Here is a 288,358-nt window from a genome sequence, read left to right as displayed (position 1 = left end):
CTGGCATGATGGAAAATTTTCAGACACTCTCCAAGGTCTTACACCTAGGCAGGAAAGAACTATAAAATGAACGCCTTAAAACGGTCAGTATATTACTTTACACTCTTGTTTGCAAATGAGCATTCTACTTCTTGCCATGCATATATTTTTGCAGATGTTCATTTTAAGGCCCCTCATGCTTGATTGTAAGGGAGGACAGCTGAGTAGTTCTTACTATTGTGATTTGTAACGTTCTTCTTTACTATTGGAAGATTAACCTGGAGCACCTGGTATTTGTCCTATCACTTTTTGAAGGAATTTTGGTAAGAACTCATCATGGCTCATTTTCAGTGAATTCACTCTTTTTCTTTAAAAAGAATTTTTTTTAACATTTATTCATTTTTGCGAGACAGAGATAGAGCATGAGTGGGTGAGGGGCAGAGAGAGAGGGAGACACAGAATGTGAAACCGGCTCCAGGCTCTGAGCTGTCAGCTCAGAGCCCGATGCGGGGCTCAAACCCTCAGACCGCAAGATCATGACCTGAGCTGAAATTGGACGTTAATCAACTAAGCCACCCAGGCACCCCTCTTTTTTTTTTTTTTTATGTGTGTCAAACTGAGGGTTTTTTCCTCCTTTTTACTGCCTGAATTCACTCTTTTTATTGTTTTGGTTTATCATTTTGAGTCAATTTTTTCTAGCATATGCTATAGATATTGTGATCTCTGAGGTCATCACAGACTAGGAGGAGGGGAGCTCTTATTCTATTAAATACAAAGTATCAAGGCTATGAGATTTGAACTTAACTCACTTTGCACCGTACTGGGAACAATTCTTGAAATCCTCTGTTACGGGAAAAGAACACTTTATGCGTATTGAATAAAATAAATCAATATTAGCAAGGACCTTGACAATATCATAATGAACCTGAGAGAATGCAATCACAGAAAGAGTAGGGAATTGATGAGAGAAGACTGAGCTGGGGGGCCGGGGATGGGGCGGAAATCTGGTAATTGTTGAGATGGCATTTTTTAATAAAGCAAAGTATGAGAATGGAGTGTTCAGGGTGGAACACTGAGGGAGACATGTGAAGGGGAGGAAACATTCTTCCTCTACCTTTCAAGGTCTTCCAGATGAATTATGGATTAAATTTACATTAGATACATTAACAGGAGAAAAAAAACAAAGTTTTATTACGTGTCATCAGATGCCCAATAATGGCATGAGAGCCAAAGAAATGATGAGGCAGGCAGTTTTTACACTTTTTAGACAAAGAGACAATACATTTGTGAGGAATTAACAAGGCAAAAAAAAAAAAAACAAAAAAACCCTTAATTTTGGGAGCTTCAGTTAGTAAGGAATTCTAAACAGAAATTGGGCTGGGGTTGTAAATTAGTACAAGTAACAAAGGTGGTTTATATAGCCTTCTCTGCTCTAAATTTCCCATTTTGGGGGATAAGATTGCCTCTTTACCTCCCAAGACTGGTTGAGGATGTTTCACATGGGAGATTTGTTTTCTGCTTTCAGCAGGACAGAGGAGGGTCAGAGTGTTTTTCTTGCAGTCTGTCTTGTAAGTAACCTTTATTTAAAATAGTATCCCCCCAAAAAAAATAAGTAAAAATAAAAATAAAATAATATCCCAAAGTGGCCCATCTTGGGCTGGCCTGCCTTTGGCCTTTATACCTGTTTCATTCTCAACCGAAATGGTTCTCAGCTACCTGCCATGCCGGTATAGGGGTTCTGGTACCAATTCCAATATGGGGAGGGGTTTTTTCCCTACACCACCACACAAAGCTCTAGACACAGGCTGGGTATCCTCTGTGGTAGAGGTGGAGCTCCTCCCTAAGGAGTGTGGTGGAGGCCTCCTCAGAACAAAGGAAGGCAACATGGCCCTATTGGTTCCTATACACATATGCACAGTTTTGACCTGACTCTGTAACTTGGACTGTGTCCAATCAGATTATGTGTCACCATATATGGGAGACAAAGAAGTAGAAATTGCCTAAAAGGCTACACCCCGCTGCACTCAGGGCTCAGTTTTTTGGGTCGGAACCCACTGAGCCCGCGCTGGCACGACAAATGAAGTTGCTTCCTAGACAGAGAAAGCCTCGATGTCCCTTTTCTCTGTGCGAGAATCCTGCTATACTAACAATTAACCTCAATTCTGGCACCATCTATCTAGAGATAGCTTCTCATCCTACAGGTGAAGAGCTCAGTCCTACAAAAGCACCCTCACACACATGCTTGAGATGCCAGTTGCAAGCCCCAGGCTGACACCTATGCTTCTGACCGACTGGCTATCGGTTCAAGGTCCCACAGCTCTCTTCCTGGGTTTGGTTAATTTGCTATAGCAGCTCACAGAATTCAAAAGTCCCACTTACCCACTAGATCACTGGTTTATCATGAAAGGATATTAACGCAGAAACAGCCAGATGGAAGAGATGTATAGGGGATGGATGGGGAAAGAGCATGGAGCTTCCATGCTCTCTTGAATGTGGCTTGCTCTGTGTATTTCCACGTGGTCACCAACCCAGAAACTCCACACCCTGTCCTTCTGGGTTTTTATGGAGGTTTCATTACACAGGTATGATTGATTATATCCCTGGCCGTTGGCAATTGAGCTCAATCTCCAGATCCTCTCTCATTCCTGGAGGTCAGAGAATAGGACTACAAGTTCCAACCCCAAATCACAAGCGTGGCTCCACCAGCAACCAGCCCCCACCCTTAGGCTCTTTCCAAGAGTTGTCTCATTAACATAACAAAAGATGCATTGCTCTCAGCATTTAGGAAATTCCAAGGGTGTGGGGAGCTGTGAGCCAGGAACCGTGGAGGAAGAACAAATGTATATTTTTCTTATAAATCACAACATCCCAGCTGGGAAGTATTTTAGATATTTGGTTGAAGATATTAAGGACTAATAATTTTGATCTCCCCCTTAACTCTAAGGAACACAGTGTCTAGCCTCTGCTCTTTCAGAGTGCCCGTCGTCCTTCTTTTAATTCCTCAAATCACACCACACGAAACACGAAAATACTCAGTGCATTTCCATGTCAAACAATGAAGCCCCAGCTTCTTCACTTATGAAATTAGGATAATACTAATACTGACTCTGTACAATTGCTAGGAAGTTTAAGGGAGGCTCTACATGGAACAGATTGAGCACGATGGCATTCACAGGGCAAAGATGAAAAGCTACTGTCATTATCAGCACTGCTATGGTGACACTTAGAAAAAAAGGCCATCTTCTCACTATGCTACAGTGTGGGGCATATAAAAGGTGCTCAAAATTTGTGCAATGAATAAAAACATTTTCAAAACTCTAGAATACTCAAGGTTTAGAATTCAGAATCACGAGGGATCTCCTTTAGGTTTTTGTTTGGCTTGTTGTTTCTTACTGCTCACACCAAAAATCCAGTTCAAGAACATAACTTGACTATGAAACTGAGGAAAAGGGAAAAATTCCTGATTTTATTCTAAACAACAGAAAGAATGTGTTTCTACTTAGGGGGAAAAAAATACCTTGACCACCAGCTTCTAAACACTGACTTCCTGAAATAAAGTGGAAAAATCCAAATCTAAATAATAATCTACAGCTTCTCCAAGAACCCGAGCTCAGGTCCATATCAAGGAATCCTCCAGGAGGGAGCAGTTTGCATCCACCAATGAAACTGGCTTCCCTCTGCAAACCCCCTTTTATAGGCAGAATTCCTTTTCCATTTCCTTGGGGTTTTATTTCACTTTGTGGGCTGCTTGCAAATTTCTGGTTTGGGAGAGGAATGGGGAGAGACAGGGCAGAATGCAGGATGGGTTCCTCCAAATGTCAGGCAGAGTAGTGCCAGGACAGCTGGGCCTGAAACCCTGTACCCAAGGAGGGGCACCTCCTGGAAGGAGGTGAGCACAGTTTCATCTGGTTTCTCTTAATGCTCGCAGCAAAGGGCCTGAGTTACTGCATACTTTCTCGATGTCTTACATAAAATCAGATTATTAACTGCAGAGACAGTCCACTGTTCTGTCCTTCTGGCTAGCGTTTTGTGTCACCATAACAACATCCATAAACAGAGAAGTAAATTAACCTCTAAAGAAGTCTGCTGACTTTATACTGTCCAAATGGCTCTTATGTTCCCTACTCAAACACACACACACAGTTGTTGTTGTGATTGTTGTTATCTCTGTGCACTATTTGACCCAATAACAACAAGGCCTAGGAACACAGCTTGGTTCTTGTCACCCTTTTCTTTAAAAAAAAAAAAAAAAAAAAAAAAAAAACCTTCAGTTACTTCCCATTGCCTACAGAATGACGTCTGATTCTTTTGCCTGGTGTTCAAAGTTCTTGATCTTTTTCAATGCCACATCTCCACCATTATTTATCAACAGGCCCCTTAAGTTGTTCATGGAGTTAGAGGTCCAATTTCTTTATCAGACTTTTTCTTGCCTGACCTTGGTATTTCTTTAAAAAAAATTTTTTTTTAATGTTTTTATTTATTTTTGAGACAGAGAGAGACAGAGCATGAGCAGGGGAGGGGCAGAGAGAGAGGGAGACGCAGAATCTGAAGCAGGCTCCAGGCTCTGAGCTGTCAGCACAGAACCCAATGCAGGGCTCAAACTCACACCCTGTGAGATCATGACCTGAGCCGAAGTCGGACGCTTAACTGACTGAGCCACCCAGGCGCCCCATGACCTTGGTATTTCTGTCCATGTTCCCAGCGATCATCTGAGCACAACCAAAATAGCGTTCAAGTGCACCCCCAAAACTGAATCCCAGACTTTCCCTCCTCTCTGTTTCTACTGCCACCAGCCAGGACTAAGCTATACCCAAGTCCATCCTGGGTGTCCCAACAAGAGTCTCTGGACTGGGTGTGGTGCTTCTACTCCTGTCCCACACGCTCTGTTTATGACACGGCAATCAGAATGATCTTTTAAAAATATAAATCACATTAGTTCATTCCCTGGCTTGAAACTCTCCTGTGATTTTTCAAGCATATGGATTTGGTCCAAAGGCTTCGCGCTGCCTGCTGGGTCCTGCGTGACCTGGCCTGTGCTCATCCATCTGACTTCATTTTATACCATTCTATGCCTTGGCCCTTACTCTCTTGAATCCCTGACCTTATTTCCATTCTGTGAACATGCTAAACTCTTCCTGCTTCTGGCCTTTGCATTTTCCCTTACTCTGGAAGTTTCCTCTGATTGTTTTGGAGCTGATGCCTTCATCATTTAGGTCTCAGCTTTAATGTTTTCTTCTTAGAGAATTTCTTAACCACCCCTGTCTGCAGTTACCCCATGCTGTCTCAGCACCCTAACCCAATTGTCCTGGTTTGTTTTCTTGACTGCATTTAACAGACTCCGATGGTATCTTGCTTATCTAATTGATAACTCACTGTCCGTGTCTCTCCATTAGAGCGTGAGTTGAGGAGGGACTATTTCTGTTTGCTTGCCACAGACTCCCTAGCACCTAGTAAAGTGTCAAATAAAAGGCTGTCAATAAATATATTTTGGGGGATGCCTGGGCGGCTCAGTTAGTTAAACATCCAACTTCAGCTCAAGCTATGACCTCACAGTTCGTAAATTTGAGCCCTACATCAGGTTCTGCGCTGACAATGCCGAGTCTGCTTGGGATTCTCTCTCTGCCTGTCTTTCTGTCCCTCCCCAACTTGTGCTCTCTTTCTAATAAATGAATAAACTTAGAAAAGTAAAATAAATTTATTAATACACACACATATAGAATGAATAAACATCATTTTTCAGGAACTGTTCATATGCACCCTTTATTCATGAGGCCTTTATTACCCATTACTAGAAACTTCCTCCCCCTCCCACACATCTCCTACACAGCACTGATAATTTCTTTTCATTTATATGTGTGATTTGCATAGCTGCTATATCTATTAAACTCTAGGTTCTTAAGGATCAGCTGGTTCATTTTCATAACTTCCCAAACATATCCTTCTGTATCAGAGGTGCTTGATGAAAGAATTAAGTGTTTTGCTTCCTACGGCTGCAGTGAACCTCAGACATAGGCCTGGACCTACAGCTGGCCCTCTGGTAGATGTTGAGGCAGACATTATTTATTTCTTGGTTACTAATTTTAGCAGACACTTTCGGTGGCTTGCATCCCATTCTTCGGCCCACATCTGACGTGTGAGCTGTTAAGCACATGAGCATAGGTCTTTGCAAGCTGAAGCATTATAGCCAATGTCTCCTGGTGGGTACCACATGTAAAATTTTCTTCAAAGTCCAGCAGGCAAGCAACGCCACACACACAAGCACCCTTTGGAGCTGCCAGGGACCCTCTCCCTTCCAGCTAGAGGTAATCCTCAGACAGTAGAGACAGAAATTAGGAGTAGGTGCCTCATTTTCCTTTTTTTCAGAGGGGTCATTTTGGGAAACATTCCAGAAAGTTTTCAGATGTCCTGACAGAACTGAGCTTCTATCAATAATGGCAGTAGCCTCCATAATACACGTTTTTACTAGATTTTTATCCTCTTCTATGTCAATTGCCCCTTTTTCCTCACTCCTACTTCCTGAAATCACCTTCTAAAAAACCTTTTTTTTAACATTTATTTATTTTTGAGAGAGAGAAAGAGACAGAGTGACAGCTGGGGGAGGGGCAGAGAGACAGAGAGAGAGACAACAGAATCCAAAGCAGGCTCTGATGCCAGGCTCAAACTCATGAACCGCGAGATCATGACCTGAGCCAAAGTCGGCCACTTAACTGACTGAGCCACCCAGGTGCCCCTGAAATCACCTTCTAAATAAGCTGTTGGTGCGTTCTTGTCACAGGCGCTGCTTCAGAGGAATCCAAAATAAAACATTTTCTTTTAAGAACTTAGTTTGCTTTCAACAAATGGTGTCACTAAACCTGGATATCCACATGCAAAAAAATGAAGTTGGATCATTACCTTATACCATATACAAAAATCAATTCAAAATGGATCAAAGACCTAAACATAAGAGCTACAACCATAAAACTCTTAAAACACAGGCAAAACTCTTCATGACATTGTTTCTGGCAATGATTTCTTGGATGTGACACTAAAAGCACAAGCAATGAAAGAAAAAAAAATAAATTGGACTATATTAAAATTTAAAACTTACTTTTTTATTTTTTTAATTACAGTATAGTTAACATGCTGTGTTATATTAGTTTCAAGTGTACAATATGGTGATTTGAGGAATCTATACATTACCCAGTGCTCATCATGACCAATATAAGCTTAATCTCCTTCGCTTGTTTTCACCCACCCCCCACCCACCTCCCCTCTGGTAACAGTTTGTTCTCTATAGCTAAGAGTCTATTTTTTTTGTCTCTTTTTATCTTTGTTCATTTGTTTTCTTGAATTCCACACATGAGTGAAATCATATGTTATTTGCCTTTCTCTGACTTATTTTGCTTAACATTATACTCTCTAGTTCCATCCATGTTGTTGCAAATATCAAGATCCCATTCTTTTTTAAGGCTGAGTAATATTCCATTGAATATATATATATATATATATATATATATATATATATATCACATCACATCTTTATCCATTCATCTATTGATGGTCACTGGGTGCTCCCGTAACTATTGTAAATAATGCTGCAGTAAACACAGGGGTGCATATGTATTTTTCAGCTAGTGTTTTCATATTCTTTGGATGAATACCAGTAGCAGAATTACTGGATCATATAGCACTTGGCAGGGAGCCCACTGCTGTGCTTGAACGCATGGCCCTGAGATCAAGACCTGAGCTGAGATCAAGACTTGGATGCTTAACTGACTGAGCCACCAGGTGACCCACAACTCTATTTTTAATTTCAAAATTTAAAACTTCTGTGTGTTAAAGGACTCTATCAACAGAGTAAAAAGGCAATCTATGGAATGGGAGAAAATATTTGCAAATCATATGTCAGATAAGGTGTTAATATCCAGAATGTAAAGAATTCCTACAACTCAACAACAAAAACCAAACAGCACAATTCAAAATGGGTGAAGGAAAAAACATACAAACAAACAAACAAAAAATGAATATGGGTAAGGGACTTAAATAGACGTTTCTCCAAAGAAGATATAGAGATGACCAAGAAGACCATGAAAACATCATTAATCATTAGGGAAATGCAGATCAAAACCATAAAGCGATATTCTTTCATACCTGTTAGGATGGCTATTATGAAAAAAAAAGTAATAACTCTTAGCAGATATGTAGAGAAATTGGAACCCTTTTGCATTGCTAGTGAGAATGTAAAATGGTACAGCCTCCCTGTAAAACAGTATGGCAGTTCCTCAGAAAACTAAACATAGAATTATCATACACTCCAGCAATTCCATTTCTGGGTATCTACACCAAAGAATTAAAAGCAGGATCTCAAACAGATATTTGAATACCCATATTCATAGCAGCACTATTCACAGTAGCCAAAAGATGGAAGCAACTCAAATATCTCTTGACAGATGAATGGATAAACAAAACGTGGTCTCTACACACAAGGGAATAGTATCCAACCTTAAAAAGGAGAAAAAGTCTGATACATGCCATAACATGAATGAACCTTGAAGACAGCATGCTAAGTGAAATAAGCCAGTCACAAGAGAACAAACATTGTATGATTCCACTTACATCATGTACCTAAAATAGTCAAATTCACAGAGGAAAAGTCAGATGGTTGTTGCAGGGATGAGAGGGGGGCAGGGGAATGGGGAACTATTGTTCAATGAGTACAGAGAGTCAGTTTTGGAAGATAAAGAAAGTTCTGAGGATGAATGGTCATGACGGTTGTAAGACCAGATTAGTGAATGTGTTAATGGTACTAAACTCTGCAGTTAAAAATGGTTAAGTGGTAAAAACAAAACAAACCCTCCTTTGCTGCAAATCTATAGTAACAGAGAGTGGGTTAGCGGTTGCCTGAGACTGGAGGGCATTGGGGAAAATGGGGAGTAAATGCTAATGGGTGAAACATGTCTTTCTGGGGTTGATGAAAATGTTCTAACATTTTTTGTGGTGACAGTTGTACTACTCTGAGAAATACTAAAAACCTTAGAAGTGTATACTCTAAATTGGTAGTTTATATGGTATATGAATTATACCTCAGTAGGTGGTTATATTTAAAAAAGAAAAACAAAAGCAAGAAAGAAACTTCCTTTGCCATTTTGACAATCCTTTTACTTAGGTGACTAATCAATAATATTGACTCTGCATGCCATTCCTTCTTGTATCCCAAAATTCAAATTCTTTTCTTCTTCTGCATCAAAATTATCCTCTGCTCCATATTTCTCAACTTTCTATCTAAAAAATCCCCCTAATATGATACATATCTGTTTTTTAAAAAGGTCTAATGAGTACCTATAAATAAATACATTTGATAAACAGCTGCTGATTGAAACGTTCCAAAGATTAAATGATTGTGGAAAGTCCAGGAAACCCGGCAGACCAAGGCGGATAGATTTAGATAGGTGTCACAGCAAGGCCACTAAAAGCTGCTCATTTTTTTTTTAATTTTTTTTTCAACGTTTCTTCATTTTTGGGACAGAGAGAGACAGAGCATGAACGGGGGAGGGGCAGAGAGAGAGGGAGACACAGAATCGGAAACAGGCTCCAGGCTCTGAGCCATCAGCCCAGAGCCTAACGCGGGGCTCGAACTCCCAGACCGCGAGATCATGACCTGGCTGAAGTCGGACGCTTAACCGACTGCGCCACCCAGGCGCCCCAAAAGCTGCTCATTTTTAAAAAGCAGGGAGGGGGAGAGCCTGGGTGGCTCAGTCGGTTAAGCATCTGACTTCAGCTCAGGTCATGATCTCACGGTTCATGAGTGTGAGCCCCACATCCGTCTCTGTGCTAACAGTGCAGAGCCAGCTTGGGATTCTCTCTCTTTCTCCCTCTAACTCTACTCCTCTCCCACTCATGCTTTCTCTCTCTCTCAGAATAAAGAAACTAAAAAAAAAAAAAAAAAAGCTGCTCATAATCTCTCATCTTTTTGCTGCCAAAAGGAATAGAAACTATCAGTCACAGAGCTAAACTTTCACTTTCCAGAAAAGAAAAAGAGAAAATGGAGCAGAATTTCCCAGCAGACTGAGCCACTGGACTCAGTATCACAGCAGTGTTTCAGATTGGTTTTGGTACCTCAAAAGAAAAAAATCCAGGGATTCGTTGAAAAGCTCAAGATTAGAAAGGGCAACCTGGGTTCTAGAGGAGCTTTGTTCCATGTCAAAGAGAAACAAAGCTAGACACTGGTGGAAGGGGTGTGGACAGCTTTTAATTATGATAGCCTATTGCAGTAGGAATGTCCAGCATGACCTGAACTCAATTTTGATTTGTACAGGAGTGACTGGGTGTTTTAAAAGGAGAATGAGAGAACAGGGAGGGGGGTGAGCAGTGGCTCAGCAGAGTCAGGGAAGTGAAAAATCACAAAAACAAGGAAGGGAGAGTTGGTCCATGTGAAATCCATCTGCTTTGGTAAGCAGCACTTAGGGAAGTTAGGCTCCTCCTCTGCCACAGAGGCTGGGGGACAGGGGTACGGTCTTCAGGTGCTGACTGGAACACATTAAATTCTTTTGGCAACCTTGAGTTTTCTCAGACAGGCACTTTAAGGGGGCCGGGGTCATCCTAGGGATGCAGTCTTGAAGCTGTTGAAACTATGTTAGTGTTTTGTTCAAGTCTTTATAGACTTAGGTTGAGGTCCAGTCCCAATGAAAACTCAGAGGAGTATGACTAGGGTTTAGTGAGGGAGAGGATTATTATCATCTATCACTTACCAGGTGTGAGGTTCTGGGTGATTCACTTAGTATCTCTGACCCCGAGTTTCTAAGATCAAAATCAAATTCTTCCAAGCCCAGTACCTTTACCAATACTCCACCTCTGTCAAAGATACCTATTGTATTGAAAGGCAAGGGACTTGGGTTTGAGTCTCATTTCAGTCCTTACTAAGTATGGGACCTTGAACAAGTCAGGTTGTAGCAGAGCCTTTTGCAATGACAACACATGATCTTTACAAAGTTTGGAATGTAGAAGTCCTGCCTCATTATATTTCCTTGACTATTTCAAAGGTGGATATAATCCTAAGTGGGACTTTCACTATTTTGACTGGTAAAATGAAACAAAAAATGTTTAGTGGCATAAGAAAGCAGTCATTTATTTATTTTAAGTTTAATTCATTTTTTGAGAGAGAAGGAGAGAGGATGGGGAAGGGGCAGAGAGACGGGGAGAGAGAGAGAATCCCAAGCAGACTCCACACTGCCAGCACAGAGCCCAACACAGGGCTTGAACTCAAGAAATACGAGATCATGACCTGAGCCGAAATCAAGAGTCAGACACTTACCCGACTGAGCTACCCAGGCACCCTGGTAAAATGAAAATTTCAAAAGAACACAAATGTCCTTCAGTAGAAGACTGGTTAAGTAAACATCACATTCATACAATGGAATCCTAAGCCAAAATGTTAAAATAGATCTTTACAATAGAATAAAGACCAAGAATCATAAAGTGGAAAAAATCAAATTATAGAACAGGATTGTTATTAGACCTCATTTTCATTTCTACTAGATAAAGCACACAAATAGGTAGTATATGAACATGAACATGTACATGTTTATAAAAGCTTGGTAGAGTACACACCACACACTGATATTCCTTGACTGTGTTTCTGTTATGTGTGTGCATGTGGGTGTTGGGAGGAAGCGTTCATGTCAACAAGATGATAATCCATTAGCTGAGGATATCACTTTTCCCCTTGTAGAACAGGTAGTTTGTACGAGCCTACTGTGCTAAGCATTTTACATTCAGAAATTCATGTAATCATCCAGATAATCAGAGAGGTCAATGATATTATCATTATCATTATTATTATTATTACCATTACTATTATTACTTCTGTTTTACCAATAAAAAAGTAAGACACAGAAATGTTAAGTAACTTGCTCAGCTAATTACTTTTCAAATACAAATGAAAAATACTTACCAGCAGAGTAATCTCTAATTCCAAGATGGTTGTTGTCTCTTCATCACAAAGATACTACGCATAGATTTTCCCATTTTTTATTTAACATGGCAAAATATCTTCCACTTAGGAGTATATATGGTTAAAGAAATATTTGTCTGTGTTATATTGATATCATCAGCAATATTTGTTCTTATCAATATGTAATTAAAAATCTTCAAACTGTCCCTTTGTGGGGTGCTTGGCTGACTCCATTGGTAAAGCATGCAGTTTTTGATCTGGGCGTCATGAGTTTGAGGCCGATGTTGGGCATAGAGTTTATTTAAAAAATAAATCTTCACACTTGCTGGGGTGAGCACTGGGTGTTATACATAGGGGATGAATCACTGGAATCTACTCCTGAAATCATGATTGCACTACATGCTAGCTAACTTGGATGTAAATTAAAAAATAAATTAAAAAAAAATAAGTCTATCCCTTTATTTTCCCTACCTCTATAAATAGGCCAACTATCAAATGAGGGGCAAAATCACAGTACCCAAAGGTAAAAAACCTGTCACACCCTGTTTGTGTCTACTTACTGACCCTGCCTCTCATAATCTGAGGAAGAGTGAACATCTGTAGATAAATCCCTGTAGTTAGATCCATAAAGCAAAGAACTCACTGCCTGAGAGTAAACATGGGAATGAAAAAGATGGAAAGGTTTTCAACCAGTTAAAGACGGAAAGAGTAATTTAATTGGAACACAATTTGCTAGTTTTCCAGCATGTTCTAAATAAAAATAGTTTTGGAAGATGATGGGAAAATGTCAGTTCTGGACTAGAGCGACCTACTTTCTTGGCAAAGAGCATGGAGGTGGGGTTAAGCAATGGAGAAGAAAGTGGGAGGTGGGGAATCAAGCAAAACACCCCCCCCCCCAACACACACACACAGACTCAGTGTTTAGCTATTATATGAAATGAACAAGGAAGTCCACATTCTTGCCCAGAATTGCTTACTGGTGACTGCTGCCTCTTTGAAATTCCCATTTCCCCCATCTGTGAAGTCACATCCTTCCTATTTTATTTCCCACAGGAAACAATTGCCAAGTATGGATTCTTTGTTGAGGCTTTGAACATGAAGGATTTATAAATAAAAGACATGATCAAGGCAAAGAAATACCCTGGGACCGGTGATGCAGGTAAACTATTTCTCTCCCCTCCTTTCCTTTCTCTGATTCATATGAACCTTGGCCTCTTGCTTCTCCTCCTTTCCTGGTCCCATTGCATCTGAAGCCACTCAAAACCCATTTCATAGGCACAGTCCCTATTTTGTGTTTAATTGGACATGCTTACAAACATGTCAAAATGACAGAAACTATTTTTGTTAGATTCACTTTGGTGTAGAAGGGGTGGGAGAAGTGGCACAATTCATAACAAGAGAGGACAGAGTTCCACACTTGTCAGGGGCAGAGACTGCTCACCTGTCACCAGACCCATCAACTCTTCCTCCTGGGCTCACAGCCACAATGCATGTCTCAGATTGCCCAGCAGTCAGAGGCAGTTCATACAAATCTCCTGGCTCTTGTCCTCCATATGCTCATTCTTCCCAAGCTGATGTGAAAAAGGACAGAAATCTGAGAAGCTATGTGTTGAAGGAAGCAGAGCCATGGAAAGGAAGGAGTGGAGACACCTGCATCGCCCTGTGGAGGAGAGACGCTCACCTTTCCAGAACACCTATTATGGGTTTGATAGGGGAAAGAAATAAACTCTTGTAAGTGAGCCATTATGCATTTTGACGTTGGTTTGTTGCAGCAGTATTTTCACCTAACAGATACAAGTTTTCTTTGGCCAGAAGAGAGACTGGAATGAAGAGGCCATGGCTCAGAATTTTATCAGGTTATTAGAAAAGGCTACAGTGCAAACCTCCATGATCATCCATTTTGGTTGAGAAAGAAGTGACTCCAAGATAACGACTGAAGGCCCAAGAAATCAGATCAAAAGAACAAAAGAACTCCAGAGTTCTTTTTAAAAAATGTTTTTAAATGTTTATTTTTGAGAGAGAGAGAAAGACAGACTGTAAGCAGGGGAGGGGCAGGGAGCGAGGGAGACACAGAATCTGAAGCAGGCTCCAGGCTCTGAGCTGTCAGCACAGAGCCCAATGTGGGTCTTGAACTTGTGAACCATAAGATCATGACCTGAGCTGAAGTTGGATGCTTAACCAACTGAGCCACCCGGGTGCCCCAAGACCTAAAGAGTTCTGCATAACGAGCAAGAAGGTTTTTAAAAGTTTTCTAGGGCAATCCATGAGTGGTCAAGAGGCTCTAAAGTGCACGTTTTGGGGTTGAATTTCTACTTTGGAGAGATGAAAGGAAATATTAAAGAGACAATGAAATGGAAAAACAAAACAGTATCAGTGAGAGGACCCTCTAAGAAACTGGCTAGTGGCAAATTGTTCAGTAGTCTGGCTGGCAGGAGGATTTTAAGAACATGAAAGCCTTACATTAAATTTTATATCATTTGCTTTGTTGTGATGTGACATAACTGTCTTCGACGAATGTCATACATTTCCTTGTATTGGGATATTTTAAGGAAATCGAGGAAAATATGTTGCAGGTCACATCCAGCCTTCCAGAGAATAGGGCAGATAGATAAGAGTGGCAATAATTGCATATCAAAAGTCAGCAGTGTGAGAAAAAAATGAATAGGAGAAAAATGTAAGCCTCCTGGAATTCTTGGGGATAATGGTGGGATGCTGGATTTTCTACTACGTGTGGGTACGTAGTGATGTAAACTATTTTTACACACTGGCTCTGAGGTTGGACTGTTTATGACTTACACCAGTTGTGTGTGACTTTGGACAAGTGAGTGTATTTCTCTGGGCCTCATTTCTGAACCCTGTAAAGAGAGGATAATACCAGAACCTATCTCCTAGTGATGTTATGAGGGTTAAATTAATTAAATGATGTTAAGATAAATGAATATAGTATCTGGACTGTCATAAACCTTCAACAGATTTTATCTTATGTACTTATCATTATTATGACTATTCCATGTGGAAGATAATGTGGCAAAGTCAGGAACCTGTGAAGACTAAGCTTTTAGAACATGTAGTTTTATGAGATGATTTATGATGAGGTGACATTTATATGCAACAATGATAAGTGAATGTAAAATTAGCTGAGAGGGCAAAAACGTCTGCCTAAAGAAACATTATTAAAATGAGGTTATTTCCTGCCAACATGGCTAAAATTAAAAGGATTAATCATTCTCGAATTGAAACTGGAATTCTTATATACTGCCAGTAGGACCAAAAATGGGTGCAGCCACTTTGGAAAACTGTTTAGCATTATCCATTAATATTAAACACACACAAACCTATGGCCCAGCAGTTTCATTCCTAGATGTATGCTCAACAGAAATATAAGTATTTGCTCACGAAAAAGTCTTTAGAAGGATATTTATCCCACCATTATTCTTGATGTCTTCAAACTGGATACAAGTCCAATGTCCACCAACAGAACAGATAAACTCACACCATGGAATACCACACAGCAATAATAATAACAAGTGAAATCGTGCCACATACAAAAATATAAGCAAATCTTACCAAATTCAGGCTGAGGGAAAAAAGCCTGACACAAAGGATTAGATACCACAGGGTTTGTTTATATGCAATGAATTTATAGAATTACAGATATATAGTATCTGGTATACCAGATATTATGTGATATGGTATGATATGGTATAATATTTGGTATACCAGATATATGATATATAATGGTGCTATGTGACAGGGTAGCCAGAATCTTGGAAAGGCAGGAATAGTGATGTTCTAGCTTTTTACCTGGGAAGTGGTCGCACAGGTCTGCTTACTTTGCCATAATTCTGCAAATTGTACACTTAGGATTTGTGCCCTGTTATACTTCAGGAAGAAGTTCTTTTAAAAGAAGACCCTTGATGGTGAAGGTTGGATTCAGTGTTAGTCCTGATTGGATCCAAGATGGTACTTGTCCTCTGTTCCCAGGATCACAAACTTTCAGTCTCCATCATTGTTCAGCGATGAAACTAAAGCTGGAGATGTAAGCGCCAGAATTGCAACATGGGGCTCCCAGCTGCCTCTGACGAGAGTCACGTGATGAGAAACCTACAAAAATTGTCTCAGGAAATAACGTAAAGTTGCCTCCTAAGAAGTCTATGGGATGCTCTTCTGCTTGAGATAACAAACATAATGTGTTGTTTGCAAGAGACAATAATAATAATTTGCGGCTCGTAGTAGTCACAGGATGTAGAACTTCCTTTGTGTGCTGGACACGACCCTGATAATACATTCTGCCAGGAATGTTTTACGTTCCAGGCTCCTGCAGCAAAACGATCACGTCACTACAATCACTCTGAAACTAGACAGGGAGTTGCCACAAGGGACACGATGATCAAGAAAGGACTTACGGCTGACCTAGTCCCTAATCAACCACTATGATCTAAGACCCTGAGACCTTTACCCTGAGTTTTCACTTTTTAAAAACCCCTGCTTGTAAGCCCTCAGGGAGTTTGGGATTTTGAACTTTAGCTCCCCTTTCTCCTGGGTGCTGCCACACCAATAAACAGCCTATCTTTCTTCACTGTAAAAGTTGGATATTAGTTTTTATTGGCTTGCTGCACATTGTGTGGATGAACTCTTGTTTGGTTTGGTTACAAAACCATAGGAAAGACTCGAGACTTACCACGAAGTCACCTAAAACCGAGGAACTAAAAGAACTCAGCAAGCAAACCACATTCTGGTCAGTTACACACAAGTTAATAATTCCATTCAAAACTGCTTCCAAACTTAGAAAAATGAAGAAAGACCTTCTATTTCCACTAAACTATTTGTCTTAGCATTTCCATTGCTCTGCACAGCAGGAATTTTTTTTCTTTTTAAAAATGAAATTAGCCAATGTATTTATTTATTTATTTTAAATCTCAGCTATCCTTTATTATTATTATTATTATTATTATTATTATTATTATTATTATTTGAGACAGAGAGCTTAAGTGGAGGAGGGGCAGAGAGAGAGGGAGACAGAAGATCTGAAGCACGCTCTGCTCTGACAGCAGCGAGCCCGATGCAGGGCTCAAAGTCATGAGCCATGAGATAATGATCTGAGCTGAAGTCGGATGCTCAACTGACTGAGTCACCCAGGTGTCCCCAAAATTAGCTATTTTAGATTCAGTGTTGAAATTAAGTTTACTAGGATTCTTGCAAAAAATATAGTCATCTGTGAGTCTTTCTGTAGAAAAGATTCAAGTTCAGTCACCCAGCCATTTCTACATTTGGTGATGCCCTTTTGCCCCCCAAAATAATTCACCATAAATTTAATAATCAGAATTCCCAGCAATAGAAAACCTTATCTTTATCCCTATTTACACTTGGGGTTCCTTATTTTGTGTTTGTTTCTTTCATTTGTGTCTCACTCTTGAGACTATAGGCTTCATATTCCAAGTCAACATGTTGTCAACACTTTTAGGGAAGCTGCAATAAATAAAATCTTATGTGGGTCCTTGATACACCAAGTATATAAAAGCAAAGCTATGGTGCAAGCTTGCCTTCACGTGATCTCTGTATAGTTCTAAGGGTCCTCACAGAAGAATATGAAAAGCGTGTGACCACCTAGATAAGTATTTATGTAACTCTGTGTCCTGGGTAGAACTACTCATATATTCAGCTAGCAGGAAAGTTTCTGGATCCTTTGGCAGACGTGCAAATAAGCAACAGCAAGGAACAGTGGAACTGGACCACTGTGAAACCACCATCAGCATCCTCAGTAGTTCTTCCAACACTCTTCTTTTGTGTGGTCTCTCCCTTCACATCCTTCAGCAATTTATTCAGGACTGTGAGGCTGTCAAGTAGAATAGTAGAAAGAGATCCTATTTATTGAGCAGTTACTCTGTGCTTGTGCTGTTCTTTTTTTTTTTTTTTTTACATTTTATTTATTTTTGAAAGAGAGAGAGAGAGAGACAGAGTACAAGTGGGGGAGAGGCAGAAAGAGAGGGAGACACAGAATCCAAATCAGGCTCCAGGCTCTGAGCTGTCAGCACAGAGCCTGGTGTAAGGCTCGAACTCACAAACCGTGAGATCATGACCTGAGCTAAAGTCGGTTGCTCAACTGACTGAGCCACCCAGGCACCCCCTGTGCTTGTGCTGTTCTAAGGACTTTATGGACATTATTTTATGCAATCCTACTTACTACCATTTTGTAGCTGAAGAAAGTAGAGGGAGGGGAGAAGAGATTAAAAACTGGACACAAATCAAACATTTGCTAAATTCGGGTTTGAATACAAATCATTGGTTCACTTATTGATTCAACAAATCTGGGTTGTTTTTCTTTTGTTTGTTTTGTCTTGTTTTGTTGTTTTGAGCACCTACCTTTTTAGATCTGCCTCCTATTTATACCTAAACAACCTTAATACACCACTGACAAATAAGTGCCTTGTGTCAATCTATCTTGGCAAAATACTTCACTGTACCTCTATATTCATTCATTCTTTTTTTTTTTTTTTTGCTTATCACTAGGAAGAAGTCTTTTAGCTTACTATTAAAAAATATTACTAATATTTATGAGAGACACACTCAATGTGAGTCATAGAAAGATATGTTTACCTTGTATGCCCTGAATCCTGATTCCATTCTTGAGAAGGTCTATAAAGGAGCTAGTACCATTCTCCCAGGATAGAGCAGAAATGATAATCACCCTGACCATGGCCTTGACTATTAAACTTGATGAAGCAGAGACTGGGCACTGGATAGAACATGTAAGAGAAGTTAAACACATTGGACTCCCAGACATCCATCTGTGGTTCACTCTATGGGAGTGAAAGAGTGATTCAGAGAGAAGCAACAAGACTGTTTTCCATCCGTCTTATTATCTACATTCCATGTGTGCTTATCATCAGCTTATTGTCCAGATGTTTCTTTTCTGATCTCAGACTGTACTTACATTCCTGTTCAGGGTGCCCTTTATTCTGAAAGTCTCCAAGGCCTTTTCCCTGGAATCAGGTTTTTTTCAGATGGAAAAAAAGAAAAAGACAGTATAAAAAGAAGAGGTTCTATCATCCAACTCTGCAAGAAACTATTTAGAACCCTCTTCCAAACGATGGTTTCTTTCTTTGTTGAGTCATATATTAAGTTAATTAAGAGGTATGATGTTTCTTTTATTTTGTTTGTTGACTTGGAGAATTCAAAGACATACACAGACTTGACTCAGATTTGAGTTTGGGACATATACTATATTGCATCGTAAAATTAGCCCAGGAAGGTGTTTCATGGCTACTGAAAACTATGCCAGAATGGAGATGTGGATAGGGAGATTGGCTTCTCCAGGAAATATAGCTCTAGTCTCAAGGGAAATAGGTGACTTCTGAGAGCTGAGAACATGTAAGAGAGTTACATTAGTTCTCAGTAAACTTCTAATTCTACCCAAGGACATCAATGGTTACGTGTGACTCTGTTCCTCCTTGTGATTCATATAAAGTGTGCAGTGTAAAATGCATGCATTTTCTGCTTTTTGGGATGTGATATTTTATTTGCAAGAAGCTATTCAACAGCTATTCAACATGGTGAGGCATTTACTGAGAATCACTATCAGTGATAATGTACTTTGTAGAACATCACTACGAAAGGCAGGCAGAATGACCTCGCTGTAAAGGTGGCTATGTCTAACTAGTCTAACTATACTCTCCTGTGTAAATTCATTCATTCATCACTTAATAAATGCAACATTTATTGGATCCCTACACATGTGTCTGGCACTTTTTAAGGCACTGGGGCTGTAGTAACAAAAAAAAAATAGGCAAGATCTGTACGTCCTGAGGGAGATACACATAGAATAAGTAAATACATTTAAATTTCATGAGAAAGGCTCTTAGTACTGTGCAGTAAAATAAACACAGGAATAGGGGTAGGGAATGAGTGAAGAGGGAAAGGTATAATTTTAAATGGGAAGGTCAGAGAAGGCCTCCCTAAGGAAGTGATCATATTAGTCAGGGTTTACCAGGGAAACAGAACCGAGAAGAGATAGCTGATAGATAGATAGATGATAGATAGATAGATAGATAGATAGATAGGGATTTATTATGAGAGTTTGTTTCACGCCATTCTGGAGGTGAACAAGTCTCACAATCTGCTGCCTGCAAGCTGGAGGTCCAGGAAAGCTGGTGGTATGCTTCCGATCCAAGCTTGAAGGCCTTACAACCGGGGAACTCAGTGGTGTGGCTCCTGATCTGAGTCCAAAGGCCTGAGAGGCATGAGTGTCTATGTCCAAGGGCAAGGAAAGATAGATGTTCCAGGTCAAGCATCAAATTTACTCTTCCTCTACCTTTTATTTTATCCAGACCCTTAATGGATGGATTTGGCTCACTCACATTTATTTGGTCTAGTGATTGAAATCTTGCCTAAAAACAGGCTCACAGACACACCCAGAAATAATGTATTAGCAGCCATCTAGGCATCCCTTAGCCCAGTGAAATGGACCTGGAAAATTAACCATTACAACTATATTTGAAAAGGCTTGAATTCAAATGCAAAGAAGTTGAGGTAGGAAGCCAGGAATACAACTATGAAAAGAATGCTTTACGGTGAATGTCCAGTTCAACTGTCCTGAGATAGCAGAGAGTGCTTGATGCTTTGGAACAGCAGCAAGGAGGCCAGCTGGGATAGAACAGAGTGAGCGAGTGGGAGAGTTGTAAGAAATAAGGTCAAAAAGTCATAAGGGGAGAGGGGAAGAAAAGTAATAGGGGCCATACCATTTACTGATACTTGGAGCAGAAATAGATTCAAATAATCAGAACTCAGCAGTGGACGTATCCAAGACTACCATCAGTTAGGAACATAGAAATAGATATTATTTGATGAGTAAGTAAATAGCAAACAGTAAATAAAAAACTAGGGACACCTGGGTGGCTCAGTCAGTTAAGTGTCTGACTTTGGCTCAGGTCACGATCTCGCAGTTCATGAGTTTGAGCCCTGTGTCGGGCTCTATGCTGACAGCTCAGAGCCTAGAGCCTGCTTTGGATTCTGTCTGCCCTCTCTCTCTGCCCCTCCCCTGCTCACACTCTGTCTCTGTCTCTCTCAAAAATAATTAACATTATAAATAAACAAATAAATGAATAAATTTTAAATAAATTTTAAATAAATTAAAAAAACCTAAAAGATCTAATCTTTTCAAAAACATTCATAATCCAAGAAAACCTGATGGATGGGATATGTTTGAATCAGTTTATGGCAACATAGAGCATTATGGAGAACTCAGAAAACAAATGTAAGACTTTTGAAGAGATAATCCTAGACAACCCTAGAAGTATCTTTGCACTGTAGAAACAAAATCTTGCTTAAAGGGTGTCTCAGAGAGTATTGTATATTGTAGGTAATCAAAATGCAATTCACATTGACTTAACTAACGAAAGAGATGTATTGCCTGTCATAACTAGAAGATTCAGAGTTAGCAAAGGCTTCAGAATTGATTTCACTCCACAACTCAGCAGTGTCATCAAGGACCCATCTTTCATCGCTCTCCTCTGCCTTACACACTGACACTTTATTCGGAAGAAGGCTTGCCTCAGTACAGGATGGCTGCAGCAGCTCCAGATTTCATATCCTCATGCCATATCATCCAGAGGGTGAGAAAAGATGTTTTTTAGAAGCTCTCTCAGAAGAGTGAGCAACTTCCAAAATTACTCAACAAAGATTTTCTTCTCATTGACCTTAACTGAATCACAAGTACTTTCCCAGTCTAAACTCTCCTCTGGGTGAATTCCATGAACTGATGGCAAAGGACTGGTTTATGACGATTCACTTATTCATTCATTCAATAAATATTTGAGTGCCTATTACATGTCAGGCATTGTTCTAAGCATTTGGAATACAGCAGTAAAGAAAATAAAAATCCATATAATAGTGGGGGAGGGGAGATAGACATTTACACAATAAATAAGTGAATTATATATTAGTTTAAAAGGTGATAAATGCTGTGGAGTAAAAAGATAAAGCAGAGGAAAGGGTAATTGGGCTGTTATAAGTTGAAATAGATAGTTTCGATTTTAAACAAGATGGTTAACACAGGACTCATTAAGAAGGCAACATTTGAATAAAACCTTCAAGGAAAGGAGAGAGTTATCTATCAGATTATCTTCACAAAAAGCACCCCAAGCAGAGCAAATAGCCAGTGCAATGGTTCTAAGGCATGAGCAAGCATAGCACATTCAAAGAATAGCAGTGAAACCAAAGTGTTGCAAAAATGCAACATGAGGTCAGAGACATAATGGAACCAATTATATAAATCTTATGAGCACCTGAAAAGGCTTGACTATTATGTGGAATGAGAGGGGGAGCCACTGTTTTGTTTTGTTTTGTTTTGCTTTTTTTCCCCCTCAGAAATGTCATGATCTGACTTGTTTTTAAAAGGAACCATCCAGCTGATGAGTTGTGAATGGACTATAAGGGGACAAGAGTTGAAATAGAGGGTCCAGTTAGGAGGCTGTTGAAGTAATCCAGGTGAAAGAAGATAGATTCTCAGAATAGGGTGGTAACAAGAGCTGGTGCAAAGTAGTCAGATGCAGGACACGTTTTGTTTTGTTTTGGTTTGGTTTGGTTTTAAGCCAGCTCCTTGTCCAGGGGGGAGCCCAGTGTGGGGACCCCAGATGGAGACCTGAGCTGAGATAAAGAGTCAGATGATTAACTGACTGAACCACTCAAGCACCCCTGGGACATGTTTTGAAAGTTGAACAAACAGTATTTTTTATTGAGTTATATATAAACTATGAAAGAAAGACAAGAGTTGGGGATGATTCTAAGCCTTTTGGTCTCAGCAACTGTAAGAATGGTGTTCACAGTGATGAAAAAGTTTGGGAAAGAGTAGTATTTCAGTGGAAGATCGGAAATTCAGTTTTGACACATCAGTTTGAGATGATGAGACGGCAGTTGGAAATAGGAGTCACAGTTTGCAAGATAGTACTGAGCTAGAATATAAATTGTGAAGCCATCAGTTAATAGATATTACGAGATCATCAAAGAAATGAGAGCTACTGAGGAGAGGTCAAGTGAGATTACAACTGAGAATAGATCATGGGATTTACCATATGAAGATCACTGGGGATTAAAACAGGAGCAGTTTATTTTTTATTTTTATTTATTTTTTATTTTTTTAGTGTTTGTTTATTTTTGAGAGAGAACAAGAGCACAGGGGAGGGGCAGAGAGAGAGGGAGACAGAGGACCTGAAGTGGCTCTGCGCTGACAGAAGGGAGCCCAATGTGGGGCTTGAACTCACAAACCGTGAGATCCTGACCCCAACTGAAGTTGGAAGCTTAACTGACTGAGCCACCCAGGCCTTCTATTTTATTATTTTTAATTAATTTTTTGTTTTGAGAGAGGAAAGTGCACTTGTGCATGTGAACAGGGGAGGGGCAGAGGGAGAGAAAGAGAGAGAGAATCCTAAGCAGGTTCCACACCCAGTATGGAGGGCTTGACTTGGGGCTTGACCTCACAACCATAAGATCATGACCATGAGATCATGACCTGAGCCAGAATCAAGAGCTGGACACTTAATTGACTGAGCCACCGAGGCACCCCAAGATGGGAGCAGTTTTAATGGAGTGGTAAAGAAAGGAGAAAATGTGGCAGAAAGCCTCCATTCCTTTCTTTCTTCTTTGTAGGGAAATATTTTCCCTCATATTATGAGGGGTGTCTAACACTCCACTCTCTGAATTTTTGTTGTTTGCTTGACCAAAAAAAGCGACGTTCTGAGAAGTGACAATATGCCCAGGTCTCTTCAACACTTAGGTTTGGAATGCTCCCATCTGGAACCCAGCCACTATGCTGAGAGAAACCCAAGCCACGTGGAGAGACTATGTGTAGACATTCTAACTGATAGTCCTGATTGATAGTGACAACTGTCAGCATTGTGAGTGAGCCATTTAGTGTCCAGCCCAATCAATCCGTTAGATGACTCCAACCTCAGCCATTGTCTGAGTGCAACCATGTTGTAGGCTGAGTTCCCCAGGAAGCAGATTCTGAGACAGAGGAGGTTCACTAGAGAGTGCTTTGGGTATGCATACCTGTTGAAGGGAAGGGAAGCATAGGAAGCAGGATCCACAAAAGGAGAAATCAAACTTCTAGACAATCTCATCAGAAGTCTGAAGTCAGAAGAACTGACTCCTTTAGGGAGTTCTGAGGCTGGGACAATTCCATATATATCCCAAGTTGGGATGAAAAGTGTTGGCCTTTATATTCACATATTCATCATATATGGGCTACCTTGGGAAGAGTAAGAGAACTTAGATGAGGTGATGCTCAGAGGCATTCCCTGAATGAGATGAACAGCTGAGGGTTGTCAGCCATGCTCCCAGCAACTGACATAGTATGTCCTTCATTCCTAAAATAAGATCTCATTGACATACCGCAATGTTCACCATAAAATTCATCATGGATTCCAAGAGAGAATTGGCCAACTGAGCCCAGTCAACACACAGAATCATAAGAGGTGACAATAAATTGTTGTTTTAAACAATTTAGAGCAATTTAGCATTAGGAAGTGTGTTAAGCTTCATGGACAACTAGAAGAAAAGAGGAAATAAAGAGTACGCTTCAAAGCAGTTGTATATTAAAAGTACATGGAGAAGAGTAGGCCAGTAGAAAGCCAAGGAAGGAGTGACCGGCAAATAGGGGATATAGCAAGTCTGTTATGCCAGACTTGGCCCTGTAGATTCTCAATCCATCCCTCATTTTTCCTCCACTTGACTGTGTGGCAGTGGAATGGACCAGGACAACCTGCTTTTCCAGGATTCTAATGTTGGTTTCTAACTGGGATTAGCTATTGAAGGGCATTGATGGAAAATTGCAGTGAGGGAGAAAAGGAGAAATCAAGGGCTTTCTCTCCTTCTCTGGGGTGATGTCTCTTGTTGTGGCTGTATCTCTTTCTGGGTTGTGGCTTCTGCTAGACAAGTCCTCCATTAGCCGGAAGCCCATGGGCACCTTCTCTCCTCTTTGTTCCTCCAGCCTAGGTTGGTACTGAATTTCTGCTGTTGCCAATCTCTGGTTTCCTCAGTATCTCCTGTTTGGCTTTTCATGTTTTGTCACCTGTGTCATCAAGGCCCTGAATTAAATTCCCTTTGTTAAAATACTAAGAAGAGTTTTTGTTTTCTTGATTAGATGCTGGTTGACTAGGTCCTGGAAGCCAAGTGAGAAAGTGTGCTAACTGCTGCTGAGAGATCAAGAAGGTGAGGGCTAAGAATTGATTAATGGACTTAAACAAAAAGGACATTGGTGACATGGCAAGAGCAATTTCGTTGGAGTGGTGGGCAAATGAAAGGTCAATCACATGAAATCAGAGACCACTGCCACAGCTGTGGTAGGGTCAATTTTCCAAAGTATTGACATATGGAACAACTAGACTGGACGTGGGGAAATAACCACAGTACCCACTCTCTATTTTTTTTTAAGTTTATTTATTTTTAGAGAGAGGAAGAGAGGAGAGAGCAAGCACGTGTGTGCGAGCAGGTGAGGGGCAGAGAGAGAGGGAGAGAGAGAATCCCAAGCAGGCTCTCTGCTGTCAGCATGAAGCCCCACGTGGGGCCCAATCCCACAATTCATGAGATCACGACCTGAGCCAAAACCAAGAGTCGGACGCTCAAGCAACCGAACCCCCCAGGTGCCTGCACAGTATCCGCTCTCGCTGGGAGAGAGGCAGAAGACTGGGGTCACAAAAGGGAATTCATCTAGGTGGAAAGAGCCAGTAGTCAAAGGCAGAACCTTCCAGTGAATAAACTCAAGGACTTAGGTTCCTGGCAGAAACATGTGCCATAGCAGAAAGATAAAGTCACATAAGGAAAATACAGAAACTTTGTTTACAGCACTGGAAAAACACAGAATTCCTTTGGGGAACAGTGACTTTCTGCTTTCCAAAGTTCATTTTTGGAATGAGGTAAACCAATGAACAGTGTACCGTAGACGAGTTTATTGCAAGAAGTTAGTATCAGCTGATAAAATATGTTTATCTGCCATAAACTTCAGAATACAACATTTTTGAGTAGTGAGTCCACTTGAGGGACTCTAACACAAAGAAATAATCCTAAAAAGGAAAATGTTTAGACATGAAGATGAACACCAAACAATTATTTATTAGAATAGAAAAGTGGGAAACATATTAGTTGTTCAGGCATCTAGAAATATGTAGTTAACTATAGAGCACCCACTCAGAACACTATTATAAAAACCTGTAAAAGCTATGGTTCCATAAAGAAAAGATACAAAGAAAATACAGGCAGTTTTATGTTCGGCTTTCAAAATGAAGGATGCAGCACTTTTATGCATAATTATAACTAAGTAGATGTGTGCCAACATTTAAATAACAGTATAAGGGTGATAATGTAGAGACTCTAGGTAATCTTTCTACTTTTCTATGCTTTATTCATTGATCATGTATATTTTTTAATAGTAGGAAAAGAAAAACCTCCTTAAAAGGACAAACAATTTAGGTGACAGGACACAGATTCCCTACTAGAGAAATTCTATGTTTAGTAGGAGGCATGACTAAGCTGGTTTCTTTTATTATTAGGAGAGACAATATCTTAGCTAATCAAAGTCTTAATCTGAGTTCTAACTTGTTTCGTGGCTTGTGATTAGCACAATATTTATACTTGTGTCAAAGCTGCCTCCCTTTCTTATCCCAAGCTTTTAATTCACATGTCATATTGCATTGCTTGAACTCACAAAATTGCATCTATGCAGATGTCACAGCCAACTGCTGCAAGTTTCTGGGATCCTAATTATATAAATGAGAGCTTGTGTTGCATGCAAATGGATTGAAAATCTTCACAGAGAGAGGAATTTAAAAAAAAATAGGCTGTATTAAAAATATCTTTAACACAATCCTTAAGAGGAAAAAAAAATGGAGGATTGAGTCTGAGATGAATTTATGCTACTCAAATATATTATGAGTTCTCAGTCCCTGATTTGAAAAGATCCATCCACAATCTCCCCATCCAGAACCAACATCGTTTTGAAACCACTCTGTTATTTCAAAACCTAAATGGATAGCATAAATGTTATGCTTTCTTTATATTGTTGGAGAGTATATGCTGACAAAAGATAAGGGAGCTTTCAGACAGTAAGTTAAGCTTAGAAGAATGTCAGTGTCAACCAGTATAGTAATTTTAACAAACCCCAACAACAAAGAAATATTTGAGATTCCATTGTAAATGAGGAGAATTCAACAGTTCTTATTGCTTCTTCCTAAGGTTAACCAAGAAGCCTCAATCAGCATTATCTGCCTGGCTTTGATCATAACAACAAAACATTCCAGATATCTAATGCAGACAAGGAGTAGAGATCTTAATTTCAGTTACTCTTACATTCCTCAAATTATTTTAAGAGATGAATAAGCAGCAGATATGTTGATTTGGTAACCCAAGAGATTTTTAATCAGGTGTATAAATGTTTTCTCCAAAATTTAGCATTCTTCCTGCCCTTGGATTGGGCTCTGTGTTTTTTTTCTACTCACAAAAGTTCAAATTCATCTTTACTCATTGACAGATTAGAGAAGAGCCTAATAGATTCAAGTTTTAATGACACCTAAGTCAAAAACAAAGGACTGATTTATACAATTAACATAAACTAATAAGATCATAATTTATATAATTATTATATAAGCAATGAGTATAGCATAGTTTTAAAAGTGAGGACCTATGGGTCAGTGTTCCTGGATTCAAATCCTGCCCTTACCACTTAGTCAACAGTGACCACAGGTGAGCCCCTTACTTCTTCGAGACCCATGACGTCATTCATGAAATAAGGATAACAATAGTACCTTCCTCCAAGGAGGAGTGTGTGACCGGATGAATTAATACATGTGAGGCCTTTAGAGGGATGCCTGGTACATTGTGTGTATTTTAAAAGTGTTTGCTGTGATTACAATTGGCAACTTTTGTGTCCGGCTCCAGGAAATTCTTTGGAGATGATTATACCCACCCTCCAAGATAATATGGTAGGACTGATAATTAATCTCTAGTTCATTTAAGTGAACATCTGGTCAAGTTTTCATTCCAAACAATATCAGTCGGAATGACTTAGCCAGACCATGACTAAATAAGGCAAGCATTCTCTAATTCTACTGTACTGCTGACCAAGAATGTTTTTCCCCTCTGCTTAAGGCCAGATACAATGTTAAGGGTGGTAATTCATTTTATTTTACAGACAAGGGAGTGTTTAAGCTAAATATATGGATTCCAACTACAAATATCTGGGTAAAATATTTTTTTTGAAGTAGAAACTTACAACACCATCCATATTTTCCAGGAATTTCTCCACCAAATCTTGATTATTTTGTATGATAATTTGTCTCCCATAGGGAGAAAAGATGGAGCCAATATAACAGATTTTACAATTGGCAATCTTTACCAAAGTTGCATACTGCTCTGTAAAATGTAACACCTCTTATCCGTAAAACCTTGATGTCCTGGATTCTAAAAATAGCACATACCTCTTTACTCCGTAGGAATAAGAGAGAAAAAGAGATCTTTGAGGTTGTCTGTTAGTCAACCACCCCACTTTATTTTTTATTTTTTAAAGTTTATTTATTTATTATTTTTTTAATACCCATTATATTTTACCATGAATTTTAAAAAACGTTTATTTATTTTTGAGAGAGAGAGTGGGAGGGGCAGAATGAAAGAGAAAGACAAGAGGATACAATGTGGGGTTAAACCCACGAACTACAAGATCATGACCTGAGCCGAAGTTGGACACCTAACCAACTGAGCCACCCATGGGCCCCTAAAGTTTATTTATTTATTTTGAGACAGAGAGAAAACACGTGTGCTCACAAACAGGAGCAGAGAGAGAGAGGGAGAGAGAGAATTCCAAGCAGGCTCCGTGCTGTCAACACAGTGACCGACCTGGGGCTGGATGCCAGGAACCATGAGATAATGACCTGATCTGAAAGCAAGAGTTGAACCCTTAACCGACTGAGCCACCCAGGTGCCCCTCAACCACCTCATTTTAGACAGGAGATAATTTAAGAGAGAAGCAGAAAAGTGGCTTATTTAAGGTCACATGGCAAATTTACGATAAAACTGGGACAAGAGTTGGATCCCCTAATTCCTCAGGCAGTGCTTTCCACTGTTGCCATGAATTCCCAAATGCCACACCTGCAGTGATGGAAAAGCGGGTGTCTGCACGTTAACTTCCAGAGAGATATCAGCATAGATTTCCTTCCTCTACTGTATTTGTAAACTGAAACCGAATTTCTTTTCCATCGTGACCATCTGGACACCTTATATAGTATATTTGGTCGTTTAAAAAATAAAACAAATTGCAGGTGTCCCCCCAAAATTCCACTTAGTGTTCAACCAAACATTGTACCCGGAATAATCCTGCCTATCTATTATTGAAGACTTGGTGTGTGCCAAGTCCTGGGTTAAATGCTCTATAGGGATAACTTCATTTACTGCTCACAGAAACCTTATGATAATATTATCACCACTTTTTGATGGTTGAGAAAAATCAAGACTTAGGGAAGCTAAGTCAATTGCCCAAAGTTACACAGGTATGGGGTATTAGAGTCTAGTCATACAGTTTGGTGATCTTACTCCCAAGCCTAGGGGTAAGGCTTTTTTTATGTTGGGGCTATCACTGCCATCCATAGATCTATCACTAATTGTTCTCTTTCTTGCTTTAAAATTCGCAAGAATGTTCTCTAGGTTTGTTGCCCTGATACTGTTTTTTTCCCCCAGTTTTTATTTTATGTATTTAACAAACATACAACAGTTAGGTGCCGGCCATTGTTCTACACAATCTATACATATCACACATACATTCATTTAATCTTTACCACAACCCAATGAGTTAGGTAAAATGAACATGTTCACTTTTTATTTTGAGTATAGTTGACTCACAGTGTTACATTAGTGTCAGGTGTACAACATAATGATTCAACAAGTGTATAAATTATGCTGTGCTCACAAGTGTAGCTGCCATCTGTCACCATACAATCCTACCGCAATACCATTGACTATATTCCCTATGCTGTGCCTTTCATTCCTGTGACTTACTGATTCCGTAACTGGATATTAACACCCTCATTTTTAGGTAAGGAAACTCAGGCATCTGTGTAACTTGCCCAAAGTGATACAGCTAGTAAATGACAGACTCTACCACAACGTTCCATAATTTTAGGTTATTTATTTTTCTTCTTCTTTCTTTCTTTCTTTCTTTCTTTCTTTCTTTCTTTCTTTCTTTCTTTCTTTCTTTCTTTCTTTTTCTCTCCTTCCTTCCTTCCTTCCTTCCTTCCTTCCTTCCTTCCTTCCTTCTTTCTTTTCTTTTTAAGAGCATACTTTTGAAAGGAACTTAAAGGAGAAGTATTCTGAGAGAAGGAAGCTTGGTTAGGCTTAGATTCTTCTTCATTTCCATACTATGGTAAGCTTTGGGATATGCTGAGGATCACAATCTGAAAATCACTGCTTTAGAATGTGTTTAAATAATTTTTTCTTCCTCAGTTATTCCATATAATTGTTACCTGTTCTCAAACCAGAGGAACTGTGTAGCCACAAGCAATGACTTGCAGATGATTATGCCACCATTAAAAGGGATAATTATAAGGACTATGTAATAACATGGCCAGGTGGCTATAATGCAATATTAAGTGGAAAAACAGGAACACAAAAGTGCATCCATTGTCTGATTATAGCTATATAAAAATCTATATGCCTATACATCTTTGAATGGCTATGTTAGAGCCGTGGAATTATAGGTTATTTTTTAAGTTTCATCTCAAGCTACTCTATCATTTAATTAAAAGCAACACCAACAAAACACCAAAATAAAGAAAGATTCATGAGGAAGGACATATTCTTCACCTGAAGCAAAGACTTAGTTGTAGTGATCTATCAGGATAGTGATTCTTCTTTAGATTATGTTTTTGGAATATCTGTCTTATAATGATCTCCTGGCACTTGGTAGATTATTTTAAGGGCATTACTCTTGAAAGTTAGTCAAGAGCCTGATAAAGTGACTTATGCCCATTCTCTTGAAGCGTAAGTTAACCATTAAAAGTACTATTTATGGTGAGCATGTTATGATATAGGAGCAAGCTTATACCACATGGAAAGCAATATAATGTTGAAAAGGAAAGCAAAGTGTAATGTTGCACATATATCTTATGATCACAGTTATCTTTATACATATTCGTTATCTATTTTGGAGACAGAGAGAGAAACAGAGCATGAGCAGGGAAGGAGCAGAGAGAGAGAAGGAAAGAGAGAGAATCCCAAGGGGCCTGAACTCAGGAACTGTGAGATCATGACCTGAGCCAAAATCAAGAGTCAATAGCCTAATCAACTGAGTCATCTAGGCGCCCCTATTTTTTTTTTTAAAGTTTTTTTTTTTTTAACGTTTATTTATTTTTGAGACAGGGAAAGACAGAGCATGAACGGGGGAGGGTCAGAGAGAGAGGGAGACACAGAATCTGAAACAGGCTCCAGGCTCTGAGTTGTCAGCACAGAGCCCGATGCGGGGCTCGAACTCACAGACCGCGAGATCAGGACCTGAGCCGAAGTCGGCCGCTTAACCAACTGAGCCACCCAGGCGCCCCGCCCCTGTTTTGTTTTTAAATACAGTTCAACTTCGAAGGTATTAAAAAGTTAGAAAAAGAAAATAGTATGTCGGTTGCATTTTTCATTTGAGACCAATAGAAATGATTCTATTTAAGAATTTCCCACACCACATCAGACACTCCCAAACCTGGCTTGTTATCAGAACAACTGGGAAGCTTTTAGAAATAATAGGTGCCAGGGGAAGCAGGGTATTATGCCTCAGGACACAAGTGACGGTGTCTTCTCTGGTTTGTGGAAACAAAGATCTGTAACTAGGCCAACAAATACCATCCTACAGTGACCAGTTGTTCTGATTTTCCCCCTGCCTGTTTGGATTTTAGTATTTAAATGTCCTGCATCTCAGGAAACTCCTCAGTCCTGGCCAAACAGGGATAGTTGGTCATCCTAAATCATCTTTCCAGACACCTAGCCAGAATACACCCGAAACTCTTCTAGTCATGATGCAAACAGAGAGAAATGAGAACCAGAAAGAATGGAGTGAAACCTTTGAAGTGCGTAAGTCATTTCTTTGTGGAGCATTTAGACCGTTAAAAGGGTCATATTTGAAAAACGAAAAACCACTTAGATTTTTCATCTTCTGACTTCCTGAATGTTTCTCTTTCCCAATGAGATTTCATTTAAGAGAACACGATACAGATTCTTAGCTGTTTTGAGTTCTTTCTAAAAGGCTTCTTAGGAAAAGGCCCAAAGAACGACAGTTGTATCCAAAATGTAGGTCCAGTCCTCAGCCATCATGAGCAAACACTGCCTTTATTTTTGTTTCTTTTTATTCGACTTGCCAATGGTAAGATAATAAACTCACACGTTAACAAGAGGGCTTTCTTTCAAAGTCTGGACTGGAATTAAAGTGTTTGGGTCATTTGTTTTATCTGTTGAAGTTGGAATGGGGTAGGGTATAATTCTGGCATTATATTCCCTCGACCGTTTGTTCAGTAACAATGCAGTTAGAGGTACACAGTGGAGGGAGCAATGTTTGTTATTATTTGAGATTTATTCTACTAGGAGAAGTACACACTGAACCTTGAGAAGTTACACAAATTTAAGCAACCCTCTTATAAATGTAGTGCAGAGAGACTTTTTGCCCTCTCTGCATCAAATCATAGCATGTGGGGAAAAAACCGACCAAACAGTTGTTTTTCAATCGTTGTCCCAAATCAAGCTATATTATTTTCCCAGTAAAAATAAAACACTGTTATTTTTACCTTTCTTAACTCTCTGTTAAGGAGAAAGAAATTATATGGAAGTTCTAAAAGATATGATTTCATAACAAGTCCTTTTGACATTTATCCACAGTGCAGAATCTTGGGTAACGTTGGCTTATAAAATTTTAATAGCTTTGGCTCTGCTTTCAAGTGTCTTATTTACTTTAACAACAGGCTTCCTGACCAGCATCACAGAGCAAGTAATCTATTGCTAAATCCGCCTGTCATCCTGGCTGGGGCCAAGGAAAATCAAGGGATGGCAAAGCTTTGAAGAAGTTGAGGTAAGTAGTGTACAGGCAGCAGGCATATCGTGTCGTGGCTCCACACACTGGCTCTGGAGGCAGGCTGGTTGTGTTCAAATCCGGGCTTTCCCTCTTGCTAGCTCTGCAACCACAGACAAAGCCTCAGTCCTCATCTGTAAAATGGAGTGATAGTACTGACCCTATAGAGCCTTTCTGCGGCTTGAATGAAATAAGCAAATCATCTAGCACAGGGTCAGAAGTGAGGGGTGTGCTAGGTAAGTGTTGGTGGCTAATGTACATTTCTCTTCTTCATTCTCCGTGTTTCAAACACATAGGATACAATAGTTCCTAAAAGAAACTACAGGTTCGATTTTCACCAGAGGCCTTCACAGCGGCTATTTTGCCTGTGGGAAGCTCCCCTCGCCCTTAGCTCACTAACCCTCTGCATCCCACCGGTCCCAATCCTCCAGGGAGGCCCTCCCCAGTCACCTAAGCCATCGGCTCTTGTGGCATGGCCTATAACAAGCACCTAACAAGTGATAATTATACACTAACCTCATTGTCATTTAGAAGCTTAATGCTGTAAATCCAATACATGGGAGAAGATAGCTTTATAAAATAATGATGTTATAGCCAATGACATTATAGCCAATGTCTTTCCACCTCTTGTTGTAAGTAATCAGATTATAGCAGAATGTATCACATAGCGTTGGCTGGGTTTCAATAATTCTTATATTAATATCATGGGTTTTGCCATATCTGTACAATATCCATATTATCTGCCCAGAATTCTCTTTATATTGTTTAGGTTAATTTGTTTTGAGGAAATAGTAAATATCAACCCTTAATGAGAAACCAGTCTTTGGGAACCACTGATCTACTTCACCTCTATCCTTTTCCACGTTAGGAAACAGGCCTAGAAAAGGGAAGGAACTTATCTACCTTTTTTACCAGGTAAAAACTTACCTACCTACCGTTCTTTTACTAGGCATATATACATCAGTGATAGTAATTCAGCTCTCCCACCTAGCCTGCATCCTTTACAGTGTTCCACACCACCTTGAGTAAATTTTATCCCTGACAGGACCTGTTTCAGTTTGGTTGACGCATGTGGAAGGGAATAATAGAATAATTCATACTTATTTTGAAAAACTTATAAAACTAACTTAAGGTCCACACTGGCGGTAGCTGTTTCTAACAGAAAATAGTGCCTTGATCCAAGGGTATGATTTGTGTTTCCGAAACCATGATAGACCAGTGACTTCCTTTCCTGTCTCTTAAGATCCACTCCAGTAACTTCTCCTTAGTTTATCGACAAGTAAAAACAATAAAGTTAATTAGAACAAATTTCATCATTGCAGTAATGGTATTGTAATGGAAAAGCTGCCTCTTCTTTCTAAAAAGTTTTGTTAAGATAAATTTACATGTCCTAAGATTATAGTATGCAATACAATGTTTTTGGTATATTCCCGGGTTGTGCAACCATCACCACAATATAATTTTAAAATATTGTTCCCCCCACCCCCCGCCAAAGAAACCAGTATTCATTACCAGACAATCTCCTTTTCCCTTCTTTCCTACTCAGTAGTGTTTCCTCAGCACTAAGTAATCACTAATCTATTCAACCTACTTTCTGTCTCTATGAAATTGCCTATCCTGGACATTCCATGAAAGTGGAATCATATGAGATGTGGTCTTTTGTGACTGGCTTCTTTCACTTAGCATCATGTTTTCAAGGTTCATCATGTTGTAACATGTATCAGTACTTCATTTCTTCTTTAAAAAAATTTTTTTAATGTTTATTTATTTATTTTTTTTTGAGAGAGAGAGCATGACAGAACACAAATGGGGGGAGAGGCAGAGAGAAAGGAAGACACAGAATCCGAAGCAGGCTCCAGGCTCTGAGCTGTCAGCACAAAGCCCAACATGGGGCTCGAACCCACGAACTGTGAGATCATGACCTGAGCCGAAGTTGGACACTTAACCAACTGAGCTTCCAGGGTGCCCCAGTATTACTCAGCTTTATTTTTTTTTTTAATTTTAATTTATACTTTTTAATTTACATCCAAATTAGTTAGCATATAGTGCAACAATGATTTCAGTAGTAGATTCCTTAGTGCCCTTTACCCATTTAGCCCATCCCCCCTCCCACAACCCCTCCAGTGACCCTCAGTTTGTTCTCCATATTTATGAGTCTCTTCTGTTTTGTCCCCCCCCCCCCCCCGTTACTCAGCTTTAAAAAGGGATGAAGCACTGGGGCACCTGGGTAGCTCAGTCGCCTGGAGCTTGATTCAGACTCTGTGTCTCCCTCTCTCTCTCTGCTCTGCGCTCTCCCCCACTCATCCGCTCTCTCTCAAAAATAAATAAACATTAAAAAAATAAAGCTGAGTAACACTGCATTGTATGAATATACATTCATTAGTTGATGGACATTTGGGCTGTTTTCACTTTCTATTATAAAATGATGCCATTATGAATATTCAAGTACAGGTTTTTGTGTGGATGTATGCTTTCATTTATTTTTCCTCTTCTTTCTTTCTTTTTTTCTTTCTTTCTTTCTTTCTGAGAGGGAGAGCACGATTGGGGTTGGGGAGAGGCACGGGGGTGGGGTGGGGCAGGGGATCTGAAGCAGGCTCTGTGCTGACATCACTGAGCCCAACACAGGGTTCCAACTCACAAACCCTGAGACTGAACTCACGAACCCTGAGATCATGACCTGAGCCAGAGTTAGATGTTCAACCAACATCTGAGCCACCCAGGTACCCCATGTATGCTTTCATTTCTTTGGGGTATATATACCTAGGAGTGGGACAACTGGGTCATATGGTAATTTTATGTAAAACTACTGTTTTTCCTGCCTAAAATCCTTGGCTCCTCCTTCTAATAACAGTTCTTCCTGCCTCCATTCCATTTTGCTGTATAATTTCTTCCATGTTGGCTGCAGTCTTGGTGAAACTGTCAATCTCCTAGTCTGGAACTTCCCTGCCAAGGGGTGAGCATGTGACCCAGGTCCTACCAATCAGCTGCCTTTTCCCTGGTATTTGATTCTTTGTTAGAGAGAGAGAGTGAGGCTAAAAGAAACAGGGTCTCATCCATCACTGTCCATTCACTTCCTACCATCTACATCTCAGAGCTGCATGTACACATCAGCTTTTTAAAGTACTGACTTCTACCATATCCTTCCAGTCACTTCTTTGATTTTGTTTTTGCCTTAAGCAGGCCAAAGATAGCTTTGTTGCTTGTTTCCACCTTTAGCTTCAACTGGAATACTTTCTTTGGATCAATAAAAAAGTATGCATATTTATTACCCCAAATGAGTCTTTCTGTTGATGCTATCTATAATTTAATCAACTCAAATCCTCTCTCCATCCCAGTCCATCTTCTAAGAAGGAAAGGAAAACCACACTCCCTTATATGCCCTGATCCCAAAAGCGCTGAATTCACCCTTTGTCCCAAAGACAAAGATACAGATGCCAGAGCCACAAGAGATGGCTTTTTCCTGCTCAAGCTGTGTTCTGAGGCTTTCACAGAGCATGTCCCTGCTTCATCTATATGAAAAGGGTACAGTTAAAACAAATTAAAGATTTGCATGCCTTCATCCTGCATTAAGCCACAGACCCACAGAAGTGTTCTTCAAACCCAGAGATTAGGTTTTAAACCCTCTTCTTTCCAATGGTGAAACATAAAATGCACAGGACAATTAAAAATATGATTTTATTCAGGTTGTTGCAGTAAGGAAAATGTTCATTAATGAAAAGCATCTCAAAGAAATGCATGAGGACCTGTGGTTTTATAAAGGGAAGTAGACAGGGGAATCATGAGGTAGACAGTGGAGGTGGGTCTTAACTGAGTCATATGGAAAGAGTGGTTCTTTGTGGTTAGCTCTTTCCTGAAACAGTGAAGCTAGGGGAGTTCTTTTTTGGTAGAAGAACTTTTTTGTAGCAGAGTGCCTAGGTAAAGTTCAATGTCTTCCCTCTGTCCCTTCCTCCCTCCCTCCCTTCCTTCCTTCCTTGTTGCCTGCCTTCCTTCCTTCCTTCCTTCCTTCCTTCCTTCCTTCCTTCCTTCTTTTCTTCCTTCCTCCCTTCCTTCTTCTTTCCATACTTTTGTTCATTCTGGAAATACGTATTACGTATCTATTTTTATGCTGGCACCAGAGCTCTGGCCTTAGGAAGGGAGTCTGATGTCAAGGTCCCTATGGAAGGAAACAGAGCTTAGTAGATGCTGGACCTGCACAGGTTGAGAGAGCACTGGGTTTTGAGCCAGATGCTTAACTTCCTCTTTCCTGTCATTCCCATGTCCATGTCACCTCCCCTCTCTTGGTCTCTGTGCTTTTGATCAAAATGCCCCTCTGTCATGTAAAATGTAGAATAGCACTTCTACGTTTTCCTACTCCCTCTCAGGTCAATCTTAGTGCTTTTTCCTGCAAGGAACTTTTCTAGATTTCCAAGTGAGTACATGAAATGGCTTTAGGAAGCTTCCATGGTCCCATCTAAGCCCCATGGCATTCTTTAATAGAGATGGTTTACTTTTTCTTGTTTTATGTAAAGTGGTTTCTAAAACCAACTGCTTTCTTACCAAGAGGTAAGCTTGAGGATAGCCTCCAGTCCTCTCCTCTAACTGGACTGTCTCCCCTAAATGCCTCATATAGAAATTCTGTTAGGTTCCTATAGCTGAATGAATCTCTCCTTCTCTTACTTATATTCTTTAATAATCTGCCTTCTTAAAAGTATTTATAAATGTCTGCCCTGGGAGTTTGCAAAACTCTTTTTATTCACATGACTGTCTCCCAAAATGCCTTTTATACTGATCAGGTATAAACCTTTCTGAGTTTGAGGAGCAAGGGTGAATTGTAAGCGTTGTTTAAAAAAAAAAAAAAAAAAAAAAAAAAAAGCTAGTGCTTTAGCTGAAAACTATGCATTGCCTGTGGCACATCATTCTGGTGTTATCTTACTCTGATTACATGGGAGCTACAATTCTGTACAGTGTAAATAACTGATAACAATGCAAAATAATTCTTGTCTATAGATGTACAGATTCTTTTTTTTTTTAAGTTTATTTATTTATTTTGAGAGAGAGCATGAGTGAATGGGGGACAGGTGGAGAGAAAGGGAGAGGGAGAGAGAGAGAATCCCAAGCAGGCTCAACACTGTCAGTGCAGAGTCAGACGTGGGGCTCAATCCCATGAACTGTGAGCTCATGACCTGAGCCAAAATCAAGAGTCAGACTTTTAACCACTGAGCCAGCCAGGTGCTCCTGTACAAATTCTGTTCAGTGCATTTCTGTCTTCCATTGTGGAGAAGTTCAATTTTGCCTCCATTTAACTTTCACTTCAATATTTCTGACTTATAGGGGCGCCTGGGTGGCGCAGTCGGTTAAGCGTCCGACTTCAGCCAGGTCACGATCTCGCGGTCCGTGAGTTCGAGCCCCGCGTCAGGCTCTGGGCTGATGGCTCAGAGCCTGGAGCCTGTTTCCGATTCTGTGTCTCCCTCTCTCTCTGCCCCTCCCCCGTTCATGCTCTGTCTCTCTCTGTCCCCCCAAAAATAAATAAATAAATTAAAAACGTCGAAAAAAATTAAAAAAAAAACATTTCTGACTTATAAATGTGTCTCTTTGGTGTGTATATCATTTTAACATATCTCTAATTTCCTCATTAATGAGTTAATAACTTTGACACATGGTCATATATATATCTGCATGAGAATCATCATTTTACCTATTTTTGAAAATTATATTTTAACAAGATTGAATTGCATTAAATCACTCGGATAATCAAGATACTCTGAGGTAATGCCCAATACGCCTGAGCTCGAGGGTAGTAGAGTGTAGTAAAGAGTGTAGGATTTGCAGTTAGACTCCCTGGGTCAAGACCTAAGCTCTGTGTTTTCCCTCACCTCTGTAACCTTGGCCTGCCATACTCTCTGTGCCTCAGGTGGAGATCACACTACTGATTTGACAGGATTGTTGTAAGGATTACATGAGCTCATCAAACAATGTGTGACATATAGTTAAGAGCTCAGTAAATAAATACCAGCTATTAATATTATTATTTAATAAGGAGACATGTATGCAAGTAAATCCTAGCCCCATTACACTTTAGCAGGTTAAAGACAAAAAGCATAATTTTGCCAATCATATGTCCCAAGTATTCACAGCCTCAATTCCATTTACAGGAGGACAAGTTGAAATGAGAGAAAGAGGTAGAATAAATCTCACTGGAGATATTATTCCACAACCTTGTCCCACTTTACAAATAAAGCATTAAAATGTTAGCCCTGGACTTTTCAAACCAAGGCCACTTAATTGACAGACAACAGGCCTTTTCTGATTCTCTCTCACTTTTAGACACAGTCTCTCACATCCTCACTCTCCCAGGATTTCTTACAAATCACCCCTCTGACTCAAAATGGAAAATGGGACTGAGGCACAATTAACAGGGTTATATCTGTCTCAAGAGACCCATTTTCAACATGCCCATTTAGAATCCTTTTCCAGCCAATTCCTGTTAAAGTATTTTCTGGGACATTATTAGGTCCTTCATGACCTTACATTTTATCATGTCCCTTTTTGGCCAGATGATATAGCAGACTCCTTCATGGGTATATCTGATTGGGCATCTGGAAGATAAAGATAAGAAACAGGATGAACAGCACAGAAATGGTAGTGGTAGGGAAAGGAAGTGTCAGACTGACTTGGGAAGCCAGATTGGGAAAAGCAGTCTTATCCGTACACACAAGGCAATTCGTGATCTACCGCTCAGGAGGAAGAAATTATCTCAGGGAAACAATCGCAGTGCTTGGGGGTTTGTTTTGTTTCTGTTTGTTGTTGTTGTTTTGAGGGAAAGATTTTTTTTTTTAGTTGCTTTTGTTTTCTGTATCAGAACAAATTTTAAAAACATTTTGATGCATAGCTTTGCTTTGCATTGTCTTGTTTTCTACTCTGTGCCTGTTTCCATAGGTACTAGACAAAAGCCGTATTTATTTTTTTCCCGTAGTGTCAAGTTTCTTAATTATGCATTTATGGGCCCATCAGAGGTCCAGACAGATAAACATTTTGAAGCATATATATCTTAATAAGTTCTTCCAGGGACTTTCTTTTGTTAACTACTTAAAAGGGCTCAGGATTAATCCAAATTTAAGACTCACTGCTTCAGAGGATTTTTAAAAAATGGAATAATTTTATAATTTCTTCTGGTCCATAGGCAATAGTGACAGGCAAGCAAAGAAGGGATTTTGACTCAGTCTTTGTCCCATCTCTCCTCCAAGGCTAGCACTTGATGTGAGTGTAATTCAGAGAGAGAGAGAGAGAGAGAGAGAGAGAGAGAGATTGCAAGAAGCCAGAGTATGTGATCACTGCCATTTCCAGAATAAAAGAGACTACTTTTCAAAATTCTTGTCTATTCAGTGCCATAAAAAAAAAAAAAAAAGAAAAAGGAAAAGGAAAAAGAATCATCTTTCTTATGGAGAAGTAAGCCTTCAAGTTCAACTGGTTAAGTGATGTGGACCAAGTTCATTCAAGTGTTAGATAATGTTCTGATTATTTAGAATGTTTGGAGAGATTTGTTCTCTGATGAGGCAGAAAAGGCATCACATTAAGGCTATCAGTGACTCATCAAAAAGGTCAAGGGAGACAAAAACTATTCCCTCCCCTCCCCCAGTACAGAATAAATGGTTGAATTCATTCTCCCAGCTTTGAACCTGCTTCTGAAATACTCTGAACTGGACAGCACAGATGGGTACGGGGAGAGGAGGGAGTCCATTTATTGTCCAGGTTGATTCCTCAGTAGTCAGCACAGCCATATTGAAAAAAAATTTTTTTAATCATGTATTTAGCAAGCCTTAAAAAAGGTTGCTTTTGACCAAGGAATTTTATATTTAAGAATTGTTTACCTTTGAACAACTCAACAGAATCTCCAGGGGTGGGCCCTGGTCATCATTAGTTTTAAAAAGTCCTCCAAATGATTCTAATGTGCATCCAGAACTGTGAATTGTTGGAGTCTGAAAAGTCTCGATTGTAAACTCCATTTCACTATGAATCACTTGAGACCCAAAGCCTGTTTCCTTATCTGTAAAGTGGAGACATGCAACAAATTTTATACTAGACCTTTAATAAATATGGAAAAAGAAAAAGAGAAGGGCACACCCTTAAAATTACATGTTAATCCTTTTCCATCCTACAATAGACACTCTCCCCCACAAAGAGTTATAAAAGTGACAAATGTCTCATTACCATATTCAAATGTAATGAATCTAAAATCACTGGGCTTTTTGAGATGATTAATTCTGACCAAGCATCTTTTTCTCTTTGCTGAGTGAATAATAATAATTAATTTACAGTAAGCAGGTGATTCACATTCTACTCACACTTAGACATTTCTTGGCTAGAACCAATGGAAAGGATCAAGCCATCTTGGCTGGCTGCCTATTCATCCATGGGATTATTCTTCTTTGCAAACAGACCCAGCCACAGCAAGACGAATTCATGCCCAGCTGAGACAATTGTCCTTATCACCATGCATCTTCTGGGAATGTTCCCCAATCCCTGCCACATGTCCTATGTCTCCTTTTGTAACGAGACAAGCAACCATTTTTGAGTGCTTTCTCTGTGCCAGTCAATTTGTGCTAATTATTTTACATATATTATTGCATTTAACCCTCACAACAGCTTTGTGAATGAAGTACATTATCTCCATTTTACAGATGATGAAATAGGTGTAGAAAGGTTAAAACATTTGCCCATGGGCACAGAGCTAAGATTTAATATATGGATTTGAATTAAAGTCTGACGAGCTTTTAACCATTACACTAAATTCCCTCTTGACCCACCAAGGTTCTTGCCCTTTGTTCTGGCTCAAACAGAGCAAATAAAGTATCCATCTCAGAAAACCTAAACTTAGCATTTCTATTACTACAATAGCTAACATTTGTTGAGGGCTTACCAGGCACCAGATCCCTTACATGCCTTCTTCTTTCCTTTGAATCATTTCCTGTAGAGTTTCTACATGTATTTTTATTTTTTAAACTAATGAAATATTTTACATATTCAAAATTATGTGTATGTATTTACATACATATATCAGATCTACCCATTTTATTTCTCATGTTCTTTGCTCCTCCCCCTCTGTTCATAAAAAGCTTTCCAAGAACCAGCCAAGATCTCTCTTGCCTCTGGTCTTTTGCACATACTGTTGACCCTTGAACAACACTGTTTTGAACTGTGCATGTCCAATTACATACTGGTTTTTTTCAATAGATGCAGTACTGTAAACGTATTTTCTCTCTTCCTTATGATTTTCTTAGCATCTTGTTTTCTTTCTCTTACTTAATCATAAAAATGTTGGGGCGCCTGGGTGGCGCAGTCGGTTAAGCGTCCGACTTCAGCCAGGTCACGATCTCGCGGTCCGTGAGTTCGAGCCCCGCGTCGGGCTCTGGGCTGATGGCTCAGAGCCTGGAGCCTGTTTCCGATTCTGTGTCCCCCTCTCTCTCTGCCCCTCGCCCGTTCATGCTCTGTCTCTCTCTGTCCCAAAAATAAATAAACGTTGAAAAAAAAAATTAAAAAAAAAATCATAAAAATGTAGTATATAATACACATAACATACAAAATATGTCTTGACTATTTATGTCACTGGTAAGTCTTCCAGTCAACAGTAAGCTATTAGTAGTTAAGTTTTGAGGAAGTCAAAAGTTATACACAGATTTTTTACTGCATGGTGGTGGGGGGGAGGTCAGTGCTTTTAACCCCTGCTTTGTTCAAGGGTCACCTGTGATCTTCTGTAGCATGGTCTTTCAATACCACTCTCCTCCCTACTCATTGTTTAGAACTAACTTGGTTTCCCTTACCTCCCAAAGATGGCTGTATGTGTCCCATGACTGAGCTGATCCTTTTGGTAACACTTAGGTTATATTTTAATTTGCAATTTATTTGTTTGTTTCCCTCATGATGTTGAGGGAGACAAACAATAATGACTGATGCACCAGCTGTGTAGAACAAAGTGCCCACAAATGATAAACTCAGGAAATTCTTTTAATAAAGGAATTATATAATTCCAATTTTTGTGATCCACATTAAACCACTTAGGCTGCATCTTGTGTCATATTGCAAAGCCCCATATTGCCAGTCTTCTTGAAGTGGAACCAAAAGCTATTTGGTACCAAATAATAGATATGTACAGAACTGTTTTACATGATCAATGACTTTCTCTTTTCTTTTTTTAAAAAAATTTTTAATGTTTTTATTTATTTTTGAGACAGAGAGAGACAGAACATGAACAGGGGAGGAGCAGAGAGGGAGACACAGAATCCAAAGCAGGCTCCAGGCTCCAAGCTGTTAGCACAGAGCCCAACACGGGGCTCAAACTCACAGACTGTGAGATCATGACCTGAGCTTAAGTCAGACGCTTAACCAACTGAGCTTAACCAACCTAGGTGCCCTGACTTTCTCTTTTCTATTTCAGTTATTAGCTTTTTCTGGGCCATTCTCAGGTCTTACCTTTTTTTTAAAAGTTTATTTATTTATTTTGAGAGAGAGAGAGAGCAAGGAGGGGGCAGAGAAAGAGAGGGAGACAGACAATTCCAAGCAGGCTCGCCATTGTCTGCACAGAGCCTGACTCGGGGCTCTGTCTTATGAACAGTGAGATCATGACCTGAGCTGAAATCAAGAGTGGGATGCTTAACTGACTGAGTCACCGAGGTGCCCCTCATTTTTACCTTTTGGCAGACATGGAAACATTAGCTAAAATATCAGTTTGCTTCAGATGTAAAAACGGCAATAGGGAACAGTTGGATTAATTAAATTGCTAACCTCAGTCCAGATTTCTTCTTAACACCTGGTACACAATTTCAGCTCTTTGAAATTGATGTTAAAATTTAAAACAGAGTGTTACGGCTTAAAACACAATGAAGCCCAAACAGGACATTATACCATAGAGATTATGTTCAGGAGCTTTTTCCTGACTGTAAAACTGTGAGTGTTTGCCTCCTAAGAGAGAGTCAAGTCACACTCTTCAAGGAAAAAAAAAAAAACAGTTAAACCATTCTAGTGTATTAGGAAAACCCCCAAATGTTGTGATTTGCAGTCCATACGAGGCTGTTACCATTTAAACTGGAGAATCCCAAGAGTTGGGAGGATTTGCTCTTTGAAGAGGGACCCCTCAGTTCCCCATGGGCACTCAGGTGAGTGAAGGCCCCTTGAAAGAACCTGTGGAGTGTGGTGCTGAAAGAACAGCTCCTACAGAAGTGTTTTCACCTATACCAGCATAGGCAGGGAAGTGAGACCTGGGGACCTTCCCCAAGTTGGAAAGCGTCCACACCATGTAACAAAAAAAGAGTTTCAATAGAAGTGTTTCCAGAGACACAAGAGAGTATCATTTTGGATAACGTGCCTTGACTGAGAACCAACTGCAGCAGAAATACCCAACAGATGCATCTTAACATGCAAATTTCTTAAATATGTTCGGACTCTTAATATCTATTGTCAACTGTCCTTTATAATCACTGCATGTTATAAACATTCCTGGAAGCAATGGGAACCTATCTTGCAACACATTCACCAACCTGAATGTGGTATAGATCAAGAGTTGGCAAACTTTTCCTGTAAAGAGCCAGATAGCAAATAATTTCTTTTTTTCTTTAAATTTTTTTGATGTTTATTATTTTTGAGAGAGACAGAGACAGAGAGAAAGCAGGGGAGGGGCAGAGAGAGAAGGAGACGCAGAATCCGAAGCAGGCTCCAGGCTCTGAGCTGTCAGCACAGAGCCTGACATGGTGCTCGAACTCACAGACAGTAAGATCATGACCTGAGCTGAAGTCGGACACTTAACCGACTGAGCCACCCAGGTGCCCCAGAAAATATTTTCAGTTTTGTGGATGGTGCAGTCCCTGTTGCAATTATTCATCTCTGTCATTCCAGTGTGAAAGCAGTCATAGGCAATACATAAATAAGTATGACTGTCCTCCTAGAAAACTTTAAACATTGAAAATCAAATCATGTGATTTTCATACATCATGAAATCTTTTGATTTTTTTTCAACTATTTAAAAGTGTAAAAAACATTCTTAAGTTGTATGGCACAGGAAAATAGGCACTGGGCTGGATGCGGCTGTAATTGGCTAATCATTAGGATGGATGCTATTAAGTCAGATGTAGTAGGAATCATAGAAATTATTTTTGGACTAGCACTTAACTTTCACAGCATGTATAACAGGTAGAATTTGTTTTTCTTCCTCAATGCAATTCCATCATTCCCTTTTAACAAGATACAAGAAGAGAAGAAACTTATATTTCAACTCAATGGAAAATGCCTTGCAAGGGTATCTCCTGGAGAGGAGCCTGGAGACTTAGCCATGTGCACTTGAATTATGTTCTCAAGTCTTCAACTTTAGACCACTTCTGAGCCTTATCATGATAATGTTTGAAGCCCACCTCAAAAGGAAAGGGGCTGCTGAGGCTGCATCTGAAGGTTGCATTGCTTGTAGAATTATTTATTGTGTTGCAGGAGTCTGTCACTGTTCTGGCTCACAATATTTGACTCCTCTGGCTTAAATATTTGGAGGGCCTTGCCCAGCTAGTAACTCATCAAGATTTTGCCTAGGAGTTTCTCCCTAAGTTTTACATGAATTTCTGTATTATATACATTTCTACAACCATTATCACTTCATCCTAACAGCATTCTTGCTTGATCCTTATAGCAACATTGCAAAATAGGTAAGTCTGTTAGGTTTATTGTTTCGTTGTACAAATTGTAGAGATTCAGAGGACTGGAATGGGCTGCCTGAGAGCACTCTGTTAGTAACTGATGCTGCCTGAAATGAAATCTAGATCCCTTAATGCACTCTCCCACTGTTCCACAGGGCTCTCAAAAACAGACAAAACATTTGATTTAATTTGGTATATACATTATTGTATATTACTGGGCACTATAATATCATTTTGTGCATTTGTGCTGGTACCCTGAATATCACATCGTAAAATTCTTTTATTAAAATATAATTTTGGGGGCACCTGGGTGGCTCAGGAGGATGAGTGTCTGACTCTTGTATTTGACTCAGGTCATAGTCCCAGGATTGTAGATCCAGCCCCGAGTTGGGTTCTGCGCTGAGCATGGAGCCTGATTAAGATTTGTCTCTCTTGGGGTGCCTGGGTGGCTCGGTCGGTTAAGCGTCTGACTTCCGCTCAGGTCGTGATCTCATGGTCCGTGAGTTCAAGCCCCATGTCGGGCTCTGTGCTGACAGCTCAGAGCCTGGAGCCTGTTTCAGATTCTGTGTCTCCCTCTCTCTCTGCCCCTCCCCTGTTCATGCTCTGTCTCTCTGTCTCAAAAATAAATGAACATTAAAAAAATTTTTTTTAAATAAATAAATAAAAGATTTGTCTCTCTCTCTCTCTCTCTCTCTCTCTCTCTCTCTCCTTGTGACTTCTCCACATCTCTCATTCTCTCTCTAAATATATATATATATATATATATACACACACATATATATATAATTTTGAATCATATGATCATATAGCCATCATCAAATATTACAAATGTAGCTATTTCAACAGATAGTAAAATTTCAAGCACTGTGTGCTAAACTGAGTTGTATAGACATACAAGAAATGGTTGGGCTGGCCCACTTTTCAACAACTTTCCCTATAGAATAAGGGCATCAGTATGGAATTCTCACGTATTAAAGATTCTGGCATGACTCTTTGTGACTAGCAAAATTCTAGTATGGCTCCCAACCGTCCCACTACTCTGGTTGTATACACATTCTCCCAGTTATTCAACAATCAATCTTGGTGCTGCAATGATGTTGCAGATGTAATTAAGGCTCTTAATCAATTGATTTTAAGGCAGGGAGATAATCCTGAGTGGGTCTTACCTAATCAGATGAGACTTGAAAAGAGGTCAGGGACTGAAAATTAGAATGTCCTGCTGAGCTGGAAGAAGCAAACAGCCATGTTGTGAATTGCCTTTGAAGGGGGTCACATGACAAGGACATTAGGGTGGTTTCTAGGAGCTGGGAGTCACCCCAGACTGATAGTCAGCAAGAGAATGTCTGGCAGTCTTGTAACTGCTGAGAACTAAATTCTGTCACCAACCAATGTACTTGGAAAAGGACCGCAAGCCTGAGATGAGATCTCATCCTTGAGACCTGAATGGATGACCCAGTTAATTTGTACCCAAATTCTTGACCCATGGAAACAGTGAGATAACAAATCCGTGTTGTTTTAAACCGCTAAATTTGTGAGGTATCTGGGTGGTTTGGTCATTTGAGCATCGGACTCTTGGTTTCAGCTCACATCATGATCTCATGGTTTTGTGATTTCGAGCCCAACTTTAGGCTCCCAAGCGGAGCCTGCTTGGGATTCTGTCTCTCTCTCTGCCCCTCCCCAATTTCACTGTATCTGTCTTTCTCAAATAAATTCTAAAAAATTAAAAAAAAATAAAGCCTTTACAAAATTTTTTTAATGTTTATTCATTTTTGAGAGACAGGAAGACAGAGTATGAGCAGGGAAGGGGCAGAGAGAGGGAGACACAGAATCTGAAGCAGGCTCCAGGCTCTGAGCTGTCAGCACAGAGCCCATCGCCGGGCTTGAATTGCAAACTGTGAGATCATGACCTGAGCTGAAGTCAGACACTCAACCAACTGAGCCACCCAGGTGCCCCAAAATAAAGCCCTTTTAAAAAAATAAATAAGCTGCTAAATTTGTTACACAGCAATAGAAAACTAGTACACTCTCATACGGGGACAATGAAAACCTTTCTTTGATGCCTCTGTGTATAATTTAATCTTCCATTTCACACCCCATCCCCAGTAAAGCAGACATCTATCTGCTTATCTCATCAGTCACAGCTCTGAGCTTTCTGCACTGTTGTTGGATCTCTGATTTCGCAACAACTGCTCTCGACCCGCAGCCCCAGACAACAAGAGATCACCTCTTATCGTGAACACACTGCCGATTCATTTAGAAACTTGCCCCTTCCATGGTGAAAATTTGCCTCCGAGTTCCAACCCCTTCTCCAAATATTCCTTGCACCACACATTGAGATTTCATACTCCAGCCTTCACTGCACCTCCCAAGCCTGCTCAGCAAGGGACGGGAAATTCAGGGGCTGACGGCAGCAGGAGTGCTCACTGTCAGGAGAATTTGTATCTACAAAAGCTTTGAGGTCTTAAGTAATAGAACAGAGGCCACTGGGCATCAAGCCCAGGGACTTAGGACTGTAGGTAAGGTTAGTATTGCAAAGCAGGTATGAACCAGCGTATACCTACTTTCTTAATCAAAAAGTTTCTCGCTTTCATGCAGGGTGCCCCACATTCAAGCCCTGTTCATTCTTCCTGGCCTCATCCATGACTCCCCTACAAGCATTGTGCTTTCCAGCCAAGCAGGCCTGCTCACTGTTTCCCATTTCTAACTCTGCCAGGAATGACCTCACCCATCTTCCTCTGTCAAAACCCAACTCACCCTTTGTGACTTGTGGTTTGCTTTTCAGAAGGCCTTTCTTGATCTGTAGTTCTCTTTTTCTTCTTGTGACACTTACTACAGTCTGAGTAACATTTGATTTCCCTACTTGTTTTATCTCCTGTATGCTAAGCTCCCTCAACACCTTGAATATTCCTTGGCAAAAAATCAGTACTCACTACATATGTAATGAATTGAATTGATTAAGCAGACTGTTTCCCTTTTGTTACTCCAGCAGAGTTCTGTTCTCCTCTTGGCTAAGGGGGACTGGACTTGGCTCAGATTTTGTCTCTTCTGCATTTGAATTATTTTAGGACAACAAACAGAACTGATCTTTGGATTAAAAAAAAAGAACAAAAAAAGGCTTTTTCAAAAATTCATAGTTGTTTTTTGTCACAAGGACACATTTCAAAGTGGTTTCTTAGACATTATTCACTGTCTTCAAAGGTAAACAACACAAAGCAAGCAAACCTGATTTCTGTATCATCAAGTATACTAGAATTTTGGGAAGAGTACTTAAAGATCGACAGAAATAGTTATGTTTCTAATAAAATTGGATTTGCCTTCCCCATGAGGAATTTTCATTTATGCCTTGTACTCAGTTAAAGACTTCTCAGGATCCAGATGTAAAAGATACTGGTAAATGGTGAAATTAATCATCATTATATGATTTAAGATTATATTATTTTAATTACTGATTATTAAATTTTTAAGTAAATAATTATGAATTTGCCAGCCAATGTCAAAAATTATATCCATTACAATGAATAATCCAGCTAGCTAACAATATTACATCTTTACTGTGTTTTGCTAAAAGGGTAATTCCCAAGTTCTACATCTACCAGACTTACCATAATGTTATAGACGTTTTATGAATCCTATCTGTCTTAAGTCATTCAAATTTTTTAATGCAATTAATTTTTAGCTAAAATTAAGCCATAAAAATAATGATTATATTAAAAATAAAATACTTCATCAGATAATTAATCTACTATAATTTTCACATAGTATTTAATCTCAGGTTTTCTTTTGAAAATGCTCCTAACTTATGTATTTGATAAATGTATGGTTTTGAGAAGTTTAGATTAGCCCACCTTGATATACTGTAGTTATTCCCAGAACTGCTCAGTCCATTTTATTGCAGAAGACAGCAATATATATTTTTGAAGGTGTAAATTTTATAGCCAAAAACTCCTTTTTGATACAACTAATGATTTTGTAGTATATTATTTGGATGTATAGTCACACTGAATATTTTTTGGTAAGAAATAAACACTTAAGCAAGTTGAATTGTACTTTGAATGTTATAGTCCTAGTGACCAGCCGATGTTAAGAATTATTAACTTGTTGGACATCATATAGTCAAAACTGAGTAAATTTTAATGTGGGCTCTGCTTTAAAACATCAATCTTTAAAAGTGTTTATCCATATCTTATTATTTTTAGTATATTTTTATATAATAATAAGTTTCACGCATACATCTGACTATACCTTTGGTCTAGGATACTTTTAGGGGACAAATGTCTAAAACTTTTAGGATTGGAACAGGAGGTAATCTGACTTGGTTTCCCAAAATAAAATTTTCACTTCGATCACATGTAAGACTGATTAGTGATTGTTAGCTATATACTACATATAGTTCTATCTACCGTTGAAAAACAAAAGTTCCAGATAGCATTAATGCAAGACCTGTTTATTGTTACATATGGAGTCTTAGAAACTGGGCCAAGCACTGAAGAAAATAACAATTACTATTTGTAGAAAGCAGTTATAGGTTGGTATGCAACAATTCACTTTTTTTTTTCTCATACCACGGCTTTTTATCCGCATTTTATTGATGAGGGAACAGAAAGAGAGAATTAATGTAATTCCCCCAAATTCACTCAGCTAGTGATGGACCCATAATTGTAGTCCAGATTTTGTGACTTCAAATACTGTCACTTTCTCAAACTCATCATGTTCCATGTAAATACTGATATTTTATAGTAAGAAAAGGAAATTAGGGCTATATGCTTAAACTAATTGTCTCCTTATTTTTTCCTTCATGTTTCCAATATAAATCACTATAAAAGCTTGAAACATTGACGGGATACTATTTCCTATCCATTCATCTTAATTATGAGGGATCTGGAGGAATAAGGCATTCCAGGGAGCTGCCTAGACAAGGAGTTATTTATCAACAGAAAAATGAACTCAGACAAAAGCACTGGGGTAAGAAGGCATTACCAATGCATTTATGTCTTCTGAATTTATACAGAGCTATAACATTCTCAATGAAAGAATTATTCACCATGTTTCCTTTTTTTTTTTCTTCCATATCTCTTAGTATCTGTCATTTATACTCTGGCCTGTTACCCATTTAGTTGGAGCCAGGATGTGGCCTCGTCTTGTGGAGCCAGCAAATTTGTGTCTGGAATGAAAGAAGCTTCTCTTTTCAGATTGTCATTTCATTTGACTACCTTTCTTTGTCCATTATTTATTTAGTTTATGCTCAAGGGGATGCTAAAAGGAAAGTTATCTTTTTCAATGTTAAGAGCGAGTTTTATGTCCAGTTTCCTGGAGCCACTCAAATCATGATAATAGCAAAAATATTCCCTTCAAGAGGAAAATGGTTGGTTTTTGAGCTTGCCTCTCACAGAGCTAGTATCTGTTGATCCAGAAACCCAGTGATCTGAAGACACACACCTACTCATATAGCGTGAGTGCCCTGGTCCATGAGTTATATGATTACCTTCATCTAGCAGGACGAACTCTATTTCTGCAAGTCTTAGCTTTCTAGGAGTGCGGGGCTTCTGTATATCAACCATGTCATGGTTATTCTTTAAAAGCAAATAATTGGGGCGCCTGGGTGGCTCAGTTGGTTAAGTGTCCCACTTCAGTTCAGGTCATGGTCTCACTGTCAGTGAGTTTGAGTCCCGCATCCGGCTCTGTGCTGACTGCTCAGAGCCCGGAGCCTGCTTTGGATTCTGTGTCTGCCTCTCTCTCTGCTTCTCCCCCACTCATGCTCTGTCTCTCTCTGTTTCTCAAAAATGAATAAGCGTTTAAAAAAATCTTAAAAAAAATAAATAAAAGCAAATAATTAAACAAGGACAGTTTATCTGGCAGGACACAAGTTTTAAAAGTCTGAATCAAAGAATCAAGTTAGAACAGATAGCAGTCTCTAGAAAAATATGAGAGATTAATGCAGGTCAGTGGTTCTTTTTCAGAGGGAAGAAGAGAGAGAGTAGAATAAGTAGGGGGCACTTGAACTCTGTTATGTGTTGTTTGTTGAAAATACATGAAAAATATGATGAAAAGTTACATTTACAAATTCTAAAAGAGTACATGGGAGTTTGTTATATGACCATCTGCTTTTCTGTAGTTTTGAAATTTTCATTGAAAAGGAAGGAAGGAAGGGAGGGAAAATAGACAAAGGATTCATTACTGTTTTTTTTCCTCTTTAGATGGCAAAAGAGGGAATTATTTTTATTTTCAATAATCAGAATGAGATTGTCATAACAATAATGTAAAACTAATGTGATTCTTTCATCAATGGACAAAAACCAGGAAATGTAGCTCGAAAAGTAACAAAAGGAATACATTTTTTAAAACCTTGGAAATATATTGTGAACTGTGGTAGCTAGTGAAGAGGTTGGACAGATTATCGCTTTTTTTGTCTTTGTTTTGTTGTTGTTATTATTCTTATTCTTATGTTGTTCTACCCCGCAATTCATTTATTGTCTGGCCCTTACTTAGAGATTTTTCACTTAGGAGAGTCAGTTGTACCTGTGAACCTGCACTGAGGAAACTGGGGCATCAGAGCCTTTGAGGTGAGTATCTGTTTTATCATATTGGTCAACAACTACTTAACATTTGTCTCTTTCCCACATAAGGCAAAAGGAAATCCTGTGATTGGAATTGGCTTTTGAACATTTGAGAATAGAAACATCAAAGAGAGATGCTCAGGGTATAAAAATTGGGAAGGAAACGCCAGCAACTCCTCAGTAGGAAGGTGATTATGTCATGTCTTATTAACTAATCCTTTGGTGGAAAGGATTTGCCTCAAGGACATTTATAAACCCTCATTTCATGTCCTCCCTGTAATGATCATTTTCTCATTCACTTGTCCACCTGCTGATTCACTTTGCATGAGGTGACAACTAGATTCTGATGAAGAGTCTATTTGTCTTTTCCTTTGATTTTTCATTTTAGATCATACATCTTCAGAATACAGTAGGGAGCCAACAGCTGGGTTCAATAATTCTCCATCAGCAATTTTCAACATGCTCAATAAATGTGTTTTTATCTAAAATAACATCCTGGACACACATTGCAAAATAACATTCTTTGTTTATAAAAGTAACTCACACTAAAGATTTTGGAAAATATAGAAATGTGTGAAATAAGAAACTAGAACTTACTCATAATCCTACAACTCACCTTTTATGAATATTTTGATATATATTCTTGTTCATTTTTCTCCCTATATACATATATTTATGAGATAAAAGGAGTTTTTTCTGCATGCGCAACTGGGATTATTAAAAATGTTAATGAACTGGTTTTAACGCTGTGTATATATTTGAAAAATGACCTGTTTTGGGTTTCTTTTTTTTTTAATATTTATTTAATTTTGAGTAAGAGAGAGAGAGAGAGAAAGAGAGAGAGAAAGAGAATGGGGGAGGCACAGAGAGAGGAAAACTGAGAATCCCAAGCAGGCTCCACGCTATCAGCACAGAGCCTGATGCAGGGATCGAACTCAAGAACCAAACCATGAGATCATGACCTGAGATGAAATTGAGTCAGATGCTTAACAGAGTGAGTTACCCAATGCCCCCCTGTTTTTTGGTTCCTAATGAACACTTTAGTCACCAAATATTGAGCTGACTCTCAATAGTGGTCTGTCAGAATTCTTTAAAAAAAAATTTTTTTTAATGTTCTTATTTATTTTTGAGACAGAGAGAGACAGAGCATGAACGGGGGGAGGGGCAGAGAGAGAGAGGGAGACACAGAATCTGAAGCAGGCTCCAGGCTCTGAGATGTCAGCACAGAGCCCGACGCGGGGCTCGAACTCACAGACTGTGAGATCATGACCTAAGCTGGAGTGGGGCGCTCAACTGACTGAGCCACCCAGGTGCCCCAAGGTTTGTCAGAATTCTTAAGGTGTGATGAAGGTATTTTGAAAATAGAAGTCACTTTTTAACATGTATACTAAACATTATCATAATTTCAATTTGTTCCATAAAATCCTACAAAGCTAAAGTTACAGGACAAGTTCAAGCTCATTATTAGGAACTCTGTGATACTAATGACACATCTAAATATACCCTGAAGAAATGGGGGACTAATATTTCCTGAGCATCTATTGTGTGTCAGGCAGAGTGCTGAATATCTTGCAAAGGTTGCCTCATACATATATGTCATCTGAAGGGTGAAAAATGATGTTTCCCATCTCTGTACCCTTAAAATGGGATAGAAATAACTGAGGTTCAAATTCTTGCAATTCAAGGATGGAAAAGATGGGATGGGTTTTGATCAGAAATATTTAAGTTCACTGTTGAGTCAAGGTAAACTGTATAAATCCTCTATTCTCCCCTTATTTTAAGTATGGAGTCACCACCTTAGTATGAATATCATATCTTCTGTTGGATAGATTTTTGCTTTTAAGAATTCAGCACAATTTATTTTCCATAAAAGACACTCTATGCTGTATCAGGATTGCACGTGCACATATTGCTTACTATAGAGGAGTCTCTGCCTTCCACTGATCTATAGGTAATAGAAGATGCTTCCAGAATACATTTCCCTAAAGTTATAATTGGATATGCCATGGGCTCACATAACAAGTCATGTCAATGCAAAGTGGCAAGTCATTTACTGCAGAGTTACAGGAAGTGCAAATTTGATCTGGTGTGTGACAAGTTGAAAGCTCTATTTTGCTGCCCGTGTTATAGAAATAGCTTGCTATTTGCGCATTGTTTTAGATAAACCCTTCGCTGGAAAGAGTGACCTGAGGTGGCCATAGACATATAGCTGCCTTTATGTTTGTGACTGTCATAAGTAATGTTTCTTCTACCTTGCTAGAGGCAGACATGATAAAATCAGCAGGTGTTCATGCAACTATGATGCCTTTGTTAGGAGGACACTGGCGGGATATTTCTTTATGTGAGTGTTTGTCTTAAAGTTTACCTTTGCCCCCAAACAGCTGGGACACTTAGGATTTTTCAATTTGTTAACACCTTACTTCTGGTGTTCCCGTTATTACCTCTCTGAATCCTTAGAACAGAGCTCTGTCGTGGGGTGGTTTTTAGGAGCACAGTCTCTGGACCAGCTATCAGGGAAATGAATTCTAGCTTGAAATGCTAGTGTGATACTTTGGGCAAGAAACTTAACTTGTGTAGGCCTCATTTTCTCCCCTGGTAAAATGAGGATAGTAATCACACCACATTTACAGAGTTGTTGTGAAGGTTAAGGCAATGCATGTGAAATTCTTAACACAATGGCTTATTCAAGGAATGAAATCCTTACAGTCCCATTAGGTGGGTGAGGCAAATATGAAGCAGAAAGACATCAAGAAGTTAACTAAGACACTCGGCCTAAAGCCACATAGTTGCAGAGTTGGATGGAGTCACATCAGCCATTCCCATTTTAGTCTTCTTTTAAAGGCTGCTTTGCTCTCTTAATTAAACACATATGTGTATATGCAGCTGTTGACTTTCAGATGTGATGTTTTGTCAACAAATGTAATTATGGAGCTTATGCGTTGCAACAGACATAGTTGTGAGGCAACGTGGCTGCCGCAATGGGACTTATCTATGCCCAAGTGCCCACACACCTAAGCACAGACAGGCACGCATCTACATTCAGAATGTTCCCCTCTCAAAGGAAACTTCAGACTCTGCGCATATCTTCCTTCTAGTTATGGTTCTGTCACAACCTGGGCACTCACTCAGAGCCTCAGCCTCCTTGCTAGTAAAATAGAAATAATAGTACATGACTTGTAGTATTATTAATTAAGAGATTACTAATCAGAATTTAACGTTTATTTATTTTTGGGACAGAGAGAGACAGAGCATGAACGGGGGAGGGGCAGAGAGAGAGGGAGACACAGAATCGGAAACAGGCTCCAGGCTCTGAGCCATCAGCCCAGAGCCTGACGCGGGGCTCGAACTCACGGACTGCGAGATCGTGACCTGGCTGAAGTCGGACGCTCAACCGACTGCGCCACCCAGGCGCCCCCAGAATTTAAGATAGTGTATGGAAAGTCCTTAGCACTGAGCCTGGCACAGAATAAAGTCCTAATAAATGTTAGCTAATATCTTTATTGTTGCCCTTGCTGATGGGGCACCGTGCTGGTGCCCATGGTGTTTGTGAGGAGTCAGAGAGGGAAGACTCTCCTGACCAAACAATCTAAAAGTTGGCTATCTTAGGGGCCCCTGGGTGGCTCACTCGGTTAAGTGTCCGACTTCAGCTCAGGTCATGATCTCGTCGTTCGTGGGTTCGAGCCCGTGTTGGGCTCTGTGCTGACAGCTCAGAGCCTGCATCCTGCTTCGTATTCTGTGTCTCCCTCTCCCTCTGCCCCTCCCCCACTCATGCTCTGTCTCTCAAAAATAAACATTAAAAAAAAAATTAAAAGTTGGCTATCTTTTTCTCTATGTTATGTCTCATAACTCTTATGATTGACAATCTGAACTGATCTTTCTTATTTATCATCTCTTTGCCCCTATTAGAATTATGTTCCACAGAGGAGGGAACCCAGGACAATGCTGGACACATAACAAGTGTCCCCCTAAAAGTCTGTAAATGAGATAATGAGTGAAGAAGAGTTTGAAAGCAACGGGGAAGAGGAAGGAAGTAACCTGTGTGAGCAAAGAGGGATGGAAGAGCCTATATTACCAACCTGTCACATGAATTTCTGGGTCTGTCAGCCACCAGCATTTGTTAAGAAGGAGGCAGCTTCCCAGAGGCAGTCTGCTAAAGAAATCAGGAATAATGTGATAGAGCACATGCAGTGAATGAAGCAAGCGTCTTTCTCCTCATGGGGATGGGGGACAAGTAAAACCTGTGTCGACATACTTGTCTGTGATCAGAGTTCAGGTCAACTTCATCCCCCAACTTTTCATGACTGTCACGATCCTGCTATCGAAATCCCGTTTTCCAATATCCTAGTTACTCTCCAAAATTGCGGTTGCAAGTTTCAGTCGACCAAATTGATTGCAGATGCCTTCAAAGATAGTGTCTGTGTGCACAAAGAAGCCTGCCATATGCTGATGAGCTTTAAGTGAGTTACTATATGTGACACAATTACAGTAGTGACTGGCACACAGCAACAGCTCCATAAATGTTCCCTGTTGCTGCACTTGTTATTATTATCATTACCATTTATTCAAAAAGGATTTATGGAGCTCCTATTATGTGCCTGCAGATGTTCTGGACTCAAGATATTTCATAGTAAACTAAACAGACCAGCTCTTGGACTTCATGAAGTCTATGATGTAGTGGCAGGGTTCAGAAAATAAAGTTTAGTATGTCATGCGGAATAGTGATTGATTGTGCTCCCTAGGTGGGTGGCTGGAGACTACACTCTTGGTGAGGACAGGCCCCCATCTGCCTTGTTAAACACTGTCCCTTTAGTATCTTGCGAAGAGCACGGCAGGCCTTCAGTTCACACTGGATGAATGACTAAAGGAGTGAAATTCTGAAAGGGGGCCTAGTTTAACGTGGGCGCTGCAGATTCTTGATTTAGGCTCTGTGTGCAGATACCATATGAGCTCTGCAGGTTCGAGGACTCTGTTTACTGGCAAAGTCTGGGTTAGAGTATATGTGGGTGGACAAGGGGGAAGAGAATGAGGCTGTGAGAGCAGGCATATACATAAGCAAAATCTGTGTGGAACTGAGGTAACGCGCAAGGCAAAGTCTTTGGTTGTGTATTTTTGAGGTAAATCTTAGCTGATGTGTGAGTCCACGTGGAGGGTTCTGACTGGCGTAAACCTGAGCTTGAGTCAGCTTGTGGGGTATTAGCGGTGGGTTGGTTGTATGAGGACAGGGTATTGGAAGTATTCTGCAAGGCACAACCCAGGGACCTGTGCATGCCTTTGACCTATAATGTAATTGTCTGGGAGGCAAATTATGGGTGCTTAAAAAGCAAAATCTAGGGTGCTAAATATGAGGTGAGAATGGTTCGAGGGTAGATTCGTCTGTGAGTCAATTACAGGCTTTTGTGATCGTCAGCGAAGAGGGTACCCATTCAGAGGTTCTTTATTTGAGGGTGCAGGTTTGTGAGGCAGATTCTAGAAGCGGGGACAATTGTGAGACAATTCTAAGATGAGGAGGAGACAAATCTGGGATTATGGGTAAGCAAAGTCTAGGATTGTGAGTCTGGTACATCTGTGTGGGTGCGTGTTGTTGTAAATCAGAGCCCGGCTTTGACACGAACACACCTGAGCCCACTAGGTTTGCGTGCACGAGCGGGGCAGAGAGGTTTGTGTTTGAGAGGCACACTCGGAAGTCAGTGTGGGTGAAAGAGGGTTTCTGTGCCTGTGCGAGAGAGGCGAGTTCTTGAGTGTGAATCTGGGGGCCGCTGGGCGAGCGGGAAGCGTGCGTGCGTGTGTGTGCGCGCGCGCCAAGTTGGGATTTCTACTTTCCAAGGGGCCCCCAGGCCGCGCGACCCTGCGAGGCCACGTTAGGGTCGGGTGCGCGCCGAGGGGCGGCGGGCGGGCGACAGGTCCCGAGCCGGAGCGCGCCGCTGCCCCGGCCCCTGCGCCGCGCGCTCGCTGGCTGGCTGGGGACTGGCAGCAACCGGAGCTGCACTGCCGCCTCTGGCGCGAACGCTCAGGCGCCTCCTCCCGCCCCAGTCACTGTGGCTCGGAGCACGCTGCCGGCGGCTGCCCTTTCCGCCTCTGGGGGAGCAAAGCCGCGGGCCCGCCGTGCGCCTGAACCATGGCCTCGGGCCGGAGGGGCTGGGACAGCTCCCACGAGGACGATCTACCCGTGTACCTGGCCAGGCCGGGCACCACGGACCAGGTCCCGCGGCAGAAGTACGGCGGCATGTTCTGCAACGTGGAGGGCGCCTTCGAGAGCAAGACGCTGGATTTCGATGCCCTGAGCGTGGGGCAGCGGGGCGCGAAGACTCCCCGGAGCAGCCAGGGCAGCGGCCGCGGCTCCGGGAGCCGGCCGGGAGTGGAGGGGGACACCCCGCGCCGGGGCCAAGGCCGGGAGGAGGGCAGGGAGCCCGCGCCCGCGTCGCCCGCGTCGCCCGCGCCCGCCGGGGTGGAGATCCGGAGCGCCACCGGCAAGGAGGTTTTGCAGAACCTCGGCCCCAAGGACAAGGTAAGGGGGCCCGCGGCTCTCCTCCTCCCGCCCTCGCTCCCTTGGCAGCCCGGGGCGACGCGGCCCGGGCACAACTTTCTCCCGCTCACTCAGCTCGGGGGAAGGGGGACAGGGAGGTGAAGGGCATCCTCTGCTGAGCGTAGCGCGACCTCCCAGCCCGGACCGATATTCGCGCGGGTTCCTAACTGCAGCATCTTCGTGGGCGCGGGACCCGGGTGCGCGGGTTTCCCCCGCTTCCCCGCAGCACCCCCGGGCCGGCGGGTCTGGGTGGGTGTGTCAGCCGGGCCAGCCAGGAAGGCTTCGTGATTTCTAGCCCTTCTCTCCGTCTGAGTAACCACTGGCACAATTGTCTTGGCCCCACTCTGGCCCTCGATTAAATCTCAACCCGGGTCACCAGGGCAGAGGGCACACTGGCGCTGGGAAGATGGGGGTCATCTCCATAGTCCCCGGATGAACGTACAGGATGGGCGGTCCCCCCTCTCACTCTTGAAACATCAGCTCTGTCCCTGAAACTTTCGGGTGTGGAGCCACTAGACTAAACACCCTCATCTGCGTGCCTCTCTTCTGTCCTAGGTCGACATTTCACATCTGTGTTTGTAAAGTGTACATTTGTGTACAAAGCTTGTTGCAAGACTGGGTACCACAGGGATCCAGCTGTCTCTGGAAGACTATCACTTATTTTTGAAAACAGGCAAGAGTATTAAGGGTGCACTTTAAACTAGCACAAGCTGCAAATTCTCTGCTGCTTTTCCATGTGCCAAAGCCAATTTCTTCTGTATGTGTGTTTTTGAGAAACTCGTGACACCCTGAACTGGCTGAAGGTATGGCACTGAAATCCAGCCTGCTCTCATCTATTTGTTTATTTCATAGAAAATCAGAACCGTAGTTCAGAAAATTCAGGGTCTGGGCAGGGCTGGAGTATTCGAAGTTCAAACTGACGCTTTTGAGTTGGGGAACAATAGTAATCAGATACGTCACTCTTGTGTAGATAATGGCTGCAAAATCCATCCACATATATTATTCTCTGTGAATACTGGTATGAATAATAACCCAAAATGGAAATGTCTGCCCCAGAGCAATTACAGTTAATGCTTACCCAAGTTTTAGATGTTTTTCCATTCAAATGCAGTGAGGCAGTCAAAGGAAGGCATATCTCTGCACTGTTTGATTTTGGGAAGTTTAAAAAAATAAACAAAGCTTTAATTATTGATACCACTAGGGAAAGAAAGCACTGAAGTTAGTATTGTGTAAAGACACCTTTGGGAAACAAAGTCCGTGCCCCTTGGAATCACTCGTTTAGTTGGTGATTTTCATATCATCCTTAGAGTATGGGATTCCTGTAGGCCCTGCTCAAATACCCTTTTAGGAAAAACTTCGGATATTTTGGAAAAGCTGTGGCTGATTTCTAAACTTAAGAATGGCGTTCCAGGAAGATTATCGCCTCTCTTCAGGTCTGAGCTGATCCCTATTGAAATGTTCCCTTCCTGACTCTAAGGGGTGGGAAAAGTGATGGAAAAGGTCAGTAACAATTGCTGTGAGTCAGTGCTATTCCCTTTGCTGGAACACCCCTGATGTAAGCCAGATAATATGCCTGGTTTGCAAGATTTAAGGATGGTAACTAGAGAAAGGGAAAATGTTCCTCCTTTAAACCCAGACATTCTCTTCGTTTTCTTTCCTTTTGCAAACCCTATACTTTTGGCTCCTAATTGAAAAATAATAATACAACTTAAGCATCAGCAGGATTTCTAGTGCTACATGGTTATTTGTAAGTTCAGGCTTGCTGTCAGCTTCATTCAGGCCCTGTTATTATCTCTAATTTGGTTGAATCACACTGCTACAAGAGTCAGCAGACCTTATCTACTTCTGTTCTTGATGGCTATTTCCTTGAGGGAAGGGATTGTGTGTTTGGATTTATCACTATAGCTGAAATGCCTGGAACACTGGAGGTGTTCCAGAAATAGCTGGTATATTAAACCTCCTTAATGAATCCATATTTTTTGCTACATAGATGCAGAATGATTGTCTGGTCTCTCATTTATTTTTTATATTTTAGTTTTGAATGTTTTAGAAGTAAACTCTAGGCCCAATGTGGGGTTTGAATTCACGACCCCAGGGTCAAGAGTCCCATGCTCTACTGACTGAGCCAGCCAGCTGTCCCTTTTGGCCTCTTATTTAAATACCACCATTTTCAGTGAGCCTGTACCTTGTGAAGCAGCTTTCAGAAAACGTCACTTTAAAAAAATTAAATTAAACCCAAATCTGCCTACTTGTGGTTTCTATAAACTATTCTCAGTTCTGACCTTTTAAAATACAAGAATAGAGTTTTTTTTTAAGTTTCTGAGGTATTTTAATGACTTGAAGCATGTGGGTTTGTTTATCTGTCAGAAAAGTTGGGTATTGCCACAGTAACAAGCAATCCCCACATCTCAGTGGCTTAACGAAACAGTCACAGTTGATTTCTTGCTCCTGTTACTTGTCCACCATGGGTCACAGGGCAGCTCTGCCCATCATTTCCCCCCAGGGACCTAGACTGATGCAGGTTTCATCTCTATGCTCTCATGTTAGGAAGAACATGGGCGTGTTGCTCATAGGCTCTGGAACTCCCTTGCTGAGGTTGTGAACATGACTTAGGTTCACATGTCACTGGCCAGAGCAAATCACTAACCTGTGTCCAAAAGAATTGGGAGGGCGTAATCTTACCATGATCCTGTAAGACAGAGATTAGAAATATTTGGAGGGGTTCCTGGCTGGCTCAGTGGGTGGAGCATGTGACGCTTGATCTCAGGGCTATGAGTTCGAGCCTCATTTTGGGCATAGAGCTTACTTAAAAAAATAATAAAAAATGAAAAAACAAAACAAAACAAAGTATTTGGAGTATAGCTTTCATATCTCCCCTATACCTGGGGCCAGACTATTGGGATGAGCTCTGGCTCCACCCATCCAAGTTATGTGACTGTGAGCGTATAACTCGGCCTCTGGGCCTGTGCTTTCTCACCTGCAGAATGTGAATAACACTGAGTACTTTACACATATTGAGTACTCAGCACATATTAGTTATGATTACTCTTTGAGTTTTCACTGCCCTTTATATGTTTGAGGGCAATTGTATTCTTCCTAAAATTCTCTCTTTTAGCCTTATCATTCCTGCCTTCTTTAGCCCTCTCTTATGTAAGCCTTTCACCCTTCTGATTTACTTTTCAGGTTTTACTATATTTTATAAATATTCTTTCAAAAAATGCGGTGCACAGAACTGAACACAGTGCTCCAGATGGGATATGGTCGTGGCAAAGTATATTAGGCTAGTTAATTTCCTTGACTTACATGGACATCATATGCTTTTGTAGTAGGAGAGCCAGAATTCAAACAGATTTTTCTGAGTCCAGAGTCCATTTTTCTGAGTTCTGACTCCTTCTTTCCAGACAGGGAGGCTGCTGTTTTATTTTAATTCGGTGAGCCTGACCCTGGTGTCTGCTCCTGATATGTTACTGTCATGCAGGGCAAGGACAGAACTTTCTGCCACACCTCTAGCACTTTCCTCCATCTTGCCGCCAGCCCATTATTCAGAGCAGTTGGAGAACAGTTGCCCAGCCTATGAAAAGAGTTGCTGCAAAATCCTTATTTTTTCAAGTTGAATGCAAAGTTATTAAAAGAGATTTAAAAAAAAATGTCTTGATAAACTCACAGTATGCTTTGTCTACAGCATACCTCCTTATTAACCCCAACCTTAAGGAAATAAATTTAGTTAATAAATGCATAAATTATGAAGAGATTCTACAACAAACTGTGTGGGAGAATAAAAGTAAAAAAAGGCCTCTGAGTTATACTTTGAATGACAAGTGCCATATTTGAGGTATGATTGGGTGTTTATATTGTGGTTCTGGAGCTACCTGTAAACACCTTGTTAAATAATGTACCTAGATTTTTTTCTTCTGATAGGCATTTATGCTGCCCAAATCCTCCCTGGTTGGCTCACATAACTTTTCGTTTATAACTTTTGACAGTAAGTGCATAAAAAAGCAGTTGTAAATGAAAAGGAAGTATTTTTCACCATTTCTCAAGATGGTTTCCAGAGTTTTTCTTGCAGCGAAGAAATTACTAAGGGGAGGAGAATGATGATATATGGTCTGCCAAGAGCAAATGATACTGCAAAAACTCTGTCATCCAGTGAAAACAAAGTAATGACATTATGATTACATGGGTCTATTGATAACTCCCAGTCAGGAGCCGTGGGTCATTTCTAGTCCCCTGTTTCCCACATGGGCCACTTTCGTGCAAGTTGTTTCCTTTGTGAAGTCAGTAGGGGTTCTGGGTGTAGGAGGAGAGCATTTGAAACGGGCAAGTTGTGGCTCTTACCTTTTTTTTTTTTTTTAATCATTCGTCCTGTGCCTTTTTGCTCCTGGGTGGAAAATTTTCAAAACGATCCAGAGAAGCTGAAGTTCTCCTCCTTGCCCCATGCAAGAGAAGACAGCTGGAAATAGAATTCTAGGTTTATAAAGTCCTCTCCACATCATCAGAATCCCTGGAGTGTATGAATTTTTCAAAGCTGCTCTGACAAACCAAAGTCCGCACTTAGGCTGGGAGAAAAGGCTCTTGGGTACCTGGCCCCCAGGCCACACTCGAATCAGGAACTATATTAACTTACCCAAACTTGGAAGTGTTTGAAACCTTTCAGAACTTTGGTTTAGTTTGACAGTAGGCATTTGAGGAACATAAAAAAACGTACCTTCCAAGTAATGCTGCGATTGGCAGGGTTCCCTCAAAGTAATGGTCCCTGGAGACAGGGTATTGCTGACGGATCTTGTAAGTAATGTCTAAGACGGCCAGGGGACTGTCCATGATGTTTTTCTGTCAGTGATTTCTATAGCTGATTCTCTTTATGATTAATTTCCCCTGGGCGTTATTCCTGCAGATAATGTTCCTGTGAGACAGTGGATAGAGCTTACTAGGAGTAGGGCAGCCTGCCTGAGAATGCAGGCTATGACTGGCAGCTCAGCTCTCCATTTTTGAGAAGAGGCAGAAGTCCATTTATGTGTGTAAGCACTTTTTAAAAGTTAAACTTATAGGAAGATGGAATGTTAAAGTTTATCTGTACTCTTTTAGAAAATTTTTTTTTTTAATGTTTATTTATTTTCAAGAGAGAGAGAAAGAGAAAGAGTGTGAGCAGGGGAAGGGCAGACAGAGAGGGAGACACAGAAGCCAAACCAGGTTCCGGGCTCTGAGCTGTCCGCACAGAGCCTGACACGGGGCTGGAACCTACGAACCGTGAGATCATGACCTGAGCTGAAGTCAGACGCTTAACTGACTGAGCGACCCAGGCACCCCGAAGTTTATCTGTACTCTTAACCTGGACTTATGTGGCTTTGAAAAACCAGTTCTACTCCATCAAAAACCAATGAGATGAGGCAAACAAACAATAAACAAAGCAACAAACAGAAACTAAACCGAGAGGATAAAGCATTAGCAGTCTCAACTTGGAGACCCAATCTTTAACTAGCTTGGGCAACTCACCTCCCTTCTGTCTGAGACTTAGCTTCCTCCTTTCTAAAATGAAGGGCCTGGACCAGGTCTATAAGCTTCTTTTATTGTACACCTCTATGCAAAAATTTTTTGAGCATGGTCTCTCTCTATGTATAGGTACACATGTGCATGTGTATAAATTACATGCAGAACATACGTACAATTGACCCTTGAGAAACACAGGGGTTAGGGTGCTAACCCCCATGCAGTCAAAAATCCATGTATACCCATGGACTCCCCTGAACCTTAACCATTAATAGCTTGCTGTTGACCAGAAGCCTTACTGATAACATAAACAGTCAATTAATACAGTTTATATACAGTTTGTATATAAAATACAAACATTTTGTATATGTACTGCATGCTGTATTCTTATGAGAAAGTAAGCTAGAGAAAAGAAAATGTTATTAAGAGAATTGTAAGGAAAAGGAAATATATGTACAGTACTGTATGGTATTTATAAAAATAAATCCACATGTAAATGGACCAGTGCAGTTCAAACCTGTGTTGTTCACTGGTCAACTGTATTAATATCTTATGACTGTTATACAATACAAAACAAGTACAAAGTAAAATATTATATATACAAATATAGATCCTGATATTTTTCTCTTGCACCCTAGTGGCTTGTCTTGCCCACACAATTGGGTAAGTGCTCGTGAGTCCTTAATCTTCAGATCAAAGCCATAATAGTCAGTGGTTCTAATATTACGGTCATTAATGAATTCATTGTCAATTTGAGTTCTTCAGTGATATATGCTCTTTTATTAACCAGTTTCTAAGAGAAATAAACTGTGGAAACCTTGCAGCGAGGCTACAGACCGAGTGTTGGTAGTGCTCAGTATACTCTCTTTCTGTATGTGGGGTTGGGCCAGTGGGGTGTAGACAACAAGGTTACCATAAATAGGGTGAGGAGTCCCCAGACCTCCCTTCAGCGTCTAATTTTTTCTGTACTCCTTTATTCTAAAAACACTTATTAAGCACCAGCTATGTAGGTGCACAATCAAAACCTAAGACGAACCAAAGAGATAAACAATAGGAAAGCATTAACTGCATTTCCTTGTAGTCTCCCATTGAAAATTGCTGTTACTACAATGGTGTATTTTCTTTACATCTGTGTGTGTGTGACACATATGTTTTTCATTCCAAAATAAAAGTGGGAATATACATTATTATATATTTTTAAACTATTTTTGACCACTTTAATACATTTTAATAAACTTTATTTCTGAGAACAGTTTTAGGTTCACAGCAAAAATGAGTGGAAAGTACAGAGATTTCCCTTGTTTCTCCTGCCCCCACACTTTCATAGCTCCCTCCGTTATCCACATGTCCCACCAGAGCGGTACATTTCTTACACTTGAAGAACGCTCACTGACATATCTTTATCACCCACAGGCCATAGTTTACATTAGGGTTCACTCTTGGTGTTGTACAGTCTGTGGATTTTGACAAATGCGTAATGATATATATCCACCATTATAGTAGGAAACACAGTATTTTCATTGCCCTGGAAGTCCATTGTGCTCACCTATTCATCCCTCCCTTTCTTCTAAATGCTGGCAATTACAATCTTTCTATTGTCTCCATAGTTTTGCCTTTGTTAGAATGTCATATATTGGGAATCATACAGTCTGTAGCTTTTTCAGATTGCCTTCTTTCACTTAGCAGTATGTATTTAACAATCCTCCAAATCTTTTCATGGCTGGAAAGCTCATATCTTTTTAGCATGGAATAATATTCCATTTTCTGGATGTACAGTTTATCCATTCACCTACTGGAGGACATTTTGGTTGCTTCTCAGTTTTGGCAATTATGACTCAAGCTTCTATAAACATTTGTATGTAGCTTTTTACGTGGACATTTCATTTGAGTAAAGACCAAGGAGTGCAGTTGTTGAATGGTGTTGGATGAGTACTTTTAATTTTGTAAGAAATCTCTAAACTGTCTTCCAAAGTGGTTGTACCATTTTTTGTATTCCTACCAGCAATTAATGAGAGTTTCTGTTGCTCCACATCCTTGTCAGCATTTGGTGTTGTTACTGTTTGGATTACGGCCTACAATAGTAGTAGATGTGTAGAGATTTCTCATTATTGCTTCGATTTACAATTATCTGATGACATAATGTTGAACATCTTTTCATATGCTTATTGTCATCTGGGTATCTTTTTGGTGAGGTGTCTGTTCAGGTCTTTGGCCCATTTTCTAACTGGATTATTCATTTTCCTATTGCTGAGTTTTAAGAGTTCTTTGTATGTTTTAGATAATAATCCTTTGTCAGGTGTGTCTCTTGCAAATATTTTTCTCCCAGTCTGTGGCTTGACATTGTTTTTTTGTAGAAAAGAAGTTTTTAATTTTACTGAAGTCCAGCTTATCAATTTTTTCTTTCATCAGTTATGCCTTTGGTGTTGTATCTAAAAAGTCATTGCCATACCCAAGGTCATCTGGGGGTTTTTCTATCTTATTTTCTAGGAGTTTTATAGTTTTCATTTTACATTTAGGTCTATGATCCATTTTGAGTTAATTTTTGTGAAGGGTTTAAAGTCTCTGTCTACATTCATTTTATTGCGTGTGGATGTTCAATTGCTCCAGCACCATTTGTTGAAAAAGACTATCTTTTCCCGTTCTATTGCTTTTGCTTCTTTGTCAAAGATCAGTTGACTCTATTTATATGGACCTATTTCTAGGTTCTCTGTTTTGATCTATTAATCTGCTTGTGTATTCTTTTGCCAATACCACATTGTCTTATTTTTTATTTATTTACTTTGAACGTTATTATTATTATTTTTTAAGCAGACTCCACACCCAATGTGGGGCATGAACTCATGACGGCAAGATCAAGAGTTGCATGCTCTTCCAACTGAGCCAGACAGGCACCTCTAATACCATATTGTCCTGATTAGTGTAGCTTTGTTGTAAGTCTTGAAGTTGAGTGGTGTCAGTTCTTTTGGGTTTCTCATCATTAAGTATGAGGTTAGCTGTAGGTTTTGAATTGATGTTCTTTATCAAGTCGAGGGCATTCTCATCTATATCTAGTTGGCTGAGAACTTTTATCATGCATGGGTGCCAGATTTTGTCAAGTGGTTTTCCTGCATCTGTTGATTTTGTTCACTGTTCTTTTTTAGCCTCTTGATGTGGTAGATTACATTAATTTTCCAGTGTTGAACCAGCCTTCCATTCCTTGGATAAAATCCACTTGGTCATGGTATGTAATTCTTTGTATACATTGTTGAATTTGATTTGCTAACATTTTGTCAACAGAATTTACATCTGTGCCTAAGAGAGGTATTGGTGTCTCCTTTTCTTTTTTGTAAGGTCTATCTAGTTTTGGATTCGAGTAATGGTGTTCTCCTAGAATGAGCTAAGAAGTATTCCCTTTGCTTCTGTCTCTGGAGGAGCTTGTAGAGAATTCGCTTAATTTCTTCTTTAAATGTTTGCTAGAGTTCACCAGTGAACCCACCTGGGCCCAGTGCTGTTTAGGAATTGATTATTGTTTAAATTTCTTTAATAGATATAGACCTATTCAGATTGTCTATTTCTTCTTGTGTGAGTTTACTAGATTGTGTCTTTCAAGGAAATTATCTATTTTATCTAGATTATCAAATTTGTGGGCATAGAGTTTTTCATAATATTCTTTCTTATCTTTTTAATGTTGATGGAATCTGTAGTGATGTCCCCTCTTTCATTTCTGATAAAAGTAGTTTGGGTCTTCTCTTGTTTTTCTTAGTTATCCTAGCTAGATGCTTATCAATTTTATTGGTCAAAGACTCGGCTTTTGGCTTAGTTAATTTTCTTTATTGATTTCTTATTTTCAATTTCATTGATTTATGTTCTAATTTTTATTCTTTTCTTCTGCTTACTTTGGATCTAATTTGTCTTCTTTTTCTAGTTGTAAGATGGGCGCTTAGATTATTGATTTTCGGTCTTTTTTTTCCTTTTTAATATGTTCATTCAATGTTATAAATTTCCTTCTAAGCAATGTTTTAATTGCATCCCACAAATTTTGTTATACTATATTTTCACTTTAATTTGGGTCAAAATATTTATAAATTTCTTTTGAAAATTCTTCAGTGACCCATGTGTTATTTGAAAGGTATTTAATCAATTATTTTGGGGTTTTCCTGCTATCTTTTTGATACTCATTTATGTTTTAATTGTGTAAGAGCAGACATTATATGATTTATATTGTTTTAAATTTAAGATGTGTTTCATAGGTCAGAATGGGGTCTATCTTGGTGAATGTTCTATGTGAGCTTGAGAAGAATGTACATTATTCTTTTGTTAGATAAAGTAGTCTGTGGTATCAGTAATATCTAGCTCATTGATAGTTCTATTGAATTCAACTATGTCCTTACTGATTTTCTGTCTGCTGGATCTGTCCATTTCCTACAGAGGGGTGTTTAGAGTCTCCAAACATAATAGTGGATTCATCTGTTTCTCCTTGCAATTCTACTGGTTTTTCCTTACATACTTTGATGCTTTTTTTGTAGACACATATATGTTAAGAATTATTGTGTATTCTTGGAGAATTGACCCTTTTATAATTATACCTGATGAATAACTTTCCTACTTTGAAGTCTGCTTTGTCTGAAATTAACGTAGCTATTCCTGCTTTCTGTTGATTAGTGTTAGCAGAGTGTGTTTTTTCTCTACCCATTTACTTTTGGTTCATTTGTGTCCTTACATTTAAAGTTGGTTTCTTGTAGACAATGTATAGTGGGGTTGTGTTTTTGATCCACTGTGACAATTTCTGTCTTCTCATTCGTGCATTTAAACCATTGACATTCAAGGTGATTATTGATATAGCTAGACTCATATTTACTATATTTGCTGATGTTTTCTGCTTCTTTTCCTTTTCCTTGTTCTTATTTTGTCTTCCATTCTTTTTCTGCCCTTTGTAAAGATTTTAATTGAGCATTTTATATGATTCCATTTTCTCTCCTATCTTAGCATGTCATATACATTTAAAAAAAAATGATTATTTATTTATTTTGAGAAAGCGAGTGAGTGGAGGAGGAGCAGACAGAGAGAAAAAGAGGGAGAGAGAGAATTCCAAGCAGGCCCTGCACTGTCAGCACAGAGCCCTACATGGGGCTCGAACTCATGAACCATGAGGTCATGACCTGAGCTGAAAACAAGAGTCCAAGCTTAACTGACTGAAGCACCCAGGTGCCCCTCACACTTCTTTTTTACTTTTTCTAGTGGTTGCCCTAGAGTTCGCAGTATGCATTTACGACTCACCCAGGTATACCTCCAAATAACACTGTACCACTTCATGGGTAGTGCAAGTACCATAAAATAACAAAATATTTGCAATTCTTCCCTGCTCTGTCCCTTGTATTATTAGTTATTCACTTCACTTATACAGAAGCATATATAGACATATCTAATTGAATGCATTGTTGCTATTATTATTTTGAACAAACCATTACATGTTAGATCAATTAAGGATGAGAAAAATTACATTTTTATATTAGCATCACTTATTCCTCCTGTAGTGCTCTTTCTTTTCTTCATGGACATTCACATTGCAGACCCCTATCATTTCTTGTTTGTGAAGAATTTCTTCTAACATTTCTTGCAAGGCAGATGTTCTGCCAACACATTCCCGCAGTTTTTATTTGTCTGAGAAAGTATTTCTCCTTCCATTTTTTAAAATGATAGTGGACACATGTCATTAGTTTCTGGTATACAACAAAGTGATTCCACAAGACTACATGATATGCTACGCTTGCCACCCGTGTAGCTACCTTCTGTCACTATACAGTCCTATTACAGTACCACTCACTATATTCCCTGTGCTGTTCCTTTTATCCCAGTGACTTACTCATTTCATAACTGAAAGCCTTTATCTTCTGCTCCCCTTCACCCATTTTGCCCCTCTTTGACCCTCTTGGCCTCTGGCAACCATCAGTTTTTCCTCTGTATTTATGGGTCTGTTTCTGCTTTTTGTTTGTTTATTTGTTCATTTGTTCTGTTTTTTAGATTCCACACATAAGTAAAATCATATAGTACTTGTCTTTCTCTGACATTTCATTTAGCATTATACCCTCTAGGTCTGTCCATGTTGATGCAAATGGCAAGATCTCATTTTTTTTATGGCTGAATAATATTCCATTATATGTGTGTGTATACGTGTGTGTGTGTGTGTATGTATATATATATATATATATATATATATATATATATATATATATCACATCTTCCTTATCCATTCCTCTGTGGATGGACACTTGGGTTGCTTCCATATCTTAGCTGTTGTATATAATACTGCAGAAAACATAGGGGTGTATGTATCTTTTCAAATTAGTGTTTTTGCTTTCTTTGCGTAAATACCCAGTAGTGGGATTACTGGATCATCTGGTATTTCTATTTTTAATTTTTTAAGGAACTTCCATGCTGTCTTCCCGTATGTTTTCCAGCCACTGTTGGTGGCTCCACCAATTTACATTCCCACCAACAGTGCATGAAGGTTCCTTTTTCTCTGCATCCTTACCAGTGCTTGTTGTTTCTTGTCTTTCTGATTGTAACCATTCTGACAGGTGTGAAGTGATATCTTAACTGTGTGTTGATTTGCATTTCCCTGAGATGAGTGATGTTGGGCATCTTTTCATGTGTTCTTTTTCACTTTGGAAGGATATTTTGCAAGGTCAAAATTGTAGGATGGTGGGTTTTTTCTCTCAACACTTTATTTTTTGAATTTCTTTAAAAAAATTTTTTTTAATGGTTAGTTTTGAGAGAGAGAGAGAGAGCGCGCGCGTGAGAGCAGGCACTGGTGGGGGAGGGGCCGAGAGAGAGGGAAACACAGAAGCTGAAGCAGGCTCCAGTACAGAGCTGTCAGTACAGAACCTAACATGGGGCTCAAACTCACGAACTGTGAGATCATGACCTGAGCCGAAGTCGGACGCTTAATGGACTGAGCCACCCAGGCACCCTTCTCTCAACACTTTAAATATGTCAATCTATTCTCTTTTGTTTGTATGGTTTCTGAGAAGAAATCAGATGTAACTTTTATCTTTGGCTCTGTTGTGATGTATTACATATTTAGCTACTAGTTTCTTAAAAAAATTTTATTTAAAAAAAATTTTTAGAGTAATTTATACACCCAGTATGGGGCTTGAACCCACAACCCTAAGATCAAAAGTCGTATGTTCTGCTGACTGAGCCAGGCTTCCTGAGTTACTCATTTCTTTTTAGTTGGACATTTATATTTTTGCTTTCAGTTTCGATTTCACTTTTACTTCTCTTCTTTTGTCATTGTAAATAAGGAGGTGAGAGATGTTCTTCTAGCCAAATCTTTGTGTGTATTCATTTCTTTATCATTCGTGAATGGAAACTTCCTGGAAACGGTTGCATGTGGTGTGGTTGTTTTCATGCTACCGGAAGAGTGAGCATGGGATGCTTGCTTGCCATGTGGGACTGCAAGGGCAGGACTCTGGGTAAATCAGGGAAGAAGAAGGAGGAGTGCAGGCTGGGCCACAATGCTCAACAGCAGAGATGAAGGGGCCACAGGAGCCAGGCAAGGGAGGGGGGGGTAAAGTAAAAGACTTTGGAAGAAGAAGATTTTAGATCTTAGCTGGACATGAAAATGTAGAAAGAAAAAACAAAGCGTCTGTTCTCTCTCTACTAAAGTAGTTGTCAGCATAATCTCTTGGAATTCCACCTTTCCTTGGCTTTAGGGCACAGAGACGAGGTTCACGGTGTGTTCTAATGAAAAGCTCCATTTATGGAGTACTTGCTCATGCAAGGAACTGCTGCTACTGGCAATCCTTACACTAACCCTACGGAATAGGTATTAATATCTACATTGTCTGGAAGAGAAACTGAATCTTGGAGAGGTGCCTTGACTTCCTTTAATTATACAACTAGAAAGGGATAAAGTCCAGATTTTGGCCTAAGGACTGTCTGATGGATTTTTGCATACTATTTTGCTGTTCTTTTATGTGGTGGCAGCTCAACATTGGTACTGAGTGGGGTCCAGCACTAGAACTGGCTTGGTTAAGAGGATCATCCCAATAAAATTTCTACCAGGGGGACTTTCTGGAGAGTGAGTGGACGGGGCTCATAGAATCAAAATAGGGAAGCTGAATTTGATCAAGTCCAAAAGGTGAACACATTTACTGAACCAGAAGACATTAGAAGCTCTGAATCCCGGGGGCACCTGGGTGGCTCCGTCAGTTAAGGGTCCTACTTCTGCTCAGGTCATAGTCTCATGGTGTATAAGTTCGAGCCCCGTGTCAGGCTATGCACTGATGGCTCAGAGCCTGGAACCTGATTTGGATTCTGTGTTTACCCCCCTCTCTCTGTCCCTCCCCGGCTTGTGCTCTTTCTCTCTCTCTCAAGAGTAAATACATAAACATTAAAAAAGAAGAAGAAGAAGAAGAAGAAGAAGAAGAAGAAGAAGAAGCAGCTGTGAATCCCTAGAAAGAGGCCAAGAGGTGGAGCAAGGGAAGAAGTGGAGAGGCTCAGAGAGTTTTCATGATATTCCCCAAGTGCTGATGATAATTTTTCTTGGATGCTGTGACTTGTTGGTAGGTTCGCCTCATTTAAAGCACTTTTACTATCTGCTAAGGGCAGATCCTATTCAAAGGATGGTGCCAGAGATAGGGCTCAAATTGAGATCTACAGGAGGCCTGGGGCTCGCTCACACACCACTTTTCTAGACAATCTGTACCAAGGACAGAACGATTTGGTTTATTTCCAAGAAGCTAGCCTGTGTCCAAAGAGAAAAGATTCAGTGCTTATGTTGAGTTGAAAGTGGGCTAAGGAGGGACTGTTTTCCTCTTACTAATATCCTCACATTCTCTCACTTGGATAGAAAGAAAGAAACCCACTGAAATGGGAAGTTGAAGTTGTGGGATAAATGGATCCTAAGCGAGAAGTGAAAAAAAAAAAATACCATTGATGAATAATAATATCTCACACAATTGGTAGGGAGACAAAACCTTTCCAGAGATACAGTTTTCTTCTACTTACCAAGCAAGAGTGAGGAAGCCAGCCAGATCTTTTAGTGAGATTGTAGAGTGGAGTATAGGGAGTTTCTCCTGGGTGTTAGGGAGTTGAAATGAAGGCAGTATCTGGCAATGCATACCGTCAACTAAGAGTTTGTAAATAAAGGATGAGATATCCCTCACGTGCCTACAACAAGAGTCTGTAAAGGCTTAGATAATAAATATTTTAGGCTTTGTGGGCTATCAGGTGTCCACCCCAACTTCCAGAGTCTGTATAACAAAGTTATCCATAGACAATATGTGTGTGAATGAATGAGTGTGGCTGTGTGCCACTAAAACTTTATTTACAGAAATCAGGCAGTGGGCTGGATTTGACCCAAGGGCATTTGTTTGTCAGTTCTTGGTCTTGAATATAAGAGGGGCATAAGGGTGTATGGGATTGTGTGTTTGCATGAGCATTGGAGTAGCAGAGGGGACCTTAGCAGCTTTTCAATATGAAAAGATTTAGAAATTTGAGGTAACTAGGCAAAACCATTTGAAAGGCTCAGAAACACTTGCGCTCCTTTCAGGATGTCTGGAGTTTGGAGGAGGAAATTAAAAAAAAACACATACCTGGCAATGAAGAGGAGAACACTGCAAGATTTTTTAGAGATGGCAAATTTACGAAGCGGAGACAAGGTTTTGTAAAGAACAAAGACGGGGAAAGGTGGGGGGGGGGCGGTCGAATAGGATAACCTGGAAATGACAGTGAGAAAGAAACAAATACAGGAAGTCCGAGTGATTAGGAAGAAGGAGGTCAGGCTGAAAATAAAGCTTTGCTGCCGTGCTAGAAAAAGCAGAGGTGTGAAGGCAGCCAACATCTTGGAGCTGCAAAGAGGAGAGCAAACGGTGGAAAATAGGTTCTCTTGGAGTCCTTAACAGAACATGACATTGTTAAGTGAATGGGGAGAATGCTTACTCACACGGAGAACATGCAAACAGATTTAAAAATGGGAAGTTTTGGGAGCTGAAATAATGCCTTTATAAATATGTGCTTAAGAGTGTTCAGAGAAAGGGTGTACTCGGGAGGGTGTGTACTGCCTTTTGGAACATGTATGCTCACCATTCAGGAAACCTGACTTGAGGTCAGGAATTCAGCTGGGGCTAGCTCCCCTCAGGGCATGCAGTGAGAGTCAGTGGCTGTCCGTTTGAGCTTTCATTCATTTATTTATTCTTTCATCCATTCATGAGTCCAACAGATACTTACTAAGACTCCATCCTTAGCCTTTTCAGGGTCACTAGCAATCAGAGATCTGTCAGGTACTCGAAGGGATTTGCGAAAGAGGTGATGGCAGCTTTAAAGTGAGTGCTCAGAGGAAGGGCATGGGTTCCCCTTCCACCAAGGGAGGGAGAAGGAAGGAAATAGATATTCACAAAAAAGATTTCTCTGCCACATGGCAGATTCATCCGATTAGACTGTAGAATCTCAGAGCGAGGAGCAATTTCAAAGATTATTTTTCCTTTCCACTTTATGAATAGGAAAACTGAGACCCCAAGATGGGAATAAGGGTAAAAAATAAAAATTTTTGAGTGCTTATTATATACCAGGCACTCTTTTTTTTTTTAACCTTGGTAAAATATGCATAACGTAAAAGTTTTCCATTTTAACTTTTTAAATTTTATTCTTTTTTTTTAATTGAAGTATAGTTGACTTTATTTTATTGGAGTATAGTTGACATTAACAATTTTTTTGACATTAACAATTTTAAAGTACAGTTTCCATTTACAGCATTGTGCAATCATTACCACTATCTTGTTCCAGAACTTTTCCATGATCTCAAATGGAAACTCTGTACCCTTTAGCAGTCCCTCCCCATTTGCCGCTCCCTCCAGCCCCTGGCAACAACAAATCCACTTTCTGTCTCTATAGATTTCGCTATTCTGGACATTCCATAAAAATGGAGTCATACAATATGTGGCCTCTTTTGGTTTGGCTTCTTTCACTGAGTGTAATGTTTTAAAGGTTCATCTTGTAGCATGTGTTGGTATTTTATTATTTGTTATGGCTGAATAATATTCCATTGTATGGCTATACCACTTTTTTTTCACGTCCTTTCTGAATAGACTTTTTTTTAATTAATAGACTTTATTTTCTTGTGCAGTTTTTAGAAAAACTGTGCATTTTTTTACAGAAAAAAATGAACAGAAAGCACAGAACCCCAACATACCCCCTTACCCTCACCCATCATTGATTTCCTCTATTATTAACATTTTGTGTTAGTATGGTATTTTGTTACAATTGATTGGCCAGTGTTGATACTTTGTTATTAAGCCCACAGTTTACATTAGGATTCAGTCTTGGTTTTGTATATTCTATGGGTGTTGACAAAAAGTATAATGACCTGTATCCACAGTGTCCTATAGAATAGTTTCACCGCCATAAGTGAGTAGGATTTAAAATTTTATTATTGAAGTGTAGCTGACATTCAGTGTTGTATTCCTTTGAGGTACAGGATATGCCACATTTTGTTTTCCCGTTCATCAGCTGATGGACATTTTGGTTGTTTCTACTTTTTGGCCGTTGTGAATAGCGCTGTGCCAGGCATTTTTTTTTTTTTAAAGGACTTAACATTTATTAATTTAGTCAGTTCACAGAAACCCTTGGAGGGAGGCTTTATAATTACACTCATTTAATAGATAAGAAATGAGAGATTAGATCATTTGCCAAGTTACACAGTTCATAGAAGGGGGCTGAGGGGAAGCTAAGACCCAAATGTCCTGTTTCCCAGCCTCCTGCCCCTTCCGCTCTCCCCACTAGCTCAGCTCTAAGGGCAGGACGCTCCACTGTCCCTGTTCTTCCTCAGTGTTCACAGTCCCATGTGCTTAGTGTATATGCTGTAAATTAGGTGACTCAAGCCCCTCTGCTGAATAATACATAGGAAACAAGAGGAAAACCGGAGATTATTTATCAGAAGTCACTCTCTTGTAATGGTGAATATATAAAACAACGGACTCACTCAGTAACAGGATATTGTAAATAATTTATGGCATAGTCACACGACAGAATACCCTAGAGCCATTAAAAATGATGCTGTACAAGAATAATGGTGTGAGAACGTGTTCCTGGCTTATTTGGTGCTTCATCCTTACCAAGCCCCTGGGCAGGAACACAGAGTAAAGTTTAGAGAGGTTAACTGATCTCTGCAAGTTCAGACGGTTTGCAGAGCCAGAATTCTGTCTAAATCTCCAAACCATAAAAATTACACGGAAGTTGAACAGAATCTTAGCAGTGGCATATTTCTGTGCAGGACAATAATACCTTGTGTTTTCTTCTATTTCTTCAGCAACATTTTCCACGTTTTCCACAATGACCTAGCCTTGCTTTGGAAATTGAGTAAAACCATTACATGTTCTCTTACAAAGAAGAGAGGCCTGTTCACATTAACCTCAAAACATGGTTGACAAAAAAAAGAAAAAAAAAATTTAAACCTGTCACGGAAGAAAATACGGGCCACAGCAAAAGTAAGGCGGGGTGCTGGCGACAGAGATCCTACGGGGAGGTAGAGTTCTGTGCCTACTTTTTTCTTTACCGGCTCAACATTTGGGAACTATTAATGGCTGCTGACCCCTCCTTTTCCCTTCATAAGCATTTCTGTTTCCCAATTCTGTACAAAGTTCTCAGGATGACTTGGGAGAGTGGTTAAGGAGCCACACCGAATGCTCGGCGGTCGCAATGTGGTCTCGTGGGACACGGCAGAGGTTTGCAGTGTGGTTATTCAAGTGACACCCCTGCCTGAAGTTTTCCCTTGCTGGCACTGCTGAGTGTGTCCGGGGAGCCCTTGCTTGGGGCTGACTTTTGTCTTCTGGGTACTCTCCAGGAGGGATTTGAGAAACAAGCCTTCCGCAGATTGTTCATACAGGAACAATATTCGCGTGTTAGTGTTTGTTACCGTTGATAGGAACGACGTTCCAAAAACCAGTCATTGTCTCCGAGGCCTTAGGTTGTTGATGTTTAATTCCAAATTTCCCCTTTTCAAGTCCTGACCCCTCATTCAGTCAGCCCTGATGCGGCTTCACAATAGCTGTAATATTGTCATAATATCCATAGAAACCGTCAGCAAAGCTGCAAACACAGGATTACACCCTCCCTGCCGGCTGAGGCAGGAAGGCCAGATGGGCTTTGAAGGGGAAAAGGCCCTCAGTGAGACATCAATCACTTGGTAGCGGGGGAGGGGAACTCGATGGAGGAGGGGTGGGGAGGAAACCACTTTAGGAGGAAAATTGCATTTGGTACAGTCTTTGCCACAGGGTGAATTTCCCAAATGAAGTGGCCAGCAGTGCAGGCTCCTTTCCAGGGCCCGTGTCTGGGCCTGGTTACTTGCTTGGACTCTGATGCTAATGAGGCGGGAGACAAAGATTTCTTCCCATATGTGTTCTCGACTTCATTGATTATTAACCGCGGACAGACATAACGTCCTGGTCAGCACTCGTGCATGTGAACATGGAGACGGTAACGTGTAACGCCATGCCATTGCGATGGGCCAGGCGGGCCCCTTCATGTGAATGTTTCTTTTACATTCACAGCATCCCAAAGGGGAGGATATTATTATTCCCAGTTTACAGATGAGGCAATTGGGCCTACTCTTACTTGCTTTCCTTCCTACCTCAGCTTCATCTTGAGTGTTTTCAGGGATTTTCCCTGAGCCCTCAAGGTCAGGTAAGGTTCTCTTGTGTGCTTTCTGAGATGCTTGTAGCTATTACTTATTCTGTATTAGAAATTCTTGTTTGTCTCTTTCCTACTAGCCTGGGAGCTTTTTTTTTCCTCCCAATTTCAAATGTTTATTTATTTTGAGAGAGATAACGAGCCAGGAACGGGAAGAGAGAGGGAGAGAATCCCAAGCAGGCTCCACGCTAACAGTGCAGAGCCGGACGTGGGGCTCGATCCCACGAACTGCAAGATCATGACCTGAGCTGAAATCAAGAGTCTGATGCTTATCCGACTGAGCCACTCAGGTGCCCCTAGCCTGGGAGCTTTTTGAGTCAATGCCCTTCATTTCTAACACAGGGTTTGACTCATACATAGTAGGTGGTCAGTACATACTTTTGAATGAATCAATGGATGAGTAGGAAAGTTTCAGTAACTTACTTAAAATCTGTGTTCTGTACAATTCTGTCCTGGCAGTTAGCACAGTCGCTGGCATATAATGGACCCTCAATAATATTTGGATGAAATAGTGAATGAAGGAACATCAATTAGCTCATCACTCAGTGCGTCAGGGAGTCATGCCAAGCTTTTCTGACTTCCGACACTGTTTTGAATTAGCTGGTAGGAGCGATCATTCTCGTGTCTGGCCAGACAATTTAAAGTGCATGGCTTCCTGATAGTGGCTTGGTCCTGTCTACTTTTAGAAGCACATCTCATTATATAACAGCTCTTACACTTATCTGAGGCCACCTCCACCCTGGTGGAAAGAACATTTGTCTGAAAGCCATGAAAGCAAGGGAGAGACATGGTTCTGTTAGTCACTATGTAAATTTGGCCAAGTCCCTTCACCTTCTGGGCCTTCGTGTCTCTATTTTTAAAACAGAATTTTATAATTGTTCATGTTTTCTCATTAACACGTGGGGTTTGTTATACTTTCCTCTCCATGTCGGTGTATGTTTGAAATTCTTAAGAAATAATGGTCTTAAAATACTGAATTCTAAAAAACAAACAAAAAAACCCTCCCCAACCCCTCAAATTTTAGTTGAGTTAAATTTGAGATTTTCTTGGAACGTGTAGGTTGACACGTGTTTTAGAAGTCCAGTGCACTATCCATTGTGCCACGGAGCCACCTGGCACAGTGTTTTAAATGGAAGTATAGGTTGACACAGTGTTACATTAGTTTCAGGTGTACAACTAGTGATTCAGCAAGTCTACATCATGCTATGCTGTGTTAGGCATATGTGTTATGTTCTTGCTACAAGTGTAGCTACCATCTGTTACCCTATAAAACTGTTACAATATCATTGACTATATTCTCCATATTGTGCCTTTATCCCTGTGACTTACTCTTTCCATACCTGGAGGCCTGTGTCTCCCACTTTCCTTCACCCATTTTGCCCCTCTCCCCCACTCTCCTCCCCTCTGGCAAACCCCAGTTCTGTGGTATACCGTCCCTTAAAAAAATAAAAACATAATCTTATGCAGAGTCCCAAGAAAACAAGCTTTATGCCTAGAGGTCTTTCCCAATCTTCCCTTCCTGTGCTCACGCACACTTTTTTTTTTTTAATTTTATTTTTTATTTTTTAAAATTTGCATCCAAATTAGTTAGCATATAGTGCAACAATGATTCAGGAGTAGATTCCTTAGTGTCCCTGACCCATTTAGCCCATCCCCCCTCCCACAACCCCTCCGGTAACCCTCAGTTTGTTCTCCATATTTATGAGTCTCTTCTATTTTGTCCCCCTCCTGTTTTTATATTATTTTTGTTTCCCTTCCCTTCCCTTCATCTGTTTTGTCTCTTAAAGTCCTCATATGAGTGAAGTCATTTGATTTTTGTCTTTCTCTGACTAACTAATTTCACTTAGCATAATACCTTCCAGTTCCATCCATGTAGTTGCAAATGGCAAGATTTCATTCTTTTTGATTGCCGAGTAATACTCCATTGTATATGTGTACACCACATCTTCTTTATCCATCCATTCATCCATCGATGGACATTTGGACTCTTTGCATACTTTGGCTATTGTTGATAATGTTGCTATAAACGTTGGGGTGCATGTGTCCCTTCGAAACAGCACATCTGTATCCCGTGGATAAATGCCTAGTAGTGCAATTGCTGGGTTGTAGGGTAGTTCTATTTTTAGTTTTTTGAGGATCACCCCCACTCTTGATAGCCTCTGAGAAAGCTCAGTGGACAACTAGCTCCCTGGTAAATACAGTTCAGAACCTACTAGAATAGACTAGATTCTAAAGCTTAGGAATTTTAGAAATATGGGCCCTAAGCCCTGCAAACTATGTAGCCAGTTCTGAGCTAAAGGTAAGCGTGACCTATATTTACAAATAGGTGTCTTGATGGAGATGACTGGGCATGGGATTTGGGGTCATGGTTTCTGATTTTTGGACCCAGAACCACAACTTCCCCAAAGGTTATTACCATGGAGCAAGTCCTTTCACTTCTCTGAGCCAGTTTCCTCGTCTATAAATTGAGGAAAGTATTCTTTCATGATTGGCTTTTATGAGACTCAGTGAGAACTACCACTTACTGTATAATTACTGGGTATTTGGTGAATTTTGTGGAAGAGGCAATCCAACAGGGGCTTTGAGTCTCCCTGCATATTTCTGTGGTTGTCCCCAAAATGCCAGGCCCTGACTACTCTTTACCTGGATCATTGCTCATGGTTATGTTTTCACTGAGCAAGCTTGAGAAATGAGGTAATGTTTCTCTCAAAGACTAGTCTTACTTCAACTTACTGTATAAAAGTAGTGAATTCCCCAAGCACAGTGTTCTCTTATAACACAATGCACTGTATGTGCAGGCAGCCATGACAGGCCCTTTTTGCCATCCTGTGAGACTTGAGGGGCATGAACAACCAAAGAAAACCAACGTGCGACTGTGGCTAGTGCTTTTGTCATGAGTAATGAAGTTGTTGGTCTCTGACCCGGGAGTGTCCTGTCTTCTGACAGCAGCCATGACATAGCAATAAGCTCACGTGTCAGGTTGTAAGTGTGATAAAATCTCAGGCTCTGCACAGTTCTCGACATGTTATATATATTATATTACATGAGTTAAATGATTACAGCAGCCATATGATGTAGGTAGTTCTAGTAACCAGATTTCATAGAAAACAAAAGTAAGTTTCAACGAGGTTCGGTAACTTGCCAAAGGTCACACAGCTGTTATGCAGTCATTTTTTAACTGAGATTAAACTAATGTCTGTCTTATTCTAAAGGTTAAACCCTTAACTATAATATATTTATTTTCTGAGTCATACGAAGTAATGGCTATGAAATCCCTTCCAAACCTAATGCATTATACACACAAATTATTATTAATAAAACTATAATTATCATGTGAGCACTAAGAACTTGGTTTATTTCAGTGTATCTGTATTGATTGTCTGTGGTGATCCTGGCCTCCCCACGACAGATAAGCTGCCTATTCCAGCTTCTGTGGAAAACCTGAGTTTAGTAATGGCCACGCTGCTCGCTGGCTGTGTGACATTGGACGAGATATGTAACATCTCTGTATCGGTCCATGTGGAGTTGTAAAAACAGACACAGTACTAAGTACATCAGATAGAGGGGATTTAACAGAGAGAATGGAGTATATACATGTTAGAAGCTGAAAGAACCCAAAGGAACATGCATGTAAATCCAGAGAGAGGGGCTAGAAGCAGCAGCCACCCAAGGCTGAGTGAACAAAGAGATAAGGCTTCCAGAATGGAGGCGTGTAGAGGGGCTGACCCGCAGGGGTGGTGCTCAGATTTCTGAGAGACTCCAGCTGGCCGCTCTTGGTGCTATTGAGCGAGTGTGCAAAACTAGAGGTAGCAGTGCCGGAAGAAGCTGAAGCCTGGAGACAGCTGCTCTCCAGGAGTGATGTTGCAGGAACAGGGAAGCAGGAAGGAAGTTCCCTTTCCCTTTCTTTAGCTTTCTCTTCTCCATGTGCTGCCTTTTATTTACAGAATTTAATAGGACACTAGCTGATGAAGGGTCCTGGGTCATGTGGTGTGCAGAGTCCCAGCCAAGTCGAGATCAGAGAGGAGGGACCGTGGAAGGATGGATTTGGGGCTGAGAAACAGTAGGCAAGTATCAGGCACGATTGCTGTCTCTTGGTCCCACGTCTGTAAAATGGGGATAATGTTGATCTCATTATATCCTTTTGGAGGATTAAATGAAATAACCACTCACTTGCTTGAAAGTGATTGCAAGTGCCCAGTAAACGTAAGCTTTTATCATTCTTATTATGCTAAGCTTGCTTTCTGTATAATCTGCCTTGGCCTGTTTTCCAGTGGGACTGGGGTGTTACGCTGGCTTCAGGGATTATCAGGCCAGCTGGAAAGCTGGCTTTGCTGAGCCCCATGTGGAGAACAGGCTTCAGAACTCAGCACTTGCCCTTGTGAGTCAAGACGGGAACCCTCTCCCCAGGGATATTTAATTAGCTGCTTGTCAGAATGGTGTTGATGAAATGCTTGTCTCAGATGGGCTCTGGGGCTGCTCTGATGTGGGATTCTCAGTTTACTTCCTTTGTCATCCTGCTTCCTCTCTTTCCCCAAATAAAGCCTGCCGTGGCCTTTCCCTTTTCTCTCTTCATTCTTCAGACAAGATAAAATGGCCTTCTCTTCTTCATTCATCCCTTCTCTTCTTCATTCATCAGACAAGATAAAATGGCCTTCAGTGAGTCAGCAAGGATGGCACTACCAACCAGCTGTTTGCTCTTCTGGAGTTTCAGGCTGTGGCACCTTCTCAGAGTATACGGCCACCTTGAGTTTCCACGCTGTAGCCTGGTAGGTAATTCAGGATTTAGACTGTGGAGTAGAAACAACCAGGTTCAAATCCTGGCTCAGCATTTTATTAGCTGTGTGACCTTAGGCAAATAACCTCCCTAAGCCTCAGTTTAGTCATCTGTAAAATGAGCATGGCTGTTACATGTGTATCATGGGGTTGTTGGGAAAATGAAAGAAGATAATTCATGTAAAGCCCTAAATCCAGCATGCCTCAGATTTCATAAACCCTCAGTACATGATACCTTTTATTACTGCCTGTCACCATTATTTTTTTTATGAACTCCTGAAGCAGGTTGAACTTAGGAATTTATTCCACAAATGTTTATTGGTCACCTATTAGGTGTCAGATACCGTGAAAATAATTGGTGAACCCAAAAGGAGCAAAATGCAAACCTGACCTGTGCAATTAGAAGAGAGTTCTTGCCTTTAAGGTGCTAACAGTTTGGGAAACGTGGGGTGGGGTGCAGGAAGGTTGGCCATGTTTGAAACCACACTTATAGTACAGTGTGATGGGTATTACAATAGGGGTGTGCACAAAGGGCCAGAGGAGTCAAGAGACAGATGGGGGACAGAACCAAGACTTGGGGGACAGGGAAAGCTTCCCGTGGCCTCAGTGCACATTTGAGTTAGCTTCTAACACATGGTGTTAGAAATGTATGCTTGTGTGTGTGGGCAGGGGAAGAGGGACTGTGGCGTGGGAGGTGGGGGTTCCAAGCAGAGGATCTGTAAAGGAGAAAGCATGGCATGCTTAAGTACCTGAAGTTCTATAGATAGGGCATAAGTTGGGTAAAAGTCAAAGGCAGAGAGGTCAGCCAGGGCCAAATTATGCAGAGTCTTACAGAGCATGTGCAGGGCCACACATCCCCGGAGCCACCGTGTACTCTCTTGGTTGCCTCCGTCTTCGCAGAGATGCCTTCTGCATCTCGGAACATAAATCCTATATATTATGGCATTTGTCTAACCAGTAATCGATTGTCTCCTTTCTTACTAAGACAGCCCTAATTTTGTTGAGGGAGCCAGTGTACCCTGCTTGAAAAACTCCCATTTTCCAGCTTCTCTTACAGAGTTCTGCATAGCTGAATGCCAGTCCTAACTGACAATGATGTGTTCAGCCTGGAGATACAATGAAAATCATGAAGTCAGAATGGATATTAAGAAGATCTGTAAACCTCCACTAACAGACCAATAAACACAAAGGGAATGTTTGAAGCTTTGACAAATGTGTCATCTTCTACAGTGCATAACCCAGGATAAATCCTTTATTAAAGAACATTTTTATAAAAGCAGTAATTAAAGAGAGAGCTCAAAATGTTAGGACACAGGAGATATGAATTCTGGTCCTAGTTCTAAACAGTCTAATTGTGATCCTAAATGAGCCATTAACTATCAAATAATATAATTCCCTGGGAAAATGGAAACAAATAAAGTCTCTCACAGTGCTCTTGTGAAATCAAATGAAATATGGTAATGACAGTAACACTAGCTAACGTTCATTGTTTCCTATATCCCAGGCACTGTTTTAAGCCTTTTACATGTATCATTTCACTTAAAGCACAAAACATTCTGATCATCTACGAGTGCTACCATTTTATAAATACATGAAGTGAGGCAGTATAAATAACTTGCCCAGGGTCAGAAAGCTTCTAGTGGGAAGAGTCAGGGTTAGAATCACTGTGGTGTGACTCCAGAGCCAGAGATCACATTCTTACAACCAAACTCATCATGTAGTAGAGATTTTGAAAAACTATATTGCACACAAAGGGAAGATTATTATCATGTCCACCTGTGACTTGATGGATTACTGAGAATTAAAATAAGTAAAATATGGTAAATACGAACCTTTATTTGGTGTTTGAGGATTCTTTTTTTTTTTTTTTAATTTTTTGTGTTGTTTTTTTTTTTTTAACTTTTGAGAGGTGGGGGGCAGAGAAAGAGGAGACACAGAATCCAAAGCAGACTCCAGGCTCCGTGCTGTCAGTACAGAGCCACACACAGGGCTCGAACCCATGAACTGTGAGATCATGACCTGAACCAAAGTTGGACGCTTAACTGACCGAGCCAACACGGTGCCCCTGGTGTTTGAGAATTCTTTAAAAATGCCAGGGGTGTCTCAAAATCTGATATAGTTTCAGAATCAAAATTCCTTTCTCTCTGACTACCTTTGACATCTTTTCTTGGTTTTCGAGTTGTATAATTTTAGTAAAGGCTTAGGTGTTTTTCTTTTTCCTTTTCTGAATTTAACATAGTTTCTGAATCTGAAGATTCATGTCTTTTTACAGTTCTGGAGCTAAACGTAGGGTGAAACAACCTCATTGATATCCAGGGCTCTCAGCCTCTTTATCCTATTTTTCCATTTCTTTTCATTCTTTGCCACAATTAAAGTTATTTCATCATATTTACATTCCAGTTCACAAATTCTCTTTTCAGTTGTACTTAATCTGCTGTGTAACTGTCCATTAAGGGTTTGCTTTCATTGGCTATTTTTTTTTCATTGCTAAAAGATCATTTCTAGAAGATTTTGATCATATCTTATTCTGTCCTTGAACTTAAGTTTTATTTGTATTTGGAATTTTATCAGTTTAAACATTCTGATTTTATTTAATCTATCTGACTGTTTTATTGTATGGAGTTTTGAGAAGTCTTAGTATATTATATTAACTAAATCTTGTTCACAGTAGATTATTTTATGTGTTTCATCATTTATAATTTTTAATTGATGTTAGGTAGTGCTTTTTTTAAATGAGTCTAATAAACCTAGGTCCAAGGTGTCTCTTTTGAGTAGTTTTGCTTTTGCCAGATGCCCCAGTGGTATGTTTGCCATGACCATTTTTATTTTTTTAGTTTTATTATCATTATTTTTTAAAGATATAATTTATTGTTAAGTTGGCTAACATACAGTGTATACAGTGTGCTCTTGGTTTTGGAGGTAGATTTCCATGACCATTTTTAGTATTAATATTTCACTTTAGGAATTCCTAGTCTGTGAGAATGGAATCCAGGGGTACCTGGGTGGCTCAGTCAGTTAAGCATCTGACTCTTGATTTTGGCTCAGGTTATGATCCTGATGGTTAGTGAGTTGGATTCCTGTATCAGGCTCTGTGCTGACAGTGTGGAGCCTGCTTGGGATTCTCTCTCTCACTCTCTCAGCCCCTCCCCACTCTCACTCTCACACACTCTCTCAAAATAAATAAACAAACTTAAAAAAAAAATAAAATGAAATCCAAACCTGGGTGAGGGTCCATCCGTAATTACAAATTCTGAGGAGACTCATCCTAGAGTTCAGAACACCCAATACCTAGAATACCCAATCAAGAGCATGGACCCTCTTCTATTAATAAAACAATGTGATGCATATCCCCCTCTTGTATTAATAAAAATATTTTCTTAGTTTATTTTTTTCACAGAAGGAACAAGATTGACATGGGAATCTCTGCCTAATTCCTCTTATTTTAGTGTGGACCAAAGGGTCTTCCTTGTTTTTTGTTCTGTCTGGAGTTTAAATGCAAACCCTTGGTTACTAAGGTAGACAGATTCCTGTAAGACAGACGAAGCATCATCTCTTGCTTACTTCTATTTTTAACTCCCTTGTTTTGGCCTTAACTATGCATATACATATTCTGTGTTGGAATAGCTAGTTTTCTAATCTACTATATTAAAAAAAATAATGTACTCTATTGCTCTGCTCATCATTATGAATGTCAGTTGTTTTATGTATGTATGTATGTATATGTATTTTTTAATGTTTACTCATTTCTGAGGGGAGAGAGAGAGAGAGAGAGGGAGAGAGAAAATGAGTGGGGGAAGGGCACAGAGAGAGGGAGACACAGAATCTGAAGCAGGCTCCAGGGTCTGAGCTGTCAGCACAGAGCCCGCCATGGGGCTCGAACCCACAAACTGTAGATCACAACTTGAGCCAAGTTGGATGCTTGACTGACTGAGCCACCCAGGCCCAGTTATTTTATAGTCATAAAAAACTGTCCTCTGATTGTACCCTGGACAACTAACAATTTATGTTAATTCAAATAAAGTGAATTTATTTCTTCTTTTGCCTAAGTAACTAAGGAACTAATGGGTATTAGAGCTTAATTTTCCATGCTAAAATTATAGACTAATTCATATCCTTTATTTAATTTTGAACTTCAAAATGTGGTTTATGAACATTTGTAACTATACCAGTTCCAGCCCTAGCTTCACCACTTGCTATATGAGCTCAGTCAAGTAACAAAATATTGTGCATCCATTTCTTCATGATATGAAAGGACCATAGCAATAGTATCAACAATAGTAGTAATGATGTCTTGGCAGGCTGTTGTGAGAAATAAGTGAATATGTGTCAAACATCTAGAGAAGTTCTTGAGCACATGACACTTACTGGTAACTTCTGTCATTATTATTGCTACTGTCTGCAGAAGCAGTATGATAATCACATACTCGTTTCTGAGGATATCTTTGTTCACTGCTGCTACTTTGTGTGTGGACTTGTAATCTAAATAAAGTAGCCTCAGATTGTTTTCACTGTAATATTCCTTGTAAAAACCGTTAAGAGTGTTTTCAGGAGTTTGAGTCATTGTCCTCGTTACGATAACATGTTAAGACAATCCTTTACGTGGGAATTTTTTCTGTAGTTTCTAATTACTTTGGTCTTTCCACCTTTCTAAAGGTATCTTTTACTTCTTTAATGTAGTAGCCTTGAAGCTCTGCTTTTATTGTTCTCTCCAGGCGCTCTTTCCATTCTCTTGAATAATTTTCCATGATGAGCAATTTGCGTTGTGATTTCGATCTTTGTATCCAGTCTTTAGCAGTGAGGATCACATTTATAAGAACAGTCAGGAAAATCATATACATGCCAGCTTTCAGGTCTGGGTAACTTCTTTGAAACTCACCTTGACTTTGCTTTTGAAATGCCACTGTTTTAACTTTTTTATTTTGAAATGATTACAGGCTCCCACAAAGTTGCAAAAGTAATACACAGAATTCTTCGAACACTTCCCTCAGCTTTTGCCAATGGTCACATCTTATATACTAGCAGCACGATATCAAAACCAGGACTCTAACAATGGTACAATGATGTTGACTAGATGCCAGGGCCTTAATCAGGTTTCACCAATTTTTACATGCATTTTATGTGCTTGTGTGTGGTTCTGTGCAATTTTATCCTACGCATATCCATATAACCACTCTTACAACCCAAATACAGGATCGGCCCATCACTACAAGACACCCGTCACTGCCAGTTTATTGTCACACCTACTCCATTCCTGTCCCCTGGCAACCACTCATCTGTTTTCCGTTGCTGTAGTTTTGTCATGTTGAGGATTATACAAATGGAATCACACAGTGCATCACTTTGTGAAGTGATTGTTATTCATTAAGCCTAAGGCCCTTAAGAGCCAGCCTAGTTTTTCGTCTGTGCAAGGTTTAACCCTTTTCATCGCTGAGTAGTATTGCACTGTGTGGATGTACCAGACTTTATTTGCCCATTCACCTCTTGAAAGACATTTGAGTTGTTTCTACTTGCTGGCTATTATGAGTAGAATGCTATGATCATTTGTGTACAAGTTTTTGTTTTTTTTTTAATAATTTTTAAGTGGGGCAGGGACAGAGAGAGAGGGAGACACAGAAGTGAAAGCAGGCTCCAGGCTCTGAGCTGTCAGTGCAAAGCCTGATGCAGGGCTCAAACTCAGGAACCGTAAGATCATGACCTGAGTCAAAGTCAGATGCTTAACCAACTGAGCACCCCTGTGTACAAGTTTTTGAAGGAACACAAGTTTTCATTTCTTTGAGATAAATGCCCAAAAGTGCAATTGCTAAGTTGAATACTTACTGCATATTTAGTCTTGCAGGAAGCTGCCAAATTAGTTTTTGGAGTAGCTGTGCCATTTAACATTCCCACCAACAGTGTATGAGAGGAGTACTATTTTTGACACAATGGTATTTTCTCCTCTGAGAAAGCTATGAAGGGGCGCCTGGGTGGCTCAGTCAGTTAAGTGTCTGACTCTTGATTTCAGCTCGGGTCATGATCTCGTGTTTCATGAGATTGAGCCCTGCTTTGGGCTCTGTGCTGACAGTGCAGAGCCTCCTTGGGATTCTCTCTCTCCCTGTCTCTCTGCCCTTTCCCTTCTTGTGCACGCGTACTCTCTGTCTCTCAAAATAAATAAATAAACTTAAAAAAATATAAGACTATGGAAATCCAGATTAAAAAAATAGTCAATTGGGCCCCTGCCTGGCTTTGTTAAGCATCTGACTTTGACTCAGGTCATGATCTCACCGTTCATTCGTGAGTTTGAGTCTCACATTGGGTGATCACGAGCCCTGCTTCTCCCTCTCTCTCTCTCTCTCTCTTCTTCTCCTTCCCTCCCTCCCACCCTCTCTCTCTCCTTCCCTCCCACACACTCTCTCTCTGCCCCTTGCTCACTTGCCGTCTCTCTCTTTCTCTCTCTCTCTCTCTCAAAAAAAAATTACTCCTTAGGTTGTGGTGATGGTTGTATAACTCTGTGAATATGCTAAAAAAACCATGCTGAACTTTAAGTGGTGAACTTTATGGTATGTAAGTTATATCAATAAGTATGTAGAAAGAAAAAGTATGTTACAAGAAGGGATCCAGTGGTATTAACGAAAATCTTACTCTTTCACCAAATTTCTATTGTTTTTTAAGAATTTACCATGTGGCATGCATTACACATAATGTTTTGTACACATCAAAATCCTGACCCATTTACTAGCTAGGATGTCATTTACCCATTCTCACCTTCCACATCCTGTTCGGTAAATGGGAAAAAGAAAATTACCTCCCTTTGTGAGGATTAAATGAAATAATGCATATAAAAGCATTTAGAGTGCTGCCTGCATAGTATCATTCCCCTTATTACTAAAATCATGAAAGGACATTTTCCTGTGAGCAGTTCATAACTGCCTGGTAATAGTGTTATGAGAAAGTGAGCCATGTGTATTAATAAGAGCTGGCAGGTTTTGTGCGCCGTTGTGTTTATAGGACAAGGGAAGCAGCTGATACTTACTGATCACCTACTATGGTCCAGACACCGTATTTCCTGTTTTGCACACTTACTCCAAACATTGTTCTGCAGCAGAAAGTAGTATTCTCCCTATTTGGTGGAAGAGTAATAAGCAAACCCAACAAAGTTAAGATTTCCCAGTTTCGTAGAGCAAGGATATGATGCAGCCAGGATAGAAACCCACGTCTGTGTCCCAAGTTCACGCTTTTCTCCTTTCACACATAAATTGATGTAAATGAGAGTTTTTTTCAAACACTGCAGTTAACTTACAGTACTTTGATTCCGGCAGCTTTTTTCTCCTTTTTATTCAGAAACTAAAATTTAGCACATCCATGGTTGTTGTCTCTAGGTGTTTTAAATGTGGGGCTCCTGGGTGGCTCAGTTGGTTAAGTGTCCGACTCTTGACTTTGGGTCAGGTCACGATCTTCATGTTCATGAGTTTGAGCCCCACATCGGGCCCTGAGCTGACAGCGCGGGGCCTCTTTGGGATCCTCTCTCTTCTCCCTCTCTCTTTGCTTCTCCCCCGCTTCTCTCTCTCTCTCAAAATAAAAATAAACTTAAAATAAAATAAAATATTTTTAATATATTTTTAAAAGATCCTTAGGGTAGTTCAGAAAGAAGCCCAAGGTTTTATCCAGCATGAATGTCCATCTGTTTAGAGCTTGAATGAGAATTGAACTACAAAGGCTACAAAGGCAGAACTCTTTCCAGGGAAGTCCATTGCCAGAAGTGCTCAGGAAGAGAAGAGATCTATTCTAGAGGTTAGAAGAAGGCAAAGCCTCCCTGTGCTGAACTCAATTAAAACAAAACAAAACAAAACAAAACAAAACAAAACAAAACACTAAATCCAAGCTCAGAAGAAAAGAAAATTGTTTGCAATAATATGTGATTGAAACCATTTCTCAAGTTTATTCACCCATGGATTAGTCTTTGTGTTCTTTTTCTTCAGAGTCCTTCCTCTTTAGAAACTGCCAAGTGTTGTAATGGAAGCAAAGATGGGACTCTAATGTCAGCCAGTTTACTGAGAAAAACAACAAAGAGAAGTTTTTTCCTTTGTAGAGAGCCTCAAAGATTATGTATCCCATTTCTCAGGTTTATGGAAGAACTTGGCTGTAGGTTTCCACTGGAAAGAAACACAGGATTTGGAATTCCACTTGGAAAACTTAGGTCTTCTTGATTTCTGGATCAACCCAGAGAGAGAATCCCTGTGAGCATTCTCACATTGATGCGAGACAGGGGATCTTTGGCTAGGAACCCACTGACTTATTCTCTGGGCTTCAAGTGCCCTGCTTCATGTGTTGGCATGTTATAACTTGTTTTATTTTAATTTATTTTATTGATTGTATTATGGGCAGGAGAAACAAGGTCTGGTTCCCATATGATTAACAAAACAAAACAAAGCAGTCTTGGATTGGGTTAGGAAGGTTCTGTGAACCATGCAAAATGACCTTGAAACTGGCTGCAAACCCCACCGAGAATGAAAAATGGCGTGCACCAAGTTCCAGGAGGATGCTGCAGAGATCAGCCACAGGCACATTTCATTATGTGTTGTTATGAATGTCTTGGAAGGAGGCTGTAAACCTTTTCTGGTAATTAGATCTGCAGATGAGGGTAAATAGGGTGGTGTCACAGACCCTGGTGAGGAAGAGACATAGTGCAGAGCAACCTAGAGAGTAGAAAGATGGACAGGAAATGAACAAATGAGATCAGCCTGGAAAAGTAGAAATGTACATCTGGAGAAATACATAATTTGAAAAGCAGAGAGGTATTTAAAGGAGGGTCATACTTGGAAAGCAACAATGGTAAATAGGGCTTTGAATGGATATCAGTCCTGGATACGTTTGTAACATGATGGAATCATAATACTAAGGCTTAGTGTTCATATAACCTTTCGTAGTGCATTTTTTTTCAAAACGGGCATTTCCATGATCTCATTTGATCATCAGCTTAAAGACATTGGAAGCGAATAATTTATTCTCTATTAAAGAGTTGAAGAAGGTAAATGAATTGGTTGAGGTCAAGCAATTTGTTAATAAAATGGTCATGACTAAAACTTGGGTCTCTTGACTCATTCGTTTTCTCTTTTCACAATGATACCTTCTCGTTATGTCTTGGAGCTCACAATAGTTAATTGTGGCTCAGCATTTACCTGTCTCTTTCTGATACCGTGCACCATCTTATTTCATTTGAGACTGAATTTAGTGTTACTGAAACTTTGATGAGGGCATGAATCCCGCCCACCCCACCCCTGTATAACTAGGATGAAGTGAGACAGCATGAGACGGATGGCAGATCTCTGGATGAAGGGTCAGAACCCCACATTAGAACCCCACATAGCCGTTAACTATGGGCTCAGGGGTGCACAAACCACGTGCCTGCTCTAGTCTCATGTGTTTCGTCTGTAGGACTGAGTTGATAGCTGTGGTCTCGCAGAGTGATCTCTTTGAAGATCTAAGAAAAAAAAAATGAAGCTAGTGCAAACAGAGATGGAGCCAGAGAGGCTGGAGAAGTAGCCGGGGGATGTGGGTACAGATACATGAAAACCCCTGGACTGAGAACACTTAATTAGCATATGGCAAGCAGACAGACTTCAGTTTTCAAGGATCACCTTTACAAAGTTTATCTCATTCTATTCTTCTGTACCCTCTTAGAGATTTCCTATCTTGAAGTTCACTGTCACTGGTTTCTTCTCCTTGGTAATGATGTATGGGTGTCTGTGCACCCTCGTCTGTCCCTTTTGTGTGGACAGCAGATAAGAATCTGCCTTACTCATCTTCCTGGGTTCTGCCAAGATCACAGTGGCTGCCTTTGCTCTGAGAAGTGCCCGTGTGTCCACATGGGTGGGCTCCTTGCAGCCATGTGTGTGTGGTGATTCCTCCAACCCTTCTCCATTGGTGAGTAGATTGTAGAGTCACGATGGACTCAAGAAGAGCCAGTGAGATGTTTTCCAACTGGGAGTTGGAACCCAGAGATACTCATTTTATTCTCTCACTGTGATTAGAATGAAGAAATACGGAGTGGCCGAATGTTTAGAGAAAACTTGTAGCTAATGTAAATAGAACTGCATGCAGGACTGTGAGGCCTCAGAAGGTAAAAGTGTCTGTGGCTGACGGATCCTGATTCCAGCCTGTCTGGATGCTTATACTTGAATCCTTTTGATCTAGTCTCTCTTTTTTAAAAAATTGTTTTACTGCCATGGTTATCTTAACTTTTTAACTAAGAGCCAACCTTAGGGATATCCCATTAACATGCGAGTGAGTCTATCCAAAACTTTCTGTCACCTCAGCCAGCCCAGTACCCTTCAGGATTCTGCTCTCAAGTAGGGTTTACATTTGGTTCAAGTTTGTTTATGCGTGTGTGTATGTATGCAAGCGTGCGGAGATGTAAATATGTATGTTAGCATGTATTCATCCAAGGCAGTCTTTCAACAAACATCTCAGGGGTGCCTTCATCTGTATGCTAGGCACTGTGCTGCCACTGGGGAGACAATGCTGAATTGTATCAGAGCCCCACCCCTTCCTCAAGGAGCCTGGGGAAGATGGCCAGTTAAACAGATAATCATAACATACTCTATAAACCCAGTGCTGGAGGTTGGCAGAGGCTCTGGGAAGCACCAGGGGGCACTGAGGTGTTGTGGAAAGCTTCCTGGAAGACAGGAAGATTGAATCATTAAAGATTGTTTGGAGGTTTCCAATTTAAGAAAGGGGACAAGTGTTTCTGGCAATAGGTCTGATATGGACAAGTGCTTGGAGGCAAGGAACAGCGTGATGTGAGAGAGGAGCTCCGTATTCCTAGGGTTACCTGAGCCTAATGTGCAAGTCAAGAGTGAAGAAAGGTGAGGCCACAGAGGTGAGCAGAGGCCAGGTGGGAGGGTGGTTTGTGCATGACATTCAGAATCTTAGACTTCAGCCACAGAGTATTGGGGAATGATTGGAAGCCCGCAGCTAAGTGAGGCGGTGACATTCAAGATGACACCTGAATGATAAGAAGGACACCAACTGGCTGAGGTTGATCCAGACTGAAGGAGCAGACAGGACAAAAGCACCCAAGATGGTTAAGGTTCACCCAGGTTTCTGGTTAAGACGACCAGGTAAGGCGAGGTATCACCGGCTGCACTACTAAGCACTGGAGAAAGTGCAGAAAATTCTGGAACCTATCTGAGACATGCTGAGTGTACCAGTTTCCCTAGAAAACAGATTGGCAAAGATTAACGTACCAACAATTTATCAAGAGGATGATATTGAGATCAATACCAGTGGAAGGGAAAGGAAGGGAAGGATGCCAAAGTGGGCCGATGAGGTTGCAGACTCACTGTTCAAAGAGAGAATGAACCTCCAGCTCTGTTCCCAGTTTGGATAAAAGGGTCAGACACTTGGTACCAGTGTGGACCACCCCTGCCCCCAGGGCAGCGTCCTCTCCGGTAAGGTGGCTCTCCTTAGCTGAAGCAGTCGTGTTCAAAAATGGTTGACAACCGTGAGCATCTGCCACGGGCACTTGCAGCATCTGGGATCATAAGCCCTTTTTCCCAAAGGGGGATGTGGGCAGTGCACCGCAGGGAGTGAAGTGGAGTGTCACGCCTGTGCATCACTCACATGGACACTTCCTGTGTGCACTTGGATGGATGAGCCTGGAACTGAGGAGCAAGGGCTGGCCAGAGGCAAGGTTTGGGAGACAGTATCTTACAGTGGCATGAATGCATGAATTTGGGGGGTCACGCACACTTTGAGAGCTTGAAGAAAAAAAATAAAGACACCCTCTCCAGAAAACTATTTGTTTGGCTATCTTTGGAGTGGGTTCACTTAATAACTTAGGTCACTTAGTAACACTCTGTACTCTGAGCAGCATCACACAATATTTTAATTAATCTGAGTTATTAATCCCATTTCTTGGAGGATTCGCAGAACATCAGGTACTCCACCTCCCATGATTTCACCACTTGTTCATACAATAGGAGTTAACAGTGTTATCCCCCTGTTGGCAGATGAGGAAACTGAGAATTTGTCCGAGGACTCCACAGTCAGTATAAGACAGAGCTAGAACTGAAATAGCCATCTGTGTGACTAGTAGAATTGAATTCCAGAATTCCATTTCTGGGCTCCATGGTAGGTTCTCTGTGCTCCCACTTTGGCACTCTCAGGGTAACAGTGAATTCTTGCCAAGTAGGGAGAACAGTTGACCCAAGGACCGTTGAAGCAGGTTGATTGGTATCACCTCTGGCAGCCATCATTGATGCGTGACGTGCATTGCTGGGAAAAGAGATTACTGCTGGCCCCTCCAGCATTCGGGGTGGTGCTGGCCAAGTCTCCTGGGGTGCTATGTTAGCTTGAGGGTGCCCCACTGGTCGTAGGAGTTTTGTTAGGGGTGAGGAGCAGCTAATCCCCCCATTCTGTCCTTAACTGTCGATGATTGGGTGCCTCAAATATTTTTCTCGTGTGGATGTCATCATGGAGAGTAGAGGGCCTATCTCGTGTTCCCAAGTTAATTGGCTAGTTATTGTCTATTTTACTTGAAAACAAATTTCGTATGAGTGTCATTAGTTCTGTCTGTACTTCCAAGAGGTTTTTTTAATCTTCTAATCCCCTTCACCCATTTTGCGAACCCCCCCCCCACCCCCCCCCCCCCCGCTTCCTCCTGCTGGCAACCATCAGTTTGTTTTCTATTTATGGGTCTGTTTTTGCCTTTTGTTTGTTTATTCTTTGTGTTTTGTTTGGTCTTTGTTTATTTTTTTTAGATTCCACATAGAGGTGAAATTATGGTATTTGTCTTTCTCTGTCTTAGGTATTTCACTTAGCATAATGCCTTCTAGGTCCATTCATGGTGTCTAAATGGCAAAAATCACATTCTTTTTTATGGGTGGATAATACTTCATTATATATGTGTGTGTGTGTGTGTGTGTGTGTGTGTGTGTGTGTGTGTGTGTATCTTCTTTATCCATTCATCTATGGATGGACACTTGGGCTGCTTCCATATCCTGGCTATTGTAAATAATGCTGCGGTGGACATAAAGTACATATATTTTTTCAAGTTAGTGGTTTTTTTTTCCTTTGGGTAAATACCAATAATGGAATTACTAGATCATATGATATTTCTCTTTTTAATTTTTGGAGAAGTATCCATACTGTTTTCCACAGGGCCTGCACCAATTTACATTCCCACCAACAGTGCACGAGCATTCCCTTTTCTCCACATTCTTGCCAACACTTATTACTTCTTGTCTTCTGGAGTCTAGCCAATGTGACAGTATAAGGTGATCTCTCATTGTGGCTTTGATTTGCATTTCCCTGATGATTAGCAACTGACACTGAGCTTGTGTCTATTGGCCATCTGTATGTCTTCTTTGGAAAAATGTCTATTCAGATCCTCTGCCCCTTTTTCAATCAGATAATTTGTTTTTTAGTGTGGAGTTGTACAAATTCATTATATATTTTGGATGTTAGCCCCTAATTGGATATATCACTTGTAAATATCTTTTCCCATTCATTAGGCTGCCTTTTTGTTTTGTCAATGATTTCCTTTGTTGTGCAAAAGCTTTTTATTTTCGTGTAGTCCCAATAATTTCCATTGTCTGAGACATATCTAGAAAAGTGTTGCTAAGGCCAGTGTCATAGAAATTACTGCCTATCTTTCTTCTAGGAATTTTATGGGTTCAGGTCTCACATTTAGGTCTTTAATCCATTTTAAGTTTATTTTTGTGTATGGTGTAAGAAAGTGATCCCGTTTCATTCTTTTGTATGTTGCTGTCCAGTTTTCCCAACACCATTTGCTAAAGAGACTGTCTTCTTCCCATTGTATATTCTTTGGCTCCTTTCTTATAGAGTAAAATTTTTTTTTCTTTACTGTTTATTTATTTTTGAGAGAGAGACAGAGTGTGAGGAGGGGAGGAGCAGAGAGACACAGAATCTGAAGGAGGCTCCAGGCTCTGAGCCATCAGCACAGTCCGACATAGGGCTTGAACTTATGGACTGTGAGATCATGACCTGAGCTGAAGTCGGATGCCTAATCGACTGAGCCACCCAGGAGCCCCCAGGCTGTTAATTCTAAAGTTATACAATTTGAAATGAATTCAGAAAATCAAACAGTATTTCTCTATTTCAGTCTCTGGTTCTGGTTGTTTATGTTCACTGTCCTCAATGAAAAAATGTGTACCTGGACCTTCAAAACTGACGAAACATTCTGCTTAGGCCCAGGTCACCAATTGATACAGAGTGTCCTGAGCTCAGAAATCCAGGGTTTCATGTGGAACCAGTGTGTAGAGGTGAGCAGTCCAGGAAGGAAGTACTCATTTGTTGACTTACCATTTATATGCAAAAGGAGCCTCTTTTCATTCGGTAGCTCCTTAGGGAATTTGCTCAGAGAAACCTGTGACTAGACCCTCAAGCATATGTTTCTGCCATTCCTGCTTCTCTGCAAAGATAAGGATCCAGAGGCTGATGAGGCCCCAGAGCCCTGGAGCATTTGCTATGACTGAATACAGGAAAGCAGAGGAAAAAAAACCCAAAAGACGTGCAGCCAGAGTCCCTTCCTGGAGAGGGATAGGAAACCTGGAAAATATAAACTGGGGTTGCCGCTTTACATTTGGGGGCTGGCTTGCTGTTTGAGCCTCCATCCGAGAGTGTGTCTCACGTCCCTCATCTGGGAGTGAGCCCTTGTGCTGTACAGGGAGAGGTCTGAATCCAGTCATGTGTGTTTCCGTTCAGCCCAAGGGTGAAACTGACTGCACTTAACCGTAGATTCTGCAGCTCCAGTCATGCTTTCACACAGGCTTTTAACACACGCACGGTCTGGTAGTTCCGGGATTCAATCTTGTGGTTTAGGGCGCAGTGGGAGTGGAGTGGGGTGGGCCAGGGAGGAGGTAGTTCCCTGGAGATAACTCACTGCTCTCTCAGTTCTGAACAGGCAACAAAGACTGCTTTGGAAAAAACAAAACAAGACAAAAACAATCCTCACCTTTGAGGCACAGAGTCCCTATTCTCTAGTGCCTAAATAACACAAGAATGTCTTAATGATCTAATGTCAGAAATTCACATGACTCTATGCCAGGCAGGTGGCATAAGAGAAGCCAACACTACGTCAAGGAAAAGGAAGCAGCAGACGCACATAATGCAAAAGTACGTGTTCTATCCAAAAGACAGCCAGTATTTGACTTTAGCTGATGGGCTCCAGTGTGTATCTGGAAACATGGAATCACCAAGTTTTCCAATTAAAACATTTTTTTTTCTTTTTTATTAAAATTTTTTTAATGTTTATTTAATTTTGAGACAGAGAGAGACACAGCATGAGTGGGGGAGGGGTAGAGAGAAAGGGAGACACAGAATCTGAGCTGTTAGCACAGAGCCTGACATGGGGCTTGAACTCACAAACTGTGAGATCATGACCTGAGCCTAAGTCAGACACTTAACCGACTGAGCCACCCAGGTGTCCCTCAGTTTTCCAGTTTTTAAAGATATCTAAATTTGAGTCTCAGACAACAATTCTTTTAAAAATATCGGCTAAAGAAAAAAATTGTCATTCCACATATATATTCATTTAATACCAGCCTCACTTTGCATATTGGGTTTCCTAGGAAGCAGATTCTGAGAAGGGTAATGTGCAGGAAGTTTATTAGAGAGTGTTCCTGGGATCAGGATCTGTGCAAGGGAAGGGAAGGGGATGGTTAGGCAGAGGGGGAAGTTGAACTGTGAACACTTTAGCTAACCTGACAGGCTTTGGAGTTGTTACCCTTTTGTGGCTAGGAGGCCAGGCCTTTTTATGCTCACATTAACCAATTACTGGATCAGGCTGCCCTTGGGGTGGGGACAGGGTTACCTGAAATAAGGGCAGTTTTCAGAAAGGGCTGATGCTGAAGGACGAGAGCATCCGGAGGACCGAGTCCTTCCATCCTAGATGGGGGGGCTGGGTGGAGTTACCTCGTGTCTGCTACAGACCTCTCCTTGCACTGCCCACATTCACTTCATTGTGTAAGTTCTGGAATCACCATCTCTAGAACCTAGGTGTGCCTCTTCTTTTGGGGGGTCAGGGCCTTTTTCACACAGCCGGTCTTAGAGCCACACTAATACTCATTATTGTTCTCTACTGATCATTCTAGATTCTCTTCATTCTTAGCTAACTTCTTCCCTGGTCCAGGTGATTTGCTTGGTGTTAGGACACGGACCCTCCTCTCCGAGGGGTAAGAGTCCCTGGTCACCATGCCCTTCTCAGGTTATGGCTGATGTACTTGTCTATTTATTGGCAAGACTGGGCACGGTAGTACCTACAAGAACCCATGTGGATCACAAGGGTGTCATACGTACTCTTCCCTGCCCCCATTGTGTAACAGCAGCCCTTCCTGCTCCTGATAATATGGGTCCTATAAGGATGCCCCTTCTTTCCTTGCCTGTTTAGTCCCCTGGCAGAGAAAGGTCTGTGTGCCCCATAGCAGCAGTATCTTTTCAGTCAGTAGGACTCTTGCTATGCCCCCTGGTGGAAAGGTTCCCCCTTTGGTGAAAATATACGAGACAACTCAGAGTTACAGGGATGTGAAGCACATATATATGTCCCACTTGGGTCCCTGGGAGTGATGGTCAAAGGGGTCACTCTTGCTTCTTCCCCTTGGTTCTTAGACTCATGTAATCTTCTTTTGGGGACATAGTACCTTATAAAGGGCACGGATTTAAAATTTACAGTGCATTCAGGAAGATGGTGCCTTACCCTTGCAAGGAATCATCTCTGAATTGGTGCTGTGGTTGTGCCTTCAGGAGATCATCCCTCCACGTTTAGGATGGCAGCTTCTAGGTGAGGCAGTATTTGATATAACTACAGCATCCTGTAGTCACATGACCTTTCATGCTCCTTATTTACTATTAAATAGGCCCCTTAGTCTGATGTGATGTTATGGAACCCATGTCGATGCATCAAACACTCCTTAGTGTTGAGCTGAGGCTCTAGCAGCAGCAGAGGCAAGTCCATACCTGGAATATGTGTTCATTTCTGTAAATGATGTGTCTTTACTGTGTGAAAAGTGTCACTGTGTCTTCCAGTGTGAAAGGTATCCAGTGTAGTCAACTTGTCTCCCTTGGGTGTGTGGATCTTTGAGGGATGGTGCCATACTGAGGAGGCAGTGTTGGTTTCTCTTGCTGGCAGGATGGACGTTGGACAGCATCGTAGTTGAATCAGCACCTATGGGTAGGTATTGGTTTCCCCATAGTCTCTATCTGTGTTACTGTGTCTACTCCAGTCATGTACCCATTGAACCAACACTGGGCGGTTGATGATGGAGCCTGACTGATGTCAACTAACTGATGTCACTTCATCTACCTTGTTCTTTAGTTCCCTTCTGTGACAGATGAGTGTTTCTAGAGCCCCCAAGTAACCCCTCTCAGGCTTTTTTGATCTCTTAGGACATATCTTGCCAACAGATGCACAAAACAAATCAAGATAAAGCACAGATGCTCACAGTTCAGAGCTGTGGCATCTTTTTTTTGTTTGTTTGTTTTATTTATTCTTGAGAGAAAGAGAGACAGAGCATGAATGAGGGAGGGGCACAGTGAGAGAAGGAGACACAGAATCCGAAGCAGACTCCAGGCTCTGAGCTGTCAGCACAGAGCCCGACGTGGGGCTTGAACTCACGAGCCGTGAGATCATGACCTGAGCCGAAGTTGTACGCTCAACCGACTGAGCCACCCAGGTGCCCTGAGAGCTGTGGCATCTTGATGCTGAGATGCTGAGTGTAGCTCCCAGGCAAGGAGATTGGCGCTGCCCAGAGTGCATATTGCCTCTCTCACAGCTCACTGCCAAACGGATGCCGAATGCTATTGTCACCTTTTTTTTCAAAGAAGCAAAACTCCTCCTCAAATTTTTTTTGGTTAGCAAAAACAGGTACTAAGATAGGTCTTTCATGGTAGCGAAGTGGTGTAACATGAGCTTTCAAAGAGCCGGGCGTACCTGTACCCCCAGTGCCATGGGATAGACAGCGTCCTGTGGCTAAAGTGGCAGGGCTGTCAGCACTGTGCCAAGGATCTGCAGAGAGCCGTTTCCTGCTCCAGGTATCACTCAGAGCTCACAGCTTTTTATATAAATGGGCTGTGAGAGCATTTCCAGCTATGGAATATGTTGCTCCTAAAACCTAAAGCCCCCCCCCCTTCCTCCCCCCCACCAGGCTTTGTGCTTTTTTCTTTGCAGTGGGAGTTGTCCAATGTAGTAATTTGTTCTTTACTCTAGAGGAAGTGCTGTGGCATGTCCTGGTCCACGGGACTCCCGAAATTGTCAGCTCCCTGAAGCTTTGTGGTCTTTATCTCCCACTCTCTAAAGTTCTGGTGTCCTTTGTGAACACTCTGCAGCTCATGTGTCTTACCAAAGCCTTCAGCGACCTTGGCGCTTCTTGTTCATCTCATCAGTTTTGCGTAATGTCATCAAAAGAGTGTACCAGTAGGATGTTCTTCAAGATGTCTGGACAACTTAGATCTTTTCAGGCTGTATTATAATGGAAGGAACGATAATTAACATGGCCCTGGGGTCAGACTCTTCACGCATATTGTCATCGGTTTGAAGGGCATGCAAACTGCTTTTCTCTTCTTTTCTGACCAGGATGGAGAAGAACTCATTGCATAGTTCGGTGGCTGTGTACCACGTACCTGAGGCCATGACAGTATGTCCTAGAGAAATATCACAATACCTTCAATTTGGGCTATTAATTGATTGAGTTATGCATTGGGCTTTGTCTGACTTTTGTAGTATCCAGACTAGTGAATTAAATGACTATATAATGGGGAATCCCAGCCCCATAGCATTTCAGTCTCTTAGGGTGTTGATGACCTCTGCCATTCTCTTAGGATGCAAAATTTTTTAAAATTTGCTATCTTGATTTAACATCCTGGGGTAGAGGTGGGGAACAGTTTTAGAGCCTTCTGCTTGGTCTTCCCAACTTGATTGCTGTTACCCCACAGGCTAAGAAACCAACGTGGGTGTGCTATTTGCCATATTTTTCCATTCCAATTAATCAATAGTGGTTTGTGAAAATGACCAGTAGGTTGATCTGTAAGCCTAATCAGCCAAAGGTAAGGCAGAACTAGACCAGGAGTCCATTTATTACCTGGCCTTAGCATGCTTTCACTGTAACAGAGGAGCTATGTTGATGCCTCGTCTCTTGGTATCATTGTCGGCTGGGAACTCATATCCACCTGCCTTCTCAGTGTTTAGGGCCATATTTCCCACCTTACAGTGGCATTAGTATTTGGCCCTAGGACCCTTGAGGAAGGACAAAGGACCAGAGGAGTCATTACCATATGTACTGGTCATGGTGTTGCAGGATCTTTCCTCATGATAACCCAGCTTCTCCTTCAGTTAACATTTTGCAAGCCTCAAAACTAGGTCAGATCTAGAAAGTAGGCGCGAGGCTAGGACTTTTTAGTGGAGTAACTGCCTTCAGCCTGATGATCATCCATCCTTGATTCATTTTGACTACTACCTATTTTAGTTTCCTACTGCAGTTGTAGTACATGTGACCTCACCTGTGTGTCTAACGTGTTGGGCCAGAGATGGAGGTGAACACAGTAATTTATCCCTCCACCCTCCCAACTTACCCCTAACCCTAGCCAGTATGGCCCTGACTGTGGCTTTGAAATGAACTGCCATCAAAGCTTATGAAGGTTGGAGGCCTTCAGAACCATCCTCTACTGAAGAAATGAATGAGAATCTCTATCTAGGGAGAAGTAGGTTTACACACCTTCCTCAGGCTGGTATCAGTATGATTTTGGAATAGGTTTGTGGGAATATTTTGTGTGTGTCTATGATATATTGTTTTCCTTTTCTGGCTTATGTGTATCAAAGGTAGAATTGTTTGTCAGGTTATTTCTGTGTATTTAGTATATAAACATCTAATTATAGCAGGTGAATCACCACCTTGATTTTCATTTTGAGATACTGGAAGTACATGACTAAGATTTCCTTTGTTTGAACTGTGGGCAAAATTAATGGACCCAAATGACTTAATGGACAGTTCTGAGATTAAATGTGTATTTTTACTGATATTAGAATAGCTTATATGTTTCACAAAGGCCTGGTGTGCGGTTTTTGCCCCTTCAGAACTCTTTCTGTATTTGTTTGGAGCTATTGTTTTCCTCCATTCTTCAAAGCAGGACCAAGGGAAATGATTCCCCATATTAATATGGCAAAGTATAAATTTGTTTTTAAAAAAGTAGAAAATATTTTCAGTGGTCAACACTGTGTAAATGGCTATTTTAGATATTTTGGAGATTAAAAGGAAGGCAGAGAATATTCTTGAGTTTCCCCTCTATTCAATGTATTTTTTATTGCATTAATTCTACTCTATTTCAAGCATTGTGAAAGAGCTGGGGACTGCAAAAATAAATAAGACATAGTCCCTGGCATAAACAAGTTTGGAAAATCAGAACAGTAAAAGTCATGGCAGAATAGTCATGTCATACCATCTAGTTAACTTTCTTTGTACTAAAAATTTTACATGAATGATCTTCTTTAATCTTCAATATGAGTTTCGGCTGGAATTTTACATAGGGAGGTCACAGAAAGCCAGGTGAGATGATGGTAGCTTGGACCAAATGGTAATAGGAAGAGCAGTGAGAAATGGACACATACCAGATATATCCCAAGGTAAAGCTAACAGTATTTTCTGATGGACTTTTCACTATCTTTCATCTCCCTGTACACTGATGCCCACCTTTCTTGCTTAACCAGCCTAGATCCCGTACTTCATCCTCAGTTCCTGTGGAGGAACCATTTTTGCTCTTTGCTATGGGCAAGACCTCCATTTGAACACTAGATGTCACCTGCGTTGCCCATCCGAGAATGATAGGGCTCTGGTCTCAATTCTCTCCTGGCATCTTGAAGTTTCTTCTCAGCCCCACCCACCTACAACCATGCTGTTATTTCTCTTACATGAGATTCCACTCTTTCTCCCTGTTACTGCCCCATTTCCCTGTGCCCATTTACAATAAAATCCACTGAGAGAGGTGTCTACATTAGATGTCTCCAGTTTCCACTTTGATGGTCTCTTGGAAACGCTCTGATCAGTTTCCACCACCACGACTTCATTAGGACTGAGCCAGTACACATACATACATAGTAGGTACTCGGTAAATATGACTTGAAGAATTTAATATATGGTCCCCAGAAAACCACTATAAGGTACCTGTTAAGATACTCATTGTAGGTGAGTATAGGTGCTCAGGTCAAGGCCTCAGAGACCTTGACAGTGTTTTTCATGCACAGATTAATTCTCACTTCTCCAGTAGCATTTAACAAAGTGAACACGTTCCCTCTTTGAAATAGTTTAGAGTCTTGACCTTCCAAACACCATGTTCTCACAGTGTACCGTCTGTCTCATTGACCACTCTCTCCACTTCTTTTTCTGGTTGCTCATTTCTCCTCAGAACACTTACTTCCTCAGACCTGTCTGCCCTCTGTCTCCCTCATTTCGTTGGTGGTCTCCCCCAGCATTGTTAAATAATACCTAGAGGCTGACACCTCCCAAATCGGTGCCTCAGGCCCAGATCTTCTGTTAGCTTTTCAATCCCAGATACTCACCTTCCTGCTCAACATTTCAGTTCGATATTTAATAGGAATGTCCAGAGACCTATTCCCAATCTTTCCCCCAATGCTATTCCTCCCACTTTTCCCCTGTCTCAGTGAGGTACACCTTCATCTTTTCAGTTGTTCAGGCCCACAAATTTAGTGTAATTCTCAATTCCTCTTTTTCTCACACCCTGGTCAAAAGTCCGTCAGCAAATACCGTTAGCTTTACCTTGGGATATATCTGGTATGTGTCCATTTCTCACTGCTTCTCCTGTTACCATTTGGTCCAAGCTACCATCATCTCACCTGGCTTTCTGTGACCTTCCTATGTAAAATTCCAGCCGAAACTCAAGACACTGGAATGACTTTCACCTTCCCACCCTAGGTTTATTTATCCTCAGTTCACTTCCTACCACTTTAAACAATACATATTGTAATTCTTAACCATTGACTTGTTCCTTTACTAAAATGTAAATTTCAAGAGGGCATGGATTTTGTCTACTTTATTCAAATATTTGTATTCCTAATGTCTAGGTGCCTATCCTATATAATCAATCAATCAATCAATCAATCAGTCAGTCAGTCAACCAGTCAATAAGAACCAAGATCCCTCTGTTTTCAAATCCACATCCTTAAACAACACACCATTCTTAGTCCCTAGTTTTCCCTCTAAACCCAGTTATCAATTGTTTTTTAATTCTTTAAGTTAACACAAGGCTCTTGATGTTCTTATACATTTTGATGGTAGCTCCTTTCAAAGGCATGGCTCTCTAATCAGTGCTCAGGCACCAAATCTATTCTACTGAGTCATTCTTTCCCCCATGTATTGCCTTAGACTCTTGTGACTGTATCGAATTAACAAAGGGATTTCCTCACCAGCTTGAATTCACCTGCTGTGAAATCTGGAATCAGGAGACTCTAAGAAGCCTTAGGAGAAGGAAAAATAGATATTCTTAAATCTAGATTCTAACCACATGCACTTTAGCTGTAGAAACATTTTTATTCCTTTTATTTACTCTTTCTTCAGACACAATTTAAAAATCACATAGTTACTCACCTAATAATTATTGAGCAATTTCTATGGGCAGAGTCCTGTTTCACACACTGAGGATAAATAAAACCAATACATTCCCTGCCCTCGAGAAGCTTACATTCTAAATGATGGGGAGAAGAATACTCAATGATAAATTAATATAGATAAATGAATATACATATGGTGAAAAGTACCATGAAGATAAAGCAGGCATGAAAGGGCACCAATAAATGCCTTATTTTAGAGTAAGGGTATAATGTAAAGTGCATGAGATCTGGGACATTATTATTATTATTATTATTATTATTATTATTCACCTCTATAATACTAGCCCCTGGAAAAGTATTACTGTGTAATAAGCTCAAGATAAACATAATGTGAATATTGTGAAAATGAATGGATGAATGAATGATGGAAGAGACCCAGGGAGGAGGTTACTGCATTAGTCCAAGGGATACATGATGGTAGCTAGGCACAGAAAGAAGCTTTGCAGATTAAGAGATCATAATATTTTCAGATGACATGAAGAATACAGCTGATTAACTAGTTTGATGTCCTTTATTCAATGGAAAACAATCCATAGATTGGGGGAGTACAGTGCCTCACAAGCAGTGAAACACACTTCCTGAAGGATTTCGGGCAAGAGTGAGTTTTACAGGGAGTTAGAAGAAGCAACTTGGAAACAGGGCATGGTTGACTAGGGATTTTCTTATAATACTAGCAGGTCCTATTTTCTAGGGTAAAGTAAGCTAGCTAGACAGGTTGGAGAATTGGGATGGATGTTTGTTAGGTTTCCTTGACTGGTGTTTCTTCCTGTAAGTGGAAGCTGACTTAGGTTTAGGTTTGTGACATGGTCCTGACCACTGGAGCAGCCTCCATTTTGTGGGTCTCAATATGTGAATTAACTTTATCATTCTGCATATAGTTAAGAGACAGAACAAATAGCATTTCCTGGAAGACTGGATATGGAGTGCAAATTGGATGGATTGAAGGAGAAGAGTCAAGGACGATGCCACGCCTTTGGTCTGAGTAACTAGAATAAAGTAGCTTTGATTGAGGTGTGGAAGTCTACCAATATGATAGGTTTGGTGGCCAAAATTAAGTTTCTTTGGGGCCATAAATTGTCTCCCTGTGTCTCCTTTTCTTTTTCTCATAGTTTCCTGAGATACCTAAAGCCAAGCACTGCTGTGTGTCCAAGGAAAACCATTCAGAGTCATTCTTCTGTGGAAAACATCCATGCTGGTTCCACTCCTCGTTCTCTTGGCCAGACACAGAGGCATCCTGTGTCGATGGCTGCCTTTCTTATTCAAAGACAGGCCCAGCCAAGGAAGGCTTTTTCCTTCAAACTCATCCTGGACACTTTCTTTTGATTTAAGAAAGAAAAAGACGATTGAGGGGACACCAGAGGGGGAAAATAGTGTTTGTTGTACATTTCTGATTGTAGCAACAGCTTGAACCGATTAGCTGGTTATTATGCATTCCTGTGCCTGGCTTGTCACTCTGGAGAAACACATCACAAGTCCATTCTCCATGGCCTCTAGCATGCAAACCTGACCTCAAAGAGTTTAACCCCAAGTCTTCTAATTTGAAACAACACACAGACACACACACACACACACACACACACACACACGATCAAGTGATCAAAAATATGGCATAAATCTTTTTAGTACAGAGTGTTCTGGATTATAATGACAGGAACACGGGAGATAAATAGGATGCAAGGAAGGGAAAGAAACTCATAATATTAAAAAAGAAAAAAAGGCAGTGGTATTTCCTTAGGATTGTAAATATCCCCTACATATTTTTGCTTTTCTGAAGAACTTGCAAGAACCCTTCCAGCAAGTTTACAGTACATCTTTGGGAAAGATACAGAGAGAGCTGTGCAGGGTTTCATAGTATGTAGTTAATTCTCTTTTTACCCTGTTCTAAATATAATCCTCCTCATTTGCATGCCAATCCCCAGAATGCTTTGTAATTTCACAACTCTTGGCTAGTGGTCTCAGCATAAGAACAAAGCAAAATGTTTTGGGCGTGACTTTGGCCTTAAACCCTGCTTGGGCTTTGCAAAAGAGTACGGTGACGTGACTTTGCCTGGCATTCATCCTTCTAGCCAGAGTATCACAGAAATAAAGTGGGAACGGCTGTGGACTTTTCCTGGGAAGACTGCATTCAGTCCAGTTATCCATGAATAACCAGAAGCTTGGGTTAATTCACTTGAGAGGAGGGTGTGTTTCAGGAGGCTTGGTCTCCCCTTCCTTTATGTGACCAGGCTGGTTCATTTTAGGTTTATGGAAAGCTCAAGCTGGAGTATTCTGTATCCTCTTCCGGTGGATGCTTTATATAGTTCCTCTATTTCAGAGAAAGCCTTCAATTTAATGAAACGCTGTCCAGAAGTGTGGTCAGTGGCCTGCCTTATAGAAATGTGAATTTCAGATCCTTAACAGACCTAGTTGTGCATAGTGACATCTGCAGAATATTTAGTAGGCCATTAGCAATGACAGCTGAGGAGTGGGGATGGTATGAGACTGGTCTTGAAAGGGTTTTACAATTCTCACATAGCAAGCCATTTTTGTTATTTAAATGGTGTTTGGAATCTTTTTTAAGGAGAGCCTAGGGACCGCCAGTTAACCCCCACCATAAAGGCCCCTCCAAAAATGTCTCCCTTGGCCATTTAATTTTAGTGAGTAGGCGAAGGACCATATATTCCCGCGTCAAAAGGCCATGTTTTTGTTTGCAATAACAATCAGCCCTGCCAAAAGTAAACCAGGGATTTTGAGCAACGCACATGGTTCACTACCCAGGGGAGGCAACAGTAGTGAGCACACATCCATGGCTGCGCACCAGTAATGTGCCAGGGCCCTCCACGTACAGGTGTTTTCTGCTCTGCTCTTCACCCACAGAGCAGCTGTAATGCTCTTTGATCCGTTCTGAGAGCCAGGCAGCGGATCCTGTAAAACATACTGTTTTGAGAATATTTTTAAAACACAGAGAACTGTTGATGGTAACTGACACGATAGCCCCTCGCAGCCCTGCGAGAGTGAGTGGTTGCTTTACATTTTCCGATAGGTATTGCCAGGGTCTCCGGAGAGCAGCGGGCCTGCCGGGCTGCACAAAGTGTGAGCAGGTCTCGGCTTTCTCGGGGTTTGCGCCGCGGGTTTACACCCGCAGCTACCGGCAGAGGCGGCCCTTCGCTGTAACAAAGACCGCGCCGCCGCCTGTAGCCCGCGCGAAGGCGGAGGAGAGCGGGCTCTGCAGGAGGGTAGTCGGGAGCCGTCCCCTATCCAAAATGAGGATCGGGATGGTGGGAAAGCAGACCCGGGGCTGGCCGAGGGCGTTGGCGCTTCCCGGGGCTCGACCCCAGAGGCCAGGGTTGGGCGGCCGGGCGAGGGGGCGGGGGCGGGAGGCGACGCTCGCGCTCTTCTCCCTCCACCCGGGACTGCAGCATCCCCGCCCCGAAAAGTCCCTCGCGCCCCCTGGTGGCTGTGAGCGGACTGGCTCCGCCGCACTCGTAAGGCACAAAAAAAGCAAGAAAAAGAAAAAGTGGGTGAGGCAGATGCAAAGAGGGAAATCAATAGGGATAAGAGAGAAGAGGGAGGAGTCGCGGAGCAGCCATTCCTGTCTCACGGGGTCCCAGCTGGCACGGCAAAAGAAAAAAAAAAAAAAAGCCCGGGCGTGAACGCGAGTGGAGGAGGGTGTGTGTGGCGGGGGGGTCGGGGGTGAAAGGGGGACCGGGGAGATTTACTATTGTCTCTGGCAGCCGCCGCGGGAGCCTGGGAGGGGGGCGGAGGCGAGAGGAGGCGGCGGCCGCGGCCAGCGCACCATTCGCTCCACCTGATCTCCGGCGCTGCGCGCTGAGGACGGCGCGGGCGAACGGGAGCAGGAGCAGGAGAAGGAGGGAGGGAGGCAGCTGCTGCAGCCACCGCCGCCACCATGTCCTACCAAGGCAAGAAGAACATCCCGCGGATCACGGTGAGTGGGGCTCCGGGCGCCGCCGCCTGCGTCTCTCGCTCGTTGCTCGCTGAGCTGCGGGCGGGGCGCCTTGGATCCCGCCGGCTTCCCCGGTCCGGTCCCCCGGGAGGGACTGGGACCCGGGGTCCCCGGGGGTGGAGAGCGGTGGTCAGCCCAGCCGGCGCGCCGGGCGCCACCCAGACGGAGCGACCCTGCCGTTTGGGGAAAACAAAACAAAGAGGAAACCCAGAGTGGCGCCGAGAACTTTGGATTATGTATCCTCTTTTCCCACCAGCCGGTAGTTTCCAAATAACGCCTGGCTTATTTGGACCCTCCCTGGACCCTCGCGCCGCCTGGGGTGTCAGTATGCGCTTCCCCGGGCAGGGTGTGCTTTTTGTTTTAGGTGCCTTTTGGCGAGGTGGGCTATGGAGAGGTGACACCTTTCCCCAGGGGTGCCTGGTAGCACGACCGCGCCCCTCTCCCAGCTCCAGCCCGCGGCTCTGCCTCCCGCGCCGCCAGGGTGGCGGGGTGTCTGGACCTTCTGTCTTCACCCTGTCCCCTTCTTGCCTGCATTCACCCTTATTCATATTTCGGTACGTCATATTCGGGTCTGAACTAACGTGGCTGTGGCGGGAAGGAACAACTTTTTTTTTTCCTCTCGATGCATTTTATATTTTTCGTGTCACCCCCCCCCCCTTATCCCAAGAATAGGCTGAGTTTTAAGGTCAGATTTTAGTTGGGGGTCGCAGACACACGCTGGGTGCATTCCGTGCCCACCTGCCATTGTGTGCAAGATCGAGCCACCCGCGGCGAGCGGGTGTCAAATGCCCTGGGCGGGGTGGAGAGGGGACGTGCCGTTAGCAGGTAGAGAAGCCCCATCTTCTCCAGAGCCAGCTCTCAGCGGCAAAAATACCGCGCCCAGTCTCGGGATTTCTTTGCGCTGCGCTGAAATGAGGCTTACCACAGGCTGGGGTGGGCATTACTGGGAAGGAAAAAAAAGGGTAGGGGGCAAAACGACAATGACAAAAAACACTGACATTTGTTAGTTTAGCATGCAGCTGTGTGGTTGTGCTTTGTCTTTAGTGAATGGTGTGTGTGTGTGTGTGTGTGTGTGTGTGTGTGTGTGTGTAAGTGGGGGAATGGGTCGCTACTCCATCTTTGCAAGGCGAACAAAGGAAGTGATCCACTTGCCCCTGGGAGACTCTGCAGCTGCCCTAGGGTAGAGCTGTACCTGCTACGATAGTTCATTTGCCAGGGATCCACCAGGTTTTGCTGCGGGCATGCGTCTGTTTGCACTTGTTCTGCTATGTTTGGAACGCCCTATGTGTGTGAGATTGCCAATGGTGGACCTTAGCTCTGTAGGCAGGAGGTCGCTGTTCTTGCCTCTAGTGCACTTTATTCTCAAGTGGTTTATTTCTGTTGAAACATTCTACCTTTTTCATGCACCTGAGCTTCACCCCACACAAGTGCACCCCACCTCCAGCTGCTGTCCAGCTGGTATTAGGGAACAAACACTGCTTAGGAGAAAGAGTGGGGATGGGTGGGGGTCCTTTTTCCAGGTAAAGGTGTGGGGTGTAAGCACATCCTCCTTTATCACTTTGTGATACTGACTTCAGGTGTTTTTGAAACATTGTGGATCTTAGCGTTGGCCTTGCATTATTGAAACATTGTGGATCTTGTACAATGCACTGGATTTTCTCAGTGCCAGTTGTCTTTGCAGAGAGCTGTGGAAGGTATCATTAAAAAAAAAAAAGACTGGGACAAAAGCTGAATTTTTATACTGTTTCCCTAACTGAGGAGGGATGAAGCCCAGCTCTCATGCTCTTACATGTGTATGAGCGCTGTATGCCACTTGCCTTACAGCCAGTGTACCTTTGCCAGTTCTCCTGTGTGGGGTAAGCAGAGAAAAGGTTATTTGTTTTCTTTCTGGTGGGAAGACTGCAAGGTTCTTCTTAGGGACTCAGCCTGTGATATGGCATTGAGGGCCACGCCCATTCTTGTAGGTATCACTTAGGCTACCTTTCAAGAATGATAGAGAAATATAGTCCCGATAACTTGCTTTCCAAGCCCCCATAACGTGCCTATGCCCTAACCCCAGGGCCCGGTTTGCAAGGGGTTCCCTTTTGTTCCTGTCTGGATGCTCTTCCCTGGGGTGCATCCTTCATTTTCAGTGCAGCTTCCATTCTTTCTTTCTGTGCATGGGGCGTGGTGCTGCATAGCCACCTCTCCCTTGAAGCTGGGGCTGGGTGTCTCCAGCATTTGTGACAGGAATGGACAGTGGTTGTGAATTTCTTCAAACCAGACTACCTCGTATTCACATTGTTGGAAAGGGTGTGGGGCCAGTGGGGGTTGGCAGAGGGAGGAGGAGAGGAGCATGGCAGGAGGGGGGTATTGGTCTTTGGGGGCAAGGAATCCATTTGTAGATTTTCCTCAGGCTTTGTGTTTGGATTTCTGTGAACAAGGGTCCTATTAGATTCAAATGTTTTTGTACGTTTGCATGTCTTTTGATGATTGTAGTTTTCTATATACTAAAAAGGTTGAGATACCCTTCCTAGATATAATCAAAAACATGAAAATATGGACACAGATATACATACACATAAAATGTCACTGAAGACCTAAATGCAACATATATCCCCTGCTGTCATTCTAGCATATTTTTTTTTAAATGGTAAGATTATGGAATTTGAATTAAGTTTTCTAGCCTCTCTGTATTCCTTTCCCTGAAGGCTGCCCCACCCAGTAGCAAAAATGTCACTAGAATCTGAGGACTGATGGGGGCAGTCTTTCTTGCTGGATACCTTTTGCCTCCCCAGACACCACCCTCTGCCACAATTTGGGGGCCCCTGTAAGGCTTTGTTTGTATTGTTTTTCCTACCACCTATTTTTGCTGCCTTCCTGAGATCAAAGCCTTCTTACTACCCTGTGTTTATTACTTTCTTGGAAAGAGGAATTTCTCTTTGCTGGTAGAATTGCCTGGGGCTTTCTCCGTGAGTGTCTCTGGCCTCACATCTCATTGTTCCTACTCAGGTTATCTATGTACATGACCTGTATGGTCTACCTCCACACTAGCCCTTGCTTCTGAATGTCAGGCTGGCAGTTTAGGGTGGTTCCGCAGATCAGAGCAGGGACCTTGTGCTGCTGTTCACCTGTCTCCACTATCTGGCATGGTGCCTAGCACATAGACGTCTCATGGTCATCAGTTAAATCAATAAGTAAATTAAAAATTATAACTAATAAGAATAGCTCACACCTCTTGAGTGTTTTTGTGCCATTTATTGTGTTATTTGCCTTATATGCATTGTCTCATTTGATCCTTGACTCAACACTGTCTGAAAGGTACTATAGTTATCCTCATTTTATAGATCAAAAACCTGTGGAAGATCAAATGCCTTTGCCCAGGATCAGTGATAGAAGAAGTGTTGGAGGCAGGACTCAAACATACACACCTGATTGGAATCAAAGTGCATGCCCCTCACCACTGCATTCATTTTGGGGTTTCTGCTTCTACCATTACTATTACTTGGTGTTACCAGGGCAAGTGGTAAAGAGGAAAGACTCACATTCTCTAATTAGTCCTGGGAGGATCCAGAAAGCATATTTTTTCCTGCTACTCTCAACAGATCCCATAACATGGTCTCTCTTACTTTTCATATTAAATAAGTATGAATAACATTTAGGGGGATGATAGCTAGCATATGAGCTCTGCAGGTAGGAAGTTAGGATAGTTACAGTCATTGTTTTCCTCTGCTGTGAGCTACCACTTATAGCAGACCCCAGGAGAGGTCGGGATCTCACAGTTAGGTTCCAGTGTTTTCTATGTCTTTTCTTGTCAGTGTCTCTACAAAAACCCATTTTGAGGAAATTGGGGCACAGAGAGGTGAAGTTAGTTATCCAGAGTTATCCAGCAAGAAGTTTTGGGCAAAGCTGGAAATAAACGCAGGTCTTGTCTGGCTTCACAGTCTCAGCAGCCCAGGTACAGCTGCCACTTCCCAGAGGCACATGCAGCAGAAATTTGGAAGGTGTGGATAAAGAGTTCCAGAATTCTCTCTAGGAGACATATCACAGAGAAGTGGCTTTTTGCAAATACTAAGTGGATTTCTGTAAATATTATCTTGCAGAGAATGCCTTTCTGCCGCATTGGAGGTAGATGTGATGTGTTTGGTGTGTGTTTGGGAATTCCCAGAATACATGTCCTTGGATGGGAACACGACCTTGAGAGTTGTTTCCAGGGTGCTGTGGTGTGATGAGAGGTGTGATGGTGAGCGTCGCTGGCGCCGTGGGAAGTCTGTATTCCAGGCGAAGGGGAGGGGTCCTACGAAGAGCAGTGGCTAAGAGCTGGGGGGCCTAGACCCAGCCAAGAACCTGGAGGACACCTAGGTCCAGTCCCACCCCTGCATCTCTGCTCCCTCTCGCTTCACTTTGAACTGGGAGCAAATATTTAGGACATGGAGAACCAGCGTATAGGAGACCAAAAGAAGAGCCGTCACCCACACTCGGCTCTACCCATGTAAAGCATCTTGGAAGGGAAACTCCAGAGTAAAAGACTGAGGGAAACTATCAAAGGCTTAGGAATGGAAAGCATCTTAGATATCCGATCATGGACATCTCAGGTTAGGGCCTGCCTGCGCTGTTCACTTGTTGCTTTGTATTTTGAGCAGCTCGTTGGTGATTCTCAGCCAGGTTTTTCCTCTTTCTGAAACACTAGCCAAGTGCCTCAGGTATGTCAAGAGCTCTGCCTGTTACTAGCTGTCATGGGGCAGCGGGTGGGGGGCATTTGGGGGAATTCTGGAGGGATAGATTTCCTCAGGGAATTCTTGTCTATATGGTAGAACTGTCAGCTTATAAATGATAATCTTCCCACTTATCTCACTGGGCTGTTGAAAGGCCCAGAGGAGGAGAGTGACCCTGAAAGTGGTCTGTGAGCCCCAGTGTCTTCAAAAGAGTAAACACTGACTTATTTATAAAATCTCAATTACTTTGCAGTGTGGAAATTAAGGAAGGGGAAGACCTGATAAAAGTCTGGGGTAGAAAGAGGCTACTTAGGAAACTATTTTTTGAATACAAGTTTTCAAAACCAAAAATTAATACAATGTCATCTAAAAACTGTTATTTTTCTCTTGCTTTAGTTATGTTACAAAATGAAGCTTCTCATTCATTTCTGACAGTCTAATAGAGGCCATTGGATTGCCTTTGGACTTTGAGACAGAGACTCTTCCCTAACCTAAATAAAGGGCATTTTTTAATTAGTTGAACTGCAGTGTTTTTCAATCCTCATCAACCTGTAGCCTAAAGTGACACAGGTTATGAATTCCCTTTCTAGAAGTTTTTTCACAACTCCCTGTTTAGTAGCTTTTTCTCTGCCTTTTCTCCACAGTTGGAAAAAAAATAGAATTGAACTTGAAAAACAACAACAACAAAAACCCTTCATGTCCTAATAACCCTACTTTCTTCACCTGTTGACATACTTCATAGAACTACTTACTTTTGCTTATCACATTTGAAAAGTTATAGAATGTTTATAACAGTAGGAATGTCTCCCTAGGATATAAAACTACTTCTCTTTGATTGCATTTGTGCTTTAATCCTAAGGGGACTGGAAATTTGAGTATGTCATTGCCTCCCATGATGAATGTTAATAGGAAGCCTGACTGGCTCTCCAGTGTTCCTCCCTCCTCAAATCAGTGTTCCGTTTTAGCTTTTCTCCCATTTTCCATAGGCCATTCAGAAACAAATGAGAAAGACTCTGGACAAACCAGAGAAATAGGCTATTTTCTATTTTCAGACTCTTCTGTTGTGAAATCCCTCTTTCAGTAAACTCAATATATGTCTATTTCAGTGTACGAAATAGACAAAAAAAAAAAAAAACTGTGGTGGAATAGGATGAGCCACTCCTTTTGGCCTCTTCCTTTGGCCCTCATCTTGCCGTGGAGTCTACTTAACAGAAACAACTTCTCTTGAGGAAGTTTCTTCTGTTAATTAGATTGTAGGGAAGTCAGTGGTTAGGAAGATGTGCCTGAGCATAGTGGAGCTTTTAATAACTACCATTTACTGAGTGTCTTAGCACAAACTACATGGATTACCTCATTTGATGCACAACAGCTCCTCTAGCTGCAATGATTCACCATCATTTTGCGCTCTGGAGAGAGACTCCAAGAGTTTAAGTACCTTCCTTGACTAACGTCACACAGTCGGAAAAGCAGGATTCTGGGATTGATCCCTCCGGGCGTGAGTTGGTTTCTTAGGCAGGAAAGCAGTCACTCAGTGTCCACAGGTGGTTTTCCCCACCCCCATCACCTCCAGCTGTCCACACCTGTTAGCTCACAAATGCTGGTCCCTGTTCACAGGGTGGAATGAGTGGGGAAGATCTGGCCAAACCTATCACATCACCACCTGAACAACAACTGAGTGAGTGCAGTGTCCTTCTAACAGTGGCTCCCGCATTGCTTTGCCAGCTGTCTGAGTTAGCTCCTGGCTTTTGCCCAGATGCATGTAGGAGTGAAGGGTGGAAAAGCAGATGCTATTTTCCTGTCCTGCATAAATGCAGATCTGGGCCCAAGGCCCCTTCTCACTCTGTCCTTTCCGCTTCCCAGACACAGAAGGAGCCAAGCTCTCTGTTCCCATTGTGCCAGAGAAATATAGGGCATGCCCAGCACTCTAAGCCAGATGGGGGAGCTCCACTCTAGAGTGGTCCAGGAACCTATTTGGGACATCTGGAATTCAAGGACACATTTCTCATAGCTTAATTAATCTCTTTTTTCCTGGGAAGCACTGGGCAATGAGATATGCAGGAAAAAGCGAGACTTGAGTTTTTAAGAGAGGGGTCTGCTGGCTAGCAGAGAACAGGGGCCCTCATGTTTTTTTGACAGGGAAGGGCAACCATGGATGGAGTGTCAGCATGTTGTGGTTCAGACCTGCCCTTGCCTCTAATTTATATGTGACTTTGGGCAAACCCTTATTATCCCTCTCAATTCTGCGTCAGTCAAATGAGGGCATTGAACTAAATGATCCACAAGGTCCCTGCCAGAGCAGATGACCCTGTGAGCCTTATTTTGTCTTCTCTTTATCCTGAGATCTTGATCAGCCCTTGTCACTGTGTTCTGAATTCAGAGAAGAATTCTAAGTCCTTCCCATGAGGGAAAAGAACATAGTGAGAAAAAAATCAGGGCTTAAACTGAATGCGACCAGCCCAAATCTGTGTGGGGTCTAAGGGTCTTTGGTTGCTTGCCTTTTACACTTAAAATCCCAGGCTTTTTCTCAGATGGTAGACTTGATTAACAGACTCTGTGCAAGAGAGAGATGGAGTAATGATGACTGATAGGTCCTTTCCTTAGCAGAACTTTGGTATTATTTCAAATGAGTGTTATTAATATGAGACCATGATTCCTTTGCTGACACATACGGTCTCTCTTTTGGGTAAGGCTACCATCAACAGGGGCACAAAGGTGACAGATTGTCCCAAATCTGGACTGGTCGAACAAATAGGCAAAACAACAGAAAACAGCTCCAAGTCTATATATGCTCCACCAAGCTCTTTCCAGTTGCTCTTGCCAGTATTTTAAGGGTAATGGCTGCCATCCAATGGAAATAACCCATCCCCAAAGGCCAAATCATGCCATGGACACCCCATGGGGTAGGGGTGGTTTTGGTTTTGTTACCACTGAATCTGTAGCACTTAGTCTTTGGCTGGCACATATTAAGCCCTCTGTAAATATTTGTTGAATGAATGGATACATTTAACACTTAGTTTGCTGGAATAATTTCAAGTCAGAAGATGATCAGAAGATGACCAGAAATGTGCATACATTTGTGCTTGTACATCCTCCTCCCTTTCACTGACAGCTCCCTTGAATATTAGCTTTTACGAGAGAAGGCTTGTCTCTCAGAAACCGGCACAAAATCAGAGCCAGGAGAAACATGACAGCCCATTAGCAGAGCAAGCCGAGTCAACTCCGGCTCAACTCTGACTTGGGCAGTCGGAGCCCAGCCCTCATTTGTTCTTCTCTCTTCTCAGGCCTCCCTTCCTCCTCTTCTTCCAAATCCTGCTTCTGGCCTCATTCTCAGCCTGTGTCAGGGCCTACCTGGGTACTTCTTGCTTGCAAACGGACCTGTTGTTTCTCTTCCAGCAAATGATTTAAAGAGACCTTTATGCCTTCCTTCAAATAGACAAAGTCGTCACTGTGACTTTTTGAACCAGGATCTAACATAGGTCTTAATTGAAGCCTTTCTGTCTTTGCATAGAAACCACAAGCCATTGGAATTATTAGCAGCAGTTAGAGAGGCCAGTCTGCATTTGTACAGAAAACTCCTCCTTTTAGAAAGCTTGGTGAAGGAGTCGCCCATAGTTCTTTTTTGCTTTCCGGTTTAGGGTTAGCCTTTTAGATGGAATGTTCCTATGCTTTTGTGTGTGTGTTTACTCAAAGATTTTTAGTCCGTCACTCCTTTGCATCTGTCCACTTTCTCGGGGCTTGTATTTGGAGCTATTCCTGTGATTAGCAATTATTCTGAAGTTCATTTTTTTGCTTTGATGGGTGAGGATAGTTAAACTTCAAGCACGTTTTATCAAGTTCATCCCTGGCTGTAAACCATACAGTTTATGGTCTCAATAATCTCTGTGTAATAATAGTCACTAAATCCTTTCAAAGGGAGCACTTACAAGAGAAGGCAAAATGAAGAATCCAAATGTATTTATGGAACCTAAAACTTCAGGTCAGAAAGCACTTGAAATACTTTATATATTAGAATATGTGATGTATAACATGATCAAGTATAATAGCATTAACTATTTTTTGATTATATAGTAAGTATTGACCATTGGCTCTGGACTTAGCAATGTAGTGCTTGTCCCTGGAACATCTAGTCTAGAACACAGAGGGGAAATTAGTTTACTCCTACTTCTAATATCAATAACAATGACAACAAGCATTTGTCTCATCCTGTGCTAAGTGGTTTTCTTTCATTATTTCATGTAATCCTCAAAACTGTGCAGTTACATAGATGGATTTCCAACTCACTCTTCCCATTTTATTGAGGAGGAAACTTAGAGAGGTCAGAAAATTTGCTTAGGATCGCACAAGCCTTCAGCGGTGGCACCAAAATTCAAACTTAGTCAGCCCACAGTCTTAACTCTGCAGGGCAGAGTTACATTCTACCTTCTTTTATCATCTCCCACCTCCAGTGTCATGAGACAGTGGTTCAAATTGGAGTGCCTTTAATTCAAGTCCAGGGTTAAGTCCTTCTCTGCACCTGTTTCCTGTGAGGTGTGAGCAGGCTGACGTTTTCTGGGAGGTGCAGAGAACAGCCATTTGGTGCCCTCCTCTGCATGAGCACTGTCTGGTTCCGGAAGCCCTCCAGTCTTCCCTTTAGGGGCAGCCTCCCTTCCCATGTCCTGAGTAGCTGCAGACTGTTATATCTCCAGGGCCAACCTGTTAGGGGGCCACCCCTCGTAGCAATGAAGGCCATTTTGCTTTGAATTAACAAAAATACCCATGAGGGTTTCTTCTTAACATGAATTTGAATCCTTCCTTCTCATTCCATAGCCTACAGGACACTCCCCAGCTTCTCCATAAATCCAAAGCAAGATTCTGCTGAGGTTTTGATTACATGTAGCTCTGTGAGATTCATAGAGTCGGAGTTTCCTTAGAGGTTATTTTAGTCTAGACTTCCCTTACAGATGAAGAAACGGAGACGCAAGTGGGACTGATTGAATTAGGGCTGCTTCTACTGTTTGGTTTATGGTAGGACTCAGAGACTTATTTATTTTTTTAAATGTTTATTTATTTTTGAGAGAGAGAGACAGAGACAGACAGACAGACAGCGTGAGCAGGGGAGGGGCAGAGAGGGAGACACAGAAGCTGAAACAGGCTCCAGGCTCTGAGCTGTAAGCACAGAGCCCCACGTGGGGCTCGAACTCACAAACTGTGGGGTCATGGCCTGAGTGGAAGTCGGACGCTTAACCAATTAAACCACCCAGGCTCCCCGCAGCACAGAGATTTTAAAATTAAGTAGGATTTTTTTTTTTCAAATACAAAAAACAGCATGAGGGTTATAGAAAATTTTACCAAAAACAAACAAAATGAGAACAATACAAATAACTAGAGTTAAATTACTCAGAGACAGCCATTATAAATTCTGAGTACACCCATCTAGAATTATTTCTTACGACTATAGATGCCATTTATTAAAATCGTACCACATAGTATTATGCTGTTTTATGTCCTGCCTTTCATTCCACGATATATTATGGCATCTTTCCATGTTTCAAATATTCTTCCATACCATAATATACAAAACCCACGTATTATCCCAGTGCTTGGGGATCTGGTTAAATTAATCCATCCCACTCTGTTTAATTTTTTTGTTTGTTTCCAGGATCTTGGTCTTAACAACAAAAGTGAAATTATGGATTTGTTTCCAGTGGCTTTTTTTTTTAGCTGAAGTTAAGTCAAAAGCTGTTAGAGGATGACAGGTTGAGTGACCTACCCAGAGTTTCTCAGCTCAAGACTGATGGACTACAGATTCACATCCCGCCATCTTTCATCGTCCTCCAATATGCTTGTCATTGCTCTGATTGCTTTAGCAATTGGGCCATTTTCCATGGAGAGTTCCGCTTTCCCTCTCTCTTCTTCTGCTCTTGAGGGAGCACATTGGTTTTCTCACTGCCACCCTTGCTTGCCTGTCTGAGTCGCTGCAGCTGTGACATTTGTAGAGGTACACAGTGTCCTGAGACCTGAGGCTACGCAGCTGGAGGGGAAGACGTGCCCAGCTCCTTCTCTCCTCTCCTTAATGGCTTAACCTAGGAGCTTGGAAGCTGGTTTTAATTTTACATTCCCTGTGTGTATGTACATTTGTTTTTAAAAGTCCTCCCCCCCTTTAATTCTTTAAAGGAGACCTTTATTTGAAATCATATACTCTTTCCCTCAAAGCCAATTTGTGTCCCCAGTCTTGATGAGATTACTTTGTTTGGGGGATATTGATAAATTCAGCTTGAGGTTTCTGGTTTATCCAAGTAAATTGGTTTAAATTATGGCCTTACAGAGACAGAGGGCGTAAACAACTTAGAAGGTTTTAAAGCAATTGGATTTAATACTCTGCTTCTAGAGACTTCATCCTGGGCTGATTCCACAAAGAAGGTATGTTTTGTTTTGTTTTGTTTTTATTTCAGTTACTTTATTGCATGCTCTATCTCAGATTGTCTTTGATGTGAGAAATTATGGGGAAAACTTAGCTTTGCTCAGTTGAGGGCAGGCAGAGAAATAAGGGATCCATTATTACAACCCCTTCATTTTAATGATTAAGAAAATATGGGCCAAAGAGGGAAAATAATTTGCCAAAGGTCACACAGCAAAACAGTTAAGGAAAAAGAAAAAAGAAGCATAGAATCTGTTTCTCTTGCTTTAGTTCAGTGCATTTCTCATACTTTTTTTTTTTTTTTTTTGAGGTGAAAAGGTTGAGGATGTGTTAAGGGCTGAAATTTGTCCCCTCAAAGTTCTAGTGTTGAGTTCCTAACCCCCAGTACCTCAGAATGTGACTGGATTTGGTGATAGGGCCTTAAAAGAAATGATTAAAGTATGAGGTCATTGGAGTGGGCCCTAATCCATTATGATTGGCTCTGTAAGAAGAGATTAGGACCTAGTCACCGAGTGAGACCATCTGCAGACATAAGATGGAGAAGGCCACCTATAAGTCAAGGAGAGAAGCATCAGAGGAAAACCAGTCCTGCCCACACCTTGATCTTGAACTTCTAGTTTCCAGATTATGAGAAAAAAAAAAAAATCCATTGTTTAAGACGCTCAGCCTGTGGGACTTTGTTATGGTAGCCCTAGCAAACTAATACTGGGGGAAGTTAAGGGCAAAGACATTTAAAAACTCAAATCTTCAAACTTGGGAAGTTCTCAATGAACAGAAAAGAGAAACCTAAATGATTAGTGTGAGAAATTATGTCCTATTAGATCCTATCCTAACTGATTTTTGGTTGTAATATTGTATATGGCATCTCATTCCTCCTTATGCCTAGATGGTAATTATTAACAGTTCCACTTTACAGATGAAGAAACTGAGATTCCGAAGGTTAGCTTATGTAAAGTTACCCAGTGAGTAAGTAACTAATAGAGCGAGCTCCCAATTCACCTCCTTGTCTAACTTTAAATCCTTACTTAGTACATGATGCTACTTCCCAATAAGGAAGTAAATCCAAGCTGTTTGGTCACCAGTATTATCTAGTTGTTTAAAGTTAGGAAGAAGAAAACACTTATTCCTGAACCTCAGTGACTTAGAATCCACTTAATGGATTGGACAGGAAAAATTTTTCCCCTGATTTTAGGATATATATAGAGATCAGGGAAATTTTACAAGATAATTAAGCCAGTTGAGTTGTACTACAAAGTCTTCCCAAGTGGCTCATACCTTTACTTGCAAAATGGGCAGTTGTACAGAGTGAAGAATTAAGGTTTGGGATGATGGACCCCAGGCCCTGAAGAAATCTGACCCTTTGAAGGGGAATCAGTTACCCACACTGGGTCACATTTGCTAAAGCAGGAATCCGGACCCATACATCTGTTGACATGAGTGGATGTGGGAACTATCTATGCCAGAGTTTTATAATGGCATAGCTTAGAAGAATTTTCAGCAGTAAGGCCTGATAAATATTCAGTCAACTAAAAAAGAAAAAAAAAATCAAATTAATTTGATCTACTGGTAAACCCAAAGAGTAATATGGGAAATGTGGGAAATCATATGGGAAATATGAGGTGCTTTATTTATTGAATGTAAATGGCTCTCTTGCCTCTCCATCCTCCCTGTTTTGTGTGGTCTAGCAGTGCTTAAATGTAGAGGTTAAAGCTCCTCGGACTTTATTGGTAAGGAAGACACTTTCAAGTTGGGAGGTGGATAGGGTTTGTTTTCGGCAGAAACTGGCCTTAAGGCTCAGCTCAGCTATATACCAGCTCAGCATCAGAGTGGAATCTGAATCTAATCACTTCTCACTATTTCTCATCACTCAGCACCATCCTAGCTCAAGCCTCCATTGTCTTATTGAAGCAACCCCTTAACTGATCTTTGTGCTTCCACTTTACCTACACATGAGGTCATTCTTTATGCATAACCAAGGTGATCCTTTAAAAACGTAAATGAGATCAAGTCACTTCCCCAGCTCCAACATCTGTTGCACTTGGAGTAAAAGAGACAGTGGCTGTCAAGGTTCCATCTGGCTTGGCCCTGTGACTTCCTCCCCAGACTCCCAGTCCTGCCAACCGGTCCTCAGTGACTTGCATCAGTCATCCTTTGCCCTCGCACTCCCTGGGACCTGACACGTTCACCTCCAGCTCAGAACTGCTGTGCTTGCTGCTCCCTGGGAGTGGGGAACAGTCTTTCCTAAGAGCAGTCCTCTCCTTGGTTTGCTCCCTCAGATCATTCAGAGTTCCGTTCAGCTGACAGCTTCTTAGACATGCCTTCTTTGAAAACATAATCAGAAGCAGTTCCAGACTCTTCCAAGCCTCCACTGTCCCCTTGCCTTCTTTCTGAATTCCACTGTCTGCTGTTGAAATTAAGTTATTAATTTAGTTAACTTACTTATTCTTTGCTTTTTCAACCACTGCAGTACAATGACAGAGAATTTATTTTTGTTCATGTGCTGTGACTAGGAGGCATTTGTAAACATTAAGTGACAGAATGAATGGATAAATAGATCAGTGAATGAAAAGCTAATGTGCTTTCCTTAGGGCCAGTGGTTTGCGGAAAACAGGTGTCAAAGAAACAGGGTTGTCAGAGGGCTATTGAGGTATCTGCTCTTTGGTAAGAGGGATCACGTCTGTGTCCTTCCCCACTGTGTCACCAAGGCTTGGCTCACTCTAACCTAGAATGAATGAGACAGTGAATGAAGGTGACAAGATTTGGGATAACGGACAAAAGTGGTAACACGTGGATGGAAACCTGCTCTCTCTGAGCCAACTTGATGGCACTTGCAAAGCTTGTTATATGTCTGCTGTTTTTTAGACACAATTGGAAACATGTCACCATGCACGTCTTGCTTGGGTATACATCAAACATTTGCAACTCTAAACTTCAGTCTTTGTACCACTTTTTGAAACATTCCTGAGCAGGGACAGGTCATAAAAGAACGGACTATTTGGGAATTATTTCAAAAGATGATTCTCCTGATGTTAGAATCCAAGAATGTTAAATAGTGATTATGAAGCAGAGAAGCAACGTCAAGACTTGGCAGGTAGGAATGAAGTCTGCAGGCTTTCAAGAATGGGGAATGTAGTCTTGTGATTGCAGCATGATATTTGCAAATAGAAAAGGCAGTCTTAAGTACATTCTAGGAGGTGCCTATTGTGTGAATAAGCTTTTTGTTATAGGATTAACTGCCTGCCAATCTCATTTTTTGAGTTCTGATCATTTTTAAATGGAGGCTCAATTGTATTTATTTCAAGGGTTCATTTCATTCAAAGTCCACCTGACTGCTTGAAGTCCTTGTTCTCAGAGCACCTGCAGTTTTCTCTGCCCAGTAGAACTTGGAGACGTTTGGGGCTCAAGAGTGAAAAAATAGCTACTTCTTTAATAATCACCTGTCAAATAAAAACAGAGCTGTGGGTTTGCAGGTTTCTAGGCAGAGAGAAAACCAACCAAGAGAATCAGTTATTACCATTGTCTGCGAATTGTGTCCAGAAAGAGCCAGAAGAAAGAGTGAACTGGTCCATCCCCTCAGCTCCCCCTACTCCTTAGGAAGTATTTGGGTTCTTATAGGAAGATAGTTAAGATACACAGACACACATGGGGTACCTGGGTGGCTCAGTCAGTTGAGTTTCCAACTCTTGATTTTGGCTCATGTAATGATCTCATGGTTCGTGAGTTCGAGCCCCTCTTCAAGCTCAAGTGCTGTCATCGTGGAGCCTGCTTGGGATTCTCTCCCTCTTTCTGTCTCTGCCTCTCTCCTGCATGTGCTTTCTCTCTCTCTCAAAAAACAAACAAACAAAAAAAACAAAACAAAAAACCAAAAAACAAACCCTAAAAAAACAAAACAAAAAACCAAAAAACTTAAAGGGGAGCTTGGGTGGCTCAGTCAGTTGAGCGTCCGACTTCAGCGCAGGTCACGATCTCATGGTTCATGGGCTCGGGCCTTGCATAGGGCTCTTTGCTGTCTGCGTAGAGCCTGCTTTGGATCCTCTGTCACCCTCTCTCTGCTCCCCCCCACTCTTTCTGTCTCAGAATAAATAAATAAACTAAAAAAAACCCTTATAAATAAAGATATAGAAACACATACATGTGCACACTAAAAAGAAATGAAAAGCCAAGCTATTTTTCAGGGATAGAGGAGAGAGTGAGCAGGCATCCAGGTGAGAAACGCTGACCTGAGATTTGTGTCCCAACCTGTAAAGAAACCTGCATTTAGCAAGCACCTACCATGCACCAGAATTTGGGCTTAATTTTCACTTGAGTCCTTTGGGGTGGATATCATTTTCCTCATTTTGCAGCAAGGACTGGGACTCCACAGCCCTTCCCCTTTCCCCAATCCATCTGGCACTGATTCATCACTTGGGTTCTTTAGCTACAAAGTGAATGATGAGGCCCCTCTTTGCTCTCCTGTACAGACCCAATCTCTGACGTCTGGGCTCCAAGGCAGAACAAAGTGGGAAACGTCTTGGAAACAGTCCCTTCCTCCCACGATCTCTCTCCAAGGACCCTTTCTGCAGCCACGTGATGTGAGCTGGAACATCACAGCTGTATGTTCTCTTAATGCATCCACCACAGGACCAGTTTTGGGAAGTTGCATAAGCCAGTGGTTGTGTGCTTATAACCGCAATGCCTGGGCAGCCCCGCCAATTTTAAAAGTATAAGGTCAGACTTGGAGAAGAATCCCTGTGGCCTCCACAAATAGATGGGGAGCAGTCGCCTATCATTTGAAGGTGCCGCTCACACATTCTGAGGCCCAAGCCCGCATTTCTCCTCTGGGAATTGCCTTGGGCCGGCTTTCAGCCTCAGTGAAAGAGTTTCTTGTTTCCGAGAAGCAATAGGGTTGGAATTCAGTAGGCTTCCCTGTCATTCTAAAGGCCCAGTCAAAGCCAGCTGCCAGTCGGAAATGATCAAAGAGGAGTCCGCTTCTAAAAGAGGAAGGGAATACCACTCATTGGATAGTAGCCCAGAGAGGCCCAGTGCCTTGCTCAGGGTCACAGAGCTAAGACCAGAATCCAGGGCTTCTGACCCCCATTCCCAGAGTCTTTCTACTATCCTTTGTTGCCTTTCAGTTGGTATCGCCATTTTGAGTAGGGCATTAGCTCCAGTCCGTCCGTTGACACCTGCCCATTCTCCTAAATCATAGGCCTCCATCTCTAACTTTGCTTCATGGCTGTGTGGTTGACCAGCACCTCAGAATTGTTATTTATACTCTTACACCTCAACTTTGTTACTCTTTTCTGTTCTCCATTTTTTAAAAATATAATTTGTTATCAAATTGGCTAACATACAGTGTATACAATGTGCTCTTGGTTTTGGGGGCAGATTCCCGTGATTCATCACTTGCATACAACACCCAGTGCTCATCCTGACAAGTGACCTCCTCAATGCCCATCACCTGTTTCCCCTCCCACCCCTCCCCCCATCAACCCTCAGTTTGTTCTCTGTATTTAAGAGTCTCTTATGATTTGTGTCCTTCCGCCTTAGTTTGTAACTATTTTTCCCCCTTCCCTTCCCCCATGGTCTTCTCTTAAGTTTCTCAAGTTCCACATAGGAGTCTAATCTGTTCTCCATTTTTATTCGTAAGTTCTTCCTGGCCACCTTGCCTTGAAACTTCGGTCAACTTAGACATGTCATTTTCCATTCCCCCTCAGTTGCTGAGTGAATTCTAGCTTTCCTCCATGGCATGCCATGCATTTTCTAGTCCATATTCTTGCTGTCACCTGGAGCATAGCAGTCACCCTGTTCTTTTACCTCTTTATAATTTTCTTTATTAAACCCCTTGTAAAACAGTTAAAATGGCATATGCTTTGCGCAACTAGTGAAATAATGTCAATAAATACTGGAGAAAAAGAAAGGAAAATGTTTTTAAGTTTTCCATACCTCTTCCCTCTGCATCCCTTCCCCCTACCATATCTAGTGTTAATAATGTGGTGTACATCCTTCCAGACCTTTCTCCTGCTCACACAAAAAACATCATAAACCCATTTACATGTAGTATTTTTTTTTTTTGCTTTTGCAAGAATAGTATCATATTTGTCACACTGATCTGTGACTTATTGTAAAGTCAAGAGACAGATTTAGCTTGTTTAAAAAATAGCTGTCTGACAAGCCATTGTGTGGCTGTATTGCAGCCTATGACATCATGTGCCGTGGTTGGATATTCAGGGACTGGGTGGGATATTTTCGGCTTGACTCTCCATTTGCCCGGTCCACGTTTCCTGCCCGGCTCCAGGCTCCGGCGCTGTCTGGCCTTCGTCTCCAACCCCTTTGGCCTTGGGCTCCTACGTGGTGTCAGTTCCTGCGGCACAACTAGGAGATTGGATGGCGGGTGAACAACCGGGTATCTTGGCCTCCTGATTCCTTCCTGCTGGGTCACTGAGGAGTGGCTGCATGCCACTTTGGAAGGTCACAGCTCCTGTCAGGCAGAGCCGTCCATAAAGCTGCCCTCTTCAGCCGGGTCATTACTGCCTCCCCTTGTCCACTTCAGGCGTGGGGATGGCGTGGCTCCCTGCTGTTGGTTGGCCCTGGGGATGCTGCACATCCATTTAATTTCCCAAACCCTGCCCACACTTTGTCAAACTCTCTAATAATCTAGTTTGGATATTCTGTCTCTTTCCTGGAACCCTGAACTGTATAGGTTGTTTCTTGTATTTTTCTCTGGCCACTTGCTGTGACTCTCTAACCAGCTCCTTTATCTCCAGTATGGTTATTCTGTCAGCTTCATTTTCTTTTCTGCTCTGAGATTGTATTTCATTTGTTTTCCCAAAGTCCTTCTTGAGCTCCGGGATCCACAGAATAAAGGTCAAACTCTTTCACTGACCGTCTCTTGCATCCCCCATTCTAGGATCCTAGGCATCAGGGACCCTGCCCAACACCACGCTGTCCCATAGAAGTACATTTCTTGCCCTGATAATACTGGCTCTCCAAGCAACTGGTTATGTGATGTCGGGCCATGAGCCAGCCTCCCCATAAGCTTTCATGTCTTCATCAAGTCAATGAGGAGAATAACAACATGTAATTCTTAGCATTTCTCTGTGGATACATTGAACTCTTTGAAGAGTTTGTAGTGCATAAGAAGGTTTCAGTAAGTGCTTGTTATGAATTATTGTCCCCTCCCCCCCAACTCTGATCAGAATTACCTTTGGCCATACCTGTGTGTCCAGACCAGTGATTTTTCCCAAGATCTACTTTGATAGGGCCTCTGTGGACCCTTCTTTGATTTCTACCGGAAAGAGGATTTTTCTCCCTTTCTCTTTCTCTCTCTCTCTCTTACTTGATAGACTTTTTAGAGTGCTTTGAGGTTTACAGAAAAATTGAGCAGAAAGCACAGAGCACTCTCATAAACTCCCTTCATTCCCCACCCGCCACCCCACCCCATTGTTTCCCTTTATTATCATTCTGACTGGTGTGGTACATTTGTTACAAATGATGAACCAGTATTGATCTGTTATTAATAAAAGTCCTTAATTGTACATTAAGGTTTACTCTTGTGCAGTTCTGTGGTTTTGACAAATGCATCCTGTCACGTATCTACAATTAAAGTACCTTACGGCATAGTTTCACTGCCCCGAAAATCTCCAGGGCTCCATCCCTTCACCTGTTCACCAGCACACACCCCCATCCCCCTCACTCACCACCTCCTCAAACCACTGGCAATCCCTGATCATTTTACCGTCGATAGTTATACCCTTTCTCTACTTCATCTTGCTATTTGTGTTCACACCTTACTTTTCCTACATGCTCCTAACATACAACTTCACAGGTGGCAGTCACACAAATGTGTGTTTCAGGAATGAATTATTAAGCCCATCGAATCGAGACCTGGGTTGAAATTTCATGCACTCCTTCCTGATGAAGTAGGCATTTGGCTTTTGCACAGGCTGTTGAGCTGAAGGGGCAAGGGATCTTGTTTGAATGAAGCTGGATCCCGGGGTTCTAGCCTGCATATGAGCAGAGCACTTTCACCCATAGCACGTGGATTTGAGTCCTAGTAAGTAACAGTGCACAACAGAAACAAAAACATAATAAAACACAAAACTGTCACATAAATCCAGACCCGAGATAGCCACGAATTAATTCTTTAAAGCGCTGGCTTTTCTTTAGTCTATATTCTACTTTACATTCTGGTCCTGAGCTACACATTTTATATACTGCTATTACTACTACTACTACTACTACTACTACCACTACTAAATAATTTATGTATAATAAATAATACCTACATTACATTTCTACGGTGATTTGGTTTTGCCTTTGTGTATCCGTAGAATAAGCACAGTCAAATGGCGGTGGTAGCACAGTGCTAGCAGCAGCTGTAGTAGCAATATTTGCGATGCCTACCACGTAGGGAGTGTTTTCTAAGTGTCGACCCTGCCTGATAGTTAATTCTCACACTAGCGCTATGAGGGTAGACGTTATTGTACTCGGTATCTGTTGAAATATATCTGTACTTTACAGATCCATCAGCAGGCCTTTGTAGAGAGCTAAAGCTAAGGAAGCTGAGACTAGTTGAGTTCCACTCATCTAGGGAAGTTGAGGCCCAGACATAGATCAAGTCACCTGCCTAAAACCAGTACTTAGTAGCAGAGATGCAAATGCAGGTCTGGCTTGCACACCCCCTTGGTCTTTCCCTCAACTCTGAATGGCTCTGCACACTGCTGGCAGGCCTGGTTGCCATCCAAGACAGTCACCTTTCCGTATTTCCCTCCCAGAGTCCAGCTAAATATGTGCCAATTTCTTCTTTTATCCAGGCCCTGGCTCTTCCTGCTTTCTGATATGGCAGGGGTATCCTCACACTAGATCTACCCGACTCTGCCTCTTTCTCTCATTCCCCATTACCTTCTGACACAGTGATTCTTTGTGATCCCTGGTAATCTCCTTCCTCTGCTGTGCTGCCCAGAATCTCAGAGATCCCTGTGACTCTGCTCGGAGCCCTGCTCTTGCTTCTGACAAGCCCATTTTGGCCCATGGTAGTCTAGGTCTCGAGGGGTGGTATCCCTGCTGCTACATTTGATCATTTTAAGTCGTTCTGTCAGAGGGCATTCTGACATTGTATCCCCCAGTAAGACATTTTGTCTCCTTTCTAATTATTCTTCTAACCTGTTTGAATAGTTCAAGGAAGATGTCTCAGTGTACTGCTGTTCTGAATTGGACACCTGCCCGATACTTGGTAACTTCATTTTAACAAAGGTAGCAGATCTGAGCTCATCCTTTAGAATCCTTTCGAAGGCAGCAGAACATAGCCAAAGTGTAGTGATGTTTTTATAGTATTCATTCCTAGGTTCGCCGTCTATTTTTGGTAGGTGATACTAGCTTAGAATTTATAGGAGTAAGGCAGCGTTTACTTTTAGAACACATTGATGTAAGGCTAATATTAAGTAAATGACAGCACAGTTTCTAGCAGGTTATGTCAAACGTCTGAAAATGGTACATGAGTATCTGAGGTTTGGGCTTCATAGGCCCAGCTGACCTTCCTCCTTGCGAGTGAAGTGGCCTTGTGGCTCCTCCTGTCCACCTCCCCTCCCCTGCTCTCGTTTCTAACCTGGTTATCCACTTGTGCTCACATGTGTCTGGAATGCTGCTGCAGATGGAAAGACTGTTATCAGGGGGCTAGGATTAAGATACCACCCACAGTTCACCTCCCTCTCCATTCTCACCCAGGGCAGGCTACATAACTTGTCTGGCCCTTTGATAATCACATCTTTAAGACGGTTAACATGGCTCTGGGGAGGGAAGAATGCACATAGCTGGCTTTGAAGTTCTTAGTTCCCAAGACTGAGTGGCCACCCTACCCTGGGTTAATACTCTCCGTGGCTACTGTTTCTTCTGTGTTCCTGCCTTTCCTTGCCTTGGGTTCTGTCCCTCCAGGGCCAAAGTGAACATAATAAAGAAAGTGAAAATGGGGCTTCCCGTTTGTTAGGAATTCTGCTTAGTGGGCTCAGTTTTGAAGGGAATGCCCCAGGTTAACCTCCGTCTAGCACACCTGGGCATGCATTTGGGTGAGGAGAGAAAGAACGTGAGACTCGTCTGTAGCGCTCTAGAGGTTTGGAGCAGCCGACACCGTGAAACTATGCTCAGTTGCAATACAGACTCAGAATCATGAAACTGTGTCACTCTTTGGTATGTCTGTTTTCTCCTGGACCTTTCTCTTTCTCTCTGTCTCAATGGCACGTTTGTCATTGAGGATCCAGGAAACAGATCCATACATTGAGCAGGGAGAGTGGGTTTGGGGGCAGGTTTAAGACCTTGCCGTAAGAGCAAGTGGTTTGTTATATCCTCATGGAGGCTTATTTTCAGAGGAAGAATGACCTGGAGGGGCCATGAGAACTTGCCCTCTGGGGGGGGGGGGGGAGAAGTTTAAAAGGAGAAGTCTTGGCTGAGCTTGGCTGCTGGCGGCAGGAGCCGAGAACAGTTGCTGAGGGTTGACTGGAGACTGGCGTCTCTGGCATTCCCTTTATGGCAAGATCTGTTATATTTTGATTAATAAAATGCTAGCTCACTTCTTCCTGAGTATTTGTGAGTGGGCAGTTTTACAGTAGCCAGTTCTACTAAAGACGGCAGCTCACATGTATTAAGCATTTAAGAGTTCAGCCCTGTACATATAGTGTCCCCATAATCCTAGCTGGCACCCTGAGAGAAAGGTATCATTGTCCCCTTTGAGGTGACTGAAGCCCAGAGAAGTGAAGTCATTTGTCCAGGCGTCTTTGTGTCTCACCCAATCCTGCAGAACCAGGATGGGAACTCTGGTCTCCTGGAGCCTATTCGGTATGCTTTCCTGAATACTATATTGTGTGAACTGGACTACCTTAGAATGCCCTTTCTCTCTTTAAATGATGCCGCTTTGGGGAAGAAAAACAAGTTTTCATCCACATAGTCTACCCATCCTCATGTATTCTTACGAGTAGGAATGTTTCTAGGGAGTTAAATCTAATTACCCAGATGGGAATTTATTTTGAATAACCACCTGCGCCTTCCTCTGGACTTTAAAAGGATCTTGAGTCCCCACTGAGGGTCAGAGTCTGTGCTTTGTGATTTGTACACAGGTAACACAGTATTTGATTTTGGAAGACAGTCTTCATTTTATATCCTCCTTTTCTGTTCTCGGGATTATAGTTTTTATTCTGAGCTGCTGGAATGTCGGCAGAGTATAGAACAGATGTGTCTTAAGTACTGTTCTCAGGCTGACTTTATTCATGGGGAAGAAGTCCACAGAGGGCTCTGGTTTCTCTGGGAGGCGTATTCTCATTACCTCAGACAGACAGAGGTAGTGATTTAAGTTCTTTTAACTTGAAGATTAGCCGAGAAAAACTAAAATGGGAACCCACATCTCCAGTAGCCTTGAGTTCAACATTCTGTTCTTTCATTCTGTTTTAGTTTGAATCCATCCATCTATCCATCCATCCATTCTTTTTTTTTTTTTAAGTTTATTTATTTTGAGAGAGAACGCACACAAGGGAGGGGCAGAGAGAGAGGGAGAGAGAGAATCTCAAGCGGACTCCATGCTGCCAGCGCAGAGCCCGTCACAGGACTAAAACTCACAAACTGTGAGATCATTACCTGAGCTGAAATCAAGAGTGGATGCTTAACCAACTGAGCCACCCAGGCTCCCCTGAGTCTAGCCATTCTCAACAACATCCCTTGTTACAGACTTTATTTTCTCCTCCCTCTCTCCTTCCTCCTTCCTCCATCCTTCTCTCCCTCTTTCTCCTCCCTCCCTTTTTCTGACAAACTCCAAATTTTTTATGGTTGATTTTTTAAATCATTATCATACATTAGTGAAGGAAAAAACATTGGTCTTTGTTAAACTTGAAGGGCTGGTGCTACCCTGGATTGTATTTGAGACTCCTTTATAATAAGCTGCTGTAATATAAAATGTAAAAAATTACACACTCAGGCTGTAATGGGCAGGTTTAGTGCACTACTTTTATAAGTAGTGGCTTAAAAGTTCTTCGATTCCTGAAGTTACCTGCCACAGAGATCTGGTCAGATGTTTTAGCACTGGAACAGTCAGATTCAGTATCAAACAGTGAGGAGAGCTCTGTCAGAATGAGCCACTTGTCATAAGGTTTCAGAATAAGTGGTTCAGTGGCCTCAGGTAGAAATCTGTCCAGTGTCCAGAGGTAGGAGACCTGGATTTGCTTCTGACAGGAACTAATCAACTCTGTCATTTGGAGAAAGTCACTTGCCTTTATGTGTATCTCCCCATTTGGAAAATGGGAACAATCCCTTTCCAATATACTTCTTAATTTAAGACTTTTAAAAATATTTTATTTTATTTATTTATTTTTTAATGTTTATTTACTTTTGAGAGAGAGAGAAAGAGAGAGCGAGCAGGGGAGGGGCAGAGAGAGAAGGAGACCGAATATGAAACAGGCTCCAGGCTCTGAGCTGTTAGCACAAAGCCCGACATGGGGCTCGAAGTCACAAACCGTGAGATCATGACCGGAGCTGAAGTCGGATGCTTAATGGGCTGAGCCACCCAGGTACCTCTAGACTTCTAAAAATACTTAAAAATGCTGTAAATAATATGAACAGAATCAATGTAGCTAATATTTAGTAGAAGTGTTTACTGTGTGTTGGCTATCTGATACGTGTATATGCACTCACAGACACATAGTCCCACCCCCCGACCCCCCCATTTATTCCTGGCAGCTGTGCTGTGAGGTGAGCTAGGTATTATTATCCACTCTGAGCTAATAAAAACTAAAGTTCTGAGGGGTTAGGTCCTAACTCAAGATCACACACCTCATTAACTGGTCTACCTGATTCTCCTAGCGGTAGGAGAAGCCAGCCAGACCCAGCCTGGCCGGCTATTATGCCTTGCACCCCACTGGCCTTCAAGAGCTCACCATACCCAGCCCTTGGCAGCTGGGCAGGGCCCAAGGCAGTCAGAGTCCTCGGTTATTTTAGGCTCTGAATAGTTTTATTTTGGGTTCCATATACCCTCCACATTATCCCAGTGTGCTCTCAAAATACCATCACTCTTTGTATGTATCATTACATGAGAAACGTTGGTGGATGTCCAGACTAGACCATTTTACCTCTTCTGGCGTCACCTCATGGATGCTTGACATCATCAGCCTCTGGGAACAGAAAATGAAGAGTCCCGCAGGACCACATTGACCAGTCCTAACATCATCGAGGGTGACTTTTAATCACAGATGTCAGATTTGTTTGTCTTGTTGGTTTTCAGGCCTAGCTTGTGTTAATCTGTAGAGCTGGGTTGTGAACTCACAGACAAGCATGCTTTGTACCCAGTGAGGTTTGGTTTTCTATGACCTGGGGATGGTCAGTAGTGATGCCGTTCTTCAACGCCAAACCCAGGACTTGCCTTTCAGATTTTCCTGCGTCTGATGACACTTTGCCTAAGCTACCCTTTGTGGCAGATCCCACATGCACGGCAAGAGTTAAATGAATGAAGTAGTTTTATTTACCACTTTAATAAAAGGTAGGGGACAAGCTGAGGATCCCCAGGGGCAGCATTTGTTTGAGCTCTGTGAATTGAGGTTTAGATATTTCTGCTCTGCATGATGAAAACAAATAATATTAGCACTAAAGCAGTCCATAGAGCAACAGCCCTGTTAGTCCTATCTCTGAAACCTACACGAGGCCTGTAATTCATCTCTGTGCTCTATTTACTTAGATTCTGGATTATTGAGCCGGAGAAGGTTTATCTAATTAGCATTTGAGGAGTCTCCAGCGATGCCATCTCAATGATGTTAATTACACTTGGATCACCTCTTACTATCCCCCTGATGTACCATGGGCCTGAGATACCACGCCCCTTTGCTAACATCTGATGCTTGTTGAAGGAAGTAATGATCATGCCTGTTGTTCCCTAGGGTGGATGTTCCCCTAGGCAGGAGGATGGTCATATTTCATAGCTGGGCTCAGTATGGGTGGTAGCTGGCCCCTTTCCAACCAGCAACTTACTTCAATTCTTTGCTAGGAAGATAAAGAACATCAGAAAAGCACTGAGCTGTTAGAGGGAAACCTTGTAGTTACCAAGACTATTTGTTTTAATGTTTATTAATTTTTGATATAGAGAGAGCTGGGGAGGGGCAGAGAGAGAGAGAGAGAGAGAGAAGAGAATCCCAAGTAGGCTCTACGCTGTCAGCACAGAGCCTGACACGGGGCTTGAACTCACAAACCGTGAGATTATGACCTCAGCCGAAGTCAGACGCTTAACTGACTGAGCCACCCAGGCGTCCCGTTTTTATGAAGCTTCTTCTGCCTTCCCAGACACACAGAACTGTGCCTGGAACACACAGAACAGTGGTTTCTGGTGCTCATCTCTGACTTGGTGTTGGGCTGGCTGATGGCTGTGTGCGAGCCACTTCTGGAGTTTATAAAGTACGGATCTGGTGGTCTGCAGCAGGCCCTGGGAATATATTTTTCTAATATGCACCCTAGTTTGGGAAGCACAGCTCTGGGACCCCCTCATATAATTTTGCAATTACTGTAAAAATGATAGTCCAGTTTTCTGGTCACATCACATCATTTTCTGACTCAGATGGCCTTTCCATCATAATGACATGATATGACCTCCTGTGTCCCACCCTTTACCCATTCATTTTACCAGTATTTAACAGCTGTCTAGGATGGGCTCCAGGAACGAAGGTGAAAAGACCAAAAGATGCATGGTTCCAAGACTATAGTGTCTTTGGTGTGGTTGGGAGACAGTTGAACAGTCAAGCAACTATTGTAGAACAACAAAGTTGTCTGAACTGAATTGCAAGGGGAGCAGGTGGAATTTGCTCGCAAGTCAGGTAATGCATCCTACAGGAGAAACCCTTTGACTGGAGGCTTGACAGAGGAGGGGGTGGTTGTCAGAAACTACATGAATACATACGGGAAGGTGGAGGGAGCTTCTTTGTAAAGTCTTAGTGCCCAGAGAGCCTGCTACATGACAAGAACTACATGTCTCTTGGTTTGCCGTGGTGTGAAACACGAGGCCATACATGATAGAAATGAGAGTGGGTATATTGGCTAACTGCCAAATCAGGAGGGGCTTGTGGGTCACGTGTGGTAGGAATTTGTATTTGACTTCATTAGCACATTTTCCCCGCATATGTGGGTATTTTTATAAGTGCCTCATTGATCCATACCTCTTTCAGATCCTCTCCCCTGACAGTCTGTCATGATGAAATTTCTTACTCTCCTGTAATACCTTGGAAGGGGCACTTTGCTATATCCCATGTGCAGCCCTAGCCTCAATTCTCATTTTCTGGCCCTATTCACACCATTTTTTTTTCCGAAGCTAGAAATCAGCGTCTTTGGGGGCTTCCTTCCCCGTACAACGTATGTCCTTTTTGAAAGCCAGTTACCTGCCTTGCCACCTTCATCTCTGCCGCTTCCCTCCTTGATCCCTAAGCTCCCTGTCTTGACACTGATCTTTTTCAGGCTTTCAAAGAAAACCTATTTCTACTGCAGGGCTTCTGCACATGCTGTTCCCTCAGCCTGCAGTTCTCCATCGTCACCCCATCTAGGTGATCTTCCCTGCAAGAGCCTCTTTCAGCCTCTGTTTAAAACAAGCCCACTCCCCTATGTTTTGTGACACTTAATACAATTTTATATTGTTTTATTTGTTTTGTTGACTTTCTTTTTCCTTTATTGCCAGATATCCCGTTTAGGTTTTATAAAAGCAACGGCATGGTGTGACTCAATAATTGCAGCCTCCTTATGTATTTAGTCATTCATATTAGATAACTGCTTGCTGGATGAGTGGATGGATGGATGGTATGTGGATGGATGGCTGCATAATGGATTGATGGATGGATGGATGGATGGATGCATGCATGGATGGATGGGTGGTTTGATGGATGGATGGATGGGTGGATGGATGGGTGGATAGATGGGTAGATAGATGGATGGATGAATAATGGATGGATGGATGGAATTGAAGTCTGTGAGTTGAAATCTTAAAAAATGCAATGTGCCATTCTTCTTTCAAGCTGTAGTCCCACGTAGCCAGGCTCCTGAGATTTCTCTTCTCCCCCTGGAGCCCACTGAAGCTGCATCCACCCCTCATGCCACAGTCTAAGTGCCATTCACTCATTTAAAATTTTTTTTTTAAGTTTATTTATTTTTGAGACAGAGTGAGACAGAGCATGAACGGGGGAGGGGCAGAGAGAGAGGGAGACACAGAATCGGAAGCAGGCTTCAGGCTCTGAGCCGTCAGCCCAGAGCCCGACGCGGGGCTCGAACTCACGGAGCGCGAGATCGTGACCTGGCTGAAGTCGGACGCTTAACCGACTGAGCCACCCAGGCACCCCGCCATTCACTCATTTAATGGCATCTGTGATTTCAAAAGCTGACACTGATTTGTCCCTCTCCTGACATGTATAAAATATATGTTTGTGTTTTTTTAATTAGCTTGGAGTGTATTTGCATTGTTTCTAATTTGATCACTTATCCAAACTTCATCTAAGTTACAGTTTTTAAAAAGACTTTAATTATAAGAAAAGCATTTTTTTCTCATAATAAAGGCAACAGAACCATTTCAGAAAATGTGAGAGTTTCATGAAGCAAATGAGCATCCTGCACAATTTCTCCACCCTGGATTAAATACTATAGAATACCATAGGTATTTTGTCTTTTTTCCCTTCACTGCTTTTCCTATACATTCCACAACCTTATGTGCGTGTGTGTATACATGTATATGTATCCTGAATTGTAACATGATATGACCCTCATATCATTATAAAGACTTTTAAAGGCTATTTCATTGTATGCATGATCCTAAGTTCTATTTTCGAGAATCATTGTTGAGTGCCAACAAGGTGCCAGGCACTGAGGTGTATGTTACGTACCACTCTAAAATTTACTGCTTAGTGAGCCGGAGAAAATAATAAAAGAGTGTCTTTCCTCAAGCAGCTCTGTTTCTATGTGGCTGTGGCAGGTTGCAGAAGCAAGAGGTGAAACTCTGGAGTTTGAATTAGAGGCAAACATGAAAGACTGGATCCCCAACAAATATACTCAGTTCAAACACTGAGTGCATTGAGCACACAGATGTCTTAAGTAAATGTGTTCCTCCTAGACCTCTAGAATAGTGAATTGGGTTGGAAGGTGTGACTTCTTAATTCCTAGCTGTGAGACTGACTTATGTTTTCCTTCTTTTCTAGAGTGACCGTCTTCTTATCAAGGGTGGCAGAATTGTCAACGATGATCAGTCCTTTTATGCTGACATTTACATGGAAGATGGATTAATAAAGTACGTATATAGAGCCTTATCTTTGTCTTTTTGTACTTCGTCTCTTTATTAGAGGCTCAGAAAGAAGCTTCCTTCTTTTTTGGTTACTAGACCTTTGATTCTTTGTGTTTCATTTCTTCTTCTCCTTAAAAAATGAGTCTTTATTTAAAAAAAATTAATGTTTGTTTATTTATTTATTTTGAGAAGAGAGAGAGAGTGAGGAAAGGAGGGGTAGAGAGAGAGGGAGAGAGAGAATCCCAAACAGGCTCCGTGCTGTCAGTGCAGAGCCTGACATAGGGCTCTATCCCACGAGCTGTGCGATCATGACCTGAGCTGAAATCAAGAGTTAGACACTTAACCGACTGAACCACTCAAGCACCCCTAAAACTGAGTCTTTATTTTAACCCTTTGTTCTGGATGCACATAATCCCTTAAAATGGGAACTGGCTTTAGTTTATTTGAATTCCATGAATGATGTGAAAAATCTGAATTCAGTCAACCAAATGATGCTGTAGGCCCCTTTGTGCAAGTGACATTGACGGGCACTCTGTGCATCTTGGAGAAGCGGAAGATGTGACATTGTCCGTAAGTTCAGTGAAAACTGTGCACAAAAATTACAGCCCCCTAAAAATATAAGGCCTTAGGTAATTGGTATCAGAGTTCAAGTGAGGATAAATGATACAGAAGTGCACCAAGAGGAGAAATCCCTTCAGAGGATGGTTTGCAGGGCCGGAGAGGCATTTAAACTGAGCCTTGACTTAGGTAGAGCTTAGGTGGCTGGAGCACAGATAGGACCTACATCTCAGATAAGATTTTCAAATAGATACTTTAGGGATGTGTACTTACCTTACAGAATGATCCTCTGTCCCCTTTCTCTCTGCCCCTCTGCCACTGGTTCTGTCTCTCTCTCAAAATAAACAAATGAACTTCAGGAAGAAAAAAGTGGGGTTTGGTCTACACACAAGCCTTTCCTCACATAAAGCAAGGTATGCCCCAGACACACAAAAGATAGTGTCTGAGACTGGTGGGTACAGGCCATCCTGTTCGCCACCCCTGGCCTTGCTCAGTTTTATTTTTACATTATTTGGCTAGTTTCAGATTCTGGTTATAGCGGATCTCTTCCTTATCTTTGAAAACTTGGCCGAGGTATAACTTTCTGTGGGTGGATATTCCTTATGAGACCCCAAATCTAGGCTCGTGTCCCTTCACTGAGCCTCAACACACCTTGTTGTGCTTTTATCAGTCACAGAAATTCTGGCACTGTTCGGCGCCCTGAAGGGGAAGGACCCCGTCTTGTTCAGCTCTGTATCTGAGCATTTCACCCAGTACTTAGCATGTAGAGGCTAAAGAGCTACCTTTTATTGAGTATGTAGTATATGCCATGCACTGTGTGAAATGGTTGACATGCCTTACTTCATTGAGTCTGCCAGCAATACCACAAAGTAAGTACTGTTACTACCTTTTTCTCAGATGAGGAGAAAGAGGAACACAGGGAGTAATTCACTTGCTAATGATTAACATATTCATCAAATACATTGAATGAATGAATGAGTGAATGAATGAATAGACAAATGCATGAATGAAGATATTCTTGTTTAGTTGCCTTACTGACAAAGACACTTTTTCATATTAGAAAGAAGACAGATGGAAATAGTAGGCAAGCTAATGAATGTGAAATAATAATTTCTTTAAAATATAAGTGATTTCATATTTTTCTCTTACTAAAAAAGTTAAAAAAATTTTTTTTCATTTTATTTATTTTAGAAAAGAAAGCATGAGCAGGGGAGGGGCACAGGGAGAGAGAGAGAGAGAGAGAGAGAGAGAGAGAATCTTAAGCAGCATGGAACCCAGTATGGAGCTTGATCCCATGACCCTGGGATCTTGACCTGAGCCAAAATCAAGAGTTGGTCACTCAATCAACTGAGCCACTTAGGTGCCACTTGCTAAAAAATTATTGTATATAGTTGGCTCTCTTTGGAGATAGCAGGTTCCCTGATGTAGAGATTTTCAGAGATGGAAATAAACATAGTACCTAATGTTGCTTCCTCATTCCAGAGCTCATGACGGGCATCACTAATTGATCACAGAACTTTTCACAGTTGAGCCTTAAATACAGGCTCAGAACCCATCTTCACACAGTGACTCAGGCATCTACTATCGGAGTTGAATATGTAAATCCTCTTTGCCATCTCTGTTAGAATAGCCTAGAAGGCTGCTTGCCAAGAATGTTCTAGAAGGGATGTAATCATCAGAGGTGTGTGTTGGGGGTGGAGCGAAGGGTGGATTAACATGTTCTTCATCCAATCCTGAAATTTTATAGATCTTCAAAAACATTCTGAAATCACAGAGCGTAAAAGCAGAAGTAATTCCCTATGGTTGTTACATAGCTGTTTGTCTATCTGAGTATTTACGGAGAGCCTGCTGTGTGCAAGGCAGTTGTCTAAGGCATGGGACACGTGCTATGTCACATGCTATGGTGGATATCATTGAGACCCACATCTTCCCCTGGGAACCCCACATTCTTTTAGGGGAACTGAGGGAGATATCTGTATTTATGAAAAAGGCATAACATTACCTGATAATATCAGTAACAAGTATTAAAGTAACAGAGTAGATGAGATTTAGGGAGAGGGCTATATGGGATTAGTATGGTTATTGACTATAATAGCTGATGCTTATTGACTTCTGTGCCTAGCAGTACGCTATGGGCTTAACACATATTAACATTTAATCTACATGACAAACCTATGGAGGAAGTGTTTTTTTTACATCTCACAAATGAAGGAATCAAGACATGGTGAGGTTAAGCAACTTGGCCAAGGTCATAAAGCTAGTAACTAACAGAGCCAGGATTGTGAACCCAGACAGTCTACATCCAGGGCACATCTACACTCTTAATTATTAGACCTGGCTGTCAGTAGGGATTTGAGCAAGGTGGGGAGATACAAGCCAAGCCTTCAAGGATTAATGTGACCTTGAGTGACTCAGTGGAGAAAAGGAGGAAGGCATTTCTGATTCAGACATAGTATTACAAGTGCTCAAAACTGGTGGAAACATGAATATATACACACATGGGCTGGACAGCTAACTCTTCATGCCTTTTGTTCTCAATTTGCCTCAGAGGGAAATCGGGGAGGGAGGAAAATGGGAAGACAATGGCCAGTATCTGGACTAGAATGGAGTTACAATCAGAGGCTACATTTTTTCCACAGTGTGTTTTGAATTGTGGTGTCTCTGGAATGGCCCGATGGGGATGTGGTGAAGTTGAACTCTTAGAGATGTCAGGAATACTTTATTTTAGTTGCAGAACTTAGATTTTGGCAGGCCAGTGGTGGACTTCTTACTATCCCGAGAGAGTGTCTGTCTTGGCTGGCTATGCACAAAAGGGGAATGTATTCATGCCACTGGTAGTGAGGTACGTGTCTCCCCAAGGTAGGATGTGGGTATTAATAACGTCAGGGCTTGTGACTCTTAAGTCTACCTAGAATTAACTGGTCATTTAAATTTTTTTTTAATGTTTATTTATTTTTGAGAGAGAGAGAGAGAGAGAGCGAGCGAGCACGAGCAGGCAAAGGGTAGAGAGAGAGGGAGACACAGAATCTGAAGCAGGCTTCAGGCTCTGAGCTGTCAGCACAGAGCCCGATGGGGGGGCTCAGACTCATGGACTGTGAGATTGTGAGCTGAGCCAAAGTCGGACGCTCAGCCGACTAAGGCACCCAGGTGCCTCTTTTTTTTTTTTTTTTTTTTTTTTTTTTTGGTGAACTGGCCATTTAAATCAACAGTGTGAAATCACATGTAAACCAAGCAACACTGGATGGTCTGTAAGATAACATTTTGCCAGGAGTAGGTGTCTTAGTTACTTACCTTGTGTAGGTACTGTGTCTCTGGAGTACTCATCAGCTTCCTTCCCACCTGAGTCCCCCATTCTTCTTCCCAGGGATTCGCTGAAGCTTCATGGGCAAAGGTGTGTCTGGTAGAGGTTGTCCTTATCACCTTCCTGGCCTTGAAGCTTCTGCCAAGATCCTGCCCACCAGCTGGGTGTCTGTGTCTTTGGCTTCCTCCTTTTGAACCTGCCCTTGGCTGTGACTGACAGATTAATTATCAGGGGGAAGGGTGGACTTGGGAGTGAAGAATGAGGTGTAAAATGACCCACTCAGATTCTTCTTGTTAGGAGCACGGGTGGACTCACTTCGAGGATAGCTAACTTCACATATGTATTCTTTAAATGATTCATGACCTCCTTCAGTCTCTCCTAATGGTTCCTTATTTGTTTTTCCAAATGTTACTCTTCATCCTTCACTAAAATAAAGAACACAGTGAAAGGGGTAACAAAAACACCTCTATTTAAAAAAAATATATTTATGGGGTGCATGGGTGACTCGGTTGGACATCTGACTTCAGCTCAGCTCATGATCTCGCTGTTTGTGGGTTCGAGCCCTGCATCAGGCTCTGTGCTGACAGCTCAGAGCCTGGAGCCTGCTTCAGATTCTGCGTCTCCCTCTCTCTCTGCCCCTCCCCCGCTCACACACTGTTTCTCACTCAAAAATAAATAAATAAACATTAAGAAAATTAAAAAAAAAATAAAATGTTTATTACACATTCTATATTGCAGACCCTGCCAAGTGCTGGGGTTGCAGTACAAGCCAAGAAGCATGTCTCCACCAAAAAGCAGATCAGCTTGTTTTGAGTCTGTAGAAGTTGTTTTCTGAGTGTATGCCTGTCTTGCTTGGTTTCTAGATTGTGAGGCTGGTGAATCACTTGCAAAGATCACTCTGATAAATATAAGTTACAGTGTCTCAAATCCTCTCAGTACTGTGTTTGTCTTCAGAGTTGCTTCTTTGAAATCGTCAGTTGCTTTACTGTCTCACCAGGCAAATTGGAGACAATCTGATTGTCCCTGGAGGAGTGAAGACCATCGAGGCCAATGGGAAGATGGTGATCCCGGGAGGCATTGATGTCCACACTCACTTCCAGATGCCATACAAAGGAATGACCACAGTGGATGACTTCTTCCAAGGGACGAAGGCTGCCTTAGCGGGGGGCACCACCATGATCAGTAAGCCGCCCAATCCTCCACACTCCTGGAGGAGTGCCTGGTCCCGACGAGTGCCTGTTTAACTAACGTGTTAACCCCTGTTGCTCTCTGGCCATAGCTCGTACACATCTCTCAATTCAGAGCATTGGCCATCTGCCTGATGGGACCCGAGGAAAGCAGATGGCAGTGAGGATGCTGGCAGGTCACTGAAATTGGACAGAGGAGATTCACGAGGCTCCTGGCCATGAAGGCAGCTGTCCTCTCGTGTCTGCCTCAGAGCAGGGTGTGGGTGTGCAGTGGGTGGGGAATCAGCACTTCTCTCTGGGCCAGACACTGGGAAGAGTCTGAGGGGCCAAAGTGCGGAGATGGGCAACATGTTATTTCAGAACTTCCTACTTGGGCTTAGGCAGGAGGGGGCAGAGAGCACAGGCAGAGCAGTGTGAACAGGGCTAAGCATCCCAGAGAGGGAAAGATAATGGAGACCTGTGGTTCTGGAGAAACCAGGGGGTTCATTGCCATTTACTGTTATCTGGTCTGCACTGGGTTTTGACCAATTCGTATCTTAAGATTAGGCAAGCTGTGGGGGTGGTTTCCTTTGTTTTTTGTTTCTGTTTTGTCTTTTTTTTTTTTTTTTTTTTGTCTGGGAACAGTTGCAATTCCAGAGAAACCTAGGATGTTGCATGCCATTGCATGACTGAACACATAGCATTCCAAGGCAGTCCTTCCTGTCCCAAAGGAATCCCAGGGAAGTGGGTCCCATCCCAGGCTCGGCCCTAAACTTGGTCAGCAAGAGCACTGCTTATTTTAACACCGTATACATCCATCCAAGAACACAGAACAGCCTGAGCTGTAGAGTTTATTCATTGTCTTTTGCCTCCTTTTGATGGGAGCACCAGCTGGGTTGAGCTTCAGCTAGTTGGGTGTGGAAGCCCAGGAAAACTGCCTCAAGGCCATAAAAGGTGCAATTCAGGGAGACCAAAGCTTTTCTCCAGCTGAAGGGAGGAAGCCAGCTGCGTTCCCTGCAGCCGCCTGCCCACAGAGGCCCTGGTGCACGCCTCAGTAATGCAGCTCCTCGCGTTTGCTTTCTGATAAGCACACGTGGGCTGCCTGTGGTAGGAGGCTGAGGACACCAGAGATGTTGGTTTGGCTTTCTGCCATCGGGCAAGGCGTTGGACCTGTTCAGTGTCCTGGGAACATGTGTTGTGCTTGGTCCTCAATGTGAGGGAGGGAGGGGAGGAAAGTCAGAGTTGTGGGTGTTGAGAGAAAACCATACAGAGAGACACAAAACTGTACGTGTTCTTTGTAGATAATTTAAAAACTGTAGATATGCAGCAGGAAAAGCAAACCTATAAAGCTCACATCACTGTCAGAGTGTGGCTGTAGTTTTCTTCCTATTTAACAAAAATAGACCCTAATAGACATACAGTGTTTTAGTGTTGTTTTAATCCACCGTTTCACTAAATAACCATGTCACGAGTGTCTTTCCATTCATTTAATTTTATTCCACTGGAGCATTTAAAATTTTTTTTTTTCAACGTTTATTTATTTTTGGGACAGAGAGAGACAGAGCATGAACGGGGGAGGGGCAGAGAGAGAGGGAGACACAGAATCGGAAACAGGCTCCAGGCTCTGAGCCATCAGCCCAGAGCCCGACGCGGGGCTCGAACTCACGGAGCGCGAGATCGTGACCTGGCTGAAGTCGGACGCTTAACCGACTGCGCCACCCAGGCGCCCCTCCACTGGAGCATTTAAAATAGGTGCCTAATCATCCATTTTAGGAAGGTGTGTTTATTATTTAGCTGAACTTCTCTATTGTTAAAGATTTTGGTGATTTCCAATTTTTCACTTTTATAAACATTTAAATAATATTTGTAGTGGCAAACATCTATAGTGCTCAGATTTTGCAGACAGCCATGTTTTATTAGGAATAATTCTTAGGCCCAGGAATAATTACTGAGTTAAGGTATGAAAAATCTCAGATTTTTGATGTATATATCAAAATTGTTCTCAGGAATGTTGTAGCAATTTGCACTTCCCCCAACTGCCCCAAGGGAGCTGTGAGTGTCACTTTTGTGTTATCCTCATCAGGTGTGAATGTCATTACTTTTAAAACTGCTGTCCAAGGTTGCACACATTGTAAGAGTAGATTTGGGCCTCAAAGAACACTTCTTTTTTAATTTTTAGAGAGAGAGAGGGCACAGTGGGCAGAGGGGGAGAGGGAGAGAGAGAGAAAGAGAGAGAGAAAGAGATAGAGAACCTTAAGCAGTCTCTAAGCTCAGCATGGAGACTGACACGGGGCTCGATCCCACGACCCTGGGATTATGACCTGAGCCAAAATCAAGATTCAGACGCTCAACTGCCTGAGCCACCTAGGTGCTCCAAAAGAAAACTTATTCTTGGCAAAATGTTTGTGTGGAAATAAGATCTGTGGGCGGAGCTTCAAGTTCACGTACCTGATACTGGCTCTTTCCTATGGTGGTGAGCACAAGGATGTCACTGTCTTCTTACCTGACATAAATTTGAAGTCCCTCCTTCCACCCATAGAAGGGAGTCTGACTTTCTTCACTAGCAGTGACTTCCGGTAATACTGGCAATAATGGCACATGGTGGACATTCATTGACATTTATTGAGCACTTACTATGTGCCAGGCATCAGGTGAGATACTTTTCATGCATTTTCCCTTCGAATCATACAACACAATTAGAAGGAAGGCACTATGACACTCCATCCTCCATCTCCCTGAGCACCCATTTCAAGGATAAAAAAACCGAGGTTTAGAGAGGCTAGTAGTTTGTCCAAGAGCAACATGGGTAAGTGACAGTTCAATTATCAGCCATCTGGAAACTGCCTGAGAACACTTTCTAAGGTTAATTCCATGCTCAGGAAGTGGAGGCTTTGCAGCCCTAGCTAAGCACGCGGGAGCAGGCCTGTTCAGAGGGGAGCAACAGCTGGGTCCCTGAGTTACCCATTTGGGGCCTCTGTCGTTCAGTTGACCACGTGGTGCCTGAGCCCGAGGCCAGCCTAACCGAGGCCTACGAGAAGTGGCGAGAGTGGGCAGATGGGAAGAGCTGCTGTGACTATGCCTTGCACGTGGACATCACCCACTGGAACGACAGCGTCAAGCAGGAGGTGCAGAACCTCATCAAGGACAAAGGTGAGCCTCTCTGCGCCCCTCCCCCTTTCTCCTTGCTTGGAGTCTGGAACCTTGAGCTAGGTGCTAGGTGCAGGGCGACTGCTGTGTTCCAGGCACCTTGTGTTAATGTATGCCATCTTACTCCCTCCAGGGTCCCCACAAAGAAGATTCTTCTCCTCACTTTGCAGATGGAGAGCCTGAGGCTCAGAATAAGTGGCCCAGGCTCACAGAGCTAGTAAGCAGTAGCTATACCCAAAGTCTATGCCCTTCGCCTCCACACGGCCCTGCCTGTTTTACAGAGGAAGAAACTGAGGCCAGGAGAGGCTAACATCTTACAGAAGGTCACAAAGCTACTAAATATGAGAGCAGGAATTTTTGACCTTTGTAACTTTCACCGCAAAGATCAAACCACTACTGTTCTAAAACAGTGGCATCCTCAGAAAAGGCCGTGGCATTTCTGGGGGCAAAGATACATTCTTACCCAGGCTAGGAGCTTAGGACATGGAAACGTGTGTGTGTGTCCCCTCAGTGAGCACATGACTTATGTTTCCTTGTCCTTGATCATCAGATATTTCACATACACGCACCGCCCCCCATACACGCACACAGACATGCAATATGCTGGGCATCATCACATCGCCTGGGGGATTTAGGGAAGTATGGGAATGGTCTCCCTTGAACGTTCAGGGCAAAAGGAAGCAGGCCAGTAAAGAGGAACAGGATAAATGCTGCAAGGTGCAGAATATTATTGTAATAGTATTAGCCTCATACTAATTATATTACAATATTAGTACTAATGAATGCTAGCATAGTAACATACACACTGTTATAACACTAACCTAGTGATCCTATTACCAGTGAGCTACCTTAATGCAGATGTCGAGAGCAGTGGAAGAGAGTGTGCTCCGGGTTGGAGGGGAGAGGATGGGTTCCCAGAGGATGAGGTTTTTCTTTCCATCTCCCCCCTCACCCGCCCCCAAGCTCTGCTCAGACCTTCCTGATACAGGATGTGGAAGTAACCCCCTTCTTTCTTGTGATGCCTCTCACTCTGGACATCTCCAGTGGGGTAGAAAATGGAACGGCCTTAACACCCACTTCTCTGCCAAAGGGCCCGGGTCATTCCGCGGATGACAAAGAGGCTTATGGGAAGGGTAGTGTTGGGAAAAGCTGCCCTGAGCTGAACCACTCTGGGTCGGGAAGTTCTCAAATTACAACCCACTTTTGGCCTGGAACAATGTGGGCTGAGATGGCCCTAATGGTTGGAGACCAAAATTATCCTCCTTTCCTCAAAATGATTCTCTGTTCCCTAGCCCCACCTACTTATATAAATTACTATATTAATGGTTTACTTTGGGGTGAAAAATTAAATAGCTCTTTCCTAGCAACGCTTACAACTTGGATATTTAAGCATAAGGTGGACCTTGACCTCTGCCCATCAGCTCTGTAGTTTCCCGAGGCCATGGTCGCTGTCTTAGAGGCAATAGCCGGCAAGGCTTCATGTAGAGCAGGCATTCATTAAGCAGTGAAATAAATCCAATCCCAGGAGCTCCATTAATGAAGCTCAAATATGTGCCAGGTCTGGTGCTAAGAGTTCGGTATGAGTTGGCTCATTTAACGTTTCCAGCTGCCTTATGAAGCAGGCTATTGTAAATTTTCCATTTTATAGGTGAGGAAACCAAGAGGCGAGGTATTCCCAGCTCGCTGAGCTAGAATGTGGTGCAGCCGCAGTGTGTGAGCCTGACTTGTGTGCTACAGTGATTCTCAATGAAAAAATAATGCCTCGAGCAGCAGCAAAGCTTGCTGACCCTCTGGGGAGGGGAATGGGGGTTAGGGGGCAAGGCAAGAAAGAGGCACAGAAGAGCCTGTTCTGCTGTGACCCCACGTAGGCATTGTTGTTTTTCTAGGTGCGGGGAGAATGGAGAATGGGAAGCATCTGCTTTATATTGGACAGGTGCCCATAATGCACTCAGTCGGGCCCCATGGGCGATGAGAGCAAAGGATAGAGAGTGCTCGGGCTAATGTTGTCTTCCTCCTGATCTCCCTCCCTTCCCTCTCTTGCAGGGGTTAACTCCTTCATGGTTTACATGGCCTATAAGGATTTGTATCAAGTGTCCAACACAGAGGTAACAAGCCATTGCTGTGTGGTTTGGGGTATCTGGATGGGCTTCCTATTGTTGCTATGACCTTGGCTCTTTGAGCATTAGTCACTGTGGTCGCTGTGGGAGACTGCTGGGCCAGAGTGCTTCTTAGAGCCCTCGCAGTCCATGGCACTGCGAATAAATAAGGTAACAGGCAGGGTGCCCATGGCAGGGCAGACCAGGAGCTAGAATTTCCACTGGCAGCAGCTTTCTCCAAAGGACGGGGGGAAGGGTATGCCAAAATCTGTGTCTACCAAACAAGCCCTAAGCCCCGCAGGAGCTCAGCACAAATGTGAGGTGCTATATCTGCAAGACACAGGAGGGGTGAAGGAGGGGTTTCTGCTGTTTGGGGTAATAGCTTGCCCGTGACTCTCCCAAAGGCATTCTCGTGGCCTGTGTTGGTTTTAGACGAATCTCACATTTTTAGAGGAAATGCAAGAAGTTAGTTCCCATGCCTCCTGGTTGGGAGGTGAAGGGAGGTCTGCCTTGATGGGTTAAGAAATAGGGGTTTCAGCTTTCGCTTTAACTCCTGGTCAGGCTGTAGCAGCTTTCGGGAGCACTTGTGGAGAAGAATAGTGAAGGTCTATCTCAGCAAAATGGGAAATTATACCATTAAAAACGTGTGCTGGAGGCAGAGTTAAAGTCTCGACAGCACTTTGTTACACGTTCGCCCTGTCTGCCGAGGAGACATGACATGTTCTTTGTATGGACGGTTTCCTAGAGTTCCTTTGGACTCGCACTCTTTGGTCATGCATATTTTAGTCTGTATTTCTCGCTCTAATCGCTGGTTTCCTCTGGTTCTCCTCATTTGGTTTATTTATGGCTCTAGTGAGTGACCCTTGTGTGAAGTTGCTGGAAGCATCCGTGCCTTGTGAAGGTGACAACGAGTCCTTTCTCTTGCAGCTGTACGAGATCTTCACCTGTCTGGGAGAGCTGGGAGCCATTGCGCAAGTTCATGCTGAGAACGGGGATATCATTGCCCAGGTGATGTTGTGCAGCTCCCCGGAGCACGCTGTCTGCACGAGCTCTGGTCTTCAGCCCATCTCTCTCCTCATTCCTTCAGTATTGCTTGAGCTCTTAATGTGTGCAAGGCACGCTCATAAACGCTGTGCTAAAAACAGAACCTGCCCCAACAACCTCCCAATCTAGGAGGAGGGAAAAAGGTGGAATGAAGACAAGTTGAGGGAGAAAGGGGAGGCTGCTCTAAAACAGGGAGCCGTCTGGCCATACTGGGGAATCAGAAAAGGCATCGCGGGAGAGGTTTTCAAATTGGACCATTTAAGTGGGAGAGCATGGCTGATTCTCTTTTCGAAGTGAGTCCAAGCTATGTGACATTCTCTGCCCCAGAGAAAAACCGTAAGGCAGCACGTCTCAGAAATCTCATCCAGGACTGCGGAACTCACGGCTTTAGATAATAAAGAACGTAGGTCTGTGGGGATCAGATGCCCCACTGGTTTCCTAGAAGTTGGACTGAGAAACCCGACGCAGGAGTGAGGAAAGTGAGGCCCCAAGGCCCAAAGTGATCATTTGTGAGGAAGCAGAAAGCACTTTCTCCATCTCCTGGGTCGCTTAATGGGCTGGATGCACAGATGTCTCTTAGCCAGGGTTTTGTTGATGTCAGAAGCATTCAAGATTGGCCCCCACTAGGAGGAAGCAGCCAGAAGAGTGGGAGCTCTCTCGGTCCATTTAATAACCTTCACAGAAAAACCCATTACTCATTCTTTCAAAGAGTATTTCCTGTGCATTTTGTGCCAGGCACGAGGCTACTGAGGTGAGCCCCCAACAGACGCATTCCTTAGAGTTGCCCAAGAGTTGGTGAATGTGGTCAGCAGGGGTGTGGGAACAGTGTGGGGCCGACTCTTGTCTCAGCCCCACTGGCCTCCAGCAGCAGGTACCCTCTGGCGAACACTGACTACGGTAGGCACTGGGAAGTGCTCTAGCACATTTTCACTTGATCTGCCCTGCACCCTTGAAAGATGGCTGCTATCTGCCTGGTTTTGTAGATGAGCGTATTGGGCTCAGAGGATCAAGTCACGGGCCCAGGTATCACAGCCAGTAACTGGAAGAAAATCTTAGCTCAAAGGGTGGCTCAGTGGGCATCCTCCCCCAGAGTTGGTGTGTCCTGGGCCCTTTGCTCCCCCAGTCCGGCTGCAGGGCCTCCGCGAGGCAGCGTCCCCACAGAGCCGGGCTCCAGCTGTTACCATTGCGGACGCTGGATGTTGTCTCACCAGTGGAGGAGGTGAGCTGGATGTGTCGTTTCCTCTTGCTGACCAAGGAGATTAATTAGTCAGGTCCCTGACAGCCTTCTCCCACGTCCCCCACACACCCAGAGATAATGAAATCATTTTCCAAAGAGGGTCCAGTGCCTGTGGGAGGCATCCTGGTCATGTTAGGGCTGTTACTCCTCCTCTTTCTCCACGTTTTTAGTGCAGCAGCCAGAGGCCCCAGCCCTCCCTCCAGATGCCCTAGAAACCAAACTCCCTGCTACTTCCTTCTAAGCCCTGTGGAGGCAGACAGGTTGCCATTGCTAAGCCCCTTGTCCAGCTTCCTCTTGTGGCTCCACAGCACAGATATATTTCTGGTTCCCCCCACCCCCACTCTTCCCTACCTTGTGAAAGATCTGTTCTCAGTCAGGGAAAGAATAAGGGCGTTTTTCCACTTGGATGAGTTTCTTGTGTGTGTTTATTACATGGAGGTGGAGCTGAAAGATTTTATCATGTTGTCTAAATGAAGGCAGCTGCTGTACTCAGAGTTTAGGCAAATGTCACCAAAGAGCAAGAAGAAATCTCTCTCAAGGATACCCACGATGGACATTTTCAACAGTTTCAGGCTGGCCGGGCATTCTGAGAGCACAGCATCTTGAGCTCGTCATCTGACAGTATTTATTGAGCACCTACTATGTGCCAAGCCTTGGGGAGGGAAGATGAAAATGACAGGGTCCCTTTCCTCATGGAGTAAACCAAAATTGTATCCTGCCCCAAACCGTGATGTGATTACAGCAATGATCAGTGCCCCAAGGAGCCCGCTGTTCCTGCACCCAGGCAAGCTGGCTTCACTGGGTCTTTGCATGCCCTTCCTGACCTCCCAGCTCTAGGAACACCATGGCCTTTAAGAATGGGACTTCTCAGGGACACCTGGGTGGCTCAGTCGGTTAAGCCTCCAACTTCGGCTCAGGTTCGTCAGTTCGAACCCCACGTCAGGCTCTGTGCTGACAGCTCAGAGCCTGGAGCCTACTTTGGATTCCGGGACTCCCTCTCTCTCTGCCCCTTCTCTCCTTGCACTCTGTCTGTCTCTCAAAAAATAAATAAATGTTAAAAAAAAAAAAGAATGGACTTCCCAGCATGAGCAGTGCATTGAAATCACCTGTGGAGCTTAGGGATTCCTGAGATTCTCCAACTTCCAGAGATTCTGATTTAGGAGGTCAGTAGTAAACTTCAGGCAAGCATAATTTGAAAAAGTTCCCTTGATGATTTGAAAGTGCTTGGAAACCACCTCTGGAGCAAGCTTCCTCCCGTGCGCCGTCCCAGCCCTCTTGAACATGAGCGTCCTATGAGACAGGAGAAGCTTTGGTTGGACACCTCAACCTTTGTGTGACTTGAGGAGGCAAAGCAGGGTGGAAACTCACCAGCGTTCAGAAGAAATCGTATTCAGTCTGAGGCTCCATAAATGGAACAGTAAGAATGAAAAGTGAACTTGGCTGTAACAATCAGCCTCTGGCCTTTGTTCTAATCCTGCATAGCTGGACACTGTGACCATTTCACTGCTCACAGCAGCTTGAAATATACGATATGCGTCTTTCTTCCTACACCTTAAGCAAAATTTATATTACTCAAAGCAAAACAAAACAAAACAAAACCAAGAAAAACTAGATTTTCTTTTCCAGAAAGAAGGAATCCCTTCCCTTCTAAACATCTCATAGTTTCGAAGTGAAACGAGGTTTCGTTCCCTTCACTCTCTGTCCTCCCTCTCCCTCCCTGCCAGGGCAGGGTTTCATTGGATTTGGCCTCAGCATTTTGGGAGCAAAGGCCAGCCAAACTGCAGATATGGAGGCTTAGGATTTCTGCCAGTTCCAATTAGCCCACGTGTGTGCTCACTGCCCAGCCACCTGCTTCTTCCAGAAAGCTGGCCAGAAGTCTGAAGAATTTAGCCATTAGCTGTGTGGGGTGGGCAGTTCTGCCACAAAACAACCTAATTAAATAGAATCTGACCCAAAGAGTAACTCAGTTAATGCTGTTTGGAGGCATTATTTTGTCTGGTTTAATTCTGAGTCCGTTTACTTCAGCCATAAATTCAAACCACAAAATAGCCTCGGGGCTTTGTTACAGTGCAGATTCCTAGAATTTAGCCTCTGTATTTTGACTTGGAGAGGACCACAGAGCTGCTCAGCCAGGAAAGGCAACCCAGGGGATTCTGATGTAGGTGGTAGGTGTACCAGACCTTGGGAGACACAGCATGAAACTGTCAGCAGTAAGTGAGCTGGTGTGACTTTTGATGTGTCATGTAGAAAAAAAAAAAAAAATGATCCTCTAACAGACTGCCATCCTTTTAATTTAAAAAAGCCACCCTTAAATGATTTTTTTCTCCTCTTATTTAAGACTTGACCCTATTTCGCAATTCCAGATAGAGCATTAACAAATGTATTCAACATACGCATTTTATTCTTTTTGTTCCCTTGAACACTTCTTCAGATTAAAATACACCAGCACAGCTTTTCTAGACCTCAGTGGAGCTTATCTCAAAACTGGTCTGTGTTCTTATCTCATTGTAGGAGCAAACCCGGATGTTGGAAATGGGGATAACTGGTCCGGAAGGCCATGTGCTGAGCAGACCAGAGGAGGTGAGTTGCACGGGGGCTGGGGGATGGAGGAGGGGCAGGTGCTCTGCTTTCCAGCATCTTCTGGGAGACTCCTCTTACTGCAATACCTTATGGCCGCTGCTCATTTGAGGGTTTGTGTTCAGCCCGCCTTTCCTAGGCACATGTGCACACGGTGTATATGAGCAAGTATTGCTGGAAGGTGAGAGTCTCTGTGAATACCAGATAGCAATCCCGGAACCTTTTTTCCAAAGACTGCTTCTGACTGACCCAACTCAGGGGACTCTGAGAAAAGGAATGTAAGGGAAATGTTTACTTCTGATCCCTAATCTCTCTAAAGATAACACAGGTTGGAGTGTACTCCACAGTTATTCAGCTGGAGAGGTAAATCCCCAAATCCTTTCTTAATCAGTGTGAATCTTAAAGACATGTCCATGTTATATTCTGAGTCCTGCAAAATAAAATATTAGCGATATGGATAGTAGGGGGAGTGGGCGTCTCACAGACATTATGTCTGTCGCTTTGTGTGATGAAGTCCAGGTATGGGAGTTTCCCACATGTAAGATGGGTGATGAATAGTGACTTCTTAGCCCCTGACGAGTGAATAAAAGGTCACTAGTGGCTGATTGCATGTGTTTGGGATGTCAGCAGCTTCAGCTGCTGACACAGGACACAGAGTAGGGACTTGGCTGCCCGTGTGGCTGACAGCATATTGGCTTTGGGAGGCCAGCCTGGGGTTGGCACCTGGGGTGTGTTGAGAGCCCTCTGTGTGAGTGAAGGGAGCCTGGCTCTTGCTTTGTTATCCCCAGCCCCACACTCTACAGCAGGTAAGAGGAGGCAGAACCAGACGTCCGTGTATCCCTGTTGCCCATCTCTTCTAGAGGCTTTATAAAATGAAAATGTAACACACATACAGAAAAGTGCCCCAATCATAAAGATACAAGGGGTTTTCACAAGCCGAATACACTTGTGTAACCAGCACCCACTTGGAGAAGCAGAGCACTGTCAGAACCCCAGAAACTCCTCTGTGTCTAATGATATCATTTCCCAGTTAAAATAATTTATACCTATTTCATAATATGTATTATGGGTCCTTTCTATGGAGCCCTAGCTTATACCTGGAACTGTGCTGATTACCTCAGTTGTCCTTGCTGCTGCTCTGGGCAGTTGGTAGTGTTGCTGGTGGAAGAAACTGAAGCTCAGAGAGGTTAAGCTACTGGCTGCTTCCATGTGAAGGATTGGAAAGCTGTTTACATGCTGTGAGTAGGGCCAGGGTGATCAGCACTGTTGGTGAAACTTTTCCTAAATGCTGGTCATTGTAGCAATTTGCTGGCAAGATTGATTCCTGTAGCAGCAGCCAGGGGATTTCTGAGCAAAGTCTATTTTTGTTCCCTGGTTTGTTTTTCCAACCCCCCCTTCCCCCCCCAACCCCACTCCTGTTCCCGTCTCCTTTTTAGTAAAAAGCCTCTCTGCCGCAGATCTGGACAATCCTGGAAACCCTTTTGGGTGAAGCTGGAGGGTGATGTAACCTTCCAAAGATAGTCATGCTGTCAAGGTCCTGGAAACCTGCTGTGCCACGAGGGCACGGGATCACGGGTGCCAGGACCGAGGGCGTGGGGAGTGGCGTGGTCAGCACAGGTGTAAAGAGGGTGGGATGGGCGTAGGAGGGACCTACCCCTCTTCAAGGCAGAGCACACCCGACCACCTTCTCCAGTGATGCTGTGCAGAGAGCTGAACCCCAGGTTTGCTCCAGAAGTCTGGGCGATGCAGGGAGGTGGCCACATTCGCCTGTGGTCAGGGGCTCCAGGGGCTCATCCCTTTGGAACAAAGGGCAGCTTGGGAGCCGCCAGCAGGGCCCTGCCAAGTTTTAGAGTCTGTTGGCTGAGCCGCACCCACCAAGGGCAGTGGCTGGTTTACATTATGCAAGCACCGGGCATCTGCAAGCTATTTTTGGTATTTTTAAAAGTGATGGGTTGCATAGGCTAACCAGAATGTCATATCCATCCAAAAAGGAGCTGCTGCTGATTGAATGGGAGAACACTAGTGTCTCTGCTGTGGGCTGAATAGGACTGAGTTGGACTTTGGGCAGCAGCACAGGCTCTCTCACCCCCGTAGGGATGTGATCGGCAGTAAGACCAGTAGCCAGCCTGCGAGGACCAGGAGTGGGGCAGTTGCCTTAAAGGATGAACCCATAATCACAACAGCCCTGTGTGCCAGGTCCTGTTCACTCTTGGTAGACTGGAAACTGAGATTTGGGGAGGTTGTGTAACGTACCTCAGGTCACCCAGCTTCTAGCTAGCAGAACCAGAACTCCAACCCAGGCCGTTTGAGCCTGAGCTCTAAAGACCCTGCTTTGTTGATAAAGTAAGGGGAGACTCATTATTTCTTCCTGAAAAAATTCAGCCGAGTTGGTTAGCACATGTGAACACATAGATTCTACTTTCGGGTGGGATGGAAGAAATAGATAATAAGAGAAGTCTCTGCTGAGAAGCCTGGGAATTACTAGTGTAAGCAATGCCTTGTGGGATTGCCATCGCTGACCACCCATTGCTGCAGGAAAGGATTGATGTCTAATTGCCTTTACTGGTTAATGCTGACATATTGGTGTTGGGATTGTGTTTTGCTGGAGAATCTGCCTGGGAAGTTTGGAGAGCAAAGGCTTCCATCACAGGCAGACGTTGGGATAATCACAGGGAGAGAGAAAGAACCATCCAAGGGAAGTGAGGGCGAGGCTCTGAGAAGCCAAGTGAATCGCCCCAGCTTTGGATCCAAGGACTCTCACTCCAGATCTTGTAGGCTTTCAAGCACTGTGCCGCACTACCGGCTCAGTTTGTGGAGGCAGGGGAGTAGCCCTCCGGGAGGCTCATGCTTGTCTTGACTCCTGGGACTTCTTTTTGCAGCTGGAAGCTGAGGCTGTGTTCCGTGCCATCACCATCGCCAGCCAAACCAACTGTCCACTCTACGTCACAAAGGTCATGAGCAAGAGTGCGGCTGACATCATCTCCCAAGCCAGGAAAAAAGGTGATTGGTGTTCCCAAGAGCTCGGAACCAGTCATGTGGCTCCCCTTCACCTCCCCTCCGCCCCAGCTCCCCTGCTGTTCTGTACAAACGGTGCCTGTTTTGCTCATTGCCGCACTGTCTGGGAAACCCTTCCTCCGAGTTAGCCCAGGTGATCTTTTTGGCATCCCGGGTGGATGGCAGGCCCCTGGCATTGCTCCTGCTTGTCAGATGAGTTAACTAGACTTAGGAAGGGTGAGTGGTTTGTCCGAGATAGGACAGCTTCAATCACTTCTTTGAGACTTGGTGCATCTTTCTCCCTCCCTCTGATCCTTCATTGTCAGTTCCTGTTATCTGAGCTTTATAAATGGACACGCTAGTCAAGATTATACTGGGGGCAGAAGTAAAAGATCCAACTCAAATGGACTTAAACAAACAAAAGTAAATTATTGGTTGGGAGTGTTTCAGGCATAGCTGGATCAAGGGGTTTAAACAGTGATTTGGGGCTCTATCACTGTTCCTCCTCTCTTGCCTCTGCTTTCCTCTCTGTTGGCTTTTTATTTAGTGTGAACAGTGACAAGAATAAATGTTAAGAGGCACCTGTTGTCCTCCACACTTGACAGGGGGTGCATAATGAGGAAGTAGAGTCTATTTTTTCCAATAGCTCCAGCCAGAGTGCCCAGGAGAACTGTGATTGCCTTGGCTTGGGTCATCGGCCCGTTCCTGAATCAGTATCTGCTCTGGGGATGGTGTGATTGATTGTCCAGGGTTGAGGGCAGAGTGCAGGGGCAGGGTCCCACCACCTGAGCCATACAGATTAGCACAGGTCATTTTGGGAAAGGGGCTGAATGGGTCTCTAAAGCACACTTAGTGGCCCTTCATGCCCCAGGGCTTCTATGCCCTTCATGCCCCAGGGCTTTGTCCCCACCTCCTTCTGACTTGGGCTGCTTTCCTCCATTGCAGTTAACTTGGGCTTCAGTTGTTGCTCATCTGGTGCTAAGCAGAAGTTTACTGTCACTTTAGAGCTTTCTTTTATGCCTTTGTTCTGGTCTCCAGTGACACACTAATGGGCTCACTTGAGAACAGAGTGTGGTTGAGAGCCTGCAGGTGTAGGGCCCTGTGTTTGGTTGGGAGAGAAGATTTAGTAGGCCCCTGTGTATGATCATTACCACTGTAATGGAGAGCCAGTCTAGGGGGGGCTCATCTACCAAATTCTGCATGTAAGTGGCTGGGGTGGCTAAAAATAGTCCCACCGACTCTGACGGCTGAGTGTTCAGTCGTCTGCCTTTCCGGAAAAGGGCACCCTTTTCTTCTGGGGCGGGGTGGGGGGGGATTCTTCCTACTTGTCTAGACAGTCTTTGTTGCTAGCACATTCTGGGGCATCTCCTGCCGTACCCTGCTCACAGTAAGCCTGCTGTTTTTCTTTCCCTGCTTTTAAATGTCTCAACGTGACGTGGTGTGGTTGTTCCACTGGGTGTGAGTCACTGGGCGAGAACCAGGAAAGCAGCCCAATCTTCCTTACCCATTCTTGGAGAAAGGCAAAAGAAAAAAAAAAAAAAAGGAAGAAAAAGCAAAATGCATGGGGAACACCTCTACCATTTCTCCAAGACTCCCTCTCTCTACCACACTCCCTCTCTCAGGCCTTTGGCTCCTGGCTACATCCTCCCTCGGAGCTATTCTCAGGATTGCCTGAAGGGTCTCGAGGACAGGGTGTTTCAGCTACGTGCTGGGTCTTATTTTAAACCCATGGAGAAAGATTCCTCACCCTTGGCCTTCTGGCTCATAGTGGTCTCGCACAAAGAGCTTGTACAGCTGTGTCTCTCAGGTAGCAGGGTGGCCTTGTTCCCATGTTGAAACCTTAACTCCTGATGTGGAAGCCAGTAAACGTCCCAGGACCTGTTCTTCTCGGGGAAGGAGTCGAGAGTACAAGAGCAGGAAGAGAGTGTAGTGGGGTTCACTCTTCCCTCCTGAGCCCAAGTCCCAGTGTATTCAGTTACCAAGTCGTCTTCTTTTTTTTTTTTTAAGTTTATTTATGTGAGAGAGAGAGAGAGAGAGAGAGAGAGAGAGAGAGAGAAAGCACAAGCAGGGGAGGGGCAGAGAGAGAGAATCCCAAGCAGGGTCCGCACTGTCATCCCAGAACCCCATGGGGGGCTCGAACTCACGAACCATGAGATCATGTCCTGAGCTGAAATCAAGAGTCAGATGCTTAACTGAGTGAGCCACCCAGGTGCCCCCAGTCACCAGTGTTCTCTTAAGTAGCTCTGTATGGTTGCTCAGAATTAATATTAGGAATCCACAGTTAAATGAGGACCAGCCATATGCCCTGCACTGACATAAATACTTCAGATTTAGTATTCTGTAGAATTGTCAAAGAACCCTGAGAAATAAATAGCCTTTATCATCCCCATTTTTCAGATTGAAAAATTATTATCCCCGTTTTTCTTATTGAAGCACAGTGTGTCAGGATCTCCCAGTTGGGAGAGCTCGTATTCAAACCCAACTATAATTACAATTTTTCTTATTCTACTCTTCCATCTAAAGATAGTCCAAAGGGAGAGTTCTTCTACTTTAAAGATTGTTTTTCTCTTAATAGTACCTGAGGGCTTGTCTTGACTTTTTCTTTCTTTCTTTCTTTGTGGTTCTGTATGCTTTAGTTGGGTAAATAGTTTTAGAGAGCCCTTAAAATTCTCATTAGTCTTGTGTGGCTCCTTTTTCCAGCCATCCCAAAGAGCAGGGCTGTCATAGATGAATCATTGTCATTGCTTCCTTCTTTTGCCCATGGCAGGCATCACAAATCAATCTTGACTCTTGTAGTGACACCAGAAGCATATTTAGAATTCTTTTGACAAAAAATTCCAGGGAACCGAAACAAATAGATTGGAGTTGAAGGAAGGCAAGACCTACTTATAATTTTGGCTATAGAGCCTTCCTAAACTTTGACATTGTGAGGAACTTGAATGTGGGAGATGGAGGACTGAAGCTGGCGAAGTCCAGGGCTTTATGGACCATTTTTTGCCCAAGATTCTGGCACAGAGAAACTTGGTACTAACCAACCTTCTTCTATGAGACAGCATTTACCTTCTGTCTCTTTATCCCTTCTTTAAGAAGGTCAGCTCAGATCAGTTTATTTCCCAGTATCCCTCCTCCCCGCTGCTTGTTTTGGGTGAATAAGCCCCAAATTCCAGACACAGAGTCTAAGGAGCGAGCCCCATCTTTGATGTGTCCCAGGTTTTATCGGGTGTCCTTGAGCAGATCACTCCTTGCTTTAGGTTACGGAGTAAGAGGCATGATGGAAAGATCACGAGAGTCTGTTATCCAAGGGAGTGGACTTGACTTTGTGGAACCAAAGCATTTCCTTGCAACAAGCATGATCTAGCAGTTCCCAGTGATGCAGGCACGTTGGGGGCTTTAGGCCCCTACCATGGGAAGGAATATCAGTAGCATAAGGAAATCGCTTTCACTGAGCATCTGACTATGTGTGTGCCAGATACTTTGTATGTGTCAAATCCTTTCATTTTCAGAAGCCTGAGAAGTAGACATAGTCTTATGCATCATTCCAAGACTGATCTAGTCCACATTTTAATATTTCCATAATGTTAATGAATCTCGTAATCAGTATACATTTTTTGTTTTGCCTCAAATATTAATTTGCCTCAGGGTTTGGGAATTAAAGCTGCGTCTTATAACCAACGGCTTCTTGTGAACTAGGGAATACAAAATTGTTCATGTTTAGCAGATAGAAAAGCAGAGGCTTAGAGAAGGTGGGCGCATGGCCTACCTGTTTTCAGAGCCACAGCCTCGAGTAGGGCTAGGGGCTATGATTACCTGACCCAGGCCTGGAGCAGCACATATGTTATGCAAACCCACTGCCTGTTTCCTACCCTTGCAGGGAACGTGGTCTTTGGTGAGCCCATCACTGCCAGTCTTGGCACAGATGGAACCCATTACTGGAGCAAGAACTGGGCTAAGGCAGCTGCATTTGTGACATCCCCGCCTCTGAGCCCTGACCCGACCACTCCCGACTACATCAACTCCTTGCTGGCCAGGTTGGTGTGGGATTGGCAAGCAGCACTTATCACGTAGAAACATCATGGGGCTAGGGGAGGGATGAGGACTGGAGCAGCCCATCCATCAGCTAGACTGGGGTCTGCAGTGAGGAAAACACATGGAGAATTCCCCTGCAGTCCTGAGCACAGACAGCGGGCTCTTCCCCGTCGTATTTTATAAATTACCAACCGTAATCATATTAATAATGGGAATAGCGGTTTACACATATGATGTGCCAAGCACTGTGTGAGGCTACGCACATAGTCTCATGGTTCCTTATGATAACTATGAGTGAGGGACTGTCGTCTCCACTTCACAGGCTAAACAACTGAGGGTCAGGCCATTTGCCTATTTTGAACAGCACCTAAGCGAAATTACAGGGAGTCTCGTTTGCTGGTGCCCCCCGAGGACATACAGGACCAGTCGCATCATTCGTTTGGGTCCCTTTTATTTCGTTACACAGAGATGATCTAACCCTGCCCCCTCGTTTTCCAGATGGGCTGTCTGAGCCCCAGGGAGGGAGAGAACTCACTTACACTCACACAGCTGGTAAGAGGTACAGAAAGGATTTTAAACTCAAGTCTCGGCTTCCAAATGCTGACATTGGACACTCGACTCTTGTCCCCCGCGGTGACTCTAGCCACCTCTCTGGTTTACATGGAGCTTTTTTCCTTTGCCAGTGGAGACCTGCAGCTCTCTGGGAGTGCCCACTGCACCTTTAGCACTGCCCAGAAAGCCATTGGGAAGGACAACTTCACAGCCATCCCCGAGGGCACCAATGGTGTGGAAGAGCGGATGTCTGTCATCTGGGACAAGGCTGTGGTAAGGATCAAGATCATGGGATGGGGGCCAGGGCCAGATCAGCATCGCCTGCTGTTGCTGCTTTTTTAGGTGAACCCTCACGCCTGCTGAGATGTTTCTGGAACCAGGCGTCTCAGGTGGTTTGGGAATGTTGCTTCTAGAGTGATGAATGTTGAGATTTTGACAAGATCTCCTTATCTAGACTGGGAACTAGGAAGCAAACATGCAGATCCTTCATCTGATGTAACCCCTTGAAATGGTAAGCAGGGGGTCTGTGTCCAAGAGACTCAAGTCAACTTGCTCATCAAGGATGCTCTTGACTGAGTGTGTGGTTATCCAGGTTGTACAAGTGATTGCCCACCAGTGTCTTTTGACATTGGCCTGGTTTTATTTTCCTTAATAACATAACAGAGCCTGACAAAAGAGCTGTGCAAATGAAGACTGGACCAAAGGTTTTAGTAAAATTAATAATTAACTCATTATTAAGTTGATCACTTCCTTTTCCTTTTATTTCATTTTTTTTAAGATTTTATTTTTAAGTAACCTCTGTACTCATTGTGAGGCTTGAACTCACAACCCCAAGATCAAGAGTCACATACTCTACCAGCTGAGCCAACCAGGAGCCCCACTTCTCTTATTTTAAAATCTCTAGGGGCGCCTGGGTGGCTCAGTCGGTTAAGCAGCCGACTTCGGCTCAAGTCATGATCTCGCGGTCCATGAGTTCGAGCCCCGCGTCGGGCTCTGTGCTGACAGCTCAGAGCCTGGAGCCTGTTTCAGATTCTGTGTCTCCCTCTCTCTGACCCTCCCCTGTTCATGCTCTGTCTCTCCCTGTCTCAAAAATAAATAAAACATTAAAAAAAAATTTTAAATCTCTAAAGCCACTCATTTCTGAGCTACATGCATTGCATATCAACTAATGCCTCATTCATCTACCCAGTGTAAGCCACCAAGTTTCTCTCCTCATCTTCACTCCTAGGAAGCTCAAAGCTAGATTTGAAACTAAATTCTTTTTACTGTATCCAGAATTTTTTTGTTTTGTGAGGAGGAAAAGCGTAAGTATTTTTGTCTCTCACATAGATTTTGATTTTTTAAAACATGGTCGTGTATTTATGAACATACATGCACAGTTCTCTTGGTCTATGTGGAATTGTTAAAAATAATATATATATGTGTATGTATATGTATATATATATAATATTTTAATTACCCACATATACACTCTTATTAAAGAGCACTTGGAAAGCATAGAAAAGCACACATACAAAAGAAAACAAAAGTCAGTCAATAATTCCAGAATCCAGGGTTAACCATGGTTATCATTTGGGTGAGGCTCTTCTGTATTTATCCTATGACCATGCAAATACAAACACATATCTAAAAAATAGGCTCATAACCACATTACTTTTTACCGGGAAATTTATAATTCTTTTTCTTTTAAATGCATTTGTGCTTTTATAATGTTTATTTTTGAGAGAGAGAGACAGACAGACAGAGAGTGAGAGACAGAGAGTGAGTTGGGGAGGGGCAGAGAGAGGGAGACACAGGATCCAAAGTAGGTTCCAGGCTCTGAGCTGTCAGCACAGAGCCCGAAGCAGGGCTCAAACCCATGAACCATGAGATCATGACCTGAGCTGAAGTTGGACACTTAACCCACTGAGCCACCCAGGTGCCCCTGTAATTCTTTTTGGAATGTGAAGGCAAAGAAGCAACTGTATGCACATATCCAGGAAAAAACGCACACCTTCAGGAGCAGTTAACTGCCTCCTCCTGTAGCCATGTGTTAACTAACCGTTTTGCCTGGCAGCCAGAAAGGCACAGCCAGCTGTTCGGCTTGTGGGTCGGCTTCTGTGCTCATCTTCTCAGGGGCCCGTCTGTGATCACCCTGCCCCCAGCTCAGAAGCCCTGCACTGACTTTTCTTCTTTTGGTATTCCAATAGGCCACAGGGAAAATGGACGAAAACCAGTTTGTGGCTGTGACAAGCACAAATGCCGCCAAGATCTTCAACCTGTATCCCCGCAAGGGAAGAATATCTGTGGGTTCTGACAGCGACCTGGTGATCTGGGATCCAGATGCGGTGAAGATCGTCTCTGCCAAGAACCACCAGTCGGTAAGACTCGCGCTGGCGGGAGAGGAGCAGAACGGAGAAGGTGTGCACGGAACTCGGTCGGGAGAGACATGTAGATGTGGGGTACCCCCGGCCAACTGGGCCAGGATGGGCCGCAGTGACAAACCCTCCCAATTCTTAGGGATGTAACGCCTCAGCAGGTTATTTCTCCCGGCTGAGTCAGCAGAGGGCCCCTCCCAGCTCGGTCACTCAGACAGGGAGGCACCGTCTCCACACGCGAGTCCGTGATGGCTGAGGCCGGCGACCTGGTCGCGGTCCCTGGAGAACTGGCTTGGAAGTTTTCCTTAGACAAGTGGTACCCATCACTTCCTCTCACGCCGCACCGGCCACAGCCAGTCCTGGGCTTCCCCTCACCCCAGGAGGGCAGGCAGTGCAGCGATCCCCTGTACCTAGAAGGAGAAAGAACAGAGAAAAACTTGAACAGCACTGACACCGTCCTCATGAGGACTTTCACGTGGAGGTAGTAATTAAAGCCCGGTACCTAAGGGAAAGGGCTTAATCCTTGTTAGTAAAAAGAGTTAGTATTTTTAAAGCATTTGCGTTTCAGGCAGTGGAGCGTGCTTTTTTAATTCCCGGAATCTCCGTAATAGTCTTCTACAGGTAGACACTGTTACCATCCCCGTTTTATAGATAAGGAAAGGGAGGTGCAGAGAAATTGAATAATTTATGCAGCAAGTAAATGGTGAAGTTAGGACGCACACTCCACAACTGGAATCCAAGCCGATGTCCTTAACCCTTTACGGTAATGCCTTGCACTTGTTGAATAAATGAAGGTAGTAGAGAGAAATCCCATCTTGGGAGGGGATGGCCTTTGTTTAGACATTGAGTCACATCACATTATTCAGTTCCGGGTCATCCAGCCCACCTACTCACCCACCCCGTATAAGAGTGCCAAACACAGCATCCCCGAGAGTTCCCGAGCTTCTCTTTGAGCACCGCCAGTGACAAAATGTACTTCTGCATGAGGGTCTTACCAAAGACTGATGCTTGTCTATGCTGGCAAGTCTAGTCTCTACTGTCTCCCCCTGGTGGCTTGTGCCCATGAAGAGCTCACAGATGGCATTGTAAGCTTTTCGTGGCTTTCCTGGTGCTTTGGCCATAGTGATGCCAAAGGCAGGGTCCCAAGCACAGGAAAACCACGTACCTCTCCGCCCCATCCTGTGCCCACAACCGTGGCTTTGCCCCTCACCCCCGTCTCTAGGCTGCAGAGTATAACATCTTTGAAGGGCTGGAGCTGCGTGGGGCTCCTCTGGTGGTCATCTGCCAGGGCAAGATCATGCTGGAAGACGGCAACCTGCACGTGACCCAAGGGGCCGGCCGCTTCATCCCCTGCAGCCCTTTCTCGGACTACGTCTACAAGCGTATTAAAGCTCGGAGGAAGGTGAGAACAGCTGGTGGAGCCTGGGGGTGGGGGAAGGGGCTTTGCCTCATTCAGGCATGGGGATGGTACCCAGGAGATCAGGAGGGCTCTGTGTGCTGTAGACCTTCCCAAGGAAATTCACAGCAGTGGCCTCTTCCCAAGGGACAACTGCACAGATGTAAGGTACTATAAACTGGGGGTTTCCAAAGCTTTTTTTGGCCCAAGAAACCTGTTTTTCAAATGACTTTCCTCCACGTTTATAGTACTTTTAATTAAAATAATTTGAAATTATAATAATTGAAAATAATGTTTATATGTATATTTTTAGGTTTTTTTTTATAAAAGTTTATTTATTTTGAGAGAGAGAGAGCATGCATGCACAAGCACAGGAGGGGCAGAGAGAGAAAGGGAGTCCTAAGGAGGTTCTGTATTGTCAGCCCAGAGCCCAATGTGGGGCTTGATCCCACGAACCGTCAGATCATGACCTGAGCCAAAACCAAGAGTTGGACACTTAACCGACTGAGCCAACCAGAAGCCCCAATGTTATATAGTTTTAGAAAATAACTCAGGCTTACAGTGAGAATTAGCAGCCCACACCCACCCCTCCTGGTCCCATCTCTTCCATTGTTGCTCTAGAGGCCAAATGTTTGTAACTCTTTTATCTAGTTGTATGGTTCACATAAAAAATTGTGGATGTCCCTGGTTTCATAGACAGGTAGAAAAACAGATATGCAGACACCTATTTCTTCTGTATGTATCTACCTACCTACCTACCTACCTACCCACCTACACTTTACAAACCAATCAGCTCCAGTTGATATAGGGGTGAGGCCCAGAACCCTGTTTTTTTTTCAGCCCCCGCTACTCCCACACCAATCACAAGGTCACCTTCCAGTAAGGTTTGGGCTCCACAGAGCAGGGTTAAATCAGCCTTGGGATGGGGTGGAATTTTAGCCCTGGTTCCAACCTTGTCTGTTGGAAGACACACGGTCATGCGTGCACATGGGATGGGTCAGAAGGAGTCATGATGGTGAGGTTGGGGGCGGAAGGCAGGAGTTTGGGCACACACCACAGTGGCCATTAGAGAGAGGCTCACGGAAATTCCATATGCAAGCACCCCATCCCTCTCCCAGACCCCCCAGTGATCCTGCCGACTGGTCACCCAGCTTCCAGGGGAGGCTTCCAGCCTCCCCACCAGAGGCAGCTACCAGCCCTGTCATTGAGGACCAGCTTCTTCCTGCCGGCCGGAAGTCTCCCTCCCTAAGGTCGACCAGCTCCTTCCGTTCTGCTCCCGGCACGCGCACAGAACGAGGTGCACATCTTTTAGGGCATGTGTGTGTTTCCCAACTCCTCTGTCGTGTAGTCTCAATATCCCTGTAGCCTCCCTGTAGCCACTATTTACTTCATGACCACGTTTTAAATCCCTCCACCGTTCTTACCTCTTTATTAGCGATCGTTTAAAGTTACGTGGGATGGAGTAAAATTCCACACGCCAGGTTTGGCCTGATAGAGAACAGAACGAAACCCAACCTCCCATGTACATCATCTCTTGATTTCCATTAATGAGACTTAGATTCTGCACCCGAAGAAATGTTGGTGGGCTGGAAGCTTTTCAGGGAACACGGAAATAGAGACGGCCCCACCCGAATCGTCAGCACCTGCAAACGTGAAGAGCTTTGCCCCTGGGCCTGCTGTGAACACGGGGCAGGGAAGGCTCTGTGGTAGAGCCCGCCCCTCACTGTTGGGCTCCTCTGGCAGCCAGTGGGAGGACGTGGGTGGAGGCGGTGTGTGTCCCATAGACCGTGAGCCGGCTGGGGGAGGGGAAAGGTGTTGTGTGACCCTTCCCCCCAGCTCCTGGCAGCAGGCCCAGCACAGCACACACCCACGGCTGGTGTTGCTGGCTGGCTGCTCAGTTCCAGGTCGGGTTCACAGCCACAGCCAGAGGCCCGTGGGTCAGACCACAGGATACTCACTTCGAGGTTTGGCACCTCTGCTCTGTGCTAAGGAGCGTGTAGGGGGGGCTCCCACGGGATCTCACATCTACCAGCACTTACGACCTTGTCCCAAACTGCTGCCCTCCCTGCTCCCTCTGCTCTGGTGTGCAGGTGGTCCTTCCGTCCCTAACCTTTCCTCCCACCTGCTTCCTCTGCTGGGAACGCTGCCTTCCACACCGGTCCTCTGCACCTTGCAGCCTTCTCCTTCCCTCAACCCCAGCCCCACAACACAACAGGCTCCTTTGTTCCTTAAGAGTGAGGCTAACCTGGGGTATCTGGGTGGCTCAGTCGGTTAACCGTCCGACCTCAGCTCAGATCATGATCTCACAGTTCGTGGGTTCGAGCCCCGCGTCGGGCTCTGGGCTGACAGCTCAGACCCTGGAGCCTGTTTCAGAGTCTGTGTCTCCCTCTCTCTCTGCCCCTCTCCTTCTTGGGTTTTCCCTCTCTCTTGTCTCTCAAAAATAAATAAACATGAAAAAATACTTTAAAAAAGCAAAGCCTACCTGTTTCAAGAGGTCCCCACTGACCTGTTGCACCGTCACTCTGTCCTCACACCCCTCTTATGTTCCTTCTTTCCTTCAAATAACTCTATTATTTTCTGGCTCCCATTACACACTTAATTCACTCATTTATCTCGGCTACCTGGCACAGACCTTAAATGCTGACAGAATAAAGGGTGACCCGCTTTCTCTGCTGCAGATGGCAGACCTGCACGCCGTCCCGAGGGGCATGTACGACGGGCCAGTGTTTGACCTGACCACCACTCCCAAAGGGGGCACCCCCGCGGGCTCCACCCGGGGCTCTCCCACACGGCCCAACCCGCCCGTGAGGAACCTCCACCAGTCGGGATTCAGCCTGTCGGGTGAGTGGATGGTGCTGGAGGGTGAGCAGGGAGGAAGGAAGGGGACAAGGGAGGAGCAGCCCCTACGAGCTGTCAGGACATCTGTAGGGAGAGGGTGCCTGGAGCAAGCAGGAAGCTTTGCCGAATCAAGAGAGTCCTGCTGAGAAGGCAACGTAAGGCTCAGGGAGATCAAGGGTCAGGTTTAAATGATGACTGGGTCTGCTTAGACATCACACCTGGTGGGGTGGGGGCAAGATGTTTTCCATTATGAATCGAGGGTGATTTTCCACAGGAGACGGTGGGAGCTGTGTATGGAGGTGTTCTGTCTGTTTGCCCGGGGTTAAAGCTCAGATGGCAGTAGATTCTTCTAACCTGGCATATTTATTTATTTATAAAAAATATATTTATTTGTTTTTGGGAGAGTGCAAGTGGGAGAGGGGCAGAGCGGGGGACAGAGGGTCTGAAGTGGGTTCTGCGTTGACAACAGCAACCCTGATGTGGGACTTGAACTCATGAACCGTGAGATCATGACTTGAGCCGATATCAGACGCTTAACCAGCTGAGCTGCTCAGGTGCCCCTAACCTGGTGTCTTTCCTGTCCTCTCCCCTTTCTCGTAATGATGATAGTGCTAGAAGTAGATGCTGTTGATTAAGTACTTACCCTGGGGTAGCCGTACCATTCACCTAGTCTTTAAGAACGGATATTAGCAGAAAATAATTATCTACTTGGTCCATAACCAGTAGTCTTAAAGAGGGGAGAAAAACAAATGGAGATTTGCGTGTCTATGATGAACAATCGAAGGGTGAGGGAAACAAGACGAGAAGGGACAGGGACAGGTAAAGAGGAAACAGGTATCGGGGAAGAGGAGTAAGGAATGGCAGAAGCAGGAGAAAGAGGGTAAAAAAAATCAAGGGGGAGACAGAGACAGGGGAGGGAGGCAAAAGGAAAGGGCTGAAAGTTTGGAGGTGACGTCGCCACAGGTAAGGTTATGTTTGTCACAATATTTGCTGCTAGTGTGGCTGCCATTTTGAATCGCTCCCTGGCTGACGTCATCCTTACAATTTCGGCAGCTTCTCTGTGAAGGACACGAGTACGTGCACATCAGGGTTTCCTTTTGTGCCGAGGCTGCAGGGGCCCCGACCCTCACCAGGCCAAGCTGTGACACCTTGGGCAACTTGCCTCACTTCTCACAGCCTCAGTCACTGCCTCTGTGAAATGGGGATAATAACAGTAGCTTCCTTAAAGGATAGTGGTGAGGACAAAGTCTGGTATCTGAGGATACAAGGACACATTCCTTGTCGCAGCGGATGTAAGCAGTGATTTCTCCTATCTTAAGGAATGCTTTTCTTAAGTATCATTTTTATGATGCTGAGACGGTATCTATAAGAACCTAGCTTTTCCTGGTGGAGACGGGATTCTGGGGACGGTGGATATGAAATGTCTGGAATACTTGACACACCAGAATGGAAGTTTCTTGGGAGACGAGGCCAGGAAGGCACTTGCCAGCTGACACTCCGAAAATTAATCCAGTTTCTCTCTTGTCCACACCCCGCTCTCTCTCCCTTTTCTCTTCCTGGGAATGTCTTGCCCACTGCAGGCACCCAAGTGGATGAGGGGGTCCGCTCCGCCAGCAAGCGCATTGTGGCGCCCCCTGGAGGCCGTTCTAACATCACGTCCCTGAGTTAAGCGACCCCTCCCCACAGAGAGGGGCAGAAGCAAGAAGAGATTTTCTTGAAGCCAAAATGGTACACCGATATTTAAGAAGGAAAGCGAATCCAAACAGTTGTGATCTAAAGAATCAATAAGCCTCAAGCCTTATGTTTCTCCAATGCTACACTCGCTTGCCTAGCTTTACGAATATTGCTTTTGTTTTCTGTTTATGCATAGCCTTGATTTGTTGGACCCTGCCTCCCCCCATTTACATGCATGCAATCAGGCTACTAAGGTAAAAGAGTCTGCTATATAGTGTTGAGAGCGTGTGTAGTGCTGCATCTTATGACAAGGGGACAGGCGAAGCTGGGATGCCAGGAAAATCAACAAAAGGGACGTGGTTATTTGGGGTGAGGGGGTGGGGGGAGGCCAGAGCGAGGCGGAAGGCTCAGAGGGCCTGGGGGAGGGGGTGTCCCGGGGAGGCGGGGGGGGGGGGGCGGGAGGGTGAGCATAAAGGGGCTTGTGTATTGTGTCGATGAAGCACGTTTATTTCCATAGAAGGTGGCCACCCTGGGGCAGCCGTTCCTTCATCACGGTCCCCAGGGTCTGCGAAGAAGGCAGGCAGGCAGGCAGTCTTCAGGTTCCAGCCTTTGTCACATCCCCTCCTAGATTTTATTCCTTTGAACCTTTTATTAAAAACACCAAAACCCAAGCATTACTTTCACTGCTCGATCGTGCCAGTGTGCGGGGTGGGGGGAGCACTTTCCCAGCGTTGCTTTCCAATTCTCTTTGCCCGGCTGGGAAGGAAGAGAGGGGATAGGAGACCACCCTTCTCCTCCTCAGTCCTGCCGGCCTCTTTGGTGCTGTTAAAAGGCAACAGCTGGGAGTGCACATAGGCCCCCGATGCGGGTGGGGGCAGCCAATCTCACGCACCTCCCTGTAAACGTGCTGGAGGTCGCCTCTCCCCTAGGCTGGCGAAACCCAGAAGAGCCACGTGCATCCGGCGTCCCCAGTTAGGACGAGCCGAGGTGGGGCCAGGGAAGGGCTACTCTTGCTGGCGGTGAGTGGCTGCTTCTTTCTGTCTGGGGATCCAGGCACATCTGTGATTGAATAGGATTGTTCATTTGCAAATATATGCACTTAGGTGTTCTCGAAGTTTTGCAACGAACAGGTGATCTCAGTTGAGATGGGAGCCACGGGAGCATTTGGGAAAGCGAGTCTCTTGAGCTGGGGGAGCATATCCTGGGACCGTGGGTCTGCTTTTCAGGTCTGAACCACCTGTCTCCCCTTCCTTTAGCACATCCTCCGGGGGAGCTTTTTGTTTCCGTCTAAAGTCTCCCAGGGTGAGTGGAAGTGACACGCAGTCTTGGGTGATGCGTGGAACCCCGTGTGCGTTTTTCCCCATCCTGCTGCTTCTGCAAATTCAATTTTGGAGCAAGTTCTGTGAGCCAAATGAGTATCTGTGGAACCAAGAGGCCCGTAGGCAGAATAAGTATATTCACCCTGGGATCCGACTTCTGTGCTTGAGGGATTCAGCTCGTAGAACCCGTAACCCTGTGTACTGGGTGCTTTGAAGAAACGAAGAGCAGGCCTCACACACCTGGCCATGATGTCTGATGGCAGGTTTCAATAAGCTGAAGACCAGAGAAAAGGGGACAACATAGGACTAAATATATCCAAGGAAGAGGATCCCCCCCCTTAGCAAGCCAATTATTGTTCTAGTCATGAAAAGGATCATTTCTCCTCCTAACGAGGAATCTTGCTATTTTAAGGCTTTTTCATGGTGCCTTTATTTTAAAGGAAACTTAGGGGGAGCATGTACCTTTTCCTTTAGAACTCAAAGATTTAGGGGCCTTTCGCAGAACTCAGAATGACGGTTTTGCGGGCAGAGGGAGATGGTCAGATCTGAAGCACGTACACTATTATACCGCAGGGGTGGGCTGGGCGGTCTGAGGTGTTGCAGTACCAGCCACAACCACCAGATGGAGGAAAAGACAAACTAGTGGGCTCCTCTTGTGTACCATCTGATACTGTTAAGTTAGCAGTTACTGTTATTTAAGCTGTTCCGTTAGCTACTGTTAACTTAGAGTCCAGCCCCTCCCTCCTTGACCTCTCTATGCCATGAAAATAACTCTTGCATGGCCAAATGGGTCATCTGCCCTGGGACTGCTGAATGAAGCATTCAACCAGAACTTCACATTCTACACAAGCTTTCTGTGCTGTGGAAACAACCACCTCTGATGCCTTCATGATGGGCAACATGATCTGGGGAAGCCTCTCTTTCTCCACTTACTATAAGTAACTTCCTAAGCACAGAGATTCCTAAGAACTTCAAGAAAACTCCCTTTATTTGCATCACTTTGATTTCTTGAACCTTGTCACTTTAGTTAAAATTATGTTCACCTATGTCCTGTTCCATAAGACACATCAAAGAGCTCTCCGTATACAAAGGGTTTAGGAAGAGAACATGATGTGAGTTGCATCCCTCTCAGAGTTCACGCCATCTCATCCAAGAGTGGAGGCCATGCTGGACCTTCTTCTCCTGCCCAAGCTTTCCTTTTTCTGTCTCTTCTCTTAGCCTGGCCCCTCTCTAAAGATGGCCTGCCTTCCCCCAAACTTCTCCCATTGTTCCTCAACCCAGGTGGCCATCATCTGAGTTCTGGGAGGGCCACCATCTTGGGTAGTTGAGAAGGTATTTGTGGAATCGTTAAATCAGCCAACCCGGCAGAAGTATTCTATTTCTATGTTTTCTAAAAATGGCAGTGTTGTTGTCATCACGAAAATGGGTTTTCTTCAAAGACCAGTCACCCTCTGGCCTTTTTCTTCATGCCTACACCCAGAGAGTCATGCTTTGCTGCAAAGGCCTTAATCCTAATCCTGGACTTCTGCTCACCCTGAGAAGCCCTTCCCAACTAGGGTGGATGAGCCCTGACTTTGGTTCTTGCCACAAGCTTCCCAGGCCTTCTCTCCCCTAGAAAACTCCAGCTTGAGTCCCAGATATACCCATGGGCTGTCCTCGGCAGCCAGCATTCATTGTAAAAGTTCCCTCCTTGGAAAATGGTGTGTGGGTGTTCAGTTCTGTGTCTGGTGAAAATGAACAGACCGTAAATCTCCCCGTGATCTGTGGTAGCTGTGAGGCAGCTCTGGGACGTGAAGAGCTGTTTGGTTTGAACCGTGAAGAAAACTGTGTTTTGAGTTTAGCTGAGATTAAAGAAAAAGTTCATCAAGTGACTGTTAATGTACACCTGGTTATTAAAATAACTATGAAATTACAGATGTTGTCCAGTTTTCTTCTGTGTGCGACGGGCCATTTCACTTGCAGTATTAAAATTGCACGGTAAATGGAAATGGTTAACGAGGCGGGCAGATCTGATGAAAACAAGAGGTTTCCTGAGAAAATGTGGGGGGTTTCTGTGTTTTCAGTTGCATTTGAGTTTTCGTTTTGGCTGTAGCGTTTGATGACCGTTATTGAAACTTAGGAGAGTAAAGTTGTGTCTGTGGATCATCAAAGTTCGCATTAATGTAAAAGGCATTGCCATCTGAGATAAAGTCTGGCTGAGTCCAGTACAGATCCTGAAGGGGTTTCTTTCATTTGTTTTTTGGTCACCCCCATAAAGAATTTCTGCTTCTCCCTAAAAGCCTAGACTTGGAGAAGATTCAAACCAAGCATTTCCCAAAGCATATTCTGTCCCATACTGATTCCAGGTTGTCTAAGGAGAGTTGGAAAGGATTATTTACTAAGTGTACTCCTCTGAGAGACTTAAGATCCTGTCATCAAATTCAAGGCTATGAGAAATCTTGTCAGTCTTTGAAAATTTGTCCAATTCAAGATTCTCAAACTTTATTTGACTGCTGAACCCTTCTATATCCTCTTCTAACATCCCAACCAACTTTTTATGCTAAACTCTCTTGGGGAAACACTCCTGTATCAAATTCCACATCGTATGGGATGCTTTTCATTGGAAATGGCAGACTATCGTGTACACAGATTTTTCCTGAAAAGGGTATTTTTTTAAAAAATTTTTTTTTTCAACGTTTATTTATTTTTGGGACAGAGAGAGACAGAGCATGAACGGGGGAGGGGCAGAGAGAGAGGGAGACACAGAATCGGAAACAGGCTCCAGGCTCCGAGCCATCAGCCCAGAGCCTGACGCGGGGCTCGAACTCACGGACCGTGAGATCGTGACCTGGCTGAAGTCGGACGCTTAACCGACTGCGCCACCCAGGCGCCCCAGAAAAGGGTATTTTTTAGAGAGTCCTTTTTTTAAGGTTTTATTTATTTTTGAGAGCGAGTGGACAAGCAGGGGAGGGGCAGAGAGATAGGCGGAGACAGGATCTAAAGTGGGCTCCGCGCTTACAGCAATGAGCCTGATGTGGGGCTGGAACTCACCGTGAGATATGACCTGAGCCAAAGTTGGACACTCAACTGACTGAGCCACCTTGGTGCCCCTTGAAAAGGGTATTTTCAAGTCTGGTGTAATGGGAACTTAAGGGATAGACTTGGGTGGATCCAAGCATAGCTGGGCATAGAACATGGTTTCTTTTCATCTCTTAGTCCAGCTTGCCTTTAGTCCTTCATAGGAAAGCTTCTGTGTGTGGGAACAGAACTGGCCATCAGCACCCCCAGGTTTTCATTTTGCCTGCCTAGTGACTTCAGGAGAAGGAGAGAGGCTCCTTAACTAATCCCAGCCAAAGAGACTGATTATGGTTGGCCTGGCTCGGGACATGTGTTCCCCATGGGACTAGGCATTATGGCCAGGACACTGGGACTGATGGATCCCACCTGGTCATGTGCCCCGCCCCAGAGCTACCTGAACTGTGTGAGCTCTGAATCACACACACACACAAAACAGTTTGTGATACTGGGAGGAGAAGGTTCGGATACCGGTTGGGCAAGAACAGCAGATGACCATGGTACGTTTCCCAAGCCTGCTGGGCCTACGTGATTTGCTCAGCTAGGTGCCTATGTGTGGGTGGGGCAGATGGAGGAGGGGTAAGAGAATGATAATTTCTTATTAATTGGTTCTATGTGTCACGAACCCCTCTTGATTCGGTAGAACAATGCTGTCAGTATAGGAACATAGAGTGACGGTACCTTTTAACGCCAAAGCTTAGAAAACATCAAACGCTACTCTCAGAACATGGTTGTTTCAGTTTGAGGTTCACAGTTTGACCCATAGTCAAAGTCTCAGTTTGAAGCTTACACTCAGGATTGATGAAATACCTCTCCCAGCCCATAACCAAGCAGCAGCTGAGCTCTGCTTAGTGTTAGAGTAGACTCATAGGGCATGGTCAATGCTTAATTGAAGTGAACTCAGGTTGCAGGGTTGGCAGTTTTTTTTGTTTTTTGTTTTTAATGTTAGTGAAATAGACACCATGACTTTTGTACCTCTGTGGGCTAGAGCTGTTTGGGGCTGACCAGGTGCAGAATGAGAACACTGCACAGGAGGAAAAAGGTCCCTCTGGTTTCAAAGAACTCCCTGGAATCTGCTTTGCTACAATCAGACCATCACAAAAGGGACACCAACCAGGAGCAGGAAATGGGGGACGGGAGGCCCAAAGCAGTCTACAGAAATGAAATCACATACTTATGGCTGGCACTCTTCAGGATCAAGAGTTCTAGATCTTGCCCTGTGCGTGGCTGCTGAGAACAAAACAGGACACTTGACATGGTTGGACCACAGGGCACTCAGCATGCAGGAGTTCAGAGCCCACTGACAAGAGCATGGGATTTGCTCAAGGAGAAGGACGAACCCGAGGAACTCGCTGGCCCGCTAGCTGTTAAGCTTCTGGGGGCCTAGGAGGAAGTAGCTTCCGGCCACAAGAATGCAAAGCTGTCTGTGACCCACCCCCCACCCTGTCGCAGGTGTAGAATATCCACCTGCTGTTTCGGTATGTGGAATGGGGCGATGCAAAGATGGAAAGGGTAGTAAGGCAGAGTGCTGACAGAAAAGGTCCTTGGGCGGTGGACAAGGTGAGAGAAAGGCAAAATCTGGAATTCTGGGCTGTGCTCCCTAAGGGGTGAATGCTAACGGGGTCAGGGTTTTAGTTGTTATATATATGAATAAGTCACACTGTGCCGCATTCCACTGTTCTAGAACATCTCTAATACCAGCTCGTCCCTGGTAAAGGATGGTGGGAAACAGAAGTAAGAACAGGTGACTTTGGGCCCCCACAACCCTACCTCTAGGAAAAACAATTACACACACAGCTGAGAAAGAAGGATCCATGGCTCACTGTATACAGAAGACATTTTAATACACAGAGAGGCACATTCACATTATATATACACCACATTCAACAGAAGCAGGTGTTTCCCACCCAAGGGCTGCTTGTTTACAACAGCACAGGTAACTGGAGTTTGGATTTTGAACATCAACGTTTAACGTCAATCAGACACATGGAGCTCCTAAGAAACAGCTATCACAGGTGGACAGTAGGAAACAGGATGCTGTGTGGACAAAGCAGGCACAACGGGATACTGAAACAGACACTGTTTTGCATGCCTTTTCATTCACCTGTTGAATTAAAGCCTCACCATTACGGCATCATCAAAAGCAGAAACACTGGTTCCTGCTACCTGTACTAGCATTATTTATTTGTCCATCCAATCTAGAAAAGCTATGATGATATAAAGCCTAGTCGTTCCTGGTTAGTACTTTCTTCCAATCGGAGGAAGCTTAACTACTAATTAATTAAATTGCTGTAATTAAGTTCGTAGTGCTTTGTACTCCATGATATTCATCCCTGCCCTAGCAATGACCCCAGCCCAAACCAGTGCTGCCATTGACAGATGTTGGCCATTAGCAGAGCATTTAATTCCCATGGAGACAGGGTTGTGGGCCGGGCTCCCCTGCTGCAGAATAAGAGTGCTAGCTAGGAAGCTTCTGGTCTTCAGTACCTGCTCAGACTGGAGCTCCACACAGGTCAGGGCGAAAGCAGTTAGGAGAAAAAGACCGGGAATACCAGTCAAGGGGATGTAAGACTCGGCTTGTTTTCCAAACTTCTAAGCCTTGGTTGTCACGACTCTAGACGAGACATGGTCCACCTGGTTAGGACAGTCCCTTTTGGCCCAAGTTATGGGATCAAGCCAAAGAACCTGATACCAACAAGAAGCAATCACGGTTCAGATCTAGGCATCCTTTTGTTTGGGGGAAACTTTTTGTCTTCCTGTTTAAAATGTGTGGTGGTGGGAGGTGCTTTTATCAGTGTATACAGAAGACATTTTAATGCCTTACAGATGCAATGCTTTTTCATTTCTAACTGGAAACACATTGAGGGTCTGTAACCCGATCGGGCCTGAAAACGCATCTAACTGCTCTGAGGCTGTGCTCTGTAGTTGAGGTGTCCACGGCTGCTGAATGCTCACAGAGGTGCTTTGGGCACGGCAGCAGCACACCGGAAATAAAAACTAGGGGTTCCAAGTACAGAGGGGGCATTGGGCTCCTATCCGGTTATAACTGGTACAGATGTGAAGCGGCATAAATGGTTGGGTCCCTTCCCAGGGGAGAGCCTCCTGATCCCAGTGCCCTGTGGTGTCTCCCGCAGCCTTTCCTCTGGGATGATACATGCACAGGCCCCAACAGGAGGACGAACCAGGTGACCGGAGAGGTACGTCCACAGCACATCAGGGCTTGGGTCAAAACGCGTGAAAGACGGAAGCTGATAAACACGCAAGTGGCCCCTGATATTCCTGGAGTTGCCAGCCTGGAGCAGAACCTGGTCACCTAGTTGGTTTTTTTCATATAAAATTAGAAATGGAGTCAGGGCCAGTGCGTACTTCATAGTGCTTGGAGAAAAAGCAAAACCGCGCAAATAATATGTGGGAAATGCAGGAAAAAAAGAAAAGAAACAGAACAAAAGAGCTGGTTTTAATTCCTAACAAAAATATGGTTGCTCTTAAAGTCGAGAGGCTCTGCCAGAAATTCCGGGCGCATTAGCTCCGTGAGGAGAAAATCCTGAATGCCAAATGAGAATCCAGCACTGGCTTCCTACCCATGTTTAATTGCCCGAGTGCTGCTTCCCTCCTGGCTATCTGGTGTGGCAGGTGCCAGATCTGTTACTTCTGCCTACTCTCTCTGTCTGGTCTTCCCTGTTGCCTCCTCCTGGCGTTTTGGCGAGGCCCTTACTCTCTCTAAGTAAGGACAAGGTCTAGATGATCTGAGTGGCCAAGGCGTCAAACAGCCCCCCACTAAGCCTGTTCACTTGTTGACTTTACCCACTGGCATCTGTCAGGTGCCAGAACGAGGTCCTCTGCAGAGACCTTCTTTGTATCGAGAGAGAGCAGTTGGGTCCTATGCATATCTCACGTAGGCGAATTAAACTCCGTGTTAGGCAAATAAATACATAAAGAAAAAGAGTGAGACATCAATAATTTTGTAAGCAGGCAGTTCCGCCTGCCGTTCTTGGAGTGAGCTGTGCTTCAGTCCATTTCCGTGACGTTAGACCTCTCGGATGTGGGAGCATCCCGCAGTTCTATTATTCCGTCTATAAAGGCATATATGATTGGTTCAACATTTTGGTTCATCTGATATTATTAGCCAAAAATGAGACCAAAAATAAAAGACACAATCATAACAAACCCCAAGATGGCAATTTGTTTCATTGTGGGAGACTCCCTGCACTGGGCTCTGCTAAGAAAAGATACCTACCATGCTGTGGGTAATTTAAGGGATTTTTCAAGTGTAATTTTACTATCTTCCAAACTCACCTTCCATTCTAACTTAGACTATCAACCCTGTGTAAGGGACAGCTTCAATGTACCTCAGGGTGGACAGTGCTGTCAGCATGACAATATTATTTTCTGGTCCTCTCCAGACACAGGTCTCTGATAATCTTAGGAGGACAATTAGCTCCCAAGGAACCTACTAGAAGAAGGTGAGCAGTATGCTAATAACTACCTCACAACAGGCTTACCGGGAAGGGGGAAAAAGCCCTGATTTGAAGCATTTTCCCATTTCCATGATGTAGATAGTCTCAGTATTTACTAATCATCACCAATTTCAACTGCCCACCCTCAAATCACTGTACAGGGCAATGGGAAAGACATGCCCAGTAAGCTCTTGCTAGCTGATGTGAGCTGATAATGGTGTGCGGACTCCAGAGCACAACCAGAAACCCCTCATAAATCTGTTAGTTCTAATCAGTTCCCATCCATTTCTTCCCCATTGAATTCCTTATTCCTATTCAATCAGACGTGGGGATTCTGACCTCTTTATGAAATTGTCTAGCTCCGAAGAGCCTCGCTCACTCAGTCTCCCACCAATGTCCATCTGCCCATTTGTCACAGTGTAGTTAGAATGTGGAAAAATAAATCTACGTCCAAATATTCTTTTTAAAATAAAAATAAAGGCTGTGTAGAATAACAGAATGGTAGCAGTAAAAAGGCAGGACAGAGCTCATCTAGAAAAACCCTCTCATTGAGATGAATAAACCCAAGCTGCGGTTAAGTGACTTGCTCAATGCCACACGGTTGATTAGAGGTGAAACTAGATCCCAGGAGACCCAGGACTCCCTGTATCCTGTTGCCTCCTCCCCAAGGCATTCGTTCACATTTTCTGAGGTGTGTGAGGTGTGGAGAGGTGAGAACTACTGTCAGCAATTCCTGGCGTGGGGATCAGAAGTTCCCGCCCGAGGTGGCAGGACACGTCCAGAGCAGAAGATGTTGAGGATTTCACACGCTGTTATTCTGGCCATTCTCTTCTTGGGGGTATTTGGTTTGTTCCAAGGTTAGATTAGCTGGTCTTTTGTTAAAGTCCCTTTTTACTCTTAAAAGAAAAAAGCAAACAGTGCTTACTGTTGAAATGAAAAAGAAAAGATGTAAGCTTTGAAATGATAGAATTAAGACCAAAAAGTTAGAAAGAGTTGTGAACCAAGGACCTTCCCCTAAATGGAAACCTGATGCTAAGCTAAATTATGCATTGCAATTTTTTAAATCTTATACAGGGGGTAAAAAAGTGTCTGAAGTTTCCAAATTTTCTATTATGGATATGTGTATAATTAGAAAAAATTAGAAATGTTAAAAAAATATGTTAAGGCGTTGCAAGTAAAGTCTGGCTGAAACATGCCATCATTTGCTGGGCTGGTGTTTAACCAGGGGTTACTTACTTTTCTCTGTTGAAAATTATGAACTCCTTCTGGACAGACTCAAGATGCTCTTGAAGAAGGCACATCTTCCAGGTGAACAGATGGGGGTGTGGTAGGGGAAGAGAGATGCAGTTAGCAGACCAACGAGGACCCTCAAACAACCAATAACCTACTGTCTCTTCACCGAATGACTCAAATCTAAGACGCACCAGTGTATCTTCAAAATGAACACAATCTGAAAGTGTGTGGCAGGAGTGAGACCCGAACCAGAGTAATAGGGGAGCAAATAAGGAAGAAACAGCAAAAGGATAAAACATGTCAACTCCATTCTCCACAATGAGCCAGCAAGGAAGCCATGGGTTATGGTTTATGAGCTTGATGTCTTTCAGCCACTTAGCCCATGAAGAAATCATGGCTTCGTAGTGGGTGGGGAAAAGGGTTTACTGAGCTGGTTGCCTAGTCGCCAGTCATCTCCTGGCTCTCTTATGAAAGGTCTGGAGGTTCTACTTGGATTTAATGAATAGCCTGGAAACATCTCTCCACATTGAGTTCTGGTGGAATCATTCCCTCAACAACTGTACTAGAGTTGATTATATCTCAGGTGCAGTGAGCAGAATCTTCTTTGTGAGTCCCAGACAAGCAAAACATTTGCTTTGACTCAGTACTGTCCAGCTTTCAACATCTCTTGATGAGTTTTCCGTCATAATGAGAAAATTTAACCTCAAAACAGTGATAATCATCAGATCCAGGGCACTGTCAGACCCAGATCAAATGTTTCAAAAGTCTGCAGTGAAATACTTCCAAATTACTTCTGATGGAAAAATATTCCCTGAGGGAAAATACTTATTTATTCATTCATTTTTTTTTAATCTGGGAATTAGGAAATTCAAGTCTTCATGTACTGGAGAATTTTGTTTCCTGAGTGAATGTTTAGGTGATAGAAGAGGAAAACAAAAAGGAGAGGAAATTTCGGAGAAGTGGGGAGGGGAGGAAGACAAAGGGAAAGAAGATACTGCTAAACTTACTCTTGTTCTCAAAATGGGGGATTTATAACCCTGAGGGTTTCTACTGTCAGTCATGGGGGAAATGAAACTGTGGGACAAACATAATCTGATACAGCTTCTTGGAAGCAGCTTTACCCCAAGATTTTTATTTAAAAATTTGTATATGTTTATATAAACACATATCTATTATACAGTTTATTCATAGTATTCTTAGAATCATCTTTATTACAGTTTTTCGCTTTTCCCTAGTTGTATTGAGATATAATTGGTATATAGCCCTGTATCATTTTAAGGTGGACAGCATAATGTCTTGATTTTCATATATTGTGAAATGATTACCACAATAAGTTCAGAAAAATCTATCATCACATAGATTGAAAAAAGAAAAAAGAAGAAAATGGTTTTTCCTTGTGATAAGAACTCTTAGGATTTACTGTCTTAACATTTTTCTATAGATCATACAGCAACTTTAGCTACAGTCATCATGTTGTATATTATAACCCTGGTGCTTATTTTTCTTATAACTGTAAGTTTACACCTTTTGACCCCCTTCATCCAATTACCCAAACCCCAGCCCCCTGCTTCTGGTCACTCCAAAGGTGTGTTTTCTATGAGGTTGTTGGTTGGATTGATACCACATACAATCATAGTATTTGTCATTCTGTTTGACTTATTTCACATAGCATAACACCCTCAAGGTCCATCCATGTTGTTGCAAATGGCAAGATTTCTTTCTTCTTAAAGGCTGAATAATATTCTGGTGTGTGTGTGTGTGTGTGTGTGTGTGCGTGTGTGTGTGTGTATGCATACTACATCATCCATTGCTGTTTCTTTATCTTTGCTATTGTAAACAATGCTGCAGTGAACACAGGGGTGTAGATGTCTCTTCAACACAGTATTTTTGTTTCCTTTCAATGTATCTCAGAAGTGGAATTGCTGGATCATATGGTAGTTCTATTTTTAATTTTTTGAGGAAGCTTCATACTGTTTTCCATAGTGGCCGCAACAATTTACATACCCACTAACAATGTATAAGAGTTCCTTTTTCTCCATATCCTTGCCACAACTTGGTATTTCTTGTCTTTTTGGTGTGTGTGGTGACAATTTTTTGTGGTTTTGATTTGCATTTCACTGATTATTTGTAATGTCAAGCACCTTTTTTTGTGTACGTCTTGGCCTTCATATATCTCCTTTGGAAAAATGTCTAGTTAGGTCCTTTGCCCATTTTTGAATTGGATTATTTGGGGGGTTTATTGCTGTTTTTGCTTTTGAGTTGTAGGAGTTTTAACACCTTATCAGATAAATGATTTGCAGATATTTTTTCCCATTTCATAACTTGTCTTTTTATTTTACTGGTAGTACTTCTTTTGTTGTGCAGAGGCTTTTTAGTCTGATGCAATCCTACTTGTTGATTTTCTATTTTGTTGTGAGTGCTTAAGGTGTTATATCCAAAAACTCATTGTCAAGGCCCATGTCAAGCAGCTTTCGTCCTACTTTTTCTTCCAGGAGTTTTATAGTTTCTGGTCTTAAAGTCTTTAATCCATTTTGAGTTAATCTCGGGGAGTTAATTTTTATAAGATCTAGGGGTCTAGTTTCATATTTTTTACATGTGTATGTCCAGTTTTCCCAGCACCATTTATTGAAGAGACTGTCTTTTGTCCACTGAATATTTTTGGCTCCCTTGTCAAGCATTAGTTGTATGTATTTGTATGGGTATATTTCTGGGCCCTTGATTCTATTCCATTGGTCTATGTGTATGTACCATACTGTTTTGATTACTACAGCTTTGTAGTATAGCTTGAAACAAGGAAATATGATGCTTCCTGCTTTGTTCTTCTTTCTCAAGATTGCTTTGCCTATTTGGGATCTTTGGTGGTGCCATATAGATAGGATTTTTTTTTCTACTTCTGTACAAATCCCATTGGAATTTTGATAGCAATTGCATTGAATCTTTAGATGGCTTTGGCTGGTATGGACATTTAATAATGCTAATTCTTCCATTCCATGAACACAGGATTCCTTTCCATTTATTTGTGTTGTCTTTAATTTCTTTCATCAGTGTCTTATGGTTTTCAGTGTAAACATCTTTCACCTCCTTGGTTAAATTCATTCTTAAGTATTTTATTGCTTGTTGATGCTGAAGTAAATGGGATTGACTTTTTTTCAGATAATTCACCGTTAGGGTATAGAAATGCTACTGTGTGTTAATTTTGTATCCTGCGATTTTACTGAATTTATTGATTAGATCTAACAGTTTCTTGGTGAAGTCTTTACAATTTTCTGTATATAAAATCACGTCATCTGCAAATAGGCAATTTTACTTCTTCCTTTCCAATTTTGATGGCTTTTACACCTTTTTGTTGCTTGATTGCTCTGGCTAGCACTTCTGTGCTATGCTGAATAGGAGTGATGAGAGTGGGCACCCATGACTTGTTCCTGATCTTAGAAGAAAAGCTTTCAATATCTCACCACTGAGTCTGATGTTAGCTGTGGCCTAGTCATTTATGGCTGTATTAAGTTGAGATATGTTCCCTTGATACCTAATTTGCTATGAGTTTTTATCACGGACAGATGTAGAATTTTGTCAAATCCTTTTTCTGTGTCTCTTGAGATGACGTGATTTTTCCTCTTTCAATTCAGTGTGATATCTCACATTTATTGATTTGCATATATTGAACCATCTATGCGTCCTAAGGATATATTCCACTTGACCATGGTGAATGATCCTTTTAATGTATTTCTGAATTTAGTTTGCTTGTGTTTTATTGAGGAATTTTGTGTTTGTATTCATCAGGGATATTGTCCTGGAGTTTCCTTTTCTTTTAGTGTCTTTTTCTGGCTTTGGTATCAGGGTAATGCTAGTGTTATAAAATTGGATTAGGGGTGTCCCCTCCTCTTTGGTTTTTTGGAAGAATTTGAGAAGAATTGGTGTTTATTCTTCTTTAAATGTTTAGTAAAATTAACACCTGAAAGTATCTGTCCTGGGCTTTTCTTTGGTGGAAGAGCTTTGATTACTGATTCATTTTCTTTACTAATAATTGGTCTGTTCAGATCTTTAATTTCTTTCTGATTCAGAATTTGCAGGTTGTATGTTACTAAGAGTTTTCCTTAGTAAAAAAAAACAAAACAAACATTTCTTTAGGTTGTCCAGTTTGTTTGTGTATAGTTGTTCATAGTGGCTTTCTATGCTCCTTAGCATTTCTGTGCTATCAGTTGTAATGTCTCCTCTTTCATTTATATTTTATTGATTTGGGTCCTTTCTCTTTTTTCCTTGGCTAGTTTAGCTTGTTTTTTTTAGGTTAGATTTTTTTTTTCTTTGAGTATAGTTGACCAAATTTTTTTTTTTAGTATCAAAGTATTACATAAAATATAAATACATAGGCATACATAAATTATTACATAATATTTACACATATGTTATATATGTATAAAACATATACAATATTTTATATATGTTTATATATACATATATATTAACAAAATATATATATAAACATGCATAAAATATAAAATACATGTAAATATTATGTAATAATATATTTCTATATTTCTATATAATATATAAACACATATAAAGATATATGCATATATGAACATATAAAATGATACAAAAATATAACATTAAAAAACTTTGAAATATTAACATTTAAAAATATTTTAATATTAAAAATCAAGACCGTAATCAACTAAAATGCAGAAATGCATGTGAATTTTTTTTCTCTATCACATAAGTCTATTTAACTTAAAGATATAATAAGACAGATACTCAGAGGGGAGTTTGTGATACGGCAGTGCAGACCCCAACAGTCCCACCCCTGGCCCTTGAAGGGTTCACATTTAACGTGTTCTCTTTCCTCTGCTTTAGGTGAAAAAGTTTAAGATGTGCAGTGACATGGACAATTCAACAACAGTAGCCAAAAGGGGAAAATGAGGGGAAGGAGCAGGAGGTGAACAGACTGGGGGGATGAATGTTTGTCTTAAGTGGCTGAGAAGGAAAGGTTGGTTAAAGCTCTTAGAACTTACTTCTCAGGGATGAGCAGAACAAACTGCGAGCAGACCAGGATGCAAGGAGGGGGCACCAAAAAAAATCTGAGGGGTTTGGAGCACGTGGAAATCAGATGGTAAAAGAGGACTTAAGTCATTTGCCTCAATAGCAGACCACCTACACAGTATGTCTACCTTTTTGGTTCTATGCTTTATAGAATTATACTTCTATACTTTAAAGCTGTTGATGAGCAGAGAGGGATAAAATAGGGAACATTCTGGAAGCAAAGAAGCAGAGGCATCTGACATGAAGAAAAGTATGAACATGGGAAAGAAAGAAGTTAGGAGTCAGGATGTAGAATGGAAAAGTAAAACATAATAACAAATCATTACATGCACTAATTGACTCAGAAGAAGTCTATGAAATGGGTGTAACAACATCAACTCCATTTTATCAATGAGAAAACAGGAGGAAAGGGAAAAATTTAACGCTTTTACTTTATTTAATCATATCCTGGATTCTATACCACTGGATCTCAACCTTAGAACTTTTTAACTCAACCTGAAGAACTTCTTAAAATACTGATGCCCAAGCCACACTCCCAGATTCAAATGTAACCGATCTTGGGTGGGATCCAGACACCAGTATCCTAAAAGAAGTTTCCCCAAATGGGTTATATGTGATGCTAAGGTTGAGAAACACTGATATAGCGGGGGCCTAGAAGTCCAAGGGATCATATGGTAAGCTTTTGGCATTATTAAATCTACAACTTAACCCAGTTAGTGGGTACTATGCCTTACTAACATTATCTTACTTCCTTCTCAGATCAATTACAAGGTGTCCTGTTACTATTCCTATTTTTTATCCATATAATAAAGGCATCAATGCTTACAAAGATTACACAAGTTAATGTTAAATCATAACTCCAAAAAAACCACATAGCTGTTTACTCAGTAACCACTACAGCCACTGCCTCATCTGGACATGACAGGAGGTATTCACAAAAGATGACAGCTCTCACTGAAAGAAGGGATGTGTACCCTCTAACAGATTTCAAACACTCTATTGAAGATCAACAATACCCCTGCCCCTCTACTAGTTGTATTAGCATTGAGTATTCAACATGTTGAAACCATCATTACAGATAGTTACACATTCCATCTTTTAACAAGATAACTCTACCCCTTTATTATCCTCATTACAAGTTTAGAACATTTCAAGGCTGCTGCTTTTCTGCTCAGTACTAAGACAATTCTACTTCTTAGTCTAGAAACACAAAGACCCTCCCAGCAGTCCGTGAAAGAAGTCTACAAAAGAAGAAAATGTTCCCTCTTCCTTAGAGCCACAGATAAGAGGTCTTCATCATTAAGGCAAAACAAAAACAAACAAAAACAACACAAAAAACATATTCTAGCAGATATTTCTAAAAAAGTCTCTTGTAAGATTTTTGGACATAAGAGGTTGGTAGTAAGCCCTGTGAAAATAAATCCTACCCTCTAGCATGTCTTGATGCTGAGTGGATCTCTTACTGAATAACACGTTGGCCTGGTGATAGTATTTACATTTATATCACTTTCCCCTAAGACATAAATATCTGCATAGATTACCTTTACAAGTTCAGAAGGCATCTGAGGCACGACTCCCTTCACCTCTTTTCCCACATGAAAAAGTTAAAAAACAAAAGCAAAACAAGTCTACTAGAGTTATACTTATTTTTGTGGGTATATACATAAATATATATTTATATTTATACAGTTATTCATTTAGATATGTGTATTTATATATCAAGTATTATATATTATTGTATAAATATAAAATATATATAAAATCAAATATATTAAAAAAATTACAATGTTTTATTTTCCTATACACAAAATACGCAATGTAGGGCTCTTCCCCTTAATAAAGGTTTTTAGGATATATATATATATCCAGAGGATATATATATAATGAAAATTATCTCTCTCTCTTTCCCTAGCATCTCTTAAAATAATTTAACCAAAACAAACAGACCAGATAAAACAACAGGTTAACAGGTTTGCAGGATATTTAAAGTACATCTTTAAATGGAAATGATGGCTCCATTAATAAAATTAGTTGGGCTAAAAATTATGTTAAAGATTTCCATTTTGATGAAATGCAAATAAGAAAATGGATGGAATGAGGAGAAGATAAGCTGATGGTTTTGTCGTGAACCTTTTTTCCCCAACTGGGAAGCAGGATTTAAAGACTGAGTGAGTAGTAGGAGACCATGAATTATCACTAAAAAGATCACAGCTGAATTCCTGACCTCTTTTCCATGCTTGTGGCTTGAGTAGGGTTTTCTTGTCAATACACCTGAGTCTTTTCTAATATGGTGCCTAAGCAGTGATGAATCAGCTCCTAGAGCAGTACAGTGAGTTTGAGCTACAGTGGGACAGAAATGGAGACTGGAGGGGATACAGGTAAGCATTGATGTTGCTGTGGTAGGCATTCTTGTGAGATTTGGTTGGAGGAATACGATGCCTTGGGATATGTCTCTGGATGAGATTGAAGGGGCAGAGGGTGAGCAAACAGCACAGGCCTCTTGAACACAGCATGGGTATTTCCTACCAATGGCAACCATCTGTCATTTCATTTCTTTTAAAATAATGAAGGCATATCTATACTCTCAGGATATACCAGTTCTGAAATGCCCTTATCCTTTGTTTTCTGCTTGGCTACCCCTATTCAACCTAGAGGAACCAGATCAAATGCTTCCTCTTCTGGAAAGCCTTTCCTGGACCCTCATTTAGGATCCCTAAATAATTCCAGAGCACTTCGTACATCTAAGGGTAGCAATGACTAGCAAGACAGAGACATTTCCTGACATAGCAGACACTATAATCATGTATTGAATGAATGAATGAATGAATGAATGAATGAATAAAGGAACATGGTAATACTGTAATGAGTGGCTAAGATTGATCCTCACATTTTTAAAAACTTGATGTCAAAGAGTAGAGATAGACTACTCTTTTGAAATTCACGATCCTTCTGATTCTTCTTTGGGAGAATACTAACCTTTATTTTGAAGCAAAATAATTTTTATTTTTAAACATAGGGTACAAGATTAGGAGGAACTAAAACAAAAAATTAGAGTAGGCAGTGCCAAGCTCCCATCAACAGAAACATAAAAAACAAGCAGAAACTGTCAGAGCTAACTTTGTCAGAATTTTGGAATGCAATCAAAGGTTTTTTAACCAAGGAAACACTAAATCAAGAAAAAACGCAACTTAAAAAATGCTCCTGGTGTTCAAGGGAATCTCTGTCAAAATATTAGCTAAACACAAGCTAACATAACAGGAACTGCAGGGATGACACATGACAAGGAATACAGTGTTTGCAAAAGTAGTTTGTAAAAGTTACTTAAAAAGGGACAAGTATAGCCTTCAACAATCGTAAAACAGCAAGCCCTATGGAAGGAGAGAATACTGCCTTACGATATTCAAATGTCAAGTGTTTGACAATGAAACCACAAGGCATGCAAAGAAACAGGAAAGTAGGGTCAATTCAGAAGAACACAATCAATTGACGGAAATCATCCCTGAGGAAGCCCAAACAGTGGGTATACTAGACAGAGACTTTAAAACAACTATCTTTCTTTTTTTTAACTTTGTTTATATATTTTGAGAGAGAGACAGCAAGCGAGCACAGGGGAGGGGCAGAGAGAATGGGAGAGAGAATCCCAAGCAGGCTCCATGCTGTCAGTGCAGAGCCCAAGGTGGGGCTCCATCCCATGATCCTGGGGTCATTACCTGAGCTGAAATCAAGAGTCAGATGCTCAACTGACTGAGCCACCCAGGCACCCTGAAAACAACTGTCTTAAATATGCTCAAAGAGTTAAAAGAAATCATGGGAGGAAACCATATGTTAGGCCACAAAACATTCTCAATAAATTTTAAAAGATTAAAATCTTACAAGTTATCTTCTCTGACTACAACAAAATGAAGGTAGAAATCAACAACAGAAGTAAAACTGGAAAATTCACAAATATGTGGAAATTAAATACCACATTCTTAAACAACAATTGTGTCAAAAATGATCACAAGAAGTAGAAAATACTCCAAGATAAATAAATAAAAACAAACAAACCCAAGATATTAGAACTTAGGGAATGCATTGAAGATAATGCTCAGAGGGTGTTTTATAGATGTAAATGTCTACATTAGAGAAGAAGAAATATCCCACATCAGTAACCTAACTTCATACTCTTATGAATTAGAAAAAGAAAAGCAAAATAAACCCAAATCTGGCAGAATGAAATAATAAAGATGAGAGCAAAGACAAATGAAATAGAGAATAAACATAATGGCATCAAAAGTAATTTCTTTGAAAAGATTAACAAGATTGGCAAATGTTTAGCCATACATAAAAAAGATGCAAATAACTGAGCTCTAGAAGAACACAAATTACCTACCTTGACTTCAGAAAAAATAAAATATCTCACAGACCTGTAACAAGTAAATGGTAACTACAAGTAAGAATCCGAAATGCAAACTTTCTAACAAACAAAAGCCCAGAACCTGATGTCTTCAGCAGTAAATTCTACTGAATGTTTAAAGAAGAAATAACACCAATCTTTCTCAAACTCTTCTGAAAAGACAGAAGAGGGAACACTAACTCATTCTATGAGCCCAGCTTTACCCCAATAGCAAAACAGCTAAAGACATCAAAAGTAAATTATAGGACAATTTTCATTATGAATATAGATGCAAGAATCTTCAACAATATACTAGCAATTGGAATCCAACAGCATATTGAAAGATTATACACGATGAGCAAGTGGGATTTATCCCAGGAGTGTGAGAATGGTTCACCATAAGACAACCAGCCAACATAACACATCACATTAATAGAACTAGGAAAAGACAAATGCACAAGATTATCTCATTTGACCCAGAAGAGGCATTTGACAAAATCCGAAGCCCTTCAAGAGAAAAACATTAAAAAACTAGGAGTTGAAGTATACTTCTTCAACAAGCTAAACGACATTTACAAAAAACTCACAGCTAACACAATTCTCAATGGTAAAAGATGAAAGTATTTCCCACTAAGATCAGAAAAAAGACAAAGATGCCTGCTCTTACCATTGCTATTCAATAATGTCCTAGAATTTCTAGCCAGAGCAGTTAGGAAAGAAAAGGAAAGAAGGCATCCAAACTGCAAAGGCAGGAGTAAAGCTATCCTTATTTGCAGATGACATGGTCTTAGAGGGAGGAAGTCCCATAGAACCCACAAGGAAACTGTAAAGCTGATAAATGAATTCAGTAAAATTGCAGTAAACAAATCAACACAGAATAATTGGCTGTGTTTCTATACACCGGTAATTAACAATCCAAAAAGGAAGTTAATAATTCAATTTCCATAGTGTTCAAAAGAATAAAATACTTCGGAATAAGTATAACCAAGGTGAAAACTTTGTACTCTCAAAAGTACAAAACATTGCTGAAAGAAATTAAAGAAAAAACAAATGGGGTTTAGGTAACAAAAACTTATGGAAATAAATAGTGGTGGTGGCTGTACAACATCACGGATGTACTTAATGCCACTGAATCGTACACTTAAAAATGGTTAAAGTGGGAAATTTGATGTTATACATATTTTACCCCAATAAAAATTTAAAAACAAAACAAAATGAAGGGGCGCCTGGGTGGCTCAGTCTGTTAAGGACCTAACTCTTGATTTTAGGTGAGGTCACGATCTCAAGGTTTGTGACTTCAAGCCCTGTGTTGGGCTCTGTGCAGACCACGCAGAGCCTGCTTGGGATTCTCTCTCCCCCTCTCTCTGCCCCTCCCCAGATCGCACTCCCTCTTTCTCTCTCTCAAAATAAATAAACGTTAAAACAAAACAAAAAGACCAAGAGGATGTACACTTCTCTGATTAGAGATGGAAGGGCCTGTTTTTGTTATAGGCAAAGCCACTTCTTGGTAAATGATTTTGAGGTTGATGTGAAGCCTGGAAGAAAGAGGAAACAGTTTCCTTCTTTTGCATGGTTTTAGAAAATGCTAAGCTCTGTACTGTGGGTAAGTGGCTTATAGCCTTTCCCATCAGGACAGAGGCTTCCAGGGGCTGGGTGTGGGGAAGAACTAGGATAAGAGGTGGCTCCGGGAAGAATATCTGGTGGGGTAGCATGACCTTGTAACTCTAAGAACAGCAGTGCCTAATTTTCACTGTCCAGTTATAAAGTTTTCTTTCCTTCCAGTATCCCGATGCTCTTATTTATTGAATCTATACTGTATTAATACTCTTTTAAGGCATTACCATGAAGACACTGGTGGGTAAGACCGGGTCTTCTCCCACAAGAAGAATTCATTTTAGTGGGATAGAAAAAGAAACACAAACACATAAATACTTATAAATTACGTTAATGTCATGAAGTGATTAGAAATAGGGGCTGAGAAAGAGAGCAGTTGTGAACGACCTTATCTTCAGAAACCTCCTATGTAAAGAGCTGAGAGTAGAGCATTGAAGGAAAAGGGAAGAGCAAGGGTCCTAAAGAAGGACAAAACCAGTAGTTATTGAGGGTCAGATACCTATAGGATCTTTGTGGTTAGAGGGTTTTGAGCGAAGACAAGAATGACATAGTACAAGGATGGATGGAAAGGTAGACATACCGGGTAGAACATGTGAGGCACGGTCAAAGGTTATTCACAAACTGCTGCCATCACTGAAACTTTAGAATACTTGTAATAGATATGTTCTCTTGGTCTTGGCTACATTTGGCGGCCTGTTCACAGAGAAGCCTGTATAGGCAAGCTCTACAGGTGCATAGGCAGGAGCAAGTCTGGAGAAGCTAGTTGGTTATGATGTGAAGAACAGATCATTAGGAGGAAGGTGTGGCGAAGCAACAAGTAAGATGAATCTGTGACAGAGCTGAACATTCCTTGGAGGGCTGCAGAAAATATTTACAGGTGGGCATTTGGCAAGAGGCCCATTCTGTGAACAGAAAGGATGTGGACTTTGGTAGATTGGCTGTTACAGGATATAGTGGCCCTGGAGGACTGGAGACATTAAGGACATTGAGAATATTTATTTGTTTGCAGAGCTACCTTCGAGGACAGGGATGTCATTGAATGCAGGGATTCTGTCTCATTCATATAATCTTCAGTGCAGTGGGCCTGGTAGATAATATATACTCAACAAAAGCAGCCTAAATGAATGGATGGATGAAAGGATGGATGACCATTAGCTGAGTGGTGGGTAGGCAGGGGGAAGAATGGATGGGTATATGGATAGATGGATGACCATTAGATGCAAAGGGAATGTTTACTACTTCACCATCATTATAATACACAGAACCACATGTGAGTCTCAAATTCTCCTGAGTCCCTGCAAGTGACTGCATTGAAATCTGAGCTCCAACTAGCAGAGAATAATATAGTCACAAAACAATTTTAACACAGCCTGAAATCCAGCCATAGCCTCCATAAGAATTCAATTTTTTCTGTGAATAGACACTCTTCACTTCTGCTTGGCCGGATATAATGAAATTTTGCTTGTGGCAAAGAACAGGTACCACCTCTAAGGTTGGAGGGGGGCCCCAAACAGTCACATGTGTACTTTAGAACCAGCCCCTTGCCTGTAATTTTAGGAGGAGTCACCTCATTGAGGCTTGGCCAATTGGAGGCTCCCCTAGGAAATTATAAAATTTGAAATGAGAGTTTGAAGAGGTCAATGACCGAATACAGTTAATGACAGAGCTAGAGAATCTGCAGTGAAACATTGCTGCTTGGCTTGGGTCCCACAGCTGCCCCTGCCTGCCATTTCAGAAGGCCCAGGGCTCAGTGACTCTGTGCATTCACAAAGCAGAAACGGGGCATGTTGAGGGGACCTCCCACCAGAAGCTCTCCCACAAACCATGGCCATCAGGAAGAGTCCCATGACTCTGAGTCTGGCGGGGACCTGCTTACCTGAGAGGATTCACATTTCCTCATCTCCTTCTCCTTCTTTGCCAGGCGCTTCTTTTTCTTGTGAAGAGGTTTGGACTCCAAAATCATTTCTTCAAGTTCAAAGGTGGGGTCGCAATTCAGCCTGCCTTTCTGCAAGAAAGACAAGTTGGCTCACTCCTTTGATTCCGTATCATTCTACAAATACACCAGGACAAATGGCAAGAATAACACCTAGTTTTGATGGAGCCATCCAAGAATAAGGAGCTGTGATTCCTCCTTGGTTTCAGATAATTTATTGCCAGCATTGTTTTTCATACTCTTTTTTGATTTTCTATTTTGTATATTTTCTAAACTCCCCGTGAGCCCTCAGTGAGTGAGAAAGGAGATCAAATAATAGTTATCTTCCTAAAGTTTGAGCTTGTAAATTAGGTTTCTCAAAGTGTGTTCTAATGATCACATAGATCAGAATCACCTGAGTTGTTTGCCCAACTTCTCATTTCCCCAGCCAGACCTCCAGAGTCAGCGTTTCTGAACATGAGGCTGAGGAAAGTACATTTTTAACAACCTCCCCAGGTGATTCAGATTGACAATAAAGTCAGAGAATCATATGTAGAACCCCTCCTGAGGCAGCATCAATGGCTAATTGCTGTGGTGTGGCGTGCAGGAGGAAGAATGGAAGCAACAGGAGATGGGTCTAGAGCTCCATGGTGTCATACGTCCATCAGCCAAGGTACACCTGCCCCTACCAGATTCTGCAACGTGGCCAAGTGAGATCTAGACCTACCCTCTTGTTCCATGAGGTAGCAACTCCTTGCCCCAAAACTCCACCACACTGCCCACTCGTGTCGCCCACCCTGCACCTTCACCCGACCCACCCATCCATGCCTCTATTTGCACATGAAAGATCACACCCCCACAAGCCCACAGCTTGCGCCTCCCTTGGGCTGAACAGAAAACTCTGAACTGTCTCAACTGTCCCCTTTAGGAGTTCATTATCCTGCTGATCTACCTGATACTGAATGTGTAGAATTAGACTAGAAGAGGGAAGCTAGAGGCCTCATGTGGGCCCTGTGGCCGAAGCTTCTGGACTCCAGCTTTACCAGCAGTCTGCAGAAGGCCACAGATGTCCCTCAGCCAGGTAGTCATCCAGTGGGAATTATTTCCCTTTGGCTATTAGTGCTTACAAGTATGGCTCTGTGGCAGAGAACCACCTAAGGAAGAGGGGTGAATGGTAAAAATAAATCCAACATTTTCAATGCTGTGACTCACAGAACTCCATGGACACAAATTTCTATATCTTTGAAATCAGAGAAAACACTGTTTCCTCAACGAGAAAATTCCTGGGAATGACTATTTGGAGGACTAGAGCTTCCTTCCAGTAGAAGCATGCCACAAAAAATGGTTAGGAGCTGGGACTCCAGACACAGATAGACCTGGGTTAGAATCCCACTTGGCCACTTGCTAGCCACATGAACTTTGGTGGCCCATTTACCATCTTCTCATCTGTAAGACAGGAGTGGGGCTGTCTTCAGACACCGGTGAGGTTATCTAATGAGACTCTGTGTGTAACTGAATGAGAGTTGTGATGGGTTGGTTAGGATTGACTCACATTAGGAATAAAACCTGGAATAAGCCTCTTCTGCAAAACTGCATCCCAGTTCATGTCATTCATATATGGGAAGTTCTGAACGTCAGACAAGTGAGAGAATCGTTGGTCTGGATTCAGCTCAAGTAGCTGCCAACGGAATACAAATATCAAGATCATCATGAAAGTCAAAGTGGGGCAAAAAATCATACAAATTCCTTCTTAAAAAGGTTTCAGGTGTAGAACTGAAGGAAACAAGGCAGCGTCCCCCTTCCTTCACCCTATAAACAAATAGTATAGGTAATACATACATAAATAATGCGATAATGCATGAATAGAATAAGCTATAAGTTGGTTTTTGCAGTGTGATGAGTGAAAATAGACTGTCCTACTGAGTCAATCATACCTTTGATTCCTGACTCCCCTACTTTATTTATTAAAAAAAATGTTTTTACATTGATTTATTTTTGAGAAACAGAGACAAAGCATGAGCAGGGGAGGGGCAGAGAGAGAGGGAGACACAGAATCTGAAGCAGGCTCCAAGCTGTCAGCACAGAGCCCGACGTGGGGCTCGAACCCACAAACTGTGAGATCATGACCTGAGCCCAAGTCGGGAGCTCAACCGACTGAGCCACCCAGGTGCCCCTGACTCCCCTACTTTATTAACTATGGTCAAGTTTGTCCTCTCAATCTTCATTTAGTATATATTGAAGGGGATAATTGTCTATTTCATAAGGTTGTAGCTAGGATTAAATGAGTCATGTACACAAAGTACCTAAGAGAAGGTCTGTTCTTATTAGGTGGTGAATGCTCATGCATTTCTATAAATGAAATTCATTTCCTACTAAAAGTTTTAGCTGTTCATATTGCTAATTCGTCATCAAACAATTAATAATTATTAATAATTAGTAGCAATTATTCTTGCTATTAATATTATAGCAACTGCTAATATTAATAATTAATAAAAATATACTGGGTGTGACAAAGATGCAACCAAGGTTACTGTTTACAATTTTGGGTTTCACTAACAGGGATTAAAGATTTTCCCCTCACATAACCACTTAGAGCCAGTATCACATCAGTCCTGTGGCCCAAATGGGAAACGTCAGTTCTCCTTGAGAACATTCCTGGAGACTATAGCTGTGGATCATCAGGGTGTAATTGTGGGGTGAGGAGGGCTCTCTTGGAACTGAGGAAAATCTGATTATGGAAAATGCCCCCACTATTCTTGACATTATCAATATCCCTATTCCAAAACAGGGAAGTTGACCCCAAAGACAAGAAGTACAAGTATGAATCTTCAGCCCTCAAAGCTCTTGTCCTTAACTGGCCATGACTTGTGTAATTTTCCCTCTTTGAAGAAAACCAAGTGCATCCTCTGGGGCTCCTCATTCTTTGTTCCATATAATCATTCAATACATATGACTTAGCTGCTGCTACAATTGCTACTAATCTTTTCCATGAACATGGAAAATCTGACGGACACTACGGACCTCATATATTCAAGTACCAGATTTTCCCACCTGTCAGATTCTGTGCTAGATGCCGAGGATAGCATGGTGAAGAAGCCTGACATGCTGCCTCCTCATGTGGCTTAGAGGACAATAATCATTAACCCAAGAATCACACACATGCAATGCATAGTTTCAAATTAAAAACAATGATATGAAGGAAAGACATTGCTATGTGAGCTTATAACAGAGGAAAGCTGCTTGAGGAAGTGATATTTAAGCTGAAGTCTAAAGCTGTGCTTCTCAAACTGTATAGAAGGGCCAATTATTTCTGTTTGTTTTAATTTCTAATCCAGTGAGATCCATACATGGTCTTACTGTGCATGGCTAATATGCAGAGTTACACCATGCACAACTTGTGACTTGTGTTACACCCTGTTCGAGATGAGTCCACTGACCATGTACTCAGAGGCATCAGCAGTATCAAACTGATACAGCAGTCTCTAAAGGCTTCTCTCAATTTCTGGACTTCCTGTGGACCAGTAGGAAGCAATGCATGAGCTTGAACCAGTCAATGAATCCCAGTGAGTAGCACTGATTTTTATAAAGGAGGGAGCTGGTAGTGCTGGGGATGGGAGCACTGTTCCAGGCAGAGGGACTAGCAAATGCAAAGGTCTGGTGGTGAGAAATTGACAGATGCTGGTGAGGAGGGGGAGGAAAAGGAGAAGAGAAAAAGAAGGCTGAAGCAGTTTATGTGTAGTCAAAAGGGGAATAAAAGTCCAAAATAAGGCTTGAGTGGCTTAAAGGCTTTAGAACCTTTATAGCATACCAACGATTCTGATCGTTTTTCTGAGAACAATGAGAAGACAATTAATTTTGCTTTGAACAGATCGTTATGGGGCAGGGGGGAGAACAGACTGGAGTGTGCAAAAGTGTACAGGACAAACCAGTTATAAGGCAGGACGTGATGGCAGTAGGACTGGGGGGATAGCAGTAGAGATAAAGAGAAGTGACAGATTCAAGAGATATTTACAAAATCAGATTACAGAACTTAGCGATGAATTGGAAACGGGGGAGATGAGATAGACCATTTCTCGTTTCTGGCTTCCATAACTGGATGGATGCAGAGGCCAGTCACCGAGAAAGGGAACATCACACAAAGTCCAGGAGACAGAGGTCAGGGACTTCATCTTGGACATAGTTGAGTTTGAGATGGCTGAGCAAGAGGACACCTGTGTTGCCTTCATGAAACCATGTGTTTGAAAGCTGTTGGGTGCAAAGCCCACTCTAGAAATGTACATTGTCATGACCGCCTCCAGTATTGCAGACTAACTTCCCTCCAACCAGAAAGAATGCTTCTTTTTACCACTTCCTTTTGTCATGCTGTCCTCCTTCTTACCTTCTTAAGTAGTGACACCATTTCCTGTGACCAGGCAGAAGGGTAAGTCACAATAGCCGTCTCAAACATGTGCGCGATTTCCTTGCTGGACGCACCGGAGCGAATATGGTATGGTCTCTTGGGGGAGAGAAGCAGTAAGAGTCTTCATTTTTATAGGGAAAGAAAAAAATGTTGCTTTGCAAATGTTTCTGAGCTAAATTTTCAAGGACTAAAATCTCAGTATCATTTTCTAATCCCTTCCAGCTGATTGTTGTTTTCATATGCAAATGTGATCTGTTGCCAGCTCTCTTAAAAAAAAAAAGACACCAGAAATCTATAGTTTCTTGTGAAATCTCAGAATTTTTAGAAGTAGCTAAGTCCATTGGGCCAAATGAAACATTTCTGTACGCTAAATCCACCTCTGAGATACCAATTTGGGACTGTTTTGTAAGGTAACTTATACAAGTATTTACATACAACATGGGAAAAGTGTTCAGTAAATGGAACTTAAAAAAAATTGTCCCTTACATGTTGATTATAAGGAGATCCAGCATTTTACTCTGCATCTCCTTGCACTTGTTTGAATCAATAATAAGTTCAAGATAGAATGTTACCCACAGAGCTTCATCCTCCGTCCATAGTGCTATAAGTTGCTAGTTCCAAGGAGAGGGGTAGGGAATTTTATGATAAGGCAAAGTACTTTCACTTCTGAGAGAATCAAGTTCTTCTATATATTTAACTTGGGGGAAAAGAAATCAAAACAGTGGCTTTGTCATATTTTTCACAGCTGTCCACTAGAGGGCAGTCTTTACCTATAAATTTCTCTATTTCATAAACTAGATTTGTGGGATTTTATCTTTTATGCGAACTGTGAGCTACTTAGGGCCAGAGATTATCCCATACTCATATGTGTATCCATTGGACCTAACAGGTGCTCATTACATGTTTGTTGAATGGACAAAATTGCCATATTAGATTAACCAACAATGGGACAGTTAATATGGACATGTATATTTATCAAGTGCCTGGCCCTTTCAAGATACTTAATAAGTGGTTGTGGGCCTATGAAACAAATTGGAAGAAATAGAAGTTTATTTTTTTCCTGTTATGAATCAGTATTTAAAGGTAATGTAATGGGAGGGTGCCTAGGTGACTCAGTCAGTTGAGCATCCGACCCTTGATTTTGGCTTAGGTCACGATCCCAGGGTTGTAGGAGCGAGCCCCACATTGGGCTCCGCACAGAGCCACGGAGCCTGCTTAAGAAAGATTCTGTCTCTCTTTCCCCCTGTCTGCCCCTCCCCTTGCTCGTGTGCTCTTTCTTTCTCTCAAAAAAAAAAAGTAACATAATTATAGATGGCTAACAGACACATGAAAAGATACTCCATATCACTCATGATCAGGGAAACACAAATCAAAACTGCAATGAGATATACCTTCACACCAGTTAAAATGGCTAAAATTAACAATACAGGAAACAACAGGTGTTGGCAAGGATGCAGAGAAAGGGGAACCCTCTTACACTTTGCTGGGAGTGGAAACTGGGGCAGCCACTCTGGAAAACAGTATGGAGTTTCCTCAGAAAGTTAAAAATAGGACTACCCTATGACTCAGCAATAGCACTATTAGGTATTTACCCAAAAGATACAAAAGTACTAATTGGGAGGGATACATGCACCCACATATTTAGAGCAGCATTATCAACAATAGCCAAATTATGGAAACAGCCCAAATGTCCACAGAGTGATGAATGGCTAAAGAAGTAGTATACACACACACACACACACACACACACACACAGACACAGGAATATTACTCAGCCATCAAAAAGAATGAAATCATGCCATTCGCAAAGATTTGGATGGAGCCAGAGAGTATCATGCTAAGTGAAATAAGTCAGAGAAAGACAAATACCATATGATTTCATTCATGTGGAATTTAAGAAACAAAACAAATGAAGATAATGGGTAAAAAAAGAATGGCAACCCAGCAACAAACTCTCAACTACAGAGAACAAATTGGTGGTTACTGGAGGACAGGTGGGTGGGGAGATGGGTTAAATACGTGATGGATATTAAGGAGTGCACTCGTGATGAGCACTGGGTGTTGTATACAAGTGGTGATTCACTAAATTCTATACCCGAAGCTAATATTATGCTGTATGTTAACTAACTGGAATTTAAATAAAAACTTGGCAGAAAAAAAAAGGTAATGTAATTCAGTGTTTGAGCTTTGAAGGCAAAAAGGAATTGAGTGCTAAATTAAGGCACTCAATTGGAGTTTCAGTTCCTTCGTCTGTAAGATGAAGCTCCTTTATCTGTAAAATAAACCTCCACGTGAGATTGTTGGAAAAACTGAATCACATAACATGGGTAAAATTCTCCACAAAGCAGCTAACACATATCACACACAATGCAGGAGAGAGATTTTCATCACTCTTGAACATGGGGTAACAAGGGTGGATACCAATGTCAATAGTGAACAGCAAGGTGAGTCATGGATAGAGGTGATGTGAAGAAAGGCTTAACTCTGCACATGGTATATCAACGTCAAGTTACTTGGGGAACCACAGACTGCTAGGAGTTGACCTCTAAAAAGGAGACTGGCCAGACTTTATTTCTTTTATCCAAGGTCTAAACATACACAGTCGTATGTATTTTCTTCCCACAAGACTGAATAAAGGACTATAGGTAATTCATTTGTCTTGGTAACAATATAGTGGAAATAACCCATGGAACTCAATCTCAGAAAAGAAATGCTAGGTACCTGGTCACCATACTCAATGCTTATTGGCTGTTTGCTAGCCAAGGGCAATGTGGGTCACTACGTGTGACTCATTCCATGTACACCATTAAGAGCTGGGACACGTTCGGCACACTTCGGCTTCCAGGATTCTATGCATGCGCACATACATCTTTTCTTTTTTCTAATTTTCTTCATTTCTCCTTCTAAACTTACTGTTTCTCAGACAGCTAGAAACATAACATGATTCGATAAATGAATACATTAACTGATGAACGCCACAGGCAACTAACTGGTTTAAGTGGGCTTTTTTTCCATTTACTTTAGAAGGCCATGTGACTGAAGGTAGTATTAAAAAACATCCTCATGGTCTGTCCACTTATTAAAAATAGTCAATCATCATCTTTGCCTAAAAAATAACTTATTTTTCTAGTTCAAAAATTTAAAATCCATGTTAATTCATCAGCTACCAGAATTGTATATTTATTCATTTTCCAAATATTTATTGAATGCTCATGATGTTGCAGCACCTCTGTTGGGCACTGGGGATTCAGTGAAGAATAAGACACATTATTTCTACACTGGTGAAGCCTATAGTCTATTTACAAAACCTGTAAATATTTATATCCACTGAACACCCCTAAATCAATGGAGCATATACTATTAAAGTAATACAGTATGCAATGACAGGATATATGAAATAATTCTTTGGCAGCATATAAAAGCAAGAATATGAAGAATGCATAAGGTGGCAAAGGTAAAACATTAGATGGGAGAAAATGAGGTGTGATTATAGTCATATTTCAGGAGTACAAAAGCAATAGAGTTAGTTGCAGCTAAGGATGTACAATTAGTGTAAAACTGTGTGTGTACCCATCAGAACCTAACAAGGATAACACAAAGGCAGAAAAGGCAGACCAAGCAGGTTAATAGTTAAGAGACCCACCCATTCACCAAGACTGCAATGAAGTTCAGAAACCACGGAGATGTCAAGCATATCTTTGAGGCATGTATCTTTCTGTAAACAAGAATTTGTAAATGTAGACGAAATCATTGTTTAGCACCCTTCCTCTGTGGCTTAGTTGTGTTGATAGTTGCAATTAAATGTGATTAGCTGCATTTTGAAACATAATTACCTGTAGCCTACATGACGATTCTTTCTGAGAATGTGGCAAGATTGATATGGAGTGGCTTATTCCCCCATTCATTCAATACACACCTGTTATGTATCTATCTAAAGTTAAATACTGGGACTAATACCAAACTGTATAAGGTACATGTTTCACCTTTCATGAATTTGTAATTTAATAATATAGAAGAGATAAAAACATAAAAAATGATAGGCCTTGAAAAACTCACCAGAGCAATACTTGACAGAGTGGATTTAAATTCAATAATCTAATAGTAACTTTCCTTCAACTTTCCAAAACAAAAGAAAGGAAGAAAGAAAAGAAAAGAAAAGAAAAGAAAAGAAAAGAAAAGAAAAGAAAAGAAAAGTGAATCTGACAGCGTTAATACAGCACATCACAGGGAAGTACCACAGAGGTAATATGATATGGGAGGGAGGAAAAAAATATTCTCTTGGCAAAATTCTCTCTAGGCATTTTCCTAGTTTAAGGAAAGTCTTCTTTAAAAGGAAACACTCTCATTTTCCACTGAACTCAGAACCCAGGGGCCTGATGACAGAGAGGAACCAACAAGACAGGGAATGCATTGTGTTGTGTTAATAATTCACACTTGCCTTAGGGAAGCATGTCTATGTTAGAGTCCTGTACTGTCACACCAGATGATTTTCTTTAAACAAACAAATATATTTACACAAGCTATTTAGTGAGGTGCACTGATTTTCCCTCTCTGGCAGTTTATAATATCCATATTATTTCATTTTATCTGCATTTAATACTAACTCACATGCTTGGTTCCATATGTGGGAGAGTGAATGTGCAGAAGTCCCAAGCATCACATGGCATAATGCTTTCACCCTGCAAACAAACTGCTTGAGTTTAGCAAAAAAAAAAAAAAAAAAAAAAAAAAAAAAATCCATTCTTCCATTCTAAAAAGGAAACTTGACGGAAGAGGAACCAAAGAAAACTGCAATTCTCCCATACCCGGCCTCTGAGGAGCTCATATGCCGTCACTCCCAGGGACCACCAGTCAACAGCAAAGGCATAGCCCGTTTCTCTTCTGGAGTTGAACATCTCAGGTGCTGAAAACACAGAGAAGTCAGGTCAGTTTTATTCCCTGGTCCATTAACGGATCCCTTTTCCCAACATGTTCCTCCTAAGGCACATTACCAGGGTAAATAAAGGAATAAACACTGTTTGGATGTTTATCATCCACTGCTTGATTGCTCACAGCAGGCAAAAATGTCTAATTTCCTAGTCTCAGTAGACTAATTCATCAACCCACATACGGGCAAGCACAGACCTTGATGGGCAAATTCTGCTCTCGTTTATATCATATACCTATTAAAAATTGGATCCCATAAGGCCTCAAATGTTCAGATGATGCTAAAATTCAAACGGCCGAGAAGATGGTATTTGTTGTCTTGATTTGGAAGGTTGGTACTAAAGGACCTTTATTTGTATTACTTCTGCAAATGCACTTAGAATTTGGTGCACCATACGTCGGATTACCTCGGCATCTCAGAGTCGTTACAAGACACAAGGACGGCATTTACAGCCTGCTATTACAGATGATGAGGGAGCAGGAGAGAGGGGGCCGACATTCTGGACGATGTAAGGTTTTTCATTAGGTGTGAAACTCACACTTAGTAACATGGTTGTTTGAAAGGACTCTTTCAACAACAAAGCAAAGCTACAGTCAATTTTGGCCCCCATTGGTGACCCCCTAGTTATGCATTCTCCCATCCAAGTACTAACCAGGCCAGACCCTGCTTAGCTTCCGAGATCAGACGAGATCAGGCGCATTCAGGGTGGTATGGCCGTAGACTAGTTAGTTATACATTCTCTAAGCGCTTTGACACACTGTGGACCTTCTCCATACTCTTCCAGGAACACACCTAACTCGTGAGGGATGAGGCACAAAGCAAGAGTGGCTTGCTCACCGCTACATTTCTAGTGTCATATTGAACCTGGCATGCAGAGTCACTCAACAAAACGTGTTGAAAAAATAATGACGAGTCAAGTAAACAAGCAATGGTGGTAATTATTAGCTCTGGAGCCATGCTTGTCTGGGTTCAAAACCTGCCTTTACCACTTGTTCTGACCTTGAACGAGTCAGCTGCCTGAACTTGAGAAATCCTCATCAGCAAGGTCAGAATAATAAGCAGGAGATCTTTCTAGAGGTGAGAGATTAAATGAGATGCCAAAATCTCAGTTCAGTGCCTGGCACCTAGAAAGTGCTCCAAACATCAGTGCCCATTCTGGAGAGGCAAACGTTCATAGGAATGGGGATTTTACTTGTCAAAAGCTATACACAGCTGACCCGAGCCTCTGGTAGTAAGGTGTTGCCTCTGGACAAAGGAAACCGGTGTGACATGAGGCCTGCACCGGGGCTGACCTACCCAGGTACTCAAGTCCCAAGCCAAATCCTGTGGACAGAATGTTGACGTCACGAGGCCCAGGACTGACCCTAATGGGAAGAGCCTGTGGTAGCAGAACTAGGCAGACCTCATTCCCTCGTAAATTCATCTCCCACGCGTGAATGCATCCTTCCTGCAAGTCCTAGGTCTCCATGCAGTTCAGGAGACAATGACCCTGACCCCACAGTCCCCCCCCCCCCGACCCCGCCCCTGGATGGAATGGGCTTTATTTCCCCTTTCCCTTATCAGTACCTCATAGTTGTCATGTCAGATACTCCCCTGGGTGACAAGCCACAGGCATCTCAGAGAAGTAGCAGAGAACTCTGAGGGATAAATAGGCCATTGTGCTAAGAGAATACCTAACATCTGGGTGTTTTCAACTTGGGAGTGTTATGAACAACGCTGCCATGAACATTCCTATACGTGTAAGACTCCTTAAAGTCCACACATCTGTAGGGTACATTCCTGCAGGGGGAGATGCTGGGGATAGGATACACATCTTCACATATTTAACCCGGTGGTAGTACCAATTAACACCGTGACCAGCAGTGATTGAGAGGGTTTTTGTTTTGTTTTGGTTTGGTTTTTTTTTTTTGCTCAGCGTCCTTACCCACACTTGGTGTTAGCTGACTTTTTGAATTCTGCTAGTCTACTAAGTGTGTACTGATCTTTCATTGTGGTTTAAATTGGCAACCTCCTGACTACTAACAAGCCTGAACACATTTTAATGTGTCTATTTGCTATCTGGATTTCCATTATTTGGTTTTCAGGTTTTAGAACACCTAGATATTAGATTCTCGGTCAAGAAATAAAGAAGAAGCAAGGGCCCAAAACCTAATCCATAAATGTAATGCAATAGAAATAATGAGTGAAACTTATAAAACATAGTCTAAATTTCATCTACCAAAAAAATCTGTGAGTAATAAAGGTTTTCTGAAAACAAAGACATAGACCTGCATCTCATGTATTCAATATTATTATAAAGCTACAATTAAGATTTGAAAACCACATAATGTAGACACTAGTATATAAGGATATTTAGTTCATGATGAACATACTATAAATCAATATGAAAGGGTCTTATTTGATATGTTGTCTCAAAACAATTATTTAATGTAATGATCTAACAAAAACCAAAGTCAGATCCTTATGACACATCTTTAGTCAGGATTATATGTAACTGGAATAACGAAAAATGTGAAAATATAACAATAATAAAAATATTAGGTAATCATATCCAAAATCTGGAGGTAAGAAGGTCCCACTAAGAATAGCATCAAAGGTAAAAACTATAAAAAAGACCAATGGTAGGATGATATTAGAAAATAGTTCTTTATATGAAAAATGTCATAAGAATAATAGTAAATGGAAAATTAGAATATCATATTTATAACATATAGGATACCCTGTAATATTCTGAACATATAAGGGGCTAGAATTTTTATATAATTAATAAAATATTATTTTATATAATTAATAAGAAATATCAGGATAGGATAAACATATTAACACCCTAATAGAAAATGAGCAAGGAGCATGCACAGACAATTTATAGAATAAGTCAGAGAAGTGTAGTATCAGTATCATAATGAGGGATCATTTTAAATCATCTTTTCAGGAAGATTAAAGATATTCATTGTTCAGCCCTGCTGAAAATGCAGGGAAGTGAATATCCTCAGACACTTCCAGAATGAATGAACAGAAATCAGTGTAAATTTGCAGGAGGAAACACGTAAATAAATATCCAGTGACCAAGAATTCTTTGAATGGTAATTTATCATAAAGATAAACTACAGGACCTATTTCTGCTAATAGGAGTTTTATTACAAATTTACTTGTATTTTTTAAATTAAAATTTTAGTTTGCATACAGTGCAATATTGGTTTTAGGTTTACATTCAACACCAAGTGCTTATCACAACAAGTGTCTTCATTAATCCACCATCTAGCCCCTCCCTCACCCACCTCCCTCCATTAATCCTCAGTTTGTTCTGTATCTTTAAGAGTCACTTCTGGTTTGTTTCCCTCTTTCTCCTCCTGCCTCCATTCCCGTATGTTCATCTGTTTTGTTTCTTAAATTCCACATATGAGTGAAAGAATATGTATTTGTCTTTTTCTGACTGACTCATTTCACTTAGCATAATACCCTCTAGCTCCATCCATGTCATTGCAAATTGCAAGATTTCATTCTTTTTGATGGCTAAGTAATATTCCATTGTATATGTATACCACATCTTCTTTATCCATCTATCAGTCGATGGACATCTGGGCTCTCTCAAATAGTTTGGGCTCTCTCCATAGCTTGGCTATTATTGATAATGTTGACAATGTACCCTTTTGAATCTGTAGTTTTGTATCCTTTGGGTAAACACCTAATAGTGCAATTGCTGAAACATAGGGTAGTTCTATTTTTAACTTTTTTGAGGAACCTCCATAATGTTTTCCATAGTGGCTGCACCAGTTTGCATTCCCACCAACAGTACAAGAGGGTTCCCCTTTCTTTACATCCTTGCCAACACCTATTGTCTCTTGTGTTGTTAATTTTAGCCATTCTGACAGGTGTGAGGTGGTATCTCATTGTGGTTTTAATTTGTATTTCCTTGATAACGATTGATGTTGAGCATTTTTTCATGTGTCTGTTAGCCATCTGGATGCCTTCTTTGGAAAAGTGTCTATTCATGTCTTCTGCCCATTTCTTACCTGGGTTGTTTGTGTTTTGGGTGTTGAGTTTGAGAAATTCTTTATAGATTTTGGATACTAACCCTTTATCAGATGAATGAAACTGGACCACTTTCTTACACCATACACCAAATCATGAAAATAAATTCAAGTGGATGAAAGACCTACATGTGAGACAGGAAACCACCAAAATCCTAGAGAAGAACACAGACAGCAACCTCTTTGACCTCGGCTGGAGCAACTTACTAGGCATGTTGCTGAAGGCAAGGGAAACAAAAGCAAACATGAACTATTATGACTTTATCAAGATAAAAAGCTTCTGCACAGTGAAGGAACAAATCAACAAAACTATGGAATGAGAGAAGATATTTACAAACAACATATCTGATAAAGGGTCAGTATTCATATTTCAAAATAAAAAACAACTCAACATTCAATAACGAGGAATTGGTTAAATATGATGCAGCCCTCTAATTCTGAAGCACATGATCATTAAAAATGATAGTTATATATACACGGGCATGGGAGAATAAGCAGTATCATTCGTGAAGACCCAGGTTCTGGAGTTGGAGAGAAACAAGTTGCATTTCTGGCTGAGGCAGGTTTATAGAATGGAGGCAGAGAGGTTGCACAGCATAGTAGAGTTGAGACTCTGAGCCTTACAGTTGTATCCCTAACTCCACCTTGAGAAAGTGCTTAATTTCTCAGCTTGCATGTTTCAAGTGGAAACAACCGGAGTATTGACCTCATGGAAGTTTTAGTTTAAACAATGTAATACACGCACTTGGAACAGTGCTTGGTACATAGGAAGACCTCAGTTAATGTCAGATATTGTATCTTAATCATCCTCACCATCATTATCACCATTAGTGCCATGGCTCAAGATTTGTTAGACGTGGGTTTAGCTTCATTAACTTTGTTACTTCCTGTGTGATACATTCTTGTCACTTTCTCTCCTGGCCTGATTTTTTTTTTTAATCTGTGGAATCAGAATAACAGTAAGCCTATTTCACAGGGTTGCTTTGAGAATGTAATGGTACAATAAATGTTAAAACCTTAGCAAAGTGCTTGGGCCATCATAAATGCTCATTTTGTCTATTGCTATCACATTATAAAGTGAAAATTTAGGGTACAAAAATTCAGTATGATCCAACTTTTAATAAAGAAAAACGTGTGTGTGTGTGTGTGTGTGTGTGTGTGGTGTGTGTGTGTGTGTGTGTGTGTGTGTGTGTACACACAGATAAAAAGGTCTGGAAGGACCTGTGTATACACACAGATAAAAAGGTCTGGAAGGAAAGCATAAATATCTACAAGTAGATGGATTAATTTAACTGCCTTTTGCTTATCAGCATTTTACACGTTTGCCATAGTGAATTTGCTTTGTTTTTAACTGGAAAGAGAAGAATGTTTTAATTGGTTAAGCTGTAAGTGATCTGGGTTATATTCACACAGAGGTAGGAGTGAGGGTGAGTAAGGAGGGAAGGGAACAAGAAGCTAAAAGATTCTGAAGGGAAGGTGGTTCAGAACTGTCCGACTGTTCATCCTTGCCTTTCCAGAGCCAGGAAACTGCTGTATACAGTAATGTGCCCAGCATCTCTTCTTAGTAGATGTCATATATTCCCATAATCATCAGTATTTCATCCTAGTTTTCTTTCTTTCTCCTTAGAATATTTTTTCTTTCTATAACTGCAAATTAGTACTATAAATGGGTACAATGCACTATAAAATGAGTACTCGTGTCTGTTACATAGATATTACCAAATTATTTGGAACATAGTTTTCAAAAAGAAAAGGGGCGCCTGGGTGGCGCAGTCGGTTAAGCGTCCGACTTCAACCAGGTCACGATCTCGCGGTCCGTGAGTTCGAGCCCCGCGTCGGGCTCTGGGCTGATGGCTCAGAGCCTGGAGCCTGTTTCCGATTCTGTGTCTCCCTCTCTCTCTGCCCCTCCCCCGTTCATGCTCTGTCTCTCTCTGTCCCAAAAATAAATAAATGTTAAAAAAAAATTTTTTTAAATAAAAAAAAAAAAAAAAAGAAAGAAAAAGCAGACTTCTACCTATGACAGCTCTTAGAAGGACTCTTACCCCAAAATCAAAGGAAGGGCAACCTTTGGATAAAGAGCTAAGGGATGACAGATCCTCATTTTTTTAAAATGTTTTATTCTTTTTTTTATTGTTTATTTTATTTTTGAGAGAGAGAGAGACAAAGCATGAATGGGGGAGGACAGAGAGAGAGGAAGACAGAATCTGAAGCAGGCTCCAGGCTCTGAGCTGTCAGCATAGAGTTTGATGTGGGGCTCAAACCCATAAACCGTGAGATCATGACCTGAGCTGAAGTCAGACGCTTAACTGACTGAGCCACCCAGGCGCCCCAACAGATTCTCATTTTTAATGATACAGGAAACACTTCTACGAGTCTGGCTTCCCTAAATTGACTTACAACCTTTTAAGGACCACAATTTCTAAAAATAATTTCTCCCTTTAACTCTCTCTCTCAGGGAGAAGCTCGACTTTCTAAAGTCAGACAGAGCTTACTTTAAGTGTAGTCTTTTTTTTTTTTTAATGATTAGCCATGTGATATTGGGCAAATTACTTAGCTTCTTATTTCCTCATTATAAAATGGTGATAATTATAGTCTGCCTCATAGAGTCATCAAGAAAAAATAAATGAGTAAATGAATGTTAAACGTTTAACACATTGTCTGGCCCATAGAAAGCGTTCAATAAATATTAGTAATTGTTAATTATAAGGGTGAAGGTGGAAAGGCGTAGAGAACCTTGAATGCATTCCAATTTCCTAGCTCTGGGTTGTAAAAGGACTCGAAATGCCAAATTTGAGGAGAATTAAATTGTACGGATATTGTATTTAAAATCACTGGGGAGAGATATGAAGGGTAGCCTCCCTTTACTCCTCTCACCATGGAAACCAGGCCTAGAAAACCCAGATGCACATTCTGATTTGGCTCCAAGAAAATAGCCCTTAATATGGAAACCCAGGAAACCTGCAGAATAAATTCATCAGACCAGCAGGCTCAGATATTCCCTTTTATCATCTGAGTACTGTGGGTTTTAAGCAGAAAATAGGCTGAATTATATGTGTCCATTATTTTAGAAGTGACAAAGGAGATTTATTCCCCCCACTGGTAATAGGAAGCCAGGACATTTCTAGTTGTTCAAATATCATCTAAAAGAAGACTCATTTTTTCCCATAGAGGATTTCTTTCTCTTGGAAAGTGAGGTGGCCCTGCATGTGGGGGTTTTCTTTTCCTCTCTCTAGTTACATGAGGAAGAGAATGAGATATTAAAAGAAGTGGCTTTGCTCTTACCCTTGATTTCAAGTTCAGATTTTTTGCTCATAAATTACTCTGACCATATCTAGTCAGTACAGTTCGTTCTACCTCCTAATTCCACTGGTTTAACCAGTGGCATCATCTGTTCTAAGCATCTCAACTAATTAGGGTAGAAGCATAAATAGTGTTTGTCCTTTTATCAGTTGCCAAGAACTATGCAGTGTCTATCTTCCCATTTTTGTTGGGTAGGGGGCTCCCTCAAAGATAGTGCAGTCTGTGGCTTGAAACATTTAAATTCTGTTTGCTTATTAAAACATCTACTTCAGATACTTTAAAATGCCGTCCTACGAATTTAAAGACTAATGTCGTATCTGATCCAGAGCCTCCCCATGTCACGCAGCTGGATTCAGCCATCCTGATGTGGAGACAGCCAATCTGTCTCTCATATCCCTTCTCCCTTTTCCTAGAAAGTACCATTTATTTTAGGACATGGAAGAAGGGTACTGGAGGCACAGCAATCCTGACACAAATGCTCTGTCCCTGCCCCAGGGTGATCTCTCTTTAGTTGCTTCTAGTAGCCGACCTGGCTCATGATCCGTGACAGAGCTTCTCAAGTCTGGCTACACGGCAGCATTACCTGAAGAGCTTTTAAATGACCCTACCCTTGGGCGTCACCTCCAAGATTCTGGTATAGTTGAGCACTACTAGAACTGGTGGTGTTTCTAGTAAGCCACGCTGACCGGAACCTCCCTCCCTCCAGTCTACTGGATCCCATCCTGTGGCTAATCCATATCCCTCACCCCAACACACACTCACACACTGCTACCTATCTGCCTCCTGATGTTATGGTCCCCAGGAAGACTGAACTGCAAACTTATCAACCTTCCAGGGAGAGCTCAGGCTCCATTAGTACCAGGAGCAGTCAGCAAGTGCAGTGATGAACCAGACACTGACTAAGACTGGAAAACCAGGTCACTATTCTCACAGCTGCACACAGACGTTACAGACAATTCTCTTGAGGTCTGACTCACCTGTCTTGGGAATAGTGGGAAGAAGGGAAAAGTCCCTCTTGCTGAACACTTTTGGGGAAAGGGCCATAGTTCTGTCTTTATATCTCTGGGGGTGGAGGGGAGAGACAGGGCTAATTCAGCCAGATTGGTGTCTACACACAGATGCCATCTCCAACAACAGCACTTACAATGTGCAGTAATTTGTGAGTGTTAACATAATTAAATGTGAGACCTTGTTGACAATTTCGGCACCTAACCTTAGCCTTTTAGTCTCCCTCCGGGTATATTTTGAATCTTCAGGAAAAATCCAGTTCTCCATCTTTCAAAAGGAGAACTCATGGGTTTGTCGTGGTGTTAAAACTAAAAGCAAAATAGCAAGTGGGAGGGCATTACAGCCCTATGTATGTAATGTAGGGATATGCAAATGATGGCTAGAGTAATACTTACGTCACTTATTACCATCTGATTTGTTATTGTATTTAACTTCTATTTGATTCTATTTGTTGAAACTCTTCTCACCAGAAAGTAAGCTCTATGAGCTGGAGATCTTGTGTGTTTTGCTCACTGCAGAGTCACCTGTACCTGATACCCTGCTAAGCACATAGAGGCAATTAGTAGACATTTATTCAATCCACTACTATTCTTTGTTAGGAAGTGGGTAGAAGCTGTCCTAAATAACTCATAAAACGGTCTTTCGAAGTGTCATCACTGGCCCTCCCGAATCAAGATCAGATTGGGTGCTTGCTAAATGGAAAATCCTGAGGCTCATCTCCGACCTGGGAAATCAGAAGCTTCCCCGGTAAAGTCAGAGGGGTACTTGGCATTTCCAGCTGCAAATGCCTACGGATTATTGGACCCGGACTAAATGTCTACCAAATTTAAAGCAAAAGCCTTGCTCTTTAACCCCGCCACTCGTGAAGCCCATACCCATGTAAGGCTTGGTGCCCGCCACGGTGGTGATCCGCGTCTCCCTGGGCAGCATCGCCGCGATGTTGAAGTCTGTGATGTGCACGTGCCCTGGCGAGACAAAAGCACCACACAGAACGTTAAGTCCCATTCAACTCAGTGCCGCAACCACGCTTCTCCCTGAGAGCCTCTGGAAGCTTGGTCTGTCAGTTCTTGCACGCCTGTTGCCATTGGGTACAGACAGTAGTGGCACAATTATTCTGTCCTCAAGACCAGCAGGGTCTTCAACCAGCAACTCTCTGGCGGCCAGAACACATATGCCAAACTGAGGATCTGATGGTAATCTGCAGCTCAATCTGTCTACCCTAGGTGGTTAAGAGCTCACACTCTGGTAGTCCCACTTACAACGTTTTGTTGGCAACGTTTTAAGTTGGTATCACCTGAGAGCATCAAGAGGGAGGCAGCCAAAAGCTATTCTAAGTATCGAATTTCCAAGCATTTTCCAAGTGTCTCCTATGGGATTTTTTTTTTCCAGAGCTAAATATCGTTACTATAAAGCTGACACGAACATGGACACATGTATTTATTTATTTATTTATTTATTTTTGCCAAGAAAGAGTCCTTTTTCCTCCTCATTTTTCTGAAATATTATTAGCATTTTTGTGTGATAGTTGAGGTTGTCCTCTCTCCGCTCCCAACAAAATGTTTGGGGGCGAAGGCAGGGGCAAAAAAAGTCAAGTTTTATTCATAAAGAGGCTGTATAATGAGCCCTAGGCTGGGAGCCAAGAGACCTGATTTCTGCCCTGAACTCTGCCCTTAATACATGATAGACTTCCCAGTCCCTTCCCTATGCTGAACTCGAGTTTCTTTTTGAAAAACAAAAGAAAAGAGAAGAAAAAAAAAAAAAGAAAGAAAAGAAAAGAAAACAAAAGAAAAGAAAAGAAAAGAAAAGAAAAGAAAAAAGAAAAGAGTGGACTAATCATCTCTAGAGTCTCTCCCAGCTCTGACACTCATGGCCACAGAGTGGGAGTCTAACACTTCATCCCTGCCATCAGCACACTCTGCAGAGAGTGTTAGGGTCCCTGCATTTCCAGCTGCAAGGAGGAAGAGGGCAGTAGCAGAAGCTCAGGCCAATAAGCCCGTTATGTTAGCTGTTGGCACAAAATTCATATGCTTTTGGAGGACCTTGAAGTGTTGGCATTTCCATTTACATGCTCTGTGGTTGTGATGCGACATGGCTGTAATCGGAGGAGATGTCATCTGCTCCTGTTTCCACGACTCACGGTCCACACTCCCCACTGCCGAACTTCTCGATCTGCTCCCTCATAGCACCCAGCCTCTGCTAAAGACAAATCTCACTGCCTTTCTTGCTGGGGTTTTGTTTTGTGCAAAATGGTGTTTTGTGTCGCTTGTGTGATGACATTTTAATAAAGTAAGAATAGCATGTGTCTAGCTGAAAGTGAACGTATTCTTGCCCGAATAGTACCAACAGATGATTTTTTTTAATTTTTATTATTTTTGAGAGAGAGAATGTGAGTGCGGGAGGGTCAGAGAGAGGGGGACACAGAATCCACGGGAGGCTCCAGGCTGTCAGCACAGAACCTGACGTGGGGCTCGAGCTCAAGAACCAGGAGGTCATACCCTGAGCCAAAGTCAGATGCCTAACCGACTGAGCCACCTAGGCACCCCTACAAACAAACGATTCTGGTAGGTCTTCTATCACTGCCTAAATTGTCTCTGTTTGGTTCTTTCTTTCTTCCCACGGGTCATGTGCACAGGGCTCATTGATCCAAATCAGGTCAGCCTGGAGACATGGTAGTTACGAGCTTGTTCTGTGGAGTCAGAATGCCTGGTTTCAAGTCCACGTTCTACCACTAACTAGCTGTATTACCTTTTTTTATTTTATTTTTTTATTTTTTTTAGCTGTATTACCTTAAAAAGGTGACACCTTCTCTGTAAAGCTGGAATGATAACAGGGATTTTCTCATGAGTGTACTGGGGAAATCAGATAAAATAATACTGGGGCAGACTTAGGCCAGCCAGCATTTGGGAAGAAGAAAGTGTTCAACTGTTGCCGTTTCTCATGATCAGAAACTTCAGTGCCATTTTGGCAAACGCGTATGTGGAGACTCTGTTAGCAGTGGGATGGTAGGAAAGCCAGGAATCCGAGTGAAAAACAACCAGAAATTCCACAGGTGATTCAGAGGAGCAGCCAGGCATGTGATCCTCTGGTCTGAGTGGATGTCCTAAGTCAGCTCCAATCCTGAGATTATCCATCTCATGTGGAAAAAAAAAAGGTAGAGGCTGTTTTGGAGCCTCGTGGTTCTGAAAGTGTGGTCCTCAGACCAGCATCAACAGCAACACCTGGAAACGTGTTAGAAATGCAAATTCTGGAGCACGACCCGCCCCCCCCCCCCACCCCTGCGCCCACAGCCTACTGAATTAGAAACTGAGGATGGAGCCCAGAGTCTGAACAAGCCTCCCAGGTGATTCTGATACTCAATAAGTTGTGACAGCACTCTTTTAGAACAGGACCTGGCTTCGTAGAAGATCCTGATCCGGTAAGTACGTGTTATATATTTCTTTTGAATTTGGTTGAAGGAATGTTGAATTTTATTTTTCAGTAGTATTTACATTTATTTGATTAATGGTCATTGTTCAAACAGGGCAGACTAGTGAAATAGTCCCTATTTAATGGAAAAGTTGTTTGTGGTTAATTTCACAGGGCTCAGTGGCGCCTGGGTGGCTCAGTTGGTTGAGCGCCCGACTTCGGCTCAGGTCATGACCTCACAGTCTTTGACTTCCAGCCCCACGTCGGGCTCTGTGGTGACAGCTCTGAGCCTGGAGCCTGCTTCAGATTCTGTGTCTCCCTCTCTCTCTGTCCCTCAGAACTCATGTTCTGTCTCTCTCTGTCTCAAAAATAAATAAAAACATTAAAAAAATTAATTTCACAGGGCTCAGAAGTAGCAGAGCTGGGATTAGAATCAAGAAGTTTGTCCAGGCCCCCTTTATTGGGTTACAAATCTCCCCAAAACGTCTTGTGCTTTATCACAAGACCAAAGAGCTGGATACACTGAAACAACCACTTCCCGGTTGGCTCAGAGTTTGTTTCCCTGCCAGGGTGCACAAGGAAGGGTGGGGAGAAATTGTCTGAGGGCCAGGATCTCCTGGAACGTGGAGCCTGGTGGTCTTAGCCAAACAACACAAGCAGAACTCCACAGAGCCCATGGACACTGGCCCGAAGCTACAGGGTCAGGCCCAGGATGCTGCCATACCTGGCAGTCTCTCTGCCGGGTTTCGACTGTGCTGTGAAAATGAATCTAAGTGCTGACTCACAGGGGAAGGCTCAGGTGCCCACTGGTTGAGGGACGTGGGAATTGCCTTGGGAATGAGGGACCATAAGCCCAGGACCTTACTCAGAGTTTCTCAACCTCTTGGACCTGGTAATTCTTTGCTGTGAGGACTGTCCTCTGCATTGCAGGAAGTTCACTATGGATGCCAGCAGCACTTTCCACTCCTGGCTGGAATCCTGACAATCAAAAACGTCTCCAGACACTGCCACGTGTCCTCTGTGGAGACAGGAAGTAGAGCTAAACCATCCCCAGTTACAACCGCTACTTTAGGGTGAAGTTTTTCAGGTACAGGACTCAGAAGGTCCTGATTGGGTGCCCCTAGAAAAGCAGTTTTGCCTGGTCTTTTCACCTCTGTACCTTGAGACAGAGGATCGCATTACAAATCTAAAATGATAGTAATGAGTCATTTGCTCCAGCTGTCATTTTTGTCTTGACTTACACGTTTTTCTCACTGTGCCTGTGTTCCGCCCGGGGATCTGTCTCAACACAAGTCTCCAGGACACCATAACCGGTCAGCTGGTGTTCCCCAACTTTCAAACATGTCTGCCACCCGAAGATACTGAAAGTATGTGTGTCACATCATCCTGGGGTTCTTGTTAAAAATGCATATCCTTAGGCACTACCAGAGACTTAACAAATCTGATTATTTGAGACCTACTGAATTTGAACATAGGGCGCTATGATTCTCTCTCTCCATATATATAGATTGATATAGATATTTATAAAAATATATAATGTATATTATATAATGAGCATATAATTTATATTAGAATATGTATATTATATACAATATATATGTTATAATACATTGTATTATATGTTTATGAATATATAAATACACTTCTATGTCAATTTATACATTACATATAATTATAATGCATTAAATACAAATATAACAAACATCTTTTTCTTAAAAAGATGCTACCCACTTGATATTTAGGCCCATTTTGGGACTCTGCAAGGATGAAGCTGTTCAAGCAGTAGGCTTAGTTCTTCATACCCCCCGAGTGAGTTTTTGCTTTTCTCTGTTCCCTGGGACTAGGGAGGATATTAAGGAAACTAAATTATAGATGATGCCATAATTGTCGTTTTCTCAGCTATGCCAGGCAGACATTATCACTCCTCTGGATGTAGCATTTATTTCCTGAATAATTTAAGACAAACACAAAAATTTAGACACCATGGAATTGATAGAACTGGATGGGGTACTTCAGTTGGTAGGATATGAAAATATGTATCAGGACAATTGATGATGAGCCATCCAAGATCTAATGCCAAGCTTGGGCTCTGAGACAGCGAATGAGATGTGTGTGTGTGTGTGTGGGGGGACAGTAACAGGTATGTTCTAAATTAAAAACATTTTTTCACTCAAATTCTGAATGTTCACTGACGTGGTGGAAAGATTATCCATTTTACAAAAGGATTTAGTTCCTTTAAATCGGTCTTTTCTGATGAATATGAACCAGTATGGATCAGGAAGAATAGAATGGAGTTTCTGCCTGTCACTGACGGGTGCTGAATTAAAACATAAGCAGTGTGATGTGACACACAGCTCGCTTGGAGGAACAGGCGTCGAAGGAATGTCGGAGACAGACGGTCAGCAGCCACGGCTGCTAAAATCCCAGTGCAAAAGGTGCATGTGATGGCCCATCAGGGGTGCCATTCTGTAACTGTGGATGGAGAGGACAAATTGAGGGCTTCAGATACGAGACGTGGAAAATCACACCAGAAGACACTCAAAAAGGCAGGCATCGATTTGTGGGTCAGCTGATTCTCACAAGAGCAGCTCTACAAAATGAGCTGGGGGGTGGGAGTTACCAGGAATGTGTTCATTTAAGAGTGGTTAATTACGGTCCCCGAGCAATGCCTGAAAGCCTTAGGTTTTCAGAATCTGAGTAAACAGACAGCGAATAACCTTAAAAAATTATTTTCTTCAGAAAGGGATCCCCAGGGCAGTGTTTTGGAAATAGCTCTCTTGTTTGCTTCTATCCCATTCACATATCCACTCCCTTCCAAAATACTGTTTCTCTCACTAACTGTGGTTATTCTCCAGGTGAGTTCAGGATGAGAAATTAAGACAAAAAGTCCTCTTAAGTCATTGTTGAAACCCCAAAACTTATGAATGGGAGGGTCAGTACACTAGGTACTAGGTGTAGATTTGGATGATCCCTCAGGCCCACTGAGATGGCCACTCCTACTCCCCTAAGCAACAGAGCCCCAGCCTTACCAACAGTAAAATGCCCTGGTAAATGGTCTTAGCCTCCTGTGCACAGAAGGAAAAAGCAGAATAGACTATTGAAAGTGTTGCCTGAGAATTAGGGCTGAACAAAACTGTTTAAACACAAGACATAACAAGTAGATGCACAGAAGATTTGGCATATCTCTTCTGAAATCAAAAGAATTCTTTAGTAAAGACAGGTAAATGCCCAGCTTCACTGACCATCTAATACAGACACAGTCACATAAAACAAGATGCTAAGGCCTAAGTTTCCTTCTTTAGGGGAGAAAGCCACTATTACCTCATGGAATTATGTTAATATTTAACATCTGAGTGATTTTCGTCTGGCAGGCACAGCAATGGAGCAGATTATAAATAGTATGCTCGTTTGTTTTTACAGCGGCTCTAAGAATTAATTACTCTTTTGGTTCCTCAAAGAACTAAGATTCAGAGAAAGTTTAGACAGTCTTTTGAAATTCTCAGAGCTAGTCAAGGGGTGAACTAGGTTTTGAACTTAGGCAATTTGGCTCTGGAATCCACACTCTTAACTACAGTATTATACAATTATACTTTCACAAAGGTAGTTTCTTTTTTTTAAATTTAATTTTCTTTATTTTAGAGAGGGGGGGGTGGACAGAGGAAGAGAGACAGAGAGTCCCAAGCAGGCTTCATGCTCAGCATGGAGCCCGACACAAGGCTTGATCTCATGACCATGAGATCACGACCTGAGCCAAAATCCAGAGATGGACGCTTAACCCACTAAACCACTCAGGCGCCCCACAAGAGTAGTTTCTAAGGGCAGGTAAACTTGAAGATTAATTTATTTCTAGACTTTTCTCATAATCTACAATCACCAAGTTGACAAGAAAATGAGGAGAAAGAAATCAAAGGAGAGAGAATAGGATGGCTTGATGTTAGAAATAAGATGAAGCCATGTTTGAGGCCCAAGATGAAAACATTGTTCTCTGAATGGAAGGTAAATTTTGAAAAGGGTTATAGGTCAACAGGACCTACATATCTCCGTTCAGAACCTCAACAAATGGTAGAGCAATCTGTTGTACATAAAGGCAATCGGATAAGGGAGCAAGTGGGGACAGAACCCCAAATTGTGTTCTGCTTGACCAGCCATGCGCCTTCATAAGGCGGTGGTGGGCAGAGAACCTTTTTCTAAATTGTGCAACAGTGGCCTCATTGGGCGAGGGAAGGCCCCTCTCAAAACTGGGAAGCTCCACAGAGTTTATCTGCACCAGGGTGAGAGAGGCTCCTGGCTTCTTAGTTGAGGCAGGGACAGCTGGTATTCTCAGGAAAGTCACCTTCATGCTAAGTCTCACTATTGCTCACATTTCTGAGATTCTGAGCATCTGCTCCCAAATGTCAGAAGTAGTAAAGGGAAGGAAGAAATTAGGCCCTGGAAGGAAGTGGAAAGAATCTTTTTAGACAGTCCATAAATAAATAATAACCCTGAGCTTTGAAATTAGAGGTCATACACAAAAGTGTTTCTTAGCCCTCGAGCACAGGTAGGGGCTGGCCACTCAGGTGTAAAATGCACCCAGGTAAATAAGTAATGAGCAATGGACGGTACTTGGGAGTTTTGGTCCCACCGTAAATCCCTTTTGTAGAAGTCAAATGAATAAGGAGCTGTGCATGTTTAGGACTCCCACATCCAACAGCTTCCTAAACACACAAGAAAGAGCTTACTGCCACTGGAACATTTATATCATGCAGGCTGTGGGTCCTACAGGTCTGCCTTCATGAACCAATATATCCAAACATACATTAAAATAAACATTGGGAAGAGATGACACACATTAATCATCGCTGGCGAAAGCTTGCTCTCAAGATACCTTTAATCAGTGTTGCTTGGGCTTTAGGCATCCACTGGTCACCTTCACGGTCGTTGCCATATCCCTGTAGCACTTTCACATCTGGGTGTGCCCCACACTGCTGTCTACTTTTTCTTTAAACTGGCTTTTTTAAACTTTTTAATTTTTAAAATTTAAAACATCTTATTTATTTTTATTTATTTAAAAAATTTTTTTTAACATTTATTTATTTTTGAGACAGAGAGAGACAGAGCATGAGCAGAGGAGGGTCAGAGAGAGAGGGAGACACAGAATCCGAAACAGGTTCCAGGCTCTGAGCTGTCCGCACAGAGCCCGATGCGGGGCTCGAACTCACGGACCGTGAGGTCATGACCTGAGCCGAAGTCGGACGCCCAACCGACTGAGCCACCCAGGCACCCCTAAAACATCTTATTTAAATCCAAGCTAATATATTTCATTCTTTTTGATTACATAGTCATATTCCATTGTGTGTATATGTGTATATATGTATGTATATATATATATATATATATATAAACACACATAAGGGACATTTTTCATTATATAATGTTCTTTACGGGTATACTGGTGTCCTGTGCTACTGCTGTAAGAATAAAGTCCCCCCAGATTGTCCCTCCCACCCATCAAATATCCACGCATAGAACTCAGCTAACTGAACCACCAAGGGTCTTTCCCACGTGTAATGCTCCTTTGCTGAGGATGATCATTTTTGTCCCGTGTGTTTTGTTCTATGTGCAAGTCACGTTGATCGCAAACAAATCATTTACTTACCATGTTCATCGAGCAAAATATTGTCAGGCTTCATATCCCTAGGAGAGTAAAAGGAAAAGAGAAAGTTGCTCATAATTAGACAAACAAATGAACAGAACTAAAGGGCAAAACTAGAAATGCACACGAGTTCTCAGTGGGGTTGAAACAGTGAGCTCATCCAGTTCCCATGGTGCCTCCCTGACACGGTTACCAGTAATACCCCCAATTTCTAGATCAGAAAACTGTGGCTCAAAGAGGTTAAGGAACTTAACTGCAGGCCACAGAGTAGAAAAATGGGCAAACCGGGCTTTGAGCCTGAGTCTCTCTCCTTCGAAAGCTCAGACTCCGTAGTGTACTTTACTTTAAGCATGTAAGTAGAGCTCCTAGGGTCATGTGAGCAATTAAATTGCCATAAGGTGGTAGTATTAATTATCGGTTTCATCTGTGTCACTCTGAAGTGAAAGTCAAGACTAGAAAACAAGGAACAAAATGATCTATCATATGGTTATATTTTAAACTTGCGGAGATCAGGATCTTTTTAAGGATGATGCTATGATGCCTCTAGTTACTTAATATTATTGCTGGGGTGGTTAATGGAGTTGGCCTAGTCTTCCACACATTAACGAGATCCTTAAATCCATGGGAGGGAACAGAACTCACCCTCTTCCGATGAAGGGAGTAGTGTGATGGTAAATACTTAGAGAAATGGCCCGTAGCGTTTTCAAAGTCCTCAGACGAGAGTATTACTGTAAGCAGCACTCCTCCATAAGAGGACAGCACTGGCGTGGGTAGGGGCCCTGGCTGCTGCCCTCTCAGGTTTTTACTGCCCTTCTCTAATGTTCCATTAAAGCCCTTCAACCTAAATTCACAAGAGCCATTAAAGATAAAATTCTGAAATAGGTTTTGGGGGCACTTTTCAGCCTAGTCAAGTGGCTTTTATGTCACCAGAATAAGGTGACCTTGGCCTTTGACAGACAGACACTCTCAGGCTCCTCTTTTCTTGAAAATATTCATAAATAACAAGACCCTTGCCTACAAGCAGGACAAAGTATATGCCACACCACTATGCAGGTGCATGGGTAGTCTCATGAGCTCTGAGTATCTTCTTATTTTGTTTGTTAGATTCTTAAAATTGATTCTGGATTCGTAAGTGATCATCTGTATCCGTGGCACATTTTCTTTGGTGCAGGGTACAGTTGGCTAGAAAGAGTGTCGGGGGTTTTAAACACTTTCTTTCTTTCTTTCTTTCTTTCTTTCTTTCTTTCTTTCTTTCTTTAGATTGTGTCTCAGAGGCCTAGGAACTAATTCTTTTTTTTTTAATTTAAAAATTTTCTTAATGTTTGTTTACTTTTGAGACACAGGGAGCGAGAGAGCATAAGCAGGGGAGGGGCAGAGAGAGAGGAAGACACAGAATCCGAAGCAGGCTCCAGGCTCTGAGCTGTCAGCACAGAATCTGATGCCGGCCCCAAACTCATGAGCTGTGAGACCATGACCTGAGCTGAAGTCGGATGCTTAACTGACTGAGCCCCCCAGGCACCTCTCAAACAGCATGTTTCTCTGGGTAAACTGTCAGTATTGCAAACTCAACCACAAACACGTGGATGGATTCCATTGTTTCAAGAATTGTCAAGAAACGTCCAAACTCACTTATATGAGACAAAGTCCCTTTTAGAATCTGGCTCCTGTGCTCCAGCCATATAGAAGCACATGGGGTCCCCCACATGCTCCCTGCACCGCCCCCCTCAGCCCCCGGCCGCTTTCTGCTGTTTACCTGAATCAGAGCTCTTTTACCACTGTACTCAGAAAAAGCAGATTCATCCCTCACCCCACAACTTCAATGTCACTTCTTGCAGGAAGCCTTCCCAGAATTTCCAATGCTGAGTCAATGGCCCCTCCTACATGCTTTGCATGGAATACTTCTTCCATCATACATTTGTCATGCTTACATTTATTTTTTCTCCAACTGGATCATAAACTCCTTGATGTCAGGGATGGTTTCTAGATTAATGTCAAATTCCATTCCATAGGCTCACAGGGCTTAATAGGCAGTAAATGAAAGTCTAAATGATACCAGGAGAATTTCTGGTGCATTCACGAAGGTTAATCCTAACAGTATATACTCAGAGCATTAATAGTGTACCATCACACACTCTTGGCAATCCAAAGCTCAAGGTAAATCAGGTAGCAGGCTCTTGCTCCTTCTTTCAGACTTGCATCCGTGAGCATCAATTATGTTTTGACAGGCAAAAAGGGGACAATGAGAAGCCCTGACAAAAGGCGAGACATTTGGGTGGTGGCAAGATAAGCAAAATGATTTCTTTGCCTGAATTTATGAGGGCTTGGTGAGAAAAAAAAATGATGTGGGTTGGACACTTCGGGCATCATTTTTCATATTTATCAAAGACACGTATCATTATATCCACCACCTTTCCCATGAACTACCTTGGAGCTTAAAGAATAATACTGAGATCAGAGATACTGATCTGTATCTGATAGATATACCGTATACTGATATTGATACTGAGTATCAGAGATACTTTGATAGCCACTGTGCTAGAACATACAGAGTATAAAGATAAATGAGATATGGTTCTCTCTGGGATGGAGGGGATAAGAAAGGCTCATAAGGAACCAGGTCAGAAGGAGTACAGTGGTAAAGGGGCATATTTACTACTAAATTCAGAGGACTATGAGGAAAATATAGGGCAAATTTTAAAAAGGGGGATTTTGACATAAAAATAAAGTGTATAAATGAAGATTCTGAGTACATAGTTTCCCCAAAATGTGATGAGGTAACTTCATAAAGTAAGCTCTACACCCAACGTGGGGCTTGAACTCATAACTCTGAGATCAAAGTTGCATGCTCTTCTGACTGAGCCAGCCAGGCGCCTGATGAGGTCACTTCTAAGTCACTACAGGGTAAACCACAGTATGATAACATTGTTTATTCATGTAGCAGAAGAGAATGAAAATAAGCCCTATGTACTCTATTAAAATTCCAGATAGAACAAGTTGATGTTTTTTAGTTCTGCAACTTAAGCACTACTTCCTTATCTCTTTAGCCTGCTCAAGTTATGCTAAACATGAAAGAACTTACTCTATTTCTTTCATTTTAGGCGACCTATACTAAGGTTAAATTCAGTGGTTATGCTCAGAATCACCCGGGGGGCTGTGAATACCTTGGGGCTCAGACCTGTGGTGCTCGGACTCCTGCAGGCAGGCCGAGGCCTCTGTCCAAAAACTAACAGAAACTTGTAGTACCTTCTGATGTACAGTCATGTTCAGAAATACCATGCTGGCACTGTCCACCTCCAAAGATGTCAAACTGATTTTAAACGATGAACCTCTTAAAAGCTTATTTATGAATGAAAAGTCTTTTGAAAAATACATTTACTACTTTTGACAAAATTCTTTGGTTAAAATATACATGGAGGACTCATACAACCTCCCTCTCGTTAGCAGGTCACTAATGAGTTCCTTCTCTCTTGTTCTTCATCATTCTTGATGATCACAGTGTCTATGTAGATGTGCCATCAAATCCCTTAGCACTCACTTCCCTGAATTACCTCCAATCATCTTTCCATCCATCCGCTCCCATTATTTCCTTAGTCCTATTTCCTGATTGTTCCTTTGCCATTACAACAGCCCGCCTTTGACCAACCTGACCTTCTCTCCAATCCAGTTCCCAAGCTGACACATGAAGCACACTGACACCATCAATTACTGACTTTGTCACCTTGCATTTCTACATCAAAACTCTCACTCCTATCCTCACTTCCCTTCCACAGCCATTGTTAACATTCTTTGTACAAATCTTTAATTCTCTTATTCCCTTTGATTGTACTCATTAAAACCCCAGTATTGGGCCTTGTTGAGATGAGCACTGGGTGTTGTATATAAGCAATGAATCATGGGAATCTACCCCCAAACCAAGAGCACACTGTATACACTGTATGTTAGTTAACTTGACAATAAATTATATGAAATAAATAAATGAATGAATAAATATTCCTTCATATTACAAAACAAACAAAACGAAAACCAGTATTGGTTAAACCCAATTCCCTGATGCTTCTCACCTACAGCCAAGCTCCTGAACTTTGCTAGAAACAGACATAAGTACTATTGACTTCTCATTTAAATTCATGGCTACAGGGACTCCTGGGTGGCTCAGTCAGTTACGTGTCTGACTCTTGATTTCAGCTCAGGCCTTGATTTCACAGTTCGTGGGTTTGAGCCCCACACTGGGCTCTGCACTCATGGTGGGGAGCCTGCTTGGGATTCTCTCTCCCTCTCCCTCTCTCTCCCCTCCCCCACTTATGCTGTCTCTGTCACAAAATAAATAAATTAAACTTTAAAAAAATTTAAATTCTTGGCTACTATCGCAAGCCAGCACCAATGTGCCAAGCCATAGCATGATGCCTTCCCTAAGAGGACTACTTCGTGTTTCTTCATTGCCCCTCAGGTCTCTTCCACTTCCTCCCCGCTCCCCACTTTCAGTTGATTACTGAATCTCCTTACTTCACAAAGACAAGAGAACTATCTACTGCTAAGTCTACCAACCTCTCTATTTCTGTATCCATACTCCCGGCTTTCCCTCCAGTTATACTGGATGAAAAGTCCCCGCAGCTACCCCAGACAACTCTTCTCCTGAGGGCTCTGGATTTTATCTCTTCTCACCTTCTTGTGGATTTCTCTCAGCCAGGTATTTCCTTCCTTCTCCTACACTATCTCCTATACTCCTATCTCTTTCTACTCCTCTTGTAAGAAGAATGATATGATCGAGTCTCTTGGAAATACCTTCCTTGATAGACAGCCACCTCCACTTATTGTCCCATTTTACTATTTTCCTTTGCAATAACACCTGTGGATTGGGTTGTTAATAGGTGAGAAATTAGAAACAGTGTCTCCATTCTCCTCTTCAGCCCATTCTAATCAGGCTTCCATCCCCTCTACCTCCTGAAATTGCCTATGCCAAGTACATCGATGACCTCCAGCTTGCCAAATCCAGTGGGTGCACTTTTATTTGTCATGCTTCACTTCTCAGTGGGTGGATCATTCCTTCCCTTCTGACATACTTGGTTCTCGTGGCTTGCAAAAATCCCCTTTCTCCTGGTTTTCCTTTTGCCACAGAGATTCCTCCTCAGTCTTGTTTGCTGGTATCTTCTTGGTTCCACCTCTAAATGCTGAGATTGCCCAAAGCTCAGTCATACATAAACCTACTTTGCACTTAAATGATTTCATTTAGTCCTGTGATTTTAAATATATATATGTTTTTTGGAGGGAAGATGGCGGTGTAGGAGGACGCTGGGCTCACCGCGCGTCCTGCTGATCACTTAGATTCCACCTACACCTGCCTAAATAACCCAGAAAACCGCCAGAGGATTAGCAGAACGGAGTCGCTGGAGCCAAGCGCAGACGAGAGGCCCACGGAAGAGGGTAGGAAGGGCGGCGAGGCGGTGCACACTCCACGGACTGGCGGGAGGGAGCCGGGGTGGAGGGGCGGCTCGCCGGCCAAGCAGAGTCCCTGAGTCTGGCTTGCAAAAGCGGAGGGGCCTGACGGACTGTGTTCCGACAGCAAGCGCGACTTAGCGTCTGGGAGGTCATAAGTTAACAGCTCTGCTCGGAAAGCGGGAAGGCTGGAGGACAAAGGGAGGGAGAGCTGCTGAGCCCCCGGACGACAGAGCTCAGTTTGGTGGGGAACAAAGGCGCTCACCAGCGCCACCTCCCCCGCCCATCCCCCAGCCAAAATCCCAAAGGGAACCGGTTCCTGCCAGGGAAATTGCTCGCTCCGAGCAAACACCCAACTCTGTGCTTCTGCGGAGCCAAACCTCCGGCAGCGGATCTGACTCCCTCCCACGGCCCCAGGGCCCCTCCTGAAGTGGATCACCTAAGGAGAAGCAAGCTAAGCCTGCCCCTCCTGCTGCCGTACACCTTGCCTACCCACCCCAGCTAATATGCCAGATCCCCAGCATCACAAGCCTGGCAGTGTGCAAGTAGTGCAGACAGGCCACACCACCCCACAGTGAATCCCGCCCCTAGGAGAGGGGAAGAGAAGGCACACACCAGTCTGACTGTGGCCCCAGCAGTGGGCTGGGGGCAGACATCAGGTTTGACTGCGCCTCTGCCCACCAGCTCCAGTTATACACCACAGCACAGGGGAAGTGCCCTGCAGGTCCTCACCACACCAGGGACTATCCAAAATGACCAAGTGGAAGAATTCCCCTCAGAAGAATCTCCAGGAAATAACAACAGCTAATGAGCTGATCAAAAAGGATTTAAATAATATAACAGAAAGTGAATTTAGAATAATAGTCATAAAATGAATCGCTGGGCTTGAAAACAGTATAGAGGACAGCAGAGAATCTCTTGCTACAGAGATCAAGGGACTAAGGAACAGTCACGAGGAGCTGAAAAACGCTTTAAATGAAATGCAAAACAAAATGCAAACCACCACGTCTCGGATGGAAGAGGCAGAGGAGAGAATAGGTGAACTAGAAGATAAAGTTATGGAAAAAGAGGAAGCTGAGAAAAAGAGAGATAAAAAAATCCAGGAGTATGAGGGGAAAATTAGAGAACTAAGTGATACACTAAAAAGAAATAATATACGCATAATTGGTATCCCAGAGGAGGAAGAGAGAGGGAAAGGTGCTGAAGGGGTACTTGAAGAAATAATAGCTGAGAACTTCCCTGAACTGGGGAAGGAAGAAGGCATTGAAATCCAAGAGGCACAGAGAACTCCCTTCAGACGTAAGTTGAATCGATCTTCTGCACGACATATCATAGTGAAACTGGCAAAATACAAGGATAAAGAGAAAATTCTGAAAGCAGCAAGGGGTAAACGTGCCCTCACATATAAAGGGAGACCTATAAGACTCGTGACTGATCTCTCTTTTGAAACTTGGCAGGCCAGAAAGAATTGGCACGAGATTTTCAGTGTGCTAGACAGAAAAAATATGCAGCCGAGAATCCTTTATCCAGCAAGTCTGTCATTTAGAATAGAAGGAGAGATAAAGGTCTTCCCAAACAAACAAAAACTGAAGGAATTTGTCACCACTAAACCAGCCCTACAAGAGATCCTAAGGGGGACCCTGTGAGACAAAGTACCAGAGACATCACTACAAGCATAAAACATACAGACATCACAATGACTCTAAACCCGTATCTTTCTATAATAACACTGAATGTAAATGGATTAAATGCGCCAACCAAAAGACATAGGGTATCAGAATGGATAAAAAAACAAGACCCATCTATTTGCTGTCTACAAGAGACTCATTTTAGACCTGAAGACACCTTTAGATTGAGAGTAAGGGGATGGAGAACTATTTATCATGCTACTGGAAGCCAAAAGAAAGCAGGAGTAGCCATACTTATATCAGACAAACTAGACTTTAAATTAAAGGCTGTAACAAGAGATGAAGAAGGACATTATATAATAGTTACAGGGTCTATCCATCAGGAAGAGCTAACAATTATAAACGTCTATGCGCCGAATACTGGAGCCCCCAAATATATAAAACAATTACTCATAAACATAAGCAACCTTATCGATAAGAATGTGGTAATTGCAGGGGACTTTAACACCCCACTTACAGAAATGGATAGATCATCTAGACACACGGTCAATAAAGAAACAAGGGCCCTGAATGAGACATTGGATCAGATGGACTTGACAGATATATTTAGAACTCTGCATCCCAAAGAAACAGAATATACTTTCTTCTCCAGTGCACATGGAACATTCTCCAAGATAGATCATATACTGGGTCACAAAACAGCCCTTCATAAGTTTACAAGAATTGAAATCATACCATGCATACTTTCAGACCACAATGCTATGAAGCTTGAAATCAACCACAGGAAAAAGTCTGGAAAACCTCCAAAAGCATGGAGGTTAAAGAACACCCTACTCACGAATGAGTGGGTCAACCAGGCAATTAGAGAAGAAATTAAAAAATATATGGAAACAAACAAAAATGAAAATACAACAATCCAAACGCTTTGGGACGCAGCGAAGGCAGTCCTGAGAGGAAAATACATTGCAATCCAGGCCTATCTCAAGAAACAAGAAAAATCTTAAATATATATATGTTTTTATATATAAATATATTTATATTAATAAAATATAATAAATATATATTATATATATAAATAAAATATATATACTATACATATCTGACATCCATCACTGACCCTGGAATTCTGGATTAATAATGTACCAAACTTGCTGCTTGATGTTTCCATCTGTATGTCTAAGAGCCATGATAAATATAACATGTTTTAAAGAGAACCTCTGATATTTACGCACGTACCACATAACCACCCAAACCCTCTTATTCCAGAATTCCTTACCCTAGTACCTAGTCCATAATTCTCCCATTGTAAAACTGAATACCTTGATATCACTCTTAATTCTTTTCTTTTTTTAACTCATAACGCCAGTCCTTCAACAACTCTTGATAACTGTACCTTTGAAATGGAATGATTGAAAACAGTATGGTGGTTCCTTAAACAATTAAACCTGGAATCTAACATATGATCCCACAGTTCTCTTTCTATGGGTATATACCCCAAAGAATTGAAAAGCAGACTTGAACAGATAATTGTATATCTGTGTTTATAGCAGCACTATTCACAGTGGTCAAGATGTAGAAACAAACCAAATATCCATCTATGGGGGAATGGATTAACAAAATGTGGTGTATACATACAGTGGAGTTCAGCTTTAAAAAGGAATGAAATTCTGATCATGCTACAACACAGATGAACCTTGAAGACATTATATGCTAAGTGAAATATGCCAGACACATAAGAAGAAACATGGTATGATTCCACTTACGTGAGGTACTTAGAATAGTCCAATTGACAGAGACGGAAAAGACAACGGTGGTTACCAAGGGCTGGGGTGAAGAGAACATAAATGTTAACTTATGTTGAATGCATATGGAGTTTCGGTTTGGGATGATGAGGAAGTTCTAGAGGTGAATGTACTCTGTCACTTGAAAATAGTTAAAATGATAGTTTTTACTTGATGTATTTTTTGTGGACAATAAACTTAAATAAATAAATATTATCATTCCCATTTCCACTGCCACCATCATCATCTGTCAGTTGAAGCATTGCAGCAGTACCTTCTTCTTGCTTCTCCTCTTGTCTCCTGACGATCCACTAACCACATAGCACCCAGAGTGGTGTTTTTCATTACACACATGTTCCCTGCACAACATTCTCTGGCTCCCAACCTCCATGGAATAAAATCCAAACCATTTACCTCTGGCATATATGCCCTTTACGTGTTCTAGCCCCGCACAGCCCTGAGCTACACGTAATAGCATCCTCTCCCTGCCACACACCATGCTCCAGCTGCACTGGTCTGGCCTGGTCTCCTTTGCACAGATGGCCCCCTCTGCCTGCAGTCCTGTTCTCCTAGACCTTCACTTGGCTTGGCGCTTCCTGTCATTTCAGATCTCTGGCAAAACATCGTCTCCTCCAAGGTTCTTGCCTGACCACTCAATCTACAGTAGCCTTCCCTCCGTCCTTATCTCTTCACCTCCATCTTATGTTCAGCACAGTGCTGTTTTCTTATTTATTTATGGTTTTTCTACCTCCATTGGAATGCAAGTTCTCTGGGAAAGGATATCTTTTCTGTATTGTTCAATGCTATAGCTCCCAGGCACATAAAAGTGCTCAAAAGAAAGCAAGGGCTTAAGTAAATATTGGTCATAACAAGTCCCTTGCCTTCTCAAACTTCTGGAATAATAAACCATACATCTCTTTTCCCCTTAAGAAGAGAGAGAGGATGGGTGGCTGGGTGGCTCAGTTGGTTAAGCATCCCCTTCTTGATTTTGGCTCCGGTCATGATACCACGGTTTGTGGGATCTAGCTCCAAGTAGGGATTTCTCTCTCCTCTCTGTCTCTCCCCTGCTTGTGTTCTCTCTCTCTCAAAATAAGTAAGTATTTTTTAAAGAATAAGAGAAAAAAGCCCCCTTTCTCTATGCCTGATGCATCATAAATACAATGATCATTTTTGTATATTACAGTAAAGAGAAGAAAGAAGTGATTTCTGCAGAGTCCATGATTTCAGAGAGGAGCTACAGAATTTTGGGGTGATAAAATTCAGGTCTAGGGACACACACATTCTGTAGAAATTCTTCTTTGTGTCTTGATTTGATGAAATAGAAAAGGCTGAATCAGCTGATGCCTACTGTGGGAACTATAAATAGTAATGTAGAAATACAATGCTCCCTGTGGCAGGGTCCAAGGCGGAACTGATAGATCTTCTGTTCTCACTTGAATGACTTTACAAGACATTAGTAGAGCTTAATAGGCTAATTACATCCCTTCACTGCACCTACCCTGGAATCAAGTTGTTCACCCTGCAATCCTATATGGGGTATTGTGAGAACAGGGAGCAAGAAAATCAGTGTATCCAAACCACAATCAACCCCTTCAGTGACCATGGCTTTCTGACAGGTCTACACTTCGGGTTTCATTCTTTGTTACATAATGAGCTCTTAGATTGAGTCCTCTCTAAGTTCTTGAGTGGGAAAAAATATTATACATACGATTCTATAATATATTATTTAAGACATCACACAAAGCCTATTGATCACATAAACAGACCTATGTTAAGAAACGAGATGGGGATAGAAGGATGTAAGGGATGATTGTAAGCAGAAACATGTAGTTTAGAAGAGGCGGCAGAAGTGAAGAGTGCTGGAATGAGATTGTGGGCCAGGTACATCCTCCATTTCTTTCTTACTAACTGGTGGATTCTATTTTATTTTAATTTAAATTTCATGTTTTTTAGGGGCACCAGGGTGGCTTAGTCGGTTGAGTGTCAGACTTTGGCTCAGGTCATGATCTCGCAGTTTGTGACTTCGAGCCCCGTGTTGGGCTCTGTGCTGACAGCTCAGAGCCTGGAGCCTGCTTCAGATTCTGTGTCTCCCTCTCTCTCTGCCCCCCCCCCCCCCATGCTCTGTCTCTCCCTCTCCCTCTCTCAAAAATAAACATTAAAAAAATTTAAGTTTCATTTTTAAATTGAGATATAATTGACATACAACATTATATTAGTTTTAGGTATATAACATAATGATTCTATACTTAGATATATTGTGAAATGATCACCACAATAAGTCTAGTTAGTATCCATCACCGCACATAGTTACAGTGGTTTGTTTGTTTTCTTACTATGATGAGCATTTTTAAGATTTATTCTTTAGCAACTTTCTGCCTGCTTTTTTTTTGTTTTTGTTCAACTCCAGCATTTCCCACAGTTTGTTCGAGGGAATATGAGTTACAAATATATTTTGTAATAATAAACATATGTGTATGTACATATACATTGTTTGCATATTCATTTTGGGTGTGCTGGTTTTTCATAGATAGCACCGCTGTTCATTTATTCATTTCATTAATATATAATGCTATTATATATTAATCAGGAGCTGAGGGCAGTGATTTTACCATCCATAAAAATGTGATACAGGATCCCTTTTTGAATTTGTGTTTGTTTTCTCAAAGTGCCGTTCAGGATAATAGTACACTCACCATATCTTTCTTCTCTCAGGTGTCTTCTCCCATGACTGCTGAACTTCTCCGTTGTCCGTAACAATTTAGCTTATATGTCCACTTAGCACAACACAAGCTAGAGCACTAGACCCCCATCCCAGCATCTGACTCTTCTCCAATCCCCACAACCTAACTGACTTGTCAAGGCATTCACCCAAGGAAGATAGGTTTCTCTGGTAATGGGGAAGGGCAGTAGGGATCAGATGTTAATGGACCCTTTGGTGAAAAAAGATGACAGTTCTTCACTAGAGACCAGTTGAGGGAGTTACAAATAAGCACTTAAGCCAGCCTCTCAGAAAGAACTTCTTAATAGTCAGACACTTCCAAAGTTGGCGTGAACTATCACGAAATCTTAAACTGTGATGTGGATATTGTCACGGAGGCTGGATAAGTGTTTGGCAGCAATATAGCAAGGGTGTAGTGCAGCAGAGGAACTAACCTTCCCACCTGACCTTTCAAAAACCTTTGAGCCCTGACCTTCTGTGAGCCACCCAAGCTTCTCACAGAGGTTCCCTAAAAGCCAGCTCCCTGACTTACCTACAGTCATACAGCTCATAAATGGCAGAGATTGCATTTAAATTTCATGGTTTTTCCACTATTGCTCACTCGGTTATTTTAACTAGGAGGGCAAATAGGTTCCGAGCATGAGGCCAACTCTTTAATTACAAGTGTCTGTGCTGTTGAAAAGGAGGGCCTTTGAAGAGGGTGTTTGAGAAGAGTTGAAAATAAAATTTGTCAAACTGCTCTACTTCCCATGAGTAATAGAATGGTTCTAGCTGCCATTTATTGTCCATGCTGCGGCAGCAACTTGATAGACAACGTATCTTTTAAAAAAATTTTTTTAAAGTTTATTTATTTTTGAGAGAGAGAGAGAAAGAGAGAGCAAGTGGGGAGGGGCAAAGAGAGAGGGAGACACAGAATCCAAAGCAGGTTCCAGGCTCTGAGCTGTCAGCGTAGAGCCAGACACGGGGCTCAAGCTCATGAACCGCGAGATCATGACCTGAACCGAGATCAGAGGCTTAACCAATTGAGCCAGTCAGGTGTCCCTAGACAGAATATCTTTTATTGCTCACAACAGCCCCCTAACTTAGATATTACACCCATTTTTGCAGATGAAGAAGGGGTAGCTCAGAGAGTTTAAATTACTTGCCCAAGATTATATGCTAGAGCTGGGGTATGACCAGAGACTGTGACGTGCAATCTTGGTTTATATCTCAAATGTTTATATTTTACTCCTCCTAAGGAGAGAGAATGTCCTCCTATACCTGGGGGTCTGTCATGTGGCTCAAATTAGCCTGCAGCAAGTTTAATTTTTTTTCATAGTTTCTATTGTATATTTGAAAATCATTTATCATTTCCACCCTACTCTAGAAGTTACCCATACCTCTTTTAATGTAAAAGTAAAGTTCTTCATGTCTTACTGTGGAGTAAATCTGTTGTTCTAGGAAGGTGAATCACGCTTATCCTGATGGTACAGACTCAACAGTACAGATCCTCCTGTTTGACAAGTATACCATCCCACTCACTGGAGATTTTTAGCCAACTTGCAGTCCTCACAGGCAGAATGTTTAATGACAAGGATTCTTGCCTTGCTGCTTAGCATTAGTCAATGCTCATTCACTGCCATTATTCAATTTGATTCACACAGATAGAAACCTGGGTCATATTTACCCATTCTACAACCAGGTAAGCTAGGACACAGTGTTAAGGACCTGAATCAAATCCCCCAACTATAGTGGCTGGCCTGAACTTGGGTCTCCTGGGTCTTTGCCTTAATCCAAAGAGATTTTAGGGAAAGAAATGTACTAGTAAGAGGAAGGGAAAAAGTGTACCAAAGTAAGAGAGACCAAAAAGTGTTCATCTATTGATCGTAACTGTCATGAAGGGTTTTTTCTTTTTTAATGCTTTTATTTACTTCTGAGAGAGACATATCATGAGCAGGGGAGGGACAGAGAGGGAGACACAGAATCTGAAGCAGGCTCCAGGCTCTGAGCTATCAGTACAGAGCCTAGCATGGGGCTCAGACCCACAAACTGTGAGATCATGACCTGAGCCAAAGTAGGATGCTTAATGGACTGAGCCACCCAGGCCCCCGTTTGTGTTTAAGTTAAATAAAGTAAAGGAATATTCATTTCGAGGCAAAAAGCAATTTGCTCCATTTCAGCTCCAGAGCTGAAAATATCCTCTCTGGCCACAGTCATACATGACCAAGCTAGAATTTAGGCCCAGGCCACCTGGTGCCAACATCTCTGCTCTTTTCTACCCTGCCACGCTGCCTAGCTATAGGAGATAATGAAATTTGTCCCATCTTCTTCCTTGATAATCGAACCCCAATTTGGCAGTAACACACCCAGTCCCAGGTAGAGGGATGATTGGCATAAATAAATCATGAGAATCTAGTTCCCCTGTCACAGCTTCCCTTAATTTGGGGAGGAGCCAGTATGGTCAATGAGACCTAATACAGATACTACCGTAAGGGCCTTCAGAAAAACTTTAGCTTCTTCAGTAAAAGATTATAAACAGACTTCTGAGGCTCAGATGCCTGAATCTGTAAATCGAGAACAGTAACAATTCTGTAGGGTTGCTGTGGAAATTTAATGAGATGAGGCACGTAAGCACCAAGAACATTAGTCTGCACATAGTGATTATTCAACCGTCAGAAAACATTGAGCAAATGATTAGGAAACGTCCAGGGTAGGAAGGACTAGATGGTCGGAAAGTGATGTTGAGCTGATGAATAGTTGTTTTCAACTATCACCAAACCAGCAGGACATACTGATGATGCTAGATTTCATGTAATGCAGCACATGAGAAACCAGGATAAGCCCTTCAAGTGCTTTATCCTGTATTATCCTCAAACAACCTTGTCACGTGGGCACAATTATTATCCCTGTTTCATAGATGGGACCCCCAGAAGCACAGAGAGCTGACTAAGCTGCTATTATGAGAAGAGTCAGGACTCCAGTTCAGGTTACCTGACAACAGAGGTGAATATTTGAAATACTTCACAAGGAACAAACATTGGCTAATCAGAACAGGCCACTGACCAGTAAGAATCTTGGAGGCCACGATAAAGGACCAGTATTGCAGTACCAGCAAGTGATAACTAAACAGAAGCCCTGTCTGACTTAAGGCCTTAAAGCTCCCATGGGCAGCAGCAGAATCACGAGGCTGTCAATCAATAGAAGGAAGAAGTTTTTGATAATCAGGTGTGTCTAAACATGAAACGAACTACTTTATGTAGCAGCGAGTATCCCATTTCTGAAATGGGACCAAATCCCATTTCTGGCTAGGAAGACAGTTTCTTGTTGGGGACGTTGCAGAAAAGTAGCTGCCTTTGCGTGGAGGTAGGACTTCATTTCTAAGCTAACCTTCGCCTCTAATATCCTATGGTTTGGCCTTGAGTTGTTGTACATCTGTCTGGAAAACAGTCTGGCTTCCCTTCATTAGCCACTTCTGTTTTCCCAAGCACTATAATAGGAGCTTTTCATATTTTTCTGGCCGTATTATACATGACATGATTCAAGCTATTTTACAAATTAGAAAAAATCTCAGAAAAAGTATGCCAATCCATTATCTACAGAGTGAGCAACTTGGACTCCTAATCTGCAGGCTCTTTCTTCCCTAATATCTAGAATAGTTAGTGTATCCCATTCTTTACCATTTCCATCCCGATTTTCTTACCACTCACTGTGAATGCTGTACTCGTATCTCCAAACTGATAACAAATTCAAATATGTCCTCCTGCCTCACTGGCTTTGTATTTTCTCTAAAGTACAAATAAGAAGTAACAGTGAGCTATGGTGTTTTCTTGAACATGCTGAGCTGATCGGGCCTTGGCTCACCTGTCTTCTTGCTTCTTGAACCTCTCTCCCCTTTTCTCACCTGTTCCAGTCACAACGACCACTGTTCCGCTCCAGGACAGAACAGATTTCCACCTTAGAGCTGCTTTTCCTGCAAGTATGGGTTCAGAGGCCACCTGTGGACTAGTCTTTTTTGAGCACCATGCTAATGCATAAGGCAGCCTCTACCCCGAAGGTGTACTCTCTTAGATCCATGGTTCATTTCCCATTGCACTAAAGGCAATCTGTAACTAACATGATTATTTACGTATTTGGTTCCTTGCTCTTTGTCTCCTCAACTAAACCCTGAGCTCTAGGAGAACAAAAAATATATATTTTTATTTTCAAAGCTCTATTCAAGAGCTATGTGCCTGGCATACAGATAAGTGATCGATACTATGTGTTAAATGATGAAAGCTTCCAGAACGCTTTGCACCAACATGTGTGTAAGCAAAGTAAAATTTAATTTGGACCAAGTCACAGGTTGCATATTAATGAAACTCTTAACCTTATAGAAATTATTAAAAGCACAGTTCAGGCTAGTTAAATGTTAACCTGTAAATGAGCGGTTCTCTGCCTTTTTCACGTGGGTTTTCACAAATGGGTGGTCTTATGTGAGAAGGTTAGTTACAAAGCTCTTTTGAAATTGCCTGATGCCTAATACAAAGAAGGCAGATTCTCCTGTTTTTGCAATGTGTTATTCATGCTCATTCATTATTTGTTAGCTCGGGAGCAGGTGCTGAGTAGAACATATCAACCTAATACCCTCATTACTTCACTGCCGTTTTGTTTTTGAGACTCAAGTGGCCCTTCTGCTGTGAGAGTTAGAAAAAGAGAACATTTGCAAGGCTTATGGTCTACTGAAGAGAAGATACACCAAAACAAAAAAAAAAGGCATTTTCTTAACCATTCCACACAAAATGGCCAACTGAAACGAAAATCTGTGCTCCCACTGCAACATCAAATATATATATATATGTATATATATATATACATATATATATATATATATACACACACACACACATACATACACACACACATATAGTTTTTAATGTTTATTTTTGAGAGAGACAGAGAGAGAGAGACAGAGAGAGAGAGAGAGAGAGAGAGACAGAGCATGAGTGGGATAGGGGAAAAGAGAGAGGGAGACACTGAATCTGAAGCAGACTCTGGGCTCTGTACCGTCAGCACAGAGCCTGACATGGAGCTCGAACTCATGAACCATGAGATCATGACCCAAGCTGAAGTCAGATGCTTAACTGACTGAGCCACCCAGGTGCCCCTTTTAAAAATTTTTTTAATGTTTATTTATTTTTGAGAGAGAGAGAGAGATAGCATGAGTCGGGGAGGTCAGAGAGGGAGTGCAACAGCAAATATCAATACACTGAAAAGAAAGCCAATATCAGGGGCAACATATAAAAGTATTCAGTTAAGCAATCATTTTTTCGACTTGTAATTTTCTCATACTGGACATACTACTTTGACAAATTGAAAAAGATTTAAGGGTGCCTGGATGGCTCAGTCATTTAAGTGTCTGACTCTTGAGAGTCAGGTCATGATCTCATGCTTGTGAGATCAAGCCCTGTGTCAGGCTCCATGCTCAATGTGGAGCCTGCTGAAGATTCTGTCTCTCCCTCTGCCTCTACACTGCCTGCACGCCCATGTGCACTCTCTCTCTCTCTCAAAAAAAAAAAAAAAGGAAAAGATTTACCATCCCTTATAGAAGCTTAAAAAGCAAAACAAAACACCTTGGGCCAGAGAAACGTTATAAGAAAGCCACAGATAGTCTCTGGGCAACATAAAATAATTTACAATATACCAAAGCTAATGGATTTGACTTACTGAATATTCTCTTGGGTTACCCTAATTTCACAAGCAATTTTAATAAGTTTCTTTTATCTTGTCTTCAATCCCGTGTGCGTGTGTGTATGTGTCTGTTTAGAGAGAGAGCAAGCATGTGAGTGAAGGAGAGGGGCAGAGGGAGAGCAAAAGAGAATCTTAAGCCGGTTCTATGCTCAATCCCATGACCCTGGGTTTATGGCCTTAGCCGAAATCAAGTCAGACTCTGAATGGACTGAGCCACCCAGGTGCCCCAATCCCATTATATAGTTGAAGCAGTTTATCAAGAATGAGGATAGAAGCTGTTCTGAGAAGTACCTGCTACATGCGAAGACTGAAATTTGAGCAGCTAAGAAAACTATAAAAACATACTTAGTTTGCTAAGGCTGCTACAACAAAGTACCACAAACTGAGTGGCTTAACAAAAAACACCAGAAATATATTGTCTCAAGTTCTGGAGAATACAAGTTCAAAATCAAGGTGTTACCAGGCCCAAGCTCATCTGACACCTGTAGGTGAGAATCCTTCCTTGCTTCTCCATAGCTTCTATTGGTTTGCTGTTATTGGCAGTCTTGGGCCTTTCTTGGCTTCCAGATGCACCACTCCAGTTCCCTATCTTGACATGGTGTTCTCCCTGTCCTTCACATTATCTTCCCTCTCTGCCCAGATTTCCTTTTTTGATAAGAACACCACTTACATTGGACGAGGGACACCCTAAAGAACTCAATGTTACTTGATTACCTCTGTACTCTATTTCCTAATAAGGTCACCTCTGGAGGTACTCAGATTTAGGATTTCAACATATCTTTCTGCGGGAGATACAACTTAACCCATAACCCATACCAACTAAAAATGTGTATCAAAACCAATGTTTGTTGCTATTGGGTAAATAGCAGTAAATAGCTCATCTGATCTTGAGGGTATCCTACTATTTTCATATGAGTGAAAATAAAGGAGCCTACATTAAGAGCAAGGTCTTTGGATCACATAGTCCTACTTTTGAATCTGGCCTTAGTACACTAACTATATGATATTAGGCAAGTTATTCAACTCCTTCATAGCACCGTTGACTATCCAATTAGACCAAGTATATAAAATGCTTATTATCATGGTGGCCAGTGGTATGTGAACAATAAATGACAGCTCTTCATAAGTCATTAAGAAGATGATACATGTACTTTGTAGTACACATTAAATGGTTAAAAACTGTCAGTGAACAGAAAGGAGTAGGCACCTTTTGAAATTAAAAAAACATCTCTCTAGTTGAGTCACTCCCATAGGTTTCAGAAAGCTGGGGATGTCACTAAGTTGGCAAGTTCATTCATCTGTCACTCAGTGATCATTGACTAAAATGATTAGCTTCAGAAAGATCTTAGTTTTTTTTTTCCTATGCACTATCATCTTAAGAAAATAAAATGTAACTTCCAAGATAGTACAGTGTGTGTGAGTCAGACAAAAAGGGGAAATCTCAGCCAAGAAAGCTCTGCCAGTAACAAACTAAAGACCTTGGTTAAGACAAATACTTTTGGTTCACAACTCAACTGCAAATAAGACCTTAATTGATGAGTATGCTAGTAGCTGTTTATCACTCTTCATTGTCACAGGCTCTTTTGACAGTGCATTTTGGTCATGCCGCCTTCTTGGGGATAAATGAGTGTGTGGTAGAGAGCAAAGAAACAATGAGATCACACGTTGAAGAGCATCCTACCAGGGCTAAGAGGAAAATCATCCTAGACCCTTAGGTATGAAGGGACCATTCCTGATCATTTAGTCAAACCTCCCCACATCTTCCTTGACAAGGAAGTTTGGGGCTATGTTTAAGGTCATAGAAGAAATTGGTGTCAGAATCTGGTGCAGTACAACTTCTTTAGAGGAAGTAGGGTGGACGGGCTTTATTGTGATTCCCATGATCCCCACTTCCTGGTGTTTACGTCTTGTATCATCCCCAGCCCCTGAGTGTGGGCTGGTTGTATGGCTTGCTTCTAACCAACGTTATGTAGCAAAGATGATGAGATGTCAGTCCTGTGATTGTGTTCTATTATGTAATGGTCATTCAGTGTTATGTGCTCTGCCTTTCTAGCAGACTCACTCTAGAGTTTTGCTCTCCTCACTGAATTTGAAGAAACAAGCTACCATGAGTCCTGCAGCCACAAGGAAATGAATTCTGCCAACATCCTGACTGAATTGGAAGTTGACCCTTCTTTTATTCCTACTTCAATATATCTGTAATCAGAGATGAAATGTTTGCAACTCTTTGCCCTTTTGTAGCTATCTATACAAATTGCCTAATTAGAGTTTTATTGCATTCCTATAGGATTCAGAAAGTAGGGAATATATATAGAACTTGATTAGACTGGGTGGGATAATTTTTACAAAGAGGAAAAAACAATCAAATATTCCCTCACAAATGGTATTTGGATCCACGATGACTTATTCTTGAATTTTCCTGTACAATTCACTTTATTAGTGTGTATTTGTATTTGAGTTGTCTTTAACATCTGACCAGGGAGTGAACACAAATTTGTCTTTGGACCCTAATAATTACTTTCCATCACATTATTCGTTGGAGAGACTGTGGCAATCAACAAATCAAATGGTACTATCTTCATAGGAAGGAATGTAATGAGTTTTATTTTCCATGGTTTCTTAATAAAAGCAAATAATCACTGTGTCTACATTTTAAAATCTTCATTCACTGATTTAATGTAAGTTAGGGAGAATACTGAACTAGAAACTGACCATATTTGGAAACTAATGCTGATTTTCAAGCTATCCTCATGGAAAACGTTTGACTTCTTGCTAATAAGAAAATTATCTAATTACACAATTCAAAATTAATGGTTATTGTGCAATAGGTGTCTTTTGCAACAACTGCAGAAAAGAAAGTTTCTAAAATTGAGGACAAGTAGCTAAGTATTATACATACTTAGGAAACTACAAAAAAGTAATGTCTGTGGATTTAAAAAAATCCACAAAATACAACAAAACCCCCTTTATGTCTCTCTGGGAATTTATGAAAGAAACAGGATTAATGGTATTAAAAAAAATAAACTAGACATTGCTGGCAGTAAAGTCAACATGAAGAAAAAATTAAAAACAGAGACCATGCTATGTAAATCAGGGAGATAAGAGTGCTTTTATTCAGCACAGTACAGTTCCACTTATGTGGACTGGACTCTTCTTTCTGCTTTGGTCATTAAAATCCCTTTAAAATCCTCTGAACTCTCAAAAAATATTGTTTTGAGGGCGCCCCAGTGGCTAGGTTGGTTGAGCATCCAGCTTCGGCTCAGGTCATAATCTCGTGGTTTGTGAGTTTGAGCCCCGTGTGGGGCTCTCAGCTGTCAATGCAGAGCCTGCTTCAGATCCTCTGTCCCCCTCTCTCTGCCCCTCCCCCTCTCATGCACTCATGCTCTCTCTCTTTCTCTCTCTCTCTCAAAAATAAATGTTTATTTAAACAAACAAACATTGTTCTGTAACCCAAAACATCATCTCGTCTGAAGTACTTCAGTCTTTCTCACACATTTTAGCTTCTAGTTGTATGCTGTTCTCTCGTCATTTGGTTCCCTGTGTCCCATCTTGACCCATGCAGCCAGAGTGTAGACTTAAAGGCAGCGGCCATGCCTCACCTTGTACCATGCTCTACTCAGAGCCACAATCATGCTTACCATCAGCAGTATGGAGAATGGTTAAGACCTCTGCATTTCCTTCAATGATGCCTACCTACACTTGCTAGCCATATGACTTTGGGAAAGTTACTTCGTCTGTCTTCCTAAACCACAGTCTCCTTGGCTGTAAAATGGGGACAATGACATCCTCAGCCTCCTGGTTGTGAGCAGATGAAGGAAAATAATTCACAACATGTGTTCTGCAGACCACCTGGTCCCCAGGAACCCCTAAGTAAATGGCAGCCCACTGCTACTCTTCCACACATAGTTGCTGACTGCTGTGGATAATTCTAATCATCTACCATGTCCAGAAACAAAATGATGGTTCCAGTCTGAAATTAGGAAGTCACATATTTTATATATGCAGATGGGGTTTCCTTGTCTTAGGAATCTACTGAATTTCATTGATATCGTTTCCTTCATCCACACTGTAATAACTCGGAATTCAGGATGGGTCTTATAAACAATTTTCTAAGTAGCCGAAAGATGTTTTGCCTTGTGATCTTAGATTCCATCAAATCCAGTGTAAATTTTATGGATTCTTTTAAAGGAAGATTTTAAAAAGAGAATTGAAGTGCTCACAAGCCTTCTCTTCTTCTATGTTGCTTTCACGCTTTTAACTCTGCCCCATGAGCCCTTGCCTCAGAGTGCCATCATTATGATCCTTTTAACGCCTTAGACAAAGGAACACTGTTTCTCGGTCTTTCGTTGTTACAGACAAATGTTTTTCAAGCCACTTGACAACATTTCAACTTGATATTTGGTACTCTGGAGGCAGAAAGCCACGGTTATTAGAGCACTCTCATAATTAACATGTTTATTTGGTCACTACTGTCTTGAAAAGCCTTAATGGTGTTGATGTATGTCCTAATTTTTTCCCAGAACATTTATGGATTTTGCCTGTTGCTCAAGCATAATTATTAATAATGACTCCTTTTATTCTCAGGAGTACCCTGGTTTGGATGACAAATGATATGGATACCCCATGTGACGACTAAGGTAGGTCTGAAATTTTTGGCTTTAATACCTTGTATTTTAATTTTGTCTTTGTTATTCACAAACCTGGCTTTTAGTCAATCATTTGTGTGGTCTTGGCAGTGTTCATTCCCTTCTATTTTTGCTGCATGCTGGTTATACAATGAAAAGCAAAACACACATGGCCTAGCTCATGAAGTTTACAGTGTAGTAGAGCCGCAGATATTCATTAATTATACATAAAAAAAATGTCACAGCTCCTCAGGAGAGGTACAAAATGCTACGGGTACCTATAAAATATAACACACGGGAGCTGGGGTGGAGCCTTACAGGCAATGGAAATACACCTGGATTATTTTCTGCCCCTAAGAGGATGTCATTTTAATATAGTGTTCAAAATGTCACTGTGTTTGCCTTGCATTCGTTTACCATGGTGAGGGGACACTTCAGTACTAAGAGGCTCTTCTCAGGACAGGCATGAAGGAATAATTGTGTGTGTGTGTGTGTGTGTGCGTGTGTGTGTGTGTGTGTGTGTGTGTGTGTGTAAAGGGCAAAAGGCAGAAAGTTAATTCTTGGTTTCTATTTAAGTAGTAAAATGATGATGGGAGCAATAAAGAGCAAGGGAGAGAAGTGAAAAATAGCAATGTTTGGGATTACATATAATTTTGACATTTCTGGTTTGTTTTTCTCCTGGATTTCTTTTGGAACACTTTTTTAAGCATAGGGCAAAAATGCTCCAAGAATCTTGACTTGTGATGACAGAAAATGAAGCCCAGAGAAAGAAGGCACAGAACCCAGATTCAAACAGGGGAAGAAAAAAGTTAAAAGGTGCTCATAGCCATGCTGGCTCCCATAGTACCTGTCTCCTTCCTGAGATCTAGAATGTCAGCACCCCAAGCAGATTGTGAGTTGGAAATTCTGGGTCTGCTCACCCAGTTCTGAATGAGCATAAATTCTCTGCGAGGGACACTTTAGACTACAAATATGAAAATTTTCTCCTCCGAAAGAACTGAGGGACCAGAAAGTCAGTATGGGAGAAAGTCTGCTTATGAACAGGGTTCCCAGTTACTGACAAAACACCAGGTGTGTTCATTTACTTCCAAGATCCTACATGATTAACTGGCCTGCTTTGTGTTTATCTGTTCCCTGAAGAGCCCATTTCCAGCACAAATAGGTCCTCAGAAAGACAGGAAATTAAACAATGGCTGTCTAAGTATACAGGGCCAAAGCCACACACACACACACACACACACACACACACACACACACACACACACACAGACTGTTCCATAGTGCCTGCATAGAGAATGTATAAATTATGATGATACATCTTAATCCCCAGGCTCTGCACTAATCCACATAAATTTTAGATAAACGTCAATTTAGTGGTTGGCCAGTATTTTATCTAGCCAAAGTTCTGCTAAATTGTAAAGACATAATCCTACTTAAAAACTTAGCAAATTCACCAGAGATTAGAAATAAGACAGTGGCGGTAACGTGTTGATTTTTCACTTAATGATGTGTACTTAACACATGTGTGTATTAATGTGTGTCTGATGTGTGTACACATCACATGTGTAATTAATGCAAGTTGGTAGAGCAGACAGAGCTCTGACTTGGGGTTCAGAGACCAAGGTTTAAATCCCGGCAGTGCCATTTGTCACTGGTGTGTCCTTGGCAAATCTTTGAGCCACAGTTTTCTCATCTGTATAGTGGAGATACTGTGATGAAATTTGGTATCTTCCCTGAGTTCTCAGAATTTAATAAGATAATACATGACAGTACTCAGTAGTGCCTGGCATATACTAAGTCATCTATAAATTGAAGTTGCATTGATTGTGTTTAGGTTCAAAATTCTCATAAATAATTGATGATATAATTGTGGGTTTATTGCTGGGTTTTCCATTCAGTTCCAGTGATCTTCGTGTCTATTTTTATGCCAGTACCATACTGTTTTGATTATTACAGCTTTCTATTCGAACTTGAAGTCTGGAATTGTGTTAGTTCAAGTTTTGTTTTCCTTTTTTCAAGATTGCTTTGGTTATTCAGGGTCTCTTGGCTATTTGGTTCCATACAAATTTTAGGACTGTTTGTTGTAGCTCTGTGAAAAATGCTGTTGGTATTTTGATAGGGATTGCACATAATGTGTAGATTGCTTTGGGTAGCATAGACATTTTAACAATATTTGTTCTTCCAACCCATGAGCGTGGAATGTCTTTCCGTTTCTTTGGGTAATCTTAAATTTCTTTCATCATTGTTTTATAGTTTTCAGAGTACAGGTCTTTCACCTCTTTGATTAAGTTTATTTCTAGATATTTTATTGTCCTGTTGTATTGTTTTTGTTTGTATTTGTAAATGGGATTATTTTCTTAATCTCACTTTCTGCTTCTTCATTATTGGTGTATAAAATGCAACAGATTTCTGTACATTGATTTTGTATCCTGCGACTTGACTGAATTAATTTATCAGTTCTATTAGTTTTTTTGGTAGAATCTTTAGGGTTTTACATATATAGTATCATGTCATCTTCAGGGGGCGCCTGGGTGGCGCAGTTGGTTAAGCGTCCGACTTCAGCCAGGTCACGATCTCGTGGTCTGTGAGTTCGAGCCCCGCGTCAGGCTCTGGGCTGATGGCTCAGAGCCTGGAGCCTGTTTCTGATTCTGTGTCTCCCTCTCTCTCTGCCCCTCCCCCATTCATGCTCTGTCTCTCTCTGTCCCAAAAATAAATAAACGTTCAAAAAAAAAAAAGAAAATTCAAATAGTGAAAGTTTTACTTCTTCCTTACCAATTTGGATTCCTTTTATTTCTTTTTGTTGTCTGATTGCTGTGGCTAGGACTTCTAGTACTGTGAAATGGATGGAGGTAGAGAGTATAACGCTAAGTGAAATAAGTCAGTCAGAGAAAGACAAATACCATATGATCTCTCTTGTATGTGGAATTTAAGAAACAAAACAACAAAGGGGAAAAAAGGGAGGGAGGGAGAGAGGGACAGACAGACAGACAAACCAAGAAACAGACTCTTAACTATAGAGAACCAACTGACGGTTATCTGAGGGGAAGTGTGTGTGTGTGGGGGGCGGGGAATGGGTGAAATAGGTAAAGGGGATTAAGGAGTGCACTTACGATGATGAACATGGAGTAATGTATGGAAGCCTTGAATCACTATACTGTACACCTGAAGCTAATATACCACTGTATGTTATCTAGGAATTAAAATTAAAAACTTAATAAAAAATTCTCATATATAAACCAGATGACAACTTAATATCTCTACATCATGGTTTTCTCATATTGAATGTGGTCCAACTGCTCTGATCACTTATCACAAGTTATTATAGAGATCAAGTAAGATACTATATAAGAAATCATCATGAAAACTACCAATGTCTTTACATCACTAAATTCTATTCCTGAGACCAATATTACACTATATGTTAACTAAGTAGAATTCAAATAAAAACTTGAAACGAATAAACCAAGCTACCAATATCTTTACAAATATAAAGCATTACCCTTTTCTGTCCATTGTCTGTTTGAGTTTATAGCAACTTGTGTTATTTGCTTGTTTTCACTTAGCACAGATTCCCCAAATGAAGGAGATACATCCCTATATGTCACCTTTTGTCTAATGCCAATATTCATTGATTCTGGTATTATTATTTACTAACTGTGACCTTGAGTGAATTAAGCTCAATGTGCTCATTTTTTTTTTAACCTTCAAAATGGGGACAATAAACCTACCTCAAGGGACTGTTACAGGAGTTCAGTGAGGGTTACCTGTCATGTTCAACAAGGACTTTGTTGATGCACCAGGTTGTGCATTCTCTCCTGCACATTCAGTACATTCAAGGCTGTCCCCTTGGACCCAACTGACCTGTGGATGATGCGCTGGCTCTGCAGGTAGTCCAGGGCCATGGCCAGCTCACAGATGAAGAGCTTCACGGTGTCTTCCTGGAAGCGGACATTCTGCTGCAGGTGATAACGCAGGTCCCCGCCCAGCAAGAGGTCCACTACCATGAACATGTCCTCCTCATCTTGGAAGGAGTACCTGGAATAGAATTAGAAATGAAAGTGTATCGAATACATTTACACGCTAAAGAGGCCCAGAGGCAAATCACACCTCATAGGTCAGAACAGAGTGTTCTTGACCGAAGAGTTCAAGCTCTGGGAGCAGATGGTCTATCGCTAGCTCTGTGACCCTAGACCTTCAGTTTCCACATGTAAAAAGGGGAATAATAACAATATCTACCACATTGATCATAGTAAGGAACAAATATAACATTTAATGTCTCCTGCCTGACATATAGTAAGCACTCAGTAACTATTAGCTTACAAAGCTATAAAGCCCAGGAAGTAAAGAAAACTCCACTCATCCATTTACCAGTAACAATCAGATCCTAACCACACTATTGCAGTAGGTCCATAAAATATGAATTACAAGGTGTCCTGGAACCATTCTCATTCCCATTTTTCCACACGATCAACTTCATTACCCAGCAACATTATAACAAATCATGTACCACATTAATGATAAGAAAAAGATATAAAAGGGCAATAAAAAAGTAAATGCATGGTACAAGGAAGTAATTCACTCAGTCTTTGGGATGGGGAGGTAAGGGAAAGCTTCTCAGCAGAAGTAAGATCTGAGTCAAATTTTGAAGGATGGTGACAGTAATAACCACAAAATAAAGCCAGTGCCACTGATGTCTCCATTAAGTCACTTCCCCGGGGCAGGTGCTGAAGCCTTCTACAAGTGGCACCCCCAAAATGCTTCTACAAGTGGCACCCCCAAAATGGCCCCCAAAATGTTGGTCCTAAGCTCCTATTTTACAGATGAGGAAATCAAGGCCCAGTAATTTGCACAATGTCAAACACCTAATAATACATGGTAGAGGTGAAGAATTCTCCGGGTCCAAAAGTAAAATTTGACAGAGAAAAATAGCCCATATTAAGCACAGGCATGGGAAAGAAACAGTGTGAGTGGGGAAAAGAAAATAGTTTGGGTTTGCTTTAACAGCAGGTATGATGGGGCAGCTTGAGCCTAGAGAGGAACACACCGGGCAGATCCCATGACAGGTGCCTGTAAATGAGGCTGTAGGCGTCAGGATGACATTGAAGAGTTTTAAGCAGGACATAGAATCAGGCATGGACTTCACACTTGAAAGAGCATGGGGTGGAGAGTTCGAAAGAGGAAATGAGACACAGGAGAGGGGGACCGGCCTCTGCTGTTTGCAAAGAGCCTCTTGTAAAAATGCGTTCCTGCTGCTATGATTTGTTTTGTTTCCTTCAAAGCACAGACATGGTTTCTAGGCACAATAAAGCTCTCTGTATCAGCACTGTTTTGACATGTTTCTTTTGACATAATGTCACTGAGATCACATTTCCAAGTTTTATTTGAATCAAAGAAGTGCCTGCTAGCAGTGCCCAGGGATGCGGACTAATTCCTAGTGACAAATTCTTTGCTTAGGAAAGAAATGTAGAATATCAATCACTTGAAGAACCGTACTTAGTATTTTTTATTCTTCATAACATAATGATCATTGTGCTAAAGAAGGAGGGAACGTGCAAGGAAAAGAAACAAGAGAAACTCAATGAAGCATTAATCTGAGGCAGTAACAATTCTAATGGAGACTAAAAGTCCCTCATGCTTACTGGTCCAATGAACAAAATTTTGTTTACCACCAAAGACTGATTCACAAGGAAGATGACAGAAATTAAGCCCTTGGGGAGGGAGTTTAGACAGAAACACAGGAAGTGCTTTGTAAAAATCTGACAACGAATACTTTTTCATATTGTCTTTTGGAAATGATATTGTTTACCTCAGTGTCATGACTTGCTGGTCATCCCTGCTGTAGGTTTAATGAGCACCAGAAAAGATGCCTGGATCCCTGCCATCTGGTTCACACTGCTTCCCACTGCACTACTACACATTGTATTTGTTGTGTTTTATAGGTCTTCCAGTAAGTAACGATGTGCTAATTAACATCTAATCGTGCCTGGGACCTGTTGCACCTTGGGCTGCTCTCAGTTAATGAAACAGAAATGATGATCCCTCATGGGATATGAGCAAGTCTGTTGGGTTAGGAGACAAGTGGGGTAGGGGTGGTAAGATGGGCGAGGCCTGGGTATCAAAAAAAGGAGAAGAGAGCACTAGCCATAAACATAACTAGATGCCAAGGGAAACAGCCTATATGGACAGGCTAGCACACAGGTCAGCTGTTGACTGTTCGGCTCCCCATGGGAGGCAGGTGGAGGTGAGAAACCGAGCGACATACCTAAGGACTCCTCTCCCATCACTCTGCTTAACTCTAAGTAGGGGCGATGATATTATTAAATTCGCCCTGATGAACAAACTGCTTTTACGGAGACTTGAGTTATTTTTATTTCAAGAACAGACTGATAAAGGTGCCAGGCATGGCGAGTTAGTAACAGTGTTCTACTGTGCAAGGGATTATTAATCACAGAAAGAAGAAGCCCAGGCAAGAGGCAACATGCTTCCTTTGTCCAGTATGAATACAAATTTATTTAATCATGGAGTCAGTTTGGCTGTTAAAAATCATCTTTCTTGGGGTGCCTGGGTGGCTCAGTCGGTCAAGCCTCCGACTTCGGCTCAGGTCATGATCTCACAGTTCGTGAGTTCAAGCCCCGCGTCGGGCTCTGTGCTGACAGCTCAGAGCCTGGAGCCTGCTTCGGATTCTGTGTCTCCTTCCCTCTCTGCCTCTCTCCCACTCGCGCGTGCGCTCTCTCTCTCTCTCAAGAATAAAAATGTTAAAAAATTTTTTTTAAAAATCATGTTTCTCCTGCAGCATATGAGATCTGAAGCCCTTCAGACAGATCTTAAAAACTCTCAGAGAAAGGGAAGATAAGTATTTGATTTTCCAGAACCATATCCAGGAAAATAGGTGGGAATGATACAGTTTGGTGATAACTAGAATATGCAAGTTCATATCGTAGTCTGGTATTTATTAATAAAAGAGTGAGAGCTTTCTTATGCCTTGCCCATTTATCACAGAGACTCGCTGTTGCATTTTTATGACTTTCATTTCTTAGCCGACAGCTCCAAAATTATTAAGTCTGGTCCCAATGAATGTGAAATGCCTTGCAGGGCACTCACTGGAATAAGTGCAGGGCACTACACTGGAATATGTAGCAGAAGGCTACCACCTAGTCAGCCCTGTTCCATCATGTTTGACCCAGACAACTACAATAGCTCTTCCTAGGTCTCTCTGTACAACCTTGGACCTCCCCAATCCATTCTCTACACCCTAGTTCTATTTTTATGTCATGAGTCTTGCATCATCCCACCTCATAAAGCCCTTTCACCTCTTTCCATGGTCTGTAGGATCCTGCATGGTCTGTCTTGGTTTACTTTTTCAGACTTCTCTTTAGATCTTTCTCTTCCATTCCTCCCCTACTAGTTCATTCTCTCTTCAGCCTTAGAAGACTGTGATGTTGTGTGGCTCGCGCCTATCTTCATGATGTTGTCACTGGCCTAGTTCTTTTCTCTTCATCTTTCACCCTGAGCCCAAGTGACACTTCTTGCAGAGACATTTCTGACACTCCATATTAAATCAGGTCCTCCTGTTATATACAATACCATATTCTTGTTCACAGAATTTAGCATAATTTGAAAATATTTTCTTGTATGCTTTTGAAATGAATGTCTTCATTCCCACAATGCCATCAGGATGCAGTCCTGCTTTTACTCATCCTTGACTCCTTAGTACCTGGACACTGCCTGAAATGTACCCTCTATAAATAGTTGTAGAGAAAAATAACAAGTTAATAAATGAACTGAAGAAAGGAAGGAGATAAGGTTAAAACACAAGTTTTGGGTGTGTCTGATATACATTCCCTAGGTTCTATTTTTAGAAATTAGCATGGTTACCAATTAAGTTCAAAGAAGTCACTCATATGCCTAAAGGTGTCTCATGGAAGCCATCTTGAGGTAAACTGGAATCTGAGCTTTGGAAGAGATCTAAAATATTTCCAATGCAGGGGTTTTCAAATTGTGGCTTATAACCCATTAATGGGTTGTGAAATCAGTTCTGTGGGTTCTAACAAGCACTTTTTTTGAAGAAATAAAGTAGACTGTAAAGCATAGGAAAAAAATGTTGTTAACATGGATGACTAAACATTGTCTATGAAACTTTTGTTTTTGTGAATATAATGTGCATCTCTGTGGGTATATCTACTGGGTTGTAATGAAAAATATATTTCTTTCTAGGGGTTGCAGTCAAAAAAGTTTGAAACATGTGACCCTAGGAAAACCTGCTGCTTAAGGCCAAATCCCTATTCAGACTCTACCTGAGCAAGGGTCAGTTCTGCTAGCATTATCTAGAAAAGCAAGGGAAGTGAATTCCTGACATTAGTTATCACTTCTAAAAGTTCTCAGGTTTTGGAGAAAAAAAGATAGCGATTTATTCATCAAAGGAAGAATTAATTAAAAACACAAAAAATACAGTTAGAAAATATGTGTCATTACGGTTGGGCTTAAATATCACATGTGAATTTGGAGCAAATCTGTTAAACGAAACAAACTCAGAGAAGATATCTGCACATTGGTAGTAATTTTACGTACCATGTGGCAGAGTATATTAGATATGATATTTGTAAAGTAATTAGCATAAAACATGGCACATAACATAGTAGTAAAGAACATGGCCCTGGGGCCAGACTGCTTGTGTCCAAATTCCAGGTCTTCCTCTTAATGTCTTTATAACTGGAAGAAGTTAGAAAAGCCCTCACCATCCCCATGTATAATGATACATACCTCATAGGGATATCGGGAAGATTAAGCGAGTTAATATATATTAAGTACTTAAAACAGTGCCTGGAAGATAGCTTGTAATGGGTAACTGTTAGCTCTTATTTTAATTACCTTTCTCTTTCCATCCATGAATATCAAATATAGCTCTGGTATGAAGCAGATTAATTTTATGCAGCTGTTTCCTATTATTTTATAAGAGGCAATTATATGAAGACATTTACTGCCAATGGTCTAAGCAACATGGTTCCCGTTAATTGAACTTTTACTATGTGTCTGATACCATGTTAGGTACTTTGTGTGTTAATACATTTAATTGTTACTACAAACATATGAGGTAAATAGTATCATTTCCCCATTTTTATTGATCCTAAGGAGTCACGTTTAATCCTCAAAAAAAAAAAATAGCAAACCAAATCCATCAACATACTAAAAAAATTCTACACCATGGCCAAATGAGATTAACAGCTGGAAATCAATTAATATAATACAACATATTAATAAAATAAAGGACAAAACATATGATCATCCCAATAAATACAGGAAAAGCATTTCACAAGATACAACACTGATTCATGATAAAAACTTTTAATGAACTTGAAATAAAATAGAGCTTCCTTAATCTGATATAGGGCATCTGTGATAAAACCTACAGTGACCGTGATACTTATTGGGAAAGACTGAATGCTTTACCCCTAGCATCAGAGGGAAAGCAAAATCATCTGCTGTCACTTCTATTTAGTGTAGTAATGGAAATTCTAGCCAGTGTAACTAGCTAAAAGAAAATAATAATAATAGTAATAATAATAATAATGATAAATCAGTAAAAGACATACATATCAGAAAGGAGGAAACAAAACTACTTTTAATCACATACAACATGATTCTGCATAGAAAAGCATAAGGAAACCATGAAAAACTATTAGAAAAAATAAAATATGTAAGGTTGCAGAGTACTAGATTGATATGCAAAAATCAATTATATTTTTCTAAATAAGCAATAAACAGTATGAAAATGAAATTAAGTACAACTGCATTCACAAAAGTTTCAAAAACAATAAAATGCTTTGGAATAAATTTAGGAAATTTTGTACAAGACTTTGCTTAGGAGAATTAAAGAGTTCTAAATAACTAAATACTCCATGTTCATGGATTGAAAGACTCAAATATTGCTAAGATTTCAGTTATGCCCAAATTGATCTATAGAATCAAGGCAATTCCTATGAAATTGCCACAAGCTTTTTCTTTCTGCATAAATTGACAAGCAGTTCCTAAAATTTACAAGGAACGGCAAAATATCTAGAATAGCCAAGATGATTTTGAAGAGGAAAAATCCAGAAGACTTTACCTTTCCAATTTCTAAATGTCCTATAAAGCTATACTTGTTAAGACAGTGTGGTACTGCTATAGGATAGACATATAGGTCAATGGAACAGAATTATGAGTCGCGAGATAAAGTTTCATAGTCCATTGATTTTTGGCAAAAGTACTGGGAAAGGAGAGTTGGTTTAACAAATGGTGCTGGGACATTAAAAAATTAAAAAATTAAATGAATCCATCCATTAAAAAATTGATGAATTAGACATTACCACAGTTCAAAACTTTTGCACTTCAAAAGACACCATTAAGAAAATGAAAAGGCAAGCAACAGAGTAGGAGGAAAGATCTGCAAAATATATAACCAATAAAGAATTATATCCAGAATTTACAAAGGACTATTACAACTCAATAATAAGACAAGCCAATCAAAAAATGGGAAGAGACATGAACAGATATTTCACTAAGGAAAATACACATGAAAAGATGGTCAATATCATTAGGAAGTAGAAAAATGGAAATTAAAATCACAAATGTCATGCCTATCTGAATGGCTACAATAAATAAGAGATGATAAGAAATGTTGGTTTAGGATGCAGAGAAAAGGGAACCCTCATACACCTCTGGTGAAATGTAAATGGTGCAATCACTTTGGAAGGCAGTTTGTGTGTCTCTCAAAAAGTTAAACATAGTACTACCATTTCACCTAGCAATTCTACTCCAAGATATCTAAGCAAGAAAAGTAAAACATATTTCCATGAAAAGACCTGTACACAAATATTTGTTGCAGCCTTATTTGGAATTGCCAAGAACTAGAGAAAAGCTAACTACTCATTAACTGGTGAATGGACAGACAAAATGAGGCATATTCATCCAGCGGAATAGATTTCCGCACTAACGAGGAATGAGCCACTAGCACATTCTATAACACAGATGAGCCGCATGAACATAATGCTTTGTGAAAAGGAGCCTGGCACAAGAGATTACTTATTTGTAATGTCACTTACATGAAATTGCCATAATGGGCCAATGTATAGATACAGAGAACAGATTAGTAACTGCCTGGGGCTCAGGGTGGGGCATGGGATTAACTCTAAATGGGTACAAGCAATCCTACTGGGAGGATGAAAAGATTTAGAAATCAATTTATAGCAATTATTGTACTACTCCCTAAAATTGCTAAAGATCACTGAATGGTTCCCTTGAAATGAGTGAATTTTATGACATGTAGAATATACCTCAATAAAATTGTCACTTTTAAAAAGGACAGCGAGTACAGGAAAAAAGGATGATGGTGTAGAGAAGTTATATATTTGTTCAAGAATCACACGTTAGGAAATTGTGGAGGCAGGATTGCATCCAAATCCACACAATTAACACACATACTGTGTGAACAAGAGCCAGTGAAATTCACGAAACAAAAAGCATCCAAAGCTTACCATAAAATTCTGCCAGGGAATAGAATAATTATTTAAATGCCTTGGGGCGCCTGGGTGGCTCAGTCGGTTAAGCGTCCGACTTCGGCTCAGGTCATGAGCTCTCAGTTTGTGAGTTCGAGACCCACGTTGGGGCTGTCTGTGCTGACAGATTGGAGCCTGGAACCTGCTTCCGATTCTGTGTCTCCCTCTCTCTCTGTCCCTCCCCTGCTCACGGTCAGTCTCTCTCTGTCTCTTAATAATAAATAAACGTTAAAAAAATGTAAATGCCCTTCGAGTCAACTTCCAGAATTCAATTTGTATGCCTCTTGGGTAGTCTCATTCCACTGGTGGGATGTTTGTGATCATTGGCCAGGCATCTCCATAGAAGAGTTTTTAAGAACCAATGTTGTCCTGTGCACCCAAATGATAGAACAATTAATCTGTGTTTTTTTAGACTCTGAAGGGAGTACTCACAGAGGGCTTTTCACAGTTTGGGAAGAGCATTAGCTTTTGTGAGAAGAGCTCCATCAGGAATGGGTCAAGTGGAGGTTAGGGTACACTGTCCCAGTCGTTAAGTATGGATCAGAATTTTAAAATGTGTCTTTGGAGCAATGGCCCATCCTATTTCTCCTCTTGTGGCTCTGTAGCAATTTTCCTAAGTGTATCTAGTGTGAAATTCAGGAAAAAAAATAAAACCAAACAGTATTATTTCACCTCATTCATTTGCCATGACAACACAGAAAGCCCAAAGTGTACACAAGCCTGATTTCAGTAGTTGACAGAAACCATACCCAGTTGTTGCTGTGTGTGTGTGTGTGTGTGTGTGTGTGTGTGTGTGTGTGCAACTGAAATGCCACAGCATGGATGACAGGCTGGGGTCAAGAAAGATTAATGGTTTGGATAACACTGGAACCAACTCTAGACAACAATGTAAATTCTCTCTGCTACAGATTTAGAGGAAGTGAATTTACAATCCAAATAAGTACAGACAACTTTTAGTCATTAATGTATCAGAGTGAGAACACTTCCATCAAGGTTTGAGGAGAGTAATGGTGGGCAAGGACAGGAAAAATGGATGCTCTCTTATGCTCTGATGGAGGCCAATTTGGTGGAAGCTCCTGTGAAGACATCTTAGAAACATCTCTTCAAAACCAAAATGAAAAAAAAACAAAAAAATCCCACATGGTTTTTGACCCTGTACTTTCGTTGCCAGGAACTTTCACTGTGGATACACTTGAAAAATCATAACACGATTTACTTACAGGAACACTCATTACAGCATATAAAATAAAAAACAATTTGCATGCCTGTCAGTAGGGGAGCAAGTGAATAAGTCATGGTAAACTCATACTACAGATGGCGCAACAATTTAAAAAATGAGGCAGATCTATATATTCTGATCTGAAAAGATTTCTAAGATGTATTATGGCAACAAGGTGAGGAAAAGAGCAATGTTATACTACCATATGCATTAAAGGGCAGCTGCTTAGTGAACAGAAAAAGGATATATTTAAAAAAGGATCGACACAACCACAAAAGGAAAATAAAGATATTACACACATATGCTGGTATATGCAACTTCAGAAAAACCTAGCAGTAGGGGAAGAAGATTTGAAATTCATTTATAAAGTGATTTTTCTCTGGCTCATAAGTAGTCTTATAAAGTTCTTCAAGGAAAAACCCACACCTTCCACATCTTCATCAAAACATCGATAAATGACCTCATCCACTCTTTATATATTGTGTGTACAGTGTATCTGGGTTAAACACTCATGTATCTTAAATTTATAAACATGGGTAATTGGGAGTTTATGTAGATCTTTTTGGCAGTAGTTAGAATGAATCTGAGGGAACTACCTTCAAATAGCTATAATAAATACTCATGGAAACTTCCTTTTTAGTCCCAATAAACTTCTATGTACATCTCAGGAGACATAAAGACTCTGGGTTTGGATTTATCTCCCCTCTACCTCAGAATTTCTTGACTTCCTCTTGCCAAACATAAACGTTACCCCTCTGTGTTCCCCTCTCTGGACTTCTGCAGCAGTCTGCCATTTCTTTATAGAACACTCCAGAAACCTAAGTATAAATGGTTTCATTGTGTTATACTGCATTATAACCATCAATATATTTTTTGGCCTGAATTTGTTATTTGGCTGAATAATTTGAAGAATTTGTGTTCTGCTCATCTCAGCTTCCATCAGCGACCTCTGGAATACAACTTGGTACAGAAGGAGCACTTGTTTAGTTAGCGGCCATTTTACAAATATTTATTATATCTTTACTTACACAAGGTGCTGAGAGTAAAGAACGAAACCAAGGAACATGGTTTCCCTCTCCTTAAAGCTAATGATCTATAAGAGATAAATAATATTTGCACAACAAATATGTAGTCATAAAATGTGGTAGAGGCCATGAAAGAAAAGTGCAGGATACTAGGATAGACGCTGACAGAGGACGTACTTTTGATTGATGGGCAGGGGGCGGGTGGGGTGACAGGATAGCCTCAGACAATGTAACACACGTATTTGTCTGCTTGGAATCATAGATGACAGTCTCAAATATAATGAGCAAAAATCAGCAAAAATCTATAATTTACACAATGAAAAACATGGTGGATGATTTTTAAAAATCACACCCAACAGCTTGCAGATTATTTTCCTGATATTCTGGTATACTCGTGAATGTTCCTCAAGCCCTGACCTTTCTCTGGATAGAGCTTTGAATGCTACTTTGTGATCTGTCAGCTCATTTGTACTGGTTCTGGAGATGTTATTTATGAAGTTTCCCTAGGGAAATTTTGGCTATTATTATTTTCTACAGAATCTCTTGAGACAGTTACCTCAGAGAATGACATAGCCAGTAAACAGGCAAAGGGGAATAACACCATTTGCTACTTATATAAAAAGAAAAGCCAAGACACAAGTTCAGATGATAATGAGGAACAATTAAATCAGACTCTTACCTATAGAATTTATCAGGGATCCAAAGGGAAAAAAAATGATGCAAATTAAAACTTTTTGTGCTTCATGCAACCGATTTCATAGACAGTCAAGCGGGATGAGTTTGGGTCATTGATGGGATCACAAATGGCCACTTGTGATTCAGAGAGTGGCTGCAGAGGTCCTAACTGTGCTGAGAGGTCTAGGATGTGCTGAGTCACACATTCTGACTGGCTGTTTCCCAGAGGGGATGAAGTGGAGAGATGAAAAGTTCATCTGGCACAAGTTATTGTCTCTGCCTGTCTAGCCAGAAAAGTAATGTCTCCTCACTGACCAGGTTCCCTTGCCTCATAACTGCAGGGCAAGAGGAGGGCTTCTCGGCACTGCCATCCAACATGGAAATTGTTATTTGTGCCCTTCATGCCCTCCTTCTAGCCTCTCCATTTTCTTAAAGTTTATTTATTTGAGAGAGAGTGAGTGGGGGAAGGGCAGAGAGAGGGGGAGAGATTCAATCCCAAGCAGGCTCCACACCACCAGCCAAGAGCCCAATGAGAGGCTTGAACTCATGAACCACAAGATCATGACCTGAACTGAAACTAAGAGTTGGATGCTTAACTGACTAAGCCACCCAGGCTCCCCCAGCCTCTCCATTTTTACTACTGCCCACTTGCCTTCACCTCACTAGTGTTTATAGTCTAACCAGACCAACTGCATCTTCAGAAATGTTTGGATCTTTCTGCCTCTACCTTCATCTCATGGGGCTTTTCTATCCATCTCTATTCTGATATACAGCGGCTGGAACTCTACCAGAGAAGCAGGGAGGGGCATTACGTTGTTTTTTTTTTCTCAAACTGGAGAATATTCAGTTATAATCGGTGATTTTTTTTCCACATCACCCATACCATTTATCAGGTTAAATGTCTCTTTAAATTTTTTTAATTGGTTTTAGAGTGCTAGAAGTCATGATGAATATATAAATAATATCCTAATAAAATATTCTATATAAATTATATAATCTAATATTCTAATAAATATAACAAATATTCCATTAAAATATATTCTAATAAAATATAAGTTAACACTGAAGGTCTTAGAGAATTTGGGGGGTGGGATTTGGAGCCCAGATTTACCATCACTTTCTAGTTTCTTGTTTTGGGCAAGAAATCAAGAAATCTACTTCCAAAAATATACTTTTCACTTTATCAAACTTTGGTATAGTGAGGATACTGCCTTCAATTAAACTCCAATCTTGATTAAATATACCTGTTAAAACAGCAGCAAGGGGCAACTGGGTGGCTCAGTCAGTTAAGCAACCAACTCGTGATTTCGGCTCAGGTCATGATCTCCTGGTTCATGGGTTCGAGCCCCATGTTGGGCTCTGTGCTGTCAGTGTGGGATCCTCTCTTTCCCTCTGCCCTCTCTCTACTCATGTTCTTTCTCTCAAAATAAATAAATACACTTTTGAAGACATAAAAGAAATGAAAAGAGCAGAAAACTAACATCTATTATGTGCACTCTCAGGAGAACAACACAAAGCTGGATTCACTTTAAATTTATAACCACAGGTGTCACATGGCTACCTAGAAAATCTTATTCCAATCCTCTATTAATTTCAGACATTCATTCACCCGGCAACTTCTCTCCTCACAGTCTCCCATACTATGCCCAGTCCTCCTTCTCAGTTGATGACCTCACGGGTCACAGCCGGAATGACACAAGAACTCCTTCATCTGCCCACCAACAAATCTACCAGCCTACAGATCTGTACACTTACCTACTCTGCCTTCTCTCCTAGCACAGTGAAAGCAGTGCCCCACTTCTACCTAAGGCCAGCTCATTACCTGAGCCCCCCCGTCACAACCAGCTCACCATCTTCAGGAGCTCACTCTGGCATTCCTCCCCATTCTTCCCCACATTATCCATTCTTTCCTCCCAATGGGCTCCTACTCTGTGCCCAGACTTGTGTATGCACATCTAAAATGTGTGTGTGTGTGTGTGTGTGTGTGTGTGTATTTAACAATTAAAAATTTTAAATATATTTAACAATAATAATATCAATAAAAATAATATATAAATATGAAAAACATAACATATTTATAAATAACAACATACAAATAAGAAAGTAAATATACAAAATGTTTAAAAAAATCTATATTATAGTATCTGATAATATATACAAAAAGATAATAGAACATGACCAACGAGCATTTATTTTAATAGAACGTGAACAAGTAGGGGCTTATTTTAAGAAGCTCATTTTCAGATTTGCAAATCAATTAATTTACTTCACATCATAGAAATGATCTCAATAGAAAACACATTAGACAAATTATAGTAGATAAAAACTTCTAACAAACTAGGACTGAAAGAAAACTTCCTTATTGTGATGAACATTATCTACAAAGAGCCTAAAGCAAACATCATATGAAATCTTAGAATCTTGAAAACCCCCCATGAAATGAGGACAAACAGACAAGGATGTCTACTATATCCAACACTTCTCAATGCAAATGCAGTAACTGTGAATATAAAAGTATCAAAATGGGAAAGGAAGAAGTTAAACTGTCATTATTAGTTAATGACATGATTGTAAATATGGAAAATCCATAAGAATATACAGCCTAATGATCAGAATTAGTAAGAGAATTTAGCAAGTTCACAGGACACAAAGTCAATATTAAAAATCAACTGTAGGAGGAGCCAAGATGGCAGAACAGCATGGAAGCTTTTTGTGTGTCTCGTGTCCATGAAATACAGACAGACCAACACTAAACCATCCTACACACCTAGAAAACGGATTGGAAGATTAACACAACAATCTGCACAAACTGAACCACAGAATTCAACAGGTACATGACACGAAGAGCTGAACTTGGGGAGCAAGAAGCCACGAAAGGTAGGGAACCCCTTTTGCAGGCAGAGAGAGGATGGAGACTGGAGGGGGGAGCATACCGGAAAAGCACCCCTCCCCAAAAGCAGCTGGAGAGAAAGTGGAAAATTGGAAACAGCCACAGGGACTAAACTAAAAAGGGAAAAAGGAGAGGGTTTAAATTCCATTAAGACTGTAAACAAGGGGCGTGCAAAGGCTGCAACTCCGCAGCTCCATAGGTGGCGGTGCTCTGGCGGGAAACGTGAACCCTCAGGAACAGAGCGGGGTCCAGAGGTTCTCGGGCCACATGGGGAAAAGTGGTTCCACTGCTGGAAGGACATTTGGTAGAGACTGTTGAAGCCACATGGTCCCAGCAGACCCCGGAAGGCAGCCACACTCGCTGGTGCTGGGGCAAGGTTGTTAAGGGTGAAGCCTGGTGTCAGATGTGTGTTGTGATTTTCCATAATCCCTGAAATGCTGCTGCTACACTGTCTCACGATCTTTTTGGGGGGCAACCTGGCACCTAGCTGCAGTCTCGGGGCACCGGCAACAGCAGGGTCCAGTGGGTGTTCCTGGGTGCAGCCGACATTCGGCCATTGCTCAGTGAGGCCCTTCCACAGAGGGACGGAACCGGTCAAAGCCGCAGTCCTTCGGAAGTAAGGGGCTGGGGAAAAAGCCACATCTGAGACAAAACTTGGGAGAGAGGTACTGCCTGGGGCCTGGGCACAGAGAGTGGAAAAGCGGGGAGGGGATGAGAGTTGAAGATGGAGGACCAGTGCGCGATTGCTGATCCAGGAGAACAGACTGGGTAGCTGGGTGGCGCCATTTTCACCGCTCACTTGCATGCGCATGTACTAGCACCACAACAATCCACCCCAGTAGGCTAGCAGCGCCATCTAGGGGACAGCAGAGCTGTTACACCGAGCCCCGCCCAACTGGGCCAACTTTGCTCTTCAAGAACACCATCTCACCGCCGGCTTAATTTATGGACTATAAAGAGCTACATGGACTGACCTCTAGGGGAAAATGAAGCAATTTCAGTCCTACTTCAATCTGTTAGCAGGTTCATCTATTCAACTTTTCTTTTTTCTTTTTTTTTCTCTTTTTCCTTTTTCTCTTTTACAATTCTTTTCTTTTTCTTGAATACAGAAAGAGAAAAGACTCATTTTAATTTTCAATTTTTATTAAAAATATCTGTCTTTAATTTTTATTACTATATTTTTTACATTTTTGTAAATTTTTTTCAAATTCTACTTTACTTCCATCATTGTATTTTAGTCTACTTCAGTATACTCACCTTTTCAAATTTTCACAGTTTCTTTTTTTTTTCTTTTTTTCTCTTTCATTTCTTTTTCTTCAATGCAGAAAGAGAAAAACTTCATTTTTACTTTCAATTTCTTTTAAAAATATTTTTATTTAATTTTTATTACTATATTTTTTGTTTTTATGTAAATTTTTTCAAATTCTATCTTACTCTCATTTTATTTCAGTCTACTACAGTGTATTCACTTTTTCAAATTTTCCAATGATTTCTTTTTTCTTTTTTTCTCTTTTTCATTTCTTTTCTTTTTTCTTAAATACATAAAATGAAAAAATTCATACTTCTTTTTAATTTTTATTAAAAATATTTTTTGTTAATTTTTTTCTACTATATTCTCTACTTTTGTGTATATTTTTCAAATTCTATTTTACCCACATCATCTCATTTTAGTCTACTTTAGTGTATTCATTTTTTCAAATTCTCAAACGATTTCCTTTTTTTTTCCCCTCCCCCCTTTTATTTTTGTTTCTCTAATCTGTCAAACCACTTTCAACACCCAGATGAAAACACACCTAGGATCTAGCATCATCTCTTCAATTTTTGTGTGTGTGTGTTTTAATTTTTAATTTTAATATTTTTTATTTTAATTTTTTTAATTTCAATTTTTCTACCTCATTAATTCTTTTTCTGCCTTCAAAATGACAAAATGAAAGAATTCACCCCAAAAGAAAGAGCACAAAGAAACGACAGCCAGGGATTTAACCAACACAAATGCAAGCAAGATGTCTGAACCAGAATTTAGAATCACGATAATAAGAATAGTAGCTGAAGTCAAAAATAGATTAGAATCCCTTTCTGCAGAGATAAAAGAAGTAAAAAATAGCCAGAATGAAATTAAAAATGCTATAACTGAGCTGCAATCACGGATGGATGCAGCGGTGGCAAGGATGGATGAGGCAGAACAGAGAATCAGCGATATAGAGGACAAACTTGTAGAGAATAAGGAAGCAGAAAAAAAGAGGGAGATTAAGGCAAAGGAGCATGATTTTGGAATTAGAGAAATCAGTGACTCATTAGAAAGGAACAACATTAGAATCATAAGGGTCCCAGAGGAGGAAGAGAGAGAAACAGGGGTAGAAGGGTTATGTGAGCAAATCATAGCAGAAAACTTTCCTAACCTGGGGAAAGACACAGACATCAAAATCCAGGAAGCACAGAGGACTCCCATTAGATTCAACAAAACCCGACCATCAACAAGGCATATCATAGTCAAATTCCCAAAATACTCAGGCAAGGAGAGAATCATGAAAGCAGCAAGGGAAAAAAAGTCCCTAACCTACGAGGGAAGACAGATCAGGTTTGCAGCAGACCTATCTACAGAAACTTGGCAGGCCAGAAAGGAGTGGCGGGATATATTCAGTGTGCTGAATCAGAAAAATATGCAGCCAAGAATTCTTTATCCAGCAAGGCTGTCATTCAAAATAGAAGGAGAGATAAAAAGTTTCCAAGACAAACAAAAATTAAAGGAGTTTGTGACCACTAAACCAGCCCTGCAAGAAATTTTAAGGGGAACTCTCCGAGGGGAGAAAAGATGAAAAAAAATATATATAAATAAATAGACACCAAAAGCAACAAAAGATTAGAAAGGACCAGAGAACACCACCACAAACTCCAACTCTACAAGCATCATAATGGCAATAAATTCATATCTTCCAGTACTCACTCTAAACGTCAATGGACTCAATGCTCCAATCAAAAGACATAGGGTAACAGAATGGATAAGAAAACAAGATCCATCTATATGCTGTTTACAAGAGACCCACTTTAGACCTAAAGACACCTACAGATTGAAAATAAAGGCATGGAGAACCATCTATCATGCTAATGGTCAACAAAAGAAAGCCAGAGTAGCCATACTTGTATCAGACAATCTAGACTTTAAAACAAAGACTGTATCAAGAGATGCAGAAGGGCATTATATCACAATCAAGGAGTCTATAGACCAAGAAGACCTAACAATTGTAAACATTTATGCGCCAAAAGTAGAAGCACCCAAATATATAAATCAATCACAAACATAAAGAAACTCATCGATAGTAATACCATAATAGTAGACTTCAACACCCCACTCACAGCAATGGACAGATCATGTAAGCAAAAAATCAACAAGGAAACAATGGCTTTGAATGACACATTGGACCAGATGGACTTAGCAGATATATTCAGAACATTTCATCCTAAAGCAGCAGAATATACATTCTTCTCCAGTGCACATGGAACGTTCTCCAGAATAGATCATATACTGGGACACAAATCAACCCTAAGTAAGTACAAAAATATTGAGATCATACCGTGCATATTTTCAGACCACAATGCTATGAAACTTGAAATCAACCACAAGAAAAAATTTGGAAAGGTAACAAATACTTGGAGACTGAAGAACATCCTACCAAAGAATGAATGGGCTAACCAGCAGTTAAAGAGGAAATTAAAAAGTATATGGAAGTTAATGAAAATGATAGCAACCACAACCCAAAACCTCTGGGACACAGCAAAGGCGGTCATAAGAGAAAAGTATATAGCAATCCAGGACTTCCTAAAGAAGGAAGAAAGATCTCAGATACACAACCTAACCTTACGCCTTAAGGAGCTGGAAAAAGAACAGGAAATAAAACCCAAAACCAGCACAAGACAGGAAATAATAAATATTAGAGCAGAAATTAATGCTATTGAAACCAAAAAAAAAAATACAGTAGAACAGATCAATGAAACCAGAAGCTGGTTCTTTGAAAGAATTAACAAAACTGATAAACCACTAGCCAGTTTGATCAAGAAGAAGAAGGACCCAAATAAGTAAAATCAAGAATGAAAGAGGAGAGATCACAACCAACACAACAGAAATAAAAACAATAATAAGAGAATATTATGAGCAATTATATGCCAATAAAATGGGCAATCTAGAAGAAATGGACAAATTCCTAGAAACATATACACTACCAAAACTGAAACAGGAAGAAATAGAAAATTTGAACAGAACCAAAACCAGTAAGGAAATCGAATTAGTAATCAAAAATCTGCCAAAAAAACCAAGAGTCCAGCACCAGATGGCTTTCCAGGGGAATTCTACCAAACATTTAAAGAAGAGTTAATACCTATTCTCTTGAAACTGTTCCAAAAAATAGAAATGGAAGGAAAACTTCCAAACTCTTTATATGAAGCCAGCATTACCTTGATTCCAAAACCAGACAGAGACCCCACTAAAAAGGAGAACTATAGACCAATTTCCCTGATGAACATGGATGCAAAAATCCTCAACAAGATATTAGCCAACCGGATCCAACAATACATTAAAAAAATTATTCACCACAACCAAGCAGGATTTATACCTGGGATACAGGGCTGGTTCATTATCTGCAAAACAATTCACATGATTCATCACACCAATACAAGAAAGGACAAGAACCATATGATCCTCTCGATAGATGCAGAGAAAACGTTTGACAAAATACAGCACGCCTTCTTGATAAAAACCCTCAAGAAAGTAGATATAGAAGGATCATACCTCGAGATCATAAAAGCCATATGTGAACGACCCAACGCTAATATCATCCTCAGTGGGGAAAAACTGAGAGCTTTCCCCCTAAGGTCAGGAACAAGACAGGGATGTCCACTCTCAGCACTGTTAATCAACATACTATTGGAAGTCTTAGCCTCTGCAATCAGACAACACAAAGAAATAAAAGGCATCCAAATCAGCCAGAAGGAGGTCAAACTTTCACTCATCACAGATGACATGATACTCTACATGGATAACCCTAAAGATTCCACCAAAAAACTGCTAGAACTGATTCATGAATTCAGCAAAGTTGCAGGATATAAAATCAATGCACAGAAATCGGTTGCATTCCTATACACCAACAATGAAGTGACAGAAAGAGAAGTCAAGGAATCAATCCCATTTATAGTTTCACAAAGAACATAAAATACCTAGGAATAAATCTAACCAAAGAGGTGAAAAATCTATACACTCAAAACTGTAGAAAGCTTATGAAAGAAATTGAAGAAGACACAAAGAAATGGAAAAAGATTCCATGCTCCTGGATAGGAAGAACAAATATTGTTAAAATGTCGATAATACCCAAAGCAATCAACATATTCAATGCAGTCCCTATAACACCAGCATTCTTCACAGAGCTAGAACAAATAATCCTAAAATTTGTATGGAACCAGGAAAGACCCCGAATAGCCAAAGCAATCTTGAAAAAGAAAACCAAAGCAGGAGGCATCACAACCCCAGACTTCAAGCTATACTACAAAGCTATAATCATCAAGACAGTATGGTACTGGCACAAGAACAGACACTCAGATCAATGGAATAGAATAGAGATCCCAGAAATGGACCCACAATCATATGGCCAACTAATCTTTGACAAAGCAGGAAAGAATATCCAGTGGAATAAAGACAGTCTCTTCAGCAAGTGGTGCTGGGAAAACTGGACAGCGACATGCAGAAAAATGAACCTGGACCACTTTCTTATACCATACACAAAAAGAAACTCAAAATGGATGAAAGACCTCAATGTAAGACAGGAAGCCATCAAAAAACTCGAGGAGAAAGCAGGCAAAAACCTCTTTGATCTTGGCCGCAGCAACTTCTTACTCAACACGTCTCTGGAGGCAAGGGAAACAAAAGCAAAAAGGAACTACTGGGACCTCATCAAAATAAAAAGCTTCTGCACAGTGAAGGAAACAATCAGCAAAACTAAAAGGCAACTGACAGAATGGGAGAAGATATTTGCAAATGACATATCAGATAAAGGGTTAGTATCCAAAATCTATAAAGAATTTATCAAACTCAACACCCAAAAAACAAATAATCCAATGAAGAAATGGGCAGAAGACATGAATAGATACTTCTCTAAAGAAGACATCCAGATAGCCAACCGAGACATGAAAAAATGCTCCACATCACTCATCATCAGGGAAATACAAATCAAAACCACAATGAGATACCACCTTACACCTGTCAGAATGGCTAACATGAACAACTCAGGGAACAACAGATGTTGGCAAGGATGCGGAGTCTTTTGCATTGTTGGTGGGAATGCAAGCTGGTGCAGCCACTCTGGATAACAGTATGGAGGTTCCTCAACAAGCTAAAAATAGAACTACCCTATGACCCAGCCACTGCACTACTAGGCATTTATCCAAGGGATACAGGGGTGCTGTTTTGAAGGGACACATGCACCCCCATGTTTATAGCAGCACTATCAAGAATAGCCAAAGTATGGAAAGAGCCCAAATGTCCATTGATGGATGAATGGATAAAGAAGATGTGGTACATATATACGATGGAGTATTACTCGGCAATCAAAAAGAAGGAAATCTTGCCATTTGCAACTATGTGGATGGAACTGGAGGGTATTATGCTAAGTGAAATTAGTCTGTCAGAGAAAGACAAAAAACATATGATTTCACTCATATGAGGACTTTAAGAGACAAAACAGATGAACATAAGGGAAGGGAAACAAAATTAATATAAAAACAGGGAGGGGGACAAAATAGAAGAGACTCATAAATATGGAGAACAAACTGAGGGTTGCTGGAGGGGTGGTGGGAGGGGGGGATGGGCTAAGTGAGTAAGGGGCATTAAGGAATCTACTCCTGAAATCATTGCTTCACTATATCCCAATTTGGATGTAAATTTTAAAAAATAAAAAATAAAGTTAAAAGAAAAGAAAAATCAACTGTATATTGCTAAACAAGCAACAAATTACTAGAAAATAAAATTTTGATAAGTAATTACCATTTGTAATCATATCAGAAATATGCATAGGCATAAATCTAAAGACAGATACGTTAGCTCTCTACAATAAAAAGTGAAACCCAGGAGAGAAATCAAGGGATACCTAAATATACAGGAAAATACATAGATATATATAAAATTTATGAAGGAAGGTTTAAATTTTTTTTTAAATTTTTTCAATGTTTATTTAGAGTACTCTAAATATTTTAATTTTAATTATTTGTGTATTTAGAGAGAAACAGAGAGTGAGTAGAGAAGGGGCAGAGAGAGAGGGAGACAAAGAATCCAAAGCAGGCTCTAGGCTCTGAGCTGTCAACACAGAGACTGACTCGGGGCTGGAACACACGAACCGTGAGATTGTGACCTGAGCCGAAGTCAGTCGCTTAACCAACTGAGCCACCCAGGCGCATTTAATATTTTAAAAAGACCTTAATTCTCTCTGAATTAGATTCAATGTAACCTGCTACAAATACCAGTACTTTTAAAATGCAAGTTGACAGGGACCCCTGGGTGGCTCAGTCAGTTGAGCATCAGACTTCGGCTCAGGTCGTGATCTCATGGTCTGTGAGTTCGAGCCCTGTGTCGGGTTCTGTGCTGACAGCTCAGAGCCTGAAGCCTGCTTCGGATTCTGTGTCTCCCTCTCTCTCTGCCCCTCCCCCACTCATGCTCTGTCTCTCTCTCTTTTTGTCAAAAATAAATAAACATTAAAAAAATAAAATAAAATGCAAGTTCACAAGCTGATTATGAAATTTACATTGAATTACACAGGGCCAACTCCAGTCAAGATAATCCAGAAGAATTATGTTACTGAATTCTGCTCCTTGTAGAAAGCTACAGTAATTAAGGTAGTGTGATAAATGTGTAAGTGTACACACTTAGTGTATTGATTAGTAGTAGTGTAGTGTATTGTAGTGATTAGTGTAGTGTATTGATTAGTAGATCAATAGAACAAAGTCTAGAAATCCGTACATATTTGGTGGCTTGACTAGCAACAAATGTGTTACTGCAGTGCAATAAGAAAAGGAGAAACTTTTCAGTGAATGGTGTTGGGTTAATTAGATTTCCTTATGGGGAAAAAGTGAATCTTGACCCTCGATGACAGATCTACATGTAAACGTTAAAACAGCCATGCTACTACGAAACAGGGTAGAATATTGTCACCTTGGTATAGGCAAAGATTTCCTAAACAGGACACAGAAGGCACAACTGATGAGGAAAAGATGGATAAACTATCTACACCACATTTAAATCCAAGCTTTTTGACTGCTAAAAAAAATAATATCCTGGGGCCCCTGGGTGGCTCAGTTGGTTGAGCGTCCGACTTCAGCTCAGGTCATGATCTCACGGTCTGTGACTTAGAGCCCCGTGTCAGGCTCTGTGCTGACAGCTCAGAGCCTGGAGTCTGCTTTGGATTCTGTGTCTCCCGCTCTCTGCTCCTGCCCTGCTCGTGCTCTGTCTCTCTCTCTGTCTCAAAAATAAATAAATATTAAAATTAAAAAAAATAATATCCTTACAGAGTGAAAGGTAAGTCATAGATTGGACAAATAAATTATATTCAAAAATGGGCCACTGAGAAGAAAAGGCAACCAAGAGATGTACAAGACTTAAGCACTTTATAAAAGAGGCTTCCAAATGGCCAACAATCATATAGAAATGTGCCCAAAGTCCCAAGTCACCAGGGAAGTTCAAACTAAAACCACAACCAGATGACAGTACACATTTACTAGAACACTGTAGAGCAACTGACAATACCAAATATTGGTAGGGTTTTATAGCAACCTGAATTACCATATATGGCTGATGTGTGTATAAATTGGAACTTCTTTTGAAAACCATTTGCCAGCAGAACCCCTATGAATCCTAGGATCCAATGATTTAATTCTTAGGTTTACATCCCCAAATATATGTACTTTTGCTTACCAAAAAATACAAACAAGAATGTTAATAGCAGGACTGTTTGTAAAAGTCTCAAACTGGAAACCACTCAAATATCCATCAGTAGTGAGATGGATAAGTAAATTATGGGATATTCATACAATGGAGTATGATAGAGAAATCACAATACATTATTGCTACCCATGACGATGTGGATGAATCTCAAAACACAACACAACCACTTTGCATCCCACCCTCCCCAAATAACATCACTCACTTCCTGTGTTCTCACCAAGCCACTCCCTCTGATCCTTTGTCCAATCATTTGGACTTGGCGGTTATCAAAGTCACAATATCTGTATCTTCCCAAGTTTGCAGTCTCCTTCCTTTCCAAGTTCTTTGTCTCCTTATTTCTGACCTCTCCACGGCACTTGAAATAGTGTGCACTCCTTCCTTTGTGAAACAGTCTCTAGATTCTAGGATGCTGTACTCGCCCTAGCTTCCAGGCTGTTCCTTCTCTGTCCGGTTGCCTGAGTCTTCTTTCTCCATCAGAACTATAAGGATGCTCTGGGTCTTTACTCCTTGGCCCTTTTCTTTTAGCTATTTAATTTCTCTCCACATATGCTCCCTTCAAGTCTTGGCTTGACTAGCATCTATAAGCCTATTTTCCCCATATTTGTGTTTTGTTGGACTTTTCCTTGGACCCTGGATGTCTCTTCTGAGCTTTGGACTTGCTGCCTGTTCCGCAGCTCTACTTGGATGACTAAAAGGCAACTCAAAATTAACACAGCTAAAAGAGGTTTCTTGATTTTCACAATGAGTCTGATTCTCCTCAGATTTCCCCATCTTAGTGGATGACACAATCATTCATCCAGTGGCTCAGGCCAACAATGTAGGAGTCATTATTTATTTTACTCTTTCTTTTAGCCAAGGATCAGGCATATTTCTGAGCAGCACCAGTTGGACTCTCTCCCAGGACTTTGAACCTTGAGTGGGGGACACAAGGTTAGAAAATTGGTTGGAGCTGATTCATCTCAGCTGAGACAGCCTTGAGAGCCTGTCTGTTGGTTCCTGCTGCCTAGATTCCCAGAACTGCCTTTGTCCCTCATTTTCTGGAGACCTCTGCTTCTTCAGCTTTATGTCTGAGGCTGCAGACTACTCCATGTCCTCCCTCAAATAAAATTTCTTTTTACTTGAAATTTTCTAATAGCTTATTGTGTTGTCTGCAATAAACGAATCCTCTGCAATATTGATGAGTAAATGAGTAAGTGAACGTCTGCATTATAAAGACTCAGTTTCCTGCCTTTTGGTCCACCACTCAGTCATTCAACGACCATGTCTGCAACCATTACTGTGTACAGGCCACACAATTAACACTGTTCTCTGCTAAGTTCCTCTTCAGGGACTGCTGTCCCTTGTTCTCCAATTAGCCACGCTTGTCTGGGCCATACCCAAGGACACCTTTGTCCTGCAATAGCACCGGATAATACAGGGTAATCTCTCCTTTCTCAAGATCCTTAATTTAATCACATCCCTTCCTAAGATAACAAAGCTGGACACTAAGGTAAGAAGAGTTGATTTTAGCCAATGATAGACTATTGCAATTGGAATCCAATAGTGTGGACTGAACTCAACTCTGATGTGCACAGAAGCGACTGTTTGGAAGGGAGGATGAGGGCATGGAGAAGGGGTAAGCCAGGACCTGGTAGTCAGTGGAGTAACAGTTACAAAGAGCCAGGAACAGGGTTGGTCCATGTGAAACCCATCTGGGTTTGTTAACCTGCACTTATCAAAGTTAGGCTCCTCCCCTCCCACGGAGGCTGGGAGACAGGGGAGCCATCTTCTGGTGCTGGATGGAGCAAACTAAATTCCTGTGGCAGCTTTGCATTTTCTCAGGCAGACACTTTAAGGGGAGCTAATGCCATCCTAGGGATACAGTCCTGAGCTGTTAGAAATGGTGTTAGTGTTTTGTTCACGTCTTTATAGACCAAGGTCGAGGCCTAGTCAAGAAGATGGTGCAGAAGAGCCTGGCTAGAATTTGGTCAAGAGGGAACTATTGCCACCAGGTAGACCCAATGTGATCAGAGGAGTCCTTTCAAGATGGACCTGACAGGCAGAGAGTTGCCGTTAGAGAGAGTGCGGAAGATGCTACGTGGCTGGCTTTGAAGGTGGAGGAAGGCGCCTGGAACCAATGAATTCAGGCAGCCTCAAAAAGCAGGAAGACAGAAGAAAACACTCTTTTCTAGACCTCCCGAAGGAATATAGCTCTGCAGACAGCTTCATGCTAGCCTAATGAGACTGATTTTGCATTTCTGACCTCCTCCCGAATTGTAAGATACTGAGTTTGTGGTTTTTAAGCTTTTTCATTTTCTTCTGAAATAGCTAAAATTCATTTACAGTGAAATGCACAGATATTAAGTATAGAATTTAATGAATATTTACAAATCTACACCCTGATCTAAGCAGCACCACAATAACGAGAACAGAATATTTTAACCACTCCCCAAGTTTCCCACATGTGACCTTCTTGTTAATCTCTGCAACCCATAGGTAATCATTGTTCTGATTAGTTTTGTTGTTTGTGAGCTTTCAGTGCAAGCAATGCAGGGCAAAAGAAAATAATGTCTTAATTATATTGTGAAAATAGCTTTAAGTCCATTTACTCCAATTCATGTTGTTTTAGTCACTAAGTTTATGGTAATTTGCTCCAGCAGCATTAGGAACATAATACAGCAGTTATTTCTGCATAATGAAATATGGGTATTTATTATTTTATTTAGAATGTCTGTGTTCCCATATTTTATATAAAATATGTATTATATATATTTTTTAATTAAAAAATTTTTAATGTTTATTTATTCTTTAAAAAAAAATTTTTTAACGTTTTTATTTATTTTTGAGACAGAGAGAGACACAGCATGAACGGGGGAGGGGCAGAGAGAGAGGGAAACACAGAATCGGAAGCAGGCTCCAGGCTCTGAGCCATCAGCCCAGAGCCCGATGCAGGGCTCGAACTCGCGGACCGCGAGATCGTGACCTGAGCTGAAGTCGGACGCTTAACCGACTGAGCCACCCAGGTGCCCCTATGTTTATTTATTCTTGAGAGAGAAACCACGTGAGCAGGGGAGGGGGCAGAGAGGGAGGCAGAATCCAAAGCAGATTCCAGGTTGTGAGCTGTCAGTGCAGAGCCCAACATGGGGCTTGAATTCTCGAACCACAAGATAATGACCTGAGCGGAAGTCTACGCTTAAGCAACTGAGCCACCCAGGCACCCTGTATTTTATATTTTTTTAAAATTACTTAAATTTTTAAGAGTTTATAACAAATCCAAAGACTTTCTAATGCCTAGGCTAGCTCACACTCAGGTACACATGTCTACTTAAATATCTTCTCTGGGGCACCTGGGTGGCTCAATCAGTTGAGCGTCTGTCTGATCTGACTGTTGATCTCAGTTCAGGTCATGATCTCACAGTTCGTGAGTTTGGGCCCCACATTGGGCCCCGTGCTGATAGTGTGGAGCCTGCTTGGGATTCTCTCTCTCTCTCTCTCTCTCTCTCTCTCTCTCTGCCCCTCCCAGCTTGCACTCTTTCTCAAAAACAAACAAACAAACAAACAAACAAACAAAAACAGAATCTTCTCTGGCTGTAGGGCTTGAGGGAACATTGCATTTGGGGTGGGACCTCACAGAGTTTTTGTTTGAAGTCCTCATTTTTTTTAAGTTTGTTTATTTATTTTTGAGAGAGAGCATGCACACCCAAGTATGAGCAGGGGAGGGGCAGAGAAAGGAAGAGAGGGAGAGAGAGAATCCCAAGCAGGCTCTGCCCTGTCAGTGTAGAGCCAGACGTGGGGCTTAAACTGTGAGATCATGACCTGAGCCCAAATCAAGAGTAGGACACTTAACCAAATGAGCCACCCAGGAGCCCCTGAGTCCACATTTATGAAGCACCCATTATGTGTGAAGTGCTTTATAGACATCTTCATAGCAGTACCTTCTGCCATGGCAATTGCTGTTGTTCCCAATTATGAGTGAGGAACTGAGCAAAATACATACTCTAAATGGGTCAGTTCACAGAGTTACCAAGCAGCAAAGTGAGGATTCAAACCCAAGTCCCTCTGACTTCAGGACCTGTGCAGAACCTGAGATGGCCCTGATTACATATTTATAAGTGTGCAGGAACTGGCAGTGGCATCATGGGATAGGAGCAAGAATGAGAAGCCTGATTCCACCACTAAACTTCATTCATTCATTCATTCATTCACTCATTTATTCACTCCACAGATATTTGTGGAACACTTACTCTGTGTGAGGCATTATCATAGGGGATGGGGAATGAAGCAGTGAGCAAAATACACAAATCTACCTGCCTCATGGAGTTTGTATTCTTGTGGGATATGAAAGACACTCAACAAAATAAATTCCATTTCCTTCATATTTTGTAAGAGAGTCCTACAAGATGCCCACAGGGCATGGTATAGTGTAGCAGAAAGGGCTGGGTTTTCGAAGCCGAATTCCTGGGTTTGAGTCCTGCCTCTGCTAGTTTCTGGCTGTGTGACTCTGGGAAAATGACTCACCCTCTCTGAGCCTCAGTTTCTTTGGTGTAAGATGGGACTAATAATTGCTATGAGCCTAACCTGTTAGGATGAATAAATCAGACAATATAGGTAAAACTCTGAGTAGGAGAATGCCATTGACCCGGAAGCTCCTCTTGGTTCTGTGGCTCTGTAGGCTACCCTGAATTCTCCTAGTTTACGATTCTGTGAAGAAACACTGGTGCACAGTCACAAATAATGGAGGTTGGTTCCAGGGTGTCTGTTCATCTGGCTGTGTCCAGCTACTCACAGGACCCTTTTCACACTCCCGATACAGGTGGTCCTTTCTGCTCAAAACAGACTATCTTGTCTTCTAATTTCCTGAACCCACACGTGGGTCCCTTCTGTTCCCAAAGAACAAGAGACAAGGCTGAGGGGAGATTGGAGCCCCGAGGGACTGTGTGCAGCTGCAGGCTTAATCTCAATTAACAAAAGCCACCTGGGGGACAGGGCTCTGCCGAGCAGCACTGGGGCCCATTTGTTCAAAGGCTGTGGGTTGCCGGGGCTTTGTTAGCAGCCCTCAGGGAGGGACTCGCAGGAAGATTTTCTTTGCTTTTCCTGGATGCCAGACCCTCCAGGCTGCCTTTTCCTTTATAACATGGCCTACATCTGACGATTGTGTGGGGTCAGGTCCGTGGGGCTGGGAAGGTTGAATTTTAGTTCAAAATGTGTTTTCACCCTTAACTCTGCTGCCCCAGCCCAGGATACACACACACACACACACACACACACACACACACACACACACACACCCCTCTTCTACTTAGTCCTTCATGCACTTCTCACATTGACATATTTATGTGCCATGTAATTAATATCAGCCTTTCACAGTTACTGGGAATGTGTGGTCAATCAGGGGCTCTGTCCACGAGTACTCACCACTGCACCCTCACACTATGGGTCTGTGTTACCATTAGGGTTGCCGAATTTGGTGAATAAAAATTCAAGATGCCCATTTAAAGTAGAAATTCAGAACATGAGTAATTTTCAGATAAAACAGGCACCATGCAATATTTGGGACATAGACTAAAGATGACTGGTTATTTATCTGAACTTCAAATCTAAGTGTGCATCCTGTATTTCATCTGGCAAACTCTAATTATAACTTGTTTGTGCTGCTTGATAAATACACCCATGAATGAGGGAATGAACGGGGCTAATGCAAGATCAAAAGCAAAAAAACAAATACAGACATTTTATTGGCAAGAACATGTTAGACGTGGTTGTTTCAAGGTGATAGCACTATTGGGGAATTTTCATTTTTCTACGTGATTTTGCTTTCTTCTAGTTGACTACAATGTGCAAAGTTTTCACCTATCACATATGTATGTATTTATACCTCTACATACACACACACACACACACACACACGCACGCATGCACACACACACATATAGCCAACTTCTTAACATTAGTGTAAAGCCTGCTTAAAAGAAACAGCTTGTATTTTTCCTCAGCCTGAAAACCAGAATTTTCTGAACACATCCCAGAGGTTACAGGCACTTTGAGTATCCACAAGCAGATTACTGAAAGCAATATTGAGAGGCCTACATAGCTTATCAGTAAGATCGAGTACATGAGGGGTACGTAGGAATGAAAAAGTATTGCTGTTACATTATTAATCATACTGTGCTTTAGCCAATTTGCTCTTGAAGCTTTGGGGATGTAAAGATAAGTCTAGTTAAACCTAGGACACAAACTCTTGATTAAATTGCACATAATGGGGAGTCTTTGGATATTTTTTTTCCCTTTGATTTGCAGCAGAAAGGTGGAAAATGAAACAAACATAAGCTCTTACAGAGAATGAGTCTTGTCCCTCCCTGACCACACACAGCTTCCTGTGATGTTTTGAGGCTGGGCACCTTTGAAATTTGCATGTTGGATGACCACAGTGGCCTGGTGGTGGTGGGCATGTCGCGAGTACTACACCTTAAGGGAGCAAGGATGGAGTGGGGGGACTCCCATTTGTGATAGGTCTACTCTGTGCTTGGAATAGCCCTTTGTCTCCTTTTGTCCATAAAAACAACCCTAGTTACACACATTAACCCTGTCTCATAATTGACTTAAAAATGATAAAGATTACTCCCAGGTCACACCTCCAGAAGCATTGCAAGGTGTTTAATAGTTGGAGAAAGAGTCACTTACGTTGGCTATGCTGTAATTACCAAGGCAGAAAGCCTTTATTAGAAGAAATACATATTCTTTCTGAATATTTTCATCTCAGGATTTGAAAGATTAAAACTTTTTCCCATATTTTAAGGAAGCCCCCTCTAGGTTTCCAGTTCTGAAAGTGGTAGAATTAAGGTGGGGAGGGATTTCTTCTCTCCCCTATCGCTATTTTTTTAAGTTTATTTATTTATTTTGAGAGAGAGAGTACGCATGCGTGTGAGCTGGGGAGGAGGCAGAGAGAGAGAGAGAATGAGAGAGAATGCCCAGCAGGCTCTGTGTTGTGAGCCCAGAGACCAATGTGAGGCTTGATCCCACGAACCATGAAATCATGACCTGAGCTGAAATCAAGAGTTGAATATTCAACAGACTGAGCCACCCAGGCATCCCTCTCCTGTATCACTATTAATGGTACCTGATGTTCTGCAGAGATTCAGTGTGGGGAAAAGGGAAGACAAGGCCATACCCCATGTTATCCCCAAGCCAGCATGTGTGGAGATCAAAGTGTTTCCTGGAATGACACCATGTTAGTAAACAGCAAACTCTGTAAACTTTGCCCAGCTTCAAGTCTCCTAACACCCCTTATAAAAAAATTGGGAATAAACTGAAATCCATTTTGCCTACTTAGTGAGGAGAGATGGTCCTGAAAGGGAGAAATGCTAAGTATGTCCTTCTGAAGAGTTCCTGGTCTTAAAAGGAGAAAGTTAGTTGGCTGGACTTTGGAAGAAGGAAAATGTGACTTTGAACAAAGCAAGGATGTGAACTGAGAGCACCTCATCATTCTCAGGAAGAGAGAGGGGGAGAAATAGGCAATCTGCTAATTGCTAAGGGTGGGGACGAAAGAGCTGTGTCCATGTGCCTCTGCGTGGCAGCGTTGTGAATAGGCCACTCTAAGCTACTGATTAAATCCACTGAGCGTGGGTCAAAATTCGACTCCACCACATCTGAGTACTGCATGAACTCAAGGGACCTATTTCCAATTCACACAAAACCATCTTCTTTGCAACTATGGTGTAGAGTCTTAGAGCAAATTGTATATCAAGTGAACTGTATCAATTAAAGATGGGGAGAGACAGGTTTTATTCCTCCAGAGAAATGTCCTTAAACACATAGTGACATTTCAATTATTCTCCCATTAGTATTCTCTGAATAAAGACTTTTTTTTTTGCCTTTGCTAGTAGAAACTGCTTGGTATGCATATTTAAATAACTGCCACACTGAATTAGCTTTAAGAACAGTTTCTTAACATAATGGATGCATTAAAATGTAGAGAAAAGTAAGAGAGCCACATACAGACCTCCACGCATAAGAAAAGAGCAGGGAGTAAGAGACACTGCCAGATTCTAGCCATTTTCTGAGCCTTGGATTATGATCCTGGGCTTTAGGATCACAGTCTAGCCACTGATCTAAGTTAGCTCTACCTCTGTTAAAAGCTATTTGGCAAGAATGGCAGTGCCTGTCCTGATTTTGCTCAGGAAGGATGCTCTAAGGAAACCATTTCTACTCCCAGTCATTGTAAAGAAAAAGTGGTTTTTGTCCAAGTTCTGAAGATCAACCTCACACCAGCCATTGATGACAGTTAGTAGCCACAGTCACTGCCCCACAGTTAATGAGGGAAGAGTATCTACTGAATGACAAGACATCTGAACTCATTCTTTGTCTGCCTATTTAGCTACAGTGTTTTGAAAAGTATGATATCCTCCAGGCCAAGGGGAACTGTGACAAATAAACCAAGCAGTATTTATTGGTGACAGTAAAACAACAATTTGTTTCATTATAGTGTCAAATAAGTCAAAGAGAACCAAAGCCCTCAAGGAAGAGCCTACCAAAGATTTTGCAAATGCACACCTAGAAATCAGGACGGGTTTCCAGAACAATGTTTGGGGTGAAGGTGGGAGTACCTCCATTGCAAGATCCCATACAAACACTTACCACAAATTAACCAGGAAAGGATGCTCCAGACCCTGCATGATCTGGAGCTCCTTGAAGACGTTTCTCACTTCATTGCGTTCCACACACTTTTGTTTGTTCATGTATTTCATTGCGTACATCTTCTTGGTATCATTCTTCTGCACAATGCAGACCTAATGGTGCAAACCAGAGTGAGAAGGTGGTCAGGGCGTTGACAGATCATGGCTGCAAGAGACAGAACAAGACCTGTTGGGTGGCATGGCATGGAGGCCTTATCACTTGCAAATACTCTGATGCTCAAGTTGCCACTGAGCTCTGATTTCGGAGTAAAAAAATTCATTTTCTTCCCCTATGCCAGGTCAATTCTTGAATCTCTGTTTTCTCAAAGGAGTCTGCCTGTTTTTGGCTCTTGGGGTTTTGTTTAGACAGCATTTTGGAGAAAACGGCCGCTTCTTTGCCAGGAATCTGCCAACAGCAAATGACATCCGCACTCTGCTTTGAGTGACTTTAATGGGCATGGCTAAACTACCAAGCTGAACAATACTGTGTGAAGAATTTCTCTTTAACCATACTTGATATAACCTAAAAGGAGTTAAAGCACTTGGAAAATAGGGAACACGACATCCATATTTTCAAAATTCTTTTAGAGGTTCTGTATGTCTGGTAAAGTGGACAGCAGATGATTTTAAAATGCAAGCTCAATATTAATAAGAAATATTCTCGAAGTATGTCTCCACCAAGAAACTAATGATCAGGACTTGAATCTAGAACATTCTTGCAAAAATAATTAGCTTGGTGGGGCACCTGGGTGGGTCACTGCAGCATCTGACTTCAGCTCAGGTCATGATCTCATGGCGTGTGGGTTTGAGCCCCGTGTTGGGCTCTGTGCTGATGGACAGCTTAGAGCCTTGAGCCTGCTTCAGATTCTGTGTCTCCCTCTCTCTGTCCCTCCCCTGCTCACACCCTGTGTCTCTCTCAAAAAAAAATTAAACATTAAAAAAAATTTTTTTAATTAGACTAGATCTATCTTTCATGGTATAATTTTGAGAATAAAAACATTGGATACCTGAGGAAAAAACAGAAACGGGACAGCTTCTTTTCCACATAAGATTTAACTCTTACATTGAGAAGATAACTATTACTGAAGATACTGATACAGTTGGCCACTGAGTCCAAAAGTTTACTGTCCTCCTTATCGTGGAGAGAAAGTCTTAAAATCTAGTGAGAGTCAATGGGCATGAAGATGAAATAATCCTAAGAACAACTGGTGTTCATTATATCACACACCTCAAACTGTAGTGACAATTTTATAACAACCTCTCTGAATTATCGTTCCTCAGGGTCCCCGTCACTGGATAATCTGAATATTCTCAGACTCTGTTCCCTGAGGCATATAACCCTGCCAGTGGTTAATCATTATGGTTCTCACCTTTCCAAAACTGCCTTTCCCAATGGCTCGCAAAATTTCAAAGTGGTCAAAGTTGACTGTAAAACAAAAAAGAAGAACAATGTGAGGGATTATTAGTTAGTTGCTTTTTGATCACTAATAAATAATAAAGATTTGGCGAAATTGAAGTATCTTGTTTCAACCAGCATTCCAGATGATCTTAAAATGCCCATTCATTCAATAAATATTTCTTAAACAAGTATTATTTATTAATCACAGTGCTTAGTACTGGGGGATATAGTAATGGCAAAGTAAAAATCGAATCTCACCTTTATGGAGCCTGTAGTCTAGTAAGGACTCCATAGAGAGAGATATGCTCGTAGCCTAAATAGTCATAAATTAATGGACAATTAAAACTCCCCCTGAACGTTAAGGAGAGGCGTGGTGGAGCTCTAAGAGCATGTAACAGTGGATTTCATGTAGGGGGTAAGGTCAGGAGGAACACCGCTGAACACTGACGATTACGGAGAGATCTGGTCCTTTATGAAGGTGGCTCTCCTCAGCATCCACATTGTAAAAATCCCTTTGCCTATTTTCTCATAACAATCACTCTGTTGTACCTAAATGATTTCTTTTTTGCCAAGAAGGATACTATTATGAGTTTATAGAATGAGCCAATTCCCAAGGCACAAATATCTTAACAGATTCCCAAGAATATGTGTGCAGGGTTTCACTGAATGGTGCTTTGAAGTTGCCATTTGAGCTTCTAGAAGTCAGAAGCAGATGTTTGTTTACATGTAGTGTGGTCTCTTGGTCAGTGCTCATGAAATTCTCAGCGATAAGAACAGCAAAGTACAGGTTCTCTCAGAAAAGTGACAACCTTTGGTTCCCTGACCTGTCGATCTTCAGGAAATGTTCCACTATGTTTCATGGTTTTTGAAATAAGGATTTAGAGGAGTAAAATTCCAAATGAGGGATTTTAAGAGTTTATTCAGAGAAGATTGCAAAACTCTAGAAGTTACCATTCTTCTCTTTAAAAAGACTATTTTGTCTGTTTTTCCAAGAATAATTACATTAGCTACTCCTGAAGGAAAAAAATATGGGTAAGGGGAACTCTTAAGGTCTTACCAAGCTTTCTGAGGGTTGAAATGTTTGAATGTGACTTAATCATTTCTTCTCCTGAACTCCCAAATCACTTTATTTCTACTGTACAACCCATTCAATCATGTGAGGCATGTAAATTACGAATAACCTTGAATTCAAACACAAAATAACAATGTCATTTGTAGGGAGGGACTGAATTCTATTTTCTCAGCTATTGAAATGAGACTGACCCTCTTAGACAAGAAAAACATACCTTCTACCCAGAAAGTGTTAATAAAGTTGTTTACTTAAAGCTAGTCAAGTGAATGGCTTAATTTCCAAAATTCCTGTAGTTTGAATTTCTTTCATCCACTAGATTATAAACTCTATGAGAGCAGAGATGGTAGGTCCTTTTGTCCATCCTGGTTTCCTAGCAACTCAGAAAATTCCTGGCTTGAGGGAGTTGGAAGCCAAACCCTTTGCACTTCCCACAAAGCCTCACAAGGTAGCGTCCGACTTCAGCCAGGTCACGATCTCGCGCTCCGTGAGTTCGAGCCCCGCGTCGGGCTCTGGGCTGATGGCTCAGAGCCTGGAGCCTGTTTCCGATTCTGTGTCTCCCTCTCTCTCTGCCCCTCCCCCGTTCATGCTCTGTCTCTCTCTGTCCCAAAAATAAATAAACGTTGAAAAAAAAAATTTTAAAAAAAGCCTCACAAGGTGATGTGCACACAGTTGGTTCTCAGCAAATAAATCCAACGAAGTTGTAAAGGCACACAAGAACCTCAAAACAATTGCTTCTTATAAATAGAAGCAGCATGAGCATGAGGGTCTTCCAAGGAAGTGGTTTTTAATGGGGTCAAGCCCCATTAATGAGTTATGAAATAAATTTAGTTGTAATAAGAAGCATCCAAAATTTAAACAAAATAGGTTAGAAATGTCTCCAATGCAGCAAGAGTAGTGTTGCTTTAGGGGCACCTGGGTGGCTCAGCCGTTTAAGCATCCAGCTTTGGCTCAGGTCATGATCTCACAGTTCGTGAGTTCGAGCCCCACATCTTAATCCCCATCACCTATTTCACCCATTCACAACCTCCCCTCTGGTAACCATGAGTTTGTTCTCTATAGTTAAGAGTCTGTTTCTTGGTTTGTTTCTCTATCTTTTTTTTTCCCCTCTGTTCATTTGTTTTGTTTCTTAAATTCCACATATAAGTGAAATCATATGGTATTTATCTTTTTCTGACTTATTTTACTTAGCATTATGCTTTCTAGCCCCATCCACATCGCTGCAAATGGCAAGATTTCAGTCCTTTTTATGGCTGAATAATATTTTAATACACACACACACACACACACACACACACACATACATACACACACCACATCTTCTTTATCCATTCATCTATCAATGGGCACTTGAGTTGCTTCCATAATTTAGGGATTGGAAATAATGCTGCAATAAACATAGGGGTGCATGTATCCCTTTGAATTAGTGTTTTCATATTCTTTCACCTCTTTGGTTAATTTTTTTCTTAGTATTTTGTTATTTTTGTTACAATTGTAGTGGGATTGTTGTTTCTTTTTCATATCTCTTTCTGCTGCTTCATTATTAGTGTACAGAAATGCAATGGATTTCTGTACATTGATTTTTGCATCCTGCGATCTTACTGAATTCATTTATCATTTCCAGTAGATTTTTTGGTGGAACCTTTAGGGTTTTCTATATATAGATAACATCATGTCATCTGCAAATAGTCCAAGTTTTACTTCCTTATTTTGGATGCCTTTTATTTCTCATTCTTTTCTGATTGCTGTGGCTAGGACTTCCAGTTCTACGTTGAATAAAAGTGGTGAGGGTGGACACCTGTGTTTTGTTCCTGACCTTCGAGGATAAGCTCTCGGTTTTTCCCCATTGAGAATGATATTTGCTGTGGGTTTCTCATAGAAGGCCTTGATTATGTTCATGTATGTTCCCTGTAAACCTAATTTGTTGAGCGTGTTTTCATGAATGGATGTTGTGCTTGGTCAAATGTTTTTTTCTGCATCTGTTGAAATGACCATATGGATTTTATTCTTTCTCTTACAGATGTGATATATCACATTGATTTGTGAATATTGAACCCCCTTCATATCCAGGTACTAAATCCTACTTGATTGTGGTGAATGATTTTCTTAAAGACATTGTTGGATTTGGTTTGCTAATATTTTGTCGAACACACATTACATCGGTGTTCATCAGCAATACTGGCCTGTAGTTCTCTTTTTTTGTTGTGTTTTTATCTGGCTTTGGAATCAGGGTAATGCTCGAACTCACTTACTGCCCCTTCTTGAATGTCCAGCAACAGGAGGGAAGCTGATTGAAAAGGCAGTGAGACCTCATAAATTCAGGCAAAATGAGAAAGAGATGAAGTCAAAATTATGGATTATTTTGTCAACAGAAACCCATTTGTATTACAGGCATATAGGATGTGCCACAGGGACTGGGTATCAAGTACCACATCCACTGTATGCTTAAACCTTTGATCACCGTGTATAGTATCAACCAGCAGATTATTTATGACCACAGGACAAAATAGGCCTACAGCCTCTTTGTATTGCCTACGAGCTAAGATTGGTTTTATATTTTTAAAGGATGATAAAAAAAAACAATAAAGAATATGCAACCACATAAAAATCTGTAACATTTACTAGATGGCCCTTTGCAGAAAAGTGTGCCAGCCCCTGAGATGAAGAATATGGTCTCTGGAAACGGACTGCCTGCGTTCAAATCCTACCTCCTACGTTTCATAGTTGTATAATCTTGGCGGTTTACTTCTGTGTTCTGTTTCTTCATCTGTGAAATGGGTATGAAAATAATGTGCGTCTCATCGGGTTTAGAGGAAGATGAAATGAGTTCCCATACACAAAGTACTTAGACTATCAACTTGAATTAATCACTTTGACTAGTATTTCTACTACTACTTCTTAGGGGCGAGCATAATTCAGACTCCCAACCAACGCTACCTTACGTTGCTGTCATAGCACATGGATATTATGAGTCAGCATGAAAAAACTGGCAACTGTCAGTGTCATTTCTACATATTTTGGGTTTTTGTAGTCAGTGGTGTGGTATTCCTGCAGTGTTTCCTCAGTTTCCACAGTTAACCTTTGCTGTCACGTTGTTGTGTGTTGTCCTTGTATCACGTTTTACAACTTTGTTCCTGATTCATGAAGGAGATCTCGTGCCAAGAAGACAGAGAGGTGCTCTAGGGGTACTGTTAGACCCTGGGTCTCTGTGGGGCCTTGAAGGCAGCCGTTGGGTGTGGAGAGAGGCAGAGCCTGGTTCTCACTTCACTCACAGACCTGGCCTATGGGATGTGGCCTGTGGAAGAACAGACAGGCAGAAGAGCTGGAACCTTCAATACCTTTCTGATCTGCTTCCGAGTTGTGTGTTCACACATGAATGCTCACCCTGGTCTTAGCAAACATCATGCCAGTGCAGTGTCCTTGATGTTGTCTAGAGGGGTGTCACATTAACCGATGGAGTTGAATGGGCCCTCATGTTATGATATCACTTCAAATAGTTTTAAAAATACCAAGTGTCGTAAAAAGGCTCATTCTCGAGTTTTTCTCTGTGGTAGGTGCACATACTCCACAAATCAACCAGACACAGAAATTCTCTATGCATGAGGGATCTGTTTATGTATGGCTTGGTATGCATGTCATTTTTATGTCTCATTTTAGCCTCACAGCGACCTTTCAGCCTACAGAGCTAGAGATGCTTCGGCTCAGAGAGATTAAATACCTTGCAATTGTTGTAACTAGTGTAGTGACTAATGATCCTGGGATTAGGTTCTCAAGACAGAAAGTAGGATGGAACCTTGTTTAGCCAAAACTACACACAGAGCACCTGTGTGGCTCAGTTGGTTAAGTGTCGGACTCTTGATTTCAGCTTGGGTCATGATCTCATGAGTTTGTGAGTTTGAGATCCACATTGGGCTCTGTGCTGACAGTGTGGAAACTGCTTGGGATTCTCTCTCTCCCTCTTTCTCTGCCCCTCCCCTGCTCCCACTCTTTCTCTTTCTCAAAATATAAATAAACTTAAAAAAAAAACTAGACATGAAAATCCTCTAGAAAGGTATCACTTTAAAAACCAAGGGAGTCTTTCAAAAAGTCCAACACAGTTTTGTTTCTCTTGTGTGAGCACTGAATGAAGTTGATGAATTGCCTTCAGGGGCTCTTGTATGGAAAACATTTAAACACTAAAATCACACTCCGTTCATTGGCAGACTCACACTTACTAAAGTCGCGTAGAAAGTAAGACCAGTTGAGGGGACAGCTGGTTGACTGTTGTCACAAAGCCACACCCGATGGTTGAGTGCAGGAGTGGGCAGAATCGACCACCTGAGTCTGCCCAGTGGCTGTCACATACACTACGTAGATGCCTTTCTGATCCTGGACCTGGGCTCTCGGCCACTATTTCTATAGTTATCTATAGTTGTTGCTGTTACCGTGGCTCGACCCATCCAGAGGCAGAGTCGGGGGAGCAAGGTGAGATTTCTTTGTCTCTGCTTTTAGAATCACGTGGGTCAAGTCAGCTTGCCCCAAATCTTCCCCTAAACATAAGGGGAAACTCTGCTCACTGCAGAGTCCAGTGCCTGACGCTTTTTCTTTTCTTTGTTCTACTTCTCTTACCATTCCCCAGCCTCAACATTCTGTGCGGTGAACAGTGTTGAAGCAAAGCAAAGGGGAAGCTCTTTTTGGAGTTTGTTATACAGGCCTGACCCTGGGAATTTGGGAGAATAGAAGGTAAAGCAGAAACCCCTCCTTTTTTTTTTTAATTTAGGTAAAACTATTTGGAAACTTTTTTACTTTTGCCATTAAAAAAGTGTTTACAGCCTAAGTAAACACCAAATCATGAACATATGTACAACTATTGAGAACTGCACTTGGTGTTTATGTAGATCTTTCTATTGATGAGGGAACAAGGACACCAGCTATGGGTTCCCATCTGTAAAATGGTCCTAATTACACTTGACTCACAGGTGGTTTTGGAGATGAGCTGCTATAAACCAGAAATTTAATGTCCAGCTCCCTGAAAACTAAAAATTACAAATGATAAAGTACAATTTTTCAAAGAAAATTGAGACTTCTTCCTATTCTGAATTTTTAGTTGCATTCCCAGAAGGCAGCCTCTTTTAACGAATTCAATGTATCCTTTAAGAGAGTTTTTCTTCATATATGTGTTCCCTTTTGACAGCTATAGCAACATACTATCATTCCTATAGGAGCATAGATTATAAGCTCTTTCTGTATAATTATATTCTTTCTGTTCATTCATCCATCACACAGAGATCTATATCTAATTATTTTAAACAGCTCTTTTGTATGACATTGTGTAGAATGTCCCATAAAATATTTAGCCTTTTGATGGCAATTCGAAGATGGTTTAATTCTCAGCTGTTACCTACAATACTACCGCAAACATCCTTGGTCAGCTTTTGAGCGAAGGTTTGTAAGCTTGCTTCATGAAAGCATAAATGGTGTAACAAAGAGTATGTGAATTTTCCAATTTAATAGACACTGTAAACTGGCCCTTCAAAGCTGTTGCACCATAATATGTAAGAATGCCATTCTGTCCACTGCCTCCCAGTGCTATCACACCCACAGTCTTTGACCTGATGAGTGAAAGGAAGCTGAATTATTGATCGACTTTATGTTTCTTTAATGATCAGGAAAGCCCTGTATCTTTGTATTTTTTCAGAGGACTATCTATTCATAGATTTTTGCCAATTTTTAATAAACCATTAGTCTTTTTGCTTTGCAAGTATGCTTAAAATGTTACATAAAGTATCTCATTAGCAAATGGAGGTAGTCAAAGGCTCATGTCTACCCTTTTAAGACAGTCCCAGCAAAGTGGGAAAGAAGTTAAAGTCTCTTCTCCAGAAGCTATAGTTTTGTTAGCAGGTCAAACTGACAAATCTCAATTGAGCATCTGGGTGCCCAGGGCTCCGCTAAGCCCTCAGAAAAACAAAAGGAGCTTGAGAGTAAGTCACAGTCTCAGGAAACAGAGTATGGCTCGCTCAGCAGCATTCATGAAAACACAAAACCTGTGTAATCAAACGCCCCTTGCCTCATTTGTGATTTATCTTACTATAGTATCTTTGAAAAAATTTTTTAATGTTTATTTATTTCTAGAAAGAGACAGAGCATGAGTGGGATAGAGGCAGAGAGAGAGGGAGACAGAATCAGAAGCAGGCTCCAGGCTTTGAGCTGTCAGCACAGAGCCTGACGTGGGGCTTGATCCCACAAACTGCAGGATTGTGACCTGAGCTGAAGTCAGATGCCCAACCGACTGAGCCACCCAGGCGCCCCCTTCTATGGTATCTTTGGAACTCAGTCTTTGATCTTCCTGGATTTAGATGGGTATAAATAAATAAATATATAGGCAAATAGGTAGACAAATGAAAGCAATCCAGTGTTGATGTTTGGTGTAGAAAGAGACTCTGTGGACCTTGAGAGAGGGAGAGAATATTGTGGCAGTTTTGCTGCTTGGTTCTTAATGGATACTTTAATCAAAGATTTTAAAAAAATGGTGTGACGGGGCCCCTGGGTAGCTCAGTTGGTTAGGTGTCTGACTCTTGATTTCGGCTTAGGTCATGATCTCATGATTTGTGGGATCAAGCCCCTGCCTGGGATTCTCTCTCTGTCTCTCCCTCTACCCCTGCCCTTGCTCATGCTCTGTGTTTCTCAAAATAAAGAAGTAAACAGTTAAAAAAAATGATTGGAGTCAGAACTGCACTGGAATCTAGCTCTACCACTTACAGGTTGAATGGAATTAGGACATTTACCTGACATTTCTGAACTTCAATTTTTTGTTCACAGATTATTTTGTATTTTTAAAATTTTTTTAAAAGTTTATTTATTTCTTTTGAGAGAGAGGGTGAGTGCAAGTGGGAAGGGGCAAAGAGAGAGAGGAAGAGAGAATCCCAAGCAGGACCTGCACCACCAGCACAGAGCCCTCAAACTCATGATCCATGATGAGATCCTGACCTGAACCAAAGTTGGACGCTTAACCGACTGAGCCACCCAGGTGCCCCAAGAAGATTATTTAAAAACATTTTTTTTTTACATTTCTTAATTTTTGAGAGAGAGAGAAAGAGAGTGTGAGCGGGGTAGGGGCAGAGAGAGAGAGGGAGACACAGAATCCAAAGCAGGCTCTAGGCTCCGAGCTGTCAGCACAGGGCCCGATGCGGGGCTCAAACCCATGAACTGTGAGATCATGACCTGAGCCGAAGTTGGACCCTCAACCGACTGAGCCACCCAGGTACCCTGAAGAAGATTATGTTTTATAGAAAATGAATATGTTTTTGGTATCAAAAAATATAGGATTAAGTAGACAGAAGTAAGTGGAAAGAAGAAAAACAATTTAAAGATAACCTTGATTGGGGCGCCTGGGTGGCGCAGTCGGTTAAGCGTCCGACTTCAGCCAAGTCACCATCTCGCGCTCCGTGAGTTCGAGCCCCGCGTCAGGCTCTGGGCTGATGGCTCAGAGCCTGGTGCCTGTTTCTGATTCTGTGTCTCCCTCTCTCTCTGCCCCTCCCCCGTTCATGCTCTGTCTCTCTCTGTCCCAAAAATAAATAAACGTTGAAAAAAAAATTAAAAAAAAAAAGATAACGTTGATTGATATTTTGATTCATTTTTCTATCTTTTGAGAACGTTTACTTTTATCAAAGTTAGGTATCTCTATATTTTTTTTCTACACAGTTTAAACAGTCCCACAGTCTAAAGGTTTATTATAAAACATGGGTTATATTCTATTTTTTTAACGTTTATTTTTGAGAGAGAGAGAGAGAGAGAGAGAGCGAGCGAGCATGAGCAGGGAAAGGGGCAGAGAGAGAGGGAGAGAGAGAATCCCAAGCAGAGTCGTGCTCAGTGCAGAGCCCAGCACAGGGTTCCATCCCACCACCCTGCAATCATGACCTGGGCCAAAAATCAAGAGTCAGATGCCTGACTCGCTGAGCCACTCAGGTGACCCTAAAACACTGATTTTAGTCCTATGACACCCTTGTCTCACTCTCTAATTTCTCCTGGCCAAGAAGCTAACACTCACACCTCTTGTAGCTAATAAATTTGCTAGTTCCTACCATATATTCTAAATAGTATGATTTTTTGTCTTTTCAGTTTTAGCCATTACTTATTAAATCTCCAAGATTTAGCTCACTTTTCTACTCTTAGGGTCTCATCCCAACATGAGCCCATCTTTCCAATGTAGCTATATTTGATAGAATAATTTCAATTAAATCAGCATTCAGTATTCCATTATTATGAGTCTGGCAATGGTATAGGTCCTTGCATCATAGAGTAAACTATGATTAGTTTTCCTTTCTTGTACAATTTTTATGTTCGCTGCAGTTAATAACAGTCTTGTGTATACATGTGCTCAATTTCCTGTATCCTTTTTCCTAATTCAATTTCGAACTCTTCTCTAATTGTCTTGAATTCCCCTTCCTGAAAATGTCCCTGCCAGAGCCCTCTGGCCCAATTGCTTCTGGATCTTTTTTGCTTTATACTTTTCACCCTGGATTCCCCTTGACCATCACCCAGGGAGGGATTTGATTCACTCCTTTTTAGTGATGGATTCCCTGCTTCTTTCCTGCACTGTCTTCCTTGTTTTACTTCTTTGTGTTTGTGGAATACATCCCCCAATAGCTTTGTAAGAAAGACTGCAGGGAGGTTAATTTTTGAAGACTAGAATACATGAAAATTATTTTTATTCTGCTTATACTCAATTGAGAGTTTGACTGAGCATTGAATTCTAGGTTGGAAATTATCCTCCTTTAGAATTTTGAAGGCACTGCTCTCCTTAATTTCTAGCTTTATGTGTCACTGCTGAAAAGTCTAAAGTTATTTTGATGCCTGATCCTTTGATGCAACAGTTTTCTTTCTGGAAACTTACAGGATTGTATATTCGTGTTGAATGTTTTGAAAGTTCATGATGATACAGCTTTTTTTTATTCATTGTGCTGGGTATTGAATTGGCTCATTCATTCTTGACACATGTGTCCTTAAATTTGGGGCTTTTCTTTTTTTCTTTAAATTAAGTAGGATGGTATCCTCCCTTCTTTCCCTCTTTTTGAACCTTCTATTATTTAGAAACTAGAACTCCTAGACTGGCCTTTAAATTTTCTTTTGTTTACCCTGCTTTTTTCTAGCTCTGTCTGTTGACTCATTCTGGAAAATTTCCTTAAATTTATCTTCTAAACCTCCTTTGAATCTCTCCACTCATGCTGTAAATTTTTTTCCCCTAAAGCTAGTTTTTGCTCTCTGAATGTTGCTTCTTTGGTATCCTATTTTTTTCTATTAAAAAAATAGTTGTTATATTTTAACATCTCTCTGACTTTCCTTAAGTTGGGTTTTTATCTCTCCTATTAGAAGTCTTTCCCATGTGTTTGAAAACCCTTGGTTATCTGCTTGTATTTAAGTGTGGAGACCTAAACTCCTGTTTGGAAATGCTGAGCATGTGAGTGGGTCTTGTCAACAGTAAGCTTCACTCTAGAGAGCTCTGGCTAGGATGCTGAGTTAAGAAACCCCTACGTTGATAACTGTAGATCTTCTTTCTTAGGTTGGCCAAAATCTCCGGGTGGGGCGGGGGAGGGACAAAAATCCTCTATTATCCTCTTGTCTGGAAGGTGAGCCCCCAGCTGCCAGTGTTATCAGAGCCAATGCTGAGGGCCTGAGCACGCAGTATGTGGTCATGTACCTGCCTGTTCCCTCCATTTTCCACAAGGCACTCCTGCCCTGGGTATTCTGGTTCTCCCCAGTTAGGAGACCCTCTTCCCCAGAGGATAAACCACAGTGTGGCATGGAGAGAACTAGTATTTTTCTTTTTCTTTTTCTTTTTCTTTTGACAAAGTGGTAGAAAGGACAGGATTGATTTTTATACAGCTATCCAAACATCTTCCTTATTTTAGTCTTCCTGCTTCACCTGTCCTTCCAGAGGCACACAGCACTTCCGGTTCTTGAGGGATGGAAGGAATGTGCTTGACTCATCATCTTACCCTGGAAGCCTTGCCTGTGTTTGTTTCTCATCCATAAGGTAGATTTAATGACACCTACCACACAGGGCTATCATGGGGATTAAATAAGATAATGTATACTGGGAATATATCAAGACTATAGTAGGCACTCAATAAACAAGAGCACTCCTCCCTTCCCCCACCCCCCTTCCAAAAAAAAGAACTTAACATTAGCAGCCAGAGACAGCCATCTCTCCTTACCACTTACTGGCTTGGTGACTTTGGCTAGTGTTTTTTTTAAAACCATTTTTAGACTCGTATTCTTATCCAAATAAGGGGATGATGATTGCTTTCTCACGCACATCTCAAAATTACTTTGAGAGTCAACTTACAAGAGGATGAGCAAGTACTGTGCAAATGCCAAACATGGTCCTTGGGCTTTGGAGGCAGACAGAGCAGGGTGAGGATTCAGCTGTGCCTCTTCCTAGATATGCGAACATGGGCAGGTTTTCTAACCTTGCTGAGTTTCACTTCTCTGCTCTGCACATCATGGTGGTAATACTTTGCCCTCAATCTGTGATAAGCTAAGACAAGTACCACACTGGGAAAGCACTCAAGCATTGGTCTCTCTAACCCACCTGGCAGTTGCCTGTCTCTCTGACTTTGCTCTAAGTTTCCTGTACTCAAAGTTCCCTATGAACCTTCTACCCCAAGAGCATTATGAGTTGCTGAATATGAAAGTAACCACATTCTTAGATGTGAGGGGATGGCATGGGCTCCTTTGGTGAATACATGGACCCTTTCCCAGGAAAGAAAATAATGCAAATATACAAACTAATCTTGGTATAAATTACAGGGTTCCTCAGAATGCTATTTGTGGATCCCATGTTAAC

General features: G+C 41.8%; 2 protein-coding genes across 2 annotated transcripts; one reads left to right on the top strand and one right to left on the bottom strand.

Moving 5' to 3' along the window:
* Positions 1-58,187: 58,187 nt before the first annotated feature.
* Positions 58,188-168,497, top strand: DPYSL3 (dihydropyrimidinase like 3). The gene is made up of 14 exons (XM_047102396.1): positions 58,188-58,699; positions 137,457-137,545; positions 142,396-142,580; positions 145,550-145,714; positions 147,755-147,816; positions 148,735-148,815; positions 152,600-152,668; positions 155,545-155,665; positions 159,531-159,687; positions 160,369-160,510; positions 162,427-162,597; positions 163,817-163,996; positions 166,669-166,831; positions 168,409-168,497. Exons 1-14 carry the CDS (start codon positions 58,310-58,312, stop codon positions 168,495-168,497), a joined length of 2,064 nt encoding a protein of 687 aa, XP_046958352.1. The 5' UTR covers positions 58,188-58,309.
* Positions 168,498-177,899: 9,402 nt separating this feature from the next.
* STK32A (serine/threonine kinase 32A) lies at positions 177,900-275,161 on the bottom strand. The gene is made up of 10 exons (XM_047102272.1): positions 275,028-275,161; positions 243,959-244,132; positions 218,209-218,246; positions 210,044-210,133; positions 200,708-200,805; positions 195,882-195,998; positions 193,056-193,181; positions 191,468-191,596; positions 178,569-178,633; positions 177,900-178,228 (listed from the first exon to the last, which is right to left on the bottom strand). The coding sequence occupies exons 1-10, from the start codon at positions 275,144-275,146 to the stop codon at positions 178,135-178,137; spliced, it is 1,050 nt and encodes a 349-aa protein (XP_046958228.1). The 5' UTR covers positions 275,147-275,161; the 3' UTR covers positions 177,900-178,134.
* Between the last annotated feature and the right edge of the window lie 13,197 nt (positions 275,162-288,358).

The sequence above is a fragment of the Lynx rufus genome, unplaced genomic scaffold (genome assembly GCF_022079265.1).
Source record: "Lynx rufus isolate CCGP_SWC_20201006 ecotype Redwood Valley unplaced genomic scaffold, mLynRuf1.p SCAF_1, whole genome shotgun sequence".
In the NCBI taxonomy this organism is placed as follows: Eukaryota; Metazoa; Chordata; class Mammalia; order Carnivora; family Felidae; genus Lynx; species Lynx rufus.
Note: the sequence above shows the minus strand (reverse complement) of the source record. Positions and strands in the feature narration are given on the sequence as shown.

Bases quoted from the DNA above. Each gene is read 5' to 3' on its own strand.
- DPYSL3 (XM_047102396.1), top strand. From the start codon at position 58,310: ATGGCCTCGGGCCGGAGGGGCTGGGACAGCTCCCACGAGGACGATCTA. The intron at 145,715-147,754 runs GTGAGCCTCTCT...CCTCTCTTGCAG, and splicing joins GAACCTCATCAAGGACAAAG to GGGTTAACTCCTTCATGGTT. The intron at 155,666-159,530 runs GTGATTGGTGTT...CTACCCTTGCAG, and splicing joins CTCCCAAGCCAGGAAAAAAG to GGAACGTGGTCTTTGGTGAG.
- STK32A (XM_047102272.1), bottom strand. From the start codon at position 275,146: ATGTACGCAATGAAATACATGAACAAACAAAAGTGTGTGGAACGCAAT. The intron at 200,806-210,043 runs GTATGGGCTTCA...CTGTGTTTTCAG, and splicing joins GGGCACCAAGCCTTACATGG to CACCTGAGATGTTCAACTCC. The intron at 178,634-191,467 runs GTAAGCAGGTCC...TTCACCTGGAAG, and splicing joins GGAAATGTGAATCCTCTCAG to ATGTGCCTTCTTCAAGAGCA.